General features: G+C 39.8%; 25 protein-coding genes, 1 long non-coding RNA gene and 4 pseudogenes across 33 annotated transcripts in view; 15 read left to right on the top strand and 15 right to left on the bottom strand.

The window, feature by feature from the left end:
* LOC145498688 (kelch-like protein 8) overlaps nucleotides 1–1,051 on the top strand; it is a 5,761-nt gene extending 4,710 nt beyond the window's left edge. The window contains exon 3 of the mRNA XM_081478602.1: nucleotides 1–1,051. This exon is cut by the window's left edge and continues 586 nt beyond it. The gene's annotated coding sequence lies outside the window, so the exon portion shown is untranslated.
* A 1,914-nt stretch (nucleotides 1,052–2,965) lies between these two features.
* On the top strand, nucleotides 2,966–14,520 carry LOC145498695 (lipoyl synthase, mitochondrial-like). Its single transcript, XM_081478612.1, has 12 exons — nucleotides 2,966–2,993; nucleotides 6,578–6,619; nucleotides 6,725–6,897; nucleotides 7,608–7,701; nucleotides 8,183–8,263; nucleotides 8,613–8,769; nucleotides 9,535–9,592; nucleotides 9,992–10,120; nucleotides 11,560–11,705; nucleotides 12,222–12,292; nucleotides 12,708–12,819; nucleotides 13,627–14,520. Exons 1-12 carry the CDS (start codon nucleotides 2,970–2,972, stop codon nucleotides 13,698–13,700), a joined length of 1,161 nt encoding a protein of 386 aa, XP_081334738.1. The 5' UTR covers nucleotides 2,966–2,969; the 3' UTR covers nucleotides 13,701–14,520.
* A 73-nt stretch (nucleotides 14,521–14,593) lies between these two features.
* LOC145497607 (uncharacterized) lies at nucleotides 14,594–19,009 on the bottom strand. Its single transcript, XM_081477427.1, has 4 exons — nucleotides 18,025–19,009; nucleotides 16,764–17,378; nucleotides 15,744–16,280; nucleotides 14,594–15,247 (listed from the first exon to the last, which is right to left on the bottom strand). Exons 1-4 carry the CDS (start codon nucleotides 18,218–18,220, stop codon nucleotides 14,646–14,648), a joined length of 1,950 nt encoding a protein of 649 aa, XP_081333553.1. The 5' UTR covers nucleotides 18,221–19,009; the 3' UTR covers nucleotides 14,594–14,645.
* Nucleotides 19,010–22,546: 3,537 nt separating this feature from the next.
* On the bottom strand, nucleotides 22,547–28,277 carry LOC145498716 (uncharacterized; annotated as a pseudogene). The gene is made up of 4 exons (XR_014050884.1): nucleotides 27,869–28,277; nucleotides 24,541–25,152; nucleotides 23,709–24,245; nucleotides 22,547–23,341 (listed from the first exon to the last, which is right to left on the bottom strand). The product of XR_014050884.1 is annotated as an uncharacterized LOC145498716 (transcript).
* A 2,150-nt stretch (nucleotides 28,278–30,427) lies between these two features.
* On the top strand, nucleotides 30,428–35,941 carry LOC145497508 (lipoyl synthase, mitochondrial-like). Its single transcript, XM_081477316.1, has 9 exons — nucleotides 30,428–30,505; nucleotides 31,666–31,752; nucleotides 32,110–32,266; nucleotides 33,035–33,095; nucleotides 33,489–33,617; nucleotides 33,783–33,928; nucleotides 34,447–34,517; nucleotides 34,935–35,046; nucleotides 35,855–35,941. Exons 1-9 carry the CDS (start codon nucleotides 30,428–30,430, stop codon nucleotides 35,926–35,928), a joined length of 915 nt encoding a protein of 304 aa, XP_081333442.1. The 3' UTR covers nucleotides 35,929–35,941.
* Nucleotides 35,942–36,837: 896 nt separating this feature from the next.
* On the bottom strand, nucleotides 36,838–39,041 carry LOC145498704 (angiopoietin-related protein 7-like). The gene is made up of 3 exons (XM_081478625.1): nucleotides 38,770–39,041; nucleotides 37,940–38,476; nucleotides 36,838–37,445 (listed from the first exon to the last, which is right to left on the bottom strand). Exons 1-3 carry the CDS (start codon nucleotides 38,834–38,836, stop codon nucleotides 36,844–36,846), a joined length of 1,206 nt encoding a protein of 401 aa, XP_081334751.1. The 5' UTR covers nucleotides 38,837–39,041; the 3' UTR covers nucleotides 36,838–36,843.
* On the bottom strand, nucleotides 39,030–42,576 carry LOC145498711 (uncharacterized). The gene is made up of 2 exons (XM_081478632.1): nucleotides 42,144–42,576; nucleotides 39,030–39,390 (listed from the first exon to the last, which is right to left on the bottom strand). Exons 1-2 carry the CDS (start codon nucleotides 42,334–42,336, stop codon nucleotides 39,050–39,052), a joined length of 534 nt encoding a protein of 177 aa, XP_081334758.1. The 5' UTR covers nucleotides 42,337–42,576; the 3' UTR covers nucleotides 39,030–39,049.
* Nucleotides 42,577–48,073: 5,497 nt separating this feature from the next.
* On the top strand, nucleotides 48,074–52,055 carry LOC145498708 (lipoyl synthase, mitochondrial-like). The gene is made up of 7 exons (XM_081478629.1): nucleotides 48,074–48,181; nucleotides 48,950–49,008; nucleotides 49,401–49,529; nucleotides 49,695–49,840; nucleotides 50,366–50,436; nucleotides 50,853–50,964; nucleotides 51,771–52,055. The coding sequence occupies exons 1-7, from the start codon at nucleotides 48,104–48,106 to the stop codon at nucleotides 51,842–51,844; spliced, it is 669 nt and encodes a 222-aa protein (XP_081334755.1). The 5' UTR covers nucleotides 48,074–48,103; the 3' UTR covers nucleotides 51,845–52,055.
* LOC145498687 (uncharacterized) lies at nucleotides 52,056–58,246 on the bottom strand. The gene is made up of 4 exons (XM_081478601.1): nucleotides 56,376–58,246; nucleotides 54,479–55,090; nucleotides 53,649–54,185; nucleotides 52,056–53,173 (listed from the first exon to the last, which is right to left on the bottom strand). The coding sequence occupies exons 1-4, from the start codon at nucleotides 56,566–56,568 to the stop codon at nucleotides 52,572–52,574; spliced, it is 1,944 nt and encodes a 647-aa protein (XP_081334727.1). The 5' UTR covers nucleotides 56,569–58,246; the 3' UTR covers nucleotides 52,056–52,571.
* Nucleotides 58,247–58,253: 7 nt separating this feature from the next.
* Nucleotides 58,254–59,716, bottom strand: LOC145498702 (somatostatin receptor type 4-like; annotated as a pseudogene).
* LOC145498686 (uncharacterized) lies at nucleotides 59,283–65,315 on the bottom strand. Its single transcript, XM_081478600.1, has 4 exons — nucleotides 65,027–65,315; nucleotides 63,127–63,738; nucleotides 62,467–63,003; nucleotides 59,283–61,838 (listed from the first exon to the last, which is right to left on the bottom strand). The coding sequence occupies exons 1-4, from the start codon at nucleotides 65,217–65,219 to the stop codon at nucleotides 61,234–61,236; spliced, it is 1,947 nt and encodes a 648-aa protein (XP_081334726.1). The 5' UTR covers nucleotides 65,220–65,315; the 3' UTR covers nucleotides 59,283–61,233.
* A 1,024-nt stretch (nucleotides 65,316–66,339) lies between these two features.
* On the bottom strand, nucleotides 66,340–68,565 carry LOC145497192 (melatonin receptor type 1C-like). Its single transcript, XM_081477002.1, has one exon. The coding sequence runs from the start codon at nucleotides 68,256–68,258 to the stop codon at nucleotides 67,170–67,172; it is 1,089 nt and encodes a 362-aa protein (XP_081333128.1). The 5' UTR covers nucleotides 68,259–68,565; the 3' UTR covers nucleotides 66,340–67,169.
* Nucleotides 68,566–71,870: 3,305 nt separating this feature from the next.
* On the top strand, nucleotides 71,871–73,518 carry LOC145498142 (histamine H2 receptor-like). The gene has a single exon (XM_081478024.1). The coding sequence runs from the start codon at nucleotides 71,997–71,999 to the stop codon at nucleotides 73,008–73,010; it is 1,014 nt and encodes a 337-aa protein (XP_081334150.1). The 5' UTR covers nucleotides 71,871–71,996; the 3' UTR covers nucleotides 73,011–73,518.
* A 162-nt stretch (nucleotides 73,519–73,680) lies between these two features.
* LOC145497488 (chromosome-associated kinesin KIF4-like) lies at nucleotides 73,681–93,799 on the bottom strand. The gene is made up of 32 exons (XM_081477290.1): nucleotides 93,243–93,799; nucleotides 92,683–92,775; nucleotides 91,494–91,657; nucleotides 90,976–91,070; nucleotides 90,506–90,628; nucleotides 89,976–90,151; nucleotides 89,076–89,143; nucleotides 88,837–88,894; nucleotides 88,390–88,467; nucleotides 88,172–88,230; nucleotides 87,950–88,046; nucleotides 86,544–86,597; nucleotides 85,863–86,081; nucleotides 85,334–85,434; nucleotides 84,661–84,733; nucleotides 83,970–84,044; nucleotides 82,836–82,946; nucleotides 82,550–82,633; nucleotides 81,662–81,784; nucleotides 81,016–81,168; nucleotides 80,619–80,716; nucleotides 80,218–80,267; nucleotides 80,004–80,083; nucleotides 79,648–79,737; nucleotides 79,457–79,549; nucleotides 79,176–79,244; nucleotides 79,048–79,092; nucleotides 78,798–78,860; nucleotides 78,140–78,367; nucleotides 77,325–77,438; nucleotides 77,011–77,068; nucleotides 73,681–76,650 (listed from the first exon to the last, which is right to left on the bottom strand). Exons 1-32 carry the CDS (start codon nucleotides 93,672–93,674, stop codon nucleotides 76,220–76,222), a joined length of 3,855 nt encoding a protein of 1,284 aa, XP_081333416.1. The 5' UTR covers nucleotides 93,675–93,799; the 3' UTR covers nucleotides 73,681–76,219.
* A 57-nt stretch (nucleotides 93,800–93,856) lies between these two features.
* On the top strand, nucleotides 93,857–106,702 carry LOC145497489 (uncharacterized). 3 transcript variants are annotated; one of them, XM_081477292.1, is made up of 9 exons: nucleotides 93,857–93,938; nucleotides 94,663–94,933; nucleotides 97,700–99,742; nucleotides 100,736–100,865; nucleotides 101,958–102,098; nucleotides 102,537–103,017; nucleotides 103,896–104,096; nucleotides 104,869–104,969; nucleotides 105,732–106,702. In XM_081477292.1, the coding sequence occupies exons 2-9, from the start codon at nucleotides 94,698–94,700 to the stop codon at nucleotides 105,849–105,851; spliced, it is 3,453 nt and encodes a 1,150-aa protein (XP_081333418.1). In that variant the 5' UTR covers nucleotides 93,857–93,938; nucleotides 94,663–94,697; the 3' UTR covers nucleotides 105,852–106,702. The 3 variants fall into 3 exon arrangements, with proteins under 3 accessions (XP_081333418.1, XP_081333417.1, XP_081333419.1); XM_081477291.1 differs by having other exon boundaries at nucleotides 93,859–93,938; nucleotides 94,660–94,933; XM_081477293.1 differs by having other exon boundaries at nucleotides 93,868–93,938; nucleotides 94,756–94,933.
* Nucleotides 106,703–106,767: 65 nt separating this feature from the next.
* Nucleotides 106,768–120,172, top strand: LOC145497495 (hsc70-interacting protein-like). 3 transcript variants are annotated; one of them, XM_081477302.1, is made up of 14 exons: nucleotides 106,768–107,384; nucleotides 108,247–108,394; nucleotides 109,535–109,586; nucleotides 109,679–109,749; nucleotides 110,816–110,882; nucleotides 111,084–111,165; nucleotides 111,384–111,494; nucleotides 112,955–113,057; nucleotides 114,093–114,172; nucleotides 114,971–115,007; nucleotides 116,553–116,638; nucleotides 116,720–116,775; nucleotides 117,678–117,739; nucleotides 118,123–120,172. In XM_081477302.1, the coding sequence occupies exons 1-14, from the start codon at nucleotides 107,263–107,265 to the stop codon at nucleotides 118,315–118,317; spliced, it is 1,272 nt and encodes a 423-aa protein (XP_081333428.1). In that variant the 5' UTR covers nucleotides 106,768–107,262; the 3' UTR covers nucleotides 118,318–120,172. The 3 variants fall into 3 exon arrangements, with proteins under 3 accessions (XP_081333428.1, XP_081333427.1, XP_081333426.1); XM_081477301.1 differs by having other exon boundaries at nucleotides 106,770–107,384; nucleotides 116,553–116,671; nucleotides 118,123–120,171; XM_081477300.1 differs by having other exon boundaries at nucleotides 106,784–107,384; nucleotides 116,553–116,775; nucleotides 118,123–119,472.
* Nucleotides 120,173–121,077: 905 nt separating this feature from the next.
* On the top strand, nucleotides 121,078–139,040 carry LOC145497490 (uncharacterized). Its single transcript, XM_081477294.1, has 17 exons — nucleotides 121,078–121,786; nucleotides 123,053–123,123; nucleotides 124,246–124,417; nucleotides 129,350–129,424; nucleotides 129,688–129,776; nucleotides 130,676–130,749; nucleotides 131,264–131,346; nucleotides 132,212–132,295; nucleotides 132,373–132,440; nucleotides 133,292–133,369; nucleotides 134,010–134,070; nucleotides 134,563–134,755; nucleotides 135,004–135,050; nucleotides 135,626–135,721; nucleotides 136,330–136,395; nucleotides 137,017–137,106; nucleotides 137,669–139,040. The coding sequence occupies exons 1-17, from the start codon at nucleotides 121,397–121,399 to the stop codon at nucleotides 137,771–137,773; spliced, it is 1,842 nt and encodes a 613-aa protein (XP_081333420.1). The 5' UTR covers nucleotides 121,078–121,396; the 3' UTR covers nucleotides 137,774–139,040.
* On the bottom strand, nucleotides 124,810–129,343 carry LOC145497496 (QRFP-like peptide receptor). The gene has a single exon (XM_081477305.1). The coding sequence runs from the start codon at nucleotides 127,457–127,459 to the stop codon at nucleotides 126,314–126,316; it is 1,146 nt and encodes a 381-aa protein (XP_081333431.1). The 5' UTR covers nucleotides 127,460–129,343; the 3' UTR covers nucleotides 124,810–126,313.
* Nucleotides 139,041–140,101: 1,061 nt separating the features above from the next.
* Nucleotides 140,102–164,689, top strand: LOC145497494 (uncharacterized). Of its 3 annotated transcripts, none has more exons than XR_014050692.1 (4): nucleotides 140,102–140,187; nucleotides 141,502–143,382; nucleotides 144,116–144,213; nucleotides 164,425–164,689. XR_014050692.1 is itself a non-coding variant. In XM_081477299.1 (3 exons), coding segments are annotated over exons 2-3 (1,617 nt in total). In that variant the 5' UTR covers nucleotides 140,102–140,187; nucleotides 141,502–141,766; the 3' UTR covers nucleotides 144,117–144,544. The 3 variants fall into 3 exon arrangements, 1 of the variants encoding a protein (XP_081333425.1); XR_014050693.1 differs by lacking the exon at nucleotides 164,425–164,689 and adding an exon at nucleotides 155,776–156,266 and having other exon boundaries at nucleotides 144,116–144,256; XM_081477299.1 differs by lacking the exon at nucleotides 164,425–164,689 and having other exon boundaries at nucleotides 144,116–144,544.
* LOC145497492 (uncharacterized) lies at nucleotides 157,273–160,344 on the top strand. The gene has a single exon (XM_081477297.1). It carries the CDS (start codon nucleotides 158,697–158,699, stop codon nucleotides 160,338–160,340), a length of 1,644 nt encoding a protein of 547 aa, XP_081333423.1. The 5' UTR covers nucleotides 157,273–158,696; the 3' UTR covers nucleotides 160,341–160,344.
* Nucleotides 162,258–164,409, top strand: LOC145497493 (uncharacterized). The gene has a single exon (XM_081477298.1). It carries the CDS (start codon nucleotides 162,265–162,267, stop codon nucleotides 163,903–163,905), a length of 1,641 nt encoding a protein of 546 aa, XP_081333424.1. The 5' UTR covers nucleotides 162,258–162,264; the 3' UTR covers nucleotides 163,906–164,409.
* A 1,679-nt stretch (nucleotides 164,690–166,368) lies between the features above and the next one.
* On the top strand, nucleotides 166,369–170,820 carry LOC145497491 (uncharacterized). Its single transcript, XM_081477295.1, has one exon. The coding sequence runs from the start codon at nucleotides 167,787–167,789 to the stop codon at nucleotides 169,539–169,541; it is 1,755 nt and encodes a 584-aa protein (XP_081333421.1). The 5' UTR covers nucleotides 166,369–167,786; the 3' UTR covers nucleotides 169,542–170,820.
* A 2,530-nt stretch (nucleotides 170,821–173,350) lies between these two features.
* On the top strand, nucleotides 173,351–190,969 carry LOC145496842 (TBC1 domain family member 19-like). Its single transcript, XM_081476599.1, has 23 exons — nucleotides 173,351–174,043; nucleotides 174,392–174,510; nucleotides 175,955–176,030; nucleotides 176,951–177,025; nucleotides 177,394–177,463; nucleotides 178,227–178,273; nucleotides 178,638–178,690; nucleotides 179,589–179,649; nucleotides 179,847–179,925; nucleotides 180,700–180,738; nucleotides 181,442–181,554; nucleotides 182,465–182,539; nucleotides 183,900–183,962; nucleotides 184,052–184,136; nucleotides 185,119–185,163; nucleotides 185,868–185,900; nucleotides 186,001–186,070; nucleotides 186,724–186,763; nucleotides 187,493–187,584; nucleotides 187,667–187,727; nucleotides 188,066–188,120; nucleotides 188,449–188,519; nucleotides 188,946–190,969. The coding sequence occupies exons 1-23, from the start codon at nucleotides 173,921–173,923 to the stop codon at nucleotides 189,012–189,014; spliced, it is 1,614 nt and encodes a 537-aa protein (XP_081332725.1). The 5' UTR covers nucleotides 173,351–173,920; the 3' UTR covers nucleotides 189,015–190,969.
* A 987-nt stretch (nucleotides 190,970–191,956) lies between these two features.
* Nucleotides 191,957–195,995, top strand: LOC145497629 (uncharacterized). Its single transcript, XM_081477449.1, has 5 exons — nucleotides 191,957–191,995; nucleotides 192,529–192,634; nucleotides 193,421–193,601; nucleotides 194,753–194,906; nucleotides 195,100–195,995. The coding sequence occupies exons 1-5, from the start codon at nucleotides 191,968–191,970 to the stop codon at nucleotides 195,153–195,155; spliced, it is 525 nt and encodes a 174-aa protein (XP_081333575.1). The 5' UTR covers nucleotides 191,957–191,967; the 3' UTR covers nucleotides 195,156–195,995.
* Nucleotides 195,996–200,690: 4,695 nt separating this feature from the next.
* On the top strand, nucleotides 200,691–203,256 carry LOC145498713 (uncharacterized). The gene is made up of 4 exons (XM_081478634.1): nucleotides 200,691–201,513; nucleotides 202,193–202,325; nucleotides 202,467–202,671; nucleotides 203,175–203,256. Exons 1-4 carry the CDS (start codon nucleotides 201,506–201,508, stop codon nucleotides 203,252–203,254), a joined length of 426 nt encoding a protein of 141 aa, XP_081334760.1. The 5' UTR covers nucleotides 200,691–201,505; the 3' UTR covers nucleotides 203,255–203,256.
* On the bottom strand, nucleotides 202,704–219,175 carry LOC145497510 (uncharacterized). The gene is made up of 4 exons (XM_081477317.1): nucleotides 215,812–219,175; nucleotides 213,372–213,653; nucleotides 212,239–212,324; nucleotides 202,704–205,398 (listed from the first exon to the last, which is right to left on the bottom strand). The coding sequence occupies exons 1-4, from the start codon at nucleotides 217,539–217,541 to the stop codon at nucleotides 203,747–203,749; spliced, it is 3,750 nt and encodes a 1,249-aa protein (XP_081333443.1). The 5' UTR covers nucleotides 217,542–219,175; the 3' UTR covers nucleotides 202,704–203,746.
* A 3,861-nt stretch (nucleotides 219,176–223,036) lies between these two features.
* LOC145497512 (uncharacterized) lies at nucleotides 223,037–243,333 on the bottom strand (annotated as a pseudogene).
* Nucleotides 243,334–251,788: 8,455 nt separating this feature from the next.
* LOC145498709 (uncharacterized) lies at nucleotides 251,789–252,936 on the bottom strand. The gene has a single exon (XM_081478630.1). The coding sequence runs from the start codon at nucleotides 252,477–252,479 to the stop codon at nucleotides 251,856–251,858; it is 624 nt and encodes a 207-aa protein (XP_081334756.1). The 5' UTR covers nucleotides 252,480–252,936; the 3' UTR covers nucleotides 251,789–251,855.
* A 133-nt stretch (nucleotides 252,937–253,069) lies between these two features.
* Nucleotides 253,070–260,159, bottom strand: part of LOC145497513 (uncharacterized) — a 218,628-nt pseudogene continuing 211,538 nt past the window's right edge.
* LOC145498715 (uncharacterized) lies at nucleotides 255,510–258,491 on the bottom strand. Its single transcript, XR_014050883.1, has 3 exons — nucleotides 258,037–258,491; nucleotides 256,099–256,138; nucleotides 255,510–255,755 (listed from the first exon to the last, which is right to left on the bottom strand). It is a non-coding gene; the product is annotated as an uncharacterized LOC145498715 (long non-coding RNA).

A 260,159-nucleotide genomic window follows, 5' to 3' on the forward strand; every position in this document is an offset into this window, starting at 1 on the left:
GACTCAGTGATGTCACTTATTAGCATAAATAAACTGTGACAAATATACAGACACACTGAAGCTTGAACTACGTTTCCAGCCAAGATTCCCTTTAAAAAAACTTTTACTTTTCGCTACATGTACCATGATAGTGCCCCACTTATGCATTCATAGATGTACGTATATTAAGTTGTCTCACCGAGTTGAACAATAGTTTAGGTTTGTAACATGACCTGGAAGTGTGTGATTTGTGCACATTTGCCTCTGCTTAATGTTGACCAATCCACACTCACTGGTTGCCAAAACCACTCTAGAAATCCTAGAGCTAAAGGAGGTTCTCATTGTAGCTTCTCTAAAATCCCACAGTTGCAAATGATTCTGCCATGGTACAAGAAGCCTGTGATACACATAGTGATACACATTTCTCTTAAAACGAATCTTCGTCCCAGTTTCTCACATTTTAGTACAAACTGCTATAAATTAGTAAATAACTTCACGTGATCAAATTTGCCATTTCAATTCACAGCAAGACAGTTTGCAAGCAGTTTATTTTTGGAAAGAATGAGACCATTTCCTTGTGTTATTTTGTTAGTTAGTGGTACAATGTACAAAGTAGTTTTCATATTCATATGTCCATATTTTTATCATGTCATTACTTTCACTTCTTTCACTTTGATGCAGAACCATAGATACATTATTTTCATTCTTTAGAAACTAGAATATTCAGTTTCTGTTGTATTTTCACATTCTTATGCGTAGGAATATTCTTCAGTGTGCTGAAAAGGAAAAAGTACGAAGTAGTTGATAATAAAAATGATTTGGGAATGTGTTGGACAAAGAGATTTCAAATGCAAGAAAGTACCACAAAATTTAAGTTTTGCTTTTGTTTAACCCACACTACATGTACATGTACACTTAAGTTGCATTGTTACATTTAATCAGGTTGCTTTCATTTACACATTGTTTTTGGTCAGGCGTTCAACAGCATTATGGCATACATGCAGTTTAATAATACTTTGGTATAGTAACTTCAAAGTTATGTTAGTGACGTGAATAAATTTTGTTGTTAGAAGTGTGCTTAAGGCTTTGATAGAACTTGAAAAACTTGCAGAATCTCTGCAGATAGTGTAGCAAATATGATTGCTTTTTTATGCAGTAATTTAACTGTGGATGTGGTTCTTTAACGAATGAATATAGAGGTTTTAAAGTGGTTAATATCAACTGTTTTTCCAGCGTGTTTACTTTGTAGTCTACATTGTTTGTGGCGTGAAATAAAAAGAAATAATAAAATAGTCTTGAATTCTTGTGTGTATCTTTTTTGAGATAATAATTTTGTTAAAAAATACCTCTTAGGAGTGGATTAGTGAGTGAGCGAGATATATTTTTATGTCACACCAATCAGATTGGGGCTACTATGAACAACCAATCAAATTACCGCTTTTAAAGGTGAACCATGAGTGTGAAGATTTCATCCCGATTTTAGAACGGCCATCTTTGGTTTTCTACAAACAGGGACAGGTTTTCTTGTATTGGCCTTATTCCGACATTTCCGATGCTTTGTTTATTGTGGTAACATCAGGACTTTGTGGGTGGTTTTCAACTGAGAGTTCAATATTCGATAATCAGCCGAGGAATCAAAGTCTTTGGCATACACTGACGTGTGATAATGGCTTTGCTTTTAGTCGCGTTCCATTCGAATGGCACGAGTCGGTCGACTGCAGAATGAACGCAGTATTGGGATGGTGAGCGGGCCTTCTAGAAAAGTTCTCCCTATTTCGCTTTTCAAGAATTATTGGAATGTTCGCGGAAAATACTCTCTAGCCTCGCACGTTTATTTTCAGCTTATGAAGCGGTGCACCCAATCATCAATGCCTGGTTGTAATAGCTAATTAACCTGCGTCTGGTCAGACGCGTAGAGGGATACCATCTACTGAAAATCAAACCCACGGAGTCGCACTTAGAGTACCTTGGTTCCATTTATGATGTAGTAAATACTACTGATTGCTAAAGTTGCAAGCAGAAGTCGAAGAATAAACCAATCACAACGTTCGATACCAGACATCGTGATCAACTGGTTCTTCCTCTTCTGCTTCAGATTCCAATGAGGCACAATCTAGTTTGAATCTAGTATACACTAAATCATAACCGATGGATCCGTACCGTAAGCGGAATCGGAAGGAAATGGAAACATTCTGCTGATTCTTCCGACTCCGTAAAACTTATGACTCCGCTTACGACTGCGATTTTAGGACTTTCGCTACAGTGCGCGGTGGTCCTAGGCCCGGGGAGACTCCCATATAAAAGGACGGGGGTGCTCGTCGGGAATTTTGAACAGAACCCCTAAGAGGTACCAAGATCCTATTTTTGGGTGTGGCTTGAAAAATGTTTCACCCCTAAGACCTACCAATTCTAAACAACACATTATCTCCAGTCATATCTTTTTCGGCCAATACCCTATAAGTTACCCCGGGAACAGTTACCGCTAAAGCTCCCGCTGTGGACCTGTATTGAGACCTTGATAATCTCTTAATTGAGACTGGACACCATAAGAGGTAGCAAAATCGCTTTCTTAACCCCTAAAAGGTACGACGAGCACCCCCATCCTTTTTATATGGGATTTCCCCCCGAGGGTCCTAGGTCGTAAGCGGATCAGTGCGATTAGCCTGCGAGCAGGTTCACGTTTGAATCACCCGCGCGAGAGAAGCGATCCGGCGGGTTGGAGTATGGTGAAGAGGCACCAAGAAATTAGAAAGTACAGTCCGATGCGACTGACTTTTTTTTGACTCCGTCGCTACGCATGGCAACTAATGACCGCATGCAATACCAATGACAGTACCTGACAGATCTATAGTTAGACAGATTATGGGGAAGTCCTTAGGGAAGTCTTGGAGAGGTCAAAGAAGTAATTCCTGGCAACAGAGGTCTCGGTCATTTCGTCGACCTAGAAACGACAGGGTCGAGAGAGACTGGTAAAGATTACGCAATTCAATATGGCGACCATGAACAGAGTTTTGGCTTCGCAGACATGCCATTAGGGACAGCGCGTCTCCCAACCCCAAAATGCATCGGGAACGAAAGAATATCGAGATCGAAATGTATTGTGGGCCAAAATATAATCAGATAGTGGGAGCCTGGTCTCTAACACTTGAAACGCCTGGTTGATTTCAGCTTTAAACCGCAGTTAGCGACCACCAGCCCACGTTTTCTCGAAATATTTCTGAAAGGAAACACAAATTATCCCTCGAACGTCTCAGTCACAGAAATTTTTGCTCATCAGATCAGTTGTGCACCACGGTATTCATTATCTTGCAATTCATTGACCTATTTGTTACCAGTAAACGAACCTTAGCTTGTGTTGTGTATGTAGAAATTATATGTAGTTTCTTTAATTTGATTAACAATAATCGTAACGGCTTGTCGTGTATTTAATGCAGTAATACAGAACTTCATACCGTAATCCCATTATAATTCCACACACATACCAACATTGAAAGCCTGAAAATATATAATATAATATATAATAATATTTATCTGTTTTTTTGTTTCTGCATGTAATGTTTGTTTCAGATTTGTTGCTTAAAAGCAGTAAAAACTCTAGAACAATATGAAATAACTATAAGACAATATTGAAATGACAATAGATGTCAGACATGTACTCAGAGTCCAATTTTCCTTAGAATGTTACTCGAGCCATGTATGGCAAAAAAATATTAAATTAATAGTAAACTTGTTGCAAAATCAATATAGTTCGCACTGTGCCGTTCAGAACTTACATGTACATGTACAAGCATATATCTGTGGTGGGGATCAAGTTGATAAAAATCCTACGGAAATGAGCTGATTGATCAAATATTTATGCAAAGCACGATGCCCAGTATTGTGATAGCTCACTGAAATTAAATGTGTGAAACACAAGACTAGTTTCACCTCATGCCAATAATGATTTCACATGCTTATCCCTGTTCTATTTAACAGAACATCAAAAACATGGTCTAATATTATTATTAATACAAGCTGCTGGAATAGTCTTGAATGACTGCTCTGTCCTTTTTTTGCTAATAACAAAATGATTTCAATTGAAAGAGACCTGGCATGTTCCATATAGGTCGTCCAGAAACAGTTAGAATCAGCTTTTAAAATTTCACTAGTCTGACCTGTAATGATTTCATATATTTTCTAGTGTGAAAATGTTTCCTGCACTAAATGCTCTAAATAATGATATCATCTTCTCTATTTAGCACAGCATCAAACAAACAATTTTGCCAAGGGACCTGTAGATCCAGGTTTTCATTATCCCTGGTGATCTTTTTCATTTTGATAGAAGTAAATTATGATGATGTTCTTCACAATGAAGAAGCTAAAGACCTGTGGATAACATAAGCCAATACCATAAGCCAATATCATAAGCCAATATGGCAGTAGCCTGCTAGAAGGCTAGTGTCAGGTTGCACAGTTATCTCTAGCTGTTCAAATCGTCACGAAAACATGTACAGCCTGCTACTGATCATATCACAAGGGCCATTTTAGAGATGAAAACTTAGGTCAAAAGGTTTCTAAAAGCACTCTTCTATCTTTGTACTACACTAACCACATGTCCTGCATTTTTCATGGGGCAGTGCATTTGGTTCATGTTAGAAGGAGTATTCCTTTCCAACATTGTTGTCTTTCTGTTGTTAAAGGATTTTGTGTTTGCAAAGTTGTGTTGTAAATATCAGAATAGTATTGGAAATGGCTCATGAAATAGGGTTTTACACATAATGCTCAAATTTGTTGTCATTATGCAAATGCTTGATGATCAAAAAATCTCACTATATATTATGCTCAAAAGACATCGGCCAGTTTTTGTCACTGCTATTCCTGCATAATGCTAGATTCTTTTGCCTCGCTATTATGCTCAAAATAATGCCAGCACAATGTGTAAAACCATATAATGACCACTAATGGGGGTGAGGGAAAGATGGAGTGGTCATCAGTGGAAGTCGTGGCACTTCCACAATAAACAAACTAAAAATTTGTTTCACACTGACAAGAATACGGCTTCGTCTCTGCTCATGGGCGACACAAAATATAACCAGTATTGGGTCAGGTGTTGCAAGAAGATCGATTTTTTGATCACTGGACCCGTTAACCATCAGAAAAGAGGGCTGTGCAAGGCTACCACAGCTGCGTTTACCAGAGTAATAACACCACATATATCAGTGCAACTCTGCAGGGAATAGTTACGGCATCGTCAGTCACATTCATGACCCTGCCAATTAGTCACACTGGGAGAGTGGGCAATCACCAAATGACTCTTTTTGTGCGTTCCAACTTCTGGAATGTACTGTGCAAAATCATTGATGACATCAATGATGTCTGGGGGAGGTTGCCAAGCCAGCATCTTACAGTATATGATCTTCATGAAAGGTTGCAGCTCAACATCTACCAGTACCCAATGATTACCACCATTTTGAGGGTTGCCAATGAAAGTTTTGTCATTCCTTTGTCCCACATTCAGAGTGAAAACCAGCCTTTTTAATGGTCCAGGGTTAAGTAACTTAGCTTTCCTCATCATCTCGTTGTGGATATTAACAACGACATTGGGCATAGTAGCATGGTATCATTTTGCATGTCATTAAGCTGTTTTAAAACCCATGTGACGTGATCAGTATAGACCCAGCCTTGCATTCCCGATGCAGCAAGACAGGCAAGCTCATCTGCAGTCAATCCTGTTAATTAGTAACAACATGATATACTTTTCATCTGGCTTTATTAAATATTTTCTAAGGGAGTGGGGTAATAGACCTCAAAAAGTAGAGTTGGAGTGGGCTGCTAGCGGACAAAGATGTATATAAGATTATAAATTTCTAAGCATCACTGCTTTCTAATTCAACAAAACTGTGATACTGTATTGGAGATGGCATCCCCCCAACCCAACCCCCCCCCCTCCCCACCCCCTTTCCACCCTTCCACACCATGTCTAAAACCCTAATCGCATTTTTTCAGCTACAAAATAAGCATATCCCATATTCTATTTTACATCATTTTACTTTTTCGGGCCCGTGCACGCATTTTCGTTTTGTTTATCTTTAAATTACATAAACTTTATTGCATATTTTAGCCGGTTCCAGTACTAGTTCAGGATATACCTGGAAAAATAAGCCTACACATCACGACATCACTCCACATGAAGTCATTTCTTAATTTTCTTTAAAAAAAACCTACCATAACTTGGTAGCACATCGTCAGTAGGATTGTCCCAGATCATGGCTTTGAATTTGTCGATCGATTTCTCGCCGAGTTTTGGGCTGGCGAAAAGCTTTCGAAAACCACCTCATCTCAGTATTGTAAGCACTGGGTTTGCGCTGTCGACGGCTCAACTTTGCAAGGATCATTCTATACATAAATATTGAACAATGCTTGGAGCAATTCAAGTGAAAAATTTTATTCAGGATTTACCTTACCCGCTAAAAATGATAAAATTAACCAGGCCTACTAATGTTAGAGACCAGGTTCCCGCTGTCTTGTTATATTTTGGTCCATAATACATTTCGACCTCGATATTCTTTCGTTTCCAAAGCATTTGGGGTTGGGAGACGCGCTGTCCCTAATGGCATGTGCTTCGCAGCCTTCAAGATCTCTCTTTGCGTTTAACAAAACGGTAAATTTTCCTTGGATCATAGCAATGTCTTCACATGATTTTTATATCTTCTTTAATATTTATGTATTAAATTTTCCTTCTAATTTTGCCAATGGCGCTTTGCAGCTTTGTTTCAACGTCTCGTCATGCAGTTGTGTTTCACTGAGGAGCCGAAGGTTTGCAAGTTCCCTGTCCGCCGAGAAGAAATCTTTGATAGCAGAGGGACCTAGTCTTGGCGAATTTATATCAGGAGAAGTCAATCCTCAAGAGAATCCTTATAAAAGAAAAAAGGGGCAAAGGTATACCTAATAGCAATCGAACTAATCATGTTGCATTTTGTTTATAGTACATATGTAAGTAAGACAGCTGTGAAACATTTTGTCCGGATATAAGTTACATGTAAGCTTTTAAAGTTTTTCTTTCATTTATCAACTACAGTAGAATCCTGATTTGTCAAACCTCTCATTAAACCAAAAGTCATTTCTCTTGAATTTGTCTTACTCTTGATTTTTCAAACACATTTACGTTTCCCATGGAGGTTTGACAAATTCGGATTCCATTTGATTATTGTTCAAACGGTCAGTGTAAAATACAGATTGCAGATTGCAGACTGCACACTGCATACCAGGGGTGATCATGAAATGCAGACTAAGGGTGAAATGCAGACTGCAGACTGTAGGCCTTTGAACTGAATTGTGTTACCATTTCCATCATTGAGAGCTAATGGTAAACAGGCTAACCTGAGCATTATTTAGGGTAACCTGAGTGATATAAAGGCTAACCAGAATGATATTTAGTCTAACCAAAGTATATTCAGGCTAACCGGAGTGCAGACTTTCATTGCGATTAGCCAGAAGAATCCTATTTACAGTCAGCACTCGATAATGGAAATATTACGATATACACTAAAGAGTCTGTAGTCTGCAGTCTGCACTCCGCAGTCTGCGTTTTACACGGACTGACTGATCAAATTTGTAATGAGCTGTTGCTATTCTGCTGTTTTGTTTAGATTGCGATTACCACCATGGCTAAAAACACAGATTCCTATTGGTAAAAATTACCTCAAACTAAAAGAAACACTCAGGGAATTGAACCTGTCTACAGTAAGTATCTTGCCCTGAATGACCCTTAAGTTATGAGACTGATGAAAATCTTATTACTCCACGTTGTTTATCAATACCATGTTGAAAAACTAGGATGTGTATAAAGAAAATCTTTTACCAGGGTATGCCATGTACTGTCTTGGCATACATTGTCCCTTCAGACACACTTTTGCTACCATCTGGATCGACAGAACATCCAGACATATGGTCATCTGTGTCAGAAATTTAGTAATAAAAAGTAATGTAATGCAATCTGTAGAATAAGAGACTCAAAGAGTCTTACGAGTCTGAAAGTCTTAGAGTGTTTAAGTCCCCTACCAGTGATGACAAATTTGTCTGGTGCACTAGTTCACTTGTCCCTTCCTTATGTATAACTGCTTTACGTTTTATTTAGCATATAATTAAAATTATTATTACTTATCACAGTATTGTTGTGGTCAGGCCATTTTGTCGTGATATTTTGGATTATATGTTTGTGTAGGTTTGTGAAGAAGCCAAGTGCCCCAATATTAGTGAATGCTGGGGTGGAGGGGAACATGAAACAGCAACAGCAACCATCATGGTGTGTACTGACAAAAGAAAACAGCAAATAAATGAGTTAAGGAAAGTTAATGTATGTACATAGTTTATAAACATGTACATGTACATACTGGTACGTGTATACCCTTTTAACCACTTGAGTACATACTCTGCAGGCAAATACTGGTACCTTTTTATTAAAATTTTATACCTTAATCAGTTTGTACAGCCAGAAGTTTTAATAAAATCGTTCAAAATATGCTTTTCAAGAAACAGTGCACTAAATATTGACACTGCATCCTTGACCAAAACCTCAGTTTGCTCTCAAGATTCTCATAATATTCCTTGCTTCTTCAGTTTGCAAAATTCTCAATGATTCTGATATATTTCAGATACTTGGTGACCAGTGTACAAGAGGCTGTAGATTCTGCTCTGTGAAAACCAACAAGAAACCTCCTCCGCCTGATCCCATGGAGCCATCTAACACTGCAGAGGCCATCAGTCGTTGGGGTCTGGACTACGTAGTTATCACCTCTGTTGACAGAGATGGTAGGCTGCATTTTGAACTAATAACTCTTTTTTAAATTACTTCTCAGCGAAACACAACCAAATACAAACGGGTATCCCGATATTCAGCTGCTTGACCACAGACCCGATTGAATTGAGTTTATAGTTTAAACCTTTGGCTGATTTAAAAGATAGGGGTCTAAACTAACACATGGTAAAACGGAAGTTTCCCTCAGAGAAAGAGTGAACCAAAACCAAACCTACCGTAATTAAAAGTGAAATTTAGATTTCTGTACACCTGATGCTCTCTGACATGGTCATACAGGTGATGTAAAACATTACTGAAAGTGATGATGGTAAGTGTGCTTCTCATTACCCTTCAAATTTGACCACAAACCTGATTTGAAATTTTCCAAAATTTCATATTTTGCAAATATACAAATCCTGTATTTAATTTGTATTATAAATGAAGCAACAGAAATTAACATCACATTACGTAAAGTATATCATCAAGGAGCTAAAAAATCAATAATTAGAAGCAAGAGTTGGCATTAAATCAATTGACATCTTCTTTATTGACACTGAAAATTTAAGTTGTACTAAAGCATCAGTATTCACCACATTTTGTTAAAATTCTGGACATCACGAGCACTCTTTCAACATTCATACAAATTTATTAAACATGCACATAATATAACACTGATTTAAGATTCAATTAATTATAATCATCTCAGAATCAAGAGCTGACGATGAATGTCTTGTAAGTAATCGTGGAATTTGCAAACATTTTCTTTTTCTTTTTTCAAGACTTACCAGATGGTGGAGCGGCTCATTTTGCAGAGACAGTGACACAAATCAAAAAGAGGTAAAAGAAAGATTACATTATATTATGTACTTTTTGCTATAATTTTAAATGACTGTAGATCATTGAAATCTTTGTGCAGCATTGCATGATCAGTGTGCAGCCGTGGAATTGATTGAGACGGATGTTGATTTATTGTGTTCTCAGCCAATCAGATCCGAAGTCAAAACCTCAGCCAATCAGATTACATGTACCACACTTGCAACCAGCTGCATGCTTTTACATCACACTCTAATGATTTATTTGAATACAATATTTGGATATACTGTATCTCTTCTTGGAGTACTTTCAGATTTAATTTGAAGATGGTCAGTTGTTTAAAAATTCTGTTATAATATTTAGGATTGCAAGTATGTGGATAGGGACATTTTGTCATGCTTTTTTTCCTTTAATGCTCTTTAGAAATCCGTTCATTCTTGTGGAATGTTTGACTGGAGATTTCCGAGGTGACCTCAAAGGTGTAGAGGCTGTTGTCAAATCAGGACTGAATGTGTATGCTCACAATGTGGAGACAGTTAACAGGCTACAGTTGTAAGTTCACTTACTTTTATCTCATTATTAATTCTCTGGGGGTTGTTGTGGGGGGAAGCAGTGTGGTCCTAGGTTAGAACACTGGATCATGCCAGATTATGAGGCCAGATTCAAGCTCTGCATTGTGTTGTGTTTTTGCAAAAGCCACTTCCTCCCAAAGTGCTTGGAGCTTTCCACTCAGCTGTGTAAAATTAATGGGTAGAGCTGACGTTATGGCTGTAACCTGTAACAGCTGTTACAGCTGAGTATGCTTGATGGACAAACAAAGCAGCAAGCTTGTTATGGGTGTGGAGATCAAGGCAACAGGCAACTCAATGACAAACTTTTAGGAGAACCTGGCGAAAAATATCAAAGGCTAATCTGGCATTGGGCTAGTATACTACCTGAGAAGAGTGACAATGCTTAGACTCGACTGTGTGGACCAGTTTCATGCAAGTGTAACTTTATCTTGCTGTACCAGTACCATTATCATGTCTGCTGCTTCTATTTAAGAAGTAGAAAACATGTACCGTGTTTCTATCAAGTTTTAGTAGAATTCTACTAGTATACTAATTGAATTGCTGCAATCTGATTGGCTGAGCTTCTCTTATTCTATTCATTCATTCATTCATTCTGTTTATTTGCCTTTTCTATCAGCCTTTTCTATCAGCCACTATCAGCCATTAGTATCACCCAACTAGTGGACTAATGCAAATCCTGCATTTTGATTGGCTACGCTACTAGGGGACTATTAGTAATAGTCATCAAGTAGCGAAATTGGCGCCATCGAGCGTGACGCTTTCTTTCGTTTTATTCCGAAATAAATATTTCTTCAACTTGCATTTGCTAACTTTATTATTACCTTTTCTGTCCGACTAGTTGGGTGATACTAAAACAATTAGACCCTTCGCCCTCAAGGGCTACGGGTCTAATTGTTAATTAGAATGCAGTAGCTGTCGGTCGTCCACGAAATGCGACGTTTTTTACGTTTTTCCGAAGTTTTGGAAGAAAGTTAAGATGTAAATGGATAATTAAATTCCTGAGAAGACTAAAAGAAGGACGTTAACAGTTCTTGACTTTAAAAACTTAAAATTATTGAAAAACCGGTGCGCACGCACAAACAACTGCAAATTGACCAAGGACAATTCAATTCGTGCGATTTTGTTAAAGTGTAAAGTTCAATAATGCGTCGAAAAATATTTGGAAACCATTATTTGTGTTAATTTAAATTAGAATGCTACTAAAACAATTAGATTATTCGCTCTCGATTTCTATGAGGCGATAGTTGATTCGGCCTTCGGTCTCGTCAACTACACCTCGTTAAAATCTGGAGCTCATAATCTAATTGCTAAATAGAAACACGATTTTTAACCAATCAGCGCTCGTATTTTCTTAGGACTGTTTTCTAACAGACTGTACTTGTTAGTACTATTGTTTAATGGATTGTTGTTTTATTGAAGGCTTGTGCGTGACCCTAGAGCAAACTACAGACAGTCCCTGGAGGTGCTAAGGCATGTGAAGCGAATTCAGCCTGACATGGTGACTAAAAGTTCTTTGATGCTGGGACTGGGTGAAACAGATGATGAGGTCTTACAAGCAATGAAAGGTATTAGACACTTCATCTCTGCTACCAAATCAATTTACAGCAGCTCCGATACTTACACCTTTTCTTTTATTGACAAACTTTTCTTGTCAAGGAAACTCTGATTGATTTATTTACACACAAGCACAACACTGGTTCTTTTGTTTCCCTTGCTGTTTTAGCTAAGTATGGTACTTCTTAAGAGGTGCAAGGTAACAGATGTTGGGAGGAGGGGCTTGTAAATACAGAGGTCTTGAGTTCTGTAAGAGCTATTCAGTGCTATAGCTTTCTGTTCTATTTGAGATCTTGTGACTACTCAGTGTGATAAAGAATTCCCTTGGCAGAGAAAGGAAGTTAATCTGTTATGTGTGGACGAGAGACTGGGAAAAGAGTTTGAGGAGGGAGGGGGGGTGGAGTGTGGTTGCAGAGTGTGGCTGTGTATGGATTTTTGTTTTAGCATGAAGAAATTCCCGAGAAAATAGTCATGTTTACTCTAAATTGTGTCTCTTGCTTTTACTTAATCTTCCCTTTGCTTAACAGATCTCCGTGAAGCTAATGTAGATTGCGTGACATTAGGACAGTACATGCAACCAACAAGGCTACATCTTAAGGTAACGTAACTTTCACGCAGATAGCCAAGAAGGTAGTTATATCTTTAACCATCGTGTCCTATTCCCTACATGAGAAATAGGGAAGATATCCGTTTACAAACATTGTTTGTTATTTAAATGTCCAAAACGTTAAACAAAAGAACTCTTTGTTTCACGAGCCAGTAGTTCTCTGGATGGCATATTAATAACAATAGGTGAAGTCACTGATATCTTTGCTATAGAGCCTTAGTTACATCTTTAGGAAGTCATAAATTTCATTTCAAACGTGTCCCGTATCAGTTAATGGCGTCAATAGGACTTCTGTTGTACTCATAGTAATTTAGCTTGCTTATACATAAGCGCGTACGTGTTCAGGCATTGCCTATTCCTCAGGTTAGCTTTATTTTATCTTATTCTTTCTTTATTTCTTGTTTAGGTCACTGAGTACATTACTCCTGAGAAGTTCAAACACTGGGAGTCAGTTGGAAATGAACTCGGCTTTGCGTATACAGCGAGCGGACCGCTTGTACGATCCTCTTACAAAGCGGGTGAGTAAAAAACTACATACTCTGTTAGCCTTTTCGCGCTCCAACACAGACATACAAACAATAAGTAAGTAAACCTTTATTTTTCTTGGTAACTCTATCAGCTGTATGAATAAAACTGCTATCAATAGAGACCCTGCTAAAAATTAAAAAAGTACAAATCTGTAAACCTTACAATATGCGTAGAAATTAGATAAAAATTAGTTTAATAAAGACAATCATTTTAACTAACTAGCTGCATGTAACAAACAGACGAACAGACATAATTGTTTTCCTTTAGTAAAGTAAATCCTGTAGTAAAAACAATTTCCAAGCCCCGGCGAAACTCGATTGTCTGGGAAAACATTCTGTTGTAGGTGGCTTTGGGTTGCTATTGAATAGGCATATGTGTTTTGCTGCTAGATGGCCTTTTAGAATTTTGTATCCCATACTGTTAGCAGCCTTGGTTTTCTTTGCAATAGCTTAAGCACTCCATGTTTACGAAGACAGTTCACCATCTGGTCCCTGTTGCTCAAAGAAAGGCGTTAATCACCCAATAAATCTCTCTACTGCTTAGTTTGTTTTGTTCACACTTTCAACCGGGCCCAGTGTTTTTGCCTAGTAGCATCCTAACCCTGCGGTCTTCGTCGCAACACGACGTACTGTTCTGTCGTGATGATGACGTGTTCTCGGGAGTGTTCGCGCTATTTTCTGATTGGGTAATACGAAACGGAAACACTTTGAAGTGTTATACGAAGATCCTACGAAAACGGCTCTACAATGTAGCTCAGTCCATGTAAAATATTTATTTTTACTTTTTCTTTTGAACAGGAGAGTTCTTCCTGACGAACTTGCTCAAAACTCGAAGAGGAAGCACAGAAGATCAGCAAAGTACAGAGAGATGAAAGGTGGCAAGTGGAAGGTCAAATCTGACAACTTGTTTGTCTAACGCGTTTTATACGCGCGTTATCAGCATTCGTGCCATTCTCGAGACATTAAGTCTAGGACGCAAAGACGTTGAATTTTTATTTGTTAAAACCGCGAGAGTCAAGGTTTCCTGTACTTGGAAATTTACAGAATATGCTTTATTTGAAATCAAGAAACGATGATGATAATAACGGCAAAAAAATATGTATTTCGCAGTCCTTTCGTGCGCGTGACTCACACGTTTCACGCGTGGCAGCTGAACATGTCGTTGGCTGACATTAATTGTATGCACATGCTGTGACAGTGGAAGGGTAGATGTATTTTCCTCCGCGGAATTCTTTCACAGTACCAACATGTTCATGATAAGACCATAAAGCAGTTTTCACGTGAGTGTCAAAATTTTAATTAGTGTCAAAATTTTAAAATTCGTGTTTGCTTTGGTTTTGCATTTCTACGCTGATTGACAGGCTTAAAAAACACCCTCCACTTAGTAATCGAATCAGATGTAAAACCAAAACCAATTGTGACTCTCTCGCACTCGTTTCCCCGGCGCGTCTCCTCAGCTACTTATGTTTGCTTCGTGTTTTGATTGGTTCACTGAATTGTCTGGGTGCTTTGTGATTGGCCAGAGTGATTACTTTGGTTCTGGTTTTTCGACGCTTAATTGGAAACTGCTCTATTTAATGGATGTTTGATTTACATAACTGACAGACGCTGCGCACAACGTCCAAGGAAACGCGGGAGAGAAAGATGTGGCTGCTTGATGATGGAAGGCCACCTTTCAAAAGAGTATCATTTTAGCTACAAATCATGATGCACTGTAAAAGAAACTATTTAAAAAAATCATTATTTTTTAAAAGCTTTTTCTCCTTATTAATTCGGTTTGAACGGACTTTACCCCGGCAAAAACTAAAATGTGTCGTTCACGGAGATTTTGGTTTGAGTTTCATCTCACTTCCCTTGAGGAAGCTCCAGTACCAATGATAATCACTGTCTCCATAGTTACTATTCAGACTCGAATGGTAACTGTTGTGATACCACCAGGCTCCTCTGTAGGTTATAGCGCAGTTATCGCTGTTTTTGTCATTATCCCGGTCCTTGGTAGTGAAAGCCATGCCGTTATGGTGTTTAAGTTGATCGGTTGCTGAGCCAGAATAGAAATCAACAAACAGTGTGTAGTTAGTTGCCTCGTTAGTAACCGAAAAATTACTATACATGGCATATTTATTCCCATGGGATGTTGTGTTGATTTCCACTCGCAGCTGGCTCGGAATCTCAGTCAGTTGATGAATCTTTTCGTTTCCAAGCCAATACTCTCCTCTGACGTCACCAAAGCCGTTCTTATACTCGTTCCAGTCCCTGAAGAAGCCAACAAACCCATTGAAGCGTTTATGAAAGACAGTCCAGCCACCGCCATCTGTCTTCATGTCACAGTACACTTCAAAACTGGTTTTGTTTGTTGGGTTGACTGTGTACACTCCACTTTCCTTGAAGCCAGCAGTAAACAGCTCGGCGCAGTCTCGGGCTGAAGACAAAACAATTGGTCAATGGAAGAAATAAGCAGCTTCAAAGTTAAGTTCTGTTTTCTAACTCATTTGCAAATAAAATAATTCTTTTCCACAACTCACGGTTAAAGGAAAACAAAGTCATGGTAGTACACAAAGAGCGTTTTTGCTATTTAGAATCCGGATTTCGAGAAACGTATGCCAGTAACCAACTAAGTTATATGACAATCTTTAGGTTCTCTTTCCCACAATAAAACCTTACTAATTTAACCAACAAGGGATAAAAGAAACAATATACAAATAAAATAGACATGTTCATGATAAGATCATACAGCGATTTTCACTTGAGTATCGAAAGGTCTTTCGTATTTTCTTTGGTTTCGCATTACTTTGCTGATCGATTGCTTCAAAAACTCTTGCCACTTTGTCATCCAATCAAATTTGTAGTTTAATGATGGTTATTACTCAACTTTTCATTAAAAGACAGCCCGTATGTATGTTAAACAGTCGGCTTACCAGTCTTTACAATCAGTTGCACCTCAGTCTCCACATGAACGAACTCGCTTCGTGCAGAGCAGATATAGGTACCACTGTCTTCTGCCGTCAAACTGTTTATCTTCAGTTGTCCTCCTTCCATTTGTGAGCGATCCTCTGGAATGTCTCCTTTACATTTTGTCCACGTGATACTGGGTACTGGGTGTCCTTTTGCAGAACAGTTCAGCGTGACTGACTGTCCATGGTAACGTTCTATCTTGTCTGGCGGCTTGACTGTAAACTGAGGCAACACATTGACTATCAGAGCTGTCATGGCGTGTGATGTGCCCAGGGCGTTGGTAGCGGTGCAGATGTATGTTCCTGCATCTTTCTTGTCCGTCTTTGTTATGGTTAAGGTATGACCTTGCACAGTTGCTCTTTCACTGGGAAGTTGATCGAAAAGTTTGGTCCAGGATACGACCGGAGGGGGATATCCAATGACCCGGCATTTAGGGAGCTTGACATCCTTTCCACTCTCAGCGTAGATCGGTCCAGTGGGAAGGGAGATGAGAGGACGAGCTGCACAGGAAAGGTTGCTATTTTAAAGTTGTGCATAACACAATATACAGCGGAAAATAGAAGCTACATAATTACATTATTCTCACGCCATTGTTATCACGCCAATATATAGAACAGCTGTATAGGAGTACATTCTTGTCCAATTTGGAAAAAATGGATTAAAAATAATGTTACAAGGAATTTTAGTGGGGCACCCAAGTGATTTCACTCCAAGAAAGGAAATTGTTCATGTTGAACAAGTCAAAACCGATAGTTTGGTTCTTGAACTGGTACAACTAGGTTTGCTTTCAACAACCTGATTCTAGAATATTTTCAGCGTATTACTATTATTATTGTTATTATAATTATTATTATTATTATTATTTGCTTTTCCCAATCAGAACTGAATCAAATCAAAAACCTCTTGTCCATTTTCCCCTCATGATTAGTGCCATCTTTTTGCGCCCTGATAAGCAAATTAACCAAGTGTGAAAAGATAAGTACCTTTGACATTGAGTGTAACAGACGCCTGTACGGTGCCCTGGTCAGTACGAATTGTACACACGTACAATCCATTATCACCGACTGTCGCATTCTTGATATGAAGAGCTCCTTTGATGATTGAATATCTTCGTGTGGGGAGAGATCCTTCTTCTTTGGACCAAGTCACTGTTGCGTCAACGTTTTTCTCCGATGAGCACTTGAATATCGCGGACTGATCCAGAGAAACGGTCTTAACGGCCGGTGTCACCACAATCCCTGGGGCAGGAATAACATTCCCTGGCTCCCCCCTAAATGGCTGCAGAGAAGTCGGAGTTGGTGAGGTGGGTTCTCCGGGATCACCCTTTTCGCCCTTTGTTCCAGGGGGTCCGGGAAGACCCGGGTATCCGGGAGGCCCCTGCGGCCCCTGTGGTCCGATCTTTCCTGGGGGTCCTTGCACACAAATCTGACTTTTGCTAGTGCAGATCTTTCTCGTTGCAGTGTTGACGGATTGTGTGATTTGTTGTTGTATCTCTGGAGATAAAGCATTGTTGTCTCCTTTGGAGGATTCAACATTTCGTGGGTTTCTTTGCGGAGCCGTTGAAGAACTCACGGACTCAGCATTTGAGGAACGAATCCCTGTGAGAAAAATCAAAGAGAGTAAATACCGTACATTAAAAATGTAAGGCCGGATGTCAATGATTTAAAGTCTACAAAAGAATTTCAAACCTCAGTTCTGAAGTGATACAGGAGATGGAACAGGGGTCTAGGATTAGGTCATGTTTGAGATAACAAATTGTATATTAGATAACATATTCTAGTTCAGTAAAACTCAAAACTTGGATCGCCTGAGGCTCACTGTGCAGCTCACAGCTATGTATGCATACTCAAGATCTGTATTGATGAATATAGGGTACGGCAAGCGCAGCAAAATACAGTGGAAGCGATGGAAAATAATTAGGGAAAAACTTCATCTGGAAGGGCTGAGTTGAAAATATGGAACAGGAATTGTGCTGTAAGTGATAAAGTCTTGTTGACTAAGGTCAAACATCAAGGCACATAATTTTCTATCAAAATACTTTGCAGGTAGCTCGCGGAACAGGTGGCTTAGAGCATGCGTTTTGTACTTTGTCTTTGGGATATTTAAATATAAAATCTAAAAATTGCTAAAGAGTCCCCATTACCCCCGCAGCTTTGCCTCTCAAACAAACTTGCCCATTATGTTCCGCCAGCTATGCAGGCTATATATAGCTAAGAGGCAAAAACAGTCACGCTTCACACATACCTTTGTTCGACGGAATGTCTGTTGTTGTTGTCTTCTGTTGGTCTTTTTCCAGAGCCTGGATTCTCTCATTGTGAGTTCTTAGCTCCCATGCCAGTCTCATAAAACCAACACCGTAGAAAACGATGCTAATCAGGGTCATGAAACAGCAGCAACCAACAAGAAGGCGAGAAGAGACTCCACTGGCAGCACTCGTCATTGTGGACCGCACAATAACAACTAACTTCTGATGAAATTTCAACGCGACGTCAGCAATTTAAGTCAATGCCTTAGCTGAACGGGAAGTACATAACATGATATCCTGTTTTGAAGGCAAAAGAACTGAAAATGATATCTGTTGGCTTTAGGTCAGAACACTTTGGCGGCTGCCTGCCCTGCGCTTTCAGCGGAAGAAGTTTTGGTTTTATTTGGTTTAAAGCTAAGGTTTTATGTAACCCTTTTAAAGACGCTGTTTAAAGTCATTTCACACTTCGTAGATTTTTCTTTTCTTGTCAACTCGCGGAATCTGGAGTGTTTTAACAAGATTTTAATATCCCAAGAGAAGTGTGACTTTCTTTGCCTTTTCATAAAGCACTCCAGACTCTATGGGTTGACATGGAAAGAAAAATGTTTTGCAATCCGGGGTCAAACAGAAGGAACTGATGAAGGATCGACGTTAATTCCACGGCGTTACGACATCCGCTTGATCCATTTGAGATCAACTTCCCGTTTTACTTCTTACTGTAACAGGAGTATCTAGCAAGATCACTCATAAACAGTTTATCGTGGTTTTAATGAGTAAAAGTGGAAAGTCAACCTCAGTTTGTCAGTAATTTTCAGTTTTGTCAGCCTCGCGCCCGTGAGCTCTCAGAGCCCATCTGAAACAGTTGATTCCCCTTTCTGATTGTCATATAGGTTGCAGGTCGCGGTTCTGTGAACTAGTTCAATTAGGATTGCCCCTAATCTAAATCTAATTGACCGGTTCATTCTGTTATGGGTGGTGGTGGTGTTGGTCGTTGGGGGTGGGGGGGGGGGGGGGAGGGGTTGTATCGGAGTCGCGGCATTATTCCTTACGTTTCTTGCGACCATTCTCCAGTTACTAATCATTTCGGAAGCAAGGTGAAAGAGTCGTATTCTATCTACATGGCCTTATTCTGTAACGTGATAGTAATGAATAAAAACCAGTTATAAAAGTCACCGGCCTCTGTTTTCGCGGCCCTGCTTCTCATTTTCGCTTCTTTTTTCGCCCTTGCGTCAAGGAAACCAGGCTAACTGTGACATAACGGTATGGTTTCGCGGCATTGCGGTTCAGTAGCCCCCAGTGACCCCCTTGTCAGCGGTAACAACTATTTGCAATTTTATAATTTCATACAATTTATACTCAAAAAGCACAGAGTTTAGAGTCCTATGCAGGGGCTCCTTTGCCTTCTCACGCAAAACCTTTTTGCTTTTAATTTGGGGAAGGAAGGTAAGATTGCGTAACAAACGAATAGAATGTGGTTAGGACGTCCACAAACTGTGACTGTTTTGATGGGGGCGTGTTCGTCTAGTACATTGTTGAATAATTGAATAACATGTTAAACGCGTACAATTTATCTTCAGGGTCATCCAAAACATCCAGAACGGACCAGGGTACTTGCGAAACTTCAGCAAGAAATTGATCGGGCCGGTAATGTTTGAAGCTTCTTGTTGTAACATAAGTTGGCAATGTGTGGTACAGAATGAAAAAGCACCTTAGATCCGTAACTGGTTGGGATTCGTTATTTCTTAAAATTGTTTAAACCTTGAATAGAATACCCTTTAATGGGATTTTTAATAGAATACATGATTTTTTATTGGATCATTTTATCCGTGTGTTCATCCATCAGGGAGCCACGTGGCCACGTGATATACTCAGGTCTTAACTTTTCCCAAATGTAAATGAAATGCCGTCCTCTAATATAATAGCTCTATATGGACAATGCGTGACAAAACAATTAATTGCTTATCACAGCTACTTACACCACTGATATTCAATCAGGCTTGGTCACACGAAGCAGTGGGATTAATGGAGAAAGTGATTTTACTCAATCCGTGAATACTTGGATTTGTATACGCTACTATGTCGTTCTTGTTAATCCCCTAGAGTAGAAGTTTAACTTCTTTCCTCTTTGTTTATGTACAAAACACTCTGATACTAATTGTGAAGGACCAATTACCTTACACCAAGAGAAGATCAAGGTAAGAAGGTGAATCCCCCATTTAGGTCTTACATCCAAGCAATGGAAGAGAAGATCAAGGTACTTCCCTGGGTCTTTTCTTGCCGTCTTGCACTGACTATAACAGTTTCTATTTCAATAACTCTAAAACTTGGTGGTGGTACTTTGTTACAATAAAATGTAAAATAAGTCCAACCTGCTCATAGCTTTCGGCGCTAATCTCCGGTTTCTGTAGCATGAAGTAGTTAGGAGTTTTGTTATCCCCGCCAGTTCACAAAAATTCAGAGTAAAGTGCCATGCCCAAAAACACAACGCAATGTCCCCGGCCATGCCCGCAACTGCAGGACCGCACGACTTCAAGTCCATTAGCTCACCGCGCCTTCCGCGCCATAATAAATTTCCACTGGGGCTGATATTGGCAGTAAAAGTCAATATCAAAGATAACGCCCTTTGATGGTCACAGACGGCTGTTCCAAAGAAATACGATTGCTAATTATAATTAAGCTATTTAACAAATTCATGTCGGCTTTTAGTTAAGCGTCTGCCTTCTTATTTATGATGAATTGTGTCATGACAGTGTTAGCGTAGCTGTGGATCCCACGAGGCGTAGCTAAGTGGACTTTGACGATGTTATGGCGAGGTTTATCAGCAGTAATAGGACAGCCGCATGAAAAGCTGGCATCAATTTGTTAATTATACTAACTGAAAACCAAATTAAAAAGATCAAGCGTAGACATCACACAAGAGAAAAGGCTAGTTGGAAGTACGAGGAGGCCTGAATTTCTTTTAGCCGACATGATTCCAAAACTCACCACGTAATAAACTTAAAACTGTACAATCATTCAAAACTAAAATGGAGAAACGAAATTTCTATAACTAGCCTTTTTTCCACTTGGAAATTCTTCTTGAACTGACCATCTGAATTATTATGCAGTTCAGTCCACTCGCATCAGATCGGAACTCAATCAAACAAGACAAAATAAACAAATCCCATTTATCGAGTTCCACGTTAAACTTTGACTGAAAAATGTACTTTTTTTTTACTTACAGCTGCAGATTATGAATTTATAGTCCTGCATACGAATCTCAGACGATTTTACATGAAACGATTTGCTCTTAAAAGAACTCCTTTTTATATGCCATTTGTCGCTTAAATGGGGAACTGACAACACTATGGGGTGAGTTGGGGGTAGTTAGAAAAATACCGCATAGAATACTGAGCAAAACGGTTGGGGAGTGGAAAAAGATCAATCGGGTAAGACAGAAAAAAAGTATCCTGCCGGGCTGGAAGGAGGAAAACCAATATCGAGCAGCACAAATTCATTTAACCGCCTTCCCCCTATCCCCCTACCCTCAAGTAATCCAGTGGTCCCCTGAACGTTAGCGAAATATTCAAGAACTACGCGTGATGGCGTCATCTACTATGGGCTGTACTCATATTGAAGATACACCTTGCATACGGCTAGCGCGCCTGAAATTTGAATTGACCAATCAGGATTCAGCAGGCGGGAAAAAACATTACTGCCCTGACGTCAACGTAAGTTAACAGAAAAGAGTTGAAATCAGGCAACTTTTCTCACTGAAGATCGCACTGAATATTCACGAAAAGGGATTAACAATTACAAAAACCATATCAGATTGTAAAAAGTGAAAAATATGAAACATTTTGTGTCTCCAAGCTTCTGATTTGGCGCCAAAAATGGGTCGCCGACGTTCGGCATGGCAACTCGCTCGTAGTTCGTCGAGTGTCGCCAGGTAGGATAATACTGACTTGTGCTATTTTGAACAAAATATGCCGTTCCTCGTCAAAGTAAAACCGGAATTCTCCAGTTAACGATTAGAAGAGGCCAAAGCAACTTTAGTATAGTCCTAATTTTTGTTAGCTGCGAAAAAAAAAGCCATTATCGTGTTGTTTTGGTAGGACAGCTCAGTTTTGACTGCCGCTCATACTGCGGGCGCAGCCGCCATATGTAAGGCACCTATTGTAAGAAAAACAAAACAATCATGATTGGATAGTCTTTTAGTTTTGTCAGGTTTGCTTTCCTTTCTGTACTTGATTTGATCAGAGTTTATCTGTAAAACAAAGCATTGATCAAGGACATTTTGGTTTGAGTTTCATCTTGCTACCCTTAAGGTAGTTCCAGTTTCAATAATAATCACTGTCTCCACAGTTACCATTCAGATGAGAATTGTAAAAGCTTTTGAACACCAAGCTCCTTTTTCTTTTACAGCACAGTTATAACTATTCTGCTTGTCATTATCCCGATCCTTGGTAGTCAAAGCCATACCGTTGTGACTCTAAAGTTGCTCCCCTGCTGATCCATAACAGAAATCTACAAACACTTGAACATTAGCGAAATGTTCAAGATCAGCACGTGATGACGTTATCTAATGTGTCTGCACTCTTATTGAAGATACGGCTATATTGTAAGAAAGAACATAATTAAAACATAACTGAATAGTGTTTTAGTTTTGTCAGTTTTGCTTTCTTTCCTGTGCTTAATTTGATCAGCGTTTATCTGTAAACGAGGGGCATTGATCAAGGAGAATTTGGTTTGAGTTTCATTTCACTTCCCTTGAGGTTGCTCCAGTTCCAATAATAATTACTGTCTCCATAGTTACCATTCAGATTAGAACTGTGACAGCTTGTAAACCACCAAGCTCCTTTGTAGTTTACAGCACAGTTATAACTACTCTGCTTGTCGTTATCCCGATCCTTGGTAGTGAAAGCCATACCGTTATGACTCTTAAGTTGCTCCCCTGCTGATCCAGAATAGAAATCTACAAACAGTGTGTAGTTAGTTGCCTCGTTAGTAACTGTAAAATTACTATACTTAGCATATCTATTCCATCGGATGTCGTGTTAATTTCCACTCGCAGCTGGCTCGGAATCTCAGTCAGTTGATGAATCTTTTCGTTTCCAAGCCAATACTCTCCTCTGACGTCACCAAAGCCGTTCTTATACTCGTTCCAGTCCCTATAGAATCCAACAAACCCATTGAAGCGTTTATGAAAGACAGTCCAGCCACCGCCATCTGTCTTCATGTCACAGGACACTTCAAAACTGGTTTTGTTTGTTGGGTTGACTGTGTACACTCCACTTTCCTTGAAGCCAGCAGAAAACAGCTCCGCGCAGTCTCGGGCTGAAGACAAAAAATAAATCAGTCAATGAAAACGGAGGGCAGTTTCAAAGTTAAGTTGTGTTTTCTAACTCATTTGTGACTAAAATGATTCATTACCACAAATCAGGATTAAAGGGGAACAAAGTCATGACAGTGTACAAAGAGTGCTGTTGCTATTTGAAATCCGAATAGCTCCTGAGTTATAAGACAATCTTATGTACTCCTTCCCACACTAAAATCTCACTAAATTAAGCGACAAGGGACAAATGAAATAGAAGAAAAGAAGGCTTCAAAAACGAAGCATTCTTGAATTTGTTGGGTAATGATGCTTATTACTGAACTTTTCGCTAAAAACAGCGCATATGTAAATGTTAAACAGTTTGCTTACCAGTTTTAACAAACAGTTGCACCTCAGTCTCCACATTAACGAACTCGCTTCGTGCAGAGCAGATATAGGTACCACTGTCCTCTGCCGTCAAACTGTTTATCTTCAGCTGTCCTCCTTCTATTTGTGATCGCTTCTCTGGAATGTCTCCTTTACATTTTGTCCACGTGATTCTGGGAACTGGGTGTCCTTTTGCAGAACAGTTGAGTGTGACTGACTGTCCATGGTAACGTTCTATCTTGTCTGGTGGTTTGACTGTAAACTGAGGCAACACATTGACTATCAGAGCTGTCATGGCGTGTGATATTCCCAGGGCGTTGGTAGCGGTGCATATGTATGTTCCTGCATCTTTCTTTTCCGTCTTTGTTATGGTTAAGGTATTACCTTGCACGGTTGCTCTTTCACTGGGAAGTTGATCGAAAAGTTTGGTCCAGGATACGACCGGAGGGGGATATCCGATGACCCGGCATTTAGGGAGCTTGACATCCTGTCCACTCTCGGAGTATATCGGTCCAGTGGGAAGAGAGATAAGAGGACGAGCTGCAAGGAAAAACGTCGCCATTTATATGCGGCGGAAGATAACACTGTTAACTATATTATTTGTTACGCGAAAAGTTGCAATTACATTTAATTAACGGTTATAGGAGTGAATGGCTCGTCTAATTGGAAATAGTTGCATTAAAAAAAGATATAATTACAAGGAGTTGTACTTGGGTACCAACCCATGCTACAGATAGAAATGAATAAGAAACGACAATCTTATGACTGATAAAATGACTAAACGAGGTTTGCTGATAAGAGATACGTTTTTACTCAAGAAACTTAAGTTGATTGCCTTTGACATTGAGTGTAACAGACGCCTGTACGGTCCCCTGGTCAGTACGAATTGTACACACGTACATTCCATCATCACCGACTGTCGCATTCGTGATATGAAGAGCTCCTTTGATGATTGAATATCTTCCTGTGGGAAGAGATCCTTCTTCTTTGGACCAAGTCACTGTTGCGTCAACGTTTTTCTTCGGTAAACACTTGAATATAGCGGACTGATCCAGAGCGACGGTCTTAACGGCCGATGTCACCACAATCCCTGGGGCAGGAATAACATTCCCTGGCTCCCCCCTGAATGGCTGTAAAGAAGTCGGAGTGGGTGAGGTGGGTTCCTCGGGATCACCCTTTTCGCCCTTTATCCCGGGGGGTCCGGGAAGACCCGGGTATCCGGGAGGCCCCTGCGGTCCCTGTGGTCCGATCTCTCCAGGGGGTCCTTGCACACAAATCTGACTTTTGCTAGTGCAGATCCTTCTCGTTGCAGTGTTGACGGATTGGGTGATTTGTTGTTGTATCTCTGGAGATAAAGCATCGTTGTCTCCTTTGGAGGACTCAACATCTCGAGGGTTTCTTTGCAGAGCTGAAGAACTGATTGACTCAACAATCGAAGAGCGAATTTCTGAGAGAAAGGAGTAAATGCCGCGCTGTTATAATTATAATGAAAGTTGTTGTCCTTGATAGAGATAGGTGAACCTCGTTACCTTTTTGCCATGATTAAAAGTCTGCATACGAGTCAAGTGGCCCATCAAGGTTACCCCCAGCATTAAATGCGCCTGTACCCATTTATACACCTGGGTGGAGAGAGGCACTGTGAGACTAACATGTCTTGTCCAAGAACACAACACAATGTCCCCGGTCAGGGCTCGAACCCGGACCGCTCGATTCGGAGACGAGCGCACTAACCATAAGGTCACCGTGCCTCCTACATTTGCCATGATTACTGAGCGAAAAAAATCCAAATTTATTATTTTTTTTTTGCTATCCTATTTTACAGAAACTCATTACTGCAGAGCAGCAGTCTTAGCGTGACGTTCAAATGTTTTCTTTGCAAAGTATTTAAGGACGTTCGCGCTAGTTGTTTCTGTGCATCCTTACTGCGCACGTAAATTCACACGCCACGTCATGCATTAGCGCGCGCGCTAAGTAATAAAATGAACAATGGTAGGGCAGATGGTCATTGCTATAGCTTTGCGTGGATTTAACGATCTTGGACGTTCGGTTACCCCTATTTTTCTTTTGGTGGATAATTTTCTCTACCGGTTTTCTACGTTTAGCGAAAAAAGGAAGAAAATCTATCTATTAGAAGTTTTAATTTCCTTCAAAATGCACCATCGATTTCCATTCTTTTTAGCCTTTCGTTTATCTGTTCGGCGGTTTCAAATACCTCTTGAAGGGTTAAGTTTTGTGCAGACGTTGGCAACATTTGGAATTATTAACCCAAGAAACCCACTTCTACAAAATATGACTAAGATCGTTTGCCTCTGTTGACTCACCTTCGGTATTTTTAACTATGTGAACCCCTGTAGACCATGCTGAATTACGTGCGCCAATTTTTCAAAATCAGGGTAGTTTTCCACACGCTTTATCTCTGAAACGAAGTCGGTGACCCCCAATTTTTTTTGCATTTCTGACAGAAGTAACTTTTTATCTGGCTGCAGTAAAAATTTAAAAAAAAAATCTATCGAGTGGAAAATTTTCGCGCGAACGTCCTTAAAACAATGGCTCTTATAATTTTGTGTTAATATCACGGTTTGCCTATTTACAGAAACTGTAGACGGGAATAAATCTTACACTTGAAATCGAATCTCCTACTGACTGGGAGCTCGCTCTAAAACTCAAGCTCAAGATTTCGACGCAACAACTAAAAACGTTCACTCAGGCAGACTTCAATGTGATAGTTTTCCGTTTAAATGGCTCATCTTAATCAAGTCCAATTTAATATTCAGTTCTGGCAAAAGCTGGTGTCAGAGATCAAGAAACACGTCAATCAAATTGCAAATCCAGAAATTATATGAGATACATGCGTGAAATACTGAAGCAACAGGAATCTGGGATTAAATTAATCTTTTTAATTAGCCTCAGGCAACGGCTTTGGACAGTGGGTGACAGAAGTTGTTGAGACACTTTTAGAAAATGACGCTTTTCGGTGTTTAACCTCTTATTTTATTTTATATGAATCTGGCGTGGTTAAATCTCTGATACTCCCAGCCCCTCAATTCGATGTTGTGTGGGCGCTGTGGTCTGTGCAGTCTTAGAAAGACAGAAAACAACATTGTTTGGTGGGAAAGGGAGGGAAATGTTTCCAAGACGCTCGAAAATCAAATTTTACCGCCGGGTGTCTCGAGACTTTTGCCGCTCATTGTAGCTATTAATAACGACTGTGATTTCTAGAAAGTTCCTGATCGTTAAATCCGCTGAGATCTATCGCACTGATAATACCAATTGAATACTTTGAATAGCTTTTTACAAAGTGTTTTTGTTACCTAGCCCGTTAATGCCCCTTTAATAGTCCAGCTAACATCGACCTCTGAAGAATATAAATTACCCTTTTGTTCCGGAGATTTAAATTGAAAGCGAAACTATACTCCGATGCATATTGTTTTACTAACTGAGAAACAAAAACAACACTTAACAACTTATTGTTTTCTTCAATAATAACTTGTAGCGAAATTGGGAGGGAAAAATGATGAACCGTTTTGGGAAGGAAGGCGTTCACTGGCACTTGTTATCATTGTTGGTTAAGGTATCTTTCACTACAAAATTTAAGTTTTGTTCACAATGAAACAATCCGAAACCGTCTATATTGCTGTATGCAGACTTCATTTTGATTGCGTGTATTCCACAAGTCATCGATTGTTTTAGCCAAAATTAATAAACAGAATATTCTCTTTTACAATCACACATTTGCTTGCTACAATATTCTTTCTTGTATCTAAAGAGCATCTATTGTTTGGCTGAACTTTAAACCTCATGTGCAGACGATTAGAGCTGTAAATGATCTTCATATTGGCTGAAAACAAAATAGCATCGCAGAGTTGAGTCGATCGGTCCCGAACGCATTAATTAGTTTACATATCCGAGTCAAAGCCAGATGCAGTTCGATACAATGTTGGTTTTAGTTTTTAACTTTTGGATCACAACAAAGGTGATGCCGAGCAGGCCTAGTCGCGGATCAATAAGGCTTGAAGACAGAAATTCGACTGAAAAAAAGGCGCTTTGTCGATTTCATAATAAATGGAATAAATTGAAAATTCCAAAGTTTAGGGGCTTTCTAAGAAAAAAGTCCTACCCAAGGTAGTGAGTTCAACAAAGGAACCAGACTTTAATGCACTCACCGTTTGTTGGAATGGACGGGACGGGCGATGTCACTAACTGTTTTTCTCTTCGCTCAAGAGCCTCAAGCCTTTTCTTGTAAGCTCGTATCTCCAACTCAAGCCTCACATAACCAATACAGTACAAGAAAACACTGACAAACGAAATACAACAGCAAACAACAAGAAGGCGGGAAGATCCATCAGCGCTCGTCATTGTGAACTGTACTACAACGACGTCCTCCACGAATAGCTAGGCAGATTACGGGCCACATTATTTATACCTTGAACCCAGATAACCACGAACCGTCTGGAGTTTTTGATATCTTTAATCGCGCCGACCTTACTCCACTTTCCAATAAATACATGTCAGTCTGTCTATTCATCTTATTACGAAACACTTCTGTTAACAGCCAAACCAGCTGCAAACCTGTTATCCAGAATGTTCACTTCTAAATTACTTTCGTATTCCAAAATAAAACGTGGTGGCTTTCCAAATTAACTGAATGAAAATCTTCCCTGTTGAAGAACCCTACTGAGTGTAATGCGTTATGCCTGCGCCTGTATGAGCGTAAACAGAATTTTTCGTCCTAGGTTTGGAGTTTTGTTTTACACGGAATTGTTTTCCCAAAAATATGTTTGTAAATTTCTGATTTTCTGTCTTAAAGATATCAGTAAGTGCCATTTTGTCGTTTGATCTGAATTTTTTTAATGGTTAAGTCCAAACCAAGCTCAAAAGTTTTTTCTCTTAATATCAACGGACGTCAATTTTTCTATAAGAAACAATCAAAGAAAAGAGATATAACTGAAAAGTCTCTTCTCAATTCTTTAACAGACTGTTCGCATGAGCAGCAACACGGTGAAGGCTTGCACAAGTAGACAGCACAACTCCAAAAGTTGTGAGAAAAAACGCCTCCCTCCCCAAAGCAATTGCCCTCAATGGCTCACCACCACCATGCGGTTTCTCTCAAGGGTGAAAAGGCCATAGTAACCGTAGATTTCAATCAAAGTAATTAAAATGGGGGGATTATCCTTTCAGAACAGAAACTTTTCATTAAAGGTTTAATACTAACAAGATGAGAGCTGATCAGATCTTAAACAAGCCGCTGATTGATTAGCCTGATAGTTGAGAAATCGCCATCACATGTAGTTGAAAAGTAAGCCTGAGACTCCAGCCCCCCATCCATGCCAGGCCCTCATTAAGCGATTGAAGTTAAGCTATGGGCTTAATGCAAGCAATAAATACAGGAATAGAGTAACAGTTTGACATCAAAGACTATACGCAGATTTCAAGTAATTCAATTTTGACTGTCATCTTCTCATAGTACTATCCTCTACTATATCTAGAACAGTTTTGCCATTTTGTCGTTTGATCTGAATAGTTCCAATGGGTAAGTCCAAACCGAGGTCGAAATTTTTTTTTTCGCAACATCAAAGGACATTAATTTTTCTACAAGAAACAATTAAAGAAAGATACAGTCCTGAAAATTCCCTGCTCAGTTCTTAAATAGACTGTTCGTATGATGAGAAATACGGCGAAAGCTTGCAAAACTGTGCAGCACAACTTCAAAAATTGCGAGAAAAACTCCTCCTTGTCCAAAGCTTTTGCGTTCAATAGTTCACCAGGTGTGTTTCTTTCAAGGGTGAAGAGGCCATAGAAACCGTAGATTTCAATCAAAGTAATTAAAATCAAATTATAATAGCGGGATTATCTCTTAAGAACAGTGAGTTGCCATTGAGAAATTAATTCAGTATCAGCAGCATGAGCTAGAGCTGATCAGATCTCAAACAAGCCGCTCATTAATGAGACTGATAGCAGAGAAACCGCCACCACATGTAACTGATAACCGTGCTTGAGAATCCAGCATCCCATCAAGGCCTTCATTTACCGATTGTAGGTAAAATATGGGCTTATTGCAAGTACTAAATACAGGAATAGCGGAACAGTTTAACATCAGAGGATATAATTATAAGCGCTTTGCAAATAATTTCATTTCAAGGGTCATAAACTCATATCTCATATCTACAACAGTTTTGAAATTTCTAGAACTTATGTTAAGTTTACTGATATTTATAGAAGTTCCATTGACCAAAGTCATCAATAGCCTTTGCTTTATAGTAAAAAAAGAGCCAAGGTGAACAAATTGCTTAAGGTCATTCCATTGAAATAGAACCGGCACTGAGATTTTTGTCAAACTTTGTCTATTGACTGTTTATATTATAGGAACTTAAATTTGGAAATAAAAATGAGGGGTCCCCATGTTCGTTTAGGAGCAACAGCACCTTGTTTATACCATACAAATCCTTACAATAGCACCATGATTATAGTCACGATTACTTGCTAAAATCACGTTTCCGACGGTTGTTTCTTGCTCAACACTGAGAATTGGCCCATATTTATTTTATATAGAGAAATTTATTACTCAATTCAACACAACAGAAAAAAATGATAGGTCATCGTACTCGTTTTCGAGAAAATGACGATTTACTTCTATGGCGAGGTCCAGCCGCAAAGAAAAAGCCGCCATTTTTTAATGCGCGCGCGCTAATCACGCGTGAAATTATGCGCAGTAGGGATGCGCAATGCAATACTGGGGAATGACCTTTCAAAAGTATTGTAGTTGTGTTGCATATCAAAACGCCGGGGACCCTAACATTACGGTATAAACCGATCGTTTTGCCCGATAGTCAGTTCCGCCGGACTGTAAGTCTGTTCGCCCGGACTGAAAGTTCAAAGAAGGATGTATTAAATTCTTTATTTTAACTAAACGAGCGTAAAAGACAACATTGTGAGCATTATGAAACAAAGGACTGTGACGTCAGCGACGAAAAGTCCGGTTTCCAAGTCTCCGCGTGACTACTGAGCCGCGTGACTATTTTTGCTCTCATGGTCCCACTTCTTGACAACCCCATGTATAAAGCATTCTATGATATCAAAAAGTCTACGAAGCTCAGTTTTCTTACCTGTTTAGACTGCTTTTCGGTTAATAGTACTTCTTTGATGATTTCCTACCTTATTGAGCTATTATTTAAGTTTGACTTGATTTGAAGATTATTTTGCACATCCTGTCGGGGTCACTTATCGTTCAGGGCCGGGTTGTTCAAAGCCCGGTTAAGCTAACCCAGGATTAGCGAGAATTTTGATTTCAGGTTTGCAACTTTTGGGTGCAGGTTCCTGTTTATATTGTTTTTCCTTCAGGTTTGAGTTTGAAAAACCTCAAACTACGCAAAACATAATCAATGGAAAACATTTTTATACAAAGAAAATGGATACTTCGGTTAACTTTTTATCTTGGTTTAGCGGTAACCGGCTTTCGAACAACCCGGCCCTGATCAACGAACATGTTTTAAAGCATTTAAGATAAATATTGTACAGTAGCATTTGTGTTGCTTGGTTCTTGGAGGACGGCCGGGAAATGGGTATTATTTTGCCTCTTTCTTGCTTTCTTATCAACAAACTCGGGTTAGCCACTTCAGCAGAAATCCTGTGGAGTGACTGAACTCTGAGACAGAAAGTCCTACAATCGTTTCCTTCCTTCCTAATTTTAGTAATTAAAAGTAATGTAATGCAATCAGTAGAATAAGAGACTCAAAGAGTCTTAAGAGTCTCAAAGTGTTATTAAGAGTCTGAAAGTCTTAAAATCTTTAAGTCCCCTACCAGTGATGAAAAATAGGTCTGGTACACTAGTTCACTTGTCCCTTCCTTATGTATAACTGCTTTACGTTTTATTTAGCATATAATTAAAATTATTATTACTTATCACAGTATTCTTGTGGTCAGGTCATTTTGTTGTGATATTTTGGATTATATGTTTGTGTAGGTTTGTGAAGAAGCCAAGTGCCCCTATATCAGTGAATGCTGGGGTGGAGGGGAACATGAAACAGCAACAGCAACCATCAATATCGGTGTGTATATAAAAAAAAAACAACAACAACAGCAAGTGAAGGAGTTACGGAAAGTTAATGTACAGTAGTTTCTATACATGTACATGTAGTCATACTGGTACGTGTGTACTCTTTTAACCACTTGAGTACATACTCTACGGGCAAATAGTGATACATTTGTGTTAAAATTTTATACCTTAATCAGTTTGTACAGCCAGAAATTTTAATAAATTCGTTCAAAATATGCTTGTCAAGAAACAGTGCACTAAATATTGACACTGTATTCTAATTGACCGAAACCTCAGTTTGCTCTCAAGATTGGCATAATATTCCTTGTTTCTTCAGTTGGCAAAATTCTCAATGATTCTGATATATTTCAGATACTCGGTGACCAATGCACAGGAGCCTGTATAAGATTCTACTCTGTGAAAACCAACAAGAAACCTCCTCTGCCTGATTCCATGGAGCCGTCTAACACTGCAGAGGCCATCAGTCGCTGGGGCCTGGACTACATAGTTATCACCTCTGTTGACAGAGATGGTAGGCTGCATTTTGAACAAATAACTCTCTTTTTAAATTACTTCTCAGGGAAACAACCAAATACAAACAGGTATCCCCATATTCAGCTGCTTAACCACAGACCAGATTGAATTGATTTTAATAGTTTAAACCTTTGGCTAATTTAAAAGATAGGGGTCTGAACTAACACATGGTAAAACGGACGATTCTCTCAGAGGAAGAGCGAACCAAAACCAAACCTATCGTAATTAAAAGTGAAATTGACATTTCGGTACACCTGATGCTCTCTGACGTGGTCATACAGGTGATGTAAAACTGAAAACGTAATGATGATGGTTACTTTTCCTCTCATTACCCTTCAAATTTGACCACAAACCAGATTTGAAAATTTTCAAAATGTCATATTTTGCAAATATACAAATCATGACTGTATTATGATTTGTATTATAAATGAAGCAACAGAAATAAACATCATCCTACGTAAAGCATATCATCAAGGAGCTAAAAATTCTATCATTAGAAAAAAGAGTCGACATTTAATCAATTGATATTATTTAGTAACACTGAATATTTCAGTTATACTAAAGGATCAGTATTCACTACATTTTGTTAAAATTCTGGACATCACGAGCATTCTTTCAACATTCATACAAATTTATTAAACATGCACATAATGTAACACTAATTTAAGATTTAATTAATTATATCATCTCAGAATCAAGAGCTCACTATGAATGTCTTTTAAGTAATCGTGTAATTTGCAAACATTTTTGTCTTTCTTTTTTCACGACCTACCAGATGGTGGAGCTGCTCATTTTGCGGAGACAGTGATACAAATCAAAAAGAGGTAAAAGAAAGATTACATAATATTATGTACCTTTTGCTATAATTTTAAATGATTGTAGATCATTGAAATCTTTGTGCAGCACTGATCAGTGTGCAGCTGTGGAATTAATTGAGATGGATGTTGATTTATTGTGTTCTCAACCAATCAGATCCAAAGTCAAAACCTCAGCCAATCAGATTATATGTACCACACTTGCAACCAGCATGCTTTTACATCACACAGTAATGATTTATTTGAATACAATATTTGGAAATACTGTATCTCTTCTTGGGGTACTTCCAGATTTAATTTGAAGATGGTCAGTTGTTTAAAAATTTTGTTATAATGTTTAGGATTGCAAGTGTGTGGATAGGGACATCTTGTCATGCTTTTTCTTCCTTAAATGCTCTTTAGAAATCCGTCCATTCTTGTGGAATGTTTGACTGAAGATTTCCGAGGTGATCTCAAAGGTGTAGAGGCTGTTGTCAAATCAGGACTGAATGTGTACGCTCACAATGTGGAGACAGTTAACAGGCTACAGTTGTGAGTTCACTTATTTTTATCCCATTATTAACAATTCTTAGACTCAGCTGTGCGGACCAGTTTCGTACAAGTGTAACTTTATCTTGCTGTTCCAGTACCATTATCATGTCTGCTGCATCTATGAGATTGTACTAGTTAGTTTAATGGATTATTGCTTTATTGAAGGCTTGTGCGTGACCCTAGAGCAAACTACAGACAGTCCTTGGAGGTGCTAAGGCATGTGAAGCGAATTCAGCCTAACATGGTGACTAAAAGTTCTTTGATGCTGGGACTGGGTGAAACAGATGATGAGGTCCTACAAGCAATGAAAGGTATAAAATACTCCATTTCTGTTAATCAATCAATTTACAACAGTTCCAATACCTATACCTTTTCTTTTATTTATAAACTTTTCTTGTCAAGGAAACTCTGATTGATTAATTTACACGCAAGCACAACAATGGTTCTTTTGTTTCCCTTGCTGTTTTAGCTAAGTATGGTACTTCTTAAGAGGTGCAAGGTAACAGATGTTGGGAGGAGGGGCTTGTAAATACAGAGGTCTTGAGTTCTGTAAGAGCTATTCAGTGCTATAGCTTTCTGTTCTATTTGAGATCTTGTGACTACTCAGTGTGATAAAGAATTCCCTTGGCAGAGAAAGGAAGTTAACCTGTTGTGTGTGGACGAGAGACTGGGAAAAGAGTTTGAGGAGGGGGGGGGGGGGTGGAGTGTGGTTGCAGAGTATAGCTGTGTATGGATTTTTGTTTTAGCATGAAGAAATTCCTGAGAAAATAGTCATGTTTACTCTAAATTGTGTCTCTTGCTTTTACTTAATCTTCCCTTTGCTTAACAGATCTCCGTGAAGCTAATGTAGATTGCGTGACATTAGGACAGTACATGCAACCAACAAGGCTACATCTTAAGGTAACGTAACTTTCACGCGGATAGCCAAGAAGGTAGTTATATCTTTAACCATCGTGTCCTATTCCCTACATGAGAAATAGGGAAGATATCCGTTTACAAACATTGTTTTTGTTATTTAAATGTCCAAAACGTTAAACAAAAGAACTCTTTGTTTCACGAGCCAGTAGTTCTCTGGTTGGCATATTAATAACAATAGGTGAAGTCACTGATATCTTTGCTATAGAGCCTTAGTTACATCTTTAGGAAGTCATAAATTTCATTTCAAACGTGTCCCGTATCAGTTAATGGCGTCAATAGGACTTCTGTTGTACTTATAGCAATTTAGCGTGCTTATACATAAGCGCGTAAGTGTTCAGGCATTGCCTATTCCTCAAGTTAGCTTTATTTTATCTTATTCTTTCTTTATTTCTTGTTTAGGTCACTGAGTACATTACTCCTGAGAAGTTCAAACACTGGGAGTCAGTTGGAAATGAACTCGGCTTTGCGTATACAGCGAGCGGACCGCTTGTACGATCCTCTTACAAAGCGGGTGAGTAAAAAACTACATACTCTGTTAGCCTTTTCGCGCTCCAACACAGACATACAAACAATAAGTAAGTAAACCTTTATTTTTCTTGGTAACTCTATCAGCTGTATGAATAAAACTGCTATCAGTAGAGACCCTGCTAAAAATTAAAAAAAGTAAAAATCTGTAAACCTTACAATATGCGTAGAAATTAGATAAAAATTAGTTTAATAAAATTAATCATTTTAACTAACTAGCTGCATGTAACAAGCAGACGAACAGACATAATTGTTTTCCTTTAGTAAAGTAAATCCTGTAGTAAAAACAATTTCCAAGCCCCGGCGAAACTCGATTGTCTGGGAAAACATTCTGTTGTAGGTGGCTTTGGGTTGCTATTGAATAGGCATATGTGTTTTGCTGCTAGATGGCCTTTTAGAATTTTGTATCCCATACTGTTAGCAGCCTTGGTTTTCTTTGCAATAGCTTAAGCACTCCATGTTTACGAAGACAGTTCACCATCTGGTCCCTGTTGCTCAAAGAAAGGCGTTAGTCACCCAATAAATCTCTCTACTGCTTAGTTTGTTTTGTTCACACTTTCAACCGGGCCCAGTGTTTTTGCTTAGTAACATCCTAACCCTGCGGTTTTCGTCGCAACACGACGTACTGTTCTGTCGTGATGATGACGTGTTCTCGGGAGTGTTCGCGCTATTTTCTGATTGGGTAATACGAAACGGAAACACTTTGAAGTGTTATACGAAGATCCTACGAAAACGGCTCAACAATGTAGCTCAGTCCATGTAAAATATTTATTTTTACTTTTTCTTTTGAACAGGAGAGTTCTTCCTGACGAACTTGCTCAAAACTCGAAAAGGAAGCACAGAAGATCAGCAAAGTACAGTGAGATGAAAGGTGGCAAGCGGAAGGTCAAATCTGACAACTTGTTTGTCTAACGCGTTTTATACGCGCGTTGTCAGCATTCGTGCCATTCTCGAGACATTAAGTCTAGGACGCAAAGACGTTGAATTTTTATTTGTTAAAACCGCGAGAGTCAAGGTTTCCTGTACTTGGAAATTTACAGAATATGCTTTATTTGAAATCAAGAAACGATGATGATGATGACGGCAAAAAATATGTATTTCGCAATCCTTTGGTGCGCGTGACTCACACGTTTCACGCGTGGCAGCTGAACATGTCGCTGGCTAACATTAATTTTATGCACATGTTGTGATAGTGGAAGGGTAGATATATTTTCCTCCGCGGAATTCTTTCACAGCACCAACATGTTCATGATAAGATCATGGAGCAGTTTTCACGTGAGTGTCAAAAATAATTGGTATTTGCTTTGGTTTTGCATTGCTACGCTGATTGACAGGCTTAAAAACACCCTCCACTTAGTCATCCAATCAGATGTAAAACCAAAACCAATTGTTACTCTCTCGCACTCGTTTTCCAGCGCTTCTTCTCATCTACTTATATTTGCTTCGTGTTTTGATTGGTTCTCTGAATTGTCTGGGTGCTTTGTGATATGCCAGAGTGATTACTTTGGTTTTGGTTTTCCGACGCTTAATTGGAAACTGCTCTATTTAATTGATCTGTGATTTACATCACTGACAGACGCTGCGTAGAATGTCCAAGGAAACGTGGGAGAGAAAGATGTGGTTGCTTGGTGTAGATGATGGAAGGCCACCTTGAAAAGACTACCATTTTAGCTACAAATCATGATGAAACTATTTTTAAAAAATCATTATTTTTTAAAAGCTTTTTCTCCTGATTCATTCGGTTTGAACGGACTTTACCCCGGCAAAAACTAAAATGTGTCGTTCACGGAGATTTTGGTTTGAGTTTCATCTCACTTCCCTTGAGGGAGCTCCAGTACCAACTATAATCACTGTCTCCATAGTTACTATTCAGACTCGAAGAGTAACAGTTGTGATACCACCAAGCTCCTCTGACGCTTGTAGCACAGTTACCGCTGCTTTTGTCATTATCCCGGTCCTTGGTTGAGAAAGCCATGCCGTTATGAGCAGAAAGTCTATCTTTAACGTCACCAGAATAGCAACCAACAAACAGTGTGTAGTTAGTTGCCTCGTTAGTAAGTGTAAAATTACTATACTTGGTATATTTATTCCCATTGGAAGTCGTGTTAATTTCCACTCGCAGCTGGCTCGGAATCTCAGTCAGTTGATGAATCTTTTCGTTTCCAAGCCAATACTCTCCCCTGACGTCACCAAAGCCGTTCTTATACTCGTCCCAGTCCCTGTAGAATCCAACAAACCCATTGAAGCGTTTATGAAAGACAGTCCATCCACCGCCATCTGTCTTCATGTCACAGTACACTTCAAAACTGGTTTTGTTTGTTGGGTTGACTGTGTACACTCCACTTTCCTTGAAGCCAACAGAAAACAGCTCTGTGCAGTCTCGGGCTGAAGACAAAACAATTGGTCAATGGAAAAATTGGCAGCTTCAAAGTTTAGTTGTGTTTTCTACCTCATTTGTAAATAAAATGATTCTTTTCCACAACTCACGGTTAAAGAAAAACAAAGTCATGATAGTATACAAAGAGCGCTTGTGCTATTTAGATTCCGGATTTCGAGAAACGTATGCCAGTAACCTACTAAGTTACATGACAATCTTTAGGTTCTCTTTCTCACAATAAAACCTTATTAATTTAACCAACAAGGGACAAAAGAAACAAGATACAAATAAAATAGACATGTTCATGATAAGGTCATGGAGCAGTTTTCACTTGAGTATCGAAAGTGTTTCGTATTTTCTCTGGTTTCGCATTACTTTGCTGATCGATTGCTTCAAAAACTCTTGCCACTTTGTCATCCAATCAAATTTGTAGTTTAATGATGGTTATTACTCAACTTTTCATTAAAAGACAGCCCGTATGTATGTTAAACAGTCGGCTTACCAGTTTTAACAATCAGTTGCACCTCAGTCTCCACTTGAACGAACTCGCTTCGTGCAGAGCAGATATAGGTACCACTGTCTTCTGCCGTCAATCTGTTTATCTTCAGTTGTCCTCCTTCCATTTGTGAGCGATCCTCAGGAATGTCAGCTTTACATTTTGTCCACGTGACACTGGGTACTGGATGTCCTTTTGCAGAACAGTCGAGTGTTACTGACTGTCCGTGGTAACGTTCTATCTTGTCTGGCGGCTTGACTGTAAACTGAGGCAACACATTGACTATCAGAGCTGTCATGGCGTGTGATGTGCCCAGAGCGTTGGTAGCGGTGCAGATGTATGTTCCTGCATCTTTCTTTTCCGTCTTTGTTATGGTTAAGGTATGACCTTGCACGGTTGCTCTTTCACTGGGAAGTTGATCGAAAAGTTTGGTCCAGGATACGACCGGAGGGGGATATCCGATGACCCGGCATTTAGGGAGCTTGACATCCTGTCCACTTTCGGAGTATACCGGTCCAGTGGGAAGAGAGATGAGAGGACGAGCTGCAAGGAAAAACGACGCTATTTATATGCGGCGGAAGATAACACTGTTAACTGTATTATTTGTCACGCGAAAAGTTCCAATTACATTTAATTAACGGTTATAGGAGTGAATGGCTTGTCTAATTGGAAATAGCTGCATTAAAAAGATATAATTACAAGGAGTTGTACTAGGGTACCAACCCACGCTACAGGTAGAGAGAAATCAGAAACGACAATCTTATTACTGATAAAATGACTAAACGAGGTTTGCTGATAAGAGAGAAGTTTTTACTCAAAAACCTTAAGTTGATTACCTTTGACATTGAGTGTAACAGACGCCTGTACGGTCCCCTGGTCAGTACGAATTGTACACACGTACATTCCATTATCACCGACTGTCGCATTCTTGATATGAAGAGCTCCTTTGATGATTGAATATCTTCCTGTGGGGAGAGATCCTTCTTCTTTGGACCAAGTCACTGTTGCGTCAACGTTTTCCTCCGGTGAACACTTGAATATGGCGGACTGATCCAGAGCGACGGTCTTGACGGCCGGCGTCACCACAATCCCTGGGGCAGGAATAACATTCCCTGGCTACCCCCTAAATGGCTGCAGAGAAGTCGGAGTCGGTGAGGTGGGTTCTCCGGGCTCACCCTTTTCGCCCTTTATTCCGGGGGGTCCGGGGAGGCCTGGGTATCCGGGAGGCCCCTGCGGCCCCTGCGGCCCCTGCGGTCCGATCTTTCCTGGGGGTCCTTGCACACAAATCTGACTTTTGCTAATGCAGATCTTTCTCGTTGCAGTGTTGACGGATTGGGTGATTTGTTGTTGTATCTCTGGAGATAAAGCATCGTTGTCTCCTTTGGAGGACTCAACATCTCGAGGGTTTCTTTGTAGAGCTGAAGAACTGATTGACTCAACAGTCGAGGAGCGAATTTCTGAGAGAAAGGATTAAATGCCGCGCTGTTATAATTATAAGGAAAGTTGTTGTCCTTGATACAGATAGGTGAAGCTCGTTGCCTTTTTGCCATGATTAAAAGTCTGCATACGAGTCAAGTGGCCCATCAGGGTTACCCCAAGCATTAAATGCGCCTGTACCCATCTATACACCTGGGTGGAGAGAGGCACTGTGAGAGTAACATGTCTTGCCCAAGAACACAGCGCAATGTCCCCGGCCAGGGCTCGAACCCGGGCCGCTCGATCCGGAGACGAGCGCACTAACCATAAGGTCACCGTGCCTCCTACATTTGCCGTGATTACCGAGCGAAAAAAAAAACCAAATTTATTTTTGTTTTGCTATCCTATTTCACAGAAACTCGTTACTGCAGAGCAGCAGTCTTAGCGTCACGTTCAAATGTTTTCTTTGCAAAGTATTTAAGGACGTTCGCGCTAATTGTTTCTGCGCATCCTTACTGCGCACGTAAATTCACACGCCACGTCATGCATTAGTGCGCGCGCTAAGTAATAAAATGAACAATGATAGGGCAGATGGTCATCGCTATAGCTTTGCGTGGATTTAACGATCTTGGACGTTCGGTGACCCCTATTTTTCTTTTGATGGATCATTTTCTCTACCGATTTTCTACGTTTAGCGAAAAAAGGAAGAAAATCTATCTGTTAGAAGTTTGAATTTCTTGCAAAATGCACCATCGATTTCCGTTCATTTTAGCTCTTCGTTTATCTGTTCGGCGGTTTCAAATGCCTCTTGAAGGGTTAAGTTTTTTGAAAACGTTGGCAGCATTTGCAATTATTAACCCAAGAAACCCACTTCTACAAAATATGACTAAGATCGTTTGCCTCTGTTGACTGACCTTCGATATTTTTAACTATGAACCCCTGTAGACCATGCTGAATTACGTGCTCAAATTTTTCACAATCAGGGTAGTTTTTCACACGCTTTATCTCTGAAACGAAGTCGGTGACCCCCAATTTTTTTTGCATTTCTGACAGAAGTAACTTATTATCTGGCTGCAGTAAAAATTTAACAAAAATCTATCGAGTGGAAAATTTTCGCGCGAACGTCCTTAAAACAATGGCTCTTATAATTTTGTGTTAATATCACGGTTTGCCTATTTACAGAAACTGTAGACGGGAATAAATCTTACACTTAAAATCGAATCTCCTACTGGCTGGGAGCTCGCTCTAAAACTCAAACTCAAGATTTCGACGCAACAACTAAAAACGTTCACTCAGGCAGACTTCAATGTGATAGTTTTCCGTTTAAATGGTTCATCTTAATCAAGTCCAATCGAATATTCAGTTCTGGCAAAAGCTGGTGTCAGAGATCAAGAATCACGTCAATCAAATTGCAAATCCAGAAATGATATGAGATACATGCATGAAATACTGATGCAACGGGAATCTGGGATTAGATGGTATCAGCGATCGCGCTATTTAAGTGAATTTAAATTAATCTTTTTAATTAGCCTCAGGCAACGGCTTTGTACAGTGGGTGACAAAAGTTGTTGAGTCACTTTTAGAAAATGACGCTTTTCGGTGTTTAACCTCTTATTCTATTTTATATAAATCTGGCGTGGTTAATTCTCTGATACTCCCAGCCCCTCAATTCGATGTTGTGTGGGCGCTGTGGTCTGTGCAGTCTTAGAAAGACAAAAAACAACATTGTTTGGTGGGAAAGGGAGGGAAATGTTTCCAAGACGCTCGAAAATCGAATTTTGCCGCTAAATGTCCCGAGACTTTTGCCGCTCATTGTAGCTATTAATAACGACTGTGATTTCTAGAAAGTTCCTGATCGTTAAATCCGTTGAGATCTATCGCACTGATCATACCGATTGAATACTTCGAATAGCTTTTTACAAAGTGTTTTTGTTACCTGGCCCGTTAACGCCCCTTTAATAGTCCAGCTAACATCGACCTCTGAAGAATATAAATTACCCTTTCGTTCCGGAGATTTAAATTGAAAGCGAAACTATACTCTGATGACATATTGTTTTACTAACTGAGAAACAAAAACAACACTTAACAACTTATTGTTTTCTTCAATAATAACTTGTAGCGAAATTGAGAGGGAAAAATGATGAAGCGTTTTGGGAAGGAAGGCGTTCACTGGCACTTGTTATCATTGTTGGTTAAGGTATCTTTCACTACAAAATTTAAGTTTTGTTCACAATGAAACAATCCGAAACCGTCTTTATTGCTGTATGCAGACTTCATTTTGATCGCGTGTATTCCACAAGCCATCGACTGTTTTAGCCAAAATTAGTAAACAGAATATTCTCTTTAAATTTACAATCACATATTTGCTTGCTACAATATTCTTTCTTGTATCTAAAGAGCATCTATTGTTTGGCTGAACTTTAAACCTCATGCGCAGACGATTAGACCTGTAAATGATCTTCATATTGGCTGAAAACAAAATAGCATCGCAGAATTGAGTCGATCGGTCCCGAACGCATTAATTAGTTTACATATCCGAGTCAAAGCCAGATACAGTTCAATACAATGTTGGTTTTAGTTTTTAACTTTTGGATCACAACAAAGGTGATGCCGAGCAGGCCTAGTCGCGGATCAATAAGGCTTGAAGACAGAAATTCGACTGAAAGAAAGGCGCTTTGTCGATTTCATAATAAATGGATTAAATTAAAAATTCCAAAGTTTAGGGGTTTTCTAAGAAAAAAGTCCTACCCAAGGTAGTGAGTTCAACAAAGGAACCAGACTTAAATGCACTCACCGTTTGTTGGAATGGACGGGACGGGCGTTGTCACTAACTGTTTTTCTCTTTGCTCAAGAGCCTCGAGCCTTTCCTTGTAAGCTCGTATCTCAAACTCAAGCCTCACATAACCAATACAGTACAAGAAAACACTGACAAACGAAACACAACAGCAAGCAACAAGAAGGCGGGAAGATCCACCAGCGCTCGTCATTGTGAACTGTACTGCAACGACGTCCTCCACGAATAGCTAGGCAGATTACGGGCCACATTATTTATACCTTGAACCCAGATAACCACGAACAGTCTGGAGTTTTTGATACCTTTAATCGGGCCGACCTTACTCCACTTTCCAATAAATGCATGCCAGTCTATCTATTGATCTTATTACAAAACACTTAACTTCTGTTAACAGCCAAACCCAGCTGCAAACCTGTTATCCAGAATGTTCACTTCTAAATTACTTTCGTATTCTAAAATAAAACGTGGTGGCTTTCCAAATTAACTGAATGAAAATCTTCCCTGTTGAAGAACCCTAAGAGTGTAATGCGTTATGCCTGCGCCTGTATGAGCGTAAACAGAATTTTTCGTCCTATGTTTGGAGTTTTGTTTTACATGGAATTGTTTTCCCAAAAATATGTTTGTTAATTTCTGATTTTCTGTCTTAAAGATATCAGTAGGTGCCATTTTGTCGTTTGATCTGAATTTTGTTAATGGTTAAGTCCAAACCAAGCTCAAAATTTTTTTCTCTTAATATTAACGGACATTAATTTTTCTATAAGAAACAATCAAAGAAAAGAGGTATAACTGAAAAGTCTCTTCTCAATTCTTTAACAGGCTGTTCGCATGAGCAGAAACACGGTGAAGGCTTGCACAAGTAGACAGCACAACTCCAAAAGTTGTGAGAAAAACCGCCTCCCTCCCCAAAGCAATTGCCCTCAATGGCTCACCACCACCATGCGGTTTCTCTCAAGGGTGAAAAGGCCATAGTAACCATAGATTTCAATCAAAGTAATTAAAATGGGGGGATTATCCTTTCAGAACAGAAACTTTTCATTAAAGGTCTAATACTAACAAGATGAGAGCTGATCAGATCTTAAACAAGCCGCTGATTGATTAGCCTGATAGTTGAGAAATCGCCATCACATGTAGTTGAAAAGTAAGCCTGAGACTCCAGCCCCTCATCCATGTCAGGCCCTCATTAAGCGATTGAAGCTAAACTATGGGCTTAATGCAAGTAATAAATACAGGCATAGAGTAACAGTTTGACATCAAAGACTATACGCAGATTTCAAGTAATTCAATTTTGACTGTCATCTTCTCATAGTACTATCCTCTACTATATCTAGAACAGTTTTGCCATTTTGTCGTTTGATCTGAATAGTTCCAATGGGTAAGTCCAAACCGAGGTCGAAATTTTTTTTTTCGCAATATCAAAGGACATTAATTTTTCTACAAGAAACAAGTAAAGAAAGATACAGTGCTGAAAATTCCCTGCTCAGTTCTTAAATAGACTGTTCGTATGATGAGAAATACGGCGAAAGCTTGCAAAACTGTGCAGCACAACTTCAAAAATTGCGAGAAAAACTCCTCCTTGTCCAAAGCTTTTGCCTTCAATAGTTCACCAAGTGTGTTTCTTTCAAAGGTGAAGAGGCCATAGAAACCGTAGATTTCAATCAAAGTAATTAAAATCAAATTTGCGGGATTATCTCTTAAGAACAGTGAGTTGCCATTGAGAAATTAATTCAGTATCAGCAGCGTGAGCTAGAGCTGATCAGATCTCAGACAAGCCGCTCATTAATGAGACTGATAGCAGAGAAACCGCCACCACATGTAACTGATAACCGTGCTTGAGAATCCAGCATTCCATCAAGACCTTCATTTACCGATTGTAGGTAAAATATAGGCTTATTGCAAGTACTAAATACAGTAATAGGGGAACAGTTTAACAACAGAGGATATAATTATAAGCACTTTGCAATAATTTCATTTCAAGGGTCATGAACTCATATCTCATATCTACAACTTATGTTAAGTTTACTGATATTTATAAAAGTTCCATTGACCAAAGTACTAATCAATAGCCTTTGCTTTATAGTAAAAAAAGAGCCAAGGTGAACCAATTGCTTAAGGTCATTCCATTGAAATAGAACCGGCACTGAGATTTTTGTCAAACTTTCCCTATTGACTGTTTATATTGCAGGAACTTAAATTTGGAAATAAAAATGAGGGGTCCCCATGTTCGTTTAGGAGCAACAGCACCTTGTTTATACCATACAAATCCTTACAATAGCACTATGATTATAGTCACGATTACTTGCTAAAATCACGTTTCCGACGATTGTTTCTTGCTCAACACTGAGAATTGGCCCATATTTATTTTACATAGAGAAATGTATTACTCAATTCAACACAACAGAAAAAAATGATAGGTCATCGTACTCGTTTTCGAGAAAATGACGATTTACCTCTATGGCGAGGTCCAGCCGCAAAGAAAAAGCCGCCATTTTTTAATGCGCGCGCGCTAATCACGCGTGAAGTTATGCGCAGTAGGGATGCGCAATGCAATACTGGGGAATGACCTTTTAAAAGTATTGTAGTTGTGTTGCATATCAAAACGCCGGGGACCCTAACATTAGGTAATAAACCGATCGTTTTGCCCGATAGTCAGTTCCGCCGGACTGTAAGTCTGTTCGCCCGGACTGAAAGTTCAAAGAAGGATTATTTTAACTAAACGAGCGTAAACGACAACATTGTGAGCATTATGAAACAAAGGACTGTGACGTCAGCGACGAAAAGTCCGGTTTCCAAGTCTCCGCGTGACTATTTTTGCTCTCATGGTCCCACTTCTTGACAACCCCATGTATAAAGCATTCTATGATATCAAAAAGTCTACGAAGCTCAGTTTTCTTACCTGTTTAGACTGTTTTTCGGTTAATAGTACTTCTTTGATGATTTCCTACCTTATTGAGCTATTATTTAAGTTTGACTTGATTTGAAGATTATTTTGCACATCCCGTCGGGGTCACTTATCGTTCAGGGCCGGGTTGTTCAAAGCCCGGTTAAGCTAACCCAGGATTAGCGAGAATTTTGATTTCAGGTTTGCAACTTTTGGGTGCAGGTTCCTGTTTATATTGTTTTTCCTTCAGGTTTGAGTTTGAAAAACCTCAAACTACGCAAAACATAATCAATGGAAAACATTTTTATACAAAGAAAATGGATACTTCGGTTAACTTTTTATCCTGGTTTAGCGGTAACCGGCTTTCGAACAACCCGGCCCTGATCAACGAACATGTTTTAAAGCATTTAAGATAAATATTGTACAGTAGCATTTGTGTTGCTTGGTTCTTAGAGGACGGCCGGGAAATGGGTATTATTTTGCCTCTTTCTTGCTTTCTTATCAACAAACTCGGGTTAGCCACTTCAGCAGAAATCCTGTGGAGTGACTGAACTCTGCGACAGAAAGTCCTACAATCGTTTCCTTCCCTCCTAATTTTAGTAATTAAAAGTAATGTAATGCAATATGCAGAATAAGAGACTCAAAGAGTCTTAAGAGCAGCTTCGCCTAAATATCAACTAGACTTGGAAATAGCGAAAAAATCAAATTTCTTCAAACTCGCCCAGAATGAAGCCCTACGGACACTAGTTACAAAAATATCGTTTTAAGTTCGATAAATCAAAAATTATTCCGCAATTTTTTCGTTTCGATGCCCCACATCGGCCAAAATCCATCGAAAATGAGCGGCATATTCGGAGGCTCGTAAACTCAAAAGCAAAAATCTTCATTACAAACTGATTGCACGTCGTATTTGTACTTCCTTTCTTGTCTATTTAGAGCTAAATAGATCGTGATTTGATTAGCACTTAAATATTTGACGAATTTTTTAAGTTAACGACCCAAGACAGCTTTACAAGAGGTCTACATTTAGCCTATTTTCAAATGCTAAAAAGGCGTTCTGGTACACGGCTTTTCCCAAAACGACTAGTTTGGTCTGAAAGAGCATTGTTTCTTCTTCAAATTAGTGAAATAAAATTTTTGGGTAAATAAAATCGCGAGCGCTGAGATAGCGAACTAAATGCAGCACTTCGTCCTGAAAACGTGACCTTTGACCCGAGGGTAACGAAACCGATTACTGCAAGAAAACCCGGAAGGGGGGCAAACGCTTCGTTATTTTGAAACAATTTCTAGTGATATCTCTCCGAAACCATGATTGCAAGAAACTATTTCCAGATATGAAATCTTGCAGGGTCAAAGACGGGGCTAAAGGGCGCATTTTGACACAATAACTTTGTTTGCTGACAATTGAATTGCAGTCAATTCCAGTGAAATTTGCAAACTTGACGCATGTTAGCCGATACTTACCTGAATATTTATATTTATAGAAGAGTCGTCTTCTTGGATTAACCTTCAAAAGAAGCTGGATCAAGATTTGGAAACCTCTAAAAGAAGAAATGTTTAATGTTCCGTGACCTGCCCGCTGCTATAAATTAGCTTAAATTCCATGCACATGCCGACCGCACGTTTGTCGTAAAACTCACTTAACCCCACTGACAGTTTCCATGGGTAACCCCAAAATAAACAATCCCCAAAAATGTAAAGTGAAATTGGCTGTCTTCATGAACAGTTAAAAGCTAGAGTCAAGTTCCATTACCCTTTAAAAGTGCTTGATTCTACTTTGTTCACTCAGTAGGACGAAGTGCTGCATTTAGTTCGCTATCTCAGCGCTCGCGATTTTATTTACCCAAAAATTTTATTTCACTAATTTGAAGAAGAAACAATGCTCTTTCAGACCAAACTAGTCGTTTTGGGAAAAGCCGTGTACCAGAACGCCTTTTTAGCATTTGAAAATAGGCTAAATGTAGACCTCTTGTAAAGCTGTCTTGGGTCGTTAACTTAAAAAATTCGTCAAATATTTAAGTGCTAATCAAATCACGATCTATTTAGCTCTAAATAGACAAGAAAGGAAGTACAAATACGACGTGCAATCAGTTTGTAATGAAGATTTTTGCTTTTGAGTTTACGAGCCTCTGAATATGCCGCTCATTTTCGATGGATTTTGGCAGATTTGGGGCATCGAAACGAAAAAATTGCGGAAAAAAATAATTTTTGATTTATCGAACTTAAAACGATATTTTTGTAACTAGTGTCCGTAGGGCTTCATTCTGGGCGAGTTTGAAGAAATTCGATTTTTTCGCTATTTCCAAGTCTAGTTGATATTTAGGCGAAGCTGCTCTTAAGAGTCTCAAAGTGTTTTTAAGAGTCTGAAAGTCTTAGAATCTTTAAGTCCCCTAACAGTGATGAAAAATAGGTCTGGTACACTAGTTCACTTGTCCCTTCCTTATGTATAACTGCTTTACGTTTTATTTAGCATACAATTAAAATTATTATTACTTATCACAGTATTGTTGTGGTCAGGTCATTTTGTTGCGATATTTTGGATTATATGTTTGTGTAGGTTTGTGAAGAAGCCAAGTGCCCCTATATTAGTGAATGCTGGGGTGGAGGGGAACATGAAACAGCAACAGCAACCATCAATATCGGTGTGTACATAAAAAAACAACAACAACAACGGCAAATAAAGGAGTTAAGGAAAGTTAATGTACAGTAGTTTCTATACATGTACATGTAGTCATACTGGTACGTGTGTACTCTTTTAACCACTTGAGTACATACTCTGCATGCAAATAGTGGTACATTTGTGTTAAAATTTTATACCTTAATCAGTTTGTACAGCCAGAAATTTTAATAAAATCGTTCAAAATATGCTTGTCAAGAAACAGTGCACTAAATATTGACACTGTATTCTAACTGACCGAAACCTCCGTTTGCTCTCAAGATTGGCATAGTATTCCTTGTTTCTTCAGTTGGCAAAATTCTCAATGATTCTGATATATTTCAGATACTCGGTGACCAATGCACAGGAGCCTGTATAAGATTCTACTCTGTGAAAAGCAACAAGAAACCCCCTCCGCCTGATCCCATGGAGCCATCTAACACTGCAGAGGCCATCAGTCGCTGGGGTCTGGACTACATAGTTATCACCTCTGTTGACAGAGATGGTAGGCTGCATTTTGAACAAATAACTCTTTTTTTAAATTACTTCTCAGGGAAACAACCAAATACAAACAGGTATCCCCATATTCAGCTGCTTAACCACAGACCAGATTGAATTGATTTTAATAGTTTAAACCTTTGGCTAATTTAAAAGATAGGGGTCTGAACTAACACATGGTAAAACGGACGATTCTCTCAGAGGAAGAGCGAACCAAAACCAAACCTATCGTAATTAAAAGTGAAATTGACATTTCGGTACACCTGATGCTCTCTGACGTGGTCATACAGGTGATGTAAAACTGAAAACGTAATGATGATGGTTACTTTTCCTCTCATTACCCTTCAAATTTGACCACAAACCAGATTTGAAAATTTTCAAAATGTCATATTTTGCAAATATACAAATCATGACTGTATTATGATTTGTATTATAAATGAAGCAACAGAAATAAACATCATCCTACGTAAAGCATATCATCAAGGAGCTAAAAATTCTATCATTAGAAAAAAGAGTCGACATTTAATCAATTGATTTTATTTAGTAACACTGAATATTTTAGTTATACTAAAGGATCAGTATTCAGTACATTTTGTTAAAATTCTGGACATCACGAGCATTCTTTCAACATTCATACAAATTTATTAAACATGCACATAATGTAACACTAATTTAAGATTTAATTAATTATATCATCTCAGAATCAAGAGCTCACTATGAATGTCTTTTAAGTAATCGTGTAATTTGCAAACATTTTTGTCTTTCTTTTTTCACGACCTACCAGATGGTGGAGCTGCTCATTTTGCGGAGACAGTGATACAAATCAAAAAGAGGTAAAAGAAAGATTACATAATATTATGTACCTTTTGCTATAATTTTAAATGATTGTAGATCATTGAAATTTTTGTGCAGCACTGATCAGTGTGCAGCTGTGGAATTAATTGAGATGGATGTTGATTTATTGTGTTCTCAACCAATCAGATCCAAAATCAAAACCTCAGCCAATCAGATTACATGTACCATACTTGCAACCAGCATGCTTTTACATCACACAGTAATGATTTATTCGAATACAATATTTGTATATACTGTATCTCTTCTTGGGGTACTTCCAGATTTAATTTGAAGATGGTCAGTTGTTTAAAAATTTGTTATAATGTTTAGGATTGCAAGTGTGTGGATAGGGACATCTTGTCATGCTTTTTCTTCCTTAAATGCTCTTTAGAAATCCGTCCATTCTTGTGGAATGTTTGACTGGAGATTTCCGAGGTGATCTCAAAGGTGTAGAGGCTGTTGTCAAATCAGGACTGAATGTGTACGCTCACAATGTGGAGACAGTTAACAGGCTACAGTTGTGAGTTCACTTATTTTTATCCCATTATTAACAATTCTTAGACTCAGCTGTGTGGACCAGTTTCGGACAAGTGTAACTTTATCTTGCTCTTCCAGCACCATTATCATGTCTGCTGCATCTATGAGGTTGTACTTGTTAGTTTAATGGATTATTGCTTTATTGAAGGCTTCTGCGTGACCCTAGAGCAAACTACAGACAGTCCCTGGAAGTGCTAAGGCATGTGAAGCGAATTCAGCCTAACATGGTGACTAAAAGTTCTTTGATGCTGGGACTGGGTGAAGCAGATCATGAGGTCCTACAAGCAATGAAAGGTATAAATCACTCCATTTCTGTTAACCAATCAATTTACAACAGTTTCAATACCTATACATGTACCTTTTCTTTTATTTATAAACTTTTCTTGTCAAGGAAACTCTGATTGATTAATTTACACGCAAGCACAACACTGGTTCTTTTGTTTCCCTTGCTGTTTTAGTTAAGTATGGTACTTCTTAAGAGGTGCAAGGTAACAGATGTTGGGAGGAGGGGCTTGTAAATACAGAGGTCTTGAGTTCTGTAAGAGCTATTCAGTGCTATAGCTTTCTGTTCTATTTGAGATCTTGTGACTACTCAGTGTGATAAAGAATTCCCTTGGCAGAGAAAGGAAGTTAACCTGTTGTGTGTGGACGAGAGACTGGGAAAAGAGTTTGAGGAGGGGGGGGCGGGGGTGGAGTGTGGTTGCAGAGTATAGCTGTGTATGGATTTTTGTTTTAGCATGAAGAAATTCCTGAGAACATAGTCATGTTTGCTCTAAATTGTGTCTCTTGCTTTTACTTAATCTTCCCTTTGCTTAACAGATCTCCGTGAAGCTAATGTAGATTGCGTGACATTAGGACAGTACATGCAACCAACAAGGCTACATCTTAAGGTAACGTAACTTTCACGCAGATAGCCAAGAAGGTAGTTATATCTTTAACCATCGTGTCCTATTCCCTACATGAGAATCGGGAAGATATCTGTTTACAAACATTGTTTTTGTTATTTAAATGTCCAAAACGTTAAACAAAAGAACTCTTTGTTTCACGAGCCAGTAGTTCTCTGGTTGGCATATTAATAACAATAGGTGAAGTCACTGATATCTTTGCTATAGAGCCTTAGTTACATCTTTAGGAAGTCATAAATTTCATTTCAAACGTGTCCCGTATCAGTTAATGGCGTCAATAGGACTTCTGTTGTACTTATAGTAATTTAGCTTGCTTATACATAAGCGCGTAAGTGTTCAGGCATTGCCTATTCCTCAAGTTAGCTTTATGTTATCTTATTCTTTCTTTATTTCTTGTTTAGGTCACTGAGTACATTACTCCTGAGAAGTTCAAACACTGGGAGTCAGTTGGAAATGAACTCGGCTTTGCGTATACAGCGAGCGGACCGCTTGTACGATCCTCTTACAAAGCGGGTGAGTAAAAAACTACATACTCTGTTAGCCTTTTCGCGCTCCAACACAGACATACAAACAATAAGTAAGTAAACCTTTATTTTTCTTGGTAACTCTATCAGCTGTATGAATAAAACTGCTATCAATAGAGACCCTGCTAAAAATTAAAAAGTAAAAATCTGTAAACCTTACAATATGCGTAGAAATTAGATAAAAATTAGTTTAATAAAGACAATCATTTTAACTAACTAGCTGCATGTAACAAACAGACGAACAGACATAATTGTTTTCCTTTAGTAAAGTAAGTCCTGTAGTAAAAACAATTTCCAAGCCCCGGCGAAACTCGATTGTCTGGGAAAACATTCTGTTGTAGGTGGCTTTGGGTTGCTATTGAATAGGCATATGTGTTTTGCTGCTAGATGGCCTTTTAAAATTTTGTATCCCATACTGTTAGCAGCCTTGGTTTTCTTTGCAATAGCTTAAGCACTCCATGTTTACGTCGACAGTTCACCATCTGGTCCCTGTTGCTCAAAGAAAGGCGTTAACCACCCAATAAATCTCTCTACTGCTTAGTTTGTTTTGTTCACACTTACAACCGGGCCCAGTGTTTTTGCTTAGTAACATCCTAACCCTGCGGTTTTCGTCGCAACACGACGTACTGTTCTGTCGTGATGATGATGTGTTCTCGGGAGTGTTCGCGCTATTTTCTGATTGGGTAATACGAAACGGAAACACTTTGAAGTGTTATACGAAGATCCTACGAAAACGGCTCTACAATGTAGCTCAGTCCATGTAAAATATTTATTTTTACTTTTTCTTTTGAACAGGAGAGTTCTTCCTGACGAACTTGCTCAAAACTCGAAAAGGAAGTACAGAAGATCAGCAAAGTACAGAGAGATGAAAGGTGGCAAGTGGAAGGTCAAATCTGACAACTTGTTTGTCTAACGCGTTTTATACGCGCGTTATCAGCATTCGTGCCATTCTCGAGACATTAAGTCTAGGACGCAAAGACGTTGAATTTTTATTTGTTAAAACCGCGAGAATCAAGGTTTCCTGTACTTGGAAATTTACAGAATATGCTTTATTTGAAATCAAGAAACGATGATGATGATAACGGCAAAAATAATTGGTATTTGCTTTGGTTTTGCATTGCTACGCTGATTGACAGGCTTAAAAACACCCTCCACTTAGTCATCCAATCAGAAGTAAAACCAAACGAATTGTGACTCTGTCGCACTTGTTTTCCCGCGCTTCTTCTCATCTACTTATATTTGCTTCGTGTTTTGATTGGTTCTCTGAATTGTCTGGGTGCTTTGTGATTGGCCAGAGTGATTACTTTGGTTTTGGTTTTTCGACGCTTAATTGGAAACTGCTCTATTTAATTGATCTGTGATTTACATCACTGACAGACGCTGCGTAGAATGTCCAGGGAAACGTGGGAGAGAAAGATGTGGTTGCTTGGTGCAGATGATGGAAGGCCACCTTGAAAAGAGTACCATTTTAGCTACAAATCATGATGCACTGTAAAAGAAACTATTTTTAAAAAAATCATTATTTTTTAAAAGCTTTTTCTCCTGATTCATTCGGTTTGAACGGACTTTACCCCGGCAAAAACTAAAATGTGTCGTTCACGGAGATTTTGGTTTGAGTTTCATCTCACTTCCCTTGAGGGGGCTCCAGTACCAAAAATAATCACTGTCTCCATAGTTACTATTCAGACTCGAGTGGTAACTGTTGTGATACCACCAAGCTCCTCTGTAGTTTATAGCACAGTTACCGCTGCTTTTGTCATTATCCCGGTCCTTGGTAGTGAAAGCCATACCGTTATGGTTTTTAAGTTGATCCCTCGCTGAGCCAGAATAGAAACCAACAAACAGTGTGTAGTTAGTTGCCTCGTTAGTAACCGAAAAATTACTATACATGGCATATTTATTCCCATTGGATGTTGTGTTGATTTCCACTCGCAGCTGGCTCGGAATCTCAGTCAGTTGATGAATCTTTTCGTTTCCAAGCCAATACTCTCCCCTGACGTCACCAAAGCCGTTCTTATACTCGTCCCAGTCCCTGTAGAATCCAACAAACCCATTGAAGCGTTTATGAAAGACAGTCCATCCACCGCCATCTGTCTTCATGTCACAGTACACTTCAAAACTGGTTTTGTTTGTTGGGTTGACTGTATACACTCCACTTTCCTTGAAGCCAACAGAAAACAGCTCTGTGCAGTCTCGGGCTGAAGACAAAACAATTAGTCAATGGAAAAATTGGCAGCTTCAAAGTTTAGTTGTGTTTTCTAACTCATTTGCAAATAAAATGATTCTTTTCCACAACTCACGGTTAAAGAAAAACAAAGTCATGATAGTATACAAAGAGCGCTTGTGCTATTTAGATTCCGGATTTCGAGAAACGTATGCCAGTAACCTACTAAGTTACATGACAATCTTTAGGTCCTTATTAATTTAACCAACAAGGGACAAAAGAAACAAGATACAAATAAAATAGACATGTTCATGATAAGGTCATGGAGCAGTTTTCACTTGAGTATCGAAAGTGTTTCGTATTCTCTCTGGTTTCGCATTACTTTGCTGATCGATTGCTTCAAAAACTCTTGCCACTTTGTCATCCAATCAAATTTGTAGTTTAATGATGGTTATTACTCAACTTTTCATTAAAAGACAGCCCGTATGTATGTTAAACAGTCGGCTTACCAGTTTTAACAATCAGTTGCACCTCAGTCTCCACTTGAACGAACTCGCTTCGTGCAGAGCAGATATAGGTACCACTGTCTTCTGTCGTCAATCTGTTTATCTTCAGTTGTCCTCCTTCCATTTGTGAGCGATCCTCTGGAATGTCAGCTTTACATTTTGTCCACGTGACACTGGGTACTGGGTGTCCTTTTGCAGAACAGTTGAGTGTGACTGACTGTCCGTGGTAACGTTCTATCTTGTCTGGCGGCTTGACTGTAAACTGAGGTAACACATTGACTATCAGAGCTGTCATGGCGTGTGATGTGCCCAGAGCGTTGGTAGCGGTGCAGATGTATGTTCCTGCATCTTTCTTGTCCGTCTTTGTTATGGTTAAGGTATGACCTTGCACTGTTGCTCTTTCACTGGGAAGTTGATCGAAAAGTTTGGTCCAGGACACCACCGGAGGGGGGTATCCAATGACCCGACATTTAGGGAGCTTGACATCCTGTCCACTTTCGGAGTATACCGGTCCAGTGGGAAGGGAGATGAGAGGACGAGCTGCAAGGAAAAACGACGCTATTTATATGCGGCGGAAGATAACACTGTTAACTGTATTATTTGTCACGCGAAAAGTTCCAATTACATTTAATTAACGGTTATAGGAGTGAATGGCTTGTGTAATTGGAAATAGCTGCATTAAAAAGATATAATTACAAGGAGTTGTACTTGGGTACCAACCCACGTTACAGATAGAGATGAATCAGAAACGACAATCTTATTACTGATAAAATGACTAAACGAGGTTTGCTGATCAGAGAGAAGTTTTTACTCAAGAAACTTAAGTTGATTACCTTTGACATTGAGTGTAACAGACGCCTGTACGGTCCCCTGGTCAGTACGAATTGTACACACGTACATTCCATTATCACCTACTGTCGCATTCTTGATATGAAGAGCTCCTTTGATGATTGAATATCTTCCTGTGGGGAGAGATCCTTCTTCTTTGGACCAAGTCACTGTTGCGTCAACGTTTTTCTCCGGTGAACACTTGAATATGGCAGACTGATCCAGAGCGACGGTCTTAACGGCCGGTGTGAGCACAATCCCTGGGGCAGGAATAACATTCCCTGGCTCCGCCCTGAATGGCTGCAGAGAAGTCGGAGTCGGTGAGGTGGGTTCTCCGGGCTCACCCTTGTCGCCCTTTATTCCGGGGGGTCCGGGGAGGCCTGGGTATCCGGGAGGCCCCTGCGGCCCCTGCGGTCCGATCTTTCCTGGGGGTCCTTGCACACAAATCTGACTTTTGCTAGTGCAGATATTTCTCGTTGCAGTGTTGACGGATTGTGTGATTTGTTGTTGTATCTCTGGAGATAAGGCATCGTTGTCTTCTTTGGAGGACCCAACATCTCGAGGGTTTCTTTGCTGAGCTGAAGAACTGATCGACTCCACAATCGAGGGGTGAATTTCTGAGAGAAAGGATTAAATGTCGTGCCGTTATAATGAAAGTTGTTGTCCCTGATAGAGATAGGTGAAGCTCGTTACCTATTTGCCATGATAAAAAGAATTAGAATTGCCTGTTGGCTGGCGGCCACTCGTTCTAAAACTCGAGCTCAAGATTTCGGCACAAAAATTAAACAACTTCAATCAGACTTCAATGTGATGGTTTTCTGTTTAAAGGATTCATCTTAATCAAGTCCAAACTAATATTCAATTCTGGAAAAAGCTGGTGTCAGCGATCAAGAATCACGTCAATCAAATTGCAAATCCGATCCAGAAATGATGTGAGATACATGACATCCTGACAGTACAGGAATCAGGGATTATCTCTTCAACTGAGTGAAATTTAACACGCAGAGCCTTAGGTTACGGCTTTTCAGCTATTAATAACGACTGTGATATCGAGAAATGTCCTGATCCTTTTAATCCCCTGAAATCTATCGTACTGATCATGCTGTTAAAATGCTTTGAATACCTTTCTACAAAGTGGTTTTGTTGACCTCTGAAGAAAGTAAATTACCTTTTCGTTCAGGAGGTTCAAATTGCAAGACCAGCTATACTCTGATCACGTATTGGTTTCTTTATAATAACTTGGCAGCTACCAAGGGAACGAAATCGAGAGGAAAAAAGTGAAGGAGGTTTTTCGGTTGGAAGGCGTTCAGTTCTTATCGATGTTTGTTAAGGTTTCTTTCTTAACAAAATTTATGTTTTGTAAACAAATAAACAATTTGAAACTCTAGAATGCTGCATGCAGACCGTTTATTTTGATCACGTGTAGTCCACAAACCAACAGATGCTCGAGCCAAAATCAGTAACCAAGATAGTCTCCTTTACAATCACATATCTGCCATCTACAATACTCTTGCTTGTATTTAAGAACATCTATTGTTTGGCTTAACTGTGAACTTGAAAATATTCTTAATGTTGACTGAAAACAAAATAGCATCGCAACATTGAGTCGGTCTCAAACTCTTTGAAGTTCACCGATATCCGTGTTCAAGTCGGATGCAGTTCAGCACAATGTTGGTTTTAGTTTTTAACTTTCGGATCACAACAAAGGTGATGCCGAGCTAGCAAAAGTCGCGGATCAGCTTGGCTTGAAAACGGGAATTCGATCGGTTAATACAAAAGCGTTTGGTTGATTTCATAATAAGTGGAAGGAATTAAAAGTTCCAAAGTTAAGGGGCTTTCTAAGAAAGAAGTTCTAACCCGGTTAATGAGTTCGACAAAGGAACCAGACTTTAATGCACTCACCGTTTGTTGGAATGGACGGGACGGGCGTTGCCACTAACTGCTTTTCTCTTTGCTCAAGAGCCTCAAGCCTTTCCTTGTAAGCTCGTATCTCCAACTCAAGCCTCACATAACCAATACAGTACAAGAAAACACTGACAAGCGACGCACAGCAGCAAACAACAAGAAGGCGGGAAGATCCACCAGCGCTCGTCATTGTGAACTGTACTGCAACGAAGTCTTTCACGAATAGCTAGGCAGATTGTGAGCCACATTATTTATACCATGAACCCAGATAACCTCGAACAACCTTGAGTTTATGATAACTTTATTATTTATTTACTTGGTAGTTTTCCAAATTGACAGAATAATAATCCCATTGTTCAAGCAGCTTAAAAATGTTATGCTTTTGTGCTTGAGCGCCTGGATGTCATACGAGAAGTATTTTCTGGCATGAGCATAAATAGCATTGTGCGTTCTAGATTTGGAGTTTTGTTTTAGATTGAACTGTTTTCACCCGAAATATCTTAACGAATTACAGCTTTTCTGTCTTGAATAGCTGCCATTTTGTCGTTTGATCTGCATATTTTCAATGGGTAAATCCAAACCGAGCTCGAAAATTTTTTTTTTCGCGGTATCAAAGGACATAAATTTTTCTACAAGAAATAATTAAAGAAAGATACAGTCCTGAAAATTCCCTGCTCAGTTCTTAAATAGACTGTTCGCGTGATGAAAAATACAACGAAAGCTTACAAAACTGGGCAGCACAACTTCAAAAATCGCGAGAAAAACCTCCTCCCTCTCCAAAAACATTGTCTTCAATAGTTCACCGCCACCATGTGTGTTTCTTGCAAGGGTGAAGAGGCCATAGTAACCGTAGGTTTCAATCAAAGTAATTAAACTCTGAAATTATAAGTTTCCATTGAGGAATTAATTCAGTATCAACAGCGTGAGAGCTGATGAGATCTCAAACACGCCGCTCATTAATAAGCCTGATGACAGAGAAACCGCCACTACATGTAACTGATAACCGAGCCTGAGAATCCAGCACTCCATCAAGGCCCTCACTAAGCGATTGTAGCTAAAGTATGGGCTTATATATTACAAGTAATAAATACAGGAATAGAGGAACAGGTTGACATCAGAGGATATAATTATGAGCGCATTTCAAATAATTTCATTTCAAGGGTCATGAACTCATATCTACAACAGTTTTGAAACTTCTGGAACTTATGTTAAGTTTATATTTATGTCAAGTACTAATCAATAGCCTTTGCTTTATAGTAAAAAAGAGCCAAGGTGAACACTTTCCTTATGTATTGTAGTTGTGTTGCATATCAAAACGCCCTTGAACCTAACATTAGGGTATAAACTGACCGTTTTGCCCGATAGCCAGTTCCGCCGGACTATAAGTCTGTTCGGTCGTACTGAAAGTTCAAAGAAGGATGTGTTAAATTCTTTCTTCCAACTAAACGAGCGTAAAAGACAACATTGTGAATGTGACGCATTATGAAACAAAGGACAGTGACGCCAACGACGTCCAGTTTCCAGGTCTCCGCGTGACTACTGAACCGCGTGACTATTTTTGCTCTCATGGTTCCACTTCTTGATAACCCCATGCATAAAGCATTCTATGGGAGGCGGTGTGGCTGAGTGGTTTAGGGCGCTGAATTTGAAATCTGAAGGTCCCTGGTTCAAATCCTCCGCCCTTCCACTATCTGGATTTGTTCTCGGTAACCCCGAGTTCAACTCCTCGACCGCGTTGTGTAAACAGCCAACTGGTCAGCCTCCAACCAGTTGGGATTCTTAATAGTTTATGTTATATTTGAAATATTTTTTTATCTATTTACAGTGTCCCCAATTAGTACATTAGTGCTAAATACATCGACACTTAAAGAAAGTGATTATTATTATGATTATTATTATTATTATTGATATGTCAAAAACTCTGCTAAGCTCAGTTTTCTTACCCGTTTATACTGTTTTTCGGTTAATAGTACTCCTTTGATGATTTCCAACCTTATTGGGCTATTATTTAAGTTTGACTTGATTTGAAGATTATTTTGCACATCCCGTCGGGAGGTTAACGCGAATATCATATATTCCGGCTGCATTTTCGTTCTTCTCGTCAAGTGCGGACCTACAATATTTTCCAGCAGAGTTGCTGTTCTGAAACAAACGTTCTACAAGACTAGTGCATTTAACATGAAAAGAAAAAGATCTAAAAGTACCAAAAGGTTTAAGCTTGGAGAGTTACAAATTAGAAATCCTTCCTGCGCTCTTTTATTATTTAGCCAATTATCGTTTTGATCGACGAACATGTGTTAAAGCATGTAAGTTAAATATTGCACAGTAGCATTTGTGCTGCTTGGTTCTTAGAGGACGGCGGGAAATGGGCCTTATTTTGCCTCTCTCTTGCTTCCTCATCAACAAACTCGGGTTAGCCATGCCATTTGAGCAGAAATCCTGTGGAGTGGCTCGGCTCTGCGACAGAAAGTCATACAGCGGACTCTTCGGTCTTTATATTAAAATCGTCTTCCTCCATTTCACAGTAATACTTTCTAGTTTCTGGCATAAACTTGGGATCTTCTTCAAGCTTGCTACCTTCCGCATTGCTATCGATGCCGACTTTTCTACTTTTCCGTAATTTAAGGATTCTCTTAAGCTCTATGGCGAAGTCTTCGTCAATGTGTGCAATGATCAAAGGCTTTACACAACAGGAAACATTAACAAGAAGCGTGCTCAACAAGTGCACTGAGCGGGGCAGGCACTGAGTGTGAGTAAACGCATCAGCTATATCACAAGCATAAGTAGGAACCCAGAAAAGAAGCGTTCCTGGTATTAAAGCCACAAAAAGCCTTGTTTTGCCTTTTTCTTCTTTCCAAGAATTTATCTTTTCTCTGCGTTCCTCTTGTGCCCAGCGCTCGGCGTTCACGTAGGTTTTCTGCAGATTTGCACTTGCTCTGCAGTAACCTGTTGCGATAGCAACGAGTGGTATAACGAGGATGAGTTTCAAAGTAACGCTCGAAGGTAGCTTTCGTTTTTCACTTCTTCTCTACACACAGCGTAACCAGGGTGTAAAACAAAGTTGTTTCCATCCAAGGTGAATGACAGAGAAACTGCAAAGGACACAAGGCAGCAGAGCGCGACAGCAGCACAAACGTATTTGCGCTTAAAGAATGTCAAATAGTTAGCTTGGTGCGTGCTTGCCATATATCTGTCAGTGGCGGTCAAAGTCATTGCAAACAGCGTTAAAATGCCGAGCACTTAGATGGCGTAGCCTTGAAACCGGATATCCACTCGCCTTTGATCAGGACACCGAGAGTAGACTGCATTACAAACAGGGACATTACCAGATCGATCATAGCATCCGTTTTTTTCAGCTCTTTGTTTCACGTGCGTGAAACAAAGAGCCGAAACAAAGAGCCGTAACGCGATGGGGACATTCCTTTACATGGGCTATACAGGTATCTGCGACCCAAAAAGTATGGTTTTTTACCTGTTTTGGTCAGAATAGGGTATCGATTTTGGCCATTTTGGTCTCAAATGGTGTAGTATTCTACCCTGGGCATTGTTATTCAGGACAGGGTACTAAGTTATGGGGAATCGCTCTGGCCTGGGACAAGTCCAAGACCAGGCGAAAATAGAAGCGGACAACTAGATCATGCCCGACTTACTCGTCTGGTGAGAGGGTGGGTTGCCAGCCTCTTTGCTTTCACGCCCTCGAGTAGAGTGACGGGGTGGAACACGTATAAATTCTTTTATACTGTCATTTGCATAATTTCTAAGTCTGCATAGTTGTGCGAAGATCAAACGAAACGGCTCTTCAATGTAGCTCCTTGTGTAATATTTATTTGCACTTTGTTTTCTTTTGAACAGGAGAGTTCTTCTTGACAAACTTGCTCAAAACTCGAAAAGGAAGTACGGAAGACCAGCAAAGTAAAGAGAGATGAAAGATGGCAAGCGAAAGATCAAATTTGACAAGTCCTTTGTCCAACGCGCTTTACACGCGCGTTATCAGCATTCGTGCCATTCTCGAGTCTACGGACGCAAAGACGTTGGATTTTTATTTGTTAAAACCGCGAGAGTCAAGGTTTCCTGTACTTGGAAATTTACAGAATATGCTTTATTTGAAATCAAGAAACGATGATGATAATAACGGCAAAAAATATGTATTTCGCAATCCTTTGGTGCGCGTGACACACACGTTTCACGCGTGGCAGCTGAACATGTCGTTGGCTGACATTAATTGTATGCACATGCTGTGACAGTGGAAGGGTAGATATATTTTCCTCCGCGGAATTCTTTCACAGTACTAACATGTTCATGATAAGATCATGAAGCAGTTTTCACGTGAGTGTCAAAATTAATTTGTATTTGCTTTGGTTTTGCATTGCTACGCTGATTGACAGGCTTAAAAACACCCTCCACTTAGTCATCCAATCCAGATGTAAAACCAAAACCAATTGTTACTCTCTTCCACTCGTTTTCCCGCGCTTCTTCTCATCTACTTATATTTGCTTCGAGTTTTCATTGGTTCACTGTATTGTCTGGGTGCTTTGTGATTGGCCAGAGTGATTACTTTGGTTCTGGTTTTTCGACGCTTAATTGGAAACTGTTCTATTTAATGGATGTGTGATTTACATCAGTGACAGACGCTGCGTAGAACGTCCAAGGAAACGTGGGAGAGAAAGATGTGGCTCAGTGCTTGATGCAGATGATGGGAGGCCTCCTTTCAAAAGAGTATAATTTTAGCTTCAAATCATGATGCATTGTAAAAGAAACTATTTTAAAAAAAAATCATTATTTCTTAAAAAAGCTTTTTCTCCTTTTTCATTCGGTTTGAACCGACTTTACCCTGGCGAAAACTAAAGTGTGTCGTTCACGGAGATTTTGGTTTGAGTTTCATCTCACTTCCCTTGACGGGGCTCCAGTACCAATAATAATAACTGTCTCCATAGTTACTATTCAGACTCGAGTGGTAACAGGCGTTATACCACCAAGCTCCTCTGCAACTTTTAGCACAGTTACCGCTGCTACGCTTGTCATTATCCTGGTCCTTGGTAGTGAAAGCCATACCGTTATGGTTTTTAAGTTGATCCCTCGCTGAGCCAGAATAGAAATCTACAAACAGTGTGTAGTTAGTTGCCTCGTTAGTAACTGTAAAATTACTATACTTGGCATATTTATTTCCACTAGATGTCGTGTTGATTTCCACTCGCAGCTGGCTCGGAATCTCAGTCAGTTGATGAATCTTTTCGTTTCCAAGCCAATACTCTCCTCTGACGTCACCAAAGCCATTCTTATACTCGTCCCAGTCCCTGTAGAATCCAACAAACCCATTGAAGCGTTTATGAAAGACAGTCCAGCCACCGCCATCTGTCTTCATGTCACAGTACACTTCAAAACTGGTTTTCTTTGTTGGGTTGACTGTGTACACTCCACCTTCCTTGAAACCAGCAGAAAACAGCTCGGCACAATCTCGTGCTGAAGACAAAAAATAAATCAGTCAATGAAAGAAGAGGGCCGGCAGCTTTATTCGTTTAAGAATAGAATGATTGATGACCATAAATCACGATTAAAGGGAGACAAAGTAATGGCAGTATACAAAAGGCGCTTTTGCGTTTCAGAACCCGCATTCCGAGGAACGTATACCAAAAACCTGAATTTTACACGTATGACAAGCTTATCTCTCCCACTGATTAAACCAGACAAATTTCACCGATAAAAAAAGACACTGATAACAGAAACAAGTTACAAATAAAATAGATAAGAAGAAGGCCATAAAAAACAAGGCATTTATGAAGTTGATGTTGTAACCGTAGTTAACAGAGGTGAATGGTTATGAAGCTCGACAATCATCAAATGACCGTGACAAATTCTTTGTTTTGCGCTCATACACGAATTACATAACAGAAACGTTTCTATTGGCTTGCAACTCAGTCAGCAGTAAGCAGCTATTGTGTTAAACTATTGTGAACGGCAAAAGCCAAAAAAGAGAACAAAAAAAATGCAATAATGAACTTTGTCGGGTTTCATAACCATTCCCCTTTATGGTTCACTCAACGTTTCGTCAAGGGAACGCGCATGCGTAAATGCTTAGTAGTTGGCTTACCAGTCTTTACAATCAGTTGCACCTCAGTCTCCACATGAACGAACTCGCTTCGTGCAGAGCAGATATAGGTACCACTGTCTTCTGCCGTCAATCTGTTTATCTTCAGTTGTCCTCCTTCCATTTGTGAGCGATCCTCTGGAATGTCAGCTTTACATTTTGTCCACGTGACACTGGGTACTGGGTGTCCTTTTGCAGAACAGTTGAGTGTGACTGACTGTCCGTGGTAACGTTCTATCTTGTCTGGCGGCTTGACTGTAAACTGAGGTAACACATTGACTATCAGAGCTGTCATGGCGTGTGATGTGCCCAGAGCGTTGGTAGCGGTGCAGATGTATGTTCCTGCATCTTTCTTTTCCGTCTTTGTTATGGTTAGGGTATGACCTTGCACTGTTGCTCTTTCACTGGGAAGTTGATCGAAAAGTTTGGTCCAGGACACCACCGGAGGGGGGTATCCAATGACCTGGCATTTAGAGAGCTTGACATCCTGTCCACTTTCGGAGTATACCGGTCCAGTGGGAAGGGAGATGAGAGGACGAGCTGCAAGGAAAAACGACGCTATTTATATGCGGCGGAAGATAACACTGTTATTACTGATAAAATGACTAAACGAGGTTTGCTGATAAGAGATAAGTTTTTACTCAAGAAACTTAAGTTGATTACCTTTGACATTGAGTGTAACAGACGCCTGTACGGTCCCCTGGTCAGTACGAATTGTACACACGTACATTCCATTATCACCTACTGTCGCATTCTTGATATGAAGAGCTCCTTTGATGATTGAATATCTTCCTGTGGGAAGAGATCCTTCTTCTTTGGACCAAGTCACTGTTGCATCAACGTTTTTCTCCGGTGAACACTTGAATATGGCGGACTGATCCAGAGCGACGGTCTTAACGGCCGCTGTCACCACAATCCCTGGGGCAGGAATAACATTCCCTGGCTCCCCCCTGAATGGCTGCAGAGAAGTCGGAGTCGGTGAGGTGGGTTCTCCGGGCTCACCCTTGTCGCCCTTTATTCCGGGGGGTCCGGGGAGGCCTGGGTATCCGGGAGGCCCCTGCGGTCCCTTTGGTCCGATCTTTCCTGGGGGTCCTTGCACACAAATCTGGCTTTTACTAGTGCAGATCTTTCTCGTTGCAGTGTTGACGGATTGTGTGATTTGTTGTTGTATCTCTGTAGATAAGGCATCGTTTTCTTCTTTGGAGGACCCAACATCTCGAGGGTTTCTTTGCTGAGCTGAAGAACTGATTGACTCAACAATCGAGGAGCGAATTTCTGCGAGAAAGGATTAAATGTCGTGCCGTTATAACGAAAGTTGTTGTCCCTGATAGAGATAGGTGAAGCTCGTTACCTATTTGCCATGATTAAAGGAATTAGAATTGCCTGTTGGCTGGCGGCCACTCGTTCTAAAACTCGAGCTCAAGATTTCGACACAAAAATTAAACAACTTCAATCGGACTTCAATGTGATGGTTTTCTGTTTAAAGGATTCATCTTAATCAAGTCCAAACTAATATTCAATTCTGGAAAAAGCTGGTGTCAGCGATCAAGAATCACGTCAATCAAATTGCAAATCCGATCCAGAAATGATGTGAGATACATGACATCCCGATAGAACAGGAATCGGGGATTATCTCTTCAACTGAGTGAAATTTAAAACACAGAGCCTTAGGTTACGGCTTTTCAGCTATTAATAACGACTGTGATATCGAGAAATGTCCTGATCCTTTTAATCCCCTGAAATCTATCTACTGATCATGCTTTTAAAATACTTTGAATACCTTTCTACAAAGTGGTTTTGTTGACCTCTGAAGAAAGTAAATTACCTTTTCGTTCAGGAGGTTCAAATTGCAAGACCAGCTATACTCTGATCACGTATTGGTTTCTTTATAATAACTTGGCAGCTACCAAGGGAGCGAAATCGAGAAGAAAAAAGTGAAGGAGGTTTTTCGGATGGAAGGCGTTCACTTGTTATCGATGTTTGTTAAGGTTTCTTTCTTAACAAAATCTAAGTTTTGTAAAGAAATAAACAATGTGAAACTCTAGAATGCTGCATGCAGACCGTATATTTTGATCACGTGTAGTCCACAAACCAACCGGATGTTCGAGCCAAAATCAGTAACCAAGATAGTCTCCTTTACAATCACATATCTGCCATCTACAATACTCTTGCTCGTATTTAAAAACATCTATTGTTTGGGTTAACTGTGAACTTCTGTATGGACGATTAAACTTGTAAATATTCCTAATATTGACTGAAAACAAAATAGCATCGCACAATCGAGTCGGTCTCAAACGCTTTAAAGTTTACACATCCGTGACAAAGCCAGATGCAGTTTAATACAATGTTGGTTTTAGTTTTTAACTTTTGGATCACAACAAAGGTATGTAATGCTAACCAATTTGGCTTGAAGACGGGAATACGGTTAATTCAAAAGCGCTTTGTGGATTTCACAATAAATGGAAGAAATTAAAACTTCCAAAGTTTAGGGGCTTTCTAAGAAACAAGTTCTACCCAGGGTAGTGAGTTCGACAAAGGAACCAGACTCCTTTAATGTACTCACCGTTTGTTGGAATGGACGGGACGGGCGTTGTCACTAACTGTTTTTCTCTTTGCTCAAGAGTCTCAAGCCTTTCCTTGTAAGCTCGTATCTCCAACTCAAGCCTCACATAACCAATACAGTACAAGAAAACACTGACAAACGAAATACAACAGCAAACAACAAGAAGGCGGGAAGATCCACCAGCGCTCGTCATTGTGAACTGTACTGCAACGAAGTCTTTCACAAATAGCTAGGCAGATTATGGGCCACATTATTTACACCATGAACCCAGATAACCTCGAAAAATCTGGAGTTTATGATAACTTTATTATTTATTTACTTTGCAGTGTTCCAAATTGACTGAATAAGAATCTTACTGTTCAAGCTTTTGTGCTTGAGCGGCTGGATGTCATAGAAGGAGTATTTTCTTCCATGAGCATAAATAGCATTGTGGGCCCTAGATCGATTTGGATTTTTTTTTTAGATTGAACTATTTTCACCCGAGATATATTTACGAATTTCAGCTTTTCTGTCTTGAACAGCTGCCATTTTGTCGTTTGGTCTAAATATTTTTAATGGTTAAGTCCAAACCGAACTCAAAAATGTTTTCCTCGATATCAACGGACATTAAGTTTTCTATAAGGGACAAAGAGATATAACTGAAAATTCCCTGCTCAATTCTTGAATAGACTTCGCACATGATAAGAAATACGGCGAAAGCTCACAAAAGTTGGCAGCACAACTTCAAAAGATGTGAGAAAAACCACCTCTCTCCCCAAAGCTACTGTCTTCAATAGCTCACTGCCACCTTTTCAGGGTGAAAAGGCCATAGTAACCTTAGATTTCAATCAAAATAACTTTATCTATAATGGCGGAATTATCCTTTAAGAACAGTAAGTTTCCATTAAGGAATTAATTCAGTACCAACAGGGTGAGAGCTGATCAGATCTCAAACAAGCCGCTCAACCTGATAGCTGAGAAACCGCCACCACATGTATTTGATAACCGAACCTGAAATTCCAGCACCCCATCCAGGCCCTCATTAAGCGATTGCAGCTAAAATATGGGCTTATTACAAGAAATAAGTACAGAAATAGAGGAACAGTTTGAAATCAGAGGATATAAGCACATTTCCATTAATTTGATTTGAACTGACATGCATTCATATCTACTGCTGTTTAAAAATTATAACGGGAATTCCCTGGAACGTACCTAAAAGCGGCCTTATGTTTATAGAAATTTCATTGTCTAAAATACCAATTCATAGCCTTTGTTTTGTAGTAAAAAAAAAAAAAAAAGGGTTAAATTGTGTTGCTTATCAAAACGCCGGGTAATCTAACATTGGCCTGATGCAAGGTGTTGAAGAGGTGAATCGATACTATTTTAAATGTTTAATTGAAAACGTCTTGAAGGACTTGTGATAAATAAGGAGCGGGAAACTAAAGCAAATGTGACACCATTAGTAGGATTGTGACGTCAATGACTGAAAGTCCAGTTTCCAGTCTCCGCGTGACTATATTTTCCCCTCGTTGCACTTCAACAACAACAACAACAACAACAACAACAACAATAACTTTACTTCGCGACAACCTAACGTGTAAACGCATTCTATGACATCAATTGCAAAAAGTCTGCAACGTCCAGTTTCCTTAACTGTACATGTTTAGATTGCTTTCCGGTGAATAGCACTTCTTTGATGATTTCCTACCTTATTGAGCTATTATTATTTAAGTCTAACTTAATTAGAAGATTATTTTGCACATCCCATCGGGAGGATAACGCTAATATTATGTATCCTACATTTTCGTTCTTCTCGTCATCTCACCTATAATATTTTCCAGCAAAATTGCCGTTCTGAAACAAAAGTTCTACTAGACTAATGCATTTCAGGTTTGATTGTCATTAAACCGCAAACATGTAAAAAAGATCTAAAAAGTACCAAAAAGTATTAACTTCAGTGGAGAGTTACAAATTAGAAAACCTCGCTTTGCGCTTTTTTTATTTAGCCAACGATCGCTCTGATCGACGAACAAGTTTTAAAGCATTTAAGATAAATATTGCACAGTAGCATTTGTGTTGCTTGGTTCTTAGAGGAGGGAGTGACTGAAGTGTGGAGTGACTGAACTCTGCGACAGAAATTCCTACAATGGTTTCCTCTCAAGTGTCATACAGTGGACTCTTCCCTCTTTAGATTAAATTCGTCTTCCTCCATTTTACAGTAATACTTTCTAGTTTCTGGCATAAACTTGGGATCTTCTTCAAGCTTGCTACCCTCCACATTGCTATCGATGCCGACTTTTCTACTTTTCCGTAATTTAAGGATTCTCTTAAACTCTATGGCGAAGTCTTCGTCCATGTGTGCAATGATCAAAGGCTTTACGCAACAGGAGACATTAACAAGAAGGGTGCACAGCAAGTACACTGAGCGAGGCAGGCATTGTTTGTGAGTAAACACATCAGCTATATCACAAACAGAAGTAGGAACCCAGAAAAGAAGTGTTCCTAGTATTAAAGCCGCAACAAGCCTTGTTTTGCCTTCTTCTTCTTTCCAAGAATTTATCTTTTCCCTTCGTTCCTCTTGTGCCCAGCGCTCCGCGTTCACGTAGGTTTTCTGCAGATTTGCACCTGCTCTGCAGTAACATGTTGCGATAGCAACGAGTGGTATAACAACGACAATGAGTTTTAATATGGACGCTCGAAGGTAGCTTTCCCTTTTGACTTCCTCTCTGCACACAGCGTAACCAGGGTGTAAAACAAAGTTGTTTCCATCAAAGGTAAATGGCAGAGGGACTGCAAAGGACACAAGCCAACAAACCGCGAGAGCAGCGCAAACGTACTTGCGCTTAAAGAATGTCAAATAGTTAGGTTGGTGCTTACTTGCCATGTATCTGTCGATGGCGGTCAAAGTCATCGTAAACAGCGTTAAAATGCCGAGCACTGAGATGGCGTACCCTTGAAACCGGCAAGCAGAATCGGAAGATATCCACTCGCCTTTCATCAGGACACCGAGCGTAAACGGCATTACCAACAGTGACATTACCAAATCGATAATAGCGTATGACAGAATGTACATGTGGATAGCATAGCGTAGTCTTGCATTCCTGTAGATCGCCAGGCACACGATGAAACCGGAAAGAATTCCTGCCATTGTCATACAACCACTGGTTAAACTCTCGGTGACCACGACTTCTGTGCATCTGTTGTGTAGCGCCGTTTGTAGGTCACTCGGCGATCCATCTTGCTGGGCACGCATATTTCACTCTCTCTCGAACTTGAGTAGACACAAGTCAGTGTAATTGCAACGAGAACAGCAAATCGAATAATATTATGAAAAATTCACCGATGAAGTTTCCTTGCCGGGTGTTTTGTTGTGACTTTTGGCGCCTTCAAATGTAGTTTACAAAACTTTTCAATTTATGTTTATCTGAAGAATCCGGCGTCCAGGTTAAAATTTTGTCGTAACATACCGGAATTCCTCCGCGATCAACGCACAAGTTGATTGATCCGATGAAATAGTATTAAACTCAGTTTCTTCGCTTCAAACGCGTTTCTTTCTTTGGTTCTCATCGTTTGTCGATAGAAACGTTTCGAATAGGTTTTGCCGATTACGAAACAAAGTAATTATTTATGAGTGTGATGCAGACCAAAATTTCACCTGCTTAAACTGTAATTGATACCGGGTTGTCTATTAAAAGTTGGCCTATAGAGGACGGCTTGATAACTTCTGTTATGGTAATATGGGCTGTATATTTCTGAAGATGACGAACCGTAGCTAGTTACGTAGCAACCTTTTCATCATTATAAAAATAAGAGGAAAATACATAAATTGTTTTCTAAGCATTAGGTCGCCAGACAGTATGGACTCGAAATTTCCCCTTCTTTCTCTTCTTGCGTGTTTATGGAAAGACAGAGAAAAAAAACAAACAAAAAAAACCACTCTTTTCTTAGCAAAAACAGATTTTGTGTCGTCTAGGACTTTACTTTGACTGACATGCTTAGACTAAAAAATTCAAAAGGTTTAGCTTTTTCTCCGCCACCACGAAAAATCCTGCCAGGGGCTTGAATGAGACCTTCATAGAAAATTGCAAGCTAATAAAATAGGAAAAGCAAGGTCGAGTTGAGGTAGCCAGTCACGTACCGCAGGATACTGCGATTTTGCCTGAGCTGAGAATGACATGGTAGTCGCACTTCATACAGCAGGGGGAATTGAAAAACGAAAAATTAGGAGCACAATTAAAAATATTCAAGACAAAATCAATATTGGAACCTCTATTTAATAAGTCACTGCTATAAAGGAAGTGAATTTTAACAATGCAATGAATTCATAGGGCAAATGGCGCGCTGTAGGACAAACGACAAGTTATCCATATGTCATCTTCTCGTGACCAAACAAAAATGTTTACTACAGGCGGAGTAAGAGAGCTACAGATATAAAGGAAGTTTGTGTATAGTATGATACTGAAAAGTTAAAAGGGTCAACGACTGCATTTTGGCAACTACACCCAGATTAATTAATGCAAAGCTAAGATCGACATGGATCTTCCTCAGGGCAATATTGATGTCATACAAAGTTCTATTTTACTTTACAATATTTTCATGGCAGTTATATTAAGAGAACTGAAAAGAAAAAAAATTATTATATGCCTCGTAAGGCATGCTCCGAGTAAATAAGGAAATAAAAACTTGATTTTCGAATCAGTTTTTCTTGCGTGTATCCACTTAAAGATTTATGTAGCTTAAGACTCGTATTAAAAATAAAATCAATATACGCTAATTACTTGGCAATGTTCAATACAAAGTATAATTGGCCAAAAAACAGAGTTTTAAATATGTATTGGGTGGAAGCAATCGGTCTTACCATTGGTAAAGGAAAATAATTTGAAACTTTGCCAACTCGATTCCGCAGGATTCTTGGATGTAAATTCTGCTCAGTGGCGGATCTAGGGGAGGAGCCCAGGGACCCTCCCCCCCCGTCTTTTGGGAAAAGAAAGAAATAATCACAGAAGGAAGAAAAGCCGGCAGGGCAAGCAAAACAAAACCGCCCCCCGCCCCCTTAGCTGAAGGTCTGGATCTGTCACTACTGCTCTATATATTCTTTTTGATGTGGAAATCAATCTGATCAAGATACTAACGCGGGATTCTACGTTTCAATTATCTGTCAGTTGGAAATTTCCTCATGCCTGTCAGAAACCCTGATAAAGCTTCCTGTTTGTGGCAGAAAATCAAAGGATTTCATTCGGTTGTGTTGTGAAAACGCCAATGATACAATACAGTTTGTGCGAAGAATACCATCGTGGATTTATCCTGTCTTTGTCAAAAAACATTTTAATCGTAATAAGGCCCCAAAATTTTATCCAGAGGCAATTTATTAACCTTTCTTGTCAAACCATTAAAATCCAGATAATTGCCCCCTCTAATAGTCTCCCGGAAAGGCAAAGTCTTGGGGGTTTGCCGGCAAATTAATCAGTATTATGTGACTTACAGTTTTAACTGGAAAATTCATGACGATTTTAATTTTCTTCCCAAACCTGTTATTGAACGTTTTGTTTCCAACATCATGCAAATCGACTGAAAACGAGAAAAGGAAATAATAGTAACCAAAGAAAAATTAAATCTAGTCTCCTGCAATATATTTTTTTTCAGTTGAAGGATTTCATTTCTCGGCTAATCCAGGAAATTGTGACAGATTTACTGACCAGTAAAGGCAGTTAAAAAGATGCAACTATTTCCAACCATCTTATTTTTGTGTTAAAACACTTTCAAAAGATGTTTGGTTATAAAATTTTCTTTCGTTTGTGTAAAGGTTTTATTGTAGTTTCACTTTCTTATCGCCGATGATTTCGCACGTTATTCATTCATTGTAAAAACTCAAATTATAAATAACCTGTATTCAATATTCGAAAAGTGACGTTTTTACACCCGTTTAAAGTTCCTTTTTCCCACTTTGAATTATTCCCAGTGGCGGATCCAGACCTTGAGTTAAGGGTGGTGGTGGTTCTGTTTTGCTTGACCTGCCGGCTTTTCTTCCTCCTGTGATTTTTTTCTTTTTTTTCCCAAAATAAGGGGGGGGCGGGGTTCCCCCCGGGCCCCTCCCCTAGATCCGCCACTGATTCCAATTAGTAATGCTCTCCCTGAGCAAATTTTAGACGAATGTCCCTTGGACCTGAGGAAGTCAGTTCTGATGGCGCGAAACAGCTGCTGGAACTGCACACGGCGGTAAATGTAAACAACTCGAATAAAATCACGAGAATCACATCACGAAACGTGATTTGCGATTATGATAAATTTATAATTAAACGATGCTCATTCAGTTTTTGATTGAAGCAACTCAATCGAGCTTTTAAAATTATATGATCACAGCGTTTTCACGTGGTGAAGATATTAGGCATAAGGTTTAATGAGTAAGGAAAATTAAATTGAACTTTTTTTGACTTTGCTTTTAACCAGGGGGAATGTCTGCTATAGTGTAGTAAATGTTAGACATGCAGAAGCAAGCAAAAATACATCAGTATACGTGCTATATATTGTTGTTTTTAGTAAATTTTAAGAGGAAATAAAATTTGGTTAGAAAGCAGTTTCGATGCAAATGAGTCACCAAACTGAATTGCCTCCCTGATGGAATACCTAGGAAAGCTATATTGGTTCTTCTTTCACAATTAACCTGTGAAAACGTGATTTGCAGCTGTTTCACTTGATTTGGTTGAAGAATGACATCCACTCACTTTCATTGTTTAGACAAAATGAATTCGTTGTTTGTCAGCAGCAACCCATTCCTTGACCAATCATAGTTGTCGTTATAGTAATTTCAAATTATAATTGTGCTATTTATAATCTGAAACAGCTATAATGATTTACTGAAAACATCAGTCTCCTTATTAAATATTACTAAAGACTTCTTACAGTGGGCGATTTTCCCGGCTAGAAAGCGGAGAACCTTCAGAGCTCATCGACGTCACGGCCTTGCTGCCGTAAATCGTACACAATTTTTGAAATGTCTGCAAATGAGTCAGGAAATGGGCAGCTGCGACTGGAAAAGCTCACTCTTGAGCTTCTTAACCGCGAAGCCTCGCTTGTTGTGATCGAGACTTTAATTTGTGTTGTTATAACAGGAGCCTCAGTAGTCGGCAATGTTCTTGTAATGGTTGCTTTATATAGAAACGCGAGGCTGCGGAGACCTTCAAATCTTTACATAGGCTCGCTTGCTGTTTCCGATATCATTTTGTCATCTGTTGCGATGCCGTTTACGTGCATTTCGGCGATTACTGGGCGCTGGATCTTTGGAGAAGCCATCTGTTGGCTGCAGGCTTCTCTCGCCACGATGCTGGGGACGACATCCTTGGCGACCATGGCGCTTATCGCGGCGAACCGGCTTTTAAAAGTCGTTTATCCGAACACGCATCGCAGACTCATCTCAGTCAAGACAATTCTCTTCTCCATCGTTGTCGCTTGGTGTTTCACGGGGGCTATACCGCTATCGTTTTATATCACTGGCGTGCGAAACGTTTTTCATCCCGGCCACGTCGTTTGTTTGTTTGATTTCAGCTCCGCGAGCTATGCCCTTATTGCCTCGATTGCAGTTTTCGACGCCTTCATGCCATACCAAGTCATATTTATCTGCTATTTCAAAGTATGGCGTTTCGTTAGGAGCCACCGTTTTCAAATAAGCACTTCTCATGATCATGTAAACGTGGAAGAAGTGAAACTTAATCGCTTGCTGGCCGTGATTGTTATAAGTTTCACAATTTGTTTCACACCGTTCTTAGTGGTTATCTTAATCGAGAGTTTTCGTCAGCAGTTCTCCCTTCCTCGACAAGTTTACTTTTTCAGTACAGTTATGGTTGGAACAGCAAGCTGCGTAAATCCCGTTATCTACGGGGTTTTGAATAGGGATTTTAGACGAGAATTTCATTTAATATTTCGCATTAGGGGCAGAGGGACCAGGATAGGAACAATAGAACAGGCAAATGCGCGGCAAGCTGAGAGAGGCACAGTCAGTATACCTTAGGTTTTTAATTTTTTTTTTTAGTATATCTTAGCTGAGTCAATACTCCGGCTTTATATAAGCTAAGATAAAAAGTAAACAACATAATTTCAAAGCTGCTAAAGTGGAGTAAGACAATAGCTTAATTAAAAAACCCAGTTTTTTGCCCGTTGCATTGCGTCGCCAAGCCTTCGAACACGAACGCGCCAGGCTTACAGGTGAATTTTGTGGTACAAAAATATGCAGGCAAGGAACTCTCTTGACTAATTTCACTGGCTCTACGCTGGCTAATAAAAACAGAGCAAATTAAAAAAAGAATGGTTGAAAACCAGCTGCCTTAAGCTTCAAAGTTAATAGACAGCTGGAATTGTCCTCCAACCGGTATTCTTTTTGTTTAAGTAGCAGAATTGTGTTCACTAACCCGGCTTAGCAGTATCAAATGAATAGCTGCATCGAATGCTAAGGGCACTAAAATGAAAAAATCCTTCTTTTCAAGTCTGTGATTTAGACAGAGCTTGACATTTACTGTCAGTTCCGGATCTTTCTATCATGTTTTATTTGCTATTATTTTTCCTGCTTTTAATCAAACTCAGATAAATTAAACAACATAAATAAACATGTCAAGCAGTTTTTTCAAATGTTTCGTTCAATAACCTAACTTCGCTATTTTTTTTTTTTTTTTGAAAGCTTTTGTGCGAGTTTTTCTAGTGGATTGCTTCTTGATTTACTTCGGTACGAGAATCAGAATATCACTTATAGACCCTTAAAGGGAAATAATTCGGAGAGCGGCATGATTCGGTGACTGGTGAACGTTATGAAAATTCTCGTTAAACCGAGTGGGCGTGAGGAATGCCTGGGTACTACACTGGATTGCCTCGTTCTCGCGTTCATTGCGGTCGTGCAGCCGCACTGATAGGCCATTTTCGAGTTGCCTTTTACCTCCGTGTCAAAACGAGTCATATGTAGAAAATGTGTTCCGCCCACAGGATCATTTTCATGCAAATTAAACTCATTTTCACATGAAAGGTTTCTGCATGAGGACTCGTTTTGAAACTGAGACACAAGGATGACAAGGTAATTTAGGATCTTATAGTTTACTTGTGAATCTCGGAGTTGGGCATATCGGCTATTCAGTGCATCCGTGATCGGTTTGAGAACTTCAATTATAGCTGCAATATGTAAGAAGAGCGGTCAACTTCAAATGGAAATATGAAAGGCGTCGTTGTTCACGTTCTCGAACTGAAGTACGCAGAATAGGCCATTTTCGTATACTCCGGCGGTATTGGACTGAAACTAGTAGCTAGCAACTCAGGCGAATGCGGGGAGTCTTTTCAAATGCAAATGGCATTTATCTCTGTCTAATGATATTCCCCCGTGTGAGTCTCTACTGCTAGCTAGTCGCAGTGTAATATCGAGGATAAGAATTGCGCCTATTTGGCCCGGTAATTTTGCGTTTTTATTTTTGCAGAGGACGTCCAAGAAATGTACCAACTTGTCAAGTATAATCCTCCTGTAAAGCTATTGCTCAGTTTATTAAATATTCATGGTTTCCTTCAAGGCTTGCTTAAGCTCCTAATTCAGAGAGGGGATGAATGCCACATCCCGCGACTGAGGAAAAAAGCTACAAAACGCTGCAAAGTTAGCCTGAAATGATGAATTAGGAGAGTATAAAACAATTTTGGATTCGATTTTCGCATGATAGTGAAATTGAAAGACTTTGGTTTGAGTTACCGTCTCAGGCAGACAACACTCACCTCTTTTGCCAGCGTGCTCAACCTCACTGATTGTGTTGTAAAAATAAAACAAAGACAAGATGCAGTTTTTTGAAAGTTTACTAGTGTTTTATTTTCAAATGAGATCTTGTATTTATATCCTCCACCTCTAAACCCTTTCATTCCAGTGAGCGATCGATATCTCATTTCCCCTTATAATGTTAATACATTGCTATGCTGACAAGTGATGAGAATTAAGACAAACATGTTTTCATGGCAAGAAATCGGCTATTTGCTTGAACGCAGGCTAACAATCGAAAAGTCTGTAGCAGCAAAAGCCTGCTTATAATTTATCAGGAAAACGCACTGTGGAGAATTCCCTTCAATTCTCTTGTGGTGTTACTACGATTATCAGTTGGTGACCATCTTTTAACGATCAACTTGTGTTGTTGTCACAGGCAACCGGCTCCGTTTCCAGTGGCAACTTATCGGCATTGACGTCATTGGCAGCAAAGAACGCGAAATTGCAGGCAATGATATTGTTACCATTGGAAACGAGGAAAGTGTCCCGTGGCAATAGCGTAATTTTAACTCTAAAACTTTATCTTCAAAGCACGTTCGCGCCTTACTCAACTGATAATCGTAGTAACAACAGTCAGAGTTAAAAGCAGATCCTGCATTACTTTAAAATACGAAATTTTCGCGACAAGCAAATTTCAAGGTTTTTGAAAAGCGTTACATGACGGCTGTTAATAAGCCATTTTCGTCAACACTAAATCATAATTGAAATCGCAAAAAGTTCGCGTAATTTGTGCTTCGAACAACTGGGGATCTAGTTAACAAGGGAGTAGTGCCTAGATTTATCGAAAAATTTTCACAACTAACGTTAAAAGAAAATGTATGACGTTATGTAAGGAGAATTACTATTAATAATGAATTCAGAACTAAAAGGGTTCTAGCATGAGAATATTGCTGTTTAAAATTATTACATCTTTACACGAAGTCTTCGCGCTTATTTACAGTTCCAGCTAACCTTCACAAATAACTTAAAATTGTTGTAGCTCTAAAGAGAGTACTGAGATTTAAGGACTCTAAATCTAGGAAACTATCAATTAACAAAAGTGCCTTCGAAATTAGGGAATACAATTTAATCAAGGTGAATATGACGAAAATATTTCTTAGTGACCAGACATTATTTTACACTTTACTACGAATTCTTATACTCCTTCGTTCAACCGTGACTTGCAATGCCAGTTGCATTCAGTTCACTTACAATAATAAGTGGATTGTATTCGGTTGGGTTCTTATCATCTAAGAGCACTTATATCTCTCTTTGCGCGAGCTTGCGCGCCACTGCAAACCAAACAAAGATGTTATGCAGCTCTCTGCAGAGCTATGTGGAGTTTTTCGGGTCGAATCCAAGATTTCTCAAGCGCTCAAAGAGACTTGTTTGCCCACTCAAAATAGTTCATGATCTTTTATAGACAGTTCTCTCTCAGTTTACCCCTGCAGGGTCGCGAATCAAGGTTTAACGCCCAAACTTGAAGCAGTGTTGGCAGGTTTCAGCAATTTTCGTTTTCGCTTGTTTTCCGGGTGAAACTTTGTCATCGACTTTTTTACGATCACCTTCTTAGCAGAACCAAAGCTGAATCCAGGCGTCTTCGAACTTCCATGCACGGGAAAAGACCGAGCGGAAGTAGTCCCGGGTCGAGTGAATCCGCGTTGGTTCGACAGGACCAAGTCTTCATCGGAAGAGGAAACAGAGCTACTCGAGTGTGGTTTGTTGAAGACTTTAGGGCGTTTACGCGAGACAAGCTTATTTTCTGTTCCGTTTTGCCTGATCGACGATGGCATGTTCTTCTTGTCGGACTTTAGTTCTTTAACGGGTATGTTTTTCACCTCGATTAACGCTTTCCGCTCATCACCTCTCACATTTGAGCGCGGTGAAGGTTCTGAACGGGAAAAAAATATTTATTTCAGTAAGCTATATGGCATACCATACGAACTGCACGATACCAGGATATGTAAACTTGTCTGCCCACCTACCTACCGACCCACCTACATACCCACCTATCTACCTACAGATAAATACGAGAAAGAAAGAACAAACATTTCACTTACAGTGGAATCCCGATCTTTCGAATCTCCAAGGGAAACGAAAATTGGTCGAAAAATCGAATAGCTCGAGAAATCGGGGATAAAATTGCGTTTGACTGAGGAGAGGGAAACAACTTTTGGTTCGAGTTATCGGGAAGTTCGAAGAAAAGAGGGTTCGACAAATCGGGATTCCACTATATTTCACTTTTACTCACCGCTTTCAAAGTCGCTTGCTGATATCGTAGTCAGAGATGGTACGGCCTGAAGAGGTTTCTAAGAGGAAATGGATCGGAGTTAAATAGTAATTATAGGGTATTTCTATGATTTGTGAGGAAAGAAGCAGGCAGATAAGTCAACAAACGAGAAAGATAGAGAGACGAAGAGGGAGAGAGGAAAGAGGGAAGGAAAAGGGAGAGTGAGCAAGGGATAACTGAGCAAAAGAAATACGCTTGTCGGATGGTTATAGAGAATGTACGATAGTTTACAATTAAAAATTACTAATTGGAGAATAACGGGGAATAATCGTTACCGGCAGACGGTTGACGCACTTCACCGCTTTACAACTACATTCTTCAGAACAAGATGAGGAGCCTTTCTTGCACGAACAATTATTGGTCGCACACTTTCCAGTACAGGTACAACCCTGCTAAAATCAATTAATCAGTCAATCAGTCAATCAATCAATCAATCAATCCGTCAATCAATCAATCAATCTGTCTGTCAATCAATCACTCAGTCAATCAGTCACTCAACCAATCAATCATTCAATCACTCAGTCAAACAATCAGTCAGTCAGTCAATCAGTCAGTCACTCAGTCAACCCGCCCAGCGAGAATAAAGACACAGGATTAGTAAAAGTAAAGGTCTAGTTTCTCGCGGAAGGTTAGCCTGTTGCAAATTCTAAATTGTAGGGAATGCCCGAGGGGATAGCGAGCGCCAGGCGATGTGGAAAGAAACTAGAATTACTTTACTTGGTTTCAGTTTCTTCCTTTCCTCGCCTAAACGTCTTTTCCGTGCTTTCCCTGTACTCCGACAAATTTTAAGTAAACTGGAAATCGAGCGAATGCCCTGCTCAGATTCCGCGCTCAAAACTCCTTTTAAACCCATGCAAAAGAAGGAGGAAGAATCCCTTCAATACTCTTTTCCATGCAGAGTATTGTTTGTTTTCAGTCTTGAATCAGCAGTTAGGACTCAAACATGAATGCTAAGCTTTTTTAGATTCGGCGTGCTCATGACTGAACGACACTAAACAATGCTCAGCTTGCGGTGTATTCTGAAGCAATTACCATGAATCTCTGAAGCTTTTCTTCATCAATATTTGAAAGCAAATCTTTTTTCACGTACCTGAACACGTCCGGGGTTTTTGATAATCGACAAAGAAGACGCCTCGGTGGATCTAGTTCTCCGTCCAAACTTCCGCTGACGAGGGACCATGGGAGTGTCCGGGGAGACTGGGGTCTCCACCCAGTCTGGATCTCGCTCAGTCGAGTCCTCAGCCTCGCTTTCATCACTCAAACCCATTGCCCAGTCATCGTCTTCTACTTCAACTGTTCGAGACGTCTTCAACGAATTCTGTTGAGAAATAGGACAGTCACTAAAAGTGCAGGCCGCGGTGAAAATTCACTGGATGATTTGACCGAAAGGGGGCACTGCTCAGTCTGAAAATATGGGAAAGAATTACTCTGAGTGTCATCTGTCACACTGAGCAACTTCCAGTAAACTGCGCACAAAAGGGTATGTTTAGACTGCGAGTAAACCTAATTCTCCGTCTCAAGTGAGATGCGGCGTACGCGGGAGATAAAATAGTCGCGAGAAAACTAGGGTGAGGCAAGATGAGTTGTCACGTGGCAAGTCACTATTTCCAATCGAATTTTTCACTTCTCGCTCGACAATCCAGCATCCAGTAGCAGGTAGCTTACACCATCTCTAGGGCGACTCAGATAAGAACAAACAGAAGTGAAAAGTTTGCGAACAGAGAACTCTGACCAAGATTTGTTCTTACCTTTTTCTTTGACTCTGGTAATGGCGAATCCGTTTCAAAGACATCCTTCAATTGTTTTAATTGCTGAAAAGAGATAAAAGGCACACCTATAAATTTTAAAAAAATATATTACTTTAACAGTCAGTGCGGTCTAGTTTTTGTATGGTTTCGAGAGACCTAAAGACATCCAGACCACAGAAACACAACAGAATTAAAGTGGCTTTATTTAAGGCTTCCTGTTTTAGACACGCGAATTTTAACCGACTCCTACCTCGTTCAATTTGCTGTTCTCTTTTCTGAGCGCTTCGAGTTGTTCCTGTTCACAAGACAAAAAGTAAAACAGTCAGTTTCACAAGCCCTATGTTGAACGATCAACTGATACAAACATACAAGAGTCACCTGCAGCTGTTCTTTGGTTTCCTCTTGGGAATTCTCATTAGAAGCTATTTGCTGAAGAAGGCACTGAACCTGGAAAAAAAGAAGGGAACGTCAAAGTTTTTCACGTCATAATTGACACCAGCTAAAAGGCCAGACATGATTGACACAGGATAAAAGTCAGTTGATAAACCGCAACTAAAATGCAATGGTAGCTTAAGGCAAATTGACTGTGGACATTGCAACATCAGCAAACATTTACTAGCATTTCAGAACAGAAAAAGATTTAGTAAATGGGAGCTTGCCTTCTCTTCGTGTTCTTCCTTAAGACGCATCATGGAGTCTTCATGGGACTGTTTAAGTTTTGCAATTTCTGCTTGGTGCTCTTGAATATTGGACTAAAACGTAAAAAAGTGAATCAAGTCTTCACACAACCAACTGTGCAGTCACAAGGCAAATACTAATTTCCTCAATGCATGCAAATAGATACCCTTACCTGCTCACGTGACCTGAACTCTTGACACTGTTGTTCCAGTTCACCTCTAGACTTGTCAGCGGTAGCATTTATTAGTTTCGCTGCTACTGTCTGCAAACGAGAAAAATATGGTTTGCTTCATTCGATCGTTATGTTATTGTGCCCTTCACTCAGTTCACTGTCGAGTTGAAAGAACGACGTCACGGAAGAAGCATGTAAAGAGACTTAGGGATGGAGCAGCGAATATGGCGGGAAACGAAATCTTTCAAAACAAGTCGCGCAAAAAAAAAAAATTGTTGTACAACTTGAAGTTGTCACCCGACCAACATTCTGTCGAAAGCAAAACCACACAGTGAGCTATAAACTGAAATATTCACCATGTTTAGTAAAGCTTGAAGTCCTGCTTTAACCTCCGCCATGGTATGAATGTTATTCCACCGATGTTTGGACTTTTCACCTGAGACAAAAAATGTCATATTACTCTGACAACTCACAACAAGTAAGTTCCGAGTTGTAGTGCATATGGATTTACTCACCGTTCTGTCACAGTGCGCACACAATAAAACGCAAACAGGATATGATAATGTTTACCTTGCTCTGCATCAAGAATTTTGTGCTGAAGTCCAGCAATCTGGGCACTCCTACAGGATAAAGTATATTTTAACGGTTAGCAGTTTCTCATTCATTTCTTGCCTTCACTGCGCGTGAATACGAGACTCTATCTCAGGTGCTTTGCGTTAGCTCTGTTGAATGAAAAACACTATGAGATTTCTTTTCAAATTTTTCCACCCATGGAGTAAACGATTGCGGCCGGAGTGTACATGGCAAACAGCCTAAATGCTTTAAAATAATACCTTTTAATTTTCGTTTATCCTGTGATTTGCTAATTGCTTGTCATAAGTGAATAAGGCATGAATAAGTCTCTAAAAACAAGTAAAAACGTTGGAGTTGTTGTTTAGATTATTGCAACATAAAGAGCTGATAGACCAGACCTGAGTTCCAGTTCATGTTCAAGAGCAGTTCTTTTCTTTTGAAGGTCATGGGACTTGCTTTTTTTGTCTCGTGGTGTTCCACCCTCCTGAACCATTTTCTGCAAAAAGTCAATTTGAAGAGAAAGAATTCAGTTACCAACCTCAGTTGGTAAATATAGCCTGTTCCATGTAATCACTGTGTATAAGAAGCCACGAAAATCGCTTCAAAGCAGTTCATGAAAAGACAAGATGTTCGAAAAACAGAGGCTATAGTGGTTTCAAGAGGACAATTTTTTTTAAAAGAATCTGTCAAGCAGTATTTGAAAAAATGGAAACAAAGAGTATCGAACCCAACTGAAAGACAGGCAGAAAGAGAGATAGACAGACAAACAGAGAGATACGGACAGACAGAAAGTACCTTCGCTGCAGGTTCATCATCTTCATCCTGTTCTTCGCTTCGTAACTCCGCCAGTTGCCTTGACAACACCTTCCTGTCATCAATGAGATTTTCTAGTGTCTGCCTGGCCTGACCAACACTCACTAGAACCTCGACCTCGTGGCTCAGCCAGGACTGCAACGAAATAGAAACCAATGTTCAAGTTGACACAGGTGTATTCTTTGTCGCAATAGCATTTTAACCTCCCTTCCCGCTCTCCAGTCCCAGTTTATAAGAGGAGACCCCCTTCCCTCCTGCGAAGAATGAGCTAAGCCACCCAAGGAAATAATCCCCTCTTCTCAGAGATTTCACGATACACTGGGTGCTTTCCATTGGATGAAAATTCTGGTTTGAATTTTCGGAAATTTGCGGTGACGAATGCAACAGCATTTTTTCGGTATTTCCGGAAAAGAGGACAACATTGCGAGGAAGGTATACCGAAATTTTCGGGAATTTTTTACGTCGAAATTTCCGAAATTTTCGTTGGAATGGTTCGCTTTTCGGAAATTCAACAGTTTTCAGATTTACAGGAAACATTTCCAAAAATTTCCGTGCCATTATTGCCCGCTTCGAAATTGTCGGAATTTTTGGCTCAATAGAAAGCCCCGCCCCCTCCCCCCATTATTACCTTCATTCTCGGCAACAGTCCCTCCGCTTGTTTTTGTTGTTGTTGTTGCTGTGTGGATCGCTTATCCGCTGCCTCTTTCTGACGATCAAGCGCCATCTTCAGTCGCTTTTGAACGGCTGTCACCTAAAAACGCAACAACTTCTTATTTATTACAGCTGAACTTGCAACCAAGGGTTTATTTGGAGCAAGGGTCGTCCAGAGTTTTCCATGCAAAATTCGAAACCCTTTCGTTACCCCTTCCCAAAATTAGTTGGTACTCTTGAAGAGTAAACACACGTAGTAAAACACATTGAAAACAAATGCCCCAAACAAACAAAAAAAATTACTTAACAACTAGAACAATCATTTTCCACACTTTTTCCAGGCCTAGAAGACTAGTCATATTTTCAACACTCTTTGTGTCTTTCTAGAGTCTGCGCCCATTTAATCGGTATTCGAAATTGATTCAGCACTCGCTAGAAAATCATAGTCCATTCAGACGAATGAAGCGTGTACTTTAAACGCGGGAAGAACAATTACAAATCCTCCTTAATACTACTACGATTGTCAGTTGAGTAAGGCGAGACGAAAGTTTGGTCACCAAGTTTTAACGTAAAAATCGTGTTGTTGTCACGAGCAACTGGTTCCGTATCCGTTGGCAACTTGTCCGCCTTTGACGTCAATTGGCAGCAAAGCGCGCGAAATTGTAGGCGACGCGACAGGCGACCAACGGCTGTTGATATTGCTACCAATGGAAACGAGGTAATGCACACGCAAATTTAAAAAAAAAAAAACTATCCATAGTTATAGCGAGGCGAGAACCTTCGTAGCCTATTGATGCAGAGACGGGCTCGCTTTTCCTCACGTGATTATCACAGTCACAGCGGTTAGCGTTCACGTGTTACTTACCTCTTCCGTTTTCCTTTTAAGGACAGCCTGCTGTTTCATATGAATTGACTCCAACTTCTTAAACTCAAACTGCCTTTTGCGACCCTGTGGAAAGCGCACCCGTTAGAAAGCGAAAAGTGTATTACTGTATATTTTGTCTTTGTGAGAGTTACATTAAAACGTTTCCCGCCCTTGCTGCTTGCTACTACTGATTATTGTTGAGACAAAGATTTTTCATTTAGTTGTGACTGTCAACAACTGACAGATACAGGGAACGAGCTTACTGCTATGCAATTTAACCGCTGACCTGTTGCTTTAGTGTGTTGATTTCTTTTTCTTTCTGAGCCTTCAGTGCTCTAAAGCGTTCAGACTCCTCCTTCATTTGGCGCATGAGTTTTACACGAATGGATTTCATGCCCTGCAAGGTGAATAAAGGAGAGCTGTTGACCTACTGCGAAAATGAAAAGATTAGCAGATTTTCTCATCACTAAGAGACTGTTTACGGGGATGGGGGAGGAGGGGGTGGGGTAGGTGCTCCGGCTAACCAAGTTACCCTGGGAGTGCCAACTTTTCATCCTTTCCTTTAGAAAATGCATTGAAGCGTTTACATGTTAGAAAGGATAACCCGCCTTCCCGGCGCACACTGTCTGCTTGCCCGAGGCACCCTTCTATGAGGCCTATCTTTTTACCATGTAAACTGTTCGTTTGTTTTGTCCGCCATCTTGTTTGTTTTGCTTGGCGACCGCTCAAAGGATAGCTCACTGCCTATCCCGCTTAAGTGAGTTGCATGTAAAGGCGGGCTATGTTTAAACCCTTTTAGCCGGGTAGCCCGGTTAGCCGGGGCACCCTGCCTCCACGTAAACGGGCCTAAAGGTGCTTTCCTTTGGTATGATCCGGAGTAGGATTTACGATATCCAATATCACTTGGATCATGGCGTACCCAATGAACCGATGTTTGGGGTATGACTCAACTTTGTACATGGATTTAATGACTTTCATTGATGCACCATGATCAGAGGGATCCTGGATCATAAATCTTAAAGGAGCTCAGTCACGGTATTTTGAGTTATTTTGGCCACATACAAAATTACCTTAAAATGGTAGGAAACCTGAAAATAACAGTTTAATAAGATAAATAAACACCAAAGAGATAATGATAAACCATAAAGGAACAAGGATGACTAAAGATGGAGAAGATTAACACGGATTACAAACGACGAATTGGAAAAATTGCGGCTAAACTTTTCAATATGCGCAAACCGGGACTGAGCTCCTTTAATCCGGATAATCGCAATGGGAGGCACCCAACGATGAAGTCAAATCCTCCGCAATCTCCAGGTTGACTCGATCTTCTTTTCAAAGAGCATCCATGTAGCCATGAAATGATTTAGAAGGACAGGAAGGAGGTCGAGACAAAGAGATAAAAACTTTCTTTCGTTACCTGAATTTCAGAGTTGAGTTTCTTTATGGTGCTGTCGCTCTGTTCCTTCAACTTCAACATTTTCTGCTGTTCAACCTGGCAATACATAAAAATACCTTTACACTTTACCCATCCTCTTTTCTGTTCTCGGACACACCACAGACTTAAGTTAGGTCAGCTACGTGTTCTTCTGTACTTCTCAAACTCATTAACAATTCATCAAGTTTCATCAAAGGAAATGGGTATCAGATCTCAATTAGCATAGATCTTGACGATTTCATTTCTCCGTTTTCTCCTTAGTTTAAGTTCTGATCGAGAAGATATATCAAACACTCAAGACGGTGTATGACTACATTTCCAAACACCTCGAAGTTCGTCAAGAATACTCTACTACGCATCTGATCGTACTCTAAACTGTCTTCTCGCCGTTTGGAAATGTGGTCAAACACGCTCTTTCAGGTTTGATATAGTACTTGACCTCTCCGAGGTATGCATTTGAACTAGTTAGTCGTTTGTTACCTATATGCTTGTGGTTGCAGTCGAAAATTTTGGTCAATCTTTCTCGGTTCCCAAAATCTTCGACAATTTCAATAGAAGTTACAACAGACGCATGGCTTCAATATACTCTATTACGACAATTTTCAACAGTATCAACCATGTGATCGATTACTGAGAACAAAAAATTCAAAGCCCAACTGAACACCGTACTAACCTGCTTCTTCTTCAGTTCCAAAATTTTTGCCTCTAGTTCCTTGACCCTGCTTCTATTCTTTTCCTTGATTTTCCTAAAAAAAAAAAAATCGCGAACATATTAGAAGCTTAAACTCGCAATAAATAGTTTCATTTTTTTTACCACGTTTCTAAGACCTCCCCCCCCCCCCCTCCCCGCCCTCAATTTAGTATATGCCAGGGATTGCCAGATCCCAGCGAATACTAGCTGGAACAATTACCTTACGCTAAAGACAGTTATGCATGGCACAAATTCTCTGTAACTCCAAAAGTAACTTTTTCCCCCATTTTTGCCGTTTTTTTTTTTTTTTTTTTTTGTTACCCAAAAAACTGAGAGCGTTGAAATTTCAACGGGGTTTTCGTTTTGTTCATCTGGTAACTTGGCTCAATAAGAAAAGGATAAACTGATCTTAAAACCGAAAAGTACAAATGAGGACAGTTTCGTGCTGAACAAACAAACGAATAGGAGCTTTCCGATAACGAAATTATGGAGTGAGATGCCGGGGCAAAGGGGAAAAGAAAAGAGAAAAGGGGCAGACCAAGCCTTGTGCACAATTCCTAGGTGGGCAGAAACTAATACGAACCATTCAAACTGATTTAACTAGTGCGCGTAATACCTACTGCTTATTACGCACGCAATCGGAGTTCAGACTCACCCGTCACAGTTCTCAGACTTTGCATTGGTCAAAGCCACCGATAGATTGGCCTTCTCTTTCTCCAATCTGGAAATTTCACCTTCCAATTCCCGAACAGTATCCTGTGCAAAATGCAATGCGTCAATAAACACTAATATTGCACCTAATGGACGGTTTAACAGTTAATACGCTCGGATATTTTATGAGTTTTGCAGTATAATTCGGAACCTAGTGCAAAAACGAAAAAAAAAAACAAATGAGAATTTGAAAGCAGTTAGCTGTCCACGTAAACCAAAACTCACCTAGTGTTTTCATCCCGTTACTTAAATACCCGCACGCGTCATTTTCCACGTGCGACATAATAAGTCTGTCAGTTTAAAAATGGAAGTAAACTTGGTTTGTGAAAAGTTCTAAAGTCCTCGAGGAAATGATAAACGTGTACATTTTCAAGAATATATGTTTGTGCGGTCTGCCACTTGTCGATCAATTTGAGTTACAGTAGGGTTCAATTCCGGTGCAGAGTATAAACCATTTTAAAACTTTCACCAACCTCGTATTGCTTTCTCATGCTAGTCAGCCGCGAATCATTTGCTACCATCTTATTGGCTAATTCCTCTTTTAGAGCCAGTGCCTTGGTCAATTCCTGGAGTTGCCGGCCAAGCTCTGCCTGCCTCAAAGCATGCTGGGAAACAAACGAGGCATCTGATGGAGAGCTGGGGTGAGAGCTGTCGTCACACTCATCCGGGTGTTCCGAGCCTGCACTGGTATTCTGGGAACAAGGAAAACATACCATTTCAAGGCTCGTAGTTTTAGTGACAATGGCTACGACGTTTTTCCCGCTAAAACTGCGCGCGCGACTGCGCTCGCTCGTGTTAGTGAAGTGAAATCAGTCGAAATCGGATCTAAGGCTTTTGTTGGCTCTAAAAGGAAAGCATCGTGTTTTTAGTATACCGTGAAACAACGAGTAATGACATTTGCGATGCGTTCTTCCGAGCAAAGCTCATTACTGTACAGCAAATGAAAACAAAAGAAATTAAAAGGGTTAACATAATTCTTTCAAGAAAAGAACGCAGAAACACTTATTTTTCAGTAAGCAACTTTGCTGACAAATGTTCAAAAGGTGTCTATAAAAAGGGGAAGGTTGGAGACAGTGGCCGAAACACCTTGAAATTCCTGTCATTTATTGGAGGCAAAGTATCAGTTTGGAAAAGCCAAAGGGTGGTTTACTGACCTGCTCTTCATTCTTAACTGTATCCTCTAGCTGCGTGGAAGAGTTGAAAGTGTCCTGAAAGCCAAAGACAAGACCTGTTCGTTAGAAACGGCCAAAATAATTTTAATAATTTTGCATTGGTGCAAGGGTCTACCTCTCGCATTGTCATCTAACGGGACAGATCTGGATAGCCTCCCATATTAGCAGTTGCTGAGCTCTGTTTTGGACAGAAGAAATCCTTTGTGTTCTGCCCAATCGGTTGGCAGCTGTTCTGGCAACTTGTTCACAGTACCGGGTACGTTTTGTGTGTACTAATACGAAGTCTACACAAAAGTTAATTCTAGTTTCTCTGCCGCTTCGACTTTCTGTCACTCCACCCTAACTGAATCCTGATAACTGTAGTAAAGAGATTATCTCTTGCTGTAGTCTAGTTCTTGTCCTCTATCTGTCAGGCAACACTCGAACCGAACTAAGACAGCTCTTGAGAGGAGAATAATTGAGCGCGTGAACAGAAACACTTGCAACCAACTTTTAGGCTTGATTGCCTGCCGTTGTTCAGGAAAGGAGTCCGCACTCCTCCACCGAAGGCAGAGGAACGTATTAGGGAGGTCTGAGTATCCCATATCCCGTAAACTTTTGGCCTAAATATCCCGCATCCCGTTAAATTAACAATTTTATCTTCTCTTATTGTGCATACATTTTTACTTTGTTATTTTGTTTTCTTTTTTTTTTGTTTTGTTTTGTTTTTTTATTAATTGCTTCTTACAGTGCTTACAATACAGTATTAATGAAGTTACTTACACTACTTATGATACTAACACTTACACTACTTATATTACTTACAATACAATACGCATACTCACGCTATTAACAATACCAATACTTACACTGCTTACGATACAACATAATTAGATTACTTGCGCTACTTACAATTCTAGCACAGCAAAATCGTACCAGTTTACTCCTGTCAGCAATTTAAATTCGAAATTGCGAATTAAAGAAAATATACATGGTATGTTTTGTTTTCTTGGCGCACCTGTGAACTAGCTGGTGCGTCCTGTAGACTCTGCTTATCAAGTCTATAGGACGCAACGTTACCATAGCTAAGTGTGTTGTCCAAGTAAAATAAACTGTCTATGTCTATGTCTATCTAAATATCCCCGCCTATGCCATTGATTTCCCCCCCAAATATCCTTTATCCCGTTAATTTTTTACCAAATACCCCTTATCTCGAAAACCCCATATAGGGTCTCTGGACTCAAGAGACTGCGGCGGAAATCGAGCCATAACTAACTTCAAAGTGGACTAAACAAAAATGGCAGTTGTTCCCCTGACAAAAACAATTCGTTACCCGAGAATAACACGGTGTTATCGTGCAGTGCTTGCAAAAAAACAAACAAAACAAAACAAAAAAACAAGTATCTTACCTCAAGCTCATGCAGTTTCGTTTGTAGTTCTTCCACAAGGCTTACATCTGGTTCAACTTCGTCTTTTGTGTCCGTAACCTTTACATCAACTTTGGAACTAAACGGAAATGTTGTAGTAAGACAACTAACGAGTTCCGCACAAGGCTGTTTTTACATTCAAAGGATAGGGATTTTTTTTTTTTTGCTGTTGTTTTTGCCCAATAGAAAACAAAGTTGGCTTACCTAAAATGACTCTTCAGTTCATTAAACTTTCGAAACACTTTATCTCTTGCTAATTCAGCCTGTAAAAGATTTGTATACACTATTAGACACCAGGAAACAAAGCACTTGACAGACAAATAAGCAAAGAGAGCAATTTTCGCTCAGTTTTGCACGCCACGCAAGGAAGAGATTGGCATGTTTCAGATAAAATCAAAGAGCAGTTTCAATGGACTACTTACCACTAAAACTTTTTCATACATCTGCGTGTTCTGATCGACTGAAGCGTGCAGCTCGGCGCTAAGTTTTTCATTTTCTGACTAAAAATAACCAAGGAAACAAAAAATAATCAAAAGAGCATAGCGTTCTCCTAACCAGTGTTCCAACGCGCAGACCGCGCTCGTGATTTCACGGGACAAAAACAAGTTGTACTACTGCTTTTGTTAACTCTTAATTTAGTCTTGAAGAGTTTGTCTAAATTTTGAAACAACTCTATCTGCCTGGGTAAAGAGACGGGAAATAGCTGATAGTCATGTCATTGACGGCAATATTGCCGAGAACGAAAGTTTATTGAGCTTGTTACACGATGGAATGTGGCTGAAGTAGAACGTGATTCTGCCTCTGCAACACGGGGCGCAATAATCACCGCGGATGTGCGTTCATATACGTGACATGTACGGCAAACTTACCTCCAGTTCTGTGATTCTATCCGCCAGTTCTTGGATGTTAGCGGCTGTACTTTCGTGACTAAAGAAAAGATAAATTCATCAATACCTCGCATAATAAACATTGCGCTTTGAGAGGAGAACAGAAGCATATCACCTAGGTGATATACTTCTGGAATTTATGTCAAAAAGTCGTGTTGAATTTCAACCCAAAAGTTGCTCGGTCTCAATGTTTAATCATAGTTAACTATGGTTTAACGTACCTTGTACCAGTTGGATTCGTTCCTGTAATCGTTTGTCCTTGAATAAGCTGCATTTGTAGTAGCTGGACCTACGATATACACAAAAGGTAAAACAGCATACAAAAGGCAACATAACAGGAAATTTAATAACAGTTGTAGTTACTGTAAAGTATTAAAACAATATTAAACTACCGAAATTCGCCAATTAGCCAATCAGAAGCCGTGTCTACTGTCCTGATATCCAGCGATATCAAGACACTGACCTGATATGGCTACGATATCATGCTCTCTTGGCCGAATTTGGGTACGGTTAATACCTAATCATACCTCGAAAATCAGGCACGTTTGGTCTCGCCATGGGTATTTTGGCTCGACTGCGTCTTGCCAAAATACGAACCATGGCGAGACCAAACTCACCTGATATGCCGCCGAAGCGTACCAGAGAGGTACGATTAGGTCAGTATTTATTAATAATATTCACTTTTATTTAAGGGCGCTTTCCATTCAACCAAATTTCACGAAATATCCACTGTAACAGACTGGAGAACGTTTCCAGAATTTCCGAGAAAGAGAACAACCTTGCGAGGTATACCCGAAAAGTTCGAAAATTTCTTCTCAGAAATTTCTGTTTCATTTGATTAATTGCTGTACGCATTTTGGAAACTCAACGGTTTTCAAATTTTCTGGAAACTTTCCCAGGAAATTTCTGAAATCATTCAGTCGCGGTCGAAAATTTCTGGAATGTTCGATTGAATGGAAAGCGTGCTAGTATTAGTTGTTGCTCGACTGTAGCAAACAATCAGATTTCCTCCATAAAGTTACGCACGTCGCAGACCCTCGGGAATGGAAAAAGCGCGCAAAAGATAAATGTTCAAATCAGCCCCTCAGGGTATCCACCAGGCTATAAAAGGAGTGACATACTTGTTGTCTGAGCCGAGCCAGTTCAGCCGCAGCAGGATCAAGATTAACAATCGGCTTGTTCTTGATCTGCCTCGCCCGGTCCGCGTATCTGAGAGTGTTTAAAGTCTCTTCGAAATTACTGTCCGCTGGACTGACACAGGCGATCATCATTGTGTTGCTGTTACCTCCAAGGGAATCTGTGAAAAAGAATGGAAGAATATAATGTGAGGATGTGCATCTGATAGGCCTGTAGGAGGCGCAATGGTGTAAACAATGGTTGGGGTGTTAGATATTAGATTGAGCCGTATGGGTCACAGTCATTCCGTCGTGTTCTTTGTCTCTTGGGCAAGGAACTTATAATTTGATTTTCTCGCAGAGGGCCTCGTTAGGTTGCCAGATATTATACATGTACGTCATGAACCCTTTTCCCTGTTTCATAACCTGCTTTGGCGGATGAAATTTGTTGCAGATAGAAAACACACTGAGTTGCTGTACGATTTTCTGTGGAAAGGAAGCTTAATGTTTGTGTGACATGGTTGCGTGACATTCACCTTGAAGAAGGCGTGTCAACTTGGAGTCACGGTACGGGACGTGAGCATTGGATTTCCTGAGCTCGTCACTGAGAGCGCTGATCACATTTCCTAGAGCCAGGAGACCTTTGTTGATATTAACACCTGTGGAATTAAATGGAAAGAGATAAATTCATTGATTTTAATTCACTGTGCCACAGTGAAATGTATTGTGACTCTTACGGTCAAACACCTGTAAACAAACCTACAAAGGGGTTTCATATTGACATTTGATTCATTAGTCTTTCCGGTAGGCCTAATCTCCACCACCCTTTCTGGTCGAGTTCAGGGGCAGGGGGAGGGGAGAGTGCAGGTTCACTTTACCGAACAGCGGCTGGTAGTCGAGCTTAGGCTTCTGGTCAAGCAGTATGTTGCACTCTTTACTTCTGGCAAGGAATCGAAACTTTAACCTAATGTTCAATGCATGTTAAGGAACGTGGAAATGATTATACCTTCCTTGAAACGTTCTCCTTGAGCATGGGTCTTTTTAACCCTTTCTGATCCAGCAAGGTCTACCAGATGGAATTTGGCCTTTTTAAGTTCACTCCTGAAGAAGAAAGAATACAGAGTTTCTGTGCATTCATTGCTCTGTCTACAAAACATATCAGAGTTGTTACATTGACTGTATTTGTAACACACAAATATTACATTGTACATACTCATATTTTTTTCCTGGTGACAAATGATATTGCTAATCACATCTTTGTCTTCTTAACATGTAGAACAAGTTTTACTTGGCACCCAACATGGCAAAAAAATATATTTAGGCCTGAAGGACCTCAGCTCAGCAAAGTCAGAGGGCGAGGTGAACTTAAATTTTGACTGGGTCTGCAGCTTTTCACTAACATAGGTCCTTATCTTTCATATGCCAGTATAGATCAGCCACCAGTGTTTTGGTTTACGAGTTTAGAATGTAACAAAATTGGAACTAGCTCAATAAAATTGAGTAAATTTGTTTGTCAATTCTTACCCCTTTAGCTCTTTCTGTTCTAGTGTTATTGTAAATATGGCATGAGAACGGCTTGATCTGCTATTCATAGCAGTGGCTCCTGTTGCTCTGGAAGCTGACCCCTGCTCCAAGCATTGCACCATATCTGCACCAGATGTTACAGCAACCTCCTGTAAACCAGCAATCTGTAAAAACAGTTTTTGATGTGCAATTAAAACAAAAACTGTGTACAGGCTGACATATGCATAACATTAAAATACAATCAATAACAATAATTATTATTTATTTTATTCTTTTAGCGTCACTGTGATGTGGTTGAACAATGAGACTGCCAATCAATGATAACATAATATAATGCATTGTTTGAATATCTTGGGATTACAAGACTTCAAAATAAATGTTACTTTTGGTAAGAATGAAATCAGAGGTCAGCATGAAATGACACCTACGGCAGCTGCTCTCAGTCTACTGTGATCGCAGCCACCCATTCCTGACCCATCAAAAAATTTTAACTCACCAGTTCAGACCATAACAGCCTAGTGTTACGAGTATTGTTGTAGAGCAGGGTTGTTTCCAGACAGAACTCAGGATCGCCGGTAACAGCAACAAACTAATATTTCCGTAAGATAACTTCACGAATTTACAGCACTAAGCTTCTTCAAATTTGAATCAATCTCTTTTACAGCAGAACCTCTCGCTCTAATATACGCGAGGCTGAAAGTTCTAGAAACTTCCATTACAAGCTAAATCAAGTAGTTTGACACAGCTTCTAATCTGAGTAATTACATAAAGGTCAGAATATTCTGGAATGTTCTTATACAAGTTGGTAACGGCTGAATGACTTCCAGTTCTAGATTGCTCTAGAACTAGACTTAGACAATTTTTCGTAACACCTAGGACTACATGTGCACATATGCAGGGCATGTCCCCTCCTCTTTTTGAACAGTAATGTGGGCCCTTGAACATCTCCCAAAGAGCTGTCGGTCAGACAGGTCTTATCCAGTGACTCAATTTATGTCAGTTCCCAGAACTACAACAAACTAAACAATATTCTTTGTTTTCTACAAGCAATACTAAATTTGCTGACTATAGTTGACTATGAGTCACTCATAGTGGGGACCTTGGGGAACTTGAAGTCTAAATAATTATAAACACTGCATACATGTAGATGTAGTGACTGACAGATTTTCATCAAAACGTGGCTAGTTACCTTGATTCCTCCATCATGAGTTTCCCTTATGGCTATTTTGGATTCTTCAAGTGAGCAGGGATTCAAAAGGTCATGGATCTCCTCATTGTGAATCTACAAAATTAATATAAATCATAAGCAGCTTGTCTGCTAAATTAAGCATCCCCCATGGGTAGATTTAAGATCTTCAAAGATTTGGTAAAAGTCCTCAGAGGCAAAGAGTTTTCAAGTATCCTTGAAGGTCAGGATCTTTGAGAATCTTTGCAGATACCTTCTATAGACTTGAGGGATCTTTGAGGACTGCAAGATTGTCAAGAAGATTTAATGCCTATAAAGATCCTCAAAGATATTTGAAAAAATTTAACAGGGGTGGCACCATCTTGCGTTTTGTTTATATACCAGTGCTGAAATAATTTATTGCTTTCACCCAGTGTAGCAAGTCTCGCCAGTTTTACTTTGAATAGAATGAAAGTGTAAGCAGTTAAACTCTTATTTTCTAATGTACATCAATATAAGCTTAATGCATGTTACGCTCTAACTGACTGTGTCGGAGGTTCATTTTATGCATTAATACTCCATACCTCTAAAAATGACGCTTTCAAAAGGAACTCGGTTTTGTCCTTCCTCTCATCAATCCAGTCAAACACAGTTTTGATAAGCCGTGGAATCACTCCTCTTCCTTCTGAAGTCTCGTTACACATGGTGAAAGCTGTTCCCATTGAGTACGTTTTTCCCGATCCGGTTTGGCCATATGCTAGAACTGTGGCATTGTAGCCCTTAAAAAATCCTTCCAGCAACGGGATCACAGTTTCACTGTAAAGATCTTCCTGTCTGCTTGAACTACCGAACACATAATCGTACGTGAAAGCTTTGTCGTCTCCGATAATGACTTGAGCATTCCCTGGAACACAGCGGATACATTCTTTACATCCATCGCCGGTTTCTTTTGGAACTAGCGGTCTGATTCTCAACGCAACACGAACCGGGATGGTCTTTTCCTTTTCCTCTGGCATGATGTTTTTTATCGATCAGAACAGAGGGGAAGAAAACTCAAGATTCGGACGGCGAAACTTTAGTATAAATATTTTGATCGCTTGAAATAACCGCCAAATTCCATTACTACCCAGAATTCAATGAGCGCTAAACAAGCCAGCGGTTGTTCCCTTTAGGACCCAGTTCCACCGCGGCTTTACCTAACGGATGACAAAAACGATGATCAACAATTGACGATGGTAGAGCTATCGCTGTACAATACTGATTTCCGTTGCAATAATAAGGTACTTTAGCGTTCTCCTTTTATGCATGGCTTTCAAAAGTGTTTTTCTGTATAATTTTGTTGCTGTAAAATGTTCAGATTACGTTTGTCACAGGTTATATTCGTAACTTTCGAATTGCCCTTATACGTGATAAAATGCGTGATCTTACCTTGATTTCGTTTGCACCGATGAAATTTAAGTTTTCGTCAATAGACCGAGTTAGCCTGGCATGTTTTCAAGAATATGATTCTTATCGTCATACAAAGTCTTATGTTAGGGAGAGCCGGACGGTGGGGGCTGCTTTATGAAAACATACTTTCTCTCAATCTCTTCGCAGAATAACGAGGGTAGCAAAGGTGAAGGAGGGGGCGGGGATGGTGATCCCCTTTCAAGTTCGAATTTTAACAACCGCTGATGAACAACGGTTTTTCATCGATATATTCACGTATCACACATGTCTTTTAGTTACTTTTCACCTGTCACACAATTTTTTCCCCTCATTATATGTCAGATCAAAAACATACACAATCAGACATACATTTGTAAATGTGCTGCTCAAATGCCAATAATGCTTAGAACTGGGCTCAGTACTTGTGTGCTGGTATACAAGAAGCGATAAAATAGTCTTCAGCAAAACAAACCAATGACTCTTAAACAAAGGAAATACAATACTTATTCCTTCCTGTACTGGTACATTATGGCAACAAATACCTACAGTTATATTAAGTATTAATTTTTTCAGCAGGCCTAAAGTAATCTCTGGGTGATCTCACTCAGCAGATGGAAAGTAAGACCATAAAGCAAACTCCCTCAGTTGAATCTCCTGTGTTCCCTTCAGCTCATCACATGCCTTCGTCTGGTGGTCAGCCTCCTGTATCTGTTAGGAGACCCCCATCCTCTGGCCCTCCTCCTATTCCATCTAGAGTAGATCTTGGCGAGGCACCAGTGGATGCCGCCAGCTCCATTAAAAAGCCAGGCAGAGATGACTTACCAAGTAAAGGATCTCCAAAACTCAGGTATGAAGGAGTTATTATTCGTGTTAAATTCAACTTTTTTCCTATAACTTGGATCATCCCCACATCATCCTCTGAGAAGTTTAACACTTGAGGAAATGATTATGTAATATTTTTTTCCTGTCAGACTGCAGTGATTCAATTTAGTTCCTCAATCCAAAATATGCCTCTGAGAAATACCCCCTACCCCTCTTCACTGCAATTCTTGGTCTCAGGCCTGGCCTGCTTAGCCAGTGAAGCCTTGACAAGAGGGAAAGGTTGCTCTGTAGACACATGATTTAACTGGCTACATTCTTGGGCTTTCAAACAGCACATAGTTTTACTTAAGTGATCCATCTACCTGCACCTCCCCTGTGTCAGACTCAAAATTTTCCTAAAAGAGGCACAAATTTAGTCCCAGATGTGCCCCATTGGACACACAAAAATTACTTTCTCTCTATTACAATCATGACTTGATGACTTTTCTTCTCTATTTATGAAAAAGTTAAAAATACGTATCAAAGAGGGAAAGATTCCTTCTTATCATAAGAGGGAAAGGTTGTTCTGTAGACACATGATTTAACTGGCTACATTCTTGGGCTTTCAAATGGCACAGAGTTTTAGCAACACTACACCGTCAAAATGATTACAACTACTACAGACCTCCAGGAAGTGTGAAACTGGTTTCTGTGGAGAATTTTCTGTGAAGTGCTCTGTAACAAACAGTGATCCATCTACCTGCACATCCCCCATGTCAGACTCAAAATTTTCCTGAAGGAGGCACAAATTTAGTCCCAGATGCACCCCATTGGATACAAAAAAAATTACTTTCTCTCTATTACAATCATGACTTGATGACTTTTCTTCTCTATTTATGAAAAAGTTAAAAATACGTATCAAAGTAAGCAATGTGTGATCGTAAAGCGAACGCCATTGCATTCTGGTCATTACAGGCTCAATTTTCATAATCAGCAGTATTTTACGGAAGTGTATGTTTTTAGATTCCATACACTTGCTTTCTGTCTCTTCCTGCTTGCTTTCGTAAGGCAGACATTGTTATTCAAATTAAATGGCACCTAAGAAAAAACTTAAGCCCCTGGAGGGGCAAACACAGCTCTCATTTGCAAAACGGTTGGAAGCGAGTAAACATCAAGAACAAGAAGCAGCAACTGCAATAGAGAAGGATGATGCAAAAGCGAATGAAGACAGTGAAGAATCAGCACAAGCGAAATCTGCGAAATCTAAGGAACAAAGATTTTTGAGCCATGGCTCAAAACATATTCGTGGCTGGTCTACAAGAAAAATGGAAATTATATGTATTATTAAGTCTGCTCGCGCCTACTGGCACAAAGAGAAATGATGATGATGAAGTCTGCTCGGAGGCTAGGAAATCAAACGGAATGATTAAGGAAGCCCAGTGCCACTAAATCGGCATGCTGGTCTCCTTGAACACAAGATGGCCCTCCAAGGCTCTGACATAAGAAAGTCATTCGAGGAAGCCATTGAGAAGAAATCGTCTAGCAGTTGATGTCCAGCACAAATTGATCAGAATCAAACTTGGCCCAGAGAGAGCTAAATTTAATTTTGGTGATGCCCTGGGAAAATGGTGCAAAGGGAAGGACGGGCAGATCTATGAGCTCAGATTTAAGAATTAGATTTTGAGATTGCCCCCTGCTCAAAGTTAGTTATTCATGATTTGTATGTCAAAGACTGAAAGTAACTTATAAAATACAAAGCTCATTTAATTGTATGTGTTATTTGTAGGTACAACTCATATAATGATGGGTATGGGACTCACACTCTTGTGTGTTGGACTCACGCATTTTTAGCTGTGCGAGTCTCTGGACTCACTACTGCCTTTTTCTAGGTGGATCACTGAACAAAGCATATGAATGCCACTTCCAGCTAGAATTTTATGTCTGTTTTAAGTTTTCTTTGTTAAAATCTGTTGAGGTCTGTAGGTGTCTAATGGAACAGTGAAAATCTTACTCCAAGAATCTAGTCAATCAAAAAATGTGTCTTCAGAGCTAGCTTTTCCTTGTGCCAAGGCCCCGTGGGTAAGATTGACAAGTGGTTCAGGGACTAAATACTCTCCTCTCCTCACATACACACACACCGTAAAGTTATTATTATTATTATTATTATTATTATTATTATTGTTGTTGTTGTTCTTGTAATAAAAATAATAATAATAATATATACTCATTATAGGCAGGCCTATTCAAATAAGTGGCCTTGTTCTAATAAGCTCCACAATTTTAACCAAGATGAGAATGATTTATTTACTACTAGCAGTAGAACCAATTCATGGACACTTGCCATCCTCTCTGTAAGTCTTGTAACACTTTGTTATGGTACTGTGCACTCTAGGTACTGAATATGCTTCTATGAAAGCTGAAGCTGAGTGCTGACCTTAAGGCCTACACTTAAACCTGTGAACAGGTTTTCTTGTGAGGTATAGGGCAACAAACTCCTAATGAGTTTCCCTTATGGTTGCTTTTGTTGTTTTTTTACTTATTCTTGTTGTGGATCTCCTCATTGTGAATCTTCAGGTGCATTTTATAAGCAGCTTTTATGGTGAAAAGCCTTGAAAATTTTAAATTTTAAAAAATGCTAATGCAGTCTGGGGAGGAAGATCTCATGAAGACTTGTTTAAACGCACTTGGCTTCGGTCTGTTTTTTTTTTTTCCTCTTAACTTACCTCCTATACTTCTCTAGTTAGCCTTACTTTGATGATGGAAGCAGACTTTTCCTTGTACCTACTAACAACATTTTAAAAATTTCATTCAGGCCCAAAGGGAGACCTGAAATTACCATTGTGTCAGCAAGACCGATGGATTCCGCAGGTGTTATACCTCCTCCGTCAATTACCAGTCCACCAGCAACCGAGATACCCAAAGTCCCACAAAAGCCAGGCCGAAAACCAAAGGGTCGTGAACCGCCACCTAGACCTAAGAGCCGTCCAGTGAGTGAACTCACACTGGGAACAGATGAACAAGATGAGGGGTCAGTGGCTAGAGAAGGAGAAAGAGTTGAAGGAGAGTTAGAAGGGAACACAAGAGAATCCAAGGTGCTCAAGGCACCTATTGTTCCACCAGTTGGGTCACCAACTGTTCCACTCCGTAAGGTGCCAGAAATCAAATCTAAGACTAGTGACGTTTCTGGAGAGAATTCCAACCTGGGTGTGGACGATAAATCGGAGTTGTCTCGCAAACCAGAGATGGTGAAAGACGATCATGCTGTAAAGAAGCCTGCTGCGACAAAGCCAACCGTTGTCAGAGCAAAACCTAAAGAAAGCACAGAAAATGACTCAAAACCGTCTGGTGAGGTTGGAGGGGTGAAAGAAACGAAGTTGGACAGCAATTCGGTTGCAGTTGAAGGTGTAACTATAGCGGGAAAGAGGATTAAACCCACAGTAATTATCGCTGCTCCTAAACCTGCAAAGAAGAAGGAACCAGGAACAGAGGCGCCAAAAGGAAAGGATGAAGGAAGGGAGCCCAACAACGAAAAACCAACAGCTGTTACAGGAGGAAAGTCCCCTCCTCCCGCCAAGAAACCCAAACCACCTGTCAAAGCAAAACCTTCAAGCGTGTTAGAAGCACCCAGTAAACCATCTACTGAGGAAAACAGGCCGGAGACTACAGTAGTTCCTAAACCAAGAATGAAGCCGACTGTGATAGTGGCAGCTAAACCTCCTAAGATGAACGACGCAGCGAAGCCTGACGAGGAATCTTCCAAGAGCAAGGAAGAAAGTCAAGCTCGTTTGAAACCAACTACGACTGCTGCACCCGTGGAGGCGAAACAACAAGTGCACGACGAAGAAAAGACAGCCGCTGCCCCATCTGTGAAACCTAAGCGTGCACCCACTGTCATAAGAGCAGCACCCCGGCCTGATGTGCAGGACACTGGCGAGGAACGGAAACCACCCAAAAGGCCGCAGAGAGGACCAAGCATAAGGGCGCCTCCCCGACGACCGGTTAGTGCTCCTGCTGAGGAGAACAAGGAGCAAGAAAAACTCGCAGCGGATGGTCAAGACGAACCAGCCGCGGCTGTTTCTGAACAGGTGAAGGTACAAGAGAAGGCACCAAGGCCGCCGAGGCCTATGAGCATACCTGGAGTTAAAGAAAACGGAACATTGAAAGATGTAAAGAAAACCAAGGAAGCAGCATCTCCAGTAGAGGAGTCGACCGCTATGACTAGAAAAGGCTCGAAGAAAAGACCTCCTCCACCCAGACCTCCCACGGTGGAACCTGTCGGAGAGAAAGTGGATTCGACTCCAGAGACACAAAATAAAACGGAAGACTTGAATGAAAAATCCAAAGCCAGAACCAGACTCCCTCCTCCCAGGCCTCCCGCAGTGGATAATTCAAGTGATAAAGAGGCATCGGCGCCAGAGATACTCGATAAGACCGCACCGCAAGACAGTGATGAAAAGTCAAAAAAGAAAAACAGACCTCCCAGGCCGGCCTCTAAGGTTTTAGATGATAAACCTTCCAAACACTTACACGGAGAAACAGAAGAAAGTCGCGCGCAAGAGAAACCTAAGCCGGTCAGACCTGCTCCAGTAGCTCCCAACGAATCAAGTGTCAATAACAGAAATGTACACGAAGCTGAGACGCGAACAGTGGCAGAGTCAACACGTGACGATCACGTGCAAGAAACGTCGCATGCACGTGACTCTGCACGAGAAGTCGCTCCTTCCACTGCTGAAATTCACGAAAAGGAAAAGAGTCAGAAGGCGTCATCGAAGGCCAAACCAAAACCAGCCAGACCTCCGTCTTCAACATCCTCGACAAAGAACAAACCACATAGACCGTCAGCGCCTGTCGTCAAGTAAGTGACATTTATGCTCTGCTGTTGTTTTCAGTGGTTTTGTTGGCATCTGGGGCCGGGTTGTTCAAAGCCTGATTAAGCTAGCCCAGGATTAACGATGATTTTGATTTCTTTTTTGTAACTTTTCGGTGAAGTTTTCTGTCTATATTGTTTGTCTTCAGCTTTAAGCTTGAGTAATCTCAAACTACACAAAACATAAGCAGCCAAAACATTTTCATACAAGAAAAATGATAAAATTTGGTTACCTTTCAATGCTGGAGTAACGTCAATCGGCTTTCTAACAACCCGGCCCGGTTCATTAGTTAAAATTGGTCACGTGTTACTTCTCAACCAGAAAAATCGTCACGTAATCATTCACTCGTAGGTTGAGAAATTCTAAAATGCGTCGAGGAAGAACCGTCTCGACTCGTACTCTCAGAGGGCGTTTATTGGACAGTCTCTTGTTAACCTAAGCGGGCTCCTGTTATCCAAAATAATTTGTGGTTGTAGTTCTTAAAAAGTCCAGCGGCTGTAAATCATTTGATAGTTGGTAAGAAGTGTGCACGCATGTGTAACAGCATAGCTTGTTGTTCATCAGGGTTGCCACAGGTCACGAAATGTGAGGGAAAAAAAATCTTCAAGGCCAGGGGAGTGTCAGGGAATTTCATTTTGAGTCGGAAAAATTGACATTTAGAAGAAAAGTCAGGGAAAATTAAAATAACGTAACACGGCTGATTCAGTACCATTGAAGGCTGGAAGAAATATTTGGGATCACTGTGATCTCAATGATGTTTCACATAAATGAAGAGGGAAAATTTGTTGAAAACATATCAGTCTTAATGGATGAGTGAAAAGGACGACTGTGAGGGGAGGCTAGAAGCCGATAGTAGATCCGACATTTAGTTTTTATTTGGTCAGAGAAATTTTACTTTTATCAGGGAAAAGTCAGGGAATTTTGAAAAGTGATGCCTGTGACAACTTAAATACATGCTAGTGAGACGTCTTTTTCTGCAGGGATACCAAGGAGCCAGTGGAAACGACCGCTCCAACGCAAGTGCCATCAGTCTGTGAGACGTACATTGAACCCTCTGCCATTGCTCTGTATGATTATGAGCCTACTGCAATAGATGACCTGTCTTTTAAGGTAAGAGACGCTTCACATGTACTTTTAAACTTTCATGCTTTGTATTCGTAGAGGTCTTGTAAGTTTGGGGAAGGGACAGATCGAGGACTTTCGGCGTCAGAGATTTTCAACACAACTTCCAGCTTCTGCTATGATAATGACGTTTATCTGAAAATCTACAGAGTGCAATGGTAGTTTCAGAATCCGCCAGAAATTAAAAGTACTGGACAACTTGCGTGCCCAAACAGGTAAAGCACGCTGGGTTTGACTCGATCCATTTTAATGAATTAATCAGGTGGCGGGTAGATAGTTAACCTGATGGTTTGGGGGTTGCTTTCTGGGGGGTTGAGCTGTCCGGATCCGATTAAAGCTGTGAACAGGCCTAGGTACACAAGGTATAGTCAGGTGAATCAAACCCTGTTCAAGCTTATTGCTGTGTTGTCCTATATGGTAAGACACAGCTGAGCGATAACATCTGGCCACGGGTGCGAGTACAGTCAAAACCCCCGTGTAATAATCTATATTTTTGAAGTCTGGCAAAATAGGTTCTTGTATTTTGAGGTAGTTATTGGCAATTTAGGCTAAGTAGGTTCTTAATTAGGTTCTTAATTTCTATGAAAGAGATATAATTATAGGCTCGATTTCCGCCGCTTTCTCGAGTCCGGTCTTCGTTCCTCCCAGTCGCTGTTCGGGCTAGGAGCGCGGGCTCCTTTCCCGAACAGCGGGTGGTAATGGAGCCTAATATGGTTGTTAATTACCAGAAAATAAATAAACTTGAGTTTGGTCCTTGAATATACTGTATTTATTCCGCACAACTGTATTTATGTATTTTCTTGTGATATAAATGTGCAATCTGAAATTAAGTTATATCTCTTGGTTAAAATGTTTATCATAATTTAACTGTAGCCCACATATAAGAACTTGCTTGATCTTGATTGGCTAAACAGGTTCTTATATTTTTGGATATTAAAATGGCAAATTTCTGCCAGCAGGTTCTTAATCCACTAGGTTCTTACACGCGGGTTTTTTGCTGTAATATAAATGTGTTCAGAAGTCTTCACTGTTTTCATATTATCTTAACTTTAGTAATTTGCCATTTTTGTCCGCAAACAGGCCGGAGATGAAATAGTGCTTTTGAAGAGGATAGACGATGAATGGTATATCGGTCGCCTTGGAGACCAGGAGGGAATGTTCCCGGTCAAATTTGTTGAAATCATCGAGGATCTTCCGAAAGAAAAGGAGCCTGAAACCAAGGTATCGTTTAAAATGTACTTTTAAAAGTGTTTATTTATAGTTAATTTACCTTCAATTAATCAAAGGTGACTTCCTCATACTCTCTACTTAGGTCCCTTACTCGTTTATTACCCGCTAGAGAATAACTGCGCTTTCGGTTCAAGAAATGCCAGAGCCCGAAGTTATTATAAGCGGGCATTCTGACAAATCAAGTGAAAAACTATGATTGGTATTCGCACGCTTGGCGTGAGGTGAATGTATGTATTTTGCTCTATTTTCCGCCATTAAGCGTAACTGCTTTACGATGGTTTTATCCTAGAGTGCAGTTACTGAAAACGTTGGCTAGCAATGCGCTAGTCATCATTTGGTTATATTTCCGTGCTAAGTTAGTTGTTCGTAGAGTTTTCACCATTCCATTTTGACATCTTATCTTTGTAATGCTTGGTTGACTTTCTGCAGCCTGTGGTAGCGCCTGAAAGTTCTCCATTTGATGTGATGTCTTTGTACGATTTCCATGGAAACGAAGAAGATGGCGAGCTTGTATTCGCTGCAGGAGAGGCTATTCACGTGATCGAAAAAATCAATGACGATTGGCTAAGAGGTGAATACCTCGGAAGGACTGGGGCCTTTCCGTGTGGTTTCGTTGACATTAGCACAGAACTCATTGATAAATTACCTCAAAGTGAACCAAGTGAGACAGTTCCCAAAACCAGTGAAGAAGAATCTAACGAACTGGAGCTTGACTTGTACTGCAAAGCGCTGTTCGACTTCATTAGTGATGTCCCGGATGATCTTAGTTTTCAAGCGGGAGATGTCATCAAAATCAAGAAGAAAATAAGCGAAGAGTGGTTTAAAGGCGAAATTAATGGACACGTGGGAATGTTTCCAGCCGCTTATGTGGAAATGGTCAAAGATATGCCACAGGAAGAGACTCAGCCAGGTAAATTACGAAATTTTTTTTTTCGCACAACCAGGTAACCGTAGCCTACGAATGCAGACGTATTTGAGGTTGTCGCTTGTCTCCGCCGAAACGTCTGCGTTCGTAGGCTAAGTAACACGTCAATTGACCATTTTCCTATTTTCGGTGTAGGACTGGGACTAGCATGTAGTGGAGGCCAGTTCCAGTCCAATACTGAGAATACGAAAAAAAAAGAAGAAAACAGTAAATATAATATATCATAGAAAATTAAAGCTACCCCGAATTTGCTAGATATTTTTCCCTGACACGTTTTCCCGAAGTTAGGTGATTGTTTTGCTTAGTTCTGGTTGGTTTAAAAACTGGCCTTTACATTCCTGAGTGGGCAGTGTAAGAATGGAGTGTCTAATCGAAGGACACAACACAATAAAAACCAGCCAGGGCTTGGTTTGGTCCGTTCGACACGGGGTCCAACGAGTTAACCATATTTCGGAGGTCCTGGGTTCAAATCTTTTTTCCTGCCAATGGATGGATTTGTTTTAGGTGGTCCCTGCGAATTCAGTTCCTCCACGTCTTGTAAACAGTCAGCTGGTCCGCCTCCAACCAGTCGACAAGTAAACAAGTTTTCAGTTCTATTTACAATATTTGGTTATTTACTTTTATGTCCCCAATTAGCACAGCAGTGCTTAATACCATGACACTTAAATAAAGGGATCTTTAGTAGAGACTGTAGACATTGCCTTTCACATCTAGTCGCTGGACATATAGGGGCTGTGATTCCTTTCATTTCCACTACACGGTCGTGACAGTAGAACCCTCCCCCCCACCCCCACCCCTTCCTTCCGCCCCTAGTTAGTAACTATGCTGACTGAATCATTGCTGTTTATCCTTTCTTTCCTCAGACGACACAGAGCATCGCGAGATCGAGTATGGTACCGCGCTGTACGACTTTACTGGCTCAGCTATTGACGAATTGTCATTCAAGAAAGGAGACAAAATAGAAATCACAGAAAGAGTTGGCGAAGACTGGCTAAGAGGGAAACATAATGGACGGGAGGGAATGTTACCTCGAGCTTTCGTTCAGCTTTCGAAAGTGGAACCAGGTACGAGTTCGTTCATCGGAGTTCAGTCATGTATGATCGGAATAGTGGGGTCTGTTTGGACAATTATTCGGCTGGTTTTGTCTCATGTCTTGGTTCACTGTCTATCCCCGGTGGGGCCGTTATTTTAGAGATTGATGAGTGACTTTTACTCTGTCTTGTGTCCCGTCCACACTACACCGGAGAAATTTGAAAACGCAACAATCATCGCTCATTTTGGATTTGTGTTTGAGGAAAACTCGGGCCATCACATGGTTATCGTGATGTGATCGTTTTCGAAAAGTTCCGTTTTCAAAATGTTTTTCGTCCACACGAAAACGAAAAGCCGGCGTTTTCAAAATTCTCCAGTTTGAAGAGCATTTTTAAAAATCTGCGTTTTCGTGACGGATTAGTGTGGACGGTAGGCCTAACCGTAGAAATAAAGCTTGCGTTTTCAAATTTCTCCAGCGTGGGGTGGACGGGCCTCGGGTGTCACCATCCCGAAATACTGCTAGATTTTCAAAGCAGCTTGCTGTTTCTCGTTGAATATGGCAGAAACGACGTCCCCTTGTTTAAATCTTCGTTTAAAGTAACTTCAAGTCATTTTGTTTCTGTCCATGGCTGAAAAAGTGCGGTGGAAAACATTATGTCCCTCAAAATACCGCAATCACAAATTACAGACGAAAATAAATTTCCACACTTTTTGATGTCTTGTCCTCCTTCATCATTACGTGTACGATTACGTGTCCTACAACAGAGAATTAATTTTACTGATTATTGTTTCTATTCCTCTTAGAGCCTGCCTTACAATCTACGATAAAAAGTAACAATCTAACAGCGAAGGCCAAGGCTTTGTTTGACTTTGATGGAGAATATGAAGACGAGCTGTCTTTCAGGGTAAGTGTACACTGTTCAGTATGGTCCGGGATTGGTACCCGCGAGAGCCCAATGGCTAGTTCGCTGGATTGTGGGTCAAGCGGTACTGGTTCGAGCCCTGGGTGGTTTCACTGCGTTAGTGCCTCTCTTTACCGTACCCAAGTGTATAAATTGGACCGCCAGAGAGCAGAGACTGAGCACGAGCACGAGTTCAGTTTTCGAATTTCAAACCAGTGGCGTTTCCAGAGCCCTCGCTCTTCATGTTTGTTGTTCTTCGAGAGTAGCTCATGGGATGAGATGGGTTTGTGACGTGGTAATGTGAAGCCTGCAAACTAGAATTGAAAATCGTTCTCGCACTCTATCTCGAGCTCGTACTCAAATCTTAAGTCCCCTAATGGTACTGGCAAATCATAAGTTGTGGTTAATCTTACGATGGACTAGCATCCCGTCTAGGGGGAGTATAAAAAGCGAGAAAAGAGAGACAACAAGCCGCCAGTACAGCGCCATGCAACTTCTAACGAGTTCAAATGCCACGCCAGTCTGTCTGCGAATTTGCTTTTCGAGAATCGGACTGCTCAGTCATCAACGAATTTGTAAACTGAACACTACCAAGTAGAAATCTTACTACGTACATATCGAGGGATTGTCAGCGACGATAGAAATACTCCTAGGTCGCTTTTTCGTTCTGAAACCGGAGATAGGCGCCGACTTGATGGGCCACTAGGCTTGACTACTTATTGCAGGCTTCACCTGATTTGAACTTGCGTTTTTAATTTTTTCCAGGCTGAAGACGTCATTGTCTTGCTGGAGCGTGTCAACGATGAGTGGTTTCAAGGAGAACTAAACAAGAAAGTCGGCCGATTTCCGGCAGCGTTTGTCGAAATTCTGACACCATTACCTTGAGCTGGGTTTGAAAGAAAGAAGTAATAAACTGTTTCTAAGGTAACCTGCGTGGTCCTATTGGCGCGAGACGACGAAATCAACAAGAAGACGGAGCCAACCTCGATCCTAGGTTCTCTCTCCTTGTCATTGAGGTAAAGGAGGGAGAGCCTGGGAACGAGGTTGGACTGGAACCCCCTCATGACTTCATCATGGCTTTCACTCCTATTTTGCCATCGCGCGGGTGAAATGGCAGCTTGGACAGGTTACTTTCAAAGAAACTATTGTTCTAGGTCGGCTGGCAAGTAAAAAAAAATACAGGCGAACGGAGTCCAATTTTTTTTCGCGCTCGGTATTTCGTCCTCACAGGTTAGAAAACAAAACTCCAGATTGTAATAACAAAATTCAACTAAGTGAGTTTGAATAACGTCGACATTAACTATAATTTTAGATATTTGTGCTCGCGTGGATCTGGCCACTAAGAATTATTTTTACAGTAGCTATATTGTTATTTTGCGTGAATAGCGTGAATCAGCCCCAGTTAGGCTAACAGGATCATTAATTTCGTTTCATACTCGGTGTGTATTTTTTAGCAATATTAAAACATGACGCTTCCGCGGCGACATGTCACCATTATCAAATACAATTAATTAGTATAAATACAATTTGTATTTAAGTCATTTTAAAATGAAATGAATTTTGAAATTGAGAAATAAACACCAAGTTGTGTAACAACAATATGTACTGAAGGGATACTTAACAAATTGTGATGTGTAATATTTCAAAACGTCTTTGGTATCGCTTGCGAAAACATTGGATGTAATTAGTGCAAAGGTAATTGAAAATAGAAATCTTTATTAAACTATTTTTTGTAATTTGTTGTCCTCTTCGACCACGAGCCCTCGTTTTCTATGAGCAAATAGTCAAAGAGGCGTGGCCGAGTTGACTATCGCTCATATAAAACGGGAGAGAATAGTCTAATTGTTTGAGTAGGATTACAGCGCAAAAGCCTTTTTACAATGTTTTGAATTTTTAAGCCGCGCGCGATCGTTGTCCATCAGCGAACAAGAACGCTGAGACTGAGCCAATGAGATTCGCGGATTTCATATAGAACACAGCTAAGTGGCTACTGATAACGTTGAAAGGAGGGTAAACGAACGGAAAGCCAGAACTGACTGGGGGCCGGCTTTGATAAAACTACATAAACACGTGACTGCGCAAGGGAGACCAAGCGCTCCGCAATTCCGTCACTCACTTCTTTCACCATGCACCATGTGGCGTGCCCCCGACCGACCCCAGACCTCCTTGAGTCAATCTTCTTTCTCGGCCGTTTGCGCGAGGAAGACTAGGTCAAAGAGGTGTAACGCGAAGGATTGTGGTCATTCGAACTGAAAGTGTGTTTTGTGGTACAGTGCAGGCTGCCCAGGGGAGAAAAATGGCCGCAAAATTTGATAATTTGCAGCTCGCTTTGCTCAAGCAATTCGTGGACTTATGTAAAGAAAAACCGCATCTGCTTCATGCTCCACAACTGAAGTTTTTTAAGGACTGGCTTGTAAGGTAAGCTAGATTTTAGAGCTGTCACGGTAAGCAAACTCCTCAGCTCACGTGCGAAATGTGTACATTTTTAAAACTACGATATTTGTAACATTTACCTTAAATCTCTCTCTGTTGTAAATTTCAGAATCAGATAAATAAATTCTATTGCAGCAGCTTTTTGTATTTTGTGTTTTACCTTGAAGATCATAATCTGGTCACACGATCGACATTTTTAGCTATTTATGAAATGCAATCAAATTTCACTTTTTAGTCCAGAAATACCGAATTTTTCTCTTCACCTCGTGTAGATTGTTTCGTTACAATGCAATGCTTGTTTTGTTTTGTTTGGACGATTTCTTTTGTGGTTTTGCAAAATATTCTTCGATCCTGCTAGTTGTGTCAAGTTTGTTCATGAAAGCTTCCATCAAGTTTCGTTTCCCAGATACGGAAGTAGAACAGAGTAGAAGGAGAGTTCAGTAATATCCCTTTAGTTGTTATGGTCATTAAAATTCCACTGTCTGTTTGTCATATATTTTCTTGGTAAAAAGACATTGTGACTGGGTTATATCTCATGTCTGAGGATGAGGATAGTTTCACAGTTCAGCGCATGTGCAAGCTGTGTTGCGATCATGAACTACTTTTTTTCACTTTCTTACCAAACCATGTGTACATCAGCAATCACAGGCTATAATTTGATCAAGGAGAATGACTGATGGTCAAATTTTACCTATGCATAAAATCCACTCATATCTGATTGGTTCACAAACAATGCATTGAGTGGTGCATGAGAGATCAGTGGAACAAACAGAATTCTTATGTGGTCAAACATGGTCTCTCATGTTTGATATATTACATAATAATCTTTCAATAACTTGGCTTAAAGCATAGGTGCGATGATCCCTCCACCACCAGAGGAACCAAAAGAACCGGAGCCAACTCCAAAACCAGCTGAAGAACCAAAAACAGCTGAAGAACCAAAAACAGAGGAACATAAGGAGCCTACACCTGAACCTACACCCAAACCACCAGAGGTAGGCAGACACTTTTAACGCCACTTTTCTTTTGTAAGAAACATTTAGAGTGGGTGGGGTTTGATCTTCCTACTTTCTGTAATGTGTAGTTCCATAAAATATCCATACCTCGCCCACAGAAGTAATTTTCCCAAGGACCCTCCACTCCTCTGGAAATTTCAATTAAGCTTCATACATTCCTTTCAGTTGTTTGGTCTTACAGAACCTCCCAGTCCCCCCAGGAAATACTAATCCCTTCTGTGGAGGGAGTATGGATATTTGCTGGAACTGTACAATCTTTGGGTGTTTTCCATTATGCCAAATATTCCGGAAATTTTGGTCAGAAGTCAAATGGAAAGGTCCATTTGGGTTCCTTCCAACTGGGATATTCGGGGCTCCTCTGGAGGTAGTCTACTTTGACCAGTTGGACTGGTCTGACCGAAATTTGCCCTTCCATTTTGACAAACCAGTTCATTGCCATACTTCTCTTCACTTATGTAGGGGATTCAGAGAAGGAATAAGAAATGGTAAGAGCCGTTCCTCTTGGATGGCCTGGTTTGATTGGAAAATGTAGTTCCCTTTTCCTTGGGTATTCCCACTGGTCTCTGAGCAGTCTATCTGGTGTATAATGGCAAACACCCTTTGTTTCTGCCTGTTTTTTGTCTCCTTTCTCAATGGTTTCTAGTAGATTCTCCTTTGCTGCTGTATAATATATTACACAACTTTTTTTCTTTCTTTCCCATGAATTGATACAGTCATGTAGATTATACACTACCTTCCATTTTATGTACCTATGTTATGCGAACAGTTGAGTGAGTTTAGCAGAACTTGGATTCTCCCAGACTTTTGTTAGGGTATACTGTTGGTGTCCATGTGTCTCAGGAGACAATTGAACTCTATGCCATGATTTAGTTTGTGGCTGAGTTGCAGCACCTGCTGTGGCTGTACAAGCCAATTATTCTTGATGTACATGCATGTATATGTAAATAAATGCTCATGCATGCTTCTATTACTTAATGTTAAAAATTGTTGAGAATTTCATGATTGTGTGGTTTCCAGCAAGAAACTTATCCCTCTCTCTAATAAGTGCCTCCTTTTGAGTGCCGTTTTTTAATAAGTGCCCCTATTACAACAAGTGCCCTTCTTCTTGGGTTTTTTCAGGAGGCAGCACCAGAGGAGCCTGTGGACAGTGAAAGTGAGGAGAGCGATGTTGGTGAGTACATTACTTTAATTTGTAACATTTGTAGCTGTTTTTTGAAATTCTCGGGTTTAATACTATGTTTAATTTTCTTGAAATCTGAACAGATATTGACCGAGAAGGATGTATTGAACCAGACAATGATGAACCTCAGGAAATGGGAGACTCGAGCATCGAGGTAGGACTTCTCTTTACATGATGAAACTATGAGATGTGGAGGTGAATTAATCAACATGACACGAGCGTGGGGCAAAGAAAAATTCTGAGTCCCCGACGAGAATCAAGCCCATGGCCTCCTGAACACCGGGCGGGCGCTCTATCCACTGAGCTACAAGAACTCATGGAGAGCAAGGTCATTTAACTGAGTTCATATATGATAGGCTTCCTGCATACTGCTAGGATCAATGCCTATCAAAGTTATCGTGAGTAGTGTCATATATGAACTCAGTTAAATGACCTTGCTCTCCATGAGTTCTCGTAGCTCAGTGGATAGAGTGGCCGCCTGGTGTTCGGGAGGTCATGGGTTTGATTCCTGTCGGGGACTCAGAATTTTTCTTTGTCCCACGCTCGTGTCATGTTGATTAATTCACCTTCACATTTCATTACTGAGCTTAAAATTCACCATCTTTATTAACTTATGATGAAACTATTTGTCAAATAAATAAATTTATTAATTAGTAATAGTAATTGGACTGGGGGAGTACAATTCAGGAAGTTTTGAGTAATTTAATTGGACAAGTGTGCAGTGTGAGCCTGATTTGAAATTACTACCATGATCTCTCCCTGAATATTGTACAATATGAGGTCCAATTACTTATAGTTAATTGTATCAATAACAAAATTCAAGATTAAAAATTCTGTAGTGTTTTCCATAATATTTGTGAAAACTGTAGGGAACATTTGAAGGAAGCCATTAAAGCTCATGTTGTTGACATGCTATGGTTTAGGTATCCAAGTAGAGGTATCCAATTATGAAAAGTGGAAGTCGGATACCTTTAATTGAACACCCACATGAATGAGCACGGATTACGTGCCTGCATGCAGTTAAGAAGTTAGCTTCATCAACTGAAGTTTTCAAATTTTTCGTGTTTCATTGCCGATTTCTACAACATTATTACTCGCAATTTTGATTTAGATCTTAGAATCATCTCAAGTTTAAGGATTTTGTTGATTTTCCAACCTGCTGCAAATATACAAAATCTCATCTTCAATAGCTAAACTGATCACCTGGGTTGTCTTTAAAGGTTACAGATGAAATGAGGGATGAGTCCTCTGACAAGAGAATGCAGGCCACAATGGCTATGAATGAAGGTTTGTACAGCGTACATTGTATTTAGTTTTGTTTGAAATTAGTTATTTTCCATGTATGGTGGCAACTACAGTTGCACATTTTGCATGCACTTGTTTTGCAACAGTGATTATGCTATAAAATTATACTATAAAAGTGTTGCCAGCATGCAGTGAGTTCAGTTGATTTCTAAGTAAATGTTAATTTGTTTATTGCTTCAACAGAAAACTATGATGAGGCTATAAAGCTTTTTACAGAAGCTATTTTTAAAAATCCATCAGCCAACATGTATGCTAAACGTGCAAGGTATGTGACTGATATTTTTTGTCGTATTCTGTTATTGTGGTTTACGTAGTTACTTCAAGACCATATTTTCCTTCTTGACTTCATTGCACATACAGTTCTGTAAATGCCAAGTTTATAACTCTTTTAAATTACTTGGTTTTCAAATCAATGATAATGAGAAAAGTATTTTTTAAAGCAATTTACCACTGATCTTAAGTATTTGTTGGCAATCTTTGCAGCTGTTTCATTCGCATGAAGAAGCCAAATGCAGCCATCAGAGACTGTGACGAGGCTATAAAGATCAATCCAGACTCAGCCCAGCCATACAAGTGGAGAGGGCGGGCTCATAGGTTGGTATACAATTAAAATTGATTCTGGTTTCTCTTTAGTTTTCAAAATCTGTGCATTGAATTTGGTAGCCAAGGAATTTATTTGACTGATTAATAGATGGTGTTTCAATTGTTAGCTTTTTTTTTTCACCTTTAAGATCCATTCTTGCCTAGTGTGCCTTGCAGCCATTTGTTTTAGTTTTTCTGTGAGCATAATTTAATGTATGCTCTGATTGGTTTGAATTGAATACTCATTAGCCAGTGTTGAAGCCAAATATTATGTGTCAAGAGACCATTTTTATACATGAAACATAAGGGCAAAATTACGGTGGCCCACAACTGTCACGGCAAAACATAAAGTCACGGCACTACAAACTTAACTCACGGCGAGATAATGTTATCTGACGGCAAAACAAAATTAACTCACGGCAGTACACCATTAATTCACGGCAAAACGAAATTAACTCACGGCAGAACACCATTAATTCACGGCAAAACAAAGTTAACTCACAGCAAAACAAAGAAAACGAGTTGGTCAGGGGTTGTTATTTGCTTTTCAAATGGTATGTCCTGTAACAGTAACACACTGCTTGCTCAGAAACCACCATTTTTAGTGCAGTGTTCCTTATCTCGAGCTCATGATGTTTTGCAGCGCTTGTGGTTCGTTAGTCGATCAAAATGCCAACTTTTGCAAAGACTGTGGTAAAGGTACGTTTTTAATCTGAAGTATTCGTATTGGCATCTTTTTTAGTTCCCAATAACGATAGGCACATGAGAAGACATGCTTGGTCAGTAATCCAAGAAATATATTAGATTTTGACCGTCTAACACAGGAATGGGTTCACGGAGTGCTATGACATAAGCAGTGTCTTCTCACATGCCTATCGTTAGAGATGAGATGCAAATACGAATACTTTAGATTAAGAAACTTACCTTTACCACAGTCTTTGCAAAAGTAGGCATTTTGATTGACTAACGAACCACAAGAGCTGCAAAACATCATGAGCTCGAGATAAGGAACACTGCACTAAAAATGGCGGTTTCTGAGCGAGCAGTGTGTTACTGTTGCACGACATACCATTTGAAAAGCAAATAACAACCGCTGACCTACTCGTTTTCTTTGTTTTGCCATGAGTTAACTTTGTTTTGCCATGAATTAGGGGTGATCTGCCGTGAGTTAATTTCGTTTTGCCGTGAATTAATGGTGTACTGCCGTGAGTTAATTTTGTTTTGCCGTCAGATAACATTATCTTGCCGTGAGTTACGTTTGTAGTGCCATGACTTTTTGTTTTGCCGTGACAGTTATGGGCCACCGTACAAAATGTATTCATGAATGATTTTGCCCTGAATGAAACTGACTTTGTAATGGTACCTTAACTTTCTTGTTTGATCAACATCGTGGATGAAACCCTACTAGTGTGTGGTCAGTCAAATGAACATTACTTGGCTGAACTTTCGTAAATGCATGTTTGTTTTGGAAGACTTTTAGGTCATTGGGAAGAGGCAATGAAGGATCTCAGCATGGCTTGCAAACTGGATTACGATGATGATGCTAATGAGTGGCTCAAGGAAGTCAAACCCAAGGTAAAGGGCTGTCAGATGTTTTCTAGCAGTTTTTGAAACAAATGTAGTTTACTAATGCTTATGTAGCATTTTAGGTCTACGATGCATGTGCAAAGGTATTTAAACAATAAAATGTGTGTTTGCATTTTGTTTTTACTTACCGAGTCTTGTACTTCATTGATTTCCATTATAGAGTTCGTAGCTAAAGGTTATTGCATATTTCCTACTGCACCTATGCTGCAGAGTTCCCATTTGTTTTGATAGTTAAGGGTCCTTGGGACCCCCAGTTCCAAAGAGTTGGGGGTTCCTTTTGCTTTTCAAGGGTCCTTTGCCTGTTTACTAAAATTTCTGGAACTTTTTTCGTGCATCCCAAGGACACACTTTGCCAAAAAACTGTGCATCCTTAGAATCAGTTTTTTGCACATATAAGACGCACACCTGTGTGTTAATGGGAACTCTGATACCACAGGGAGTACCAAAGAAATTCAAAAGCTTAATCTGCCTTGAGAAACGTGCATGATTATTGATAAATGAAAATGCTGAAAGTTTTCAATTTCATTAGCCTGCAGAACAGGCGGATTAGCAGGACAGAGAGTGAAACGTGTCTCTCGCGCTCCATGCTTATGTATCGCACCTCTTGCTCGCTGCCCCGCTAATCCGCCTGTTCTGCAGGCTACATTTCATGAGCTCAGTAGGGTTTAGAGCCAAGGTGCAGAGAAAACTTCCCAGTAATTCACAGTTACAGTGACCCAGCTGACCCCAAGTCTCTTCGACTCTGTGGTTAGAGTTTCTGCCCAGTATCTAGGAGGTCATAGGTTCAAATCCCACTGGTGACTCAGAATTTATTTGTGTCCCATGCTTGTAACATTATTCCATGTTTACCATTCCAAAATCCTAAAATCTTAACATTATAAAAGGTTCAAAAGTTTTGGAAACTGAAGAATATATTCTGAAAGATCTTCTTTCATTAATTTGGAAAATGAAACATAAAAGAGTGGAGTTCAAAAACTGTCAGGTACAGTTATAAATAATAATGTACTCTTTTTCATTTCTTAGGCACAACTCCTTGCTGAGCACCATAGAAAATATGAAAGAAAACGACAAGAGAAGGCTGAAAAAGAAAAAATGGATAAAATGTAATTGTATAGAATAAAAATGTTCATAATTTGATATTACTGTAAATTCTGCTATGTGGGGGTGCATTTTGTGTTCACAATATACATAATAGTAGTTTATCATGATCCAGAAAATTCACAGTAAAACAATAAATAATGTTGTGGTTAATTATTCATGAAGTTTAGGAAGTGAAAAAAATTTAATGATTCACTTTTCCTTCACACAACGATCAGAAAGAACTTGGCTACAGGTTAGATACCAAAAAGTGCTTGTCTAAAGTGTTTTAAAGGTAGCAAAGCTTCTACAGAAACAAAGCTTGCCTACAAAATGGTTACATGTGTTGTTTACTGTCTATGAACACCTTCTTTTTATGCCAATGGGCACATTTTAATCTTAGCGATTAAGCTCTGTGACTTTAATTTTCATTCAACTGTAGCTACACATTGTTTCCAGGCAACCAGAAATGTGCTTGCATGTTCCTGGGGCAATTTCATGTCAAAGATTTTGTTGGAATCACTTTTCCAGACAAAGGTTTTGGCACACCCTGTGTAATGCTGTACCATAAAGATGAAATTTATGACCATGTACTTTACCATTTTGACCAGCTGAAAAGAACTTTTTTTCCATTCAGTCTGCATTTGATACATCACAACTGGCCTATCAGTAAAAATTGAGTTATTTCTTGGAAATCAATAATTTGGTGAATTTAACCAAACAAATGATGTCTTCAAGTGTTAAAAAAATATTCAGTTCATGATAATAATTAAATGTGTTCCTTTATAACAATGACATGTCTAATCTTTTCATTGATTAATTAGAAACAAGGTAAAAGAAGCACAAGAAAAAGCAAAAAAGGTAAGAGAACCGAAGCCTGCTAGCTCCGGGTGATTTTCCCGGGGGGAGACTGCCATGTGAAAAGGCTGGGGAAGCTTGTCATTCAACTTAGAGATGTGAATCATGGAGTTGGTCACACTTGGGTTGTTCAGGAAGAAATGCCACTATTTTTAGCCCTCAAAGTATCTTTTAGGGTTGCACTCACGGAAATAATAAAAATAGAAAACTGTTATGTCTGTTTGAAAGTGGTACCTTGTAGGGTCAAATAAATCTCAAGCCATGCCAGATTGGTCTCGGTTAAGGGTTTAAAGGAGCTATGTCACGATTTGCACATCTTGAAAAGTTTAGTTTAAGTTTTTTGAAGTTTGTCATTGGTAATCTATTTTAATCTTCTCCATCCTTAACCAACCTTGTTTTTTATGGTTTGATATTAACTCTTTTAATTAGTATTTTTCTATCTTAGTTAACCTATTATTTTTAGGTTTCATTCAATTAAAACGTAATTTTGTATGTAGCACAAAATATTGCCACTGAGCTCCTTTAATTTAAATTTTACGACATGCGCACAAGGAAGTTCCTCTGGGGGTAATTCCAAATGAATTCATGGTCTTCAAAAAACAAATATGCTGCATGTAATGTCACAGTATCAAAAACAATGAATCACAAGGTCATACACTGTAGCTGGTAACAGGCAAACTGAGGCACTTTGTAACCTCAGTCATATTTTTCGTGGTCATCATAAGCATGCTTTACACCTAGGAAGAAAATTTAACCATGGTCATAATTTTTTCATGACATTGCCTCAGTCTGGTTATGGCCCTGAATTATGAAATCGTGATGTCCATTTTTTTTCCTAGTTTTTCATTTGTTCATAAACATTTTCCTGGTTCAGGATTTTAACAAATTGATGTCAGCTTTTCATTCGTCTGTCGCATTATTGACAATAAATTTCGTCATAACATTGTCAAAGTAACTGTGGACCCACAAGGAGATAGCCGAGTGGATGTGCAGACTACTTTGACAATGTTATGACGAAATTCATTGTCAATAACAGGACAGACGCATGAAAAACTAATGTCAAGTTGTTTCTTACGAAAGCAAATTGTCAAATTGTCCGCTCTCGCTCATTGACGCATTGCATGAATTATAAAATCATGTGTCTGTCCGCTTATTGACCATGAAAATTAGCCAATGAGCGCACGAGAATTTCTGCATATATCGTAAAAGTCAGTTTTGTCTTCAAGTATTGTAGCTTATTATTCTAAGGGTAGAAAAGTGATGTTGCTAAATAACTCTTCTTGTTAGCAGAATTGTTGAGTTGAAAATGTACCCTTTTAAATTTTGCCCTATCCCGTAAAATCTAGACCAAAACTCCTTTTGGTCTAACAGCCCACAGCATCACCAACTTTTTAGCGACATTTTTTTATTTTTACTTTATTTGTCTTAAATGTTTTTAATATTTCTAACTGTAAAGCGCTTTTGAACTTTTAGGATATTGGCGCTATATAAATATTTTATTATTATTATTATTATTATTGATTCAAGCTTCTTGTGTCTCTTTTACAGGAAGAGGAAGAGAGAAAAAAACGTCAAGAAGAGACGGCTGGAAGTCACCGTGGAGGCTTTTCCGGAGACTTTTCCGGGGCTGGCGGATTCCCTGGAGGTGCTGGGGGATTCCCTGGGGGATTCCCTGGGGGATTCCCTGGGGGGTTCCCTGGGGGATTCCCTGGGGTATTCCCTGGTGCTGGAGGGACAGGAGGCGGAGGATTCACAGGAGCAGCTACTGCAGGTATTTCTCAGCCCTTTGACAACTAAACTCGGTTTTGAGAGTTATGTTTAGCTTATTGTTAATATTTTCGAGAAGATCAGCAAGGCTTGATCAACAGTTGTGAATTAAGTTTGTCAAATCAGTACTCATCAAATAACAGCAACACGTCAGTCAGAAATTAGACTTTCTAAAAGTCCTTTCCAATAATTCTTCCCTGGCAAAGGTCGACTTGTGTCAAGTCTAATCAGAAATGTGAGAGTGGCTAACTGTGGCGAGGTTGGCAATGGTAACAATTCAGTCAGGTTGTTATGTGGCTGGCACAGGTTGCAAATCGTCTCCTCTGATGGCGTTCATGTAATAATGCCCCAAGTTACATAGCTGTAAAAGTTTTACACGTTCGACGCTCGCGCTTTTGATTTTGACTCTTTCAAAATTTGGAGAAAAACCATAGTTGTATCATTTAGTTTTGATTAAATTTAAGTGAGTTCTTAATCCACATTTAAACGTTTTCACGATTTTGAGACAATACTGACCTACTCTGGTAATACCTGTTTTGGGCCGCAGCGACTCGCTTCTGGTAAGAGGTTCCGGAGAAGCTCATTAAATACATATACGACTTTATTCCAACTGAGTTCGTACATTGTACAAAACTGTACCCTACCTTGGAGGGCAGCTTTTGCAACTAGCTTATAAGGTTTAATGCATAAGCTTATATGCTAACTGAAGGCAAGCCTAGGATTCTTGCCACAGAGAACTGACCAGGCGCTCTAAACAAGGAAGTGCATGTACCCTGATGGTTAGTGCACTGAACACCGGATCGAGTGGTCCTGACACAGACCTTATCTTACCTTACTGTAGTTAGCTGACTAGATATTCTATTGCCCTCTTTCTGTTGTACTGATTGTTGATTGTCGTTACTGTAGGTGGCCAAACACCAAACTTGCACGATCTTCTTAGCGATCCAGAGTTATTGGCCGCATTTCAGGTTGGTTTTGTAGTCCTTTCAGTCCCTGGCTCAAAATATTAAATTTCCATACCTTTTCTCGCACACTTCTTTTAAGGCGTGTTTTGAGATTCTTCTGGAATCTACTGAGGCACACGCATGTGGTCCCTCTCGAGGTTCGTGTCGTTCACGCGCGAAGGCGAGAGAAGATGAAATATTCTTTCGCTGCACGTATCTCGTCCCTCTCCCTGACCTTAAGTTCTACCATATTACTGTGGTAGCCTGCGAACAAGCTCTTGGCGAGCGCGAAAAAAGACGGGACGGGTTTCGCTCACCTAAATATTTTTCCGCCCTCGCCGAGAGCTCGTTCGCCGGGAGCCTGTTCTTAAGCTATGCTGAACAAGACATTGTTCTGCTAATTTCAGGACCAAGAGGTGATGCAAGCCTTTCAAGACGTGAGTCAGAATCCCCAGAACATCTCAAAATACGACCACATCCCTAAAGTGAAAATGATCATCGATAAACTGGCCAAGAAGTTCGGACCCGCGGGAGAAGGCCCGCCGCCCGATAGTGGGTTTCCTGGCGGCATGCCATTTGGAAACATGTTCGGCGGCCAGTAACATTGGTGTTGCTGTAGCTTCGTGAGTTTGGGCGACAGGACAAGTGGAAGTCTTCTTTTTTAGGATTAAAAAAAAAAAGATTTGAGATTTTCATAAATGGGACGAGTAAACTGTTTGTGGATGTTAACTGTCTGACGTATCTTAGATAAGCAGAACTCAGGACTCGAGCGTTTAGCCAGAATATGAAGCTAAGGCTGACGTTATTTCAGCAGACAGTCAATGTGAAAACTTACAAAGTTTATCCAGTTCTGCTGAAATATGAAATGACGAATTGATTTTAGTTATGTTAAAAGTTCTTTACAGGTGAAATTCGGTAAGGTGCATGTTTGTGTTTAAATGCCTATTCGCACTTGAAGTTTTTACGTGTTTAAAACAACGGCGAAGAAGAAACGTTTTGACCACTTTAAGAGTTAAGTGTGAACCGAGACAGAAGAGCATAGAAGAAGCTGAACTGAACGTGAAGAATCTAACACTGTTAACGAATGTGTTGCTGCAATAAATAAGTAGCTTTCCGGCATTAATCATATTATGCTTAAGTTGCGTTGCGTGAATTTTGTGAATTGTGTTGCCTTTAGAAAATAGCCGAAAGATAAAACGCGCGCTGATTGGTTTAAAATAAAATTAGATTATTCGCTCGAGAATTCTATCGCATGTTACTTGACGAGGTCGCAGCCCTTCACCTTCACCCTGCACCATCTTGACGCCTCTGCCCCAGACTCCCGCTGGATCGCTTTGCTCCTTCCAGAGGTTCACCTTCTCATGGCAGTTCTGTCCGGGAATTCTGCCGCTTTATTAAATCCTGCCTCACAGCTGGACTAGCTCTCATATAAATTCGGCTCGGTTCATACTAATTGCTCGTAATTTTTGCCGTGGATCGGGAAGGTGGGCCAGGAAAACCTTTGGCAGGGGAAAGCTCTCGGGCGAAGATTAAGCTGAATTCCGTCAACCTTGGTGTACTAAAGCTGTCAGCGCGGGATTCGACGGCCCGCGGGTTTGAAGGCCAGTGCTTGACCACTCGACTACGTCATATCGGGTTAGAGCCGTGTACGTGTTCTGTTTCAAAATATTGCTGTTTGAATGAGACATAGTTTGAATTCTTAGTAAGTCGCTGAAACTAAATAACTCTACGGAAGCTGGTGTGAATTGCAATTTTCTTGAAGTGGTATTTCATTCAAGGGCCCATCTGGAGAAAAAAATTCTCAGCTTTTAATTTTGCCCCTGGTAGAAATTCGATGGCATTGTAGGTGCTAATGACAATAACGTAACGTTTTTCCGATCGTGAGAAATTTTCCCCCGATAGCCTCAGTTAGCAGCAGTCAAGTTATATTCAACGCCAGTGTTGTATGATATGCACAGTTAATTCGACGGGACAAATATGATGCCAAGTGCCCCGGAAATCATAACAAGTTCAGCAGAATCATCTTGGCCCAAAAACTCAAGACGTGCAAGTTTTTCAGGCGTACAATGCAACCCTCCTTCGGGAGCGCGTTTCACTTCCACTCAGGTTCATTCTCTGCCTGTAGTCACTGTGCGACGCTCCAGCGTATTCCACACCCAAATTCAGGCCTCGGAACTAAAACAGGCTCGTTCAGACACGATTTTGGAGCGGGAACAGCATCGGTCAGCACTGTTCCCCAGGAGATCGATAACTCCGCGCGAAGAATACTTGGGTTACAAGCACGTCGCTCTCTCGCTTTCCTCAAGAGGGAGGTGCATTCGTAACCTACCCCTCACAGGTCAGTCGGCTTCCGCCATCCACGCACGTGTTGTTGGTCACGTGACATGGATTTTCCAAGTCGCGTACTCTGCGTAAAAACTCGTCTCCAGTGCCTCCCGTCCCTCTTCGCCGCGCGGTAGGGCCTTGGCACGAGGAAAGGTGGCTCTGGAGATGCGTGTTTGGTTGCCTTGTACTAAGACTCTCATTAAATCAAAGCTAATCAAAGCTGATTTCATTTCCGAAAATATCCACCGGGCTGGTTTCTGCCACTGGTCTATCTCTAGCTAAAACCATTCGATTGGAGCTCAAACAAACGTTAATTAAGACAAATTTTAACGACGGTACTTTTTATACGTTAATACAAGTAAAATTTTGGCGAGCTGCTGTAATCGCAAGCTCGTAGGTACAGATCAACTAAGGAAACGGGAAGGAAGACAGCGTTAAATTAGTGAAAATCTTAGTCCAAGAATCTAGCCAATCAAATCGCCTTTCTTAAAAGCCACTTTTTTCTCGTGCCAAGGCCACCCCGGCTAAGAGAGACAGTCTCGGATCTGGGGACGGTGCATTTTTGAGGCTTTTACAAGTTGATCATTGCGGAACTGGAACTAAAGTTTATTAGGGGGTTTCTTTGGTGATTAAGTCCCTCAGTCAGGATCAAAACTATACAGTAATCAAACTTTTTGGTCAAAGAAATATTAATTGATGTCAACTCCAGAATCCCTATGACCTTATGCGCAGAGTAACTACAAATCTGGAATCCACGCTTCCATCTCATTACCCTGTATCCGGACTTAGGCACAAACAAAACGCACGAAGTAAAAAAAAATCTTTAAAATAAAAAGGTAAAATAAATAAATCAATCAATCAATCAAAAATAACTAGTCTGCGCAAGCTGGTTTTTTTTTTCTCGCGCTTCCGCACTCACGCGTGAATCTCGCTTCCCGCTCCCTCTTGTCAACTTAAAATCGTCAGAGAGCCAATCAATCAATGTTTTCTTTGTAATCATTATTACGTGATATTTGCTGTGACACAAAGAGAACTGGCACGAGAGTTTTTGCAACGAATGTAACGTTATTCATTTTCGGAGCTTTGGCGAGGGAATTGTAAGTGATTTTAAATCAAGACTACATTCTTTCGTTTATAGCAGTTGTTTTTCATGCATAAGCCATCGTAATGCGTTTTCTTTATTAAGAGCTGAAATTCCGGTGGGTATTAGATGTCGTGAGGTCAAAGGGACCAACTTTTTTTTGACTCAGATTTCGCAGGCTTGTCCGCTTTTATCTCTTGCCTAGCGACGTGAGGTTGTATTTAATACCAGCTCTCTATATTGAGAGTCAAACAAGGGTTTATCTGCGCCCAGTAATGGCGACAGTGCTTCCAGCATTTGAAAAGAAATCAAATTGGTTTGTAAAACGCGAAAATCAAAGCTGGTGGGAATCGAATGCTTTAAAAAGCGTTTCTAATACCAACGAAGTGGAGACTCCGGCGGCACTCGGCGATCGTGACCGCGCTAAAAACTCTAAATCTCGTTTGCATTCTCGTCCCGTTGTCCTTCGGCATCAAAGTCTTCAGAGTCTTCCAACGATCAAAGAGCCACCGGAGCCAACACGAACAGCGCCAGGGAGCTTAGCAATGAACGGCGATGAATCCAGTCAATCGTTTGGATCTAGAAACGAAAATCTTCGGTTGTGTATCAAAAGATGGAGGAAAATAAGTCTAAACAAAGCCAACGCTTCGAGTATTCATTTCGAGGTGAGTTCAGTCAAAAGCCTAGAATTATCACAAATAATTAAGAGGCAGGTATCGCGTTTTGTTTCGTAAACCTCTTTTTTTTTACAGATCGTTAAGATTTGAACTGGATCCTGTGAGAGCCGCCTTTTGATCGTGTTTATACACGGAAATTAATCATTGAGGATCACTGAGGAAATAACTGTTTATTTAAAGCTATAAGGAAATATTCCAAATGATATCTTTTATTATAGCCTGTCAGTTGTAAAACTCAAAGTCGGAGTTGGAAAATTCAATGACGTGAACACTTTTTGCGAGTAAATCAGTTCGAAAGTGTGCATCGGTTTGCCTAATTTCATCATGCTGCAGAAGGAGAGATGTTCTACAAAGAGCAATCGACTCTTTCCGAAGAGTTGACCATGATTTGAAAGTACTTGACGTAATTATCATGTCAACAAAAAGGGATGAACATACTGTGAGGTAGTTTGATATCTGTAAAGCAATATGCCGCCACTTCGGTGGCCATCTGAAATGTGCCTGTTTCTTGCATTTTACTCGGAGATTCGACACTAACAAGCACGCAACATTAAATTAACTAAGAGGCAGTTAGCTTCTTCTTGCAACCAAGTCGTGTTTCCAAAAGTTATTCTGCTCGTCCTGTTCTCAATAAAACTTACTTAGGCAGGTCAGTTAAGGTTTTTAGTCACGAGTTTAGGGTGTTTAGCTATGGTAGTCCTTTCCGCTTGTCTGTCACAGTCTGATATAGACCCGGGGAAGGGGGGAGGGTGGTGGCGTTTGGGCGGCCGGGCGGGCGGGGATATACCACTTAAACACATGGTGTGCAGATTACCGTAAACTTCAATTAAGGTGTAGCGAGGGCAAGACGGAGGTTCGTTTCATTAGTTGCAATTCGGCTAAACAGAAAAAAAAAATTTGATCTAGTTTGTAGATCTCAAGGTACGAGCCTAATCACAGATTACAAAGGTTCCCAACCTACAGTCTCGGTCGGACTATAATTAGAAATGAAACCTCCCCTCCCCCCTAACCAATGATAAACTCACGCTATTGAAATGGGGAAGGGGTGATCCATCTTCCATTTAAATTGACCAAGGCTGTAGCTTGCTGAAACCCCTAATTCAAACAAGCTAACAGTCCTGACCATGTATGTAAGAATATTCTGTGAGAACAATTTGAACAGCTGCGAAATTACTACGGAAGTCCGGCATTTCAAATCCGCGCTCATCAAATCGTAATGATTGTTTATTTTTTCGGTCCGCTTTATTTCCACAGCCACTGGAGTGCTTCAGAAGATTAGCAAGACTAGTCATGGTTGTCATACGCCTTGGACGTGCATGCCAAAGGTTTGCCGTCATAGGACTGATTAATACACTTACTGTACTGGTTCAGTATCCCTCTTGAACGTGCATCCGCATAGCCTGTTTACATCCGCTCCCTCCCCTAAAAACAAACATCGGCGAGGACGAGGAGGATGGGGAGAAGAATGTATGTAAGCAGGCTATGACATGTATGGCATCCAACCAAACGATTTAAGTTTAAACTTGTAAATACCTCTGTTGGGTTTTGCTGTTTAATCGTCATCTCTGCAGTTTTCACAAAAATAAAGCATTTACTGTAATGAAGACTGTTATGTAATATTGTATACTGCAAAATTGCATAATGATACCCTACTACAAGATATGATTCTGTGTCACCACCGGATTCACTTGACTCTGGTGGTATTAAACTTCAAAATAGTGATTCTTATTGGGTTCGATTTCCGCTGCTCTCTTGAGTCCTGTCAAGATTCCTCTCCGTGGACTCCTTTCCTAAACAGCGGCTAGTAATTGAGCCGTGATACACAATCGTGATTTGACCTCGTTTCAGCTTGCACTTAATCCATGTAGAGTTTCAAGCTTGGAAAAATAGTAATTTTAGGAAGTTAACCACTGCAAAATATAATATAATACTCCCGTATTTCGATTTTGCACCTGCCACTCTAGGACGAAAATGTAATCATTACAAATAATTCCTCTGAGGTAAATTCGAAACTGCGGCAAATGGAGTTGTTAGCGGGGAAAAGAAGTGCCTGTCTTATCTCCAATAATTGCCCTTAGCCCTCGAAGTTGCTAAGCAATACGAAATGGATATCTTTATTGGGCCATGCTGGCGTGACTGTTTTATGAAGTACTCGAGAATGCTGGCGCTAGCTTTTGATTGGATAATAAGAATGAGAAACCATTCGAATGCTTCAACGAAAGATTTACCAGACAAAATAAAACAAGTAAACAAACAGCAGCAAAAAATCCTGCTCTTTTTTCTGCAAGTGTTTCTGCCTTGGTCCCTAGGAATTTTTTTTTTTCGGAAAGAGAAGACGATATTCGATAGCTTATAGGAGCAGAGCAATGAATTTAAAATGAAACGTGGCTTTAGATAAATAACATGATCTTTGTTTTTTTTTTTTGTTTGTTTGTTTGTTTTCCCAGTAACCCCAAAGCCATTTTTCATCAGGAAGGAATCTGTAAGTCGTTTCTTGAGATTATGGAAGGATACATGACAACAAGAGAGAAACACCTAACTAACATCCATCACGACAAACCTGGCTTCTCAAGTGCAGCACCAGTGTTTGATCCAAAGCAATTCAAGGCGAATAAAGAGGTAATGAAATATAGTTCATTGTGGGGTCGGGTTCATTGTGTTGTGTTCTTGGGCAAGACACTTTACTGTCACAGTGCCTCTCTCCACCCAGGTGTACAAATGGGTACCAGCGAATTTAATGCTGGGGGTAACCCTGCGATGGACTAGCATTCATCCATGGGGGAGTAGAAATACCCCTAGTCGCGTCATGATACAGCAATCGGAGATAAGCGCCGGCCTGATGGGCCAAATGGCTTGCATGCAGACTTCACCTTAAGAAGGTAAAGGATTTGGTGGATTTAGTGTACCTTCATGTATCTCCACCTCAGATTCTTTGGGACAGTTCGTTAAGGAACAGCAGGCCAAGAGTCCCTCCCAGGGGCTTAGAGGAACAAGGTCACGTGTAAGTTATTTCAAGGGAGCAGTAGATAAAAATATATTGTATCTACGGAAACATTGGCAAAAAATTCGTGAAAAAAAATCGAATTTGTTAATGAAGAAGAAGGGAGAATATGATAAACTTGTAGTGGATGAAGGGAACATGTACGTATTGCCTCTTAGGAGCCCCTCAGTCGTGGTCCACGGTCACATACTAACATACCTCACCGTACAAGTACATTTGCAACCTCTAATAAGGAGCTTTTTTCTGTAAAGAACGTCTTTTTTGATCCCAGACACACAAATACCGCAATCACGTAAGAACAGGCTTGTACTTCCCATAAGGGAGCTCTGAATTATGATTCAAGAAAACAAGATCTCAAATATATTATTAACTTCCAGTGAACAAAGTCCATTTTCAAAGTGAAGAATGATCATCGCAGTAAATTTTCCAATTTCAGCAATTGGAACGAAGAAGCCTGAAAAAAATCAGGGCTTTAACGGGATTCGAACCCGTGACCTCCGCGAAATACCGGTGCGATGCTCTACCAACTGAGCTATATATTGATATATATATTGACCTCGCTCCCAATGTGTGGCTTCATAGCTCAGTTGGTAGAGCATCGTACCGGTATTCTCCGAGGTCACGGGTTCGAATCCCGTTGAAGTCCTGATTTTTTTCAGGCTTCTTCTTTCCAATTGCTGAAATTGGAAAATTTACTGCGATGATCATTCTTCACTTTCATCTACAACCGCAGTTCAAATATGAATTATTTTATATACACTTCACATTAAAGTCCATTTTCGCCAGCCAATCACAACAGTATTTTGTTCTCGATTCTCACTAGCCTGAATTTCAAGTCAAAATATCTTATTCCTATATTGCTAATCGAAGCCGTGTATTATTTATCAGCCTACCTTTTACAAACAAGGAAATAATTTCCTTGACCTCATACAGAGAAAGAAATTTCACATCGCAAAAAGTGATTAAGACCAACTCAATAGAAAAAGTATTCCCTTTTGGCATAGAGCAAACATATAACAGTAATGTGCTATTGAGTAGTGGATCTTAGCTGCATAAGGTTCTTTCGGTCTGTTGAATAATGTAAACAACATACTCGCTAAAGACGAATTTCATAATATATATTTTTTTTATCCTGCTGTAAACTGTTGTGATGAGAAATAACGGATCGGAAATAAGAATGCATGAAAATAATTAAAATCCAGTGCATAATTGAAGATAGTCAATGAAAGACTAGGCAGTGAATAAGCAAGTACACGAACGCTTCTTATTCGACTTAAAATCCCGGTTTGAAATTGGTTTTATTGTGGTATAATCACCTTTCCAAACTTCGTTTTCTTTGTTCTAAAGTCCGCTGTAATGTCAATGAAATGATGTAGAACGGCGCTACTCTGAAAACAAACTGGCGAGTATGTGTTTTTTTAGTTCGCTTTAAATATTCTTACCGCGAATTTCAGTTCCATTTTCTCTTCCTTTCCCATTTACATTTTTCGGAAAGTGCTTAATTATATTTATCTCTACAAAGCAGTGTCCAATATTTCTTTGTCACTTTCTGAGTCCTTGGAATGTCGAGGACGGCTTTCTTTAGTTAGATTTTTAATCTCTTTTAGAGTTATCTGCCCGCGCGGTTTCGTCATCTTTTCTTTCGGCAATCTGCTGCAGGGACATAAAATGTTTCTCAATCCACGACGATAGCTTCTAACAAATGTCAGACAAATTGTTGGATTGACAATAGAAGATGAGTAAATCGAGAAACTTGCCATGAAATTTAGTACTCGTAGAAAGGCACAAGAAGGTCTCCAGAAGGGTTCGAAATGAAGTAAAGTGTGGGGTATAACACAAATGTAATACAACACCATGATAACAACCGCCATTAGCATAGCTTGTCTTCGGTTCCTCATAGACTGACTTCGTTTTACATTTGGTTCGGTGTTCGCGAGGGCTTTGTTCCGCTTTTTTAAAGCAATTGCTATCGCAGTGTACAAAATGGTTATTGAAAATAAGGGTCCTATATACAAGAAAGTAAACTGAAGCGACAAATATGTTGTTATGGCCTCTTGGTCAGAGAAAACTGATTCTGAGTCCACTTCCTTACAAACCATACCACTGGCAGTTACCACAAGTTCCACAACTATTAGCGATGGAGAGTGGAGAAAGCCTGCAAAAATCCACATTGAAACAATAGCTATTGTGCGAATCTCTTTCGAAATAAGGCCAAGTTTTAATGGAAAAACCACGGCGACAAATCTATCAATTGCAATCCACACCAAACTTTGAGCAGAAACATGCATGGACACTAGACTTGCGAAATAGCACAACTTGCAAAACATCAACCCAAAGATACCGTTGATTGGCCAATCCTGTGAGTCGGCTTGTATTCTTCTTATTTGAACTGGCAATACTAAGAGCGGAAAAATCAAATCCGACACAGCCATGTTCACGATGAAATAGTTAATTGTTTTGTGTAAATCTCGGTGCTTGTAGACGATGGCGATTATAAACGCGTTCCCGAAAAAGCTGCCCAGCAAAATAACACAATACGTCCAAAGTTTGGAAATTTTCTCTACAGTCGAATCACTGGTAAAGATACACACCGTGTTTTGTTGGCCCAGTGTAGTTTCGTTGGCGGTTACTTGAAACGTGGTGTTGTTTCTCAATGACATGATCGATCTGCTACTATGCTTTTCAACCGGAGCGCTAGTGGCACTTCCTTAAACGAAGATAAACTTCACAACAATTTAATCAGAAATGTTGGTTCAAGGATATATGTTAAAACCTATGCAATTAATTTTCCATCCTTTATCGTTAACAAAAGAAAGCAACCCGCGACAGGATTCCTTCCGTTTACAAAGGTGAATGAGAAAATAGGAACTTCTTTGTGTAAAGCACAACAGTTCATTTATTTAATGAAAATCTTCAATTGACTTCATTGACACGTTTTATCATAGATATAATTCATCATCCTTCCGACATATGTAATTAAAAATCTCATGTTGAAGGAATAAAAAACGGTGAGGGATCTGTTTGTATACTAATTCAGTATACGACAGGCACAATTAAAAGAAAAAAAGCTGAGCCAAAAAGTTTTGTTTCTATGGTTGTAGGGAAGCGGTATAAAATAATTAAACACATTGTTTCTATTTATAGAAGACGCCGTTTAGCCAATGTCGCAAGCGCAATTGATTGCGATATGATCAGACTATAGAAATTTGTAAAAAGATAAGAAATTTACTTTGAAAATAAGGCTATCTATTTCGATGTTTCTTCAGTGCACCGCCAATTTACCAAATTATTTTGAATTTTACCAAAAAACGTTGGAGATTTTGGAAGACGAGAAATGCGGACTTGTCGGTGATGTTTGTCAACTGGCAAAGCGTTCGGGTGCGCACGAGAGGAGAAAAGGCAGAGAAACTCGTTCACCTGAGAAATACACTCAGAAACTATTTTATATATCCTTTGTTATGCATCTGCTTCATCATGAATAAAACCCAGCGAAATAATAATGATAATAATAATAATAACAATAACAATAATAATAATATAATAATAATAATAATAATAATAATAATGGTAATAATAATGATAATGATGACAGTGACAATGACAATCATAGTAGTAATAATAATAATAATAATAATAAAATATCAATAAGAATAAAAATAACAATCGGAAAACTGTCAGAAACGTTTGAATGCACTCAATGCGCGCAATACTGAACTAAGGGTTTGACCGGCTAGATCTCAGTCCTCCTGGCTGGGAAATTTCTTTCTCTTTACCTCAAAACACAGGCCTCATTTAAGCAAGATTTGTAAGGTAAAGAATAGGCAAGGTAAAGGTAAAGTTCGCATACGAGCCAAGTGGCCCATCAGGCCGCAGCTTAACCCGGTTTCTGTAGAATAAAGCGACTAGAAATATTTCTACTTCCCCCTGGATGGGATGCTGGTCCATCGCAGGGTTACCCCAGCATTAATTTCGCCGGTACCCATTTATACACCTGGGTGAAGAGAGGCACTGTGAGAGTAAAGTGTGTAGACTGTTCACAGCACTCTATTTTCTCGTCTTTACTATTCGATCGTTGAACGCGCGGACAGAATCGCGAGCGAACTGGACGCCAGCGCAAAACGGAAGACTTGACAGGGTAGGGGGTGGGGACCGAAATAAATCTATACTTTTGCTCACTTCGCTCGCAAATCCCATATTTGTTCATTTCTTTTGCTTTATAACGCCCTTGGTTGTCTTTTCCTTTTCGCCCATGTTTTGTAAATGGACTAAGAGTGTTGTTGTTTTGACGTTGATATTCCCGGTCGAATGAAGCTTGTTTTTCTCTGCGTTAGTCTTAACCACATAAAAACGTACACAAATTGCTCAAACCTCCAGTTGCAGGACATAAATGAGCGAAGCAAGTAGTTCCAGAACAAACAATAGCGCAAAGGGGAGATTTAGTTTTTAGTAAAGCCTTCGGCAAATTGGAACAGTTGTAAGAAAAGTAAATACAACTGGTGACGTGTTTTCACTCCCGAATGGGCTTTGATTTTCGTTGATTTCATTTACAGGTTAAGATTAGTAAGGAAGTCAAACAACTGCTGAGCTCAAGGCCAGAGGAACGGACAAGCGACCAACTCCAAACCGTGAGTTTTCATCCTCAATTTACTCTTTCTCAAGCCGTGTGTGTCTTAGGACTCCCTTCAGGTCCAGCAATTTTCGTAGCACTGACAAGATCATATCACTCACTTGAGAGAGCGAGAATTCTGTCTTAAGACACTCCCAGATGTCAAAGCTTTACTAAAGTAGGATTAAACAATCGTTTAAAGGCTGTCAGACAATGGAAATCAAGTCACATCGTTGCGCTAATTTTCCTTAAGCTGACTTTCATTATTTTGACGTCACTCAGATATTATACGCTCTTCAAACCTTGGAATCATTTTCTGAGCTTCCTCTCCATATGCAACAAGACGTGTGTAAAGTTGCCTGGCTACAAAGGTATAGTACTTTAGTTGCTTTAATCACCCGAGAAATTATGGATGAAATAATAGATCTCGGTCACGAAATGTCCCCGGGGGGATACTGTGAGAAAAATTGGGTGGGGGTGTGCGGCCCGCTTCCCAAAAACGTTACCCTATTTATGACCAAAATCTGTGAATTTCAATGCCCTATTTATGACCTGACCCTACATCAATACCCTGTTTCAGACCTGCCTTATACTTAGTTCCCTAGTTCAGACCGATGTTAAAGGCATAGTAAAGGGCTTTTGTTGTTCGGTCTTATCGATAATGATGAAAAAGTAGCTTCTTCCAAAAAAAAAAAATGCCCAATTGAAGACTAGAGTGCAAAAACAATACCCTATTAATGATCAAAATGGCTGAAATCGACCCCCTATTTATGACCAAAACGGGTCAAAAACCATACCCTTAGGGTTCGCACATACCTATATAGCCCATATAACGGAGTGCCTCCCCGGAAATGTCCCTAGGTACCTTGTGCACAGGGAAGTTTAAGATAAGACAAGATAAGATAACTTAACGTTTTGCTGGGAAGCCGCACTGAGCTTACTTGAGAGAGCGTGCAAGATGTCCAAAAAGCATAGACATCTCAGTGCCCCTGCGCCTGCAACTTTTATTACCATAAGTTAACAATAAGAGTTCTGTTCACTTGTGATTGACGACCAGACGTTGAGAAGTTTGCGTCTACTTTGGTGCACATCTAAGCATTGGCCAGTCCCTGAACTCTCCCTGCCTCCACCCCCTTCCCGCCCGGTTGAACCCCTACATGGGGCGGGGGCAAAGGAGAGTTCAGGACTGAACTAATATGCATGAGTAGGGTTTGGTTAAGTCGTATCTGACTACTTTTTCTCACGTCCATATACCTTTTTCTTTTTTCAGCCTTCCTGCGAATAAAATTATTATAAAACAAGATCACGTAGCAGAGAGCTTTTATTTTCTCATAAATGGAACTGGTAAGCAAAAGATACGTTATTAATTTTTTTTACCTGTGTAACTGGCGGCTTCACATACATATGTATCTATACATTTAGCTACCACCTACTTTCAGAAGCTATACAGGAAGCTTCCCTTTTATACATCGTATCTTGCAGTGAATTAATTACGTTGTTTTATACGAATGATAACCAAAGATGAAACCTGTGATGAGATTGAACAATCTCCATTAATTATTGTACCTGTAAACCACACGGAATCCAAAAGCTTGTACAGAGTACATCACCTGTCTTCTGTTCGTAGCATATCTTCTCGTATCCGTACATCGTCCGTGTTTAACGTGAGCTCGTTGTTGCTGTGTATATTCGAGCTCGAGTCAAAGGGAAAAATTCGTGTTGGATTGGGGAGACACGCACAGTATGGTAGCAATAAAGTCTGTTTTAATTTGCTATTAGCACAACTTTTCCTTCGTTATTACTGACCTAACGAAAATAAAATTTTTGATCCTTACGGTTGTTATTATTTATATTCTAGTGACAGTGCTATCGGAAAATGACCCAACTAAGGATTCTCCGTTCACGTCCCTAGCCACACTGAAGAGAGGCTCTAGTTTTGGGGTAAGTATACAATGCTCTTTACTTTTTATTCACAATAAGAGGAACGAGTACTGCTTGAGGCCCAACTGTTTGAGGCCCGCAGTTTCACTTAGAGAGTGGTTACTCAGCAACACGATAAACCGTCATGGCGCTGTCACGATAGTCACGTGGTGTTATTCATACACTGGGCCCGTAGAGTTTCTCGAGAAAATACCGTTATTGTAACAAATCAAATCAAAACATCGATTATGAACATATCTCTCTTTTTATGCGAATAATGCGGTATCAGGGTATATTATGCCCACATTTATGCTGCGGGCCGAAATACGGCAATGTTTTAGAATATATTCCCCGAAAAATAAGTGGACACCCCCGCAAAAAATATTTTGAAAAATGTTGGAAGTACAGAAACCTCCCAGCTCCCCCTGCCCCCTCCGCATTCCAAATAGATAAAATTACTGTAACTGGCGAGTTCAAAGTAAGATCATTAATGAAAAGTAGCATTTAGGAATTAGGATAATTTCTTTCTTTTTAAAATAACCCTGGAATAACAAACAATGTTGAACAAAACTGATGACAGCATTGAAAACGTGAACATGCGCAGTCATTGCACCCATGTGCTGTTGAATCTCGCTATTTCGAACTCGCAGGGGAAACGACTGCAGAAAATTTGAAATAGCGGGAGTTCGAAATAGCAGATAGTAAATGACTGAAAGGCAAATCCAAGAGAAATGTTTTTAAGTAAGAAATAACGGAGAATTTGAAATAACCGAGTTCGAATTAGCGGGGTCCAACTGTATCTCCTTTATCACGTTAGATAACGGGATAAAAGGATACTCCTTTTAATTCACTTGAATGACTAAAACTCGTTTACCTTTTCTCATAGGAAACTGCCATTCTGAAAAACTGCCGCAGGACGGCATCCGTTGTCAGCAACGATCCTGTTCAACTACTAGTGATAGGAAAGGAGGTAAGCATGGCATCGAATCTCTAAAAATTAAAAATGACAAACGTCCTCGCTAGAAAAGTTTCCTTCCTTCGTTTTAGGATTATCAGAGAATTTTCATGGGCCAGACCAAGACGGGAGAGGAACCAGCACATCTAAAATTTTGTAGGTAAGGTCGCAATTTTCTTGGTCTCTGCGTTGTATAAGAAAAAAAATTAAGATGATTTCCGCAGAACATTCGAGCAATGATGGCAAAAATTAACCGAAGAAAAAAACCTCATGGCATGGTAATATTTTGGATACAGTTAAGAAGAACCTATCGAGACTTAAGCTCTAAAGCTGACCCGGCGAGAGAAAATTGAACTTGAAGTTATCCATATTTCAATTAAAATAGAGGTTTCGCGTCAGTTAAAAACACAATAACACACGCTTGAAGCATTCTTACGAGGTTTCACATTAACTTTCTTGAGAATGCTTGAGAATTTAATCGCGGGGTCACTCAGAGAAATGAACTAAAGTGAGTTGTTTTCAATTGTATTCGAAACGTTACCGTGCTATGAGTAGATTTTTAGTGAATAATTTTTGCACTTATTGCTCGAACTTTGAGCGGAATCCGTCTTAAGTAATACTCGTCCATCGTCGAATGCACAGCGAGATTGAGGTAACAAAAAATGGAATTGCGCTCATCCTATAATTTCCAGACTTTGTACTTTCTGGGGCATGTCATGTCACGTGACTTGAACCCAGTTCTCCTCTGAACTTGATGCTATCATCGCAAGTTACCTAAGGGTACGCCAGAGCACTTCCTCTTTCACTTTCGTTTGACGAACAAGATGCGGAAACAAGAAGATATCCCGTAAGACCAGGAGTAAACGTTTGGCCTGCTCCTTTCAAGTGCAGTTCTGGTTTAGTTTTAAATAGAAACTTTAATTGCCCTTCACTAATATCTATTTGTATAATTATTATATATTTGTATTAATCTATTTGTATTAATTATTTATAATTTGGCTTTTTTATCAGGAGTTTGGACTTTCTCGCTGATTGGCCTGTTGACCTGTTACTTGCCCACCCGGAAAATTGTCTCTTTAATTACTTCAGGTGTGCCACTCGAAATGTCTACTTACTTTAGAGACGGTTTGTCAGCTGGTTTCTTCTCCCGTAATTGACTGCTTCCTAAATTGACCCAAAAGTTATTACTTTTGGTTGGCTGGTTTGATGGCGCCTGTTTGTTGACGGACTGACTGACCGACTTACTGCCTGTTTGACTGACTGACTTACGCGACTGACTAACTGACTGTCTGACTGACTGGCTGACTGACTGACTGGCTGGCTGGCTGACTGACTGACTGACTGACTGGCCTACCGACCAACCGACCGACTGACCGACGGATTGATCGACCGACCGACTGACTGTTCGTTTGTTTAACTGACCGACTTACGTGACTGACTTACTGACTGACTGAAGGCTGGCTGGCTGACCGACCGACAGACAGACTGGCTGTTTGACTGACGACGTCCTGACTGACTGATTTAGTGACCAACTGCATGTCGGACGGCTGAGGGAACGGACGGACAAAGACCAATTTAATATTGCAATACATTTTGTTATTTGATTGCTTGGGTCGCCAGTCGTCCATCCTCTATCTCCGAACTCTCTTTCTTTTGTCTATACGCGCATTCTTTCGTTTCAAGAATCTCCTTCCTTCAGCTGACCAATGCTTTTGTATTCTATTAACAGACGAGGAACTGTAATCGTTAAAGACAGTAACAAATCCGACTGGCTGTACATTATTGTCTCGGTAAGTTTACCCAGACCTTCCCTTCAGCTGTAACGTTCTTTATTATATGTACAGCTAGCTCCGCCAACGGACATGACGAACTAAATCCTGTTTTGTGATTGGCTACCCCAGCAGACAAAGTAAAAGTTCGAACTGATTTTGGCCAATACCGGCCAGCCTTTCTTTATAAATACCCATGTACATACAGAAAAACCAAAACCCGCGTGTAACGTGAAACAAATCGCTCGCCTTCGAAGCTGGCACTTTTAGATAACTCCTGGGTACCAGGTACACTTTGAAGACCTTAGAATACAGCAAGTCACGGAAACACCAAGACCCACTCAAATGAGACCGGCATGGTCTGATGCGAAGCTAAAAGAGCGGCGCGAGATTAGCAGAAATGGAAGGCAGAAATAGACGCCCGAGCTATGTGCGCAATTGAACCGAGAAAAGAGCCAGATGATTAAGAAATTTTAACGTAAGAAAAGGAAACTGTTGTAACTTTTTTTTAAGGGGGTTTGCCAAGTCCTTCTAAGCCTTGAAATAACCAAGCCGAGGTTATCTAGGAAGCCTCCCAACAAGGGAGAATTATCAACAGCCGATAAACTGGCAAACCTGACTGATGACCGTCACAGAAAATCTAGTTATTCCGCTTCCAAATTAAGGTGTCTGCCGACAAGGAGAAGCAGTACACAACTAACTACAGGTGAGTTTACTCAATGGTGATCAAAAGACATTTTCTCAGTCCTCGTATTAATACAATGTAAAGTTGACTGGTGTTGAGAATACGCAAGGGGATCATTGCACGGAAGAATCGTGTCCAGATCGTGATAAATCAACAAATTCTCAATAGTAATTTTAAACAAGTGTATAGCAGTCCGCTAGGAGAATTGAGATTCTTATTGTGGGGTTGTAACCTAACTAACCACATGATTCTTTTTTTCTTATTATCAGGATCATATTCAACTGAGAAAAAAAGAACGAAATCTCTTCCGCCCGTGGTAAGACATTGGTTCAGTCTTAGGAAGGTGTTCACATTGACTTTTGACACTCTTGACTTCCACTAGCGAAAGGCTAAGTCCAAAAAGTTTGAACTTTTACAGAACATTTAGGCTCTTCGCCTGTAACTGAACTGACGTTTATTGGATCACTCTTACAATTCAACCAATTTCCATGATGCACATACGTCTATATGACTGCATTTATGAAGACGTGGTCAAAGAAAAGTGCGTTTTTTAGCACTAAGTGAGCTACACACATAGATTTTACGACTCCTGAAGGTCCAAAAATCACTCCAACCGAAGAAAAACAAAATAATAAACAGGAGAGAGAAAAGTGCAAAAAGAAAGAGTTAAGAGAAGAGAAAAACACTGACATTCCTTTGAAGTTTTATATCGTTTTACTGTAACGCCTACACCTGCGTGGAGTTTCCTTTAACCCTGTTTTCATAAATCCAGACTTATAGACATGTTTCAGGAAACATAACATGAGTTTTCGCAAACAATGTTTGATACAGTCCTTATTACTGAAATGTAACTGAAATGTAGTTAATTTTTTTGGTTGTTGATTTCAACAGTTTCCTATCACTGAAGTACCGACAAACTCTCACCTTCAGTCCAGAAAACAAACAGCATTTGTACAGCTGGGTCTACTGCACCCCAGAAGTGTTTTCGTGAGTATATTTAACGAGATGTAACCCCCCGGGATTGGGATACTCCACAAAGTTCTATAGGGGGGGGGGGCTCCACCCCGGAGTCCAACCCCTTACCCTTTGTATGCCATTTTGACAGAAAAGGTAATCCTTTCGTATGCCTTTATTGAGTGAAAAAAGGTAGCCCTTTGACATGCTTTCATGACCGGCCCGTAATATGAATAAATCTCCAAAAGAGAGAGTCTTCTTGTCAGTTTCCTGTAGTGCCTAATAAATGAAATGATACAGTCAAAAGGTGCGTCTGTTCGAAGTATTTTAATTGACGGCCCTTTAAAATAACTATTTCCTAGTTCTTAATATTCCTAGTTTTTATTTTGATAGATAGCGATAGAAATAGCGTTATATAAATAAAGCGTTACTAGTGGTATTACTATAATTAACCCCATAATTTTCTCGAATTAAGGTATTTGAACGAGTTTAGTATATATTAATACTAAATCTTCTGTTCAGTTCAGTTATAAGTGTTTTCTTCAAAAAGCTAGGACATCTTGACTTCTGTATATATAATTTTAAGAAAAGCCTGCGAGTGGTTTTCCTGATATCTTTATTTCGCTTACGGTGTTTTTCAGGGTCTGTCTACCCTCCTAAATTTCGATGATGATTTTCAACTTCTCCAGCAAGCCAGCGTTAGCCTGGTGAGTACGTGTTGTACACCACTTATTAGGTGCCAAGGGCGCGGCGTGACTCGGTGGTTACGGTGTTGGACTTGTGATCTGGAGGTCCTGGGTTCAAATCCTCCTGGTCTTTTAAATAGTCTCCGATAAGTTGGGATTTCAACAAGTTTTCAGTTCTAATCTCTTTCTCGATTTATAGTAACGGTTAAAATTTTGGCTGACCATGAACAGAAATCTTAAAAATTAATCACCATTGTCTTAAAAAGTCAAAAATTAAGTTTTATTGTTAATGGAATGGTGTTACGGTCATTCCAGGACGAAAAAGGTGTTCTTATAATAACCGTAGACCATTATAGCTTACAAGTCACAATACAAGACACAGAGAAGTCTTGACAAGACGATCTTGAGATTTTCACATTCTCGGCTAACATTTTTTTACGGTTAATATTTTTTTACGTCCAATGGTTAAAAATTTCCCATTTTTACACCTAACGTCTAAAGTTTTGGCCCGATTTATGACTAAGCCCCATTGAGACACTCTTAGCACAGCAGTGCTAAATATGATGAGCACAAAAAGTGACCATCTTTTTTGTATTTGTTGTACAACCTTGTCATCTTCAGTTCTTTTTTTTTTTTTGACAGGTCAGTCGAGGAGCCGAATGTGTAATGATTTCCAAAAAATTCTTTATGAATCAAGCAAGTGAACTGACTAAAAAATGGATTAGACATAACGTAAGTATAATTTTTATTTTCACAAACAATGGAACACGTTTACTCAAACGTCAGAAATGTAGCTAAACTTGTTCAGTAATCACGCTTGTAATTTGAAGCAGTGAATTCATGGGAATTAGGTTCTCGCGCCAACCTCGTTCCCGAGGAAAGCCCTGGGAACGAGGTTGGGTCTCACACGACAAGATAATATGGCGGGAAAATTGGACTCAGCGGAATGCCAGTCATTATGGTAGCCATAGCATCAGGTATAAATGAAGGGGCAAACAAGACATGATATAATAATCACAGCTAACATAAATAATGACGTAATGAACAAGAAGCAGAGACGTGCAACCGGACCAAACGCGGTAGGTGCTAGAAGGCGCGCTGAAGCCAAGTCATATGAGGCTTGATGTCGGCTTCTAATTCGTTGACAAAATGCCATGTTTGCTCTGATTGTTCAGCGTGCGTGAACCGAGTTCATGAACGAAATTCAGACTAGCAAGCGAAAATTAAAGAGTCGTCAAATAACTTGAGTGGCATATAACTTTGAAATTCGTTCTCTTGTACCTCATTATTTTAGGTGCGGTCTTACCCTTCCAGAGAGACGCTGCAGAGAAATCTTCAGGAGAGAATCAACTGGGATGCATACAAACAAGATGTTATACAAACTGTAATCGCTAGATGATATTAACTTTCATCGATTTTGGAATTACGCAAAGGGTTAGAAAACTTGTAAAATTTTTAAATCTCGGCTAAGGAATACGAAAAACACAATAATATAACTTTCTGAGTCTCTCAAATCGTAGAATTTGGAAGGTAAAGGACGTGTGAACATAATGTTATCTCCGTATTTTTGTGAATACCTGAGCGGATAACCAGCGTACGTAATTTTAAGACTTCTTGACTGGTTTTTTTTTTTTTTTTTCTTTTTTTTTATCTGACAGTCAGAAGCCGCTCTTTGTGCTGTGGCGCAAAGAACTTAGTTATTGTTTGAAAATACAGGAAACTGAGTGCACGTTTGGCACGGCGAGCTGTGGCTGTACATTCTACCACAATACCATGCGCATGATGCGAACCTAACACATCCCATTACGCACAAGGAAAGCTATATTTTTCCAATATTTGTCCCTGTATGCGTACTAACAACATCGTGTATACCAGATTTAAAGATTTTCTTACCTTTCTGTACGTTTTTATGAGGGTTGTTAGATTTTTCCTGCGCTAAGAATTATGGGTAAATGTACCAGTCGCCATCTTTTTTCCTACGGAGGATTGAACCGAAAATAACAGAATGCTCGAAACAAGCGGCGCATGCGTGTCGTGTGCAATAAACGGTTTGCTTCGAATTCAAACGTAACGGGGATCATTCCTTAGGAATTCTTAACACCATACCGTATTAGTAGACTTGGTATATTCTTTAAAACTGCCTGGGTTCTTTCACAATTGTGCGAGTTGATATGTTGCTTCTGAGGCTTTTAAAGCCTGACCTATTTATAAGAATGGTCTGAATTTACAAATTTTCTTTATTTAAGTCCACTATCTTCTGTTTGGCAAGAGAAACCTTCTTGCCGTCTTGAAGATGTGAAAAATCGTCGGTAGGTAGTTGTTCATTTCCAAAATTGCTTGAGATGAGTTGTAATTACATTTTTGCTAGTGAAGAAGGCATTCATTGTAAGTAAGAGAAACAACCATAGAAAACGTTTTTGACTCATTGACTAGGGATATATTGTCCAAAATAATGTACATAATTGTCGTTTTCTCTTCCCGGTTCGATTTATTGGCATGGCGAATTCAGACTCTCCTCGCCTTTGTTTAGTATCTTAAGGTAAAAGGTAAGGTAAAGTCTGTAAACCAACCAAGCGGCTCATCAGGCCGGAGCTTATTCCGGTTTCAGTAGCATGAAGCGACTAGGAGTATTTCTAGACCCCACCCCTCCCCCCCACTCCCCACCTGGATGGTATGCTGGTCCATCGCAGGGTTACCCCCCGGCATTACATACACCGGTATCCATTTATATACCTGGGTGGAGAGAGGCACTGTGAGATGCACTAACCATGAGACCACCGCCGCGCCTCCCAGCGTCTTAGCATCTTACGTAATGTATTAGTTCTCGTTACGGAAATAAATGAACCCAGTGTAAATGCCCCTGACTGTAAAGCCCGCCTTTTCGTTTTTAGGTGCTTTTTCCGCGTTTATCTTCGCATAAAATAAATTATGAAACAATATCCGTACATAGCAGTACACGCTCATTTCATCATAAGTGAAACGGGTGTGTAAATGACACGGAACGATTCTCAATAATGATTCTCAGTGTTCTTTATAATAAACTCTTCTATGAAATGTATCATTGATCAATAACTCCTCCTGCCAAACCCAAAACGTTCCACAGCCTGAAATTCAGGAGTCCAGTCCAATCATCAGTTCCCTTCATTTCAGTTTCCTTGTTGCAAAGTTGTGCATGATTAATCAAACAATGGTTTGTTTTCAAGTTACAAAATCCATACCCAATTTTTTGATAACCTCTACCATTTTCAGTGAAGTTGACTATATCAGTCCATTCATAATGTACACCACACCAAGCCGCAGCATGGATATAGCTCGCTCTCCGCAAGAAAAATCGTACAGGGGCGTCTGTGTATTAGGGTTTAGTACTCGTGTACTGCATAAATTATGCTGATTACTTCTGGCCTCTAAACTTCAAAATTCTAAGTCACGAAATGTAACAAATTTGCATTGTGGTTTCTACAGGCAACTTTTGAGATATTTGTGAGCGCGACCTGTAAAACACGAAGCACCTTGTTTTCGATTTACAACCGTTATACTTCATTAAACCACGCACAATCGATGAACCAACCACGTCGATTTCCACAAGTTCTAGGAAAAATCACTCGGCCTTGAAAACGATTATCAGCAGGAGCCTTTTTATCAATCATGACTCTTGGGTAACCCTCACGCGCCCTCCATCCAATTTTTCTTGAATAAACCGGTTGGCTGTAAACAGGCTACATAGTGCAAATTAGACCTTAATATACGATGCAATGAAGAAGAGAAGACTAAGAGAGAACTTGCGTTTGTCAGCTTTTTCCTGCTTTAGGGAAGGTACGTATTTTATTAGGAGAGGGGGTGGGTCGGGGTATTTTAGAAATTTTTTGCGAAAAAAGTCGTGGCCCTCCCACTTTCCAGAATGGATTAACGCATGACCCTTCTCAAATACCTACACAAAAACATCTGACCCCCCCCCCCCCCCCCCCACCTCCAAGACAAAAATAACCGGAAGTGAAAATAACTAACTGGAAGTGTTACTCACATAACCGCGTCTGTGCACAAAGCAGGTAATTGCGTGGTGTGTGATTGCACTGCGAAAACTTGAAAATGGGCAAGGATGTGCGAGGAATACAAAGAGAGAGAGGCGCTTGTGGTGAATGCGAGGATTTCATGAGGTCAAATGGAGCAACTTGCTCAGATTAAGCGATTGTTTGAGGAAAGTGAACTAGTACTAGTCAGTGGGGACAGTGAGGCTATTAGAAAGTTGTCAGATAAATACACTGTCCCCGAAAAGCTTGTGGCAGAGTATGTTGAGCACCTTGCCCAGATAAAAATGCTCAAGGAGAAGAAGAAAGAGGAGACTGAAAGGGAGCGAATTGAACGGCTGAACCGGGAGTACAATGACATTGACTGGGTTGGACTGTACAACTCCGATAAGCTGTCGTCCTTGAGGGTGGACGATCTATCCTTGTACTTTTCCCATCACAAGATCACCTTCAAAGGGAAGAAAGCTGAAAAGGTCGCAATGATCAAAGCACACATTGGCAGCTTGCTGTACGATTCAATGGAGTGTTAACAACCTCGGCAGCCCCCGCTAAGAAATGTGCAGCAACAAGCGACCTCATCACTTTCCGAGATTGAAACTGACTCGCAAAGTGATGTAGTAGATCGAGTTGTCGGTTCAAGCCCGAGTAGCTTAAGTAATGAATCGTCACCGGAGACTGATTTTATACCAGAACCGCGCGTGGAAACATTACCACCGTCAAAATATGGACGAAACCAAGCACGGGTCGAGAGAGACAATTATGTTAGTTGGGACAAGATAGTTTCACTTTGATATAATATTTCCACACCTGTAAATAATTTAGATTAATCTTGACTGGTAGCTTTGCTAGAATATACAAGTTTCAGGTTTCTATACACTTTGCGTGTTTGTTAACAAATAAGAGTCAACTAAGCGACATGGAGTAATGTTTTCCTTGCCAAAAGAAACTGTGACCCTCCACCGGTTGCGAATAAAACAGGTTTGACCCCCCCCCCCCAATTTGTAAAAACTTTACTAATGACCCTCCCCTCCGAAGCCCCGGCCCACCCCTCCACCCCCCCCCCCCTCCCCGCAATAAAAAACGTACCGTTCCCTAACAAAAGTTAATACAAACAGGCACTAACAACTTTATGCTAGAAGTGTTCGGTAATGTAAGTGGCTTCAGGCTGTGTTTACAACAAGAGCGGTCAGCTGAAAAGAAAGTTAAAAATGAATAGAATGGAGAATTTAACTGAAGAGCTCATTGTCATTACAAAACCACCCGTCAAACTAGATGCACAATGGCAAATATATTTGCATACGTAATATCACTTACTTCCATCCAAGCACGTGTCAACACTAAGTCAACTTGAGGTATTCCCGATCCTAATGATGTCTACCCCAAGCGTTGATGTGGCACTAAAAATAATCCCAACCAATGTAGCAGTCGAACTGAAAATGTACGCTGAAAAGCATAGCTTACACTGCGCGAAAATACGCCGAGGGAAACAGATAACAGAAGCAGATGCCGACTTAAGTGAAGCACGCACTCGCATTGCCTTTTTCAAAGAGAAATGCAAGGGCTGGTTATCAGACAAATCTTGCCTACAAATCGAGAAAATGCTTGAGTATGCCGGTTGGCATGCGGCAGACACCAAGAAAAGCGACACTTGCTGGCGACGTGGAAGTCGAAAAGGTTACGAGAACGACGCTAGTATCAACAAAAGGTTACTGGAACAGCATTACCAAAATGTCGTCAAGGAAAAAGAGATATCGGAAACTTTGGCGGCTAACGTAAGAGATATGGGCTGGGGCGCTGCTTGGTGTGCTGCCAATACAATCTTTGGTCACCAGGAAGAAGCAAAACGCCAGAAAGAAAAGTTGGATTTACATTTCGACAAGATACACGGAGAAATCACGGTGGCTGAAATTCTCTCGCAGAGACCACAAATAGATAATGATGATAATGCGACATTTGGCGATATCGAGCCACTCGAAATACTTCCTCAGGATGTCGCGGAGGAATTAAAACAGTACGCTGAAAAGGCAGCCTGGAGCTGTTCTAAAAGTTGCTTCGGCGGTCGTGGAGAGGCAGATGCCCACAAAATTGAAGCGACGGACCACTTCCACTCCTTTAGAAAGAAATGCAACGGGTTGTTATCAGACAGGTCATGCGAAGATATCAGGTCAATGATTAAGAATGTCGCTTCGTACGTAACAAACAAAACCATTAGTAAAAAGCCTTGGTGGATTACTAAGCGCAACCAGTACAAAGCGTATGCTGTCAGTTGCGAGGGAAAATTTCATGCAAAGAACCAAGACATCGTCAACAGAGGAGAAATATCTCAAACGTTAGCTACATACTTGTTAGAACTTGGCCGGAACGCAGCACTGCTCGCTACACACACCATCGTTGGACGCCATGACGATGCAATGCGCGATCAAGCAAATTTGGCCTGGTATTTCAACAAAATACATGGAGAAATTAACCTAGTCGCTATGAATTTCATCCTGGACGAGGCCAAAATCTTGTCGCAGACGCCAAAAGTAGTATCTAAAAGAAACCTGGTGAACAACAGTGATGTAGATCAAGCCATGACGTTTAGCTTCTCCATGACTGAAGGAAAAACCCATTCTACTTCACATACTATCGGCTTCAGATATGGCATCAACTCGAGTTTTAAGGCGGGCTTCTCCGGATTTGGCGAGGTGAACTTCGAGCTTTCTTTTAGTTTCTCGCACAGCCATACTTTTGAACAGTCTACAAGGACTGGTACCACCAAGTCGGTTGAATTCCCGCTGTCAGTTCCCGCACATTCCACTTACGTTGCTACCGGGATGGTGTCTGAAGCCGAAATGGAAATCCCTTACGAGCTGGTGTTCGACTTTGGTGGTGCACACAGAAAACTAAGAGGACACTGGAAAGGAATTGCATGCAGCAAGGCTGAGTATCAAGTCGATCGTTTACCAGGACCACGGCCAGCTGAGGAAAATGATGTAGAATGGTATTGTAATATTTTATAACTTTTAAAATATTTAGGTTTAAGCCTTTTTAATCTTACCCAGTCATAGCAAGGTTTTTTTTCTTAGTTTAGTGTCCCTTATAACATGAAAATCGTAGTTACGCAGATGATGAGCTGTAATTGATTAAAGACGGTTCTAAAGCTACTTGGCTGTATTTTATGGGAAGCATTTAGATGTAAAAAAATCTTCATCAACGTTTGACTGAGGAGGCAGCATGGCCGAGTGGTTAGGGTGCCGGTCTTGAAGACCCTTGAAATCCGGAGGTTTAGGGTTCAAGTCCTGCTCTGACCACTAACCTGGTGATGTTTCTCTGTACACCCTAGTTCAACTCCTTGGTCATGCTTGTAAAAAGCCAACTGGTCTGCCTCCCACAAGTTGGGATTTTTATTAAGCGTATTATGTTTATTTGAAATATTTCTTTCTTTCAGTTTAAGTGGCATGCCTCCGATTTAGCTACATGCAGGTGTTGCTACGTAAGCGCATTTTCCACCATAACACTTTTAGCTTCGTCGATTATATCAATATGTATCAACATGTCACATTTTTGCAGCGTTTTAGTAAATTAGTTGTACTGAATTTGCTCTGAAGCAGAACAAGCTCGAGTAAATTTTTTTCTGATCAAATTTAAACTAATAAACTAACCCATAAACCTGAAACAGAATTTCGTTCCTGTGTACAGAACTTAAGGCATTTGTTTGATTTGTTCTGATCTAGAAGTCCGCAGTCCAGTCCAATTCCAGTCCAATTCCAGTCCAATTCCAGTCCAATTCCAGTCCAATTCCAGTCCAATTCCAGTCCTTTTCTTATCTTATGTCAGCTTTGAAACGCATTTGTGCACATCGAAATTAAGAGAAGGTTTGTCTTGAATAACTTTCTTGTTTGTAAGTCTTGTTTGGTTCTTTTTCTGTCCTGAGTCAGCTATATATGATCATATTGCCTTCAACCCACCGATTTCTGAGACGCCGGGGTACACAAGCGGAAATCCTAGGGAGGGCGATCATTTCGCGTGAGAGCAGCAAGACTTTGTAACTCCGTTCCATATTTTTTAAAGAAAAGGGAAAGTGTACATAGTTTTTAAAAGGGCTTGATTGATTTTTATACGTCTAGTATTAAAGACATTCATCATTTTACAGTTTTTTTAATTTGTACAGTTTTAATTTTTAATATTATAATGTAATATGAATTTACCTTTTATTTACCAATAGGTCCTTAATAGATTTTTAATTATTGTATATTTTAGAGGGCCACAAGTTTATTAGTAGTATAACTATTAGGTGTTTTACCCTCTATAAATAAATATTGATTGATTGATTGATTGATTGATTGATTGTTTAACTGATTGATTGATTGATTGATTGATTGATTGTATGATTGATTGATTGATTGATTGAGTGAGTGAGTGATTGATTGATTGAAACAATTTGGCGTCAGAAACCGTGAAAAGTTTTGTTTATCTGGGTCTTTCATACGAGATTTCCAATTCCTAACGGGCGAGAGCTATGGGCACCACCTCACAAAACCCCTTTCAGCCGAGAGGACTGGGATTAAGATAGGCCTAGTCATTTGTCTAGCAATAGGGGCGGGGCAGAAGACCCCATACAAACTCTTATATTACGCTTGGATGATCTGTGGTTCGAAGCTGCACATTCAATATCAACGTTTTCTGTGATGATCAGTCGAAAACCACAAGGGTGAATGAGAACTGATCCCTGAGCCATCGAGGCACAGACACAACTTACATTGCAGTTGCACTTTTGGTCACTTTTCATAAATTGTTGTTTTAACCACAAGCATTTTCATTGAGCCTGTATGAAAAGAACGGTTATTTTGTTTTCATTCATTGACGAATTTTGTCCAAATGTGGGCTTTGAACAGTTATTTTTGTTCCGTTTGACCAATGACACAGGAAAGCCAGCTAAATGCTTGACCCCGGGCAAGGAAACAAATAAATTTTTTTTTTTTTTGTTCCTTTGATTTCTTGTTTGGCCATATAATAAACATCCTGTTAACCGAGCTCAGTTAATAAAAATTAAATAGAGACAAGGTTTATAAGAAGAAAGAAACAAGAAACGAATGAATCCAATATTCAGCCATCTTGACTGAACAAGTTCGGTCACTTAAGGTTTAGTATGTTGGTTTCAAGAAAATTTTTTCTTGTGCGTAATCCCAAGTTGGCACTGGAAAATTTGAACCATTTACAGACTTCAAGAAAGTTCGTTAAATCTCCGTAAAATGTCCACATTTCCTTTGTAAATTACAATCTCTGAAAATTTGCTTTGTAATCTCTATAAAAAGTCTGTAAATATCAGTACGTGTTTCGCTTTCAGATCGCTTAAAATGTCCGCGAAATGTTGCTATTTTTCTTGTAAATTTTGTGTAAAATTTACAGATGTTTTATAGCATATAAAGAAATCTCTGTAAAATCTCCACATTTTCTCTGTAAAAAGGGCAGAAGAAAAAATCTCTGTAAAATGGAAAGCATAAAGTCTCATATTATGTCTGCAGGATCTAAGCTAAAATAAAGTGTCAGTAAAATCTACACAAATAAACCACACATAATGTCACACAAAAGTACACGTCTGTAAAATGTAAGCATTTTATTGGTATAAATCTCTGCAAAATGTCCACATTTTCTCTGTAAAATCAGCCTGTACAAAAGGAAATGGTGCAAAAGCCATGACATAATCTCAATAAACTCCACGTAACAAGTGAACTGGACATTGCATAAAATCTTAGTATAATGTACACAAATAAACTGCACAGCAGGTCAAACAAAAGTACACATAATGTCTGTAAAATCAACAGGAAGGTATTGAGAACATTATCTTATTAAACTTATTACGAGGAGAGTTTTGTAAAAAGCAAACTAAGGATTGCGACAGGTACACACAAAATATAACAACCTTTGTGCCTTTCAATAACGAATAAATTCTGAAGTTCAAAGTTATGTAACTAACAATTGAGATTTACGCTGCGCATATCAAAATTATGACAAAAAAGAAAGGACCTTGAGAAAGATACATCCTCAAACAAACTGGATCAAACTGGTGGCAAGACCTTTTGAACCAACAGAAAGTTTTTGTTTGCCGAGATATTCCCAAGACAATTAACAGCAGTGTAATTTGGTAATATCTTCCCATCAATGAAATATATGAAACTAATAAGTCCACCTTGATGTTCATTTTTTTTACACTACTGTACAAAACCATTACTAATACTACTATTGTTAATACTACATTATTAATAATAGCCGATTTAAAACACTTGTCTAAAGATACATGTATCATAGCAATAAGAAAAATTCAATCTGCAATATCAGCAATCAATAATACAGTCAAAGCTCTCCCGGCAGCCGTCTCAAGAATTCAAAACAGAGCTCTTATAAACAACCAGGTATTGACACAATGTAACCTGGTCTTTTATGTGAACTTTTATGTACATGTAAATGGTCACTCTCTCATGTGAGCTTTTAGCATTCAATTAGTCTGAGGCATGTAAGTGTTCATATGAGGTATTCTCAGCAGTTGTATATATTCTAAAAATAATTGCCTTTGATACATGGCAGAGATTCTTGGATTAACAGGTAAGGTAGCTACATGTACAAGTTTCAGATTGGAAACTGCAAATCTCTTGTTTGGATGATGAAAATTAAATACTGCACACTCCTTTAATGGCTGCTTGAAAGAGCTTTAAAAAAATTTATAAACAATTAGATTAGCCAGTACTTCCCAGAGGTGGTCATGGTTGCTAGGGGAGAAGATGTGTATCAGAGCTTTTAATTGCAGTGAGGGTGAGGATCCAATTTAAAAGGGGGTCAAAGTAGTGGTTGTAACTAGATCAGATGTACCCGTAGGTCAGAAACAGTTACAGTTATGCAAAAAATATTTGCATAACTGTAAAGTACACTTTAACCTCTCACTAAGGACACCTCAACAATAAGGACAGCTTATTTGGTCCCAGAAAAACCAGAATTATCATAATCTGTACTTCTATAATAATTATGGACACCTCCATAATATAGACACTCAGCTCTGGCCCTATGCTCTCCATATTTAGGAGGGTCTAATATAAATTGAAAATGTTTCCAGATTGTACATATGTACAGACAACCCTCCAAATTGCGACCATTTTAATCGCCATGGCGACTAGAATTTTGGAGCTGGCGACTAAATTAGAACGCAAGTCGCCAGCTCGGCGACTAAAATTAACGTGACCTATGCGTCAGGAGCTTGAGCGGACTATCATCCGGAGCGAAAAGAAAAACGTTCTGAGCATTAAGAATTCACTTTGCAAAGCTAGTTGTTGTGGGATTTTAACCAACAGAAATGGAGACTGAATAAAATGAAATGTTACACCGTAAACAAAGATCAAGGAATTGCATTCAGTTGGGCTTGGGACGCGACGAAATTCGTTCCACTCGATTGAACTTTGGCACGTGACAATTTTACCTGGAAGCGTGAGACAACGTACGCAATCCGGTCATTTGCCATCGAAAAGAAGAGGAATTGCAAAAGCTTGGAAAGCTCGACGGTGACAGGATCCACAATATATTTGAGAAACATCCAGATGTATTTGAGAAACGTATTTTGTTTCAGTGGACACGAAAATACTTGACTTTACAGCAAACTTGATAACACAAGCACGGGGGATTCTATAAATTAAAAAAAAACTGTGATGAAAAGCGGCTCGCAGTTGTAAATTGTTGCGAACCTGGGTTTATTTTTAAATTGTCAAAGATTTCATCAATAAAAAACATCCGTCTTAGTGATTGCCCTAAAACTTGTGAAAGTATTTTCGCGTTGAGTATTCGCGTTCCGCGGTTCGCATATTAAATTCAAAACGACAAACAATTTGAGCGTGAACTTTCCTGTCCATTTCAATACAGTCTTTAATTTTCAGATGAAGTTTTATATCGTTTGCTTATTCAAGCAGAAAACGAGGTTGAACATTTAAAAAAGATCATAAGCGATAAGGTAAAAATAGTGTTCACTTTATGGTCTCAGCAAGAATTTGATGCCGCCTTGATAAACATTGGAAAACTTTCCGCCATTCAGCTGCGAATGAGGCTATCTTATTAACCGCGCGGCCATGGGCCGAGCGCGGTTCTAGGTTTACCCGTGGTTTATTTTATTTTTTTTTTGTCGGTGACCAGACGCAGACCTCCGCTCGGCCAAACTTTGAGTCACGCAACATGTGATTTTTTTCCGCCAGAAGCTGTTAAAACATAAATACACGGACAATTTTACCGATATTGTTTTCTTTTTTGTGGGTAAAATATATTTTCTTTTCGTCTTATCAAAGCGTTGGATTTAAAGGGAATAATAAATACGGTGAAAAAAGGTATTACGTCAGCCATGGAATGCGCTGACGTTGCAGCTTTCACTTTCGCTACGTGACAAATACGATCGTGTTTACTTTGCAAGTTTATTTCGGCAGAAGCGACGGTCATTAATTTATTTGTAATTTTGTGAGTATTTCTTGTGGTTTTACGCAAATGAAGTAAATCCTTTGACTGTTTCATCACAGCCAGTTCATAGATCGGAGGAAAATTAAATATTTGCAAGCCAAGCAAAGAACGTGTCACAACGTGCAAAGATTACGTCATTGGTAGGGAAATAACCACCGTACTAAAGATAGCCGTAGATAACGCAATTCTTGAATTATGTGACTCGTGTGACTCCTTTGCTAACCCTTAACTCAAGGGAAAAAACAATTAAATTTAATCGTGACTTTAAAGAAAGAAAGCGGTTTGTAATAGTGTTCGTATCTTCATGCCCATACATATCCCGAAGAAAGTTCCAGATTAAGACTACTACGTCATCGGAGATGTCACAACGGCTACGACTGATAGCGCGATAATAGAGTTTGTGTTGATCAAGTGCTGTGATGTCTACAGTAATCAATGAATCATCAAAGATTGCTTTGGAATATGCACTGCGTTGCGACTGTAGTGCTAAGAAAACAGTTAAATTTTAAACGCGCGGTTATAAGATCTAACAGATCTTCTTGTTTTAACTTGGTATAATCTGTGTCGTTTGCACTGCTCCTGTTGTGTGAATTATAAATGATATACACAAATATTTCTGTGTTTTGTGAAGCGACTTTTTTTCTTAATTTTCATCAAATATTTTCGCGGGAAAAATGGCGGTAAACATACGTTTCATTCATACATGCTCACGAAGATAGTCCGAACCTTTGGTTTTTGATATTTGTGGTGTCACTTGTAAATCGATGGAGCTATTTGAAGGCATGTACATTTGCATTATTATAACCATTGTAAAAGATTTATTGAAAGTGAAAGCCAATCAATTTAAAATGACTGAATGAGAACTGTGATCAACTCACAACACTGTTGCAATAATATAGGGCTTTTTCATTGTGATCAGAAACTATTTCATTTGATCATCAATCATTCCAATAAAAGCATATTTGAATCAACATTAGGTAGTTCTTTCACTGAACGGGACTTCAATTTACTTGGTGGTTCAAGGCAAATGTTATTAATAATACAGTTAGATAATGATAAGATTATTATTTATTATTAATTAATTATTAATTTATGCATATATTTTGGCAACTAAAATGTTTCACTGGCGACCAAACCTGAACAGTCAGTGGCCAAATGGCCACTAAGGAAAAAAGTTAACTTGGAGGGTTGACAGAGCACACAATCAGTTAACATGTAAAAAATTAATTTGGCTGAATATTTGTGTCATCTGAGTGACTCAAAAAGAGCTTTCTTAATGCTTAACCAACAAACATTCATTAAATGATTTCTACCTAATTATTCACATTTAGTAGAATTCTACTAGTATACTAATGTTAATGCTGTAATCTGATTGGCTGAGCCATTGCACCTTATCAGCCATAAGTGTTCAGTGGCTTAGTGTGGTTGATAAAATTTCAATGTTTTCTTGTTTCTCCAAAGTTTTGAAAGAGCATTTGGGAACAAATGGATAATTAAATTCCTGAGAAGGCTGAAGAAGGACATTCACAGTTTCTTGAATTAAAAAGAACTCAAATTTTTTGAAAGAAACTGATAAGCATGCGCCCACAATTGAAAATGTCAAATTGACAATTCAGTCTGCACAAATTCTCTAAAGCATGAAGTTTAATATAAGACCAGACAGTTTTGGAATTGTTATTTGAAGCAAATTTCAGTTAGAATCCTACTAAAACAATTGGATTATTCGCTCTCGATTTCTATGAGGTGATAGGTGATGAGGCCGAAGGCCGAATCAACCATCACCTCATAGAAACCTCCAGCTCTTAATGTAATAGTTATGTAGTGCTATCAAATAAAATTGGTTAATCTTGGCAGTACTATACACACATACATTTAAATATAATATACATTTATAACAATGGAATAGTCTACTGAAGCTTGATAGTATTTCCACATTTCTTGTAACGTTATTCTTTCTATTCTACATGTGAAAGAAAGAAAGAAAGAGAGAAAGCAATGTTACTACTACTACATAAATGCCCAACATTCCTAACAAAACAAGATGCATGTAAATCACAACAAGTGCATGTACTGTCAAACTGCTTAACAGTGCAGATGGCCAATCTAACAATCCATTATTTTCTAAATAATAATAGTAATAATAATAATAATAATGATAAATCAGTTTGGAAGACCAAATGTATATTTATAGTGCTATATTTACAATAGTTGTCTACTAGGTAATTGCTGAATATCTTGCATATGAATATCAAGGAGCAATGTACATTTTAATTGACAGCTGCAATACCATTATATTGGTTTGGCTGAGGGATACAAAAAATAAGTGACCTCACAGATCATCTTTCAAATTATTCTCAAATTCCAGTTGATTCTTATTTATGATCAATTAGTAAGGATAGACCTAGATAGATGACACCATTACCCTTTTTTTTTTGGTTTCTTTATTATATAAAACAGATACTTTCCACGTTGCTGTGCATCTGTTCAGTAACTGATCACACAAGACATGACAAAATGTGGTAAGAACATCAGTGACACGTGTGGCTATCACATTGTGTGTCACTTTTTTGTTCTCACCGCATTTTGGTGTGATCAATTAGTGAACAGACGCACAGCAACTACATTTCGACCCCTATTAAACAGCCAACCTCTGGGAAATAGATAGTTTCTGCTTAAAGGGGGTTGACCGCTTAATAGAGGTAAAAAAATTAAAATCCCTACTCAATCTTGCTTTAATTACTGCACACAATGCAAATGAGAAACAGCATTGTCAAAATATCAGGGATAAACAGACATGTAGACTATGAGTAGTCCCTCTTTCGCTTAGTCCGTCGTGCGTGACACGAAAGAAATTCGCGAGAAAAAAATGGCCGCACGAAATCCTGGAGGCTAGGAGCACGCGAAAGGAGGAACTACCGCCTAAGCCCAAGAGTTTGCCCTTTCACGGCCGAGTGATTTTTTCGGTGTAGGATTCCTCATCTTGACGTTCTCTTATTATCACCTGTTATCAGTAGCCCCGGGAGATCTGAATAAAATTGCTCTACTCTACTCTTCAAGTAGCCAGGCAAAAACATATGGCGTGAGAAGTATATCTTTGTTCAGTGTTCGTTCAGCGAAACTGTCAAAGAAGTTTTAAAAAGAAGACGGCGAATGAGGCCTCTTGTAACAATTTTCGCTGCGTCTAAAAGTTATTGCAAAAATTTCAACAGAGTTTCAACCGAAAATTTACATTATACATTATACATTATACATAGGAGATCATCCAACTGCGGTGAAATGTTTGCCGATAACAGCGGAAAATTTCAGGTGAATGTCCGGTGTCAAGTGAGAGTCCGGTTCAATCTTTCAAATGAACGGCAGAAAAGCCAAGCTCAGTGAATTTATATTCGCTGAATTAGACGATGCTGTTGAGCGGCGAAATCACTAACAAACGCTCGCAGTCGGGGTGGAGGCAGAAAGCTTTGCCAAACAAAACACTGGATAAATTTAAATCTTTCCAAAGCGCCTGTTGGCAGATTCGCAAGAACATCACGGCTTGCGAAGCGCGATTCCAACGCTTCGATTTGCTCCGGTTCCAAAACATTCCTGCAAGACGTCACAGGTATCTCGAATGTTGACAACACGTTGTCAACGCTCCTAACATAAGCCAATCATATTTTTGCGTTGTGAGAGCAACACATAATTCAAACTCTTGGGCTTAGGCGGTAGTCCCTCCTTTCGCGTGCTCCTCGCCTCCAGGATTTCGCGCGGCCATTTTTTTCTCGCGGTTTCTTTCGCGTCACGCACGACGGACTAAGCGAAAGAGGGACTACTCGTAGTCTAACAGACATGTTGATATGGGTCCTGCCTATGAATAATTTGTTACTATCTGACAGGCAGAAAGTGTAGTACAGAAGTTGAGGTGGCATATTTCAAGAAAACATACAGTATTCACTGTATTCATTTAGGAGTACACCACTTATTCCTCGCTAGCAATAATCAATATATTTTTTGCTGTTATTTTCGGGTGGTGCATAACAAGGGTAGATAGTCAATTTTTAAACAATTTTTATTTAATATTACTATTATTTGACTGGAAATGAGGTCATTTCAAACAAGTCTGGCCAATATTGATTTCTATTAATGGGCCACAGCAATTGGCAAATGTTAACAATACATGTAATTACTGAGGCCATTGACTGAATTTAATGTCCACGTCTATGAAGTGACTGTGATTGTTTTATTAAAAATTTAAGATGTGTTAAAGCCATATCCATGATCGGCCACATTTGAGCAGAGGTCAACTATGTACAACAGGTGAAATGGTATAATCTTCATTATTAAATGTACGTGAGTACTTAGCCGTTGATAGGGCCTCTCACATTTTCAAACATCTTCAGAATTCTGAACGCTGTCGCTCATTGTGTTCAATAGACTGCTTTCATATTTTAGATCACGCCACTACCAGCTTTCAACTCAAGATAAAGGAGGCTATCCATATTCAAAAAGAACTACCTTGCCTCAATCAGCAATTACACCATGTAAATCTAAAATTATCCTTTTAATTTACACCTTTTCACGTTCTGTTGTTACTATTTGTCTTAATTAGCATTTTTGTCTACTTATTATTCAACTTGCTTTGTAGTCATTCATTCAACTGAAGATGACAGAAGTTCTGTCGAAACATGTCTTTTAAACTTAAAAAATTGGTCGTCTTCCTTATCCATCTTTAGAGGGAATATATAACTTTCACAGTAAGAATAGTTGGGGGCGGTTGAGCAAATAACTCTGCACTGCTACAGGTAAGCTTACATAATATAACGTAAACCATCGTAAACCCCCATATAAATGTACACCTAATGAGCTTCTAGTTCAGACTTACCAACAAAGATATTCTACATTATAAACGTACCTCAGTAGTCCAGAAGCAGCAAGGATACTATATACGCCGTTGCGAAATGGCAAGGCAAGATTCAAAAATGGTGGATGATTTCACTCTGTTCACTCTACGAAACTCGAGATCTGGGCAGAAAAAGCCGTACAGATTTGAGATCGTAGTAAGAAGATTCCTTTTAAGGCTACTCCTACCCATAAAAGAAGCGAGCTTTGACTTGGTTCAATAGAAGTGTAACTTCTGTGCGTGAAACTTGTACTAGTAATTTCAGATCGTTAAAACGAGCACCACAAAACGAACTTGAGTATCCAAACCTCCTCGGCCAAAGCTGCTACATTAGCCGCTGTTCCGAAAATGAGCCCGCACTTCCTTCCACCTCTCAGTGCAATCGCTACGTACTAGCCGGATGCTCGCAAATTTTAGGAAATTGCTGAACAAATTGAGATAGGCTTTCAATTCGTGCGAATCATACTAACCAGAGAAAATACATTTGTTTCATTACGGTGTAGAAACAAAATCCGTTGATCGATCGATGGCCGATTGTATTTGAAAACTTCATAAACCTTCCACGGCTTTTACCTGTAGGGTATAAGAAACGCCTTTTAAACCATTTTATTGAAGATTTGCGTGGTTAAAGAGCCATTGAGTCTAAATATATTTGTTGGATTACGCACGTTGAAGTGTTGTTGTACTCCCATAGCAACAGAATAATTGATTCTTTATGACTGCGACCATTTATTGCTTTCTAAATTGTACGAAAAAAACTTCCGGCGAACTAACGTTTGGTCGAGGCCAATCGACTTTTTGGGGGGCGACACGAATTTGAGTTGGGGTGAAACGATTCGGTTCGGTTCGGTTCGGTTCCGATATGGCGGCCAGTGTAAAATGGGGTTGACGGGCCTACACGACTAATACGGTTCGTGACATTTGTACATTTACCGTTCTCTTCTCGGTCTCTCGACTTTCTTTGTTTCAAACGCGTTCACGAAGGGCACTTTATGTTGTGTTATTAGGGCCCGGCTGTTTGATTAGAACTGTTCGCAAGTACAATATGTTGCTTCTATTCACGGATATCATATCATTTATCTTCGCCCGATTTTTCTTCGGAGACTGCCGTAGCTTCACTTCGAGAAAGAACACCTTGATTTGCAGATCGATACCTGTCGACCTCCTGAGGAGATTTCAGCTTGCTTCGCGGAAGGAGTATCTCCAGTCGGCGATCTAGCGTTCGTTTGTCGTTTTGGCGAGAATTATTTCTCAACACATCTGCTGACAACTGAAAACCACAAGCCGCCGTCGGTCATGTTATAGGCCCCTGTAGGCGGTCTATAAGTGGGCGGAAGGACCTTTGGTTAAGTTTGCCCACAGGCGTTCTTCCGCTTTCTCTCGCCACGCTTCTCCCCTATTTCTTCACTCACCGTTCTTTGCGATGCGCCCCAGCTAACTGAACATCTGACCAGAGTTTGGTTCGCCCAGTTTTGTGCTTAATTGATGATACCTGGCTTCGGAATTTTAACTGACGAGGGGAATTCACATAGTCCCTGAGCCAATTTATGCTTTCTTTTTGACGCCCCGAGTACATGTCAATTTACAGAGATTTTATGGTGCCTCGATTATGTCAATCTACAGAGATTTAATGGTGCCCCGAGTATGTCAATCTACAGAGATTTTATGGTGCCCTGAGTATGTCAATTTACAGAGATTTTATGGTGCCCTGAGTATGTCAATTTACAGAGATTTTATGGTACCCCGAGTATGTCTATTTACAGAGATTTTGCAGAGATTTTATGTTGCCCCGATTATGTCAATTTACAGAGATTTTACATGATAAGGTTACATGCGTAAAATCTTTGTAAGTGATAAATTTACAAACATTCTTAGAAGATTTTATTACGTCTGTAAATTATGAGTTCTTTCCTCTTATTCCGGCTGGTACAATTTACAAAAATTTTACAAACATTTTGAAATGAACAGAACTAAAAACTAAACAAAATCTTTGTAAAAGAAATTTACAGACATTTTCTTTTTACGCAGGATAAGTGACAAAGTCTGTAAATTCAGGATCTACCGGCATTTCATAGAGTCTGTAAATGGGTCAAATTTTCCAGTGAGGAAAGATGGTGCCATATTGCCCACGTATGTAGCTAATCACAGAAAAGGATTTGGTTCATCTTGCCAGTCACATAACTCAGAGCCATTTACAGTCTCACCCGTCCAGAGAGACGCTGCAGAGAAATCTTCAAGAGAGAATTAACTGGGATGCATACAAACAAGATGTTATACAAACTGTAATTGCTAGATAATATTAACGTTTATCGATTTTGGAATTACGCAAAGGGTTAGAAAACTTGTAAAATTTTTAAATCTCGGCTAAGGAATACGAAAAAGACAATAATATAACTTTCTGGGAAAGGAAGTCTCTCAAATCGTAGAATTTGGAAGGTAAAGGACGTGTGAACATATTGTTATCTGCGTATTTTTGTTAATACCTGAGCGGACAACCAGCGTGCGTAATTTAAAGAGTTCATGACTGTTTTGTTTTTTAATCAGACAGCTAGAAGCCGTTCTTTGTGCTGTGGCGCAAAGAACTTAGTTATTGTTTGAAAGTACGGGAAACTGAGTGGTTGGTACGGCGAGCTGTGGCTGTACATTCTACCACAATACCATGCGCATGATGCGAACCTAACACATCCCACTACGCACAAGGAAAGCTATATTTTTTGCAATATTTGTCCCTGTATGCGTACTAACAACATCGTGTATACCAGATTTAAAGATTTTCTTACCTTTCTGTACGTTTTTATGAGGGTTGATAGATTTTTCCTGCTCTAAGAATTATGGGTAAATGTACCAGTCGCCATCTTTTTTCCTACGGAGGATTGAACCGAAAATAACAGAATGTTCGAAACAAGCGGCGCATGCGTGTCGTGTGCAATAAACGGTTTGCTTCGAATTCAAACGTAACGGGGATCATTCCTTAGGAATTCTTAACACTATACGCATTAGTAGACTTGGTATATTCTATAAAACTGCCTGGGTTCTTTCACAATTGTGCGAGTTGATATGTTGCTTCTGAGGCTTTTAAAGCCTGACCTATTTATAAGAATGGTCTGAATTTTTCTCACCTTATTTAAGTCCTTTATCTTCTGTTTGGTAGGAGAAACCTTCCTGCCGTCTTGAAGATGTGAAAAATCGTCGGTAGGTAGTTGTTCATTTCCAAAATTGCTTGAGATGAGTTGTAATTACATTTTTGCTAGTGAAGAAGGCATTCATTGTAAAAAAGAGAAACAGCCATAGAAGACGTTTTTTACTCATTGACTAGGGATTATTGTCCAAAATAATGTACATAATTGTCGTTTTCTCTTCAGGGTTAGATTCATTGGCATGGCGAATTCAGACTCTCCCCGCCTTTGTTTAGTATCTTAAGGCAAAAGGTAAGGTGAAGTCTGTAAACCAACCAAGCGGCTCATTAGGCCGGAGCTTATTCCGGTTTCAGTAGCATGAAGCGACTAGGAGTATTTCTAGCCCCCCCCCCCCCCCACCTGGATGGTATGCTGGTCCATTGCAGGGTTACCCCCCGGCATTACATACACCGGTATCCATTTATACACCTGGGTGGAGAGAGGCACTGTGAGATGCACTAACCATGAGGCCACCGCCGCGCCTCCCAGCGTCTTAGCATCTTACGTAATGTATTAATTTTCGTTACAGAAATAAATGAACCCAGTGTAAATGCCCCCGACTGTAAAGCCCACCTTTTCGTTTTTAGGTGCTTTTTCCGCATTTATCTTCGCATGAAATAAATTATGAAACAAAATCCGTTCATAGCAGTACACGCTCATTTCATCATAAGTGAGACGGGTGTGTAAATGACACGGAACGATTCTCAATAATGATTCTCAGTGTTCTTTATAATAAACTCTTCTATGAAAAGTATCATTGATCAATAACTCCTCCTGCCAAACCCAAAACGTTCCACAGCCTGAAATTCAGGAGTCCAGTCCAATCATCAGTTCCCTTCATTTCAGTTTCCTTGTTGCAAAGTTGTGCATGATTAATCAAACAATGGTTTGTTTTCAAGTTACAAAATCCATACCCAATTTTTTGATAACCTCTGCCATTTTCAGTGAAGTTGACTATATCAGTCCATTCATAATGTACACGACACCAAGCCGCAGCATGGATATAGCTCGCTCTCCTCAAGAAAAATCGTACAGGGGCGTCTGTGTATTAGGGTTTAATACTCGTGTACTGCATAATTTATGCTTCTGGCCTTTAAACTTCAAAATTCTAAATCACGAAGTGAAACAAATTTCCGTTGTGGTATCTACAGCAAACTTTTGAGACATTTGTGAGCGCGACCTATAAAACACGAAGCACCTTGTTTTCGATTTACAACCGTTACTACCTCATTGAACCACACACAATCGATGAACCAATCACGTCGATTTCCACAAATTCTAGGAAAATCACTCGACCTTGAAAACGATTATCAGCAGGAGCCCTTTTATCAATCATGCCTCTTGGGTAACCCTCACACGCCGAGTCCATCCATTTTTTCTTGAATGCGACCCGCTGGCATTAAACAGGCTACATAGTGCAAATTAGAACTTAATATACGATGCAATGAAGAAGAGAAGACTAAGTGAGAACTTGAATTTGTCAGGTTTTTCCGCCTTTACAAAAGTTAATACAGACAAGCACTAACAACTTTATGCTAGCGGTGTTTGGTAATGCCAGTGGCTTCAGGCTATGTTTATAACAAAAGCGGTTAGCTGAAAAGGAAGTTAAAAATGAATAAAATGGAGGATTTAACTGAAGAGTTCATTGTCATTACAAAACCAAGCGTCGAACTGAGCGCAGAGTGGCAAATATATTTGCATACGTAATATCTCTTACTTCCGTCCAAGTAAGCGTCAACACTAAGTCCCCTTGAGGTATTCCCAATCCTGACGATGTCTACCCGAGGGGTTCATGTGGCACTGGAAATATTCCCAACCGACGTAGCAATCGAACTGAAAATGTACGCTGAAAAGCACAGCTTACACTGCGCGAAAATACGCCAGGGGAAACAGATTACAGAAGCAGATGCCGACTTAAGTGAAGCACGCGCTCGCATTGCCTCTTTCAAAGAGAAATGCAAGGGCTGGTTATCAGACAAATCTTGCCTAGAAATCGAGAAGATGCTTGAAAATACCGGTTGGCATGCGGCAAACACCAAGAAAAGCGAGACTTGCTGGCGGCGTGGAAGTCGAAAAGGTTACGAGAACGACGCTAGTATCAACAAAAGGATACTGGAACAGCATTACCAAAATGTTGTCAAGGAAAAAGAGATATCGGAAACTTTGGCGGCTAACGTAAGAGATATAGGCTGGGCTGCTGCTTGGTTTGCTGTCAATACAATCTTTGGTCACCAGGAAGAAGCAAAGCGCCAGAAAGAAAAGTTGGATTTACATTTCGACAAGATACATGGAGAAATCACTGTGGCTGAAATTCTGTCGCAGAGACCACAAATAGATAATGATGATAATGCGACATTTGGCGATGTCGAGCCACTCGAAATACTTCCTCTCGATGTCGCAGAGAAATTAAAAGAGTACGCTGAAAAGGCAGCCTGGCACTGTTCTAAAAAACGTCTCTCCGATCGCGGAGAAGCAGATGCCCACAAGATTGAAGCGAAGGACCGCTTCCACTCCTTTAGAGACAAATGCAAGGGATTGTTGTCAGACAGGTCATGCGAAGATATCAGGACGATGATTAAGAATGTCGCTTTGTACGCAGCAAACAAAACCAAGAGTAAAAACTCTTGGTTGTGTACTAAGCGCAACCAGTACAAAGCGTATGCTGTCAGTTGCGAAAAAAAATTTCAAGCGAAGTACCAAGACGTCGTCAACAGAGGAGAAATATCCCAAACGTTAGCGACAAATTTGTTAGAACTTGGCCGGAATGCGGCACGTCTCGCTATACACACCATCGTTGGACGTCATGACGATGCAAAGCGCGATCAAGCAAATTTGGACTCGTATTTTAGCAAAATACGTGGAGAAATCAATCTGATCGCTATGAATTTCTCCATGAACGAGGCCAAAATCCTGTCGCAGACGCCAAAAGTAGTATCTGAAAAAAGCCTGGTGAACAACAGTGACGTGGAGCAAGCCATGACGTTTAGCTTCTCCATGACTGAAGGAAAAACTCATTCTACCTCACATACTATCGGCTTCAGCTATGGCATCAACTCGAGTTTTAAGGCGGGCTTCTCCGGATTTGGCGAGGTTAACTTCGGGCTTTCTTTTAGTTTCTCGGACGGCCACACTTTTAAACAGTCTACAAGTACTGGTACCACCAAGTCGGTTGAATTTCCGCTGTCAGTTCCCGCACATTCCACTTACGTTGCCACAGGGATGGTGTATGAAGCCGAAATGGAGATCCCTTACGAGCTGGTGTTCGACTTTGGTGGTGCTCACAGAAAACTAAGAGGACACTGGAAAGGAATTGCATGCAGCAAGGCTACGTATCAAGTCGATAAGAAAGCGGATCCTTCACCCACTCCCTCGCCCACTGAGGAAAATGGTTCAACATCTTATTGTAATATAATGTGACGATCACGTAATTTGGTTATCTTTAAAAATATTTAGGTTTAAGCCTTTTGAATCTTACCCTAAGGATGGAGACTACGTAGAAGAAAGCCAAAAGTAATGATGATCAATGTACCATATCGTAAACGTTTTGCAATTGCCAGGTAGTCAATGAATCTTACGGAAACATTTTGTCTTAGCTTTAGCCACCTCGATCTTACCAAGTCATGGCTCAGTTTTGACAGTTTTGTATTTGTCTCGTCTTGCTATGGAAACCGTAGTTAAGGGTTGGCGGAGTGAAGACGACTTCAGCTGGGAGTTCGTTCGTGTTTATGCCTGTGTGAACTATAAAGATTACATTAAGAAGGAAAAATCATTACATTACGTTTTAATTGCCATTATATTTTTTGACGCTGAGTTCCTTCGCGATTATAGCGTAACATGATATTAACGTATCAATTTTTTACCAAGGAGAACAAACTAGTGTGTATCATTCTTTTCTGTTCATACATAAATTAATAAGCTTAAAACAAAATTCCGCTCCTGTCTATAGAAGTTTGGCAGCTAATTTGTTTTGGCTCTGGTAAGTAGTCCAGCAATCAGGAGTTCAGTCCAATTCCAGTTTTTTTCTTATATCCCATGTAATTTTGAAACGTTTCCGTGAACATCGAAACAAAGGGGTGGTTTGTTTTCAATAACTTCCTTTCTTGTCATTGGTTTTGACCTTGCAAAACAACTTTGATTGAATTGTCTTCCACCCATCGGTTACATAATTTGCGCACGTAAAAAAATGGCCTATTTCTGAGAAAAGCAAACTGAGCGTATTTTGTTGAATAGTCTTGAAACCGCAGCGCGCTTACCTTCGAATTGAGTAGTTGAGTAGTTGTCCTGGTTCGTGTCTCATATACAAGCAGGCTCTTTGTGTTATGAGAAAAGTTTTTTTGTTTCTCTATTTTATTTCTAAGTGTTTTTGACGGGATCGGGGACTGCTTCAAATTTTAGCGAGCTGCACATTAGACTACGGCCCGTAAATTAACCATTCATAGTGTTCGTAGGTATTAATTAAGGAACATGCTGAACAATATTGCCATAAAACAAGATTACGGAACAGCGAACGTTCATTTCACCATAGGTGGAACAGGTAAGTAAGTGATTCGTGATGATTCTCTGTCCTCGCTAATGTGTGGCTCGCTAAAATGTTTACTTTTAAATAATACTTTTATTGTTGTAACTTTTTATTTTGAGCAAGAGTGAGTAGAAATTGATTGATTGATCCTGTAGCGGTTACATTTTTCTTATAAAAAGACTCTTCTATGGAAAAAATATTATTGATCATTCAGCGTATATCAGTCCATTCACAATGTACATACACTACACCAAGTCACAGCATGGATATAGCCCGCTCTCCATAAGAAAACTCGGAGAGGGGCGTCTGCGTTTGGGGCTAGAGGGTCGTGCTTCTTGCATAAATTATTCACGCATTCAAACCAGTTCAGTGTCATTAACATGCATGGCGCGCGGAGACAACATAGAAAATTACTTTCTGCACGTGATCGTTGCATGCAGCCAAACATCCCTCGGCTTTGAAAACGATTATCAATCACGGCTCTCGGGTAACACTCGGACGCCTTCTCTCCGATTTTTGTCGAAGAGACCGGGTGGCTGTAGACAGCTGCATAATACAAATTAGAGCATAACATACCATACAATGAAGAAGAAAGAGCTTGCCTTTTGTAGGTTTTTCCGCCTTTACAAAGGTTCACATAAACAGGAACTAACAACTTTATACTAAAGTGGCTTCAGGCTATGTTTGAAGTGTTTCCATGTAACAAAAGCGGTTAGCTGGATTGGATGTTAGGCGCAGAGTGGCAAATATATTTGTATATCACTTACTTCAGTCCAAACAAGCGTCACACTAAGTCAACTTTAGGTATTCCCAATCCTGACGATGTCTACCCGAGGCGTTCATGTGGCACTGGAAATATTCCCAACTAATGTAGCAATCGAACTGAAAATGTACGCTGAAAAGCACAGCTTACACTGCGCGAAAATACGCCGTGGTAAAAGAATAGAAGCAGATGCCGACGGGAGTGAAGCAGGAAAGCACCTTACCTCTTTCAAAGAGAAATGTAAGGGCTGGTTATCAGACAAATCTTGCCTAGAAATCGAGACGATGCTTGGGTATGCCGGTTGGCATGCGGCAAACACCAAGAAAAGCGAGACTTGCTGGCGGCGTGGAAGTCGAAAAGGTTACGAGTCCGACGCTAGAAACGACAAAAGAGAAGTGGACGAGCATCACCAAAATGTTGTCAAGGAAAAAGAGATATCGGAAACTTTGGCGGCAAACGTAAGAGATATGGGCTGGGGCGCTGCTTGGTATGCTGCCAATACAATATTTGGTCACCAGGAAGAAGCAAAGCGCCAGAGAGAAAACTTGGATTTACATTTCGACAAAATACATGGAGAAATCACTGTGGCTGAAGTTCTGTCGCAGAGACCACAAATAGATAGTGAAGATAATGCGACATTTGGTGATGTCGAGCCACTGGAAATCCTTCCTCTCGATGTCGCAGAGGAACTAAAAGGGTACGCTGAAAAGGCAGCCTGGCACTGTTCTAAGATGCGGCTCGGCGATCGTGGAGAGGCAGATGCCGACAAGATTGAAGCGAAGAACCACTACGACTCTTTCAAAGAGAGATGCAAGGGGTTGTTGTCAGACAGATCATGCGAAGATATCAGGTCCATGCTTTGGAATGCCGGCTGGTACGCAGCAAACAAAGCAAAGAGCAAAAGGTGTTGGTGGTTTAATAAGCGCAACCAATACAAAGCGGATGCTGCCAGTGACAAAATAGCAGTTCAAGCGATGTACCAAGAAGTCGTTTACGGAGGAGAAATAACCGAAACTTTTGCGACAAATGTGAGAGAACTTGGCCGGAATGCGGCACGGCTCGCTGCGCACACCATTGTTGGACGCCATAACGATGCAAAGCGTGATCAAGCAAATTTGGACTCGTATTTCAACCAAATAAGAGGAGATGTCAATCTGGTTGCTATGAATTTCTTCATGGACGAAGCCAAAATCCTGTCGCAGACGCCAAAAGTAGTATCTGAAAAAAACCTGATAAACAATACTGGTGTAGATCAAGCCATGACGTTTGGCTTCTCCATGACTGAAGGAACAACCCATTCTACTTCACATACTATCGGCTTCAGCTATGGCATCAACTCGAGTTTTAAGGCGGGCTTCTCCGGATTTGGCGAGTTTAACTTCGAGCTTTCATTTAATTTTTCGCACAGCCACACTTTTGATCAGTCTACAAGTACTGGTACCACCAAGTCGGTTGAATTCCCGCTGAAAGTTCCCGCACATTCCACTTATGTTGCCAAAGGGATGGTGTATGAAGCTGAGATGGAGATCCCTTACGAGCTGGTGTTCAACTTTGGTGGTGCTCACAGAAAAGTAAGAGGACAGTGGAAAGGAGTTGCATGCAGCAAGGCTACGTATCAAGTCGATGAGAAAGAGGATCCTTCACCAGGACCACAGCCAGCTGAGGAAAATGATGCAAAATGGTATTGTAATATTTTGTAGCGGTCACATGGTTTGTTAATCCTTCAAAAATATTTAGGTTTCAGCCTTTTCAATCTTACCTAGTCATGGACAAGTTTTCGTTTTGCTGGTCTAGTGTCTTTAAGACATGTATATCATAGTCCCTAAGCGTTGGTTCATACGATCCTTAAAACTTGCGCAGACTTCCGCTGTCAATTCTTCGGTGCATGTTTACGCAGTTTGTGAACTGTAATTAACGACAGTCCAGGTTAAAAAGCTACTTGGTTGTCTATCATATGATGTATTTTACAGTGACATAGTAAAAACATAACATTACGTTTTAATTGCCATTATTTTCGACGTAGTTTCTTCGATTATATTAATACTGATGTATACAAAGTGAGTTTCACTAAGTTGTAAAATTCGCACCGAGAACAATTTCGTGTGCATCTTTTCTGTTCAAATATAAATCAATAAGCTTATAATGGGATTCAGTTTCTGTGTATAGAAGTTTGTCGATTGATTTGTTTTGGTTCTAGTAAGTAGTCCAGCAATCCGGAGTCCAGTCCAATTCCAGTTTTTTTCTTATATCTCACGTCGTTTTGAAAGGCTGACATGAACATCAAAACTAAGGGGTGGTTTGTTTTCAATAACTTCTTTTCTTGACAATGGTTTTTACCTGGCAAATCAACTATTTTTTTTACATTGCCTTCAACCCATCAGTTAATTAATTTGCTCACGCCGATTTATTTCTGAGAGAAGCAAACAAGCGTATTTTGTGGAATAATTCAGTGATTTTATAGAGGTCTTAAAACTGCAGTGCGCTTAATTAAATAATAAATAAATAAATAAAGCGTCTTTATTGTTCAAAAGATAAAATTACATATCTTATGTTACATTTAAAAATAACAATGTTAATGGGCTACAATATGTCCTGGTTCGCGTCTCATATACAAGCAGGCTCTTTGTGTTATGGGAAAAGTGTTTTTGTTTCTCTATTTTATCTCTACGTGTGTTTGACGGGATCGGGGACAGCTTCAAATTTTAGCGAGCCACACATTAGAATACGGCCCCTAAATAGACCAATCACAGTGCTCGTAGGTATTAATTAAGGGATATACTAAAATCAATTTTTATAGAACAAGATTACGTCACAGCGAACGTTCATTTCACCATAGGTGGAACAGGTAAGTAAATAATTAGTAATGATTCTCTGTCCTCGCTAATGTATGGCTCGCTAAAATTTTTACTTTTAAATAATATTTTTATTGTTGTAAATTTTTTTAGAGCAAGAGTGAGTAGAAATAAAGATTGATTGATTGATCCTGTAGCGGTTACATTTTTCTTATAAAAAAAACTCTTCTATGGAAAAATATTATTGATCATTAAGTCCTCCTGGCAAATCCGAAAAGTTCCACAGCCTGAAAGTCAGTAGTCCAGTCCAATGTTTTCTTTGTTTTCGTGCAAGTTCTGCATTGTTAAGCAAACAAGTGTTTTGTTTTTTTTTCCGCGAAGTCACTATCCGTACTCAATTCTATCATCTTCAGTGAATTTCACTCTATCAGTCCATTTATAACGTACACCACACCAAGCCAAAGCATGGATATAGCTCGCTCTCCTCAGGAACAGAGTGGCGTCTGTGTGTTAGGGCTAGACGAATGTGTTTCTTGCATACATAATCCACGCATTCAAACCACTTCAGTATCATTAAACGCGGAGACAACAGAGGAAATTGCTCTCTGCGAGTGATCGTTGCATACGACAGTAATTGTAGATTTTACTTTAAAATGTTATGAATTTCCGTTGTCGTGGCCGGGTTCTATTGCCAACTCTGGGGATGTTTGTTGGCACTCTATTTCACTGTGTTTCTCTACTGTTCTCTACAGTATGTGGGTTTTATGAGTCCGGGCACGGCTTCAAATTTTAGCTAGCCGTACATTAGAATACGGCCCCTAAATTTACCGATCACAGCGCGCGTAGTTATTAAAAGGTGTACTAAAAGTATTTAACAAATAAAGAAGCCTAAACCGTGTATTACACTGTGATAAAACACGATGGACATTGGAGAACACGAGGGAAGTGTAGAAAACACGAGCCGTAGGCGAGTGTTTTCTACATTTCTCGAGTGTTCTCGAATGTCCGGATTGTTTTATCACATTGTAATAAACGGCTTCGGCTTCTTCATTGGCTTTATGATATAGAGGTAATGTGGCCAAAAACAATAAAACACGCTTTTTCTATGTTTTATACTCTGACAAAACATGGGTTTTTGACCAATTATGCGCGTGCAGGAACCTATCTATATTATAAATTATGTAAACAGGATTATGCAACAGCGAACATTCATTTTACTATAACTGCAGAAATTCTCGCGCGCTCATTGGCTAAATATCATTGTCAATATGCATACAACCGTAGGTAAGAAAACTTCGTATGTACTAAGCTGAGCAATAGTTGTTTACTATTCAAAATGTATTTTATTATAATCGAAAGTTTTGTGTTTTCGGGCTTATCACGTAATCATTGTACGAACAACCTGTCCGTGTTGAAATGGAGCTTTTTTATATCAGTGTTTGTATTTTGTTTTGTGATTGGAATCGCAGGCGGTTCTATCAAGTTCTAAAAGGCAAATCTGAGTTCTGGGAGATGTAAGACGGATACAGGAAAAGGAAATCATTGTCATTAATCAAGCCTATTTCGTATGAAAGTAGGATAATCTCTGGTTTCCTTGAAAGTAGTCATTTTTGTAAAGACACGTAGAGATTGCACACACCGTTGCCGTACGGCAAAATCTTAATCATTTGAGTTTGACGGGTAAAACACCGTTGTCAACCGAGTCCCTCACGGCCAAAGTAGCCGTAGTAGCACCTCGCCATAGCGTATCTTAAAGTCCCTAATATTATGCGAAAAATCAACGAGCGAGAGTGGACAAATTGACAATTTGTTATTGTAAAAAACAAATGCGTCTGCCCTGTCATTGACAACAAATTTCGTCATAACATTGACAAAGTAGTCTACGGATCCACAGCTACTTTGACAATGTTATGACGAAATTCATGATCAGTAACAGGACAGACGCACAAAGAACTGACGTCCTTTTTTTATTTCACCGTAGGTGGAACAGGTAAGTAAATTATTCGTAATGATTCTCAGTCATGTTTCGTTTAAGGTTTTAATTAAAAAACTCTTCTAAGAAAAAGTGTTATTGATCATTAAGTCCTCCAGGCAAACCCAAAACGTTCCAGAACCTGAAAATCAGGAGTCCATTTCGGTGTTTCCTTCGTTTTCGTGCAAGTTCTGCATTGTTAAGCAAACAAGTGTTTTGATTCTTTTCCCGCAGAAACACTATCCGTACTCAATTCCTTAGAAACTTCTACCATTTTCAGCGAAGTTGACTAAATCAGTCCATTCGCAAAGTACACTACACCAAATCACAACATGGATATAGCCCGCTCTCCTTAAGAAAAGTCGGGGAGGGGCTCTGCAAGTTGGGGCTAGAGGATCGTGCTTCTTGCCTAAATTATTCACGCATTAAAACCATTTCAGTGTCATTTGCATGGCGCGCGGAGACAACATAGAAAATTACTTTCTGCACGTGATCGTTGCATGCAGCCAAAACTCCCTCGGCTTTGAAAACGATTATCAATCACGGCTCTCGGGTAACTCTCCGACGCCCTCTCTCCGATTTTTGTCGAGGAGACCGGGTGGCTGTAGACAGCTACATAATACAAATTAGAGCATAACATACCACACAATGAAGAAGAAAGAGCTTGCCTTTTGTAGGTTTTTCCGCCTTTACAAAGGTTCACATAAACAGGAACTAACAACTTTATACTAAAGTGGCTTCAGGCTATGTTTGAAGTGTTTCGATGTAACAAAAGTGGTTAGCTGGATTGGATGTTAAGAATGCATAGAAACGGAACATGAAACTGAAAAGCTCATTGTTAATACTTAACCAAGCCGCAAACTTCACGCTACTTCCATACAAGCAAGCGTCAACACTAAGTCAACTTGAGGTATTTCCAATCCTAATGATGTCTACCCCAAGCGTTAATGTCGCACTGGAAATATTCCCAACCGATGTAGCAGACGAACTGAAAATGTACGCTGAAAAGCACAGCTTACACTGCGCGAAAATACGCCGAGGGAAACAGATAACAGAAGCAGATGCCGACTTGAGTGAAGCGCGCAGTCACATTGCCTCTTTCAATGAGAAATGCAAGGGCTGGTTATCAGACAAATCTAGCCTACAAATCGAGAAGATGCTTGAGTATGCCGGTTGGCATGCGGCAAACACCAAGAAAAGCGAGACCCGCTGGCGGCGTGGAAGTCGAAAAGGTTACAAGCACGACGCTAGTATCAACAAAAGGTTACTGGAACAGCATTACCAAAATGTCGTCAAGGAAAAAGAGATATCGGAAACTTTGGCGGCAAACGTAAGAGATATGGGCTGGGGCGCTGCTTGGTGTGCTGCTAATACAATCTTTGGTCACCAGGAAGAAGCAAAACGCCAGAAAGAAAAGTTGGATTTACATTTCGACAAGATACATGGAGAAATCACTGTGGCTGAAATTCTGCTGCGGAGACCGCAAATAGATCGTGAAGATAATGTGACATTTAGTGATGTCGAGCCACTCGAAATACTTCCTCTCGATGTCGCAGAGGAATTAAAAGAGTACGCTGAAAAGGCAGCCTGGAGCTGCTCTAGGAAAAACCTCGGCGATCGTGAAGAGGCAGACGCCGACAAGATTGAAGCGAAGAACCACTTCCACTCCTTTAGAGAGAAATGCAAGGGTTTATTATCGGACAGGTCATGCGAAGATATTAGGTCGATGATTAAGGATGTCGCTTCGTACGTAACAAACAAAACCATTAGTAAAAAGTCTTGGTGGCTTACTAAGCGCAACCAGTACAAAGCGTATGCTGTCAGTTGCAAAAGAAAATTTCAAGCGAAGTACCAAGACATCGTCAACAGAGGAGAAATATCCCAAACGTTAGCGACTAATTTGTTAGAACTTGGCCGGAACGCGGCACTGCTCACTACACACACCATCGTTGGACGCCATGACGATGCAAAACGTGATCAAGCAAATTTGGACTCGTATTTCAACAACATATATGGAGAAATTAATCTGGTCGCTATGAATTTCATCCTGGACGAGGCCGAAATCCTGTCGCGGACGCCAAAAGTAGTATCTAAAAAAAACCTGGTGAACAACAATGATGTAGAGCAAGCCATGACGTTTAGCTTCTCCATGACTGAAGGAAAAACCCATTCTACTTCACATACTATCGGCTTCAGCTATGGCATCAACTCGAGTTTTAAGGCGGGCTTCTCCGGATTTGGCGAGGTTAACTTCGAGCTTTCTTTTAGTTTCTCGCACAGCCATACTTTTGAAGAGTCTACAAGTACTGGTACCACCAAGTCGGTTGACTTCCCGCTGTCAGTTCCCGCACATTCCACTTACGTTGCCACAGGGATGGTGTACGAAGCCGAGATGGAGATCCCTTACGAGCTGGTGTTCGACTTTGGTGGTGCTCACAGAAAACTAAGAGGACAGTGGAAAGGAATTGCATGCAGCAAGGCTACGTATCAAGTCGATAAGAAAGTGGATCCTTCACAAGGACCACAGCCAGCTGAGGAAAATGATGTAGTATGGTATTGTAATATTTTGTAACTTTTAAAATATTTAGGTTTCAGCCTTTAATCTTACCCAATTATAGCAAAGTTTTTTTTTTCTTAGTCTAGTGACCCTATGACATGGAAATCGTAGTTACGCAGATGGTAAACTGTAATTAATTAAAGACACTTCAAAATCTACTTGGCTGTATTTTGTAAGAAGTATTTAGATGGAAAAAAATCCTCATTAACGTTTAACTGAGGAGGCAGCACGGCCGAGTGGTTAGGGCGCCGGACTTGAAATCCGGAGGATGAGGGTTCAAGTCCTGCTCTGACCACTAAGCTGGACATGTTTCTCGGTACACCCTAGTTCAACTCCTCTGTCACGTTTGTAAATGGCCAACTGGTCTGCCTCCCGCAAGTTGGGGATTTTGTATTAACCGTGTTATGTTTAATTAAAATATTTCTTCTTCTCAGTTTAAGTGGCATGCCGGTGAACTAGCTACATGTTGGTGTTGCTACGTAAGCGCATTTTCCGCTATATTAACAACAAAATTTGAACATTGTTAGCTTCATCGATTACATCAATATGTAATTAACATGTATTTTTGCAGCGTTTTTGTAAGTTGTACTGAATTTGCTCTGATCTAGAACAAGCTCGTGCACATTTATTTCTGATCAAATTTAAACTGATAAACTAACCCATAAACATGAAATAGAATTTCGTTCCTGTATACCGAACTTAAGGCATTTGTTCGATTTGTTCCGGTCTAAAAGTCCGCAGTCCGGTCCAATTCCAGTTCTTTTCTTGTCCTATGTCACTTTCGAACGCATCTGTGCACATCGAAATTAATTAAGAGAAGATTTGCTTTGAATAACTTTCTTGTTTGCCATTCTTATTTACTTCTTTTTCTGTCTTAAGTCAGCTATATATGATCACACTACCTTCAACCCACCGATTTCTGAGACGGGTACAGAAGCTGGAATCCAAGGAAGGGCGATCATTTCGCGTGAGAGCAGCAAGACTTTGGAACTCCGTTCCCAATTTTTTAAAGAAAAGGGAAAGTGTTGCTTAGTTCCCTGCCCCCGAGTGGGGGATAGGGCCGGAAAAAAAAAAAAGGGAAAGTGTACACAGTGTTTAAAAGGGCTTGATTGATTTTTATGCGTCTAGCATTAAAGACATTCCTCATTTTACAGTTTTTTTTTAACTTGTACAGTTTTAATTTTTAATATTATAATGTAATATGAATTTACCTTTTAGCTAATCTTGCATGTATTCTCGACTTTTATTTACCAACAGGTTTTTAATAGATTCTTAATTATTGTATATATTAGAGGGCCACAAGTTTATAAGTTGTATAACTATTGGGTGTTTTACCCTCTATAAATAAAGATTGATTGATTAATTGATTGATTGATTGATTGTTTAATTGTTTGATTGTTTAATTAATTGATTGATTGACTGACTGACTGACTGACTGATTGATTGATTGATTGATTGATTGATTGATTGATTGATTGATTGATTGAAACAAGATGGCGTCACAAACCTTGATAAGGTTTATTTATATGGCTCTTTCATACGGGATTCCCAATTCCTGACGGGTAGAGTATGGACACCATGCCATTTCACAACCCCCCAAGTTAGGTCTATTCATTCGCCTAACAATAGGGGCGGGGCAGAAGACCCCATACAAACTCTTATTTTTACCACAAGCTTTTTCATTGAGCCTGTATGAAAAATTTTTTCTTCATTCATTGACAAAGTTTGTACAAAGCTGGACTTTGATCAGTTATTTTTGCACCCGTTTGGACTGGAGACCAGTGACACAAGAAAGCCAGCTAAATGCTTCAGCCGGCGCAGCAGGGACACAAATAAAATTATTTTTGTTTTTGTTCCTTTGATTTCTTGTTTGGCCATCTAATAAACATCTTATTAACCGAGCTAGGTCGGTCTGTATGGGAGAATCTTGACGTCGGTCGCTGGTACAGTCCTCACTGCGTTTGGTCTGTACCGCGCGACCTCGGTCTGGGCATAGGCAGACCTCCCGCTCGGTTAATAAGAACTACATATAGATCTACAAAGACAGATGAAATTATCAAAATCACACTCAATAAAGCTTGCTTACTTGTTTTCCATTTTTCTTGCAATGAACTATCTGTTTCAATCGATTTTACGGGTTTTGTAATTTTTTACCCTTTAGATTTTTCTCGTTACTCGAGCTCGTTTTCCCGTTACTCCGTTACTCGTTATTCGTTACTGTGTTACTCTGTTTAGTAACACCCCGAGGCAACCAGCGACCGCCACGTGACCATTGCCATCAATGTCACTACTAGTAATGACGATCATGAATACAATTACAAGGTCCGCCATTTTGGTTCTACCGCAATCTCAAAAGATCACAGGCGGAAAAGTATCCGGATCGAAAGAAAATCGTTTACATCGGCGAAACTATCCAGATTGTTTTCGGATTCAAACTTTCCAATTTAAATTCCGGATTCAAATTCCCGGAGACACGACCTAGGCGGGGAGTTTTTATTTCGGACTCGTCCACTTGTGTGTAAACGGCAAAATCAATTTAATGCGGTACTAAAACGCTCCGGATTCGTCATAAATCCAGTAGCGTAAACCTAGTCCTTGTAGATCTATAGCGGGTCTCAATGTGATCGATGTACAAATTTTGCAAATACGGCTCCAACATCCAGCGACACAACTAAGGACAAATAAAACGACCAGAAAGAGGAAAATCGTCCTATTTTGAAAAAACACCTCAGCTATTTCTACCGCTAATAGACTGTTAAAGCTTCGATTCCCTCACACCATACGCTTGAGATGCCTGTGGATTTTAAGGCGAAAACTCGTTGTATTGTATTTGTAAAAGACAGGTCTCTCTTTTCTGTCGCGAGATAATACATTTACTTCTCCCTCCTTAGGTATTCAAAGCTAGAGTCTGCATGCGTGCTTTCGAAATAGCGGACCCACCGCCATTTTGAAGAGTGGAGAAGACCCTGGGAGCGAGGTTTCCTTAATTTGATGTATCCATGGAAACTGCCTTAATTCGTGAACGGGATGGGAAGGTTCGACTTTGTTCGTCAAAACAAGAGAAATCCCACACTGTTTCACTCTATTTTTAAGCTCAAACTTTATTACTCCTGTGTTTCTCCTACCACCGGCACGATTGGAGCGTACCAAAAGTTGTTATAACTGCAAGGAAAAATATTTGACAGTATTATAATTCATTTTTTGAAAAGATCAACCTTAATCAAACTACTCTAACTCAGAACAACGAATTTGGCACTGTCTAGTCTTAAGCAACTTAGTTTACAATTCAACTGATAACAATTTACCTATTTATTTAGGGAGTTCGTTTTTATGTAAGGTTGATCTCTAAACGTCTTTTTCAAGATCGATTTCTTTTGTAAGGCTAAATATTTTCCTTTGGCGTCTTGAATAAGCTGTATGTATGTACACGAAGCATATAGCCAGGATGTTTAAAGGTGCATCTGATCTGTGACTCGTCAAAAATCCCTGATTCTGATTCCACACTTCAAGCTGGTTTTCTGGAGACATAACGCGGGCACAGTAAGATGCTGGTAATTAGAGCCATTTGTTGGGAAAATTTCCGGGCAAAGGGAGCCTCTCAACGGCACCTTCCTAGGTGTGCGTGTGTTGCCTCTGCTTCTGCTTGTGTCGGTAAGTAATCAAAACCAGCCTTCACGCGGCACACATTATATCGACCAATCACCTGACATCAGGCCGCTTTGCTCTACATTATGTGCACAGATATGCACAAATTATTTCATACCATGCAAGTATTTGGAGAAAGCATGTTCCTTCTCTAAAAGCCTGGCGCAGGATCATTCTCAAAGTCTTCAATTACTTCTTCCTATAATTTGTATCACAATTGTTTGGACCTATAGTACCATGAGGTCCATGAGACTCACGAAGACCAAAGACATTAGAGGTCAAGAAAAGGACGAAAAAGACCGGTACCAGAAAATGGTGTCACGTCTGCCACGATTTGATGATCTCCTTTAAGATTCTATTTACTATTTACTTTGAATGAATGCTATCCTTCTAGTTCAAAGAACGCTCACTTGTCACGAAATCTTGTTGGTAAATCACGCATCACATGCTTGTAAAATAGCAAATCACGCATTACGTTATGATGTCCCGTCCCGCATCACGCGGCTAATTTGGTCTCAATCACGCATCACGCCGCCAATTTTGGGGCGATCACGCGTCACGCAAAAACGGCCCTTTGCCACCCTCTTCAAAGACTTCAAAAGGTCCAGCCCGTTTGAGCGCGGGCTCAGTATTTCCCTATTTTCAGAAGCGTCGTTGTATAAGGTACATCATGCTGTCTACAGTAACATAAAATGGCGGACTGCTCCTGATTCTCGGGGAGAGCTAATGGCAACTGTGTTTTTTGACCCATGGAACCTCAAGCATCAACTCAGAAAATGATACGAGAGGATGATAAAGATGCAGTCGTGTACAAGATCGTCGAAAAGCTGCAGAACAGCTCGCTATTCCTGGAAATGAAGGCAGATTTACAGGTGAAACTTCACAGATTATACGAAAAAAAATATATTATTAGTAGACATCAATCTCCGAGCAGCTGTACTAGTCAGAGAAGAAAGAATTCAAAGCTAGTGGTCTCTATTACCACTAACAAAATTAAAAAATACAAGTTGTTGTTTATACCTCTGTTTAGGGGTGAAAGTTAAGCCTAATTTTATCAGCACTTTTTGAACAGTCTGCAGTCTGCAGTCTGCCGTCTGCATTTTACCCCTGGTCTGCAGTCTGCATTTTGCCTTCAGTCTTCAGTTTATCCCCAGTCTGCAGTCTGCATTTTACACTGACTACTACTGTTACTAATAAGTATAGTTCTTTTATCCGTTCAGAAAGAAGTTGCAAAACCTCATATTCATGTCACAGACATGAAGAAGAGTGTTGAAAACTATCTAAGGGACTCAGGCTGGGAGATCAAACTACAGAATGCTGTTTACACTCAACTTAAGAGGTAAGACTTCTCATTAAAGTCAACTCTTGTTATGGCGCACACGCTAGGGAACGTCATTACATGTAAGTGTTCATAATAGCAAGACTCCATAATAGCGGGGTGTGAGATAAAAAGTTCTCTGAAACTAACATGCAATAAATAATGTAAGCTCAAGCAAAGAAGCAAGGACTATTCTGCAAACAAAAAGAGAACTGATGTGAAAATAAACAATCCAAAAATCTTTTGAAGTGTATTTTGACGAATGATGAACAGCAGACTGTAATTTTATATAATTATATTATATGAGAAGTGCGTGATGTCTGCTTTATTGAGAGTCAAAACAATAAAATTGTCATTTTGGTACCATGAGTGTCCATAATTCTGTAATAGTGAGTGTGTGTAATGGTGGGGTGTCCGCAAGACGAGAGTTGACGGTATAAGGCTACCTCCGTGAGTGGCAAGATAAACCTTGCTCTGTGATTGGCTAGACAAGTGGGCAAGATATGGCATCATCTTGCCTACTTTGGATTACGCACTACGTCCCACAAGAAAAATTTCCCTGAAACCAACATAATAAATCCTTTATTGACCAAGCTTGTTCAGTCAAGATGGCCGAATATTGGCCTCATTTGTTTCTTGCCTGTTTATAAACCTCATCTCCGTCTTGGCCCATAAACACATTAATCTTTGCCAATATCCAGCCATTTTGACCTCACGCTTGGTTAGTAACCCAATATAAATAAAATTTTGACAGGCTCAAGAAACCAGGGTTGTCAAAAGTAGCCAGCTACCAATGGAAAACACCATCTTCGAGATCTGTTGTTGACTATTCATCTGAACACCTTTAGGAAATCACTGATACTTCAACAAAGCTGGCTTAACTTCAGCACGGCTGGCTACTTCAACAAAGCTGGTTACTTCAAAACTTTGTTACAACCCTGAGAAACTCAGGAACACTTCAAAGGCAGACAGATGGGATAGGTCAGCCAACAATATTTCACACTGAATCTTGTCCCTAATCATGGGAGCTAGCTAATCCTCCCACACTCTCAAATCACAACTCTTGTTGCATATGTATTAGGGTTTGATAATAAGCCAGGAGAGGGTAGCCTGTGAGCGCAGACGTATTTCCGGCTGTTGCTTGTCTTCACCGAAAATAACGTCTGTGAACCCGAGCCAGGAAACGATTTCTGTGACGTAGGAATTTTAAGCCAATCAATGTTTAGCTCAAATAGCCCCAGAACTACTATGTGAGGTATTCGCTGTGAGGAGCACTCGAGTTTCATTCTATCATGGAATCTGATTGGCCAAAGAGAAACAAAAGTCATTACGTCACAGAAATCGTTTCCTGGCTCGGGTTCGCAGACGTTATTTTCGGTGGAGACAAGCAACAGCCGGAAATACGTCTGCATTGGCAGGCTAGGAGAGGATTTCTAATGCTGAGTTTTGAACACTTTTTTACCAGTTTGCCAATGTCTTCATTGTCGGACAATCCACAACAACAAGTAAAGGAACCATTAGCATTCATTCGCAAAGCGCAGGTATTTAGAAGTGGTGTGCTCACCATATTTCCATCTGACTTGTGTGAATTTACAGCTAGACCTTATAGAAGTAGTCTTTTGAAACTATATTCATATATACATGTCATTCCATGTACATGTACAAAAAAGTCACTGTATTTCAGCATGATCCAGAAGTTGTCATGCTTTAGCATGCAACACCAAATAGGGATACTTACAATGTAGTTTTACCTTATGGAAGTAAATTGAAAATGTGGCGAAAGACCGTGCCAGGTGAAAAGAGTTGGCGTGCGGCCTCACACACCCCCCCTGAGGTGTTAGAAGGCTGATGATGATGAGGACCAAATTAGGATGCGTACAATCGGAAATTTGGAGATTACGGAAAAAGCATAAGAGATGCTCAATACGCAGCCGGAAGCAACTGTAGGTACTTTAGTACTCTCCAAACTTTCCAAGTGCATCATAACTCAATGACGTACAACAAAAAGAAACTGGGATAAGTTCTGGCCTGATGGGCCACTTGACTGGTATGCATACTGAAGGTAGCTGCATGGCCACCATCAAAATAGTTTTTTCCTATTACTTTTGTTTAAATAAATAATACTGCCTTTACATGACTCTAAATCCCTGGCAATTGTAAGCACGCCAAACTTGTTATGCTAATATTATAAAAGCTAATAATTATTGTAGCAAAGGTTTGGCGTAACATTCTTTGACAAGGACTTGTACAGTAGTGTGCTGCTATCTTGGACTCTCAAGAGGAAAAAAAAAGCGAAAGACAGCTGGAGTTTGAGTTAGCCAAAGGAAAATGACATAGAAAGGATATCCAAGGAAAACTGATTTAAGTGCAAGAGACTGGTGACTTTGAAATAACTGAGTTTTGGATAATGTGGCTCAGTTATGGTATAAGTTATTATAATAATATCATTGTAAATTTGTAGATGAACTGGGAGAAGAGAATTGTGAAGAGCATTAACAGCATGTGTACAGAGTTATCACTACCATTAGCAAGGAAGGTAAACATATTATTTACTTAAATTCACACCTTTTTTTATTTTACATTGCAAAAAAGAACATTAAGTAATTATTATTTTTTTCTTATGTGGGAGAAATAACTGGGATAATAATCTAAACAGAAGTCATGGCAGAATGCACATGTATGTTCATAGCTCTTTGACCTCTTTCATACTTTCAATACAGAGCCTTTTTATAACTAAAAATATATCAACAAAACATTTCTCTGAACTAAATATGACATCAGTATTGAATTAAGTAGTAACTTTTTCTCTCCATATTTCTATGGCATGGTAGAAACATGAAGGTTGATCATATCAAAGAGAAAAAAGCCCAAGATAATTTTTCATTGTTGTCCCCTTTTTTACAGAGATCATCAACTGACCAAGCTAATATATCATCAAAGTTTGAAACTTTGGGTGGTGAACTGGATGAAAAGCGTAAGTTAGATCTTTACACAGGTTTTAAAATTTTTAATGTGTATCATTTTATACATAAACCGATCATTACTGTTTTTAACAAGTTAATGGTTTCAGCTTTTTAATTATGTATTTAAGTCTACATGTTCAAGTGCTAACCCAGTCGCCCTTCTGTCTGGCACTTGCATGGATTTATGGATCTCTCGCTTCAGTGGCATGCAGTGTCACCAAGACTATTTTGACTTCACTTGTGATGGTATGCTACATGCAGTTTGTTCCACAGGGTTTCTCCAGTCCTAGCCTGCATAGCAAGTGTTCCCGTATGTGCCTAACAAAATCGGGCTGTGCAAACAAGTTTTTCGCATTCGGGAGTTTTTCGCATTCCCACCTCACTCTTTGTGTGGCCCGAATTGCTCTCGCCCCATTTTTTGCGTGGCCTGAATGCGAAAAACTCCTTTGCACTGCCCGATTTCGTTTGTCTCGTACAGGAATGCTTGCTACGCAGGCTAGGACTGGAGAAACCCTGTGGAACAAACTGCTACTCCAGTCCCTCCCACCTCATCATTAAATTTTCCTGAGACCATTTGTACATCTTGGCGAAGAGAGGCTCTGTGAAAGTAGTTAAAGGGCTTTGAGCATTAGAACAAATGCAAAGCTGGACCCCAACCAGGTTCCGTGGCACAGCAAATTAACCACTAACCCAACTGATGCCTCCCACATTTAGTGTGCAAATAAATTTAGTTCTTTTGATTTAATCTCAAGGTCTCAATTTTTTTTATTTCAGAAATGGAGAAAATTAAGCCAGTCTATGCTCCTAAAGACTTCTTTGAGGTACAGTAAATGTTACATTGTGTTACTACTAATAGTGTTGTTTAAATTCTTATTGGGTTTGAGATTTTTATAGCCAGTTTATTTTTGTTTCGTCTCCAAACCTTGGGAATAAAAATCAAATTACTTTCAGTTAAAAATTTCAATCCAAATACAAATTAAATTTTCCCCAAACATATTTTAAGGCTACACTTTGAGTCTGACAGGTAAGATTTAACATACTGGTGTAATTATTATTACTGACAGTTAATAACTTCTGGTATATCGATATTTTGTCTTTAAAATTTACACAACAAGTTTCTTGAACATGGTGAGAACATTAGTCTTAGATGCACATTTTTCACTCTCACTGGTATCTGTCTTCCAGGCCCTTATCAGCATAGAAAATCCAAGTTTTACTCCACTTCGAAAGACACCAAGGTAAATTTTTACAAAATGTTGCCATGCTGTTGTGAGAAATGACAGCTTTGTAAGCCCAACAATGCACATACAGCTCCCAGCCTGTAAGAGTTTTGGCAAAAACTTTGAGGCAGGTTAATTCATGATTTTATATTGACACAAGCATACAACTCTTTTCAAAAGTCAGTTTCTAAATTTTTCGTTGAAAATTACCCATTAACCAGATTCCTCTAAAGAGTTGGTATTTTCATTCATCACAATAAATTATTCCTACCTTTAGAGCAGTTTTCAATTGAGTGTTGCAAAACCAAAACCAAACCGATTAATTACGAATTAGATGACTCACCCAATCTCAAACCGTAGTCAAAACAAAGCCAAAACCAAAGTAATTGCCTGATTACTTTTGACACTCAATTGAGAACCGCTCCATCAATATTAAGTAATATTGATGGTCAGATACTTGTACATGTAGACCTCACTCTTATTTACTGATCACTTATTAAAGGGACACAGTCAGCTTTTAGACTGCACTGACCTGGACACTAGTTTTCTCACTTTGAAAAAAGTTCACCTCAACCTGAAATCAAAGTACATCCAGAAACCTGCATCAATCTTTGCAGTGTTTTGCTTGATTTTCAATCATTTACTGAAAAACCTGTTTTTGAGTGTGCTTTTGCTCATCCTATGATATTATTTTTATCACATTTGGTTAAAAACAGTATGGATCATGTCTCTGTGATATGCAAATCAGCTATGAAATGGTATCTAACGTGCATGTGTGCCAGCTGACTGTGTCCCTTTAATTATGTTTAACTTTAAATGCTGGGGACAGCATATAAAGATGATTCAACTGTAATAATTTATGAACAGTGTGCAATTACCAGTTGCCCTCAGTTTTTTTTTTTTTCCTTTGCAACAGTTCTATCAAAGGCTGGGGTTTAATCAAGGTTCAGTTGTATGTGAAATCCCTCCAAGAAATGGTATGTTATTGCTGTACCTAAGAACTTGAAACTCTTGATGCACTTTATATGTAAAAGATTTGATGTGTAATTATACGCGTACAGTCATCTACATGTACATGTAGAATTTTCCTTGTCTCTAGTGCTTTACATGCATCTGTTTTTAATAATATTCATTATTTTGGCTACATCTACATGTATTCCATTGCATTTATTAGAAAGCTGCGTACAAAGAACTGGATCCAGGAAATTCCCACAGTGGAGTGGATGATGCCCTGCTTGAAAGTACCTCTTTTGGTAAGTTGATCATTTTCATTCCCTTCTCTGCCCTGTTTTCAATCATGTCAGTTCCCTTTCTCTTCTTCCTCTTTCCTAAGTGTACACTCCTCTTTTTCATCCTCTTCTTACTCCTTTTTCTCCTCCTCCACTGCTCCCTCCACTGCCTAGACTCCTTCACCTCCTCCCTTTGCCCTACTCCTTCTCACATTTCCACTTCTTCCTTCAGTCTTCCTCCTCTTCTTGTGCCTTTTTCTCTTCTCACACTACTTCCTGTCTTTTCTGATCCTTCATCAATATCTTCCTCCTTGTCCTCTTTCCGAATCCCCTGTAGGAAAAAAGAGGACGGCTGTAGATTGTACCACAATACCTCAAGAACCTAACACAACCCATTAGGCACTCGGACGGCCTTTTTTGGTGTTTTTGCAGTATTTGTCCCTGTACTAACAACCCTGTGCATGCAAGGTTTGAAGGTTTTAGAACTTCCTGTACATATTTATGAGTATTGCTAGTGTTTTAATTTCTTGCACAAGGAATTATGTGTAAATGTACCAGTCGCAATATTATTTCCAGTGGAGGATTACCGACCTGCGTATCGTCCAGTTTCCTTGCTTTTGTATTTTGGTGAATTCAGGTGATATGTTTTGCACAACCAACAGAATGTTGAGGTGATGATGTGAAACGTTATACATGTTTGGTACATTTGAAGAACATAGTAAAACAGTTTCAAATAACAGGAAGGTTGCCAGTCTTAAATTTCACGTAATATAATACATTAATTTTAATTCACTCTAGAAACATTTTCAACTGAATGGAACAAAATAGGACAAAAAGGTAGGCAAAATATTTGTTAATGTTGGCACAGTAAATATATACCTTGAGTAAATTGCTTTTTTTCTTTAAATTTTATTTTCATTGCACGACTGGACATAAGCTGGTTTGCCTTGTAAAATGCACCGAAACCCTAGCTTCAAATGTGTGTTTCTACATCGTCATGTACATTAAATAAAGTTATGGGAACATAAGGGTCTTCAAGAAATGAACTTGCTTTGTTGATGTGAAATTATTGTTCATGAACTTACTAGTGGGAAGTCTGTGTAGATTTCTTTGATTTTATTTTATAGTTTCCTTTACTCAGAGTGACTAGAGGTTACAGAACTCCATAATAGGTTCCCTCGCCATTTTTTACAGATTAGTAACACCCAGTATCTTGCAGTGGGACTTTCTTCTAACCAATACTCACCAGGCTGAAAAACAGCAAAGTAATGAACTCTGGAGAGAAATTGATAAGTATCTCACAGAATGATGCATTCCAGAGAAGCCACCCTAAAAAATTGAAATGGGGGAGATTGCCAATTTTATCTTCTCAATTTTAGTTTAATTTATATCCCGGAAATTTGTTCCTTACCCAGGAGACTCCCGTATAATGTATGAGAGTCGGTATAGGTGGGCTTCAACCATCATTGAGTTATGTACATTTGTATCTTCTTCCAAAACTTAAAACAAAGTCCTATCATTGATTGTGTGATTTCCACAGTTATTCAACATGGAAGCACACCAGCTGCCAGGCAATTTGCAAAGTATGGCTGTCCTCCAGGACTCAGAGGGGATATGTGGAAACTTATCTTGGGGCTTGAAGTGGATGATATGGTAAGCAATGGAAATCACACTGATTGACTGATAAATAAATACATGTATTGAACAAAAAGATAAAAAATTTAGTTTGATGACTGGTAAAAGAGTTTTGCTAAGGCTTTTTGCAAGTTGCTACATTTACATGGCACATCAAGTCAGTAAAATGTATACCAGTTAACATCATTTTCCTGAATCAGTGCAGTGACTTTTACTTTGTTAATTCCCTGGGTCAATGTCTTGTTTTTGCATGTGTCACTCAAGCAAGTACCCATTCATGCATGCAAGTTAGGGTGCTAGACTCCAGATCAAGCAGTTCAAGTTTGAGCCCTGGCCAGGGTCACTGTGCTGTGTTTTTGGGCGAGATGCTTAACTCTTACGGTGCCTCTCTCCACCCAGGTGTATAAATGACAAATATGATACTAGAGGGTAACCCTGCGATAGACTACAGGTAGCATCCCATGCAAGGGGAGGTAACCAGTAAATCCAATGGAAACCAGACTAGGCTCTGGATGTATGGACCACTTGGCCCTACCCAGCCTCAGTATCCACTCTAGAGTACATGTACAGGTTTGTGCTACAGGATGAGTAGAGGCACAGAGTCCAGGGCTGTGCTCTAGGAGCACACAGATGCCACAGGCGACTAACCTTTCCCTTTAGGTGACTGGAAAAAAAATACTTTTTTCATAGAAGATTAAGTGCTGGGTACCCAGGATTTCATGGTTAGGAACCTTTGAACTTCTCGTACTTAAGACCCTAGCCTTGAGACTGTCTGGCCCAAGACTTTCTCCAGCATTCAAGCTGTAGATTGGAAGTGAAGCCCCTTGTTCTGTAACGGCAAAAGTGGAGTGATTGGTGTCATTCCACATTTCTCCCCCATTGCAATGTTTGTCAACATTTTGATGTCAACCATTTTTTGTCTTTGTAGGACTTGTTATATTTTCAGCAGCTGAAGCAATATGTTGTCGAGTATGACATGCTGGTTGACAGCCTCATTACAAAGGTACTTAATATAAAAGTTAATGCATTTTATTTCCAGCAAACGGTTAATTGGATTTTGTGTATTTTAGAACATAGGGATAAGTTAGATCTGAAATAAAACGAGGGAGATATTTACATTTGAAATAGAGCAGGGCTTTAAAAAAAGGTGGTGGGTTTATTTGTTTAATTTTATGTTTTAGATATTTTTTATATTCTATTTTTTGCTTGGTTAATTTTGTTTAGAAACAATCGGCAGAACTGTTGAACAGTTCCTCTCTTGGGGGAATGTGGAATTGCATTTAGGCTGTTCTTTTGCTTGTGTTTTTACTCTGTGTCCAGCAAATCGGATTCGTTTTCCTTTGATTCTTGAGGAAAGCTTGCATTTGAACATTCCTTTAAATCGCTTGATGATTCGTCGAATCTTCACAACACAGCAGTAAGCAATGTAAACGAAAACGCCTCCAAACATCAGTATTGGGAAACCAACAGTGAAGAACGGCACCAAAGATACTATAACTACTCCCCCCAGGACCGTTAGCACTGTGAAGAAAACGACCACGAAGAAGCCGAATACGAACGACAAGAAGATGATTACAGGGAGAAAGCCTAAGCCAGAGACGATAGCAAAGAGCATTGCGATCACTATTATTAATCATGCTCTTTTTGTATTCGTAAAATGTGGCGTTATGGAAAACATGCTCTCGGAATTGTGAAGAGAAGATCAGGTTTTTTGACTTCAAAAAAACAGGAGCATCTGTTTAAGGAAAAATGAATGTCTTGTTTTGTCTTTCTTTCATGTGCTAACTCGTTGGGTGCGTGGCGCGATTTTCGTGTTCCCACTTTTTCGTGTTGCGCTATACTTTTTTTTTTCTAACAAATCAAACCACTCCTAAATTGGAACTGATTTGCATTCGTAGTTTGCGCGTTTGGTCAGATTCCAGCTTACCTGACAGATTGTATGATCCCACGCTCAGAAAACTCTGTTCCCTTTCTTATCAAGCTAGCTATTAAGGACTCTGAAAAGTAAATATGCTGGATAACCCGCGAACTAGACTGAGAGGAATGATTTAATTGCGATATTATGAGTGAATTATTTCGTCACCTTTTGGTCACACGTAATACCACGCACGCGCAGCTTCGGTCCAGCTGTGATTCAGTCTATTGTAACTCTAAGTGACTTCAAGTGATCAAGCTAAAATGCCACTGTCCCCAACTAGATGTATAAATGGGTATCGGCGAATTTAAAACTTGGAGGTAACCCTGCGATGGACTAGCATCTCATTCAGGCGGGAGAAGAAATACTCTGAAAAAGCAATGCTTTTTCAACTTGTGGTTTAGTGATCCTTTGAATGTTGAACCTGAAGATTTTTTTCTCATTACAGGACATCAAGTTAACGTCTTCCAACGATGACGACTATTTTGTCTTTGAAGATCTCCTGTGCCAAGTAAGAATCTGTTTTAATATATATATATTAATTCATAATTTATAGCGTCATAACTAACTGTATTCATCAAAACATGTTGTTTTTCGCAGGCTCTGCTTGTATTCAGTAGAGATACATCCATCTTGCAGCATTTTGAGCGGTCAAGTGCTACACCACCGAAGTCATACATTCGAGGTAATTAGTTCATTGATCAAGTCAGTTCTCGAGTAATTAAGTTAGGGTCCATCCGCAGTAGGCGATTTTTGTTTTGTTTAGCAAAAGTTCCTTTCATCAGTTCCATGTTTCAAGTGCGGACGGTGATTTTAAATCAAAATTTGTCAAGCCTTACCAAACTTCAAAGACGCTGTTTTTTGTTAATCGTCAAAACTGACAGATCTGTCGACTAATCTTAAGAAAAACGTCGGTGTTTCGTCGCGAACTTTAGGTGTTTCATTTCGTATGTGATGGATATATTGCGGATAGCAAGTAGTTTTTTGTCAGAATCTTATTTCCGCTAATCCGGGGGGGGGGGGGGGAGGCACTCCCATATATGGACTATACAGGTATGTGCCGCGGGATAGGGGAGGGTTTTTGAGGTTCTCTATCCTTAAATAGGGTATCATTTTTGCCCCTGTTGACTTTGTGTTCTCGGTGTGTTCCTTTAATAGGGTACCTAAATTGTGTCGGCTAGAATTGCAGTGCGTAAATGCCCAGCTAAACGAAAAACAAGTGATCTGTTAAAACTGAACTATTCGTATAAGTCCAAGGTTACAGAAACGAAATAAAGTTGAGCCTTCCACGCTATTCTCAGTTTTTGTTTTTTCCTTCAATAGGGTATCATTTTTGGAGTTTGGGCCTTGAAATAGGGTGCCATTTTTCATGTCTTTCATCCTTAAATAGGGTCAGGATTTAAGACCCTTCGCGGCACACATCTATCCAAAATTTACGGAAGTACCCCTCCCCCGGGCCGCGAATACACTAAGCTTAGTGTTTCTGGGCAGCGGTTTTGCTAGTGAGTTGCTGCAAATGTCACGCCTTTCGGATTTTTGATTGGATAATAGTTGTCGCAAAGAGAGACCTTACGAGAGCTGTTACATCACCCGATAAGGGCGGAGCGAGGAAACACTGGCAATCGTGAATTTTTTTTTCCATTTAAAACTACTGATATTTTTTGCAGGCAAACTTGGTGTTCAAGACTACGCCGTTGTTTATCCCCCAAATGGTAGGCATATCTCCTTAGGAATACATGCAATTTGTTAGTGTAGATGTAGTATTTCATGAAAAGTAGCGTGTAGTTAAATTTCTTCGTTACATTTTTTTCCAAATGGTTCAGAAGGAACACCGGACAGTTTCTCTTCCATGGACGGATTGACGTGAGTTCTGTTTGCTACATTGAATCAACTGATAACCTCTTAAGAAAATTTTTTTACAAAAACACAGTCGCTAAAAGTATGGTCAATGGAGTCCTTTCCGCCACAATGTATACAGTGACAAGGAGTGACAGTCGGGTAATTTTGTCCCATCATTGTAGACCATGGGGGTCCAGAAATTAAAAACAAAGGCCCTTATATTTACAGTGTTTTTCACTCTCTTCGTTTCCCTTTATCGTCTTCAAGTCAAAACCCATATTTGGGTTATAGTCTTTTAACAAAGAAAGAAAACCAGTGTTTCTCGGCAGCTTTCGTCGATACTCGTGCGCTCTGGGCGATTCTCGGTGACTCTGGTTAGCTCTCAATGACTTTCGTCGACCCTCGCGTGCTCTCGGCAACTCGGTTACTCTCGTGCGCTGTCATCGAATTTGAACCTGCTCAAATTGTCCGACAGAATCGTTTACAGTTTGACCCATGCTCTTTGAGAGTTGATGAAAACTCTTGTTGGACTCTGAGTGACTCTTCTATTTCTTTATGTTTCTTTTGTCCATCTCAGGTGTCATACCGTTCCATGGATTTTCTATGTATGGTAAGTTCCTGTGAGATAGATCAGTGTTGCTAAGGAAGAATAACATGAAGTGTTAGTTACTTATTACTTTTAAACCACTGTTCGTCTTGTTTCGTTGCAGCATCCCCGCTGGGTTTTGTGTGTGCGAAAGCTCCCCAACTTTACTTTCTTTTCCGACAAATTTACACCAGGTTTGTCTCATTTTAAATTGTTTGTTACATTTTTAACGGAGCTTACATGTAATTTTTCAAGCAAGTTTGATAAATAACTTTGTTCACAAGGTGGAATTCTTCTTGTGGCAAAATTATGGGAAGACCTCAGGTTCTCAAATTCACGCTTTACGAGTTCTAATTCGAAGCACTGCGAGTTCTAATACGAATCTTCTCCACTTCACACGATCTCTTATCGATTATTGTACCCCCCTACCATACATGTATACGGCTCTCGGCCACTTACACGACACCTCTCCGCGACTGATCCTCGTGACCTCTGATCAATATGAATCATCTAGACTCGAAATCTTATCGTTTTTTCGTGACTAGTTTCATTGAATACCCCATCACTTCTAACATGACGCCATACTGTTTTACGAATCCTCACAGCATCGTCGCAACTATAAACTACCCGTGGCATATGAATCTTTACAATTTCTGAATCATTACAAATCGAATACGAACCTCATAGCCTCTTTTACGTATCTTCATCACCTTCTGTGAGATGTCTTTCGAGTCATGACAACCGAATCTTGCATCTTTTGCACGGTGTGCGAGACGTTTCACGAAAATCCTTCGACTCTAGTTACATGTACGATGTCTAACTTCTTCTATTCTGTTTGTCCTTGCAGATATTTTTTTCGTCTTCACACTATGTCCTCGCACCCTCAGGTAAATTATTCACCGTGCACTTTATGGTAATAACATTTATTGTATTTGTAGTACTGGTAATGAAGTGTGAAATATTAACTCGTGAGAAACATTTTTTCCTGTCGGTATACAAGCGAAAAACAGATTTCCCAAATCAGAAGTTTCGGTCGCAATGGAGTGCAGCTGTGTCACGGATGCGGCACAATATGGCGGGAAAACATCCGTTGGGTGCAACTTGGGATAGCCGGGAATATTCAACTGCTTTTCTTATTACCTGTATCCTGGTCTGTCCACAGACCTTCTAATTTGTCTTGAGTTCGTCGAAGTCGCAACCCCCTCTCCTCCCCCTCCCCCCCCCCCCCCTCCAAAAAAAAATAATACCTGAAAGAATTGCATGCTCGGTGTTAACGTTTATAATCCATCAAATAGTTTTGCTCTTGCGCGATTGGTCTAAACGCGTCACATGACCGAATATTCCCCAGCTAAAACTGAGCAATGTCCGAGGATATTTCCCAATTTTCCCCAATATTTGAAGGATAATAAACACAATAGCATCCATTTAGCGCGAAAATATGCTCGGATATTTGTCCTTGGACATTATCTGTTCCTCAAAGCTCACAGTTTTCCGAGAGCGTGGTTCGAGGAAAACTGTGAGCTTTGCGGAACAGATAATGTCCAAGGACAAATATCCGAGCATATTTTCGCGTCAAATGGAGGCTATTGTTTACATGATCCCGTTATGTTCCGCAGGGAATCTTATCGCTGTGTGTGTTGTTTGAAAATCTTCTTCAAACACATGAACCTGCTTTGTTTTATTATCTCAAGGAAGTTGGAGCTCACCCGTGAGTATCGTTCAAATTTCTAAAACACTCACAATTACTGATTGTATTACTGACTGTACTGATGTGTTTTACCCTGTTGCAGGCTTCGTCTGGCCTTTAACTGGATAATTTATGCATTCGCTGGCTATTTAGACACCGAACAGGTAAGGAATGATAGAAACGTATTATTTTCCGAGTAACAAATAGCACAAGTCGGAGGTTCAGTAGTGAATTATGGAAAGCTTCTCGAAAACGTAAATTCAAATCCAATGTTACTCCTCTTTTTGTCCAAAAGTAACATGCTGATAGCAGTGATATAACATGCTTATATTATCCTGGCCTGCACATAGATGTGATTGGTTCTCAATTAAATGGCGGGAAAATCTACCACGAGAAACACTCAGTGTGGTAACGCGCGTTACGCCCGTGACAACACACGTATGTTGTAAACGTGGAAGTCCTTAGTTACCGTTACTAATATATCTGTGGTCCTCTCCAACAGCTTCTTCTCCTGTGGGACAGAATATTTGCTTATGACTCGATGGAATTATTAGCAGGTGTGTTGATCATTTTCTTGTCCTGATTATTCTTGCATTTAAAAACAAAAAACTCTTGGGATGTGGAGAAACAAGTGCTGATTCACTCCAAGTTGTTATTTGTCTCATTCCAAACCACAGCATTCGTATTATCGATGGTTTGTAAAACTATTGCAGTGTTTGCTTGCCACAGCAATGGAACAAGTATCGACGGTCGGCAAATACTTCATTTCTTTGTAATTAGCCAATCAGATAATGTACGAGAACTCGCGAGCGCACTGAACGTTATCACGCCAGTTCACGGTGTTGTTGTGTCTGAGTGAGCTCTGAATGATTTATTTCGTTTCAGTTCTTGCGATGGCGATCCTGTCATACCGCCGTACAAATTTATTGGAAGTGACAAACCTACAAGCAGCTCAGGTCTGTATGCTCCGAAACTTAATTCTCCTTACTGAGTGGCACGTATTTCTTTTCATATTAGTTATAAGAATTTGGTAATCCATCTTTCCGTGATTTTCGGTATTGCCATTCTTTAATTTCATCACTGCTAGTAATTATTAGGCTTGTATTAAAGTTCATTCGCGCATGTAAAGGGTTCAGGTAGCAGACGATTTATGAAGTAATTATAAGGCTTAAATAATTTTATTTGCCCTTAGAAAACCGTTCATGTAACAGACGAGCTATGAATGAGCTTAGTCGAGAATAATAAAGACAAAGATTTGCGACGAGTAACGCGAGGCACGTTTGCTACCCTCTAACACCTGTTTGGGTCACCTGATCCGATATGCGCAATTTTTTTAAATTCCTGATTATCGTAATGATTGTTGTTGCGTTTTCTTGTTGTAGACGGTGCTCGCAGATATCTCTACTCTGAACACGGTCGCATTACTACAATACGTGCTTTTCCTCAAGTAGTAGCCATAATCTTCACCTGTCTCCTTGAGAACACAGAGGATCAGAAAGCTGGAAAGCCGTTCGATGGATTGTGCGCAATGATATCTTCTCGCCTCAATGCTTCTGTTCTACTACAAACTACATGTGGCATGTTTCCCAGCAAACTGCAACCCTTTCACCTCAACTTCAGCTGTTTCTCGCCAAAATGTGCATCGTACGTCAAGGTGGTTCGCGCCAAAATGCGCGGTGTTCGTCACAGCTTCCATTTGTCTGCCGCCACAGCCTTCCGTGTCCTTTGCAATAAGTTCAGATCGCCTGTATGACTATGAAAGGAAAACTGACATTTTGCTATCAATTTTTCTCATATTCGTGACAAAGGAAGGTAGATTGGTGCATTTCTAGGAACACTGTAGTAATAATAGCTTTTCCTTAGTTTGAATTCCCAATCCTTAGACGGACAACTTTGGCGCGTTTCAAAAGTACCGTCCTGCGTTGTTGCGACTGACAACAACTTTAGACTCAAGAGGCACTAAAGCCCTAAGCGAGTGGGATAAATGTGAACAGCTTGTAGTTTGAAATCCAAACTAGTAACCCATCGCAGTGGTGGTGAAAATATTTAAAAGCAGACTTTTAGAAAATCTGGTTCATAAAAACTATTTAACCAGCAATCAGGCGTTGCGCGATTTTTTCGGGGTAACTTAGCAGAAGGCCGCCATAAAAAAAGCAATGCCGCTTGATCGCAGGTAAGAAAATGTTGGTCGATGCCGGGCATCTAGCGGACTTACCATCGGGTTGTCTTATGACTCTAATAAGCCTAAACAAGACAAAACCCAAAACGGGTTAAAAGGAAGAGAAGGGAATGGAGAGCCAAAAAATTTAGCATTTCTTAAAATTTCAAGATTGTTTATTTTGGAAATTGTGAGTGAGTTGCAGTGATAACGGTTTGAAGTAAGTTATATATAGTTATTTATTCGTCGTTTGTATGAAATGTAAAAAAAAAAAGAGATTAACAACATTCTAGAATGACAGAGTTCTTTCTTCTGTGAAGTTTTTGTCGTCCTCATTAAGCTTTCTTTACCTGCAACTGAAATAATGTGCTATCTTTCAAGCCCTGCGCCGATTTCGACCGCCGGATAGCATTGCCACACCCCTCTTAGCTTGAAAGGGATGTGTTAATCTTTGGCCACCTAGTGAAAGAGGTGAAGTCTGCGTCGGTCCTGTGGCCCATACCGTCGTATGGTACCCGGTGCCTGTAGCATGAGGCGACTCGGAATATTTCTACTTCCCCTGGATGGGATGCTGATTCACCGCAGGGTTACTTCACCGGTACCCGTTAATACACCTGGGTGTAAAGACGCACTGTGAGAGAGGTGTCTTGCCCAAGAACACAATGCAATGACCCTGGCCAGGGGCCCGTTTTTCGAAGGTCCCGAAAAGCTTTCGCACCCGGAGAGCCGTAACAAAATCTCAAACCTTATGATTACATAGCTATTTTATTTACACTTTCTTAATATAGACTGAGGTGCCATTCCGTACAAGAAGTTTCAGGCCTATGCACCTCTCTGTCTTTTAATAACGATTACGTAACTAAAAATGGCTTTGCGGGCCCGAAAAGTTTCCGAGGCTTTCGAGAAACAGGACCCAGGGCTCGAACCCAGATCGCTCGATCCAGATTCCCGCTCGTTAGAGCAAGACCCCCGCTCCTCCCACCTGGCCCGGGTTGTTCGAAAGATTGATAACGGACAATAAAGCTATCCACCGGATAAATCACTATCCAGTGGATACTGTGGTTTGTTTTGTCAACACTTATCCATTGGATAACGATTTTTCCGGTAGATAGCGTTATCCAGCCTCTGAACAACCGGGACCAGGAGGTTATATACTTCCTGGCATTTTATCAGGCATTTCCAGGATTCAGCAGTAAGTTTCTTACTCTTGAACGAAGAGCTGACACCCAGCAAGGCTAGAACCCAGACCACCGCCCAATGACTGTTAACCCAATCCGAAAGCAAATGCTCATTTATCTGTCTAAGCAATAGAGTTATAATGGAATTGACTTTTAAATCGTCTATAGTAAACGCTACTTCAAGTTCAGTAGAGTCGATGTCGCAATGGATTAGGGCAGTAAAGTAATTATTGAATCTCTTTCTGCCTTTCATTGAGATTCCTAATAGAGCAGTCGGCTGCTAACTGCAAAGATCAACCTCTCTTGGATATGTACGCTTATCTACCGTTCACCACGCGCAAAAACACTTATTTGTACGTAAATATTAAATCATAAATTTATGCAGGTTTTACGTAATCTTTGTATTGTTCTTTGTTTATAAACCTCGCCTTTTTGTTCGTTCTCGTAGACTTTGCTTATCATTGTACAGTAAAAATGTGAATCTAGTTTTGAACTATAAATATTGGAGCTGAAAAAAGTGAAGTAATAAGCAGTACTTGTGCTTTCAATTGTACACGGAAATAACGGAATTGCGTGTAGATTGGAAATATGCGTAATTATTCGTACTTGCCCAAAATGGACGTTTTAATTAATTCAGTACTTCTTTAACACATTGTTTACATGGCATAAGTGTCTTTGTTCTTATACTAAACTAAAAACAATGGGTTAATCCACGTTTTGCTTGCACAGTTTATATCCCACATGCCCTGCCAACATGTGTACTCAAAAAGTAATTATACGGCCACATTGTATTCTAATGCCTGACAACCGGGTCGGTCTGACATAGCAACACAAATTCAGCTGTTTCGTGTTCGTCAAAACACTTACGTTTCATTTTAATGCCCAATGTTTTTCTCAAGCAGCATTTTGAAGCCTTGAGTTAATTCACTGAAGGAAGCAAGCAAAGATTTAAACACTGGAAAAAACGTGAAGCCTTTCACAATCTACGCTGCACAAAATAACTCAAGTTTGCAAATTAACATCCCGGCATCACACAGCAGATCATTGTTTTCTCCGCGTAGTTTTGCAATGAGAAGTTTGACGACATCAAGCGCGAGTAAGTGGCAATGTTTCTCGGGAATTATCATCACTAGTTCCCCTTTATCTTGGCTTTTAGTTAGTCGACAGGTTAGGGAATGATCAAACAACGATACCTCGACACAGTAAAAGTGCCATCTTTAGTTAGTATAAAGATCTTGATCATGCGATCAAAATCTTATGAATAAATAGAAATATGAATACTTTTTTATCTGTCTGTCTTTGAGGCATTTATTTCCAGCTGAGGTACAACCAAAGGAGAACTGAAGATTCTAGAGCGATATTATTAAGTAAATGAAGCAATGCCGCCAAAGATTTTTATTTAAATTAACAATGATACGAGATAAACTATACTTAGGATATAAATTTGCATGTTCTTTTTCGAAACACCATTATGTACCTAAACAGTGTTTGAGGCTGAGACGAATTCACTTTCTGTTAATTTGTTGTGTTTCTTTGCCAGAACATTGCCGAATGGAAACCCAATTTAGCTTAGAATGTGCAGGCAAGATAATCCTCACTAACTCTGTTGTTCTGTTGTCACTATTGCAGTATCTTCCAGTTCACAGGATGCCTTTTGTCCAGTCCCATCTGCATTTATGTCGACTTACAACAAGGAATACACGGGTACTTTTGGACCTCCAGCCCCAGATGCAAGGTATAAACGGACTAGCTGCTACAAACAAAACCTTTCCGCGCATTTTCTACTCCCACCCAGTCCGGGTACAAGTGATCTTATTTTATTTTTCGGCGCGCGTTTTATTTGTGCATAATACCGGCGATTGATCCAATGAAATCGTGCGAGAGAAACACTGCTATCGCGCTTGCCTCGCGCGTCACACTCGATTCCGTGTCCTACTGAGATGCTCGTCAATTAAACTGTTCTGAGCCGTACTGTTATTTGTTTTTACACGTGGCTTTCTTAGTATTAGAACAGACAGTGCTTACAGAGACAGTCAACGATGTAACAAGACTTCCAAAACAGATTAAGGTTAAATATGAAAATTGTAGGTAATCTCTGTGCACGAAAAATAGTATCTTCTTCAATTCCAAAGCAGATTTGCAGCAGGCCTGAGATAATCGAATTTCGACTCAGTCTTAGTCTGCAACTGTTTAAATGAGACTCTTTTAGTACAATTAAAAGCTTTTAATTAAGTTCTGAACATCACTGCCTTTCAGTGTTAACGACGGATTTCACAGGACGAAAGTTGACAATTCAAACACTCGCCTCTAGCTAGTTAGGCTGTCATCTCTCAAGCGGAGCGGTCTTTGTGGAAATTTTCGCACGTAGTCCGGCCAAGCCTGTACGTTTGACCGCCAGTAGTTGATGGTCGTGAGAGTCAAAAAACCAAGTCCCTCATTTCTTGCAAACTCTTGTCCCCGACTGATGTAGCTTTGAAAACGTTTCATCAGTTATTAACATTGCTTTCATAATTCCTTGCAGAGTACGAACATCGCGATTCTACCCACCGGGACAACCAGCGGTTGACTCCACATACAGGACTCATTTTCTAAGTCACCAGGGGCAACCTAGCATAAGAGTGCCATTTGGCACCCCCTCTGGAAGCCGGAATAACAACCCTCATCCTCACAACATGGAACAGGTGTTCGGCCATCCGAGCAAGGTAAGGCAACACAAATAAGTGATTAGAATATAACTTCTTCTAAGCACTTTCCGAACCAACATAAATACCACAGCCTCTTCAACAAAAACAACGTCAAAGTCAGCTACAGTTGCATGGACAACATGAAAACAGTAATCAACAAACACAACATGAAAATAACAAACGCCGACAACAACGCCAACGCAATCACCGGAGAGCAATGCAACTGCCGCAAAAAAGACCAATGCCCGCTAGACAACAAATGCCTGACTTCCAGTGTAATCTACAACGCACAAGTTACAACTAACAACACAACCAAGTACTACATTGGACTGACAGAAGGAACATTCAAACAGAGATTCTCGCAGCACAAATCCACATTTAAGCACAGAAAACACATCAACAGCACCGAGCTTTCTAAATACATCTGGCAACTACACGACAAAAAACAAGACTTCAACATCAAATGGTCAATTATTAGCCGTGCAAGACCCTACAACAACATTTCCAAACGATGCGACCTCTGCCTCACAGAAAAACTAATGATTATCAAACATAGCAACGACAATCTACTAAACAAAAGATCAGAACTTATTTCTAAATGCCGGCACGAGAACAAATTCTACTTGAAGAACGCTTGACACTTTCTTTATATTGTACTGCACCCACGCAGTTTATACTCGTCCCCGTAATTTCTGTCTTCACACCTATTGTTTTCCAGTATAACTATCACTTATTGTAATGCAACTAGTCCAGCAATTAGCCTATTGTTTAATACCGTGTATATATATCTAGTTGATAGGAATGCTTATCATTAAATACTGTCTGATGAGTGCGTAAGCACGAAACTCGGAGTAACAGCAAATCTTGCCTCTTCGTTATTACTCATATACTCAGCTCTACACTATATGTGTATTTTAATGGGATCTGCTACTTCCTCATATGGTTAACTTCTTCTTAATATAAATATGCCAACTTAGGCTTAAAAGTCAAGAGAAGAAGGAGATTGATCATTGACGAAAAATTCTCCTTGGATTAATGAGGAGAATTTGTGTTGGGCAAATCAGATTTACGATCCAAGCCCCGGAAAAAAATCCTCTCCTCACTTTATACTGCTACAGAACTGGAACGTAAGATGGCAAATCTAACTGATACGCTTTCTCTCTCCGTAGGGCTATTTTGTATGGTCCCATTACCAAAAGCTGCCCCCACTGAGCCGTGCCGTGCATCCACCAGGAGTTTCTTCCAGTTCTGAGCTCCTGAAGAAAGTGTGCCGGGACAAAACTCGGTCCATTTACCAACAGGATTATGTTCCTCCCGTTCAAGGTAGTATTATTTAATGCTACTTTTATTTTCTTCCCTAAATAAAATTGATCTTGTCTCTTAAATATGTAAGCTTACTGTTCATTCAAAAAGTTAGTGGAGTGGAGCACTGTTTTGCAAGCAGGACAGAGAACAAGTAAATTTTAGCCATGAAGAATTTCATACACTAATTTACTTTGTTCCTTTTCGTTACTAGATGTGCCCTCCCAAAGAAGCGGCCATGGAGACTGGGAACTAGACTTGCAAAGATAACAGACTGAAGTATTCACAGAACTATTCACAACTTTTTAATCGGAAATTTAGAAAATGTTGTGTAAAAAGGAGACATATTAAGCAAATATGAACGTAATGAAAATCAGAGCAATCCATTGTGCCATGTCAACGATAACTGTGAATTCACTACAGCCTGCAGATAAATAATTATATTTGACTTTTCAATTCAAGTTATGAAAAAGATTGAAAGTAACCCGTGAAGGTGGCCCTGAGCCCAGAGCCTTTCCTAATTACCCAGAAAACAATGCGAGATTGGAGTACCTATTATTGCCACTGTGAGTGTTCGAAAGACTAGACCATGAAAAGCTACATTCTTGTCTTGCTATGTAGGCAACCTTTCTCTAAACAGATAGACAAATTTCAGGAATGGGAATTTTCACACATTTTTATCAAAAACACGCCATTTTCTAACCTGCTAAATTCAAAATCGCGGTGAATTAGATCGGGATTTCTGATGCAAATAAGACTGAGTAAGTAAACACACAAAGTGAAACACTCTTTTAGAGTGTTGGTAATCAAGTACTTTTGTGTGTGAGTATACATTTTTGAATGCTCTGACTACTGAAATAAAAGCTCGTGTTGAAACCAAAAATAGCGTCTTTTGTTTCTTGAGTTGAATACTGAATAAAGTAAATGAATTCGCGAATATTTACAGTTCTTTGTTTGAATTAACTCAGCTTGTCTCCAGGGAGTTTTGCCATAGGAGGGCCTTAAGAGAGTGTTGCACTGTTCAAAAACCCAGACTTACTGAGAGAACTGCAGAAGCTAATTTAGAATCCGCTGGATTGAATCGATTGTATTCGAAATTCATCTTGAATTCATTTTTATGGAGTTATAAGACAGAGACAAACTAATTCTATTCTAGTTTAAAGACAGTCTCGTTTAATGTCCTTTCATTGAGTGTTTGATTGCGTGTTAATGAGTAGACAGACTAAACAAAGGAGGATTTGAATGGCGTGTACACAAGTGTAAACAACCAATCACGGTCAAGTAATTATCAGGGGAATTTAACTGATTAAGCTCGTGGAAACCGTGGAAACGCTTAAACGCTAAACTGAGGTTGTATAATCTTAAACGTATCTATTTCGATTCTTCTATTAAGGTAAGAAAACAAAGGTTTCAGTCGTATGGGTTGACTTACATTTAAGCAGATGTGGTTTTTACTGCGCAAGTTTTTCAGAAAAAAACAATGCACTTTTTAACGGCGATTTTGAGTTACGATATCTCAAGCACATTTCTACGCAAAACAATAGAGGCCATAGTGTACATTTTGTAACGTTTCTTTACAAACAAACTTGTATAAAGGTGTTTGTGGTACTGATCAAATTTCGTCACTCGCTGAAGTGATCATGAATGCACATGTATATCTACCGTGGGACCCATTTTATTTGATAACCAACGTGACTCCCAACGTTTCACTGCGTGCAAGGGTAGCCGTATTTAAAGAGGCTTTTAGCTAAAGGAAAGCGACTCACTGACCGCGTTTTCTTCTGCATGGCTAAATGACATGATCGTAATAACATTAATTTTGTTAGACGATTGATAGATGCATGAGTTTCTGCTGAAGTATTGTTTTAAATGTATCTTGCATATTGGTGAGATAATGAAATGTCAACTTGAATTGTCTATTTGATTGTTTCCTGATAGCAAATTGTTTGCATAACATTTGCACAATTGCCTACCTAGGAGTAAACAAGATCTATATAGCACTAAAATCGCAATTTTTTCGAAAACAGCAGTGTGCCATCATTATCAAACGTTCTACTAATCAACAAATAACGGTCTATAGCCCTACAAGCAATTCAAATTCAGATAAACAAATCTGCGCCGCAAATTACAGTACTGTTCACTTAAACTGTTCTTAAAACAAATAAAATCTTTAAAATTAATAACTGTTCATTGTACTCTGCAAAAAGTTTATTGCACAATCTACTTTTCAGCACCACTTTCGATTCATGGCCAGGGAGTAAAAAAGATCTCAAATATAGACTTTATCCTATTGTAACTGAATTGAATGACTGCACTATTTCTGGGAAAGATTAATGAGAGTAATTAATATCCACGTATTTCCTATTCATACAGATACTACTTTAATGTCCACTTGAGGAGATAACTTGCCGGTGAGGCGGTTTTGATTGGTCAGTAGCCGTTGCCATGTGACATGCCTTACCAGGGCGGGAGATATCTACCTCCTATCGGTAAAGAGACCTTCGTATTTTTTACTTATTTAGGAATCTCACAAACACACTCAAATGCAGACGTGAGGCTAACAGATGAGAGCAGATTTCCAACAGTACAATATTCACTGATCGGTTTATCCTGTCTAAAAATTTATATTATTATTATTATGATTATTAGTATTAGTATTAGCATTAGCATTAGCATTAGCATTAGCATTAGCATTAGCATTAGCATTAGCATTAGCACTTGAAATAATGCTACACACTGGGTGTCATGCATAGACTCAGAACCACGTTATATGCACGGCATTATAAAAGCACACACTAAACAACATACTAAACAGTAGCTTTCACATTGTAAATGCTCAATGAAGCTTGATTTCATTATCTGCAGCAACTCCAATACAATCCACATATCAAAAGGATTTCATCAATCAGCCGGTGAATCCGCCAAACTCATTCAAATACAGATCCACCAGCAGCTTGCGTGAGTATACTAACATTTCTTAACTAAACCAGAAATCTATAACAATTATAGCAACTTGTCCTGTCACGGCTGTCATGAATCACAACATTTTTCTTTTGTTCCATTTTGACTTTCAGCTCCAATTAATTACTCCAACTATCGCATCGTAAATAAGGCAACTAAGTACAGTGACGAGTTCCAAGGAACATTTGGACCCGCTGCACCAAGTGCCAAGTAAGTTTGATCAAAGAGATTGCGTGATCGACTGTAACGGCGGCGCGAAATAAACGGTCTGTGCGTGAATCGAAATAATTTGTGTGCAAGATACAAGTATATTCGTCTTTTAATATTTACCAGTTCCAAAGATAAGACATTTGGCAAGCAATTTTGACTGTGATCGAATTTAAGAGATGAAGATGTAAGACCTAATTAGTTGAGAAGAAAAAACATTTGCATTCATTCATATTTGCATATTTGTATTCATTCAAATATAGTTAGTTTCATAATTCTCTTTCTCTTCTACATTTCCTTTCTTCTTCAGGCCACCTCCATACGATTACCCCTCAAAGGATCCTATTGAGATCTCCACTTACAGAGCCAATTTTAGAGAGAGCAACTATCCGAGACAAGGACCTCACCCCACCTCCCCACTGCGTAAAAATAATCCACACCCGAGAACAATGACGAACGCTTTCAACTATCCTAAAAGGGTGAGTCTCATTTTTGGCTTCAAACAATTAGCATAGAATTAAGTGAGCCTGTGGATTTCACTTTTCTTTCAAGAGTGCGAGTGGTTACCAAGTAACGTGACTTTTTCTAACGTGTTTCTGACGGAAAATCAGTTAAAAAAATGCTTGTCCTGTTAACTAATGATAAGGCAGCGACCACCAGGAAGTAACTCTTTTTCCACTGTTACTGTTCTGAATGCATTGACGCTTTTACGGTGTACGTGAGCAATGTTCCATTGAGCTTTTCTCGCAGTAAACGTTGACCACCTTAAGCCACCGTTTGAAAACTCTGATCGTGATATAGCATAAAGTACAACACTTGCAATTGGCACCACTGACTTGTGGAAAGTTTGGTTCATTACTTGAAGGATAATAACTGGAAGCTAGCAATGGCTAGAAGTCGAAAAGGGACTTTTCTACTCTTTCCAACGGATCAGTTGCATTTTTGGAGTGAATTAAGAAACACAATGAAACAAAAGCAGAAATTAATCTACCGTTTTTTATTCTCCCATCCTTGCCTTGTCTCTTACTCTCGAGCTCCCTACTCTGTTGTAATCTGGATCTCTATTCCCTATCTTCCCTTATGTCTGCTATTAATCTTTTGCAGGGCTATTGGGTGTGGCCACACAGACTTCAACCAATACATTTTCGATGATTGTGACGAGTGCAGCGAAGAAAATGAAGCCAACTTGTCAGAAAAGTCTGATCATTTATCTTAGTAGAATAATGTAGCTAACCAATATAATTTTACTACAAAACAGCATCATAGCGTATTTATGCACTCACCAACTGCTAAAGAGTGGAAGCAATGTGTAGTTACGTTTCAAAATTAAGCAAACCTTTAAAGGAGCTCAGTCACGGTATTTTGAGTTATTTTGGCCACATACAAAATTACCTTTAAATGGTAGGAAACCTGAAAATAACAGTTTAATAAGATAGAAAAACACCAAAGAGATACTGATAAACCATAAAGGAACAAGGATGGCTAAGGATGGAGAAGATTGACACGGATTACAAACGACGAAATTGAGGCTAAACTTTTCAATATGTCCAATCCGTGACGTAGCTCCTTTAACTACATGTATTTAGTTCCACGAAAGTTTCAATGCAAATGTACAACGTACACATTAGTTATAATAAAATATTAAGACAAACAGCATAGTCATGGGCTGGTATTTGCATTTTCGACCTACTGGTTTTGTTTTTATTTTTAAACTCGAAAACAAAAATATCTTGAATACGATGCAAATCGATGCCACTCCTGAATATCGGCGACAATATTTTGTCTAAAAACCAGACTCGGATCAAGCTAAAAGTGCAAGCCTCGACCTTTTCAGTGACCATTCTCTTTTTTCTCTTTTTTCCCCAGTATTTAATTTGCTCGTACCCTTATATACACCTGGGTGGAGTGAGGCACTGTGAGACTGTGGTGTCTTGTCCAAGTATAAAACACTGGCTGTGACCCGAGCCTAGGCTCGAACCAGGACCGCTCGACCCGTATTCCAGCGCACTAGCGTTATTAGGACACCGCGGCTTCCACAGTCTATTTTTATTGTCAGCTTCAAAAGCTGCTGCTCAGTAATTTATGCAGTCTGTGGTTTGGTATCCACTCTGCGAGCAGAGCCTCTTTTATCTCTTTTTTGAGCGGACAGGAGACGGAAAAAGCATACGTATCGTAAGAAAAGGCTCTTTTTTTCTCTTGAAGGGTGTTTGGTATCTTGCGCGGTCTGACGAATTTTATGTTTTATTTTCTATTTTTATTATTTTAATTTTTTGCATCTTCGCTTAAGTTTCTTTCTGTTTTGTCTGAATAATGCATCAGTCCCATATGTACTGTCATGTACAAAGAAAACTAATTAGGATTACTAGGAACACATTTTTTAAAAAACAAAAATCAGCAAACATAGTTTAGAACCAAATAACGACAATAACCGTAAAGGTGGATCATTTAATTCAGAATTGCTTTCCTGCTTAAGCTGCGTCCATAACGGTACGGTTATTGCAAGCACGAACGAAATTACACTACTTTGAATAGACTGTTTTAATCTGTATGCAAATAAGCTACACATTTCTCAAAGGGGTGTTAAACAACGAAATGAAGTGCAAACAACATTAAATTATTCATTGCCACCTACTCGCGACTTCATTAAGGACTTGAAAAAGAGATGTTGCGAAAGTGTTCCGCTAAGCGGTATGACATTTAGAGCAGTGATTATTTACCAATAAAGCCGGTAAATATTGCTTTCGTGTCAAACCAGCCAACAGATTATGGACAAAATTAAGCTGTAAATCTAATTTCTGTGTCCAACAAAGGGTTAACAGACCGTGGTGAGGTCTAATTTAGCCGTCTTTTCACAACGCGATAATTCCACCAACAATGGAACACACAGATGTCCTGATCTGCTAAACAAACACTTAAAATGCAGCAGCAAACACCGAGATTACAGCTCAAGTTACTTGAACGAACGCAAACTCGTAAAATTGCCTAACACTGTTGCGCAAAGCGGCTAAGTTATTAGGGCCGTCCAATACTGGTGCCACTTTCCGCTGGAAATCTGATCCCTTCTTAAACAGGTGCCTTGCGAAAGCGCGTCCAGTGTGCAAAGTATTTCTTTGGCGAAGCATTTGACACGCTGAAACTTTTAACGATGAGAGAAACTGTCTACGAAATTCCACCAAAGGGCCAAGGAATACCTTATAAAGATTGGGCAACAACAGGTAAAGAAGATAAAGCTTTCTTCCCCTAACTTAACTCTAAAAGCTGGTACATTTTTTTGGATGCACATGAAATGAAAATGTTTGTCAATTTGTACTTTACTGTCATGGTTCGGCCTTACTGTTGTGGTATTCGTGTTTGCAGTGAAAGAGGCCAGAGCTCGGCAGATTCCAGTCGGTTTACCTCAAAACTTGAAGAACTACTTCGAGAATGCTTTGAAGAAACCTCCGATTTCTAATATGTTTGGGTAAGTTTCTATTCGTTAAAATAAACGTAATTCATTTTATTCATTTGAGTTTTCCAAACAATGGCGACTCGCAGCATAGCAACAACAGGGGCAAATGTGTACTGTAGAACTTCCAGAAAATACCTGGAAATGTTTAAGGAAAAATTTCCACGCCATGTTGAGAAGGCATTTAAAGGAACTCTCAGGTTTTCGTGGGTATTTGACCATGCTTAGACTAGACTATCTCGTGTTTAGTTCTTTTCTGAATTAACTACTGTATCGCCATTGCCATTTACCCCTCATGGCTGTCAACAAAGCGATCTCCGGATTTCAAGTCCAGCGCCCTAACCACTCGGCCACGCTGCCTCCGTTTAATAACTCGGAACTTTTCAAGTCAGACAATGTTAATTTTTGTTGTAACCCGCACTATCGAGCTTTTCTTCTGAGGGCTGTACTGTCATTATCAACACTTAATTTTTTTTCTCTTATGTGGAATGGAACTGTCAAAGAAAGAAGTATTCCATTCAAGCGATTTTAGAGCCTGATGTTACTGAGTTGAATGTAAAAATTTCAAAACAACCCGATTTATTTCCTTGACAAGTTCTTGCCAGTTTGATTTCCAGGCTGGAATTTGCACATATTGAAAAAGTCATCTTTTTCCCCCCCGAATTAATTTCGTTTCTATTTTTTCCTCACGCAGCGGAGACCTCCCACAGGCACATGCGCAACGCAGGTCACATGACGCGAGGAAGACAAGAAAAACAGTGCTTAGTCACGTGAGCAGGAACAATCCGCATCCCACGATATTCTTCCCTTTTCAAACTGGCGATAGGGTAAGAAAAATAAATATACCTTAAAACACCTTTCAGTTTCTTTGACCACTGCCCAGCTGAATGAGAGATTAATTTCGCCATCTAAAGTGTTTTCTTTTTTCTTCTGTGTTTATCGTTGTTATTCTTTTATTCCCGTTACAGCTTCAGACATACATGGTCTGGATACCAGCTGACAAAGGCTCTAGCTGCTCTCTCCCACCCGTCCCTCGCAAGACACAAGGCGAGCGGTCTCCTCCCTCGAGAAACTGCCAATCGAGAATGAACAGAAACTTTGGGCAGTTCGCGGGTCTTTACCAGACCACTTATCAGGAAGAAATTGCACGAACTCCTTTTCTTAGGAGAAATGGTACGAATGAATTTTGGTTATCGTTACAAAACTAATTAAATTTATTATTGGTAAGAAATAAAATACGTTTTATGTCGTCAAAAAAGTTGCGCTGAAGAATTATCTGAGCTCATATTTGTATTTTTTTAAGTCAGATACGTTACTGAGAAACGTCACATATCATTATCAAATCAAGCTATTAAAGAAACTAGCGGAGAAATAGGCTGCATTAGACTTTTCTTGACCAAAGAAAAATCTTAAGAGTCCGCACTTGGCGCTAGGTGCATAGTAATCTAGTTCCCTGTGGTTTACCTTTGAAGTTTCTAAACTTCAACGGAAAAGCTCTGGGAACGAGCTTCGATTCGGTGCAAGTTTGTTTTGCCTATTGCATTAATTTCATCCGCTGTGGTCGGCGCGACGAACAGAATTGATTTGAGCTAACTTATTGTGAAAGTCACTCGGAAACCAAACTAACTACAACGGCTCTGCTTTTTTGACTTTGTCGTCTTGTTGTTTTGTTCTAGTCAACATGGGGGATCACTTTCCAAACTGCAGTATCAAGAACAGTATCAGAAGCCCCTTACATCGACTTAAAGTGATGTGAATAGCGTCAGGGAAACAGCGCTCAACAACTATTACAAAGCTCAAGGATACAAAAACAGATTGGAGAACACGACCGTTTCAGATAAAGTATATAGTTGGAACAACTTGACTTTGTGATTTGTGTGTAAAAAAACTTTTAGTATTGTACATTCGCAATTGAAACTTTAAAATATTAGATTAAAAGTGTCATTTAAAAAGACTGGTCTCTTTTGTTATTGTCCTTTTAGTTTTTAATTATTTATATATTTAGTCTTCTTTCAAGACATGGGTTTGGCCATGGTTTGGCAGAAATGTTACTAACATCGAACATTCGGCTAGTGCTGTTTTTGCTGCTTTTAGGCCAGTTTTACCATTTAGAGAAAGGAAGAATGCCTCGCTAGGTCTCTCCTTCGCAGAGATTCGAACGTTCATTATAGAATCCGCTGCGCGAGGTGAGTGCGTCACGCAGTCCCGTGCCTGCACTCACATCGCCCGAAAAAAAAAACCCTTGAGCCTATGCGGAGAGCGTCTCGTTACTAAATTCCTCCTGATAAATCCAACAGCTAAAGCTTTCAACTTCGCTTGTACTTTCTTCACTCAAAGAAAACACATCAAACGCTTTCCCACCCTGAGTTGCAGCTGGCTCCGGAACGTGTCTTAGTTGAAAGCCCTGATCATGCTGCTTGCGTTTTAAAGAACCATCTCTTGCGTGTATTTCTTCATGTCGCTTGCAATCTGATGAGCGGCTAAAGCCCTTGTTACAATGCTTGCATGTAAACGGCTTCTCTCCAGTGTGAGTTCGTTCATGTCGCCTACAATTTGATGACTTGTTAAAGCACTTGTTACAGTGTTTACACGCATACGGCTTCTCTCCTGTGTGAGTTCGTTCATGTTGCTTGCAAGCTGATGGGCCGCTAAAGCATTTACCACAATGTTTGCATATATACGGCTTCTCTCCTGTGTGAGTTCGCTCATGTTCCTTCCAATGTGATGACTTGCTAAAGCCCTGATTACAATGCTTGCATGTATACGACTTCGCCCGTGTGTAAGTTCGTTCATGTTCCTCGCAAGCTGATGGGTCGTTAAAGCATTTATCACAATGCTTGCGTGTATACGGCTTCTCTTTCGTGTGAGTTCCTTCATGTCGCTTGCAATCTGATGAGCGGCCAAAGCCCTTATTACAATGCTTGCATGTATACGGCTTCTCTCCCGTGTGAATTCGTTCATGTTGCTTACAATGTGCTAATTGGCTAAAGCCCTTATTACAATGCTTGCATGAATACGGCTTCTCTCCTGTGTGAATTCCTTCATGTCGCTTGCACTGTGATAACCTGCTAAAGCTCTTATTACAATGCTTGCATGCAAACGGCTTCTCTTCCGTGTGAGTTTGTTCATGTCGCTTACAATCTGATGAGCGGCTAAAGCCCTTATCACAGTGTTCGCATGTATGCGGCTTCTCTCCTGTGTGAGTTCGTTCATGTTGCTTACAATTTGATGACTTGCTAAATCCCTTATTACAATGTTTGCATGTATACGGCTTCTCTCCTGTGTGAGTTCGTTCATGTTGCTTGCAAGACGTGTGGCTGCTAAAGCACTTTTCGCAATGTTTGCATGTATATGGCTTCTCTCCTGTATGAATTCGTTCGTGTTCCTTGCAGTTTGCTAAATGGCTAAAGGTCTTTTTGCAATGCTTGCATGTATACGGTCTCACTCCTGTGTGAGTTCGTTCATGTTGCTTACAATGTGATGAGGAGCTGAAGCTTTTATTACAATGATTACATACATACGGCTTCTCGCCTGTGTGAGTTCGTTCATGTTTCTGGCAATTTGCCAATTGGCTAAAGCACTTGTCACAACGCTTGCATGTATAAAGCTTTACTCCTGTGTGAATACTCTCGTGTTTCTTGCAATGTCCTAATTGGCGAAAGCGCTTATCACAATGCTTGCATGAATATGGCTTCTCTCCTGTGTGAGTTCTCTCATGTTGCTTGCAATTTCCTGACTGGCCAAAGCACTTATTACAATACTTGCATGTATACGGCTTCTCTCCTGTGTGAATTCGTTCATGCTCCTTGTAAGCTGATAACTGGTTAAAGAACTGTCCGCAATGCTTGGATGCGTGCGCCTCCTCTGGTATCTTGGTTGCCATATCCATCGAAGCAGGTTATGATTGGCTTAAAACTTAGGCCGCGTTTTGTCGAAAAACATGTGTTCCTTCCGTCACTAACCCGGATGTTGGACTTGATTCCCTTTTAAGGTGGTCTGTCAAATTTTCTGTCAATAGATGTTTGTGCCGTATTCCTAACAAAATGACGAAGAAAATATCATATTAGGTTTGTTACTTTTCGGGCAGGCTGGTGGGAACCGGTTTACAATTCGTGTTCAAGGCGCAGCCATGGGACTACTGATCGTAATTTTATTTTTCCAAAATAAATTGTTAACCTATATAAAATTTTGCTGTACTCTGCTCTTTCTTTGGTGTGAGATACATTGTTTTCATGTTCTTCACACGTTTAACTCGGAGCCAGTAACTTTATCATCACTGCATTCACTCACTGTGTCGACATTGGAACAACAATATACATCTGGGAAATTCCTTTAGGTCACCAGCTAGATCAGATCAGCTACAGTCCTTACTCTCACTGAAATTTATTGAATACTTTTCTGAAGGGCAATGTATGCTGTGTTATTCTGTGTTTGGCCCGATCCAAACGCCGCTCCACTCATGTGCCGAACCAAACTTGATTAAGGGCCTCTTCATACGAGCCCGGTCAACCGGGCTAGCTCAGTTTCCGAGATCTCGCCTCGCCACTCTTTCCTTCGTAAAAATTTCGATGTGTTCATATCAGAAGCCAGGCTGGCCCGGTTACAGAGATCTCGGGTTTTGCGACCGAGATCTCGGTAACCGGACTGAAATTTTTCCCATATGAATACTCCAGCCCAGGTAACGGGGACGCAACATTTTAGACGAAATAGCTTCGCCCTCGCAACATAGCGGCCAAAATGGCATAACTTTTGCCTTGTATGTATTTCCACTTTAGGAGTAGGCGAATTAGCTTTATTAATAAAGTTACAAGAGTCCACAAAGCTGCGACAGCCGCGAACGATACAAGTTTATGTTCCACCATTTTGGTTCGGTTTCTTAGATTTTATCCCGATAGACCGGGCAAAAATTTCCCACAACAAAATTCGTCCCGGGAACCGAGCCAGCCCGGTTACCGGGCTCATATGAAGAAGCCCTAAGTTCGACTTTGGAGCGCCGGCTGGTTCAGACGGCGTTCTTGCGTCGAACTTAATTCGGGAAGCCGGTGGTAACAATTTTCGACGAGAAAATACGCGTTCTGAATTCAATAACTCTGTCCAAATAGAAAAGCTGTGACTAACATTTCGCTGTTATAGCAATATTTAGGGAAGCAAATTCAAACTCAAGGTTCAGTGTTTGTATTTAGACAGGTTTTCTCCCGGTTAATTCGACTTGTTAAAGGGAAATCGCAAAACCTGGCCTATTATCACGAAGAAAAAGCAAAAAATGAATTTGCGCGAAAGAAACTCGCTTGTACAGTCCCGTTTCTCTTAAGTCGAAGGCATATTTAATTTCGTTGTGTTTATTTTTATTGACGACTTCGAGCTTCATGCATGACAGGTCACGCCACTCAATTTTGAGCCAATCACGAGTCCCGTTATATGAAAAATACATAACAGTAATTTATGCATTAGGTTCGACCCATGAGGAGAACGCCGTATGAATCAGCTGCCGCTCCAACGTCGCATAGTGCGACAGACCCTGCCGAATTTAATATTGTTTGCCGCACCAAACCTAACCTGCCGAACCAAACTGATTCAAACGCCGCTCTTCTGCCGTACTTAACTCATCAGTTATGTTCGGCGCATGAATAGAGCGGCGTTTGGAACGGGCCTTACTCTGTTATTCTCAAATACAAATCCAAAATGATGCCTTTTTAAATATCTCCAGCGTAGGGTGGACGGAAAAGTAAACATATGATGCCTTTTCAAAGTGAAACCTCCGTGTTCAAATTCCTCCGGCGTAACGTGGACGGCGCCTAAAACGCGGTGATAAAACGATACCCAACGTTTTTTTTCGATTTCCATGTCACGTGCTCATGCTCACTCTCGATTTGCTAGGGATAAATTGGCTCCTCTAAAAAAGTTTTTCCCAACATACAAGATTTATTCCATTAACAACATTATTTTCACACTGATAGTGTTACAAATCACCACCAGATAGTCGTATCCACCTTGATATTTAGATCATTTCTAGAAACGGTTCCACACTTACTCCTGTCTACTCCTTGTTTACGAATGGGGATCGGACCAAATGTTGTTAAAAGATGCCGGATCATGTGTACTGAAGGCATCCGCGGTCGACTGTTAATCGACACTCTTGATCGATACCCTTGATTGACGTCTCGATTGATACTCAATAGACATCCCGATCGATACCCGTCAACACTCTATCGACACTCGATCAACAGTCGGTCGATAGTCAGCTGAGTATTGACAGACTCATATGAATTGATCGAAAATTAGTCGACTCTCAACCGAATGTCAACCAAGATATTGATGAGTGTCAATCAAGTGTTAACCGAGGTGTTGATGGAGTGTCGATCGAGTATCAATCAAGGGTCGATCAAGGGTTATAAATTAGTTATTTATTGGGTATTGCTGAAGTGAATTATTTCTTTCATCATTCTCAATATCAATAATCCAGTTTCTGGATTCCAGATTCTGGATTTTGGACTCTGGGATTCTGGTTCCAGATTCCAGTTCCAGATTCCTGGTTTTAGGGTTGCTCTCCTCACAATTTTCTGATGAATTTCAGATCAATATTATTGATCAAATATGCAAGTTAAGCTTTCTGTCAACTGTCCACAAGTATATCACCTTGTGGTTTAATATATAGATTTAGGCCAGCCTAAAAGCGTAGCTCCTGGGCCGGGTTGTTCCGAGCCAAATAACCCAGGAAAAGGTAGCTAGAATTTTGATTTGAGTTTTGTAACTTTGCGTTAAGGTTTTCTGTATATTGTTTGGCCTTCTGTTTTGAGTTTTAATAATCACTCTAAACACAAAAACAAAGCAGCAAAAAACATTTGTATAGAAGAAAAAGTTATAATTCAGTTAACTTTTAATCCTGGGTTAGCGTTAACCGGCTTCCGAACAATCCTGCACTGTTTTCAACAAGTTAACCTGAGCTGAGCCCACGATCCAATAGAAAAACCAGCACTTGGTCAGCGGTCAACTTCAAAAAAACACGCGACCTCGATGAGCTGTAAACTTGAGCCCGCGATATGGTCACGTGATACTGGTCAGCAGATATCTTGTGTCAATTGATCATAACATGGATGTACAATATCAAAGAAGTACATGGTAAATCAAGGTGCATGTCTCTCAACCTTTTATTTGGAGTATGGCCGCCATGTTGCGCGACTCTGTCATCATCGTCGTCGCCGTCGTGCGTATGTGCCCACGAGCAATACAGCTAGCCATAATAACCATGAGAAAATTAACTCATGGGTTTCCTTTTCTTTCCTACATGAGTATGGGGCTCCGCTTGGCGGCCCTTCGGGCCACCGGAGCTCTGCTATAAATTTAAGTCTATCCTTGTTCCAGTTTGTCTAAATATAATATGTGCACATTAATTTTAATACTAAATATAATATGTGGAGACTTTTGTTTCCTTATTAGTTATGACGTTGAACAGGCTAATCACTCAGAGTTTTCATCTTTGGAAAACACAGATTAAGTATTGACTTTATTAGAATTGTTTAAACTACTTTCTAAAATTTGCAGCCCCACATATTCAGCACTTTTCACTGATTTTAAGTACAAGTATCTAGTCTCCATTACTTCCCTGAAGGGAGTAAAATTATATCACCATGTCAGCAGTTATAGGAAATTCACGTTTATATTTAACTCATAAGCCACTGCATGTCATTGTCATCCCACTTAACTGACAAATTGGCAAAGGTAATGTTTGCGTCATTCTAAGTGGTCTATTCCACTAATGCTTTTCCTACTTTCCACTCGTCAAAAGACAATAAGTATTTCTGCTACCCCTGAATGGGATAATAGTCCAATGCAGAGTTACCCCCCAGGTAGAACATTTAACAGTACCAATTTTAAACCTGGGTGGAGAAAGGTACTGTAAGAGCAAAGTGTCTCAGAACTGAAGGCAGACTTTAAACACAAACACTACAAGTCTTGCAAATGTCTAAGGTGCAAGCCTCTACAGGGCTGTGAGGTGGGGGGTGTATCTCCCCATGACCCACGAAAAAATTAGAAATTCTGGTGAAAATTAGAATTGTTGTTTATCAATTTCCTTTTAGACACCTCCTCCTCCTCCTTGGTGGTACAAATACAGTCACTCTAGTCTTGTTTACCCAATTAGTGTTTGTGCCTGCATAGCTAGTGTTTGACATGTCAGATGCATGATGACAAAAATTACAGATCATGTGTACTAAAAGCGTCTGCGGTCGAGTGTAGATCGATATGCTTGATCAATAACCTCGACTGACCCTCAATCAATACTCGATTGACACTCCATCGACATCTCAGTTAACACTTGATCGATACTACATCGACATCTTGGTGGACAGTCAGTCGGGAGTCGACTAATTTTTCATCGATTCGTATGAGCCAATTGACACTCTGAATCCATTTTTCCCACTAAAAGTACTTTTTAAAAAAAAAATTGTTGGATAAAATCTGCAAGAGGCAAGTGCCTTGTCTTGCCTCTAGCTAGCTATGGCCTGGTGTCTTGTCTAAGAATTCAAATCAATGGCCCCTGGAGCCAAAGCTTGAATTGGGATTACTCAATCCAGAGTCTACCTTGCTAACCATTAGGCCACGGTGCCTCCACAATATCGTTATCAGCGTGTACATGTCTCAACTTCTTATTAGTTAACAAATAAATTCGATTGCTGACGGTTACCTCCACTCTAGTTTGTTGTATTATTTGTCTCCTCTACTTAGAGCAGAAATGTTATTTATTCGACTGAGCGAAGAGAACTAACATAGAATAACTAGCTTTAGTCCGTTGTATCAAGATACAGGGACCTTGGGTCTTCCTTTATAGCACGAACATAAAACACAAGGACCGCACACAATCACTATATCTGTTTTCCTTTACATTCAGAAAGAAGAAAAGAGGTGAAGCTGTATTCTTTAGCAAGCTTATACTTTACTTAGTACATTTACTCATACTCATACTACTTACCCTATAGTTTAGCTTATACTCTCTTACCTTTATAAACCAGCGACAACGGCTTCCACAGAAAATCACATGTAGGCCGCCATTACCGTGACACTAGAGTCCAGTCTCTCGATCTCTCTAGGAATATCCCAGTTGGGTGGGGTAACGGAGAAACATTCTCGTCTCTGAGAAACACACAACATCGGACACGATGTCCCATCCAGGCTTATAGATCAGGAATTAGTCCATCGAGGTAGACGGAAACAAGGATGGGTTAGGTGTGTGGACCAGTTCTGGATGTGCGCAGGAGTAATGGGCTCCTGATGTGCGCGAGTTTGCTTTTACTCGATCTTCAAGCTAGTACCACAATTAAATTTATGTATTTTCTTCCTTGATTTTTAAATTTTGAAGCCTTCAGCAGAGGTAAGATAACAATTGTCCTAATTAGCATATATAACAAACAGACTCCCGAGAGTGAAGAATTCTGGTAGTTGTAGTCAAATAACGCCATCATGCAAATCGCTTATTTCAGCGACAGTGCGCTCTTCTTTTAACTCTTGATCTGAGATGCCACGTGACAATCGGAGTGATACCTCAGATTGCACGTGCTTTGTTTTTATTGCTCAATTTCCCTGGGGCGGATACAGGATTTTAGAGAGGGACTACATACGGACGGGCCATGGTGGCCCCCTGTATAGTAGCCTCTTCCAGGGTTCAGTTAGTTGGGGCACAGTGCGAAAAATGGCGAGCTAAAGAATAGGAGAGAAGGGCGGGAAACAGGATGCTACAGGCCGATTTCATTTCTTCCCACAGTTGACGAAATCTTGGAGAAGGCGGTTCACCCTCAACTTTACACCTATTTAACAGAGAATAATTTGATTTCGCCCAATCAGTTCGGTTTAAGACTAAACTCATCTACTGTTACTACCGCTTCTAAGTTTCCTGATCAGATCCTTCACTCCATGGACAATGGTTGTCTGACCGGGGCTGTGTTCCTGGACCTTGCCAAAGCATTTGACACCATTAATCATTCACAACTGCTTGAAAAGCTTTCATATCTTGAGGTTGATGACAGTGGCGGATCTAGGGGAAAGACTAGTACCGCCCCCCCCCCCCCGCCTATTTCGGGTAAAAAAAAAGAAAAATCCACGGAGGGAAGAAAACCCGGCAGGGCAAGCAAAAGAAAACGGCCCCCCTCCTTCCCCCCTCCCCCCCTCCCCCCCGCCATTGAATGATGATGCTGCTAGAGCCTGGCTTACCTTATTTCTGACGAATAGGAAACAAGTAACCTGCTGTAATGATGTGTGCTCCGAAGCTGCTTCTATTTCGATTGGTGTGGTTCAGGGTTCTATACTGGACCCACTACTATTGATAATTTTCATCGGGAGCTATAATCGGGGACGGAGACCGTAAACCGCGCGCTATTTCTAGTATTGGGGCTATCCCTATGATATGGGAAAATTTTTCTATTTTTAGACATAATTATATAGCTGCATCAAAATCCAAGATTACCAACAGATCTATTTTTTATTAATTTTTGCCAACTGTCCAAATTTAAAACAAATTGGATAGTTTTTGCTTGAACGTTTAGTTCAGCTTTGAACAAACTGTCCAATTTGAGAAAAATCTGGATACTTTCCATCAACCAATCAAATGCCAAGATAAATAAAAGAACCGAGTATTGGCCAATCAGGTTGTATTTATTATCACTGCCATCAAACGTCAGCGAGCGATGGTAGCTCGCTAAGTCTTATTATGTTTTGACAATGGCGGAATTTCCCGACTTTTCTCCTCACCTTTTTGACGTCTCAAACTTTCAAATGGAGTCTTCAGTAGTTGCGACTGATTTACTCGAGATGAGGGAGAATAATTACAACTAGAACTGTCAAAGAAGCACAAAAAACCTGGGTGTGCTGAGCTAAGCGAAGTGAGAACGCTGTGTCTCTATGTCCGGCAGCTGGACAGGTTTTTCAAAATACTCCGTGTCCGGAAGTCAAAATGATTTTTTACAAATTTCAGTTAATAATGTCCTTGTTTATATGGCTGAATACTAATTTTGGTGAGCCCGGCACCCGGTATATCGGGATTTATAACGTAGACTATTATAAAATGGCCGGCAGTCAAAACGTTTGAATAACACTCCGGTTGGCCTAAAAGCACTCCGGTTAGCCTAAATAGCTCTGCGGTTAGCCTGTTTACGGTTAGCTTTCAATAATGCTAAGGGTAACTCTATAAATGCTTCAAAAAATTCCTCTGACAGCCAAATTGGACGAGGCCGTAGGCCGAGTCCAATTTTGGCTGTCCTCGAAATTTTTCTCATCCAATTATTTCCAAATTGGACAGCATGTAATCCTATTACATCTACAAATTGCGCCATCATGTGCGGCACACGCGCGTACATGCTGCGTGGATTTTTGCGGATATAGCGCGGGGAAATGGCGTCCGAAATTCCCGAAATGTTTGATGCTTTTGGCCCACAAATCAATACGTTCGCGTCTGTTGGAATTTTGCTTCAGCATTTTCGTCGTAAGCTGCTCCAGTTTGAGTGAAGTGAGACAGTGCCGAACTTAGTTATTGTTTTGTAACAATAACTTCCTCAGTTCATTCACTGAGACAAGAGCGCAAAAGAGAAGGTGACGAACGGATGCGGAAATAACGAAAAGTGAGAGTTCGGATGAGGTTTACTTTGTATTTCCTAGGTGTGAAGGAGTCCCATTTTGTGTACAGGCCGATAAAGGTCTTCTTTCGGAAAAAAGATGTTGAGAAAGAATGACTGTGGCGTTTGATGAGAATGTCCAGGAAAGGGATTGTACTGTTCTCTTCAAATTCAACGGTAAATTTGATATTTGCGTGACAGTTATTGAGGTAGTGTAGAAACTGAGTTGCTGTGTTTTTACTGTCAAACAAGGTGAAGGTATCGTCAACGTACCGAAACCAAATAGAAGGGCGAGCGTTGTTGTTAAGAACCCATTTCTCTTCAAAATGGTACATAAAGATATTGGCCAAAACAGGACCTGAAGGAGACCCCATAGCCACACTATCAATTTGGTCATAGTATTGGCCATCAAATATGAAATGACTCTTCTTTGTGGCAAACTCCAGTAGAACTTTCAAGACTGAGCGGGACAGTGTTGGTGGATCGGGGAGGGCATACCATTTGTCAAGACAAATTTGTATTGTCTCATCAAGTGGAACGTTTGTAAACAATGAACTAACGTCAAACGAGCACATAATTTCATTGTTATGGTTATACGCCTTGGCCCAGTCTGCAAAACTAAAAGAGTCCTTGATCGTGAATTGATTCGCGTTTTATTGTCATGCTTGTCATCGCAGTTAAGCTGCGATGGCCAAAGAAAAAGAGTATTTACGATAGAGTTCTCCGAGCTAAGGAGGTACGGTCAGCTAATGAGCTAACGGGGCTAACAAAAATAAAGATAAACGCTAACTCTTCTAATTCTTAGCTCGAGAATTTTGTGTTTAATTTGACGATAGAGGAGCAATTTCAACATAACTTATCCAAAATACTGAAAAATACACAACTATTTTTCTACCTGGTGAAACTCGACGAGTTGCCGGACGCAGGTGACCCGTTTTTGGCGCCAAATTGAAAGCTTGGAGACACAAAGTCTGTTATTTCTTATTCACTTTTTATGCACTGGTGTCGTTTTTGGAGATATAAATCCCTTTTCGTGGATATTTGATATCGTCTCCGGTGAGAAAAGATTCCCGACTTCAATGCCTTTCCAATTTTAACATGCATTTGACGCCAGGATAGTACAGCTCTTTCCGCCTGCCGAATCCTGATTGGTCAATTATATTGAAGTTTCAGGTGCACCAGCCGTATGTAAGGCGGGGTGTGCGACATGACAGAGCGGCAAAAACAATGCTTTTAATTGTTGTAGAGATTCAGATTCTACAGACACATCATTGTTTTTGAGAAACGCCATGTTGCCTCATGCTTCGCAACCAGGGATGTGCTTCGGTGTGTGGGCTTGTTCGGTTTAAAGTTAGTGCTATTTTGCCTTTGCTCGATCCCCCAACTTCAGTGTTTTTGTGGATTACTATACTACTATACTCAACACAACGTAAACCGACTACTTAACACAAGCCAATCTACTTAACACAACTTTAATGACGGAGTTTTCTTCGGACATTCTGGTCGTAAAAACCTCAGTGCAATAATACAGTTGCATTAAATACAATATGAAAGGACAATTCAATAGTTACTTCTTGTAGTAAAAGAGTACCCCCTGGGAAGACGTTTGTTTACAAAACTAACGTTACAGAAATAATTACGGTGTTGCATTTGCAATGGTTCAGGAGAAACTTTATTTTAATTTTTAGGCGGGCATTTACAGATTTGAATGAACGAAAGGCTTCTTCAGTGTGAATTAATTCAAGACACAGGTAAGAGATTGCACATCGTTTAGATACTTGGAGTTTGAATGCTGCGGTCTGTGCTGTCGGCATCGATAAACATGTATTTTTGACGTTTATTCTGTGATCTCCCTTAATACGGACACCCGGATAATATCGACACTTCGGCGTGTAGCTTTGGTGCCCTTATTAACCGGGTTTTACTGAAACATACGAGACTGCTTCACCTGGATTTATTTTTTGTTCCTAGTTACTATATCAAAATTTCCAAGCAACCTCATCTCCGGTAATATGACTGACGTATTTTTCACGCTTTAAAAAACTATTTGTCACCGTAACCTTCAAGAACTCAATTATACTTTAAATACCATACACACTGTAAAGAAAAACAAAAAACAAGGACAACCGGGAAATTAAATGCGAGATTTATACCTTAGAATAGCGTAAAAGAAAGCGTCGTTTTTATTTCATATGTTAAAGATGATTTCCAGTACGTAATGCGCATTCTCGAGTTTGTTTGCGTTTTTTGTCTTGTTTCATGTAAGACATCACAAGATGTAAACATTTCAGTCGCACCTATTTACATGAAGTGAATTCAAAGTTTCAAAACAACCGCCATTATGGATGCAAAGCAGTAGAAGCTTTATGCTGCGTTCTGTCTTATATCACTTGACGAAACAACTTCGCAGCTGTAAAAATCAATGAAGCTGTTGGAAAAGAATTTGAAAGGCCTCAAAGATAAGGTATGTGGTTCGTAACGAATAACGTCGATTCGCATTTCATCGAGTGAGCCATTATATTGTTTAAAATATTAGGGTGCCGAGACTGCGCAGTACGAACTGGAAATCACCTTTAATCCGTACTGCCATGTTGAACGGTACATACCTCCGCCGCAAAGGTTCGAACGTTCGTTTTAGAAATCCGCTGCGCGAGGTGAGTGCTTTCACGCAATCCCGTGCCTGCACTCACATCGCCTAGAAGATTTTCCCTACCCGAAAAACAACCCTTGAGCCTCTCCGGAGGCGAGAGTCTCGTAGGTAAACTCCTCCTGATAAACCCAACAGGTAAAGCTTTCAACTTCGCTTGTACTTTCTTCACTCAAACCAAACAACGTTTCAGACGTTTTGCCACTGTGAGTTGTAGCTGGCTCCGGAACGTGTCTTAGTTGAAAGCGCTGATCATGCTGATTGTCTCTTGCGTGTATTTCTTCATGTCGCTTGCAATCTGATAAGCGGCCAAAGTCTTGGTTACAATGCTTGCATGTATACTGCTTTTCTCCTGTGTGAGTTTTTTCGTGTCGCCTACAATTTGATGACTTGTTAAAGCACTTATTACAGTATTTGCATGCATACGGTTTCTCCCCTGTGTGAGTTCGTTCATGCTGCTTGCAAGCTGATGGGTCGCTCAAGCATTTATCACAATGTTTGCATGTATACGGCTTCTCTCCCGTGTGCGCTCGTTCATGTTGCTTCCAATGTGACCACTTGCTAAAGCCCTGATTACAATGCCTGCATGTATACGGCTTCTCTCCTGTGTGAGTTCGTTCATGCTCCTTGCAAGCTGTTGGGTCCCTAAAGCATTTATCACAATGTTTGCATGTATACGGCTTCTCTCCTGTGTGAGTTCGTTCATGTTGCTTCCAATGTGATGAGCGACCAAAGCCCTTTCTGCAATGCTTGCATGTGTACGGCTTCTCCCCCGTGTGAGTTCGTTCATGTCGCTTGCAATCTGATGAGCGGCCAAAGCCCCTTTTACAATGCTTGCATGTGTACGGCTTCTCCCCCGAGTGAGTTCGTTCATGTTGCTTATAATGTGCCAATTGGCTAAAGCACTTTTTACACTGTTTGCATGTATACGGCTTCTCTCCTGTGTGAGTTCGTTCATGTCGCTTGCAACCTGATGAGCAGCCAAAGCCCTTATTACAATAGTTGCATGTGTATAGCTTCGTTCCTGTATGAGTTCGTTCATGTCGCCTACAATTTGATGACTTGTTAAAGCATTTATCACAATGCTTGCATGTATACGGCTTCTCTCCTGTGTGAGTTCGTTCATGTTGCTTGCAATGGGATGACTTGTTAAAGCCCTTATTACAATGTTTGCATATATGCGGCTTCTCTCCTGTATGAATTCGTTCATGTTCCTTGCAATTTGCTGAAAGACTAAAGCTCTTTCCACAATGCTTGCAAAAATGTGGTCTCACTCCTGTGTGAATTCGTTCATGTCGCTTGCAATATGATGAGGAGCTGAAGCTTTTATTACAATGATTACATGTATACGGCTTCTCTCCTGTGTGAGTTCGTTCATGTATCTGACAATTTGCTAACTGGCTAAAGCACTTTTTACAATGCTTGCATGAATACGGCTTTACTCCTGTGTGAGTTCGTTCATGTCTTTTACAATGTTCTAATGTGCTAAAGAACTTATTACAGTGCTTGCATGGATATGGCTTCTCTCCTGTGTGAGTTCTCTCATGTTGTTTGCAGTTTCCTAATTGGCTAAAGCACTTATTGCAATGCTTGCATGTATACGGCATCTCTCCCGTGTGAGTTCGTTCATGTCTCTTGCAATCTGATGAGCGACCAAAGCCCTTTTTACAATGCTTACATGTATACGGCTTCTCTCCTGTGTGAATTCGTTCATGCTCCTTGTAAGCTGATAACTGGTTAAAGTACTGTCCGCAATGCTTGCATGCGTGCGCCTTCTCCGGTATCTTGGTTGCCATATCCGTCGAAGCAGGTTATGATTGGCTTAAAAATTATCCCGCGTTTTGTCGAAAACCATGGGTTTCTTCCGTCGCGAACCCGGATGTTGGATTTGATTCTTTTTTAAGGAGTCATGTCAACTATGCTGTCAAGATAGATGTTTGTGCCGTATTCCTAACAAAATGACAAAGAAAATATCATATCAAGTTTGCTAGTTATCGGGCAGGGTGGTGGGAACTCGGTTTGCAATTCGTGTTCACAGCGCGGCCACGCGACAAATGGTCCTAATTTTATTTTCAAATAAATTATTCGTGCTCTGTTCTTTCTTTCATGTGAGTTATATTGTTTTCATGTTCTTCAGATGTTTTATTCGGAGCGAGTGTTGCAAACCAGAAAACTTCATTATCACAGCATTCACTGACTGCGACGAGACTGGAAGAACAATCTACATCTGGGAAATTCTTTTAGGATAAGTGCTAGAGTGAATCAGTTACTAGACTACGAGTAGTCCCTCTTTCGCTTAGTCCGTCGTACGCGACGCGAAAGAAAACTGTGAGAAAAAAAAATGGCCGCGAAAAACCCTCTCAGTTACAGTAATCGATCTAACTGTAATTTACTGAATGGTTTTCCCTTTAAAGTATAAATAAATTCCACTTTTTGAAAGTGAGTGAAGGATTCCCAACGCTTCATGATCAAGCATCTCCATACATGTATATGGCTTATTGGATGTTCTTATGTGCAGTCCTGTGGACAAATTTGTCTACCTTTGTTCTGAGATGGGAGGATCCAGTGGGGCAGAGACAGGTATCAGCAGGAGACTATCCCTCAATAAAGTGCCTTTGTAAAGCTCAAACCAGTGTGGAATTCAACAGTTTAGTGCTAAAAGACCAAACTTAAAATCTTCAAGAGTAATGTCCTAGCTGTCTTACCATATAGTGGTAGACGCGGTGGCCTCATGGTCAGTGCACTCAACTCCGGAGCGAATCGAACGGTCCAGATTTGAGCCCTGGCCTGGGTCATTGTGTTGTGTTCCTGGGCAAGACACTTCACTCTCATGGTGCCTCGCTCCACCCAGATGTATAAATGGGTACTGGCAAATTTAATGCTGGGGGGTAACCCTGCGATGGACTAGCATCCCATCCCGGGGGGAGTAGAAATACTCCTAGTCACTTCATGCTACTGAAACCAGGATAAGCTCCGGCCTGATGAGCCACTTGGCTCGTATGCAGACTTTATCTACCTACCTCTTCTAGTATATGGTGCAGAAACATGGAACACAACTGAACATGATGCCTGCCGGTTGGATTACAGAGAGGGTGCTTAAGGAAAATTTTTCAAATCTTTTGGCCAGAATAGATTATGAACAAAGATCTATATTAAAAAAGTTGGGATGATGCCTGTTTCCGACATGATTACAGATAGGTGCTGGGTATGGTTACTGCCATGTTCTAAGGCTTGCGAATATCAACAATGCTAAGGTGTCTTTAACATGGAGCCCTGAGGGTAGAAGAAGAAGAGGTAGACCCAAGACAACCTGGCGTCAAACGATTGAGAGAGAATGGGGGAGACTTGGCTTTCCCTCATGGGTGCAGTTCAAAAATGTGACGAAAGACCATGCAAAGTGGGATGAGTTGGTGTGCGGCCCCACACCCCCCCCCCCACGAGGTATTAGAAGAATGATGATGATGATGATGATGATGATGATGTACATCCTCATAATTATCTCCTCAAGGCAGATGGGTTCCAGTTCAATCGATCAACCATGCAAGTTAAGATTTCTGTCAACTGGCCACAAGAAAATATCACCTTGGGATTTATAAATTTAAGTCTCTCCTTGCCCCAAATTTGTCTCCACATATAATATAATATAGAGATTTAGCCAAACCTAAAGGCAGAGTTCCTGGGCTGGGTTGTTCAAAGCCCGATTAAGCTAACCCAGGATAAGCGAAAATTTTGATTTGAGTTTTGCAACTCTGCGGTGAGGTTTTTTGTGTATTGTTTGGCCTTCTGTTTTGAGGTTGAATAATCTCAACATACACGAAGCAAAAGCAGTTAAAAACATTTGTACACAAGAAAAATTTATAATTTCGCTTAACTTTTAATCCTGGGTTAGCGCCAACCAGCTTCCAAACAACCCAGCCCTGTTTACAACAAGTTAACCTGGCATAAGCCCATGATCCAATTGAAATCCTGCACTTGGTCAGCAGTCAACTTAAAAAAAACAATTGACGTCAATGAGCTCTAAACTTGAGTGTGTGATATGGTCACATGATACTGGTCAGCGGATACCTTGTTTTGACAGGTGTCCATTTACCATAACATGGATGTGCAATATTAAACATTAGGATGCTATAAACCAAGGCAGCATGTTTCTGACAACCTATTAGCTGGAATGTAACCACCATCTTACACAACTCTGCTGCCATCATCATCGTTGTCATGCGTACGCACCCACGAACAACACCACTAGCCATGATAACCATGAGAAAATCAATTCATGGGGTTACTTTTCTTTCCTATATGAGTATGGGGCTCTGCTTGGCAGCCCCTGCTCCGCTGTTAAATATAATATGTGGAGACTTTGGTTTTCTTATTAGTAAATAGGTTGAACAGGAAAATCATCCAGGATTTTTATTGTTCAAACACATTATTAGAGTTGTTTAAACTATTTTCTAGTCTTTGCATCCCCACATGTTCAGCACTGTTCACTAATTTTAAATACAAGAATCTAGTCTCCATTTACCATTACTTCCCTCAAGGAGGTAAAATTATGTCACCTTGTTACATTTACGGACAATTTAAGCCCGTCTACATGTCATTGGCATCCCACTTAACTATTCTAGCAACTTGGCAAAGGTGAAGTTTTGAATTATTTAAGTTGTTTACATGACACTTGCATAAACCAAATTTAATCCTCTGTGTAGTGGTACTTGTTAAGTTGAATGTACCAAAGGAAAAATAAAAGTGGCTAAAACCATTTATAAACCTTTGATAAATGCATTGAATGATTACTAAAGGCAATCGCAATTGTATTATTCTCCTTATTTGAGAAAATCAGACCTTCATAACTAACTGCTTGTGAACTGCTTGTCATCACTTGACAACAACCAGTTTACTTGACATTATTTTCCCTTATTATAATTAAGCTTATTATCATTGTGTAAAATAATGTCTACCATGTTTACGTTAAGCTTATATTCACTGGCTGGTAACCTGTACGTATTCAGCGTGTCTCAGTTTCTTGTTAATAAATTCGATTGCTGGCGGCTCCCTCTACTATTTGTTGTATGTTTGTCTCTACTTAGAATAGAAATGTTCTCTATATGGCTTAGCAGAGCGAAAGAGAATAGAATTGCTAGTTTTAGTCCGTTGAATCAAGAAAATACAGGGACCTTGGGTCCACCTTTGTACAGCACATACATTCTGGTATAATTTATTATAAAACACAACTACTTGTAGTGTACTGGGAAAGATTTCCGTATAACCCCATACATTTATTATGTATGCAGAATTATTAATTATGTATGCGCTCTATTGTTTTTGAAGACAATAGCAACTCCCTAAGGTATTGAATATATACATTGATAATTACTACTTACTGTGTGAATAAAAGAGGATTTGATTGTGCGCTGTGGCACGCTATCGCGCGTTGTCTTTTCACCAATTCTTTTCTTCCCCTAGCTCCATTCTTCCCCCTTTTTCTTCTCCATGTTACCCAGGCTCGTTACAGATTTTTTCCTTTTTTTTCTTGTACCTCATCAAGTCTCGAGCCACTTACCTTTCGCACACCTCTCGCTTACCAGTCTCTCTTCTATACCACTACACTATGAGGTTCAGTTGAGAATTACCCCTCCAAAAATAATTTTTATTTTAATTGACTCATTCAGATTCCAAAAAGTTAACATTACATTTACTTATTCATGTGTTTAACACATGTTGCATGCTGCACGAAAACGTGCATCGCATGTGTGGGTCCCTGGTGAATAAAAGGAGGGGGGGATGATTTCTTTCTGTCTCCCAATTGTTTCTGACAGTCAACCACAGTCTAAACTTTGTAGACCCAGACACAAGTGCGCACACCCAGCGCATTGAAAATACATGGTGGGGAGTCAAACGAAGCATGCCTCGTACAGGAACATCCAAAGATCTCTTCGAAAGCTATCTACAGGAATGGTTGTGGTGTCAGCACTACGGAGATGATCCTTTTGGAAACATTATCAAGCATATCGCCGACTTATACGAATTGAGCAAAGATGCTTAAATTGTTCCTCGTACCACTGTATGCACTGTTTGTGATCTGATCGCCACTTCATGGAGGAAAGAAACAAAATACACAGCTCCATCGCATGGGTCTGAATTTGAGGAAGGAAATCGAGGGCAAAAAAACGCGGAGAGACGCGACAGGTAAGCTAGAATTTTATTTCACTTTGTTTACATTTACAAAATTAGTATAATAGTCGCTAACCCGCGCAACAGATTATAGCTAACCGCAAGCAGGCCTAAAACAGTATTTTTAAGCTTTTTTAAACTAGCGAATAGGTCTAAATCGCTATTATTTGAAACAGTTTTAAGCCTACGCTCAGTTTAAAAATACGGTAAATGCCCCCAAAATTTTGATATTTCGTTTCGGTTTTCCGTAATTTAGACCTAAAACTCGAAAAATTATTCTAAGTCTCCAAAAAAATCGTTCCGTTTTTGCGTATTTTAGATAGAAAATTCGAAAAAAAATCAAAGTCTAAAAGTATGCGACACGTTGCAAAAAAATGGTAAAATTTAGAGTTATTCAAATCAGATAAGTCTCAAAGGAGCGCTATTGTTTTCGCTATTGTTTAGTTAAACAAAGAACTGTGTATGCATAATAAATGTATGGGGTTATACGGAAATCTTGCCGTGTACTGTATTCTTTAGCTTACTTAGACATAAAAAGGCATTTTTATAGACGCTCTTACCTTAAAAACCAGCTTCGACAACGAATCACACGAAGGCCGCCATTACAGATATTTCACTAAAGCCCAGTCTCTCGATCCATCGGTGGGTCACACGGTGGCTGCGCCCGCAGTACGAGTGGGAGTCACGAGACCGAACGAAACCCGAAGATAATGTCTTTTTCTTTGCAGCTAACAAAAATATAGACAATGCCAATGTTGCATTGGCCTCTTCTAATACTTAGCTCGAGAATTTTGGGTTTAATCTGACTAAGAATAGTATTTTTGTTCAAGATCAGGAGCCCATTTGTCAAAATAAACGACGATCGAGTCGCCCTAAGCTCGCGTTTTCGCCGCCCAGTTAAAAGTTTGGAGACTCAAAGTCTGTAATTTTTTTCAGTTTTTGTAAACTAATATGGTTTTTGGAGTTGTAAATCCATTTTCGTGCATGATATTTAATGTCGTCTCCAGTGAGAAAAGATGCCCAGTCCTAATGCCTTTTGACGCTAAGACAGTTCAGTTTTTCCCGCCTGCTGAGTCCTGATTGGTCAATTCAAATTTCAGGCGTTCCAGCAGTATGTAAGGTGGGTTGCGATGTGGCAGACTAGCACAAAATGTTTCTGATAATCATGTGTTCCACAGATTCAAATTCCAAATACGCAACCTTGTTTTCAAGAAAAACCGTGTTGCATCATGTTTCGGATACTTGGAAATTATATACTATACCTTAGTCTGTGTCGGTATCGGTAAAACACGTATTCTCGATCATGGTTTAATGTGTGTCCTCCCGTAATACGGAAATCCAGTTAATATCGACTGAACGTCTCTTCTTTGATGGTCTTTGCACGGGGAGGAATCCCATATATATAAGGGGCGGGGGTGTCCGTCGGAAGTTTTGAAAAGAACCCCTACGACGTACCAAGATCCTATCTTGAGGGCGTGGCCTGAAATGTTTTTCACCCCTAAGAGGTACCAATTATAAAACAACGAATTAGGGTATGTCATGTTTGTTTCGGCTTAATACCCTAAAAGGTAATGCAAAAGCTCCCGCTGTGAATCTTTGAGGCTGAACTCCCTAAGAGGTACCACAACCGCGTTTTCAACCCCTTAAGGGCCCATTAACCGATTTATGCGCGCGTTCGCGTGCGTTGCTAAGGAGGTGAAATTTCACTTCCGGTTACTTACGTCAGCCTGAGCGCGGAAAATAAAAACAACTCAATAACTTGCAAATTCGCTTACATTTTAGATGTTTTTCTTTGTGTTTCGCAAAATGCAAAGTAAAAAAAGTACAAGGAAAGAGAAAAACTAACTCCTCGTGGCTTTGTTTGATCTTACCGAAGTGCGCTGGTAGTGTAAATTGCTCACGCGCTGATAGGGTTTTTCCGATATATATCGGGCGCACTTCCGGTTTCTTTAAATGCTAAAGGAAACGCGGTTTTTCATTAAATCCAGCCTTTTTCGACGGATTTCGATTAAAGCCAACGTTGGAAAGATAGCTATGCGTTCTTTTTTCAAAATCATGCTTTTTTCAGAAAATAACGATTTTTTTAATATTTTGAAATTCTCTCAAAATCTGACCTTTTAAAAATGAAACAAAATCTATGCATAGCGTAATGAGGATTTAAATTAAAATATTAAATCAATGAAAAAAATCCCGATAAAGTAATTTTCCTGGGAGCCTTTGCGTTTTTTTCAGTATTAGTCACATGACCATGGACGTGGCCTGATGACGTCATCACTGGTGTTACTGATCATCAAAAAGTTAAAACACATGAAATAACTCTGAACTAAACAAAATGATGAGGTTATCTGAGAATAAATCTTCCTTAGCAACGGCTCGAAAAGATCGGTTAATGGGCCCTTAAAGGTACGACGAGCAATCCCGTCCTTCTTAAATGGGAGTTTTCCCCGGGGTCTTTGATCTGTTTGGTGAAACTTTGATTACATCATGTTGCGTCATTGCTTGTTTATACGCCTAATTAGCCTTGATTAGCCTTGGTAAATCAGCTGTCTACTTGTTTTGATCTAACTCTATAACTATGGCTTTGTAATCCCGGGTGTAATAGAGCCGAAATATTGTAACAATCTTTTTGCATTGTAATAAGCCAAAGCTTGGACTGGTCTTGTTTATGTTATATTTAAAACTGTCAAATGGCGCTGAATTTTGAGTATCCCTTCGGTGATCGTATTAATGTAACAATCAATTGACTATGTGAACAGTGCCAAGCAACACTCGAAGAAAAAATTCGTATCCACGAGCGGGCATGCAATATCCTCTATGTAGTATATGAGTCAGGAGACTGAAGTAACCAAGGGTTTTCTAGTCAGCCTCCAGGTATTATGTATCTATGGAGATTTAAGACAAAAAAAGCTATGAAAAGAGAATGAGATATGTACATAAAATTGGAAAAAAAGAGCATATAGAAATATTACTTGTTTTCAGAATGTTGTTCAGACAGTAAATAAAGTTTCAGATGTTTCAAGAAGTTGAAGGTATTGAGATCTTCAAGATGAGTAAGGATATTGTCCCAGAGAATAGTCGCTGTATAAACAATTGTTTGTTCACCAGAATCGGTACCCACTTTAGATATGTATAGATTTTGTCTAGATGCATATCTGGTGTGGTATCCATGTACTTCACTGGCGTATCGAAAGAAATCATGAAACAAGCTTGGTAGTAGGCCTTTGTGCCAAGAATGCGTGAATTTCAGAGCTTGTAGTCTATAAACATTAGTTACTGTGAGAACATCTAATAAGTTTAGCAAGAGGAGTGCACTTTCGGTCTGTTCACCAAAAGTTCTTGCAAAGAATATAAGCCTGATGGAATGATTTTGTTTAGATTGTACTTTATCGATGTGGGTTTTATACGCACTTCCCCATGCAAAGATGGCGTATGAAATGTAAGGAAAGATGATACTACAATAGAGTTGTTTCATTTGTGAAAGAGTTAAGAAGTGTCTAAGTTTAGCTAGTATACCATTATTTCTTGAGATTCTAGGGCACACATAGGATATATGATGTTTGAAGGATACTGTTTCATCGAGCAATACGCCAAGGTATTTGATTTGATCTTTACGTTCCAGTAAATGAAACGTACCATCTTCATTTTCAATTTTGATATTACCTTCAGAGTCTATTTTCTGTCGAGATTTAATGATCATAAAGTTAGTTTTTCAAAAATTGATTGACAATTTATTAATGTCGCACCAAACTTTTACTTTTTTCAATTCAGAATTCATTAGTTGCTCAAGAGCGTTAAGATCACGTGTACTGGCAAATACGTTTGTATCATCAGCAAATATCCGAAATTTCAAAGTATCAGAACAGTATGGTATCTCATTAATGTAAATTAGGAATAGGATTGGTCTGAGCGAACTGCCTTGTGGGATTCCACAAGTTACTGTTTGTGTCGAGGAAACAGTATTCATCAACTGAACATACTGCCGTCTATTCGCCAGATAGCCCGAAAAAAATTGAAGTAGCACACTTTTTATCCCAAGAAGTTCAAGTGCTCTTATCTCAAGAAGTTCAGTGACACGTCCTTTGTCGGCTGGTAGTATAACAAGGTTGTTGTCGTTTTTCAGTCGTTTCAGTGCTTGTCGGTCAAGTTGTTGTCAGGTACAGAGGCTGATTCTACCCTGGAAGCAATTCTGCTTCTGATGTTATCCTTGGCAGATGCTGACAAGTCTCGCTGACGAGACAGAACCGCCTCAACACTAGATACAATAGACTCTGTCGGTATCCGTTTAGGCGTCACTGAGTGTTTTAGTCCGTAGGACAGTACGTGAGTCTCGGTTTTGTCTAAGGGTCGGGAAGAAATATTCCTGACCCAGTTATCGTCAGTTTTCGGTCGTTTTTTGTCTTTACTGCGTTGAAGTCTTGTAAGTTTTCGTTCTTGTTCAGTACGAACGCGGTCTGTGGAGTGAATACGGCTTGTCTCCTGTTAATTTTCCTTGCGAGCTGATGTGTGACTAAAACACTTTTGACAATGCTTGCATGAATACGGCTTCACTCCTCTGTGTGAGTTCGTTCATGTTCCTTACAAGCTGGTGACCGACTAAAGCACTTGTTACAATGCTTGCAAAAATACGGCTTCACTCCTGTGTGGATTCGTTCATGTTGCTTCCAAGCTGATGGGTCGCTAAAGCGTTTATCACAATGTTTGCATGTATATGGCTTCTCTCCTGTGTGAGTTCGTTCATGCACCTTGCAATCTAGTGAGCGGCGAAAGTTCTTTTTACAATGCTTGCATGAATAAGGCTTCTCTCCTGTGTGAGTTCGTTCATGATCCTTGCGAGCTGATGACCGACTAAAGCACTTATTACAATGCTTGCATGAATACGGCTTCACTCCTGTGTGGGTTCGTTCATGTTGCTTGCAAGCTGATGGGTCGCTAAAGCATTTATCACAATGTTTGCATGTATATGGCTTCTCTCCTGTGTGAGTTCGTTCATGTCGTTTGCAATCTAGTGAGCGGCGAAAGCTCTTTTTACAATGCTTGCATGTATACGGCTTCTCTTCTGGGTGAGTTCGTTCATGTTCCTTGTAAGGTGATAACTGGTCAAATAACTGGCCACAACGCTTGCATTCGTGTGTCTTCTCTGGTACCTCTGTCGCCATATTCATCAAAGCAGGCTATGATTAGCTGAAACATAATGTCGCTTTACGTCGAAAAACAATCCTTCTGTTCGTCGCTAACCCTAATGTTGGACTTGCTTTCCTTTCAAGGCATCTTGTCAACTGTGCTGCCATATACCTATCAAAATCAGACAAAAGTATCATATAAATAGAGTGGTTTTGAAATGAAATCGAAAGTAATCAGGCAATTACTTTGGTTTTACTACGGTTTGATATTGGAAATCTGAAATCTGAAGGAGCATAAAATACTCTTGAGGTGAGGATTGCGCCGCTGGTAGGGTAATTACCACTATCAGATATTTCTGTGACTCGCGTGACTACAATTTAACGAAAGTAATAAAAGTTTCACAGGTCGGTTTAAAGCTTGTAAAGGCTACTTGTTATTATACTATAACGTTTTTAAAATCTTACGTTAAAAGCCAAATGAATGGGTTTTAATGCCAAAGTTTTGAAATACTGCTCCCTAGCACACTTAAAGCCCTGTCATTAGTTATCAAGGGATTTTGATTGCTAATGACAAAATATTGAACATATTTATCACTTACTTTAAAAACCCGCATGCCTATTGGTCCTATTGCAGACATTATGGCTGTGTGTCTATTTGAGAATAACACTGAGTAATACTCAGTCTTAACAAACCCTAATATATCGGTCAACAGCCACGAAACACAGTGCTTTCTGCAGTTATTTCTACCGATTTTTTTTTCCCAAAGAACTTAAGCAATAGAAGATTTTTGTCTGTGTTTACATAGCCTCATCTAAACACGGGGGGGGGGGGGGGGGGGAGGCGGGGTTGGGAGAATTCAAGGCAGTTATGTAAACCCAAGATGTAGTCCAGGGTCTGAATAACTTTCAAGAATTCTTCCAACCCTATGAGTGTGAGCTATGTAAACATGCACTCCTTTTATAAAATATTTCTCGAAAAGTGAGGTTTGCATACTTTCATCTAAACACACCTATAAACCAATGAGAGCAAGGTACTAATAATTTATAAAAGTTGACCAAGTATCTCTTGCTCCATACATTATAAATTACTGGATATTCCTACATGCATCATCCTTGTGATTTATTTAATTACAGAGAATGTAAGAAACAGTTGCACATACATGTAGCTGCTTATAACTCGGCTACAAATGATGCAAACAAAAATACAAAATTGCACTCATAAAGCGTAATCATGAACATTATTTCAGTTTACTGTGCTCCAAATTTGAGATCCAAAGATCTAACATTTGATCTACATATCATTTTCACGTATCTTATAACATAGTTTATTTTATTTTTTTATATCTTGTTTTTTCCCCCCAGCATTTCAAGGTTTTTCTCATTATATTTTGCAATGATTATACAACTTACTTTTTGAGCATTTTTTTGGCAACACTTTTGTAAATGTATAAGGTGCAGTGCTCTAATGACAAGTGTGCTGGACACTGGCTCAAGCAGTCTGGGTTCCAGTCCTGACTGGGATCAGGCTCGCTTAGTTTTTACTATTTTGAGTAGTTTTTTTGCTTATTAAGTTTAATGTATTCTTTTGCTGAATGATATTCTATGTATTATGCAAAATAAAATGGCTGTTGTTGTTGTTGTTGTTGTTGTTGTTGTGAGATATGGTTAACCCTTATAATTATTGGGAGCTGACCACCTTAAAGTCAGTGATATTTAATTTAGGCTACCCTGAGAGCTATTTAGGTTAGCCAGGGCAATATAGTTTTAGTAATCTTGTATTTTTTGGGGAAGGAACCTAAGTTTACAACCCCTGCCAGGGCTGTGGTTTTTATTAGTTTCCCTCACCATTTTTTTATTTTTATTTTTGTGCATACTAATCATTGTAATTTCTTTGTATCTTTTTTATGGCAAATAAAAATAAAATAAAATAAATAAATGTTTAGGTTGACTGGAGTGCTATTTAGACTAACCAGGGCAATATCAATTTTAGGTTAACTGGAGTGTTATTTAGGCTAACCATAGCAACCTTTAGTCATTTTACCTTTTTATGTTTTAAACACACCCCCTTGTAATGATACACATTACGAAATAGTTGGCATGATAACAGGATACTGATAATTTACATCTGAAAAGAAGAAAGGTTTACATCAATTCATAACAAAGTCACCTCAGCCTCATTTCTGTGCTAAAGCCAGATCATGATCAGTACGCACAGAACTGTAAAATGGGTTATTATATCACCTTTTAGTGATTAAATTTATCTTCAGCCCAAATGTGTCTCTGCATATTATACAAGTGTCCTTATTACGGTGTAGTTGTGAAACTGAAGAGGCAAAACATTAACTGTTTTTATTTTTGAAACACCTAGATTAATTATTGACTATGCTTAAGTAGTGTAAACTATTTTCTCACAGTAATTCACTACAAAGTCACTTCACTGAAATTATGTTCAACTACAACAAGATCAACAAAACCACATTTTCACTTTAAATTAGTGCCACAAAGCAATCAAATAATGACAATCAAGTAAAACGAATCTAAACGTCTGTGCAAACAGTGAATATGTAGTAGTACTTGTCAAATGGACTGAGGAAGAAAAAAATTACAGAAACCATTTCAAACCATTTGAATAATCAGAGCCAAAGACAATCATTCTTCTTTGATTTTTCATAACTACTACTTTTAGTCCTTTCAATCACAATGGTAAAACACGATGACAGACTACAGGGACCTTAAGTGCAACTTAAGAACATTTGCCCCCATTGTTACTGTGTATCCTTACTGCGCATGCAATTCATGTCACAATGTCACACTACAGTAAAAACCAGCGTGCAAGAACCTACATTTTTAGAAATCTGGTAAAACCATGGGTGTCTTGTACTTTGAGTAGTTATTGGCAATTTAGGCTAAGTAGGTTCTTAATTAGTACTAATTAGGATCTTAACTCTTATGAAGGAGATATAGTTGTTGATTACTAAACTTGGGTTTGGTCCTTGAATATAAAGTAATTATTCACAACTGTATTATATATTCTCCTGAAAACACAAATTTGAAACCTTAAAGTCACACTCCTCGGTTAAAATGTTTATCATAATTAAAAGTAACCCAAATTTAAGAACCTGCTTGATCTTGGTTGGCTAAACAGGTTCTTATATTTTGGGTATTAAAATGGAAAATTTCTGCCAGCAGGTTCTTAAACCACTAGGCTCTCACAAACCGGTTTTTATTGTATGTAATAAATCAAGCGCACATACTACAAAAGAAATATAAGCAAGAATAGGGCTTGACATCAGGTATTTGCTGACTTCACCTGCAATATACTGGCTTAATTAAATGGTCGGTGATCAGACCCCCTCTTTTCTTTTCATAGACAACAACAACAGTTTATTTCTACTACTGGAGTAGATCACTTCCTTTTCTGATTTTTCCATCTAAAAATAAAATTCCGAGAAAATCTGTACGTGAAAAGTTACAAATATTTCGCCTGTTTTGCTTTTGTCCGAGTGAAGTTTCGTCGAACGTGGACGAGCAAGACTAATAAGTATTCTTCCTCGAATCTCTCTTCGATTTTTTTTTTTTTTTCGTTTTTACTTCTTGACCTTCTTGGCAAAAGTTGATCTCTACCTTACTACATCATTTGGCAAGCTTTATAATTACAGTTCTGTACGTGAGAACAAGCTAGGACATTTTGGACGCAAACGGCCTTAATACAAGCACGATTTACCGTCTGTGGTATTAGCTATATTATGATGCGATGAAATGAGGTGACCCTGTTTTTTGTAAGATTAGCCTGGCTTCAATGAGGCATTCTTATAAACTCTCTTACCTTGAAAAAGCAGCGACAACAACTTGCACAGCAAATCACACGATGGACGCCATTTCACTAATTACACTGGAGCCCAGTCTCCCGATTTTCCAGACGGGTGCGTCACGCAATCTTCCTCCCCCACGAAGGAAGGAGAAAGATTGCGTGACGAGCCAAATTAGCGTCTGCGTAGGAGGCTAGAGGTGTGAATGACTTGAACGAAACGAGTGCCGGCGCGGCGAAGAAAAAGTGTTTTTGATAAGTTCCAGAGACACATTCTCGTTTCTTAAAAACACAGTGGCGGACCGGGCGGATGGGACCTGAATTTTATTTGTCCATCCAGGCAGATGGAAACAAGGATGGGCTAGGTGTGTGGGCCATTTCTGAGGGGGACATTGGGGTTTACGGTATTGCGGTATTGAGATTTTTTCATGCGGTATTTCGGTAATTTAAATCTTGACGTGCGGTATCGCGGTATGATAGAGCCCGGCGGTATACGGTTTTTTCATCCTTTTGGCTGACGGTATTCGGTAGAAGAAGGTCCTTCACGAATATTGCGGTACCGTCCATTTGCGCTCTCCTTTCTCAGGCAGGTCAATACACTATGCAAAACAAAACACGGGCTTAACTGTAGAATACCCGTCCACTCCAAATGCAGCCAAGTAGCCAAGTAGCCACCTGGCTACGCGGCTACTAAGATAAGGTACAGTGAAGCCGCGTAACTGCGTAGCCACGTAGCCGCGTCAGCACGGTAGCATAATACTTAAATTACTTTGACCCCTTCCAATACTCAACTCGAGATTTCTGGGGGTTGCTGTAAGAAGGCGGCTGGGGCGAGTCAACGATCGCTTGGTGCTCGGTTTAATTTTCATATAATTTCACCAAACAAGAAACAAAACCGAGACACCAAGGAAAACGTTTCAATTGACCTCTGCAGAGTTGTTTGGGGTCGACTTCAGACTTCTTTCGCCTGGGCGTGTTCAGTGTAAACAAGGATGAATGATGCGTCTGTAGAATGACTGTAATACTAAAATGAATGTGTGTGAATGAATGTGGACAATGTGGACCGTCAATTCCATACTTCTAGTTGAACTTTATAAAGTTACCCTGCATAAATAAACGGTATGTAACAGTGTCAGTATAAATCTACTAGCGTTCTCTGTATCACGAATGCCATTCTCTGATTGGCTACGCTACCCACTATCTATTCTGTTGACACTAACACGCCAATTGGAAAACAGGAGCTTGTCAACAAACTCACGTTCAAAGGCGCTAAATCGAATCAGTTATGGTAGTCGTGCTAAACCAGGAATAAACGAAACTTTCATTAACATTCTAACAAAACATTTCAAGCCATCGTAAAAGTACAAACTAAACTTTAGCGCAACCTTACTCACGAAGTTTTCTTCGGACCTTCTGGCCTGTAAAAATCTTTCTACAATAATTCAACGTTACAGCAATGTGAAATACAAGTCAATAGTTACTAATTGCACTCAGCAAGTCGTTCCTATAGACTGACGCTTGTTTACAAAACTACCAAAGTTACATCAATAATTACGGTGTCGAGTATGCAGTGGTATAAAAGAAATCAAATTTTTTTTAGTGCCAAACATTAACACGTTTGAATGAGCGTAAGGCTTCTTCTACAGGTAAGAGATCTAGTTCAAACATCGTTCGAATACTTAGATATAGACATAGACATACTTTATTTAACGTGGACAAGTACACACTTAGCTGTTCGCTAGTTTCCAGGTGTTCCACGATTGAAATTAAGTAATGTACAACATTATAAAGCTTAAAAAGAAAAAAAAGAAAGGTATTTACATCAAGCTAATTTAAAAATCACCCGAGCTAAAAGCGATACTTAGAGATTGAATGCTTTAGTCTGTGCCGGTTTCGATAAAACATGTATTCTTGACGTTTATTCTGTGATCTCCGTTAATGAGGACACCCGGATAATAACGACACTTTTGCGCGCAGCGTTAGTGTCCGTATTAAGCGGGTTCCACCGTAACATACGAGACTGCTTCCCTAGGATTCACATTTTTCCCTGGTGACTCTATGAAACATGTTGTACACAAAAAATAGGAAAACAGTAAAATAAAGAGCGAGATTTATACCTTAGAATGAGGTAAACGCGTCGTTTTTATCTCATTTGATCATCGTAATGTTAAACGATACACGTGTCACTAGTGACTTCCTCCTGATAAACCCAACAAGTGAAGCTTTCAACATGGCTTGAACTTTCTGCAGTCAAAGACAACAACATATCTGACTTTTCGCCACCGTGAGCTGCAGCTGGCTCCTGAGGTTGCTGAAGGCACTGATCATGCTCCTTGAGTTTTAAAGAAGCAACTCTTGCGTGTCTTTCTTCATGTTTCTTCCAGTTTGATAACCGACTAAAGCACTTGTTACAATGCTTGCATGTATACGGCTTCTCTCCTGTGTGGGTTCGTTCATGTTGCTTGCAGGTTGCTAATTGGCCAAAGCACTTATTGCAATGCTTGCATGTATACGGCTTTACTCCTGTGTGAGTTCTCTCATGTTGCTTGCAAGTTGCTAATTGGCTAAAGGACTTATTACAATGCTTGCATGTATATGGCTTCTCTCCTGTGTGAGTTCGTTCATGTTCTTTGCAACTCACTAATTGGCTAAAGCACTTGTTACAATGCTTGCATGAATATGGCTTCACTCCTGTGTGAAGACGTTCATGTTCCTTGCAATTTCCTAATTGGTTAAAGCCTTTCTCACAATGCTTGCATGAATACGGTTTCTCTCCTGTGTGAGTTCGTTCATGTCGCTTGCAATCTGATGAGCGGCCAAAGCCCTTATTGCAATGCTTGCATGTAAACGGCTTCAGTCCTGTGTGAGTTTGTTCATGTCTCCTGCGATTTGATGAGCGACTAAAGCACTTTCCACAATGAATGCATTGGTACGGCTTCTCTCCAGTGTGAATTCGTTCATGTTGCCTATGAGATGAACGGTCGCTAAAGCATTTATTACAATGCTTGCATGTATATGACTTCTCTACTGCGTGTTTGTTCATGGTGCGTGTAAGCTGATAACTGCTCAATAAAACACGAGTCTCGTCAAGTTTGCTGCGAAGATAGATGTTTCTGCTGTATTCCTAACAAAACGACAAAAAAATATATAGCTTTGTTATTGATCGGGCAGATACATGTAGGTGGGAACCCGGTTCACAAGTCGTGTTCAGAGCACAGCCATGCGGAAAAATTCATCATTACAGCATTCACTAACTGTGCCGAGACTGGAACAACAATCTACATCTGGGAAATTCTTTTAGGATAAGTGCTGGAGTAGATCAGTTACAGTCACCGATCTAACTGTAATTTACTGAATACTGATGAATAAATTTTACTTTTTGAGCCATTCAAGCAAGCTCAGTCAGGACCTATTGGCGTAAATCTTAAGGTGAATGAATAATTCCCAACGCAAACACGAGCTTGCCATGACTGTCTTGTAAGGAAGCTTTTGAGGGCAACTTGTCAGTATAATAGTATCGGTCCATAACCCTGCAAGAAAAAAGAACTCGACCAATATTTCTTTAACGAGGACTTCACGCTAGTCCACTAACATGTATCTCAGTGGTTTGAGTACCTGACCTGTGTGAGAGTTTTGAAATTTATTTTGGTTTATTTAAATCCCCTTGTATGTGTGTACAAGCTTACTTCTAGGTAGTGTGAGCCCATGCAGTTCAATAAATAATAATCATCATCTTTTTAGTGAATTACACCGGCTCAAGAACAAGCTACTACTAAGAGAATTAGGCAGCATTAATAGGCTTTAAACTAATAGCCACACGTGTTGTTCCATTCTGTCCTTAATGAAAGTGCGCTACATGTATGAGCAAACTCATGAATACAAAAGGTGAATGAAATTACCAGTACGCATATAATTATTTTTTCTTTGATTTCCATCCTTTAAATAAAATTAACTCTTAACAATATCTAGATTCTCAGGCAATCTCAGGTGATCAGTTTCATAAATATTTTTACATTTTTGGTTTGTTGGTAAAGGATCATTTGTCCTCAGTTCTTCAATGACATGCACATAGTGTTTTAGCATAATACAATTATGAACAGTATATGTCAAAATAAAAATTAATATACCGGGAACTGGAATAACTCAACAAAATAACAAACCAAAAGTAGCTACATTAATTTGCGCTGCAATGCAAATTAAAATTCAACAATAATTTGGCCTGCTCTCAGCCAATCATAATAAGGTAATTTTCTCAGTCAAATAATAACTTCTGTAATCTAGTTTGCAAGTTCTACAATAGCTGGATAGCCCCTAGATGGAGGTGTGCTGTCATGAAATACCTATACTGGTATGTACCATCTAAGGGGGGTGTGATTTTGGTACCCTTGATCTAGAAAGGGGTATCCATATTTGAACAGGGTATATGATATTTCAAATGCATGAAAACCAATTTTCAGCAGTGATTTCCATTTATTTGTAGATAATTTGTTTAACCAAATTTCTAGAATGTGATATCAAAAAGACAAATAAAGTTAAACACAAACTGATGACCCATGGCACCCACCCTATTTTTGTTCTGGCCTAGCATCTCCCCTACATCTATTTTCCATAAAAATACACCACATCTACAACTAATAATAATTGTTATATGGTGAATCAGAACATTCTGATTGGCTCTTCCTTAGTTGGGATTTTGCCATACACAGCATTTCCATGGAAATGGTCATAAGCTGTGTATCTTTTGTTATTCAAAGCCATGTCAAATTCAAAATCTGCACCTAAAACTAGTGCCATAATTACAATAAACTACTTGCTAAACTGGCTTCCCCAAGCTATATTGGGGAATAGTGTCCCTTGGTTGTTTTTGCATGAACAGCCCTGCACTCAGTCTGTACTGCCACGACCTCGGGTCAATATTCCCCAGTACAGACCTTGCATTTGATTGGTAAGGGGTTAATATTAATATAAAGATTTACCCAAGTCTAAATGCGGAGCTCCCATAAAATACTAATCATTTATTCAACACAAAAGAAATTCATCAATACATATTTCATCAATCTGAATTAAAATTGAACAAAACAAACAAATCTACATTTCAGGTAATTCCCCAGTACTGCATTGCACATCCTTACGGCGCATAATTTATGGTGTCATTAGCATGCGTTCGTGCAAGCACACATTGAAAACATGGCGGATTTGCCTTGATATTGAGTTCTGTCAGTTGAAAAATGGCTATAGCTCACTAACGAGCTCAGGCAGCCCAAATTTTTTTCCAGTCATTTTAATCAACTAATCATTAGCTTTGCGTGAGAAAAGACTGATATGATTTCTATTGTTGAAAATTGAATAAATAGCAGCTGCACTGTAGTCTTTTCTATTTTGCAATTTGATAGCCATGGCAAGCAATTTGGTTCCAATATTTTAACAAGGATTCAGCTGTCTGTCAAAATCAAACTTAAAAAGTTTATTTGTGTCCGACACAAGTATTGACTGTAGTTTGAGACGTGTTTTCATGAGTCTGGGCTCACAAAGAGTTTACAATAACTTGGAATGCATTCTTCTAATAAGCATTAAAAAACGCTAAAATGGGACATTTTCAATACCTCACCGCTCCTTAACGAGCACAGGCACCTCCCTTTTTTATTTTATAATAAAGTTCTCATATGATAAATATTCATTGGAAAAAGTTTGAACAAAAATCTATGTGCAGTTTTATTTCAGGGGAATTACCTTAAACACAAACACAATATGCATTTCATCTAAGTATCAAAGACCAACTTCTCAATGCTGGATGACCGGATGAACGAAATGCTTAAGAAAATTCATTCAAGATTGATTATCATTCAAGGCATTTTAGAAGCCGAAGTCCAAATTCTCAAAGAAGTGCAGTGTTCAAGCTTAATAATTATTCACGCTAAAGTGTAATTTGAATATTATTTTTGCTGACAGTTTTGCATTCATTTTATCTCTTGTAGCTTTAACAGTGTTTTACCTTTAAAGAAATTCACTAATAAGCATTTTACCAAACCGAATAAATTGAAGTTACAAAAAAACAGGAAATCTCCATGCATTATAAACACTTTAGAAGCAAATCACCATGTGTGAGGATCGAAAAGCAACTCCTTTTTTGGTTTCTAACCGTTACAGAAAAAGACATTTTAGCAGTCTACAAAGCAGCTAAACAGCACTCCTGTTAGCCTAAATACCACTTTGGTTACTAGCCTTACACATTGCAGTAGCTTGCCGTCAGAACTACATGTATGGTTAGCGGATTTGCATTATCGTTCCTCAATATTTATAAAAGTATAATCACTAGAAACCTTATTGGTAGTGGATACCCCCTTTTTCGTTTGTGAGGTGCACATAGCTATCAAATAGCCATGCAATAGGATTTGAGATGGAACAATAACAAGAAGAGGAGAAAAGTATTTGCTAGAGAGGAATAGTCAGTGAAGTTGTTCTTTTTGCTGGATTAGAAGAGAATAGTCATCAGTTAAGTTTGGAAACATTAAAGTCTTCATCACAAAAGAGTGCTTCACTGTTCAGCTACAACAAGGTTGTAGAGTCAAGGTGAATAGAATAACTCGTACTTTTAATACACTCGAATTGAACATTACATCTTAGTTGCCAAACTCAGAATACAGCAGCCCACTCGGTTGTTGCATCAAAGCAAGGCTAGTTGTGCCTCTGTGCCAAGTTAACAGTTTTAAATTAACAAAAGAAATTAAAAAATAATAATAATAATAATAATAATAAACCTTTTCACAAACATGAAGAAAACAAAAAAAAGTTAAAAGTCTTGTTGCGTCAATGATCTGGTCTGGTTTATTTCGCTATGCCTATGAGTTTTTGTGTTCCTGAATGCCACCAGAACGGAGTGAAATCTTCAACAGGAAAAAAAGTTTTTTTTTTAGTTTCGCCATTCGCCTCTGAGGGGAAAACAGACGAAGGAAAGGAGTTCATGATCACTGAGGGAACTGTAAAAGTTTGTTTGCAACATTTCAGGCTAGAAGATCTCAGAAAATGTGTCACTGATTGTATTTTGCTCCAAGTCATTGTCATTTGGCTCAATGTTTTCACTGGTTTCAATGAGGGGGCAGTTGAAGTTCATTCGCTTGGTGATTCCACCGTAATATTTATTTCGTGCAATTTGGTCTGAATAAAGTGGTGGCAGACAAAGACAACTTTTTTTGAGACAGAGGATGTATTTGAAGAGGAGCTTTCCTTTACCTCGGGGAAGGTACTGGCCATGCAAATCATGTTAGAACAACTCCAGACACCACATAAGAGCTCATCATTAAAACAATTTTCTAAAATCTTCCAACCTGAAAATGTAGCGAACAAACTTCACTGCTCACAGCAATTGTGAACTGAACTTCCTTTGTCTCAGTGAATTGCATGGATCCACTATTTTTCCTTAGAAGTGAACGGTGGACAATTTCTATCCCTTCTGGTGGCATTCAGGAACACAAAAACTCATAGGCATAGCGAAATAAACTGGACCAGATTGTGGACGAAGCAAGACTTTTCTGGGGAGCATTGTCAAAACAGAACGCTGAGGCCCAACTAGCCTCACTTTGATGCAACTCGTACCGGGCGATGACCGAGTGGTCCGCCATATTTGCATAGGGTGTGTATAACTACCAAAACAATTCCTGTTACGTCATTGGCTCCTTACACATTACACACATGTGGGACTAGCCAAGACACTACAAAGGTGATCTTAAAAACATTGAGATTAATCTACAACATGAGATAACCAAATTATGACTGCTGCTGCTGCAACATTTGTTCACTCTAGGCTTGCTTACTTCAGTAGCAATTAAGTCTGGTTCAGAAAGATACTTGAGCAAGGTAAAGTCTGCATACGAGCCAAGTGGCCCATCAGACCGGAGCTTATCCTGCTTTCCGCTGCATGAAGCAACTAGGAGTATTTCTATTCTCCCCTGGATGGGATGCTAGTCCATTGCAGGGTTACCCCCAGCATTAAATTTGCTGGTACCCATTTATACACCTGGGTGATGAGAGGTACTTTGAGAGTAAAGTGTTTTGCCAAAGAACACAACACAATGTCCCTCGCCAGGGCTCGAGCCTGGACTACTCAATCTGGAGATGAGCACAGTAACCAAGAGGCCACTGCACTTCCACAAGGCTTTGATTGTAGCTGCTGATAATTTGAGCCAAGCCTATGTAACACATTGCCCTAGAGATATATGCCCCACAATAGAACAGAGTTAGTACTAAAAGTTAATGGATGATCAACCAAGGGTCTGTTTACATACTCTGATCACGCATTCAATCTGGAATGCGCTATCACAATTCATGAGTTAAAAATATCTTGTAGGCCTGATAAGGTTTTGGTGGTAAACATGAACAAAGTAGGATAATCATAACTAATATAAATCACGGAAAAGTCCCTTCACTGAATGTTCAACAACAAAAATAAATTTAATTTCACCAAACTTTAATGTCAAAATTCGAGCAAATTATTTCATGTGGCATTCGCGTAAACCAAATCGATCTGAATGTGATACTGGTCAACTGGACAAACATGGAAAAATATAAGTGACTAAAACAATTACAAAACATTTGATCAATGTCGTAAATGAAAAAAGAGAAATATAGAAATATATAGTACTTAAATCATAACCAAAGACGGTATTTCTCATAACTACTTGTTTTAGTCCTTTGAATCAAAAAAGCGATGGCGTTCGGTTCAACTTGGAATATCATAAAACACAGAAACTATTTTTTGTTATTCAGTGAGATGAAAATAGGTGACTCTGTATTTTTAAGATGAGCCTGACCTCAAAAAGGCATTCTTATGGACTCTCTTACCTTTATAAACCAGCGACAACAACTTGCACAGCAAATTACAAGCAGGCCGCCGCCATTACAGGATTACACTAGAGCCCAGTCTCTCGTCTCTGCATGCGTAGTCCAGTCCCCTCGCTCTTCTTTCTATTCCCCGCTCTACATAAGGACCATAAGAGAGAATCCAAGTTAACTTGCATGCAGTTTTCTGATTTGTCGGCTGAAATGTGTCTCAGTTTCGCGAAGAAGAATACATACATAAACGAACCCGTGCTAGAGGTAGAACTTTATTCCAGAAAGAGAGAAAATACGCCACACTGAAATCAAGACAGAGGTCACGTCGTCTTATCCTGGGCAGGATGGGTGATACTCCCAGAAAAATATTAATTGGGTGGGGTCTTCAAACCTTAACCCTACTTATGATCAAAATCTGCGATTTTCCCTACCCTATTTATGACCTGACAAAAAAAATTCGATACCCTATTTGTGACCTAACAATTTCCTTAAACATAATTTGTGGAGGGCTTTTGTTGATGGTCTTAGGCTTGATCGATATAATGATGAAAAAGTACTTCTTCCAAAAAACATACCCAATTCAAGACTAGGGTGCAAAAACCATACCCTGTTAATTTAAGGTGGTTCGATACAGTTTTTTCTGGACCATACGCGCGGGTCACAGTAGAGACATAACCGACACCGGAAACTGCGTAAGAAAAACCTCTGGCACCCAGGGTGGGCGTAGTCAATCGATAAACCGATAATCGATACTAATAGATTATCGGGAATTATATTAACAAAGGAATTATCCATTGTTATCGACTTTTGCCAATTGATAGGAATCGATAAAAACAATTTTCTGAGTTATCGATTGCCGTTATTAATCGAAAGCAATCGGCGATTGATATCGATTGAATCGATTGATTTCCGATATTGATTTTTATAGACTCACTACGCCTGGTTGTTTTTGAGTGTCGTTCACAACCCTTGCGAGGATTGCCGCTTTCGTACGAACGACGTTTAGTTCGACTGGGATAAATACAGGCACCAACTAAGACATATTATGTATCTAGCCGAACTGTGTTTGGTAGTGCGTCGTTCAAATATAAAAAATATTGTTGCGTAGTCTGGCCTAGTCTTCCACGCAGCCGTTTTTTGGGATGTCACGCAACGCTCCCCCAAACAAACGCGTTGTGTGACATTCCAAAAAACAGCTGCGGAAGGAGACTAGGTCTAGGTCGAAACAAGGAAGGTAAGTCACATGATAATGATGTGTTGACAGATCGTCACAATGACTTGTCACCATCACATTTGAACCAATTAGTGAAGAAAACACTATTCTGTCCATAACTTCTCGTTGAAACAATATTTTTTCGATAGTAAGATCTATCTTGCTATCATAAAATCTTTTATTTCCCAAAATGATGTCCGTATTAAACGGGCTTCTCTGTTACATACGAGATTGCTTCCCTGGGATTCACGTTTTGCCCCGATTGACCAAACGAAAAATTCAAAGCGACTTTATTTCCGGCATTGTGACTGTTATATTTTGATGCTTAAATAAACTAAGCGGCGCCCTCCAAGGACTAAACTGCTTTGACTATAACTAACATGTTCCAGTAAGCTCGATACAAATATATGACTAAATATACGACTAGAGGAAAATTAAGTGAAAGATTTACTCAGTATGCCTTGCAGTGACGTAGCCCTATATCCCTATATCCCGATATATCATATGATCATCGTAATGTTGGATGAGACATGTCTCGTCACTAAATTCCTCCTGACAAATCCAACAGGTGAGACGCTCAACTTGGCTTGAATTTTCCCCACCGTGACTTGTAGCTGGATCCTGAAGGTGTCTTGTTGGTTGATAGTACTGATCATGCTGCTCGCCTTTTGAAGGACTGTTTGTTGCGTGTCTTTCTTCACGTGCCTTCCAGATTGATGACCGGCTAGGGCTTTTTTTGAAATGCTTCCATTTATACGGCTTCTTAACACCTGTGTGAATTTGTTCGTGCCGCTCAAGGGCCGATGAGTCACTAAAGCACTTATGACAATGCTTGCATATAAACGACTTCATTCCTGTGTGAGTTCGTTCATGTTGCTTGCAAGTTCCTAATTGGGCAAAGCATTTTTCACAATACTTGCATGAATATGGCTTCTCTCCTGTGTGAGTTCGTTCATGTTGCTTGCAAGTTCCTAATTGGGCAAAGCATTTTTCACAATACTTGCATGAATATGGCTTCTCTCCTGTGTGAGTTCGTTCATGTCGTTCGCAATCTGATGAGCCACCAAAGCCCTTTTTACAATGCTTGCATGTGTACGGCTTTATTCCTGTGTGAGTTCGTTCATGTTGCTTGCAAGCAGATGAGCTACAAAAACACCTTTTACAATGCTTGCATGAATACGGCTTCTCTCCTGTATGGGTTCGTTCATGTTGCTTCCAAATTCCACACTGTCTAAAGCACTTTTTACAATACTTGCATGAATACGGCTTCTCTCCTGTGTGAATTCGTTCATGCACCTTGCAAGCTGATGAGCTACTAAAATACTTTTTACAATGCTTGCATGAATACGGCTTCTCTCCTGTGTGAATTCGTTCATGCACCTTGCAAGCTGATGAGCTACTAAAATACTTTTTACAATGCTTGCATGAATACGGCTTCTCTCCTGTGTGAGTTCGTTCATGTTGCTTGCAAGATGATGAGCTACTAAAGTACTTTTTACAATGTTTGCATGAATACGGCTTCTCTCCTGTGTGAATCCGTTCATGCACCTGGCAATTTGATAACTGACTAAAGCACTTTCTACAATGTTTGCATGTATACGGCTTCACTCCTGTGTGAGTTTGTTCATGTCGCTTGCAAAATGATGAGCGCCTAAAGCACTTGGTACAATATTTGCATCTATACGGCCTCTCTCCCGTGTGAGTTCGTTCATGCTCCTTGTAAGCTGATAACTGGTTAAAGAACTGGCCGCATTGCTTGCATGCGTGCGCCTCCTCTGGTACCTTGGTTGTCATATCCGTCGAAGCAGGTTATGATTGGCGTAAGCACTTTGCCGCGTTACGACGAAAAACATGTATTCCTTCTGTCGCTAACCCGGATGTTGGACTTGATTGCGTACCAAGGATTCGTCTCAACTTTGCTGTCAACGTAGATTTTTCTTCTGTATTCCTAAAGAAATGACAAAAAATACATGAGAGGTTTTTACTTCACTGACAGGCTGGTTCACATTTGTTAACAGCGCGGCGATGCGACGAATGATACCAATTTTGTTTTCCGTTGCCAAAAGCTATACTGAAATATATTATTTACCCAATTTAAATTTTGCAATACTCTGCCCTTTCTTAGGTTTGAGATATATTCTTTCTGTGTTCTACCAGCATTAAAAGAGGTATTCAGTGGACCTTTACGACATCATTAGAAGATCTTGACTTTGCCGATGATCTGGCCCTACTGTCGCACAGAATACAGGATATGAGGGATAAGACACGAGCCTTGGAGGTACAAAGTGCGAAGGTAGGCCTGAAGATCAATGCCACCAAGACAAAGCTGATGCGTATTGGTACCAAACGTGGTGATGTTGTGTCGGTAGCTGGGAAGCGGGTTGAGGAAGTGGATGAGTTCACATACCTTGGGAGCATTGTAAGCAAGAAGGGAGGCACTGACGAGGACATTCAGGCACGAATTGGAAAGGCAAGACAGGCATTTGCGATGCTGAGACCAATATGGCGATCCACGGCACTAACAACCAAGACCAAGCTGAGAGTCTTTGGGACAAATGTGAAGGCGGTGCTCTTGTATGGTTCTGAAACTTGGAGGCTGACCAAGGGATTGGAGCAGAAGTTGCAAGTGTTTATCAATAAGAGCCTGAGGAACATCTTGCGGATTTGGTGGCCTAGAAAAATCAGCAACAAGGACCTTTGGAGTCAAACAGGGCAACGACCGATAGAGGAAGAGATAAGACAGAGAGCTTGGGGCTGGATCGGCCACACACTGAGGAAACCAGATGGACACGTAGTCAAGAGGGCACTAGAGTGGAAGCCACAGGGGAAGCGAAAGAGAAGGAGACCCCAAAACAGCTGGAGGCGCACGAGAATGGCAGAGTTGGCGGCGAAGCATGTTACGTGGAATGAGGCAAAAGGCACTGCACAAAATAGGGTTAGGTGGCGCGCGCTAGTTGAGGACCTATGTTCCACTTAGGAACGAAGAGGATTAAGTAAGTAAGTAAGTCTACCAGCATTACACCTTAGGCTAGCGAGTACACAATATACAACATGTAAACCAGAAACTTAATCGTCACGTCTTTCACTTGTTCACGTACAGTGACGAGAACAGCAATCTCCATTTGGCAAATTCCTGAAAGTAAAGAGCTTGATCAGACCCACTGCATTCCTTGATCCAACTGCAATATACTGAATATTTTTCGGTTACTTTAAAATATAATTAAATTTCGGTATCGAGTGATTCAAACGAGCTTAGTTCGAACCTAATTACGGCAATCTGAAGGAGAATGAACTATTCCTATCGCAAACATGAACTTAGCCGTGACTGGCTTGTGAGGATTACGTCACCAGTACGGTAATTACTACCTTTAGATATTTCTGTGACTTGCGTGAATACTTTCTCACTAGAGTAATCAAACTTTACGGGCCCAGTGTAAAGGTTTGGATACTGCTTGCTATCATAATAGCTGTGCATTTTTACATTTTATACTAAAACCTACGTGGATGGGTCTTAATGTTTGAGGTTTGAGATACTGCCGCAGTCTAAAACTCTTTAAACCCAGCACATGCAATTCAATAGGAAAATAATGTTAATAAAGTTAACTGATTTGGTGGGCTTCCCAATGAAAAGACTGCCAAGTTTTTAGCTATTCCGTGGAAGCAAACAAAACGAATCAAAAAACTTTGTAGGTACTTCCTTGTCGGCACCATCTTTTTTTCTGAATTACACTGGTCCAAAAAGAAAATATTACCAAAAAATGGTGCAGCATTAATAGACTTTAAATCAATCTCCAGACTTCAAAGGACTGAAGTCCCGCAGAGAACTTTGCCTTTTCTCGTGAGTATTACTTTTTGTTTCATCTCTTCTTTGCCATTAACACCATATTTAAGAGCTGCCTTGCATGCATGTTTTAGTCTGATGATGGTATAGCTCTTACCGAAATATAACTTCTGGTTTTTCCAATTGTTGTCTGAATTTCGACACAATGAACATTCTCAGATCATCATTCATCCTCTATGTACCAAATCTGTCAGCTGGAATTGGTTTCAAACATCTAGAATGGGGCCTTTCTTAGTATAATAATGCAGTTATCATAACATGGTCCAACAAAGCAATTGGCTAATTATCTTCCCTGTTATAGTTTTGATAACTGTTGGATAGCATGTTTACATCCCGTCAAGTTTAGTAGGTTTTTCTTTCAAAAAAGAAAAGAAGAGTTTCATTAAGCTCCAAGGAAACTAGAGCTCTGACATCTATATCAAGGTTATTTATCACTTGCTCTATACACCTGCTCACACATTGCAGACATTACGGCTGCACATCTTTTTGAGATCAACACTGACCAATGTTCAATCTTAGCAAAGCTCAGTTAATAGGCTTACACACCCAAGGGCACAGGGCTTTTTGTAATCCAATGTCTACCACCATAGCCTGTGAACACAGGCTATGGTGCTTGATCATAATTCATTTGCAGACTTATGCAGACTTATTTCCGGCCCACCAAAAATGCTTAGAGCAGAGACAAGCGACAGCCAAAAATAAGTCTGCATTCGCAGGTTACTACCACCATTAATTGAGTTTTTTGATCAAATAAATAAATGAATTATGATCAAGCACCCCCATTCACGACTAATAGTGATATTTCTCCATGCATTTTCACAGTATTCTCCCTAAAGGCCAATTATAAATTTCAGATCCATAGATCAAACATGCAAGCTACACAGATGATTTATTTCATTACAGAGATTGTATCAATTGGCATGTCATAACAGAGAATGTAAGGCCACATAAATGCACAAAAAGCTAATACCGGTAACTCAGCTACTAGGGTGCTTTTCTATTGGTTTTTTTCTCATCACATTTTGGTATATTTTGCAACATATTCATTTTAAATGTGGAAGGGGCAGGGGTCAAATGGTTAACATGTTGGACTCTGGTTCAAGCAGCCTGGAATCCAACCCTGACCAGGTCATTGTGTAATGTCTTTGTGCAAAACACTCTTAGTCTATACTCACAGTGGTTCTCTCTTTCAAGGTGTCAAAAAGGATTCCAGTAAATCATACATGGGGGGTTGACATTGCGATGGACTAGAATCCCATCCAGAGAAGAAATAAGTCTTGCTGCTTCAATAGCAAAGCTAATAGAAGAAATAGCTCATCTGCTGAGCCACTAGACCTGAATGCAGACTTCACTTTTAAGCTTTCTGTCAATTGGGCATAAGTAATTATCACCTTTTAGTTCAAAAATGTCCTTTTATCATTGGCCCAAGTTTATCTCCACACATTCTGTGTGTTTCCTTATTAGTTACAAAGATTAAATGGCAAATTATTCAAAGTTTAAGTTTCAATTGTTGGGAAAACAGTTTTATTACTATTGATTTAACTGCAGTTGGGTAAACTATTTTCTCATGTTCAGTACCCCAGTCACATGTTTCATTGGTGCTTTTCACGGGTCTTAACTACAAGAATCTCTTCTCCATTATTTACCCCCAGAAAAAAGATCACCTGGTTGCAGGTTACTCCTACAGGTACAATTACAGTCTAAATCACATGTTGTTAAATTTTACTGGCAATTTAAGTTTACGTTTAAGTCATACACATCTGTACATATCATCAGCATCCTAATCAGTATAGGAAATCCGTCTGTTCTAGAAACAATTAATTGATTGGGATTAACTGTATGCATGAACAAATCGGACTTTTTAGTAATTTCCAAGAGTGGCTACCAGAGCCACGGGTGGAAAACAGAAAAAGTCCTATCTGTTCACAAGTCAAGTGAGTTAATCCTAGTTTCCGTAGCAAGAAGCACAAGGAATACCTCTCCCTGGATAATGTGCAAGTCCATTGCGGGATTACCCACAGTAAATTTGCCAGTACCTCTTAATGGGCTATTTATATGCACGGTTGTAGAGAGGTACTGTGAATGTAAAGAAGTCTTGCCCAACAACAAAACAAGATGACCCTGACCAGGGTTTGAATCTGGACCACTAGCTTGGAGTCCACTGCACTAACTATTTGGCCACTGTACCTCCAAAATATTATGAAATTGAATAGAAAACACGATCCAGAGATCCCACAGCCAGTTGCCAGGTATAAGCAATAACTTAACCTGTTCTGATAAGGTATTGGTGACACTATTATTAAGTTGTTGTTAGTAACATGAGCAAATTAATTAAGATAATCATATATAGCTAAGTCAAGGCAAAGTCACAAGAATGGATGTTAAGCAACAACAACTCCACAATTACTTCTACAACCAAATTAGAAAAGATAATCTCCAGTCCATACGGCACAGTCTCAGCACCCCAATGTTTGAGAGTCTCACTTGATTGAATGTAAATTGATGTAAGTTATTTATTAAGGACTGCTTATCTCATCTTTGAGGCAGTTTCTTTGGTTGTCACAGCTATGAAGCTGTTTCAACAAGTCATATCTGAAAAAATGTGACATAAAGCTTTGCATCCATAATGGTGGTTGACATGAAAGTCTGAGTTTACTTTGAACACATAAGTAGTTAATAAACGTACTTTGATAAAGTTGATCATTCTTCTTTGTTTTTTCATAATTAAAGTTTCTAAAGAGGCTAATAGATCCTGAAAGTAGCAATCCCCCAAAAGTGGCAACTCCCTAAAAGTAGTGAGACCAAGAATCAATAGTATAACTGAAGTAAAAGTTACTTACAGTAACTCTATAACGGGTTTCAACAAAACACTGCTCTCTAGTCAGCTGAACCCCTAGCTTAGACAGTGGAAACTGGGGATGAGAATACAACAATCTTGTTCCCAGGGCCTGCGTTAAAAACTATGATGCTGAGGTAAACACCTCAGATTTTGAAAAAATCAAGAATCATCGCAAAGAGAACTTTGAAGATGAGCCAAACAACAAGCAATTGGATAAAGAGGATACGTAATGATGCAGCTGGAATAGTAAACATCTAAGTGAAACTCTTGTGTTGAAATATCCTGATTCTTTCACTTGTGTTTATTGTGTTCAATAAGCTTTCTTGTGCAGAACAACTTGATATGGCATTTCGCAGCCAAAGTAAACGCTCTTAGAGTGTCTAGCGTGCATAAATAAAGCTTATGATGATGATGATGAAGTTGATTTTATAGGGAGTCAGGACTTTGCCAAAACCCCTCTATAACTCTAATTAAGGCACTTTCCAACAAGGAAAGGTATCCCACTTATGCCACAAAGCATTGTGTAATGTCAATTTGTGTTTCATCAGTTTATGTTGAGGCGTGTTTCTTCAAACTAAAATCTAAATCTCAACTGAAATGATATCAATACACCAGACTAATGTACCAGTGCATCATGAAGAAAAAAACAGTTTAAGGTATACATGTAGCTTCAATAGCTTTCCTGCTGACCACTGACAACACAGTCAACGGAAAAGCTCATCATTATGTAGCAGGAACATAAATTCAAATAGTAACGAAACATTTCATCTTAACTTTGAAAAGCTCTTTGCACGAAATTCCGTTTTTTTTTTTCATTAAAAGAGCTGAGCAGCACCAACTTTATATGAGGTTTCTGCTCCCCAAAAGTAGTAACGACCCTTTACTTTCGAAATCATTCCCTTTTACCGTATAAAACACCGCTAATATTTTTTCTTCATTGGCTGAAAAAGAAATGAGGTGAAGCTGTATCCTTTAGCTTACCTTAGACATCAAAGAGGCATTCTTATAGAGCGACAACAACTTGGACAGCAAATCACCTGAAAGACGCCATTACAGTAATTGCATTAGAGTCCAGTCTCTCGATCTTCCAGTCGGGTGGGGAGGAATGTTTAGACAATAATGTGGGGAGGTGCTGCGGATATGGCACAGTCGAAGAGCAACAAAAACTGTTTCTGACTATTCCAAAGAAATTAAACATCCTTGTTTTCGCGAAAAACAACGAATGCGATTTACTTCCAAAACATGTTTCGAGACTGGGGAAACTGGACCGTATCTGGTCGCCTCGAAACGACTTCGCTAGACTACGAGTAGTCCGTCTTTCGCGTCTGTCGTGCGTTACGCGAAAGAAAACTGCGAGAAAAAAATGGCCGCGCGATAAACGCCCCCAGGAGTTCGCGCGGCTATTTTTTTTCTCGCAGTTTTCTTTCGCGTCACCCATGACGGGCAAAGCGAAAGAGGGACTACTCGTAGTCTACGACTTCGCCACCAACGAACTCGCAAACATTTGTTTTTGAGGCCTGGACGTTCGCTCGAAAATTTTCCAGTCGATAGATTTGTTTTAATTTTTACTGCAGTCAGATGAGTTGCTTGTGTCACAAATGGAAAAATAATTAGGGATCATCGACGTCGTTTCAGAGATAAAGCGTGTGGAAAACTCCCCCTATTTTGAAAAATTGGCGCACGTAATTCAACATGGTCTACAGGGGTTTATAGGTAAAAATATCGAAGGTGAGTCAACGGAGCCAAACGATCTTACTTTTCTAGTAGTCATATTTTGTAAAGATGGGTTTGTTGCGTAAATAATTCTAAATGTTACCAACGTTGTCACAAAACTTAACCCTTCAAGAGGTATTTGAAACCGGTATTTCGCGGAGGTCACGGGTTCGAATCCCGTTGAAGCCCTGATTTTTTCAGGCTTCTTCTTTCCAGTTGCTTCAATTGGAAAATTTACTGCGATGATCATTTTTCATTTTCATGTACAACCGCAGTTCAAATATGAATTATTTCATATATGATTGATTTTGACCATAACCCTAAGTGGGTATAGGGCCAGATTATTTCATATATACTTCACATCATTTCACTCCTCACGGGAAGATATCAGGTTTATTCTTTCCAATTGCTTAAATTGGAAAATTTACTGCGAGGATCATTTTCCGCTTTCATTGTTCATTTTATTACTTAGCGCGCGCGCTCTCATGCATGACGTGGGGTGTGAATTTGCGTGAGCAGTAAGGATGCGCAGAAACAATTAGCGCGAACGTCCTTAAGATAAATTATGCTCGCAAAATGGCCTACTTTGCCTGCTACACTAGTGCACTAAAAAGTTGCCTTTTCTGCTCTCATTCTCTTTAGTAAGGTATCTGAAATTCGTGTTTCCTTTGGCAGCCCGACGTCCCATGCCATCTAGGTATAAAGCAACACCCCGTGTTGCTTTATGCTGCGGAAACAGGGATGGGCTTTCGTGTGTGGCCAGTTCGGTTTTATATTGAGGTGCAATTTTCCCTTTTAATTTTTGATACCAAGTAACAATTAAAATAATGATGCGGAACATAGTGGTTCTGCAGATTGTTGTAAGGGAAGTGTGCTTTGCTTTTTCGGTAAAAGTTGTCTTTTCTTAGTAGATATTCACGTAGTTACCTCAAGCAAAGGAAGTAGAAGATGTGTGCTTGCCTGCTTAACCACTAGGCTTCAAAGCAGACTAGACTCTTTACCTTTGTTTTAAATGGTCACAATAAATAATTTACTAATTATTTATTATTATTATATCAACTTGTAGTTAATAAATTTAAGTTTAGCGTAGCTGTGATTTGACTATAACATAGTCCAAACTGAAAGCCAAGGTGGCAAGGTCCAAGCCGTGGAAAACCACTGTTTCCACTTGCTTGGGTCAACTCTGATATACACTTGTTGAAGGTGGCGATGTCACGCTTAAACAAACTTGAGACAAGAAGTGATAAACGATCACGAAATTGAAATGAAATTAAAACAAAGAAATCGTGGCCCAAGACGGTGAGTGTTAATGCCAGTTTTGAAGAGAATTAACATCTATTGATTACAACACTATATCTAGCTTTGTCAATTAAGCTTATTGAAACTCGAAAACGTTACGTACGGTACAATAAGCTTTTAACTTAGACTCGATTGCTTTCAGCCAAAAAGGATAACATACGGGACTTCTTCTCTGGAAGCCAGGTTTGCTGCAGGTAAAGAGAAGTTCCAAGTTTCTACCGCCGAAAACACTGTTAGGTCAATTTGGCATTAAAAAAAACTAATCGACCTTCAAGAACTATAAACTTTAACAGACCAGATTGTGACGTGGCGAAACTACAGCGAGAGAAAAATACAAAGAGGGAGGTTTAAAGCTTAACGAATGATAAGGTTTACATAAGCGTCGTTTTTATGTCATATGACCATTGAGGGGTTCATTGTAAATTCGAAGGATACATGCCTCGCTACTAACTTTCTTTCTAACGAATCCAACAGGTCAGGCTTTCAACTTCGCTCCAAGTTTCTTCAGTCAAAGAAAACAGCATACGAGACTTTTTTGCCACTTCGAGTTGTTGTTGGCTCATGAAGGTGCCTTGTTAGTTTAAGGTACTCATCTTGTTGCTCTCATTTTAAAGAACTGTCTATTGCATGTCTTCCTTCACCTTGTTTCCAAATTGTTGACTGGCAAAAGCTCTTTTTACGATCATCTTGCTTCTGTACGGCTTAACTCCTGTGCGACTCTTGAAGATACCTCGCATGTCGTGATTACACTGAATCTACATTGTAGCTCTATGCATTAGGCTTATTACAACCTGAAATATTATTAATGGAACTTAAATTAAATTGTTTTCAGCAAAAATGGATCACATACTGGGCCTCTTCTCTGAATGTCAGGTTAAATGCAGGTTCAGAGAAGTTTCAATTTTCTACCGCTTTTACTGAACACTCTTAGAGAAATCGCGCAAACGCTAGTCGAATTTCTTCAAGCACTAACTTGAACAGAACAAATTTTATCGTAGTGAACGTTCAACGAGCAGAAAAAAGGGAAGGCCAAGGTTTATAGCTTAAAGATTGATAAGGTTTATATAAGTGTCGTTATTGTCTCATATGTTCATCGTAATGTTGGATGAGACATGTCTCGCTGCTTAATTCCTTCTGACAAATCCAACTGGTGAGGCTTTCAACTTGGCTTAAATTTTCTTTAGTCTCGGAAAACAACATACGAGACTTCTTGTCACCGTGAGTTGTTGTTGGTTCCTGAAGATTACTTCTTAGATTTAGATACTGATCATGCTGCTTTCGTTTTAAAAACGGTCTATCGCGTGTTTTTGTTCATGTCGCTCGCAATATGATGAGCTTGTAAAGGACTTTTTACAATGCTTGCATGTATACGGCTTCTCTCCTATGTGAGTTCGTTCATGTCTCTTGCAATTTGATGATCGGCTAAAGCTCGTTTTACAATATTTGCACGTATACGGCTTCTCTCCTGTGTAAGTTCGTTCATGTCTCTTGCAAATCGATGATTGTCTAAAGCCCTTTTTACAATGCTGGCATGTATACGGTTTCAGTCCTGTGTGAGTTCGTTCATGCACCTTGCAAACTGACGATCGGCCGAACAACTTTTTACAATGCTTGCATCTGTACGGCCTCTCTCCTGTGTGAGTTCGTTCATGTGTCTTGCAATTTGATGATTGTCTAAAGCCCTTTTTGCAATGCCGGCATGTATACGGTTTCACTCCTGTGTGAGTTCGTTCATGCCACTTGCAAGGTGATAGCTGGCTAAAGCACTTTTTACCATACTTGCATGTATATGGCTTCTCTCCTGTGTGAGTTCGTTCATGTTCCTTCAGTGCAAGTTGATGACCGGCTAAAGCTCGTTTTACAACGTTTGCATGTAAACGGCTTCTCTCCTGTGTGAATTCGTTCATGTCGCTTGCAATGTGATGATTGTTTTCTGAACTCTGGATCCGGCAGTCTGGGTTCCAGCCCTGGCTGAGATCATTGTGTCATATGTTTGGACAAAACAGTTTCCTCAGTCTCACAGTGCCTTTCTTTAACCAGGTGTAAAAATGGGTACCAGGAATTAACAGGGCCAGGTCATCCAACTTTTAGGCTTAGCACTGATCAGCTGGTAATAGTATGAGAATAACAGCTCAAGACTGTAGAACTCAAAAGAAACATGGAAAAACCAAATAGGGGCATGGACGGGCAAAACTGGAGAAGATTAAGATGGATTACAACAGGGAAAACTGAAAATAATAGCCCAATGTTTTTCAAGTTAAACTCACTTGCATGACAAAATTATATAATAAATAACATCCAGAAATCAATCTTGCCTATTTATATGCCAGGGACTCTGATTCAGTTGATTGAATCATCTGAATAACAATGACCTAGCCACTTTAAAAGCTGACGTTTATCATTGCAATTGACAAAAATCTCATCCATAGGGGATTGGAAATACACCTAGCTGCCTCAAGCAAAAGAAGTAGAAGATGTGTGCTTACTGGCTTTGTTGGCCACTAAGCTTGAAAGTAGACTCGACTTTTTACCTTTGTATTAAATGGTCAAAGTAAATAATTTGTTAATTATTTATTATTATTATCATCATCATCATCATTATATCAACTTGTACCTAATAAATTTAAGTTCACTGTACCTTTAATTAGTCTCTACATAATATATAAATTTGTGTCTCGATTACTTATAAAGTTAAAAAGCCAAATAATTCTCAGTTTTTATTGTACCCTGTGCCACAGTTATCTTTCCCAAAGAAAAAATCTGGGGGAGCATCGGTGTGGTAGCATTGTTAATTGTGTTCAAGGTCAGGTGATTTTTCCCAGAATGTATGGAAAAATGACCTGATTGGTTGATTGATTAAAGACAGTTTAAAGAAGTATAACATGTGTAAATTGACAGCTTAAAGCTGGACTCTTTTTTTTTTTATTATCATTGAAGTTATGTAAATTTTTTTTCTTCTGTTTACAACCCCACAAGTTCAGCTCTTTTCACTGATATTAACTGTGAACCAATCTCCATTTAGTCCTACTTCCCTCCAATCAGTATGCAAAATTTACTGGTGACTTATTCAAGTATATGTTAAACCCATAAATGTCTCTGATATATTACTTACAATGGGTAACAAAAGTAGTTAGGAAACTTTGTGATCTGTGCAGAGTTAGAAAAAAACATTGTTTGGGGGAAAGGGAAGAAATGTTTCCAAGACACCTGAAAATAGAATTTTACCCGAAAGTGTCTCACTACTTTTGTCGCTCACTGTAAATCTCTCTTGCAATACCGGTGCAATGTAAATTGCAAGCATGTCTACATTTAATTGCTACTGTTGGAGATCTATTACTATGGAATTTCCATACTTGAGCCGAGTATTACGACCACTGAACTTAAGGGCCAACCCACACACGACCGCTCTCATGTGGCTTGGATAGCTCAGTTGGGAGAGCATTGCACCGGTATCGCAAAAGTCGTGGGTTCGAATCCCGTTCAAAGCCTGAAAATTTTTTCAGGTCTTTTTTCCAGTAGTGTTATGGCTGCATTCTCATCTATCATCATGTCAAATACACATTTGTTGAATGGGATGATGCCAAACGTTAAACAATATCGTAACATAAAACAACAAAATGATACTGAACTGAAAATAAAATAAAACAAAAATAAAAAAGCCGCGAGACAAGGGATGGCTTACTATGAAGATTACTAAAATCTAGCGATTACACTACATCTAGCCTGGTGCATTACGCTTATTGTATATAGACTTGAAACATTATTACTGGAACTAAAATTTGACTGCTTTCAACAAAAAAAGGACCACATATCCGGCCTCTTTTCAGGTTCAGAGGGGCTCCAATTTTCTACCACCATTACTGGGCACTCTTAGCTCGATTTCTCGCTTCAAAAAACTAATCGACTTTCCTCCAGCACTAACTTAAGCAGAACAAATTATGTCGTGGTGAACCAACAACGAGGAAAACAAAGGCGAACACGGAGGTTTATAGCTTAAACATTAATAAGGTTCACATAAGCGTCGCTTTTATCGCATATGCTCCTCGTAATGTTTGATGAGACATGTCTCGCTGCTTAATTCCTCCTGACAAATCCAACAGGTGAGGCTTTCAACTTGGCTTAAATTTTCTTTAGTCTCGGAAAACAACATACGAGACTTCTTGCTACCGTGAGTCTCTCCTGTGTGAGTTCGTTCATGTTGCTTGCGAACTGATGAGCGGCTAAAGCTCTTCTTGCAATACAAGCAGGAATACGGCTTCTCTCCAGAGTGAGTTCGTTCATGTCTCTTGCAAGCTGATAAGAAGCCAAAGTTTTTTTTACAATGCTTGCATGTAAACGGCTTTTCTCCTGTGTGAGTTCGTTCATGTCTCTTGCAAGCTGATGAGGAGCTAAAGTTTTTTTTACAATGCCTGCATGTAAACGGCTTTTCTCCTGTGTGAGTTCGTTCATGTTGCTTGCGAACTGATGAGCGGCTAAAGCTCTTCTTGCAATACATGCAGGAATACGGCTTCTCTCCTGTATGAGTTCGTTCATGTCTCTTGCAAGCTGATAACAAGCTAAAGTTTTTTTTACAATGCTTGCATGTAAACGGCTTTTCTCCTGTGTGAGTTCGTTCATGTAGCTTGCAATTTGATGGGCGGCTAAAACTCTTTTTACAATACCTGCAGGAATACGGCTTCTCTCCTGTGTGAATTCGTTCATGTGTGTTGCAAGATGAAGATTGGCTAAAACTCTTTTTACAATACCTGCAGGAATACGGCTTCTCTCCTGTGTGAATTCGTTCATGTGTGTTGCAAGATGAAGATTGGCTAAAGCACTTATTACAATGCTTGCATTTATACGGCTTTTCTCCTGTGTGAGTTCGTTCATGTTGCTTGCAATATGATGATTTGCTAAAGATCTTGTTACAATACTGGCATATATACGGCTTCATTCCGGTGTATGTTCGTTTATGCTCCCTTCAAGCTAATAACTGATTAAAGAACTGCTCGCAATACTTGTATTTTTGTGCCTTCCCCTAAGTCTAAGGTTGCAATATTCATGAAAGCAGGTTTTGATTGGCTTAAATTTGACGCCGCGTTACGTGGAATTTCCTCCTTCGCTAGCCCGGATATTGGACTATTGCACTTGATTTCCTTTCAAGGTATCTTGACAACTGTGCTGTCAAGATAGATGTTCCTAACCTGGAAAGGAATGACGTCGAAAATGTCGTATTAGGTTTTACATCTTACTCACAGGGAGGTCTGGGGCACACATGACTGAGATGTTTTCCAAGCGTCTAACGACGCTAACTTTAGTGTTTAATTTCTAGGAGCTATTGAAATAAATTATTCACTATTTAAAAACTATGCTCTATTTAAAAACTATGTCACTACTGTTTTCGAGTTATGCCTGCGTTTCACGTGGAAATGAACTAATTTTCTCAGTCATATAATTACATTTATTGATTCTTCCCCCTGTATGTGTACAAGTGTATTTGTATGTAGGGTAAACATATGTAGCTTAATAAAAAAATAATAAAGTAACCTGATTTTGTGGGTTTCCCTGTGAGCTGATTGCGTATTCCCTGCAAGCAAACAATGGACAAAAATATTCTGGTTAATACCCCCTTCTTGACATCATGTTTTAATTGAATTAGTTTCTCAAAACAAAATATAACTAAAAAATGGTGTAGCATTAGCAAAGCAATTATTGTAAGTGTGACATACATAATAGCTTAATTAACGCCCCCATTTAAGTTGTGTAGATTTTGCTTCAAGGAATGTTTAATGAATGTCCAAGGAAACTATGCACAAATAATTGGATAGTACTACATGCATCCTTGTAATTTTCTTCTGAATGGGTGACAAATTTCACATCCATAGATCAAACTTGCAAGTCACATGGATGATTTAATTAATTACAGAGTGTGATTGTATTGTAATATATGTATTGTAACTAGAGCATGTATAAATAGTGTAAGTATAAGTAGTGTGAGTAGCAAATGCAGTGTAAGTGTAAATGTAAGTATAATATTAGTGCTGTAAGTAGGGTAAGTGTTCATCCTGTAAATAAAATTGCATTAACAAACCTGTGCATCTCTCTACATATCACTGGTATCCTGATTAATTGTGAAACTGAATAGGCAAATAATTCAGAGTTTTGTTTCTGGGTCAAGCAGGTATAGCTTAGCCCATATTTCTGTATCATGAGATTTCGGCAGAGATAAACATAAACAAAGGGAGTTAACCAAGCTAATTCACTACAAAGTCGTATCACTGATGTTGAAATTTTAACAAAAACAGCAATAACAACATTTCTTCACTGCACATTATTATGACAAATTATTTGACCAGTTACTTGAATAGCTTCCGTGACACTGTATTTTTTAGATTACCCTCAACCACTCATAGTTGTTGTTGTCACGACAAACTACTGAAATCAGTGACAAGTGGTTGTGAAAACACTGAAAGTTTAGTACTCCTTCTTAAATATACTAGTTAACAAATAAAATATATCTTATCAATTCCTTATTAAGTGCTTTATAACAGAAATAAGCATGATCAAGCCTTTTTCAAGTGCTTCAAAATAAAATTTTATGTTTCTCCCAGGAATGGACTTCTGACGAGTCTAACTACATCTATATAAGTGGATGTCCTCCAAAGGGATACACCCATCACTGCATCTCTTAGTTCTCACTGGCCATCTGCACTGTTATAGCTTGATTTGGTTTACCAATTCTTTTTGAAAGAGCATCTGAATTCCTTCAGGAAAATGACACACCACTTGGTGTCTCCTTGTTAAATTTAGGGAGAGCTGTGATGTTTTAGTCTGTCTTGCCAGGTCGCTGGTCAAAACTTTATTTTCTCAAGAAATATTTGTTACAAGTGTTGGCGATCTGAAATTGAACTCTAGGTGTCACCAACAGTTCAAATGCCTTTCCTGGAAAATAATTTGTCCAATACAACTTAATACTTAATTAATTGAAAACAATTTTACCGCAGGCTATAATCTATTCATGGCTAGTTCAACTTCACGTGCAGATCGTTATCTGTCATTCGAGCAAAATTAGTTTTCTATCGAGCAATATTCGAACGCCACCAAAGTAGACCAAACATGCAAAGTACGCGCGTGAGCGCACTGCTCGCTCTAATCTTTGATTAGTACTAGTTTGTAAGCTGTGTACGTTGCACTGTCACAAAAACATGCTGTTTTAAGCAGTCGGAGCACTGTTACGTTTATATTTCGTCTAGTGTAAAATACAGACGGCTAGTTTTGGTCCCTTGAACCATGGAAAAAACAATGACAGAAAACGCATTGACCTCGAGTCCACCTCCCAGCACGCACTACCGTCTAATGTATAAATTTCTACATTATAAAAAACACAGGCACGATCCTTGCTGTATTCAGTGAGACGAAAAGAGGTGACACTGTATTCTATAGCTTAGCTGGGCATGAAGAAAGCATCTTTGTAGACTCTCTTACCTTTACAAAGCGACAACGACTCACACGTAGGACGCCATTACTGTGATTACATTGGAACCCAGTCTCTTGCTCGCTCTGGAAATGATGAACAGGTTGGACTGGGAAGGACTGGGTATGTACAAGGGAAGGGTAGGTACTGGAGTGAAACAGAACCTTGTCCATCCTAAGGGCCTGTTTACAAGGAGGGAGGGTTACCCTAGCAAGCGGGTTAACCCTGGCTGGAGGGCTAAAGATAGCCCACGTTTACAAGCCAAATTTTACAGGTAGGGTAACCCTACAACCCGGGACAACTTAATCGCGCGTGCACAAATGACGCAAGCAACCCTAAGAATGAACGAAAACCACTTCAGCAATTGAAAGGCATTAAATCACTTCAGTATAAGTAGCAATAGTTTCAAACTCCGTTCAAACATGTGTTTAAGACTAGGGCGAAAAAAACATGACAAAAAACTCGACAAACAACCGGTAAAAGAGCTCTAAATTACTTTTGCTTTCTCGCATGCGATGCATGAGCGCGCGCTTAAATAAAGGGCATGCACAATTAAATTCTCGTCCAAGGTTGTAAAAGCCAGTCTTTGATTGAAGATTGCTCGAAAACCTACCGTGCAACCCATGATGAAATTTTCACAGTCGATTTGTAGGGGTGAATCACGTCTTATTTTGCATGAATGTTAAATCAGAGCCAATTTCTTATTCCTGAGATTTTGAGGTGGGGTCATACGGGTAGATTTTGAGAAAAACGTAATTTAACCTACTAGTGCCCAGTCTTTTCTTGGGTACTCGGTCGTTCATTTTGGCCATTTGTTGACGTTTAATTGTTCAAGTTTCACATAAAATGGTAAAAGACTTAAGTCAACAGTAAATAGAGAAAGGAAAAACATCTTAGAACATTTTTCCAAAGAGTTAGAAGTTGGGCAGTTATAATCCATCAAAACTGTAGTAAGCCACCTTAGTGCGCGGTTACACTCAAAGGGTTTGGAAACAATTAGAAACTTAACCCGGGTGGGCGGGTTAACCCTACCTGGAGTGTTTACAAGGAAAAAAGGTAACCTGCCTGCCAGGGTAACCCTAGCACGCAAAGAGGGTAACCCGCCTACCCGGGTAACCCTAGCTGCCTTGTAAACAGGACAAATAAAAAAAAGAGGAAATGTGTGAGTGCTAGGGTAACCCGCTTGCTAGGGTAACCCGCTTACTAGGGTAACCCTTTCTCCTTGTAAACAGGCCCTAAGTCTCCGAACTTGCAATCAAGCGGGGTTTTTTTGGAAAGGGAGAAGGGAAAATGGAGCAGGGGAAATATAAGGGAGGGTTACTCCAGGTTAAGTCCATCATTCATACAATCCTTTTAAAGTATCTTGAATTTGTTTCCCTTTACAAATATCGTACGGACCTCCCATCCGCTGTGGAATTGGGCCAGTTTCACCTTGCATAAGGACCATACGGACGGTGCGCCTGAAATTTGAATTGATAAATCAGGATTCACCAAAGGGATTTATAACTACAAAAGGTGAAACATTTTTTGTCTCCTGAGCTTTTAATTTGGCGCAAAATGGGTCTCCCGCGTTGGCAACTCGCCCCTCGATCGCTGTCGCCAAATAGGATTAAAGTTTTGTCATTTTGAACAAAATCAGTATGCTGTCCCTAGTCAAATTAAAACACTGTCAATCGTACTGTGGGCGAATCCGCCGTGCAAGGCCGTTCGCGTGAGCTCTTTCCTTTACTGACTCGACCCAATCACAGTGCACTCTTCTTTTTAACAAGTGATAGCGTAGCTAGAAGGCGTTGTAGCGGTTAAGTGAGAAAAAAAAATCACTCGCTCGGTCAGTGACTGGTCAGTAATCAGAAGATTGGTCGCCGCGGGAGGGGCGGCATTTGCCCAACATATCCGAACAAAGTGACTGCCAAGGCCATGAACTGATCTTTCGCGTTTGGAGTCGAACTAGTGTTCCCAAATTAAAGGCTATTTGGTATACAGCTGCAAAGGTGGGTGTAATTATAAGTGGGTGTAATTCTATCCATCGATTTTCTTTTACAGCTTTTAATTGATATATTGCAAAGTCATGTGCTAGGGTTTCACACTGGCCGAAGCTTTTCTCTTCGGCGAATTATTTAATAATAATAATAAT

Source organism: Orbicella franksi, chromosome 9 (assembly GCF_964199315.1).
Source record: "Orbicella franksi chromosome 9, jaOrbFran1.1, whole genome shotgun sequence".
Taxonomy (NCBI): Eukaryota; Metazoa; Cnidaria; class Anthozoa; order Scleractinia; family Merulinidae; genus Orbicella; species Orbicella franksi.

Excerpts from the sequence above, each read along its gene's own strand:
- LOC145498686 (XM_081478600.1), bottom strand. The coding sequence starts at position 65,219 with ATGACGAGCGCTGGTGGATCTTCCCGCCTTCTTGTTGTTTGCTGTTGT. Across the intron at positions 63,739-65,026 it reads CCCGTCCATTCCAACAAACG|AAATTCGCTCCTCGATTGTT; the intron begins GTGAGTACATTA and ends CCTTTCTCGCAG. Across the intron at positions 61,839-62,466 it reads GCAACTGATTGTAAAGACTG|CACGAGATTGTGCCGAGCTG; the intron begins GTAAGCCAACTA and ends TTTTGTCTTCAG.
- LOC145497494 (XM_081477299.1), top strand. The coding sequence starts at position 141,767 with ATGATGTCTACCCCAAGCGTTGATGTGGCACTAAAAATAATCCCAACC.
- LOC145498142 (XM_081478024.1), top strand. The coding sequence starts at position 71,997 with ATGTCTGCAAATGAGTCAGGAAATGGGCAGCTGCGACTGGAAAAGCTC.
- LOC145497492 (XM_081477297.1), top strand. The coding sequence starts at position 158,697 with ATGTCTACCCGAGGGGTTCATGTGGCACTGGAAATATTCCCAACCGAC.
- LOC145497510 (XM_081477317.1), bottom strand. The coding sequence starts at position 217,541 with ATGGCAACCAAGATACCGGAGAAGGCGCACGCATGCAAGCATTGCGGA. Across the intron at positions 213,654-215,811 it reads GCTCAAGGGTTGTTTTTCGG|TTCATTGTTTACAAACGTTC; the intron begins GTAGGGAAAATC and ends GTTTGACGTTAG. Across the intron at positions 205,399-212,238 it reads AAGTTTGAGACGTCAAAAAG|AACCTGCTTCGATGGATATG; the intron begins GTGAGGAGAAAA and ends TAAGCCAATCAT.
- LOC145497490 (XM_081477294.1), top strand. The coding sequence starts at position 121,397 with ATGGCGACAGTGCTTCCAGCATTTGAAAAGAAATCAAATTGGTTTGTA. Across the intron at positions 129,777-130,675 it reads AAAGTTGCCTGGCTACAAAG|CCTTCCTGCGAATAAAATTA; the intron begins GTATAGTACTTT and ends TTCTTTTTTCAG. Across the intron at positions 132,296-132,372 it reads TACTAGTGATAGGAAAGGAG|GATTATCAGAGAATTTTCAT; the intron begins GTAAGCATGGCA and ends CCTTCGTTTTAG.
- LOC145498711 (XM_081478632.1), bottom strand. The coding sequence starts at position 42,336 with ATGACGAGCGCTGGTGGATCTTCCCGCCTTCTTGTTGCTTGCTGTTGT. Across the intron at positions 39,391-42,143 it reads CCCGTCCATTCCAACAAACG|AAATTCGCTCCTCGACTGTT; the intron begins GTGAGTGCATTT and ends CCTTTCTCTCAG.
- LOC145497488 (XM_081477290.1), bottom strand. The coding sequence starts at position 93,674 with ATGCCAGAGGAAAAGGAAAAGACCATCCCGGTTCGTGTTGCGTTGAGA. Across the intron at positions 92,776-93,242 it reads TGAAAGCGTCATTTTTAGAG|ATTCACAATGAGGAGATCCA; the intron begins GTATGGAGTATT and ends TTAATTTTGTAG. Across the intron at positions 84,734-85,333 it reads AAGTCTGAGAACTGTGACGG|GAAAATCAAGGAAAAGAATA; the intron begins GTGAGTCTGAAC and ends TTTTTTTTTTAG.
- LOC145497607 (XM_081477427.1), bottom strand. The coding sequence starts at position 18,220 with ATGACGAGTGCTGCCAGTGGAGTCTCTTCTCGCCTTCTTGTTGGTTGC. Across the intron at positions 17,379-18,024 it reads AGACATTCCGTCGAACAAAG|GGATTCGTTCCTCAAATGCT; the intron begins GTATGTGTGAAG and ends TTTTTCTCACAG. Across the intron at positions 16,281-16,763 it reads TGTTACACTCAATGTCAAAG|CTCGTCCTCTCATCTCCCTT; the intron begins GTACTTATCTTT and ends TTTCCTGTGCAG.
- LOC145497489 (XM_081477292.1), top strand. The coding sequence starts at position 94,698 with ATGGAAAGTAAGACCATAAAGCAAACTCCCTCAGTTGAATCTCCTGTG. Across the intron at positions 102,099-102,536 it reads AAAAGGAGCCTGAAACCAAG|CCTGTGGTAGCGCCTGAAAG; the intron begins GTATCGTTTAAA and ends GACTTTCTGCAG. Across the intron at positions 104,970-105,731 it reads AAGACGAGCTGTCTTTCAGG|GCTGAAGACGTCATTGTCTT; the intron begins GTAAGTGTACAC and ends AATTTTTTCCAG.
- LOC145498695 (XM_081478612.1), top strand. The coding sequence starts at position 2,970 with ATGGCGACCATGAACAGAGTTTTG. Across the intron at positions 2,994-6,577 it reads CGACCATGAACAGAGTTTTG|GCTTCGCAGCCTTCAAGATC; the intron begins GCTTCGCAGACA and ends CTAATGGCATGT. Across the intron at positions 7,702-8,182 it reads GGGAATTGAACCTGTCTACA|GTTTGTGAAGAAGCCAAGTG; the intron begins GTAAGTATCTTG and ends ATGTTTGTGTAG.
- LOC145498709 (XM_081478630.1), bottom strand. The coding sequence starts at position 252,479 with ATGAACGAATTCACACAGGAGAGAAGCCGTTTACATGCAAACGTTGTA.
- LOC145497491 (XM_081477295.1), top strand. The coding sequence starts at position 167,787 with ATGAAACTGAAAAGCTCATTGTTAATACTTAACCAAGCCGCAAACTTC.
- LOC145497496 (XM_081477305.1), bottom strand. The coding sequence starts at position 127,459 with ATGTCATTGAGAAACAACACCACGTTTCAAGTAACCGCCAACGAAACT.
- LOC145497508 (XM_081477316.1), top strand. The coding sequence starts at position 30,428 with ATGCAATACTGGGGAATGACCTTTCAAAAGTATTGTAGTTGTGTTGCA. Across the intron at positions 32,267-33,034 it reads TATCACCTCTGTTGACAGAG|ACGACCTACCAGATGGTGGA; the intron begins ATGGTAGGCTGC and ends CTTTCTTTTTTC. Across the intron at positions 33,929-34,446 it reads GGTCCTACAAGCAATGAAAG|ATCTCCGTGAAGCTAATGTA; the intron begins GTATAAAATACT and ends TTTGCTTAACAG.
- LOC145498687 (XM_081478601.1), bottom strand. The coding sequence starts at position 56,568 with ATGACGAGCGCTGGTGGATCTTCCCGCCTTCTTGTTGTTTGCTGCTGT. Across the intron at positions 55,091-56,375 it reads CCCGTCCATTCCAACAAACG|AAATTCACCCCTCGATTGTG; the intron begins GTGAGTGCATTA and ends CCTTTCTCTCAG. Across the intron at positions 54,186-54,478 it reads TGTTACACTCAATGTCAAAG|CTCGTCCTCTCATCTCCCTT; the intron begins GTAATCAACTTA and ends TTTTCCTTGCAG.
- LOC145497629 (XM_081477449.1), top strand. The coding sequence starts at position 191,968 with ATGAGAAGTTTGACGACATCAAGCGCGA. Across the intron at positions 191,996-192,528 it reads TTTGACGACATCAAGCGCGA|TATCTTCCAGTTCACAGGAT; the intron begins GTAAGTGGCAAT and ends TCACTATTGCAG. Across the intron at positions 194,907-195,099 it reads TTATGTTCCTCCCGTTCAAG|ATGTGCCCTCCCAAAGAAGC; the intron begins GTAGTATTATTT and ends TTTCGTTACTAG.
- LOC145497192 (XM_081477002.1), bottom strand. The coding sequence starts at position 68,258 with ATGCGTGCCCAGCAAGATGGATCGCCGAGTGACCTACAAACGGCGCTA.
- LOC145496842 (XM_081476599.1), top strand. The coding sequence starts at position 173,921 with ATGGAACCTCAAGCATCAACTCAGAAAATGATACGAGAGGATGATAAA. Across the intron at positions 177,464-178,226 it reads TGGTGAACTGGATGAAAAGC|AAATGGAGAAAATTAAGCCA; the intron begins GTAAGTTAGATC and ends TTTTTATTTCAG. Across the intron at positions 185,901-186,000 it reads CCATGGATTTTCTATGTATG|CATCCCCGCTGGGTTTTGTG; the intron begins GTAAGTTCCTGT and ends GTTTCGTTGCAG.
- LOC145498704 (XM_081478625.1), bottom strand. The coding sequence starts at position 38,836 with ATGTACGTGTGTACAATTCGTACTGACCAGGGGACCGTACAGGCGTCT. Across the intron at positions 38,477-38,769 it reads TGTTACACTCAATGTCAAAG|CTCGTCCTCTCATCTCTCTT; the intron begins GTAATCAACTTA and ends TTTTCCTTGCAG. Across the intron at positions 37,446-37,939 it reads GCAACTGATTGTTAAAACTG|CCCGAGACTGCACAGAGCTG; the intron begins GTAAGCCGACTG and ends TTTTGTCTTCAG.
- LOC145497493 (XM_081477298.1), top strand. The coding sequence starts at position 162,265 with ATGTCTACCCGAGGCGTTCATGTGGCACTGGAAATATTCCCAACTAAT.
- LOC145498713 (XM_081478634.1), top strand. Across the intron at positions 202,326-202,466 it reads CTTTTCAAACTGGCGATAGG|CTTCAGACATACATGGTCTG; the intron begins GTAAGAAAAATA and ends TTCCCGTTACAG. Across the intron at positions 202,672-203,174 it reads TCCTTTTCTTAGGAGAAATG|TCAACATGGGGGATCACTTT; the intron begins GTACGAATGAAT and ends GTTTTGTTCTAG.
- LOC145497495 (XM_081477300.1), top strand. The coding sequence starts at position 107,263 with ATGGCCGCAAAATTTGATAATTTGCAGCTCGCTTTGCTCAAGCAATTC. Across the intron at positions 108,395-109,534 it reads CTACACCCAAACCACCAGAG|GAGGCAGCACCAGAGGAGCC; the intron begins GTAGGCAGACAC and ends GGGTTTTTTCAG. Across the intron at positions 116,776-117,677 it reads CACAGGAGCAGCTACTGCAG|GTGGCCAAACACCAAACTTG; the intron begins GTATTTCTCAGC and ends TCGTTACTGTAG.
- LOC145498708 (XM_081478629.1), top strand. The coding sequence starts at position 48,104 with ATGGAGCCATCTAACACTGCAGAGGCCATCAGTCGCTGGGGTCTGGAC. Across the intron at positions 49,009-49,400 it reads GTGATACAAATCAAAAAGAG|AAATCCGTCCATTCTTGTGG; the intron begins GTAAAAGAAAGA and ends AATGCTCTTTAG. Across the intron at positions 49,530-49,694 it reads ACAGTTAACAGGCTACAGTT|GCTTCTGCGTGACCCTAGAG; the intron begins GTGAGTTCACTT and ends GCTTTATTGAAG.